The sequence below is a fragment of the Talpa occidentalis genome, unplaced genomic scaffold, assembly GCF_014898055.3.
Source record: "Talpa occidentalis isolate TD23 unplaced genomic scaffold, MPIMG_talOcc4v2.1 talOcc4.5, whole genome shotgun sequence".
NCBI lineage: Eukaryota > Metazoa > Chordata > Mammalia > Eulipotyphla > Talpidae > Talpa > Talpa occidentalis.
Window position 1 is genome coordinate 104,591,579 of NW_023604861.1, and position 288,358 is coordinate 104,879,936.

The 288,358-nt window shown below is 42.5% G+C and overlaps 4 protein-coding genes, 1 long non-coding RNA gene and 1 pseudogene across 22 annotated transcripts; 4 read left to right on the top strand and 2 right to left on the bottom strand.

Annotated features, from left to right (window-relative positions):
• The first annotated feature begins 4,079 nt into the window (after positions 1–4,079).
• GPR45 (G protein-coupled receptor 45) lies at positions 4,080–66,015 on the top strand. Of its 8 annotated transcripts, none has more exons than XM_054701981.1 (4): positions 4,087–4,162; positions 4,480–10,868; positions 26,761–26,878; positions 62,122–66,015. In XM_054701981.1, the coding sequence occupies exon 4, from the start codon at positions 62,374–62,376 to the stop codon at positions 63,490–63,492; it is 1,119 nt and encodes a 372-aa protein (XP_054557956.1). In that variant the 5' UTR covers positions 4,087–4,162; positions 4,480–10,868; positions 26,761–26,878; positions 62,122–62,373; the 3' UTR covers positions 63,493–66,015. The 8 variants fall into 8 exon arrangements, 7 of the variants coding, with proteins under 7 accessions (XP_054557956.1, XP_054557958.1, XP_054557959.1 ...); XM_054701983.1 differs by lacking the exon at positions 26,761–26,878 and having other exon boundaries at positions 4,480–8,813; positions 10,714–10,868; XM_054701984.1 differs by lacking the exon at positions 26,761–26,878 and having other exon boundaries at positions 4,480–4,663; positions 8,683–10,868.
• LOC119258630 (60S ribosomal protein L3-like) lies at positions 46,808–49,780 on the top strand (annotated as a pseudogene).
• A 7,144-nt stretch (positions 66,016–73,159) lies between the features above and the next one.
• Positions 73,160–133,577, bottom strand: TGFBRAP1 (transforming growth factor beta receptor associated protein 1). 6 transcript variants are annotated; one of them, XM_037528036.2, is made up of 14 exons: positions 133,085–133,577; positions 131,611–131,702; positions 129,203–129,235; positions 106,893–107,594; positions 97,930–98,124; positions 95,413–95,567; positions 91,684–91,766; positions 88,280–88,621; positions 86,605–86,662; positions 84,382–84,525; positions 83,275–83,418; positions 81,987–82,146; positions 78,331–78,764; positions 73,160–76,011 (listed from the first exon to the last, which is right to left on the bottom strand). In XM_037528036.2, the coding sequence occupies exons 4-14, from the start codon at positions 107,578–107,580 to the stop codon at positions 75,835–75,837; spliced, it is 2,580 nt and encodes an 859-aa protein (XP_037383933.1). In that variant the 5' UTR covers positions 107,581–107,594; positions 129,203–129,235; positions 131,611–131,702; positions 133,085–133,577; the 3' UTR covers positions 73,160–75,834. The 6 variants fall into 6 exon arrangements, with proteins under 6 accessions (XP_037383933.1, XP_054557962.1, XP_054557963.1 ...); XM_054701987.1 differs by lacking the exon at positions 129,203–129,235; XM_054701988.1 differs by lacking the exons at positions 129,203–129,235; positions 131,611–131,702.
• Positions 133,578–133,604: 27 nt separating this feature from the next.
• CUNH2orf49 (chromosome unknown C2orf49 homolog) lies at positions 133,605–151,797 on the top strand. Of its 6 annotated transcripts, XR_008554424.1 has the most exons (10): positions 133,605–133,765; positions 136,280–136,446; positions 138,155–138,530; positions 140,070–140,144; positions 143,249–143,467; positions 143,825–143,908; positions 145,470–145,598; positions 145,800–145,931; positions 146,830–147,097; positions 150,356–151,797. XR_008554424.1 is itself a non-coding variant. In XM_037528038.2 (4 exons), exons 1-4 carry the CDS (start codon positions 133,667–133,669, stop codon positions 140,124–140,126), a joined length of 699 nt encoding a protein of 232 aa, XP_037383935.1. In that variant the 5' UTR covers positions 133,605–133,666; the 3' UTR covers positions 140,127–140,283. The 6 variants fall into 6 exon arrangements, 1 of the variants encoding a protein (XP_037383935.1); XR_008554425.1 differs by lacking the exon at positions 145,470–145,598 and having other exon boundaries at positions 150,356–151,791; XR_005128419.2 differs by lacking the exon at positions 146,830–147,097 and having other exon boundaries at positions 150,356–151,781.
• FHL2 (four and a half LIM domains 2) lies at positions 149,743–182,243 on the bottom strand. Its single transcript, XM_037528039.2, has 6 exons — positions 182,183–182,243; positions 172,247–172,426; positions 161,921–162,095; positions 156,428–156,597; positions 154,319–154,505; positions 149,743–151,490 (listed from the first exon to the last, which is right to left on the bottom strand). The coding sequence occupies exons 2-6, from the start codon at positions 172,400–172,402 to the stop codon at positions 151,339–151,341; spliced, it is 840 nt and encodes a 279-aa protein (XP_037383936.1). The 5' UTR covers positions 172,403–172,426; positions 182,183–182,243; the 3' UTR covers positions 149,743–151,338.
• LOC119259290 (uncharacterized) lies at positions 174,051–185,850 on the top strand. The gene is made up of 5 exons (XR_005128420.2): positions 174,051–174,577; positions 175,360–175,524; positions 176,194–176,248; positions 177,489–177,711; positions 185,545–185,850. It is a non-coding gene; the product is annotated as an uncharacterized LOC119259290 (long non-coding RNA).
• Positions 185,851–288,358: the final 102,508 nt, after the last annotated feature.

Genomic DNA, 288,358 nt, shown 5'->3' on the forward strand with positions numbered 1-288,358 from the left:
TCTATATAAGTGACAGTGTTTCTCCCATTTAGAGGATACAAATAGTGTAAATGCTCCAAACACCTTTTCAGCCTTTCTGTGCCAGGCACTGTACCTGCATAAACACATCCTGGCAGCCCTCAGATTACATGAACGCCCTGGATAAGTTAGCAGAAGGAATGGCAGTTCAAGCCAGGCCTCTCCTCCGTTCTACATTGCTACCTCCCAGTAGTGCTCCCAAAACCTGCTGTTGGGGGCAGTTCAGATCAGGTAAATGTCCATATGCCCTTGGCACAGGTTTTGTCTCTTCCTCCTGGAATGATGATCTTCTGAGGCACACCTGAGAAGTCATTTCCAAAATGTACTTTTACAAAACAAATATAGAGCCTCCTCCCAGGGGAAGAAAGTCCCTCACTTTTAGTTGGGACCCCAGAACTTTTGGCAAACAAGAGGGAAATCCAGTTCTCCCCGTGGGGGCTGGGCCCCTGGAAATGTCAGATCCCATTCATGGGACTCCAAAGGGTAGAAAGGACCCTTTAACCCAGCTCTGAAGTTTGTAGTTAGTAAATTGTACTTTGGTTCAACCTATGAGAATTGGATTGAAATCCCTGCAATTTATTTCTTTTCCTTTTTTCTGATACCAGAATTGTCAGGCCTAGTCTCCCAGCCAGGAACAGATCCCAGGCTGCAGGGCAGCGCTGAGCCCCAGCCACTAGACCCCCAGGGTTGGGGTCTCACGAAGCCGCAGCAGGGACTTCGCAGATGCTCAGGCAAGCAAGCGAGAAGAGGCAGGTTTGTTTAGAGAAAGAAAAAGTTTATTGAGGAGAAAAAGAGCAGAAATAAAGTGGGACTCCCAGGCCAGGGAACCAGGCCTGGGAGGGGCAAGGAAGCCAAAGTGGAGTCGTGTCTCAGGGACTATATACCTTTTTTCCCTCATTATTCTAAAGCTCCACCAGTCTCTTTGTGATTGGTTAGTTTTTGTCTGTCTCACTTAATTTGCTACTGAGTGGGGGATCTTCACATTCCTTATCTAACAGCTTTCTCTTTCCCCATTTGTTGCATCTTTATCTTTATGGCCCAGTCCTCTGGATGGACATCCCTGCATTGAAGTTAAACAGCTGCCCTTCTAAGTTGTCCATAAATTAAACCACTCTCTATTTCTCCAATCTCTGCCTCCCTTTACCACCTGAAGGAAACCAGGACCAGCGTTAACAATGTTGTCCTTGATCCTGAGATGTTTGTTTTTCCCAGTGGAATTGGTTACATTCCCTTGGTTGTCCTTATCTCTGAAGCCTCCCTAAATTCTTCAGAGGTCCCCTCCTGCACTGTCCCTAAAACTGCCTAATTTCTAGCTTGCCCTGTGTCTCACTTCCTTTCTTTATATATTTTTACACTGTTGTTCATTTTTGTACAGTGTTTGATGTCTCCTCTCAGGTTGTCCCCATAAAATTCCCACCACTAAGACACCTGTGAACCATCGTCATAGACTCTTGTGCTCTTTTGTCCTGTTTTGATCCTTCCCCCGCCTTCCCTGATGAATGTCTGCAATTTATAGTTTGACTTCTATTTTTGTTTTTTTTTCCCCCACCCCTTGCAGTTTCTCTAATTTCCTCCTGTAAGTGAAAACATCCAATATTTTTCTTTTTCCTTCTGACTTATTTCACTGAGCATAATCCCTTCCAGCTCCATCTATGCAAATAGCATAAGTTTATCTTTTTTGATTGCTGAGTAGTATTCCATTATACATACACACATTCTCCCCCCCCACACACACACATATTCTTGATCCAGTCATCTGTTTTTTGGCATTTAGATTGTTTCCATATTTTAGATATTGTAAATAGTGCTGCAATGAACATAGGAGTGCAAGTGTCTTTTTGAATTAATGTTTTTGTGTCCTTTGGGTAGACTCCTAGTAGTGGAATTGCTGGGTCATAGGGTAAAAATCCCTGGAATTTAAATAGAATTTTTGTGTGCATTTTTTTGAAAACTTCAATCAATTTTTTTTATTAAAGATCCAATTTTTTTTTAATAATAAATTTTATTTTTACATTCCCCATACAATTGCTACCCCCCAATTCTGACCCCAATCCCTCCCCTCAATCAAAATTTTTAAGGGTATTGTGGGGAAAAACAGAGTGTAGTCTGAAGGCATGGTGAAGGAACTCACCAGAGACAGTGAAGAACAGAACAGGAGACTTGAGGCTCCCTTATATTCTTTCAGTGGGTGCCATTTTGCTTCAAAGGTGTTGACCTTTGACACAAAATGTGTTCTAACTCTATCCTGGAGCTCTGCCAGATTGGGTCAAGGTGATGGGTCTTAGAGCCTGATTCCCATAGCAACCTTATCCATTCCCTTTATCTAGTCAAGCCTTGAAAACATGCCTGCTGGGCAAGGATGGGGGCCTATTTTTTAACCCTGGTAATGATATTCCAAGAAAGGAGTCTGACCTTGCTGAATCAGTGCTTACTAATGCATGCATTTACTAAAGCAGCAGCACGGCAGTAACAATTCTGCACAACTCTTGTCAGCTGCCAGTTTTAGACAAAATTAAGGCTGGCACAAAAGCTAAGCAGCACAGGGAAAGCCTAAACACAGACCTGGCAAATAATTACTCATGAATACCCATCAGCTGTGAATAAATCACAGCCCAATGTTACCAACCATAGAGGCTAGGTAGGAAGGGAAGGGTACCATACCTAGTATAAAAATCTGCACATAGCAAAGGCTGTACGTACACACTATATGACTAATCATGTTTTCTTTAAACTAAAACTCTTGCTTTAAACTGAGATTCCTGCTCTTATGATGCTCAAAAGAGTGCCAGGCATTGATGCCATCAGATGTACCAGCATCAAGATAACCACAAGGATGATGACAAGTTCTGGGGGCTGAAGGCAAAGAATTCTGAACCGTCAACTGTGATGGGCTGTTCCGAGGGCTATTTGCTTATGGCCCTCTGTATCTAACCCATTATAAAAGGGCCAGTTCAAAATGAGATGGGGGAAGGGTTTCTTCAAGGTACGATGCCCACCATTCTCTGTCACCGATGGCCAGTGATCTGAAAAATACAAGCACTTGTAGATTCAACTCTTGTCTCTGCTTACTGGCTTTTGGTGGTGACAGGCAGCAGAACCCAGGTCTATTCCAGTAAAGTTAAAGAATTATTCTTAAATATGTAAAATGGGATAATGCTTTTTATAAGTCCTTCCTTAGTCTCTGCAATGGCGAAGAGGGGTCATTGACAATCCTTGAAGCTGAACTGAGCGCCGTGGGTTTATCTGCTAGTGTACTTTAGATTTTTAAAAATTCCATTAACAACAAAATTTTAAAAATTAAAATAAACCTACTCTTCCTAACAAGATGCAGGAGTGTTACTTCTCCCAGGAGGGGATGCCTACCAGACTCCCTTGAGGCCCACGGAGGAGAGCATGTGCTTGTCCCCACCCTCCAACCCTGACCCATCTGGCTAGGTGCAAGCTTGGGAGTTGGGTGCTGGGTGCAGGACAGAAACAGGTAAGGTGTGGATCCCCCCCTTAAAGGGCTCACCACCTGGCATTCTTCTCCCAGCCTGCCTGTCCCCAGCCCTGCATCTTCAGTCCCTTAACCTTACAGATCTCAGTTTTGCTCTCCATCAAATGGTCGGATCATTCAGGGGGTGGATGTGCGTGAACAGAGAAGGAGGTGGGAGCGCCTCTGGACTGGTACAGCTGAGGATGAGCCTGGCATTTGCATAAGCTTGCTCGGGAGCGCGGGGGTGGATGAAGAGGCTCACGATAAGAACACACACACACTCACACACACACACACACACACACTCACGCGCACGCACGCACACACACGTCTTCCTCTTTTCCTTCCTCTTCCTCTCACCCCGCCCCCCAAGGGGCGGTACCCTGGGCCCTGGGGGGAGGTTTTCGGGCCGAAGACCCCCGAGAGGACGGCGCCCGGGAGGGCGGCCTGCCGGGGGCGGAGGGCTGTGGTCTGGGCCGCTGCAGCGGGTGGTTGGTGCCGCGGCGGCCCCTCCCCGCTGTCCCCTCTCCCGGCTCCCGATCTCCCCCCTCCCCCCAAGCCCCATCCTCCTCCCGGTCCCCGGCCGGCGCGGGCTGGAGGAGCAGCCGGCGGCGCAGAGGCAGCGCAGCCTTTGTCTCGGGCCGCCGGGCGGCGGGGCCCAAAGCTGGCGTAAGTGACCGCGCTCGGGCCGCTGGGGGCTCGGCCGAGCGGGGGCCAGGGCTGGGGGCGCGCCCGGCCGGGGCTGCGGGGCTGCGGGGTCCCCTTGGAGGTGCGCGCCGGGCGTGCGGCGACGCTGGGGCGCGGGCGCCAAAGGGACCGCCGCGGAGAGGGGCGCGGGGCGCCGAGAGCGGTCCAGGTGGAAAGAAAGGGGTGCGGGGTGGAGGGGCGCGGGGCCCGCCGCGAGGCGAGGCTCGAGGAAGGGGTGCCGGTTCGCCGGGCGCCGCAGCCTGGGGTGCAAATCCTGTCGGCTGTGTTTCTCCGGGCAGAGGCCACGCGGGCGCCGAGGAGGCAGAGGACGGGCAGTGATGGAGGAACTGGAGAGGAGCCGGCCAGCGCCACCACCATCATCAGCATCACCACCATCACCATCACTGACCGTCGCCCTTGCCAGCCCCCACCCCCCAGCCTCCCCGCCCCTCTCATTTCCCTGTGTGATGACAACTTTATCAGGTTATTTCCTTTTCGTGAGTGACTGTGAAAAAGCGACGGAGTGCTCCAAATTAGAAATAAGTACATCCGCTGGGGCACACTCAGTCAGCTTTCCGTTGCCAATTAGCTACTTCAGTTTTTCCTTCTGGAAAGCGGCACAATGAGGCTTCAAACCTCGTAGGCTGAGGTGGCTGGGATGTTTTCATCCCACGGGAAAAGATTTATATACTTAAATTTTTTTTCTTTCTCTGGTAAGAATGATAGTGATGGTAAGGTTTACCTTAGTTAGGAATTAGAAATTAATCAGGAATTAAAAAAAAAATCTCTCCTTTGATTTTGGAGTGTCAAAAATACCAATAGCCATAACATAAGGCAACTGAAACTTTGACTGAAGCCAATACCAAGAATTGTAAAACAGTTGCATTTGTGGAAAATTCACCCCAGAGGACTGAAGGCATTGACTTTCATCTCAAGTGACTTTTCAGTGGTTATGGGCTGTGGTTCTCATAATTTTGGATGCATATAGTGTCTTCTGTGTGTTTGGAACCCTAGTGAAATCATGTTTTAATTGATGTTTTTCAAAGCTTGTATTTAACTGGTCCGAGGAAGGACCGGGAGCAGGAAGGACTTTTTACGAAGCTCCACATTTGTGAGCCCAGAGTTCTTCAAAATAACTTATAGAGAACAAGTTCCTAAACCCTCTACATCTTTGTCTAGTGGCTAGAAAATGAATCTTGAAGTTCTAGACATTCTAGTCTAAGACAGACAGTTCTGAATTTCTTGATTCTTGGAATTTTTTTTTTTTCCCCAGAAGCTGGCATAACAGAGGCCATTTTTAAAAAAAAAAAAAAGATTTATTTATTTATGCATACAAGAACTGGGGTACAGGCCAGAGGTGTCGAGGTGAGAGGATTCACCAGAGACACAGTGGGGAGCAAAACAGGCAAACTAACTGAAATACACTGCTGAGGGGAACAGTGGGTGAGAGAGGAAAGGTCTGCCATAGCTGCCTGGCCAGGGATCGAACTCATGCTGCAGTGCTGCAGATTGCTTCATAGGTTGCGTCTTAACCCCTTGTGCCACCAGGGAGGCCCAACAGAGATCATTTTTTAATGAGGCTGTGAAGGAGTCTCCCGGTCCCTCATGGCATGGTTACCATTCTAGAAGGAAAGTAATAATATTAATAATGTGTATCCCACAGAATAGCAGTTATCATTTCTGTGGCTTAAATACCTCAAACTTTGAAATATAGTTATATCTTTAACTCAGACCCCTCTGATTTGTGAATTTCTTTTTAAATAGTGTATGTGATTCTGTGGAGAATGAATTTGAAATAACTTCTTTCTCTGAAAATATATCAGGGTCTCAATTTTAAGTAAGGCGTGGTCCTTCTAAAACAACCACATTTTTAGAATAAAGACTTACAAGAATTACTTCACCATGAAGTGTGCAAGAGTGAATTGTTACCTATGTAAACTCCTTAGAACCTCCACCAGAATGAGATAATTTCTGTCACTTTGGAGTCTACCCTTGTGTACTTTATCAGACATAACCACTACTCTGACAGCTCTCATCACTGAACAATAATTTTTAAAAAACATTTTAAATAATTTAAAAAGAATTTCTTTTAAAAATTTCCCGACTGTCCTATTCCTTAAGCAAATATGATCTAGTCCAGGTCCTGGGCTCAGCTATGTAGACATAAATATTCCCCCGGAGAGGCAAGTGAAGCAAATAACTAAACAAGTGAGAAACATTTACTATGTGTGCAGATATAGAGGGTGATAGAGACCTTTTGGGGGTGTTCATTTTTTGAGGGGAAAAGGGAAGGCTTCTTGCAGGATGTAAATTTTTGAGTTGGAAACTGGAAAATGAGTGGAAGGTGATCAGCTAAACATACAACAGAAGGAAAAGGAGAGGATTCCAGGTGGAAGGCACATTATGGGCCATGGCTCAGAAATAAGAAAGCATGGGTGGGTTCAAAGAACAAAAAATAAGTCATGGATGTTTAGAGTATAGGGCTGGGGGAAATGAGTGTAAAGTTGCTGGAGAGGTAGGAACCTTATCGGAGGGCCCGAGGCCATGGTGAGGGGTGGGGCTTTGTTCTAGGGACAAGAAAAATTCCCCAGCAGATGTTAATGGTGTGCTTAGCAGGATAGGCTCTGACTGCCCAGTTGACTGCTTTGTGGTGTGGAAATGATAGGAAAGACTGCCCTGGACATCTCTACGAAGTGGCAGTGGCAATGGGGGAAACAGGCAGACTTGACCGAGATTTAGAAGGTAAAATCAATATAACTTGGTATTTGACCTGGGAGGGTTCCAGAATGACTTTAGATTTCTTAGGTCTTACAAAATGGTTGGGTGATGATACTATGGAAATATGGAGAAGGAATCTCATTTATATAATGTCCTTTGATATATTTCTTTATGAATACAATACATTTAATTTCAGTTGCTAGTTAACTTGTGGAACACTTAGACAGTAATGTGATCTTGGGAGATGTAGCAGTTATTTACTGAGTACATATAATGTTCCAGGCATGGGGAGCAACCATGAGCAGGAACATGACCTGTGCCCTTGTGAAATTTTGGGGTCCACAAGATATAAGTGGTGATGTCAGTCATTCTATGCTTTAGAGGAATGAAGTTGCTCAGCAAGATTCAGTGGAAGAGCAGAAGCCAAGGATGAAATCCCAAGGAACACTAATACTAAAAAGAAGAGGCAAGAATGCAGGGGTAGCAGGAGAGGTGTGATGCTGAGAGGTCTAGGGAAGTTTTTTTTTTTTTTAAAAGATTTATTTATTTATTTATTTATGCATACAAGAACTGGGGTGTAAGCCAGAGGTGCAGGGGGTGGGGAGGATTCACCAGAGACAGTGGGTAACAAAACAGGCAGATCTACTGAAATACACTGCTAAGGGGAGCAGTGGGCGAGACAGGAGAGGTCTGCAGTGCCATGTGGGTTAGTTCCCTGGCTGGCTGGGGATCGAACTCATGCTGTAGTGGCTGGCAGTAGCTTTACAGTGCTGTCTTTAACCCCTGTGCCACCAGGGAGATTCCTAGGGAAGATTTTTTTATCTACTCCAAAACATATCTTTTTATGGGGTCTCAATATGCTAGGCCACCTGTGTCATTAATAATTGGTTCACTGTCCTCAACTCTGAAAATGAGGAGTTAAAATACCAAAACAGTGCATCCATGAAGTGAATCTCAAATCTGAATGGTAATCTGAAAAATCACCTAGATGGTTAAATTGGCTTTCCATCAAGTTCCAAGACTATCATACATCTATTATTAATTATTTGAATTCGTTACTCACATTAAGTAATTGGAAATACGCCCTTTTCATCTAAAGTGATCCAACAACAGAACCATAATTATTGTACTTCTGATGTACTTATGAAAGAGAGGACTCTTATTAACTAGGTCTTTTCCTGATTCTTTTGTTGTCAGACTCCCAAGTATTTTATTTCCTTTGGCAGGAAGAATTAGAGCATATTACTATATTTTGCTATCATCAGAGAAAAATCTATTGAGAAAGAAACTGATGTGCTTATTACTCTTGCTGCCATCCCTGTACAAAATGAAAACTCCCTATAAGAATGAGCGCTATTAAGTAGTTTCAGTGCTTTGTGAAGTGATAAGCACAAAGTAGGTCCTCAAATGTTGAATGGATGGGAGGATGGGAGGGTTGGTGGGTAGGTGGATGGATGGATGGATGGATGGAGAGTGGCAGTTGAGTGGATGGATGGGTAGATGGAGAGATGGATGTGGATACATGTATGGAAGGGCAGATAAAATAATGGATGAGTGGATGGATGGACTAGTGGGGTTGTGGACAAATGGATGAGATGCATACATACACCAGTGGATAAGTAGGCAGAAGACTGGATAGATAATGAGATGACTGGAGAGTGTTCTGCCCAGCGAGGGAAAGCAGTTTTAAAAAATAATAATAGTTCCCCCTGAGGAGGGTGAGTGAAATGAAGACAGATGTTTTAGTGATGGCTACCTCTTTATTTCTTGTGATCTTGCACAAGTCCTCAACAGCTCTCAGCCCCTCTGTGAAAGGATCTTATCAGCCAACCTGCCTTCTGCCAGGTTTGTGGTCCAGACAAGATTGTGCTATGATCATGAATGTGCTGATGAAGCTGTAAAGCATGTTTGGAATGTAAGTAATTCTAATTATAGGTGACTGTTAATGGATTGAAGTGTGTGCTTGCACTTGCATATGTTGGTAGCGCACTTGTGTTCTGCTTTGGGGACATCCACGTCATTTTTGGCCAGCCAGCTCACGTGAAGTTTTGGCAGGCTCTTTCCTGGGGAAGACTGCTCCTTTAGCTAGAATAAGCAGTTCAGTGATGTCTGGCTAATGTTTCCCCACATAATGTGCGGTGTAGAAGCACATGTTATGAGGACATCAAACCTGTGATTTATTGACTAAAGCAAGGTGAAAACATATACAAATGCAGTTTACTTAAATTTGACGTCATTTACTAGATAAATTATAACCCAGGTTAGAGTTGGCTATCTACGGAAAAATTGTGAAAGTGGCTGGTGCTCAAGTGACTAATTTTTGGGCAACTGTAACTTAATGTACCTGAGAGAGGTGCATAAAAGTAATCTGAAGTTATTGACTTTTAAGAATATATCATGAGCTGTTTTTCTTTCCAAGTCCAGGACAATACAATAGTACACTGAGAGCTATTTCTCTTTCCGCTGTGGGTGGTAATGATCCTTTAAGATTGCCCAGCTTATCTCTTCATTGTTTACAAAGTGCTTTCACAAACATCTTCTGTGCACACAGATTCTGTTTAATAGGTGTTTCCATTGTCACTTCTATCAATAGGGAGGGAGAAATGGAGGAGAAGTGTCCCCTATTGAGACCACAGAGCTAAGATTCTAACTCCAGTTCTCATTTCACCTGCATGCCCTGTGATGGCGCTCCCAGCAGAGCATGTGCTATAGCTCAGATGTGTCTCTGTTCATGCTGTCTACATGTTGATTCTTAAGAAGAATCATCAAATGGGTAGGCATAGGAACAGAACTGGCCAGTCCCCAGCAAGTGGCCCATAATGAACCCAACATCCAGAGGAAGGAGGGCTCCCTACTTGTGCTGGCACCCTAAATATGGAGCCTCCTGCTCAAGCTCAAGCTGAGTGCTCAAGCAGGCATGAGCTCTGGCTGTGCTAGCACACCTCTAAGTCTCCAGCCACATGAGTGGGGTATATATACCCTTGCATCGGGAGCATCTAAAATATAAAGGCAGGTCCTCCCTCGTGGAGCAAGAGCTTAAGACGCAATCTCTGAAGCTTGCCTCAGCCGCTGCAGCACGAGTTTGATCCCTGGCCAGGGAGCTACCCACATGGCACAGCAGACCTCTCCTGATTCGCCCGCTGCTCCCCTCAGCAGTGTATTGCAGTTGATCTGTCTCTGGTGAATCCTCTCACCCCCCACAGCTCTGGCCTGTACCCCTGTTCTTGTATAAATAAATAAATCTTTAAAAAAATATATAAAGGCAGTGGACATTACTGAACACTTCTCAGGGAGAAAGTTATTAGTCCCTATAAAACTGGGTCCTTGAGCCAATTTGCAAGAAGAAAATAGATGTGTTCATTTAGAACTCAGTCATAAATATTACAGGCATTTATAGAATGTGTATTATGTGCAAGAAACCACAGAAATTAAGGAAGTATTTTTCCAGTAATTTTTAGTATATGTGCTGCCGAAGCGAGCACTCCAGTAATTTTTGTATGTCCCTTGAACCTTTTACCAAAAAAGAACTAATGGAAATTATATAATAAAGAAAAAGAATTTGTGGAATTGTAGAAATACTGATAGAACATCCTTTGGACTTTCATGTTAATTATTAGCCCCAGACACTTGGCTCTGCTTCTGAATTGCTTAGCAGCTCTGGAGACTGATGAGAATGTCTCTTTATGTCACAGAAATCTTTATGAAACATAGCACTTGGAATTTTGCGTGCATGATGACAGATTGTTGTGTATTTTCTGAGACAGAAGGCTTTGGGTTTGCTAATCAAAGCAGGTCACAGCACTTTCTCCAATCAGGGTGAAGCATCAAGGAAAGTGCACAGAACTTGGAAGCAAGCACCCTGCATTCTGGGAAAATCATGTTCTTGAGAGGAAAGCGAGTGAGCAGATTTTGGAGTCATGCAGATCTGCATTTGATGCCTGAAGCGGCCATTTAACATGCTGGTGACTGAGTGAGTCATTTTCCTTTCTGTGCCTCAGTCTCCTTGTCTGTAAAATGGAAATCATAATAGACACGTGTAAGTGAAGCAGCTATCACTTAAATAGAAGACTTCCCAGGCACCCACCATGCTAATCACTTCTATTGTGTTATTTCATTTAATCCTTACAACACCCTAGAGGGAGGCATCTTTAAGGCCCCATTTTGCAGATAAAGGAGCTAAATTGGTATCGCACTCTCAAGTGAGTGGCGTAGAGTAGACCTTCAGGAAATATATCATACATTAGCCTTTTCTGTTCTATCAAGTGTCTGTGTGCTTAGCCTCACTGGGTTTCAGTTTCCTTGTGCGTCAGTGAAGACAACAGCAACCATCCTGCCATTGGGCATAGACGTCTGGGGATGCTCAAAAAAAATCTCTGGCAGGAAAGCACTGTGATGGGGAGCACTCCAGAGACATGTATGGCTGCAGTGTGTCCAGGCGGTAGAATCGTTGATTGTACTCACCTCTGTGTGCACCTACAGCCCCTCTGCACCTAACAAGAAGGCAGAGGTCCCACAAAGAGGGGTCTTTGCATATTTATATCCCTGGTCTCAGCTGCTGGCTTGACATCCTCCTAATCTCATTTTGGAATCTGACTTTGAGTGACTCTGTTAAACAAGATATTTGAGACTTGGTTGCATTGCAAAGCTGAAGTGGGGGCGGGTGGATGGAGAGTGGGGAGACTTGAAATCAAAGCAAGAAAGAACATAAAGTACATTAACTTCGTGGAGAAATGTCTTCTCGGTGTAGTGGCATCTTATCTCTCTTTGGATGCAATGGCATGAATCTTCTACTTCCTTAGGAATGTGTCCAGCTGCATTGCTGCCAAGTGATACCCGTGACTGCCACTGACTGGCTTTACTCTTTCCAGAGTGGCTCATTTCCTGTCCTATGGGCAGAATAGGATTTTTCATGTACATCGTGTTCCGTGGGACTTAGTTCTAGCCATGGCAGGGTGCATGTTTTGTTGGGTGATTACTGGGCAGAGCAGAAAGGATGAAGGCCCCTTCCTCCTGTCCCTCTATGTGGCTTTCTGCTATTGAGGAGCAAATGGCAGACTCATCAGGAATTCCTGGAGAGATGAGCTTATACTCTTGCCTCTGTTAGCCTCGATCTCTCCTTTTCTTCAGGGAAAGAGGAGAAAAGTGGAGGAAGGCCATGTGATTGACCATGGCTGTGATTGTGTTTATGTTTAGCACGTGACAGGAATGGGGGTGATGAATGTTTGTGTTGATCTGCACCTGGGCTTCCTGTTGGGAGTTAGAGTCTGTTTCCTGGTTGTGCCATGAGGATGCTTAGCTTGTGTCCTGTGCCTTCATTCCAAAAAGCACCAACCCTGCCTGAGTTTCTTATATGTAGTGTAGGACTAAGAAATGTTGACATTCTTATGGGAAAGTTTATTATTTATGTGATATTTTCAATGTAATAACAAGTAAAAACAAACAGAAAATAAACAACTAAGCTCACCAATAATAAGTTAGATCTTGCTGTTTCTGCTCTGCTATGTCAAAGAAACAGTGAATACATACAAAGAATGATTCAAATGTTCATTGCTGAGTACGGTTGACATTTAATGACCATGACTTTTAGAGTCTAGGCAATAAAAGGACAGACAACAGCTTAAACCACAGAAACATTATTTTCTACCTTGACAGGTTTTGTTAATAAAGTCTGCTTGCCATGTGGAAAACTTTCTAGAACATTCTGCCTTATGATATCCCAGAGAAGAAAATCTGAACAGGAGAGAGGAATCTAGATTTTAGTTCTCACTGCACTTCCATCTGAGGGTCAACATTTGCAGGTCATGTAACCCCTCTGAGTTTCAGTTCCTCTTTGTAAAGAGGGGTGTAGGATATACAATTGCCAGATTTCCTCCCAACTCTGCTACATTGTGACCCTATGGTTCTTTTCCTTTTCTTCGTATGCTTTTTTTCAGTCTCTTACATTCTGAACTCAACATCCATTAACTATATGCTGTTACCATAATTACCCAATCACTGAACACCACATGATGGAGAATAAAGTCACGACTATTTATGTTAAACTCTTTCATTATTTTGGAAGGAGGGCGGAGAGAACTCTATGCATGAAGCTCTAATTACAGTAATATAGTACATTAGATTATAGCTCTCTTTTGCCCTATTTTATTGATGATCATAGCCCAGGAAATCCAAGCCAAGATTTTTTATTTCCATGTTCACGTTGCCCATATTCTACACATCCAATAAGAAACCAGTTCCCACAAATGGGAGGCTAGGGAATTTCTATGTCCACCTTGTTCACATGGGACTCAACTCCTAGCAGTGGCAGGATTAATGTTTTGTTGAGTGGTTACTGGACAGAGTAGGAAGAAGACCCTTACCCTAGTCCTATGGTAGGTCTGTAAACCTCAATCTAGGGAGACTCAGGGGAAGGGAAAACAGTCAGGGCCTGTACCCAGCATTCATCAGTGAGACACACTGTGGCGCTGGCCTGGGTACCAGTCCTCTGCGACTTTGACCCAAGGTCCACTGGGATTGTGCCTTTAAACTGTGGAATGTGCAACTAGGACTCTCCACCCTGTCCAAGAGTGAAGGCATCTTTCTAGAGTAGCCATTTTTCTTGAATATTTTGCAGAAGAACATTGGTCAGATATTAAGACAAACTGAACTTTATCATGGGGTAGAATGCAAACATTGCATAAATATTAAAGTAAAATATAATGCTTAAAAATTTCAAGCAAGTTGAAGCTAATTTGGGGTATTCTCTCAGATCCTCACTAATATTCTTCTGTTGAGGGCAGTAGAAAATTTTGAAAATGTCTGTTGCTAGCATTTATTGAGTGCCATGAACAGTTTTAAGCATTTTGTGGGATGATCAATAGGCACTATAATTATTCCCATTTTGCAGGTGGGAATCCAAGGTACAAGAAAGTTAACTAAGTTGTTTAACATTTACACAAGGAATAGGCAGGAGAACTAAGATTTGAAGCAAGTAAGTGCTACTATGGTGCTACTAGAGAAAGCACTCAAAACCACAAAGGGTGAACTCTGCCTATGACATACATCACAGGAAGAGCTATTAATAGGTGGAGGGGGCTGCTTTAGATCTCCAAATGGACTTCAGAACAAGCAAAATGGATGTATCTCATTTGTTTCCCTTCGTGCACCTTCAGAGAAGCCCAGAAACAGCAGAAACTCCTGAAACTGACACACCTTCTAGAAGTAAGCAGATGCTACACCTCCATGCCATGTTGAAGCTGTTGAAGCCAGCTTCAGTCTCCACACCCACTGATTGGCCTGCTCTCCTTCCTGGACCACTGAGTCAAGTAGACCTGATCTTCTACAAGAGGCGAGACCCTGCAAGCAGTGTAGATTCTGTCTTGTAACTGTGAATGGATTGAAAATATGTGAGATATGTGAGCAAAAGGCTATGGCTGTTGATGGGGACAAGGTATGGTTCTCATTTGGGTGATTAAGGAAGGTTTCCTCGAGAGATAAATTTGGCCATAATTTATAGGACAGAAGAGACTGGGAAAAAGGGAAGACTCAATTTAGAGACTAATCAGGAAGCAATTTAAATAATTCAAAGAAGAAATAAATAAGTCTCTGAACAGGGTAAAGGCATAGAGAATGGAGGAGGAGGGAAGATTAATGAAAATGAAGATAAAGAAATAGAAATTACCTGATCTGAAAAACAAAGAAAATTAGCTGAAAAAAAAGAAAGAAAGAAAGAAAGAAAAATACCCAATAGAGGTAAGGGGGATCTGTGGGACTATAGCATTCATGTCAATGGAGTCCTAGAAGAAAAAGAATAAACAGGAAAGGCTGAAAAGGGTACTCAATGAAATAATAGCTGAAAAAATTTCCACTTTTAAGAAGAGATATAAACTTATAGATTTACATATGATGAAATCCCAAATATGATAAAACCCAGAGAAATACATACCAAGACTTAAAATGGGTAAACTTCTGAAAACTAAGTGCAAAGAAAACAATCTTAAATGTAGCTAGAGAAGAATAATGCCATATATATGGCAGAAACAATCTGAGTGATACCAGATTTCTCTTCAGAAACCATGGAGCTCCAAAGAAAAGACATAGTTTTTAAATCTTGAAAGAAAAGAATTGTCAACTCAGAATTCTCTATGAAAATATCTCAATAATGAAGGTGAAATCAAAACATTCTCAGATGAAGGAATGCTCAGAATTTGTGTTTGTATCTTTAAAAATACAATATAGAACTCTAAAGAATGGCTAGAAGAAATATCTAATCAGAAAGAAACTGAAAAATAAGGATTCAGAAAACAAGAAGAAAGAACATAGTAAGCATAAAAGTAAAAAAGTACTGAACTTAATCAAAATGAAGATACAACAGTCAAAATTTGTGGGATACGGTTAAGTCAATGCTGAGAGGGACATTTATAGCATTAAGTGCTTACATTAGAGAAGAAAAGTCTCAAATCAGCAACCCTATCTCAACAATCCTATTTCAAGTAATTAAAAGCAAAATAAACCCAAAGTCAGCATAAGGAAGGAAATGATAAAGATATAGTCAGAACTTTGTGAATTTGAAAACAGAAAATAATAGGGGACATCAATAAAACAAAAAGGTGATTCTTCAAAAGGATTTACAAAATTGACCAGCCTGTCGCAAGACTGACAAAGAAACCAAGAAGACTCAGATTCTAAAACTAGGAGTGACCTAGGTATTTACCCAAAGGACACAGAAACATTAATTCCAAAGAGCACCTGCACCCCTATGTTTATAGCAGCACTATTTACAATAGCTAAGCTTTGGAAACAACCCAAATGACCCAAAATAGATGACTGGATCAAGAAGATGTGGTATATATACACCATGGAATATTACTCAGCATTCAAAAAAGATAAACACATGCAATTTGCAGCAACATGGATGGAGCTGGAAGGGATCATGCTCAGCGAAATAAGCCAGAAAGAAAAAGAAAAATACCTGATGGTCTCACTCATAGCAGGAATCTAGAAAACTTAAATAAGGGACCAGGAAAAAGAATAACTATAAGAAAGAAAATATCAAAATCAATAAACAACTATGAACCAGAGACACTCTATAGGGGGTAGGGGGTGGGGAAAGGTGGGCTTGGGGTCAAAATCAGGGGGTTGTAATTGTATGGGGAATATAAAAATAAAATTTAAATAAAAAAATAAAAAAAATAAAACCAGGAGTGAAATGGCTTAGCAACAAACCTGACTCAAAAGGATAAGAGGATATTATCAACAACTCATTACATGACAACTTAGATGAAATGGACCAATTCCTTAAAAAAAATGCAAATTCCAATAATGCCCAATATGAAATAAATCATTTGAATAACCCTATAACTCTTAAGAAAATTGAAATGCTAATTTAAAATCTCCAGACCCAAATGGCTTCACTGGAGAATCCTACTATATATTGTGGAAGAATTAACATTAATTCTGTTTAACGTCTTCCAGAAAATAGAATAGGAGAGAATACTTACCAATTCCTTTTATGAAGCTATTTTTACCCTGATATCAAACTAGAAAAAAAAAATAGTATAAGGGAAAATGAAATACTCGGAATATAGATGCAAAATGCATTTATAAAGTTTTATCAAATAGAATTAACAATAATATATGATACGATTTATATATTATGATTCAGTGGGGTTTATTCCAGGTGTTCAAGATTAGCTTAAATATGAAAAACAATTTAATTTGCCATATTAATGGGTTAAAGAAGAAAAGTCACAGTTTTATTGATTGATGCAGAAAAGTGTTTGACAATATCTACTACCTATTTGTAACTAAATGCTCAGAAAACAAGTACAGGGGAATTTCCTCAAGCTGACAAAGACAGTACAAAAAATCCTACAACTAATATCATACTTAATAGTGAAAGAAAGCATGTATTTGCCCTAAGATTGGAAAGTGAGGATGGGTGACAGTAAATATTCTCACCAGTAGATACTACTCAACACAGTACTGAGAGTTGTAGTCAATGAAATAAAGGAAATATAAGGCATATTGGAAATAAAGAAATCACCCTTGTTGGAAGAAGGCAACATTTTTTACATAGAAAATCCCAAAGACTCTCCAAAATCTTTTGTAGAACTGATACTGACATCAGAGAACAAAGATTAACAAATGAAACCCCCCAAAAAATCAATTGCGTTTTTTTTAAAGATTTTATTTATTTATTTATTTATTTATTTATTTATTTATACAAGCACTGGGTACAGTCAGAAGCGCGGGAGGGTGAGAATTCACCAGAGCCAGAGCGGGGAGCAGAGCAGGCAGAAGGACTGAAGTACACTGCTGAGGGGAGCAGCGGGCAGCAGGAGAGGTCTGCGAGCCATGCGGGACCCTCCTCCGGTGGCCCGGGAGCAGCCGGGGATCGAACCGGCGCTGCAGAGGCTGCGGGCAGCTTTGCAACCCAGCGCTCAACCGCTGCGCCACCGGGGAGGCCCTCAATTGCGTTTTTATATGCTACCAGCAAACACTTAAAATTTAAAAATACAATGTCATTTAAAATCATTGAAAAAAATACTTCAGTGTAAATCTTTAATTTTACAAGACTTATATACTGAAAATCACAAAACTGGACAAGTTTTGCAGTTTTTCAAAAAACTAAACACAAAGTAAATCTGAGAGAGAGGACGGTATGATCTCATTCATATGTGCAATCTAAAAAAAAAAAAACTTATTTTTTTAAAAAAGTGATCGGATTTGTGGTTACCAGAGGTAGAGGGTGGAGGGAAACTTTAGTTATATATAAACTTCATTTATATATAATTTCAAGATAAATCACTACTGGAATATAAAGCACAACAAGATGAGTACAGTAAAGACAAGTGTATAGTATATTTAGTAGTTGCTGAGAGAAAATCTAAAAGTTCTCATCAAAGTGAGCATCTCCATGAGGTGATGGATGTTAAGTAAACTTTTATTTTGTGTTTTCTATCAAGGATGCAGAGGAAGTGTTGTCATTATGGTGCTAAATAATATCTTGCCTGAAAGGGAATGAAAATTCTCTTTCAATAATCACTGAGGAAATGATAATAAGAACAAGAAAATGACTTTGAAAATCATATTTTTATTTTCATTTACAGCAAAAATTACTTGTAAAAAGTGAGCTGTCCTTTACATCTCTATTTCTTGTCAAGGTAAAACATGGACTTTTACAAAATTGTTGAAGCATGTATCAGAATTTCCTTTTTTTTTTTTTTAAAGATTTATTTATTTATGCAAGCACTGGGTACAGTCAAAAGTGCGGGAGGGTGAGAGAATTCACCAGAGCCAGAGCAGGGAGCAGAACAGGTAGAAGGACCGAAGTACACTGCTGAGGGGAGCAGCGGGCGGCAGGAGAGGTCTGTGCGCCAAGTGGGATCCTCACCGGTGGCTGGGGATCGAACCGGCGCTGCAGAGGCTACTGGCAGCTTTGTAGACCAGCGCTCAACTGCTGCGCAACCAGGGGAGGCCCAGAATTTCCTTCTTTTTTAATGCAGATAATCACTCCACTGTATGAATAGACCACATCTTATTTATCCATTCACCCTTGTGGTGCTTCCACCTTTGGACTATTCTGAATAATGCTGTTATGAACATGGTTGTATAAAATATCTGTTTGAGTTTCTGCTTTCAGCTTTTTGGGGTATATACCCACAAGCAGAATTGCGGGATCATATAGCAATTCTCTGTCCAATATTTTGAGAAACCATTGTATTTCCACAGCAACTGCACCATTTTACATCCCGCAGCAACGCACACGTTTTCTAATTTCTCTAAATCTCCCCCAAATTTAGTATTTTTTAAATAACTATAGGGTATGAGGCAGCATCTTCTTGTTCTGATTTGGATTTCACTTATGGTTTGTGAGGTTGAGTGTCTTTCATATGTATATTTGTCATTATCTTCCTTAAAAGTCTAGTTAAGTCCTATGCCCATTTTTGTTTTTGTTTTTTAAGATTTAGCTTTATTTATTTATGCATACAAGAGCTGGGTTGTTGGCCAGAGATGTGGGGGGTGAGAGGATTCACCAGAGACAGAGAAGGGAGCAGAACAGGCAGAAGGACTGAAATATACTGCTGAGGGGAGCAGCGGGCGAGACAGGAGAGGTCTTCTGTGCCATAGGGGTCACCTCCCTGGCTGGAGATTGAACTCATGGATACTCATGCTGAAGTGTCTGCTGACAGCTTGATAGTGCTGAGACTTTACCCCTTGCGCCTGCAAAGAGGACTCCCCTTTGCCCATTTTTTAATCATGTTGTTTATTTTTGTTATTGAGTTGTAGTGGTAATTAGTATATCCTGAATATTAATTCTTTATGAGATATATGCTTTGCACATATTTTCCATGAATGGCCTTCCATGCTGTTTATAGTGTCCTGCACAAAAATTTTTAATTTGGATGAAGTCCAATTTGTTTTTGGCTTTTGTTGCCTGTGTCAAATTTGGAGATTCTTTTGGGCATCATCACATTGTGGAGATACAATGTATTTCCTCCAAGAGTCTCACAGTCCTCTGTGGCCTCTACCTAGTATCCTTACCCACCTAGCAGAGCCCATGGGGCATAGCTGGTGTAAATTCTCTTGACCACTCGTGTTTCCCACCAAACCGCAAAATTCCTGTTCACCCAGGGGCCTTGCAAAGTTCCGCACAGCACAGAGTGGGAGCTGAAAAAAATGTTGGAAAGGAAAATAAAGGGATAACTGAATAAATGGCTCCCAGAAGGAAGAAATTGGCCTCTCAGCAGGGCTGCAGAGCCTCAGAACCTGACTGTTTTCAAAGCTCTTTTTTCTTTCTTTCCTTATTGTCCTGGGAGGTTGCTTCTCAGTGGGACCTGGCTTTTATATAATTGTTTACAGCATAAAAATACCGTTCTATAGTTCTATGGCAGTGGCCTAATTTCCCTCCTTCTTTAATGAAAGGACGTGTCTTCTGTGGGAAATAAGTGATTTACTGAGTGTCCAAGGACTGTTTCTGTTCCTAATAGAAACCAGTATAGACAAGCTACTTGCTGAAGGTGAAGAAGGAACCTGATCAGCTACTTCTAAATAGGAAATTAATTTCACCGCCCCTAGTGTGTTCTTGCTAATTTGGAGCTGGGTTCATCCTGATGTTTTTTCTCAGATGGACAGTCCTCCTCAGGACATCCAGTCCAAACACCTTTTTAATGAACTTGGTGTGTGTGACTCTTCCTTAAGCCCCCAAGGCTCTTAGAACACAAATTCAATATAAAATCAAAATTGTGTGCATTCATTCTACAATAAAAGAAAATCAACTGAATGGTGTGTGAATAGTTGTTAATTATCCTTTTCTAATTTTTCATTCCTTTTAGGCCTGCTGATGTCACTATCAGATAAGGGATAGCAAACATCAAAGCTTAGGGAAAAAATAAAAGGAGAAAAACATGAAATTTAGAAAATTCTCTCAATTAACTTTGTGCAAATTGGAAGAAGGCTGTAATTTAAAATCATTTTTTGATATTAGCAGTGGAACATCCCAGTCAAGCTTATAAGTCTTTGTTGTCCTGCTGGAGCAAGTTTGAAAAATCATAACCTTCTAGAAAGAGCAGGGCTTTGAACTCAGACAACCCTGGATTTCAATCTGTGTCATGCTTCTTCCCTTCTACTTGTGTGATTTTGTGCAAATTATATAAACAATTTTAGCCTCTATTTGCTCATTTATAATATAGGAATAGTGAAATATGCCTTACAGAGCTGCTGTAAGATGAAATGAAACAGCGTTTGTAAAGCATACAACATATATTCAATCAATAATCCCTTCCTCCCCCCAGACACACATCAAAGATATGTGGCATGTGTTGCAGATACAGCCATTTAGGGGTGGAATCACTTGAAAGTGATTGCTAATTTAAATAGTAGACCAACGGTGGGCCAGACCAAGGGCCTGTGGACAGATAAATGATTTTTTTTTTAAAAAAGGCTTTATTTCCTTTATACACTAATTCCTTCATCATGTATTTATGTATTGGGGCCGAGTGGAAACTTCCTGGTACCACTCTGGATTCTTCTAGGGCATGTTGAACAATCAAATTAAAAATCAGGTCTGTTAGGGGAAAGAATAAATTTAAAATTACACACATAAGGAAAATCTGCAAATGGGAAATCTGGGGCTTCATAGAGAGAGTAGGAGGACTTGCAGGACAAAGACCAGATACTCTGTAATTAGATGTTTTCTTGCCCTATAGAAACCATATAAAGGTTATTTCTGGCAAAAATTCTAAGACTCCCAATTTTCATTCTTCTCGGTCATTACAGGAGTGGTAAAGTTTCTCCTGAGCTTGTAGGGCCTCAATTGACCTCAGCTTGAACTAATCCAAAGTGATTCATCATAGCAAAGTCTGATCTGGACATCTTGGGGAGGCCTACCCTTCATGTATGTGCCTTGACAAAGGAACCGATAGCAGCGATGGATTAAAAGCTGGGCGTGTCCCTGGGTGCTTGACCTGATTTGTAGTTTGCTTTTACTTCCAGGACTATTTTTAAATTGTCCGCAGACATTTGGCTGGTTTGGGCAAGATGTGTGGTCAGTGTGTGAATTCCCCATAGTACTGTAAGCTCCATGGGTTTCATTCATAGCTGCATCTCAACTGTACCTGCCACCAAGAGAGCCCTTACTGGTCACAACTGACCTCTGATGGGCACCCAGTCTATAACATTATTTTGCCTCCTATAATTCAATGTAATTTCCTCTTTCTTGAGTGCTGCCTGAATCAGAGAAGTCACTGAGAAAGAAGATGGGATGTTTGGTAGCTTGGCTTTTTTTCCCCAGTTTAATTTCCTTGGGGCAGGAAATAAAAGCAGTGACTTCTTTTTAGATGCCATTTCCAACCCCTGTGGAAGACCAAAGGGAAGTGGCAATGCATTTGGAAAAAACAGCAGAGTTAAAGGATTTATAGGAAATTATAAACGGACAGCAACGTGGAGCCCAAAGGCAAGTAAGGATAATTGGAATCCTGTTCACAGAAGAGAGATGAGGGGCTTCCTTATTTTTCATTACAAATTTCTCCATTTTTATTCCCTATGGAGAAATCTGTCACCACAGATATTTATAGTTCAGACTCCCTGTGTGTGGGAGCCCCCTATCCTGATGCTCAGAAATTTTCTTCTGTTAACAGAACAGAAGGGAGGTCTGACTGTCCAGAAAGCAAAGGAGGGGTAGTTTTCAGGGTTCATTTCTGAAAGGAAAAAAAAATGCTCAGAGACATTTTTGTGATTTGTTCTCTTCACTTTTAAAGAAATGTGGCAGCAAAGGTTAGTATCTTTTAAAAAAAATTATTGCTGCTGAGTTGGAACCTCAAAAAAAAAGTAACTGAAAAAAAAAACATAAAGTAGAGGAGAAAGATATTTTCTTCTTCTACAACATGTGTGCAAAATGACAAACAAAAGGGAAATTTATTTTCCACGGAGATGTTGAGGTATGACCAGTTTAGAATAAGATGGCGATGAGACACTGGCCCCTTCTACCTTGTTCTGTCATTTACATCATCCAAGGTGGCCGACCACCAAGTCCAGCTGGCTCCAGTGGAAGCAAGGAGGTCATATCTCTTCCCTTTAAGGGCTTGACCCTCAAGTTTCCATATCCTTTTTGTTCACATTTCGTTGGCTAGAGGTCAGTTGCTTGGCCATACTTCGTTGCAGAGAAAATGGAAAATGTTGTCTTGTGCTCTGCTAACCCTCTGGGATTCTACTGCTAAAGGGAGGGTTGGAGAATGCACAGGGTGAGGGGAGTTTTTACAACAGGTGATGTGGTTTGGTCAGAGGCATATTGAGTTTTGGTAGCACATCAGTAAATTCCAGTGGAGAAATGTGCAACCCACAAGAAAGGTTTTGGGGGAATGTTGAACTTAGGATGTGGATTTTCCTTAGGAAACCAAAATGTATTTGATGAAGGGAGGAACTCAACTGACCAGGATTTCAGACGGTGAACGTTGGTTGTCATTTGTGGGATCAATTGGAGAGAGGCAAGGCTGACACTGGATCACTTAAGAGCTGTTATGATGAGCTAGGAGACTTTGCAAAGGAAATAGCCATGGAACTTAGCAACTGGTTATAGGATGGAGGAAGCAGAGGAAGGAGTTATAGATGACTCAAGTTTAAGTACCAGAGAGAATGAAAATGCCATTTTCAGAAAAGACAGTTTTCTAGAGGGTAGGTGGATAGGCAGCTGGGTAGGGAGGAAGAAGAAGTGCTTGGCTGTAGACATTTTAATATGAAGTGCCAAAGCCATCCAGTGGCACTAGGATGGGAGGGAGGTAAAAGGCCCCAGTTTAGTATCAGAGCTGAGGGTTCAAAACCTGGGTTCTGCCATTTCTGGAATATGTGACCTTAAGCAAGTATTTGACACCTCCGCAATTTGGTGTTCTCAAAAACAAAATAATAAGAGTATAATAATATACTATTTTGTATAATAAAAACAAAATAATAAGAGGAATAATAACAGTACGTGTGAGAAGCATCACATAAATAAATGTAAAACAAATTAAGTATTTGATATATGTTTAATTTTATTATAAGATCTGGAACTGGCAGTTAGAAACAAAATAGAGGCTCCAAAAAGGGCTTAGAGGTAAAGATTTGGAAATTGTGGCAATAAGGTGAGTGTGTGTATAGTCCCCAGAGAAGCTGCAAAGTAAGCACGCACTGGGGAAACATCCGTGTGAGGCCTCCCTCCCTCCCCCTCACCTTACACCCGGCATGGCTGTGGTTCCTCACTAGATATCGCTTTCACAGTACTTACCAGCCTTGTCATTTTCCATTAGTTTGCTAATTGTTCCTTTAAAGGTCTGTTTCCCATTAGACTCCACAAAGGCAAACCCCGTGCTGAATCCCAGCACCTAAAGCACAGCCTGGCACAGGGTAGGCACCCCAACATTATTTGTTGTTTAAAGAATCCTGTGGTGAAGGAAAATTTGCTGGAGAAGAAGTCTGAAAATATTTGTTTGCTACTGACAAGCATTTGATGGAGAAGAAAACACTACAAAGAGGTTGAAAGGAGGAGAGGTCAACCTTGACCTGACTTCCTAGGATTTACAACAGTCACGCTCTACCCTCAGCCTTATTAAATGGCAAAATGGTTTCACTGAGAGCGAAGCCTTGAAATGCAGTCAGCCAAGCAGATCTAATCACAGAAGCCAGTGAAAAATAAACAGCCAGTGTCTGGAATGGTTAATCAGCAGCTGAAAGAATAAAGTATGTGGCTTTCGTCGAGGTCTACCACTCACCTTCAGGGGCAGATCCTCGAAGCCTGTGGCTCTGAGCGCTAATTTATTTGCAAGAGACTGCCAAGTGTTTTATGAACACGGTAAATGATTCTCAGGGCACAGAACAATTCTACCTCTCTTTCAAGAAAAAGGCACAGTTGGGCATTCAATGTCCCCCTCCAAATAATCCATCATTGTTAAGGCAAATGCAGGAGCTCATGACTGTATAAAAATCTTTAAGTCTATCAGAGAGTGAGAACAGAAAAGGCTGTGGAGATACCCACATGCCCTCATCTCAATGAGGAGGAATATGAAGAAATTCATATTCCCTTTAACCTTCCAGGGAGCCAGCAGGTGGAAGAATGTGCTTTACGAAGCACCTACTATGCTAGTTGCTCCCCCACAGGGTCTTCATTTAAATCTCATACATATTTTCTGTGATTTGATAGAGGCATTAATATGTACTTCTTACTCTGTGAGGGCAACTAATTGTCCAATCCCTCCGTTAGTGGCAGAGATTTGACCCAACCCCCAGTCCATGCCTGCTGTCTCAGTCAGGAGTGCGAGATGACATAGAGTTATAAAGTGTTGCTACTGTTCATGCTCCACATTCACCAGGAGTGGACAGAGCACTTCTCTTCATTGCTTTCATGCAGGGATGAGTAAGGGACTCAGACTGCGAGAGGTCCTCCCAGCAGGTGCCAAGGGAGGGGGAGTGTAGTAACACACACTCACCTTAGCTGTCAGCCCAGAAATACCTCATTTACTAACCAATGCACATTTCTTGCCTATCCAAGCTTAGAGGACCAGAGAAAGCAACCTTCTGTGTGACTGGAGACCCACAGGAAATAGCATGTGGGCTGCATCAGTTATCACTGTCCATGCTTTCTGCATGGTCCCTCTGCCTCTCAGAGACCCTAACTGGTTGGCAGAACCCCTTTATGAAGACTCTCCCAACTCCCACCCCAAACACTGCATTTTCTGTTTCCCAGTGTGCCTTTCTGCTTAGCTAAAAAAGAGAAAAAGCTTTGTTCTTTCTTCTATGGCAACTGCATAAATATAAATATATTGGCATGCATTTATAGACTCTACACCTGAAAGATAATCTACAAAAGGAACTAAAATTAAAGATGCTAAGGTATATAAAACAGTATCTTGGTATCCCCAGATTCTTGACATTACTATTTATTTTCTGCATGATGATGATGCGAGAAGGGCATTATCTTATAATATGTTTTCTTTTTCTTGCCTTATGATTGCATGCAAAACTTTTATATTACTTTAATTTTAAATTGATTTAAAGATATAAAGGGGCTTCCCAAGTAGCACTTTACAAATCTATGTATGTGTATTTGTGGGTGTGTTATGAAAACATTTGACACACCTGTCATCAAGAGGTGGAGGCTATATCCTTCCCTTATGCCTGGGAGGGCCTTTTGGACTGCCAGCAAATCTTTACCTTGACCAAAGAATGTGATAGAAGCAACTCTGGGGGGCCCTGGGGCAAGGTTAGAGATGCAGGGTCTGCGTGGCACTCTTGGGAAATGTATCTTGGTAGCCCTGGGCCACCCTATGAGGAATCCTAAGAACTGTTGTAGGGGAGTGAAGAAATTCATATTCCCTTTAACCATATTAGGTTCATTGACTGATTCAATTAAACTGGCAGAAGACAGATTGACAAGAGAAAAACAAAAACAGAAGTTTATTAACATGCAGAAACATGTTACACATGGGAATAGTCAATGATGAGTAACTCAAAGGAGTGATTTTGTAGTGAAGTGTGAAGAGAAAACAAACGACTTTGAGCTTTTCGGGGCAGTAAATTGTGGTGAAGCAAATACGTGGGCAAACTAATGGCAGCTAAGGACTAGTTTTAGCAAATTTTGTAGACGTCTGGTTCCATCTTTGGACTGATATGGGGTCTTTGAGTTGTTTCTGGCTTTTCAAAGAGCCAGGAAGAGGGTGGGTGTGGCTGCAGACAGTGAAGAGGAGAAGGGTGGTTGGGAGTGAGTTTGGATGGCTTGACAACCAGTCAGCTAGGCTTCAGGAACCAAAGCAGCAGGTGTGTGTCCGATTGTCATAGAAAACTATGGGAAAGTGTTCTGTTTTGTTTGGATTGGACGATTGAAGCAGAGCTGCATGATCAGATTAAGATTTAGAATGACTCGGGTTGCTTAGGAGGAAAAATTGCTGAGTGGCATTTCAGGGTCCAGGTAGGCAATGGAGATGGCAGGAGGGTGTCCCTGAAGGTGGACATAAGATGCCTCTTGGCTTGTTATAGAGGCGTGTTATAGAGCAGACAAGATCAGTAATGGATTGGACGTGCTGGAGAGGAACTGATTGGAGGACAGAGCCAGTGATGGTGATGACAGAGACGAGCAAGCCTAGGAAGGCACACTTGTTGATTTGTTCTTGGACTGGGAAGGATTTGGAACCCAAAGACCAATTTTGAACAAGTTTAAGATGAATTTACATACTCAACTAGAGCTCGAAATAAGAAGTTGAAGGCAGGAGTCTGGAGCTTCAGGAAACAGTGGAGTTGGAGGTACAATCACACTAAGGTGGTCTTTAGGCTGCCTTCCCTGGGGAGTGGGACAGGTGGGAGCTCCCGGTCGTGCAGTAGAATAGATACCATTTCAGCTCTCTTCATTGCTTCAGGTCCACCTAAAAATGGAGAAGGAAAACTCATTTCCTCGCTGGCAGGTCTCTGCTGCTCCTCCCAGCCACGCTCCCATACAGCATCTCCCAGGACGGGGGGCCAGGGAAGAGCATTAAGGTACTTGTTTCAGATACAACATTTAAGATGGTGCCATAAAACACAATAATCAACACATTTAACATTATAAAGCAAATTTTTAGAATCAAAATAAGTGCAAAAAATCCAAAATGAGCAAAATATCAAAATGTTTAAATAAAGACTGGATCATTAACAATGCTGAGCCGTATGGGGGGCTGAACCAAAAGGAAACATCAGTCTTGTGTGTTTTTCCTTAGAAAGTAAGACTCCTCAATCCCTTTACCATCATCCTTGCCTCACTACCCCCTCCCTCTTCTGAGGCTTTTCAACCCTCCCTCCACTTTGGAAAGGACCATGGAGCTCGATAAAATAAATGCAGATGCCTGGGCATACCCCTCAGCAATTGTAAGCAGAATATCAGCAGTCAGGCCTGAGATCTGTATTTTTTTTTAAAGATTTTATTTATTTATTTATACAAGCACTGGGTGCAGTCAGAAGCGCGGGAGGGTGAGAGAATTCACCAGAGCCAGATTGGGGAGCAGAGCAGGCAGAAGGACCGAGGTACACTGCTGAGGGGAGCAGCGGGCGGCAGGAGAGGTCTGCGCGCCATGTGGGACCCTCCTCCGGTGGCCGGGGAGCAGCCAGGGATCGAACCCGCGCCACAGAAGCTGCAGGCAGCCTCGCAACCCAGCGCTCAACCGCTGCGCCACCGGGAAGGCCCCTGAGATCTGTATTTTTAAAACTCCCCAAGGGACTCTATTCCCAGGGCTGTAAATCACTGGGACTGCCAGAGCCTGGTGGGTTCTCTGGAAATCCTGCCATCCCCGGGGATGTTCTCTTAGCAGAGAAAGATAGAAGCCAATAATTATACATTTTTTTTCCTCCAAAGAAATTGGAGAAAAGCCAAAATTCTAGGCATATTTCTGCCAATCTGAGATTTACTGGTTCCTTGAGAGCCTCCTTTGAGGCACTGGGCTGCTGGCCAGCTGACTTCCAGCTCCCCAGCCACCAACCTGGATAGTCAGGGTCATTGAGCATGCTGGGTTTGGTGTTTCTTCTTGTCCCAGGAACAGTTCAGTTCCTAGCTTGTGAGAAATAAATTCAATGCAAATGCCACCTACAGTGTCTGGAACATGCTAAGGCCCCCATGGCTGCAGCTATTGTTACTATTATTATTTAACTTTGCAAAGGTGATATTGAGATGAATGAAGGTGTTCCTTTAGCTAATCTAACAAATTCTGCAGATGCATTTGTTAAATGCCTTTGGGTAGATGTACTGTGTTGTCCTCTGGGAAGATATGTTCATTCAGTCCGTAAATAAATAAATAAATATTATTCAAGTACTTCCAGCCAGGCGCTATTCTAGGCACTGGGGACTGAATGGTGGGTGATAAGAGAGCATGCATGGAGACACAGGATAAATCAAAGAACAAACAAATACATTATATAATGACAAGTAGGGGTGGATATTTTGAAGAAAAAATAATCAGAGTGAAGGGGTAGAGGGAGCTGGGAGTGATCTTTTAGCCTGGGGGTGAGAGGTGACATTTGAGTAGAGCTGTGGAGTGAACTGTGGCGTAATTTGGAGTATATTCCCATGCAGAGGCCTGGGGAGAGAAACAGTCTTGACTGTCAGAGGAACCATAGGGCACATGCCTGCAGAGAAGAGAGGTGGAGTGGGGTGAGAGTGGTGACAGTAACAGGACTCTAGATGTTAACCTGAGCACAATGGGAAGCCTTAGCCGATTTGAACGTGGTGAGGGTACCGAGCCAAAAGGGCCCGGTAAAGCCTAGTGCCTTGTAGGTGTGGGGCTGGGCTCACAGCCATGGAAACCAGGCTGTAGGAGCAGCTCTGGGCCTGCTGCTGGCCACCACGGGTGTCCAGGTTCTTGGGGCCTAGCTGAACCCACTGCCAATGCTCTTCTTTCTCCCAACAATTCTTTTCACAGCAATCATATTAAAAATCAATCTTCTCTCCATTAAAAAAAAGACAAGGAGGTCAGAGGAGTTAGAAGAAGAATTTCTAATCAGTGGGTTATTGAAATTACCCCAATCTATAAAGTGTTCACTCCAGGTGTAAGGGAGGCCCGTCTTTCCTGTCTGTTTTGACAGCAATTGAACACCCACTGTGGCAGGACCTCCTGTTCTCTGTTGATGATGGATTTTTCCTGACCTGAAATGGCAGCTCACTTTTCTAATATTTGCCAGTCTCTGTTCTCAGCAGTGCCTAGGATTAAGTCAGCCCAAGGCCCACTGCAGGGTTCTCAGGAAGCAGGCTGGGGCCATTTCTGTGTGTGGGTTCACAAAATTGGAGCACTCAACAGAGGGGCTCTTATAGATAATGCTTGTGCCGCCACCCCCTCCCAGATTCATAGGCTGAAATCCTAGCCCCCAATGTGAAAGTATAAGGAGGTGTGGAGCTCTCATGAATGGGATTAATATTCTTTTCACAAAGACCCCAGAAAGCTGTCTCCCTGTCTTTCTACCAAAGATTCGGAAGTCTGCACCCCAGAAGAGTGTTTCCCAGCCCCTGACAAGCTGATCTTGACTGCCAGCCTCCAGGTCTGTGAGAAGTAAATTTCTGCTGTAGGCATCCAGTCTGCAGTACCTTGTTATAAAGGCCTAGGAGAACTATGATGCAAGTTGAACTTCCACCAATTGCTAGAACATCTCAGGTGCTTGGGGTACACAGTAAACTAAACCAGCAGAACTCCCTCTTTGGGGTACTTCCAGGCCAGGGGTGACTGTTTCCCAAGCTGTGTTTCTGCCCCTTCCTTCCCAAGTAAGTTTTCTGCTGTTGGGGTTTGGGGTCAGGATACTTCCATTGCAGCCCTTCCCACATTTTTTACAAAGTCAGTTCAAAAGTGTCATGAAAAAAAGCCACTCTTCAGCATTCAATCCACAGATACAGGTCTTGTTTGTGTTTTGTGCTGGGCACTATGTGCAGAAAGTTTGTTGCCATTTATTTGATTAAAAAAATTTATCTTTGATCCATACAGATGCTCCCAGCTTGCAATTTTTTTTTTAAATAATAAATTTTATTTTTATATTCCCCATACAATTGCAGCCCCCCCATTCTGACCCCAATCCCTCCCCTCCCGCCCCCGCCCCCCAAAAAGTGTCTCTGGTTCATAGTTTTTTGTTGATTTTGATTTTCACTTTCTTATAGTTATTCATTTTCCTGGTCCATTATTTAAGTTTTCTAGATTCCTGCTATGAGTGAGACCATCCGGTATTTTTCTTTTTCTTTTTGGCTTATTTCGCTGAGCATGATCCCTTGCAATTTTTTGACTTTATGGTAGTATGAAAGTGAAACATATTCACTAGAAACCATCCGTATGGTATTCAATAAAAGTGAGATATTCACGACATTGTTATAAAATTAGCTTTGTGTTAGATGATCTTGTCCAGCTGAGGCTGTTTATTGTAAACTTTCTGAGTACTCTTAAGTTAGGCCAAGTTAGGCTAAAATCAATTATAAAGTTTTATTTTATTGGGATATCACCCCATTGTAAGTCAAGAGAGAACTATATTGAATTTATAATTTTGTTGGTTTTTCACCACACATAAGTAATTTACACCAATGTCTATATTTGTATACATTTAAATAACATTGTAACTAAAGTAACTTAGACATAGGTCTGTGCTTCATTGAGTCTAACAAGCTCAATTTGAAGGACAGGCTTGAGGACAGGCAGATTGAAATGGGAGTGGGGCAAGGCTTCCTCCTGGGCCTGCCACTGGAGCATGTGGTGATTCCCGTCTCAACCAAGGCATGGACAAACCCAAATCTTGAGTGACACAAAGATACCTTGGGGACTTCTACTCTACTTCGAACTTTCCTGTCACTGATAAGGGTTTTCCCTCTAGGAACTTAGGGTACCAGTGTAGGGACCATCCATTCCACCTTTGTCACATGCCCACCCCCAAAGAGCTCCTACATGGGGTTTTATGCATAGTTAGCACTTACTGAACACATGTCAACTGAATTTTACACATTAAAAAAAAAGATTTATTTATTTATGCATACAAGAACCGGGGTGTAGACCAGAGGTGTGGGGGGTTGGAGGGTGAGAGAATTTACCAGAGACAGAGTGGGGAGCAGAACAGGCAGACTGACTGAAACACACTGCTGAGGGGAGCAACGGGCGAGACAGGAGAGGTCTGCTGCGCCATCCTGGCTTGCGTGGGATATAATTCATGCTGCAGTGGCTGGTGATAGCTTGATAGTGCTGCCTTTAACCCCTGCACCCCCAGGGAGGCACTTACATTTTTATTTGTTTGTTCTTACAAATCCAGCCTTCCAGGGTACTTCTGGAAAATCAGCCATTTGTTCTTTGAAATTCAGTCATCTTCACTTTCTGTATCAGTAGTGTATTTATCCCCTTTTCTTCCAACCTTGTCTGTGTGGTCCAAAATTTTTGTTTTATTGGGGAAATCAGAGGTTTTTTTATAACCTCTCTCATTCTGGTTGATTTAGCTATTATTGGACATTTCGATTTTTTCCTAAAGTATTCAGATTTAATTGCATGTTTTTCTTCTGTCTTTGGCTGAAGTGTGCTAATTATGTGGTATTTAGTCTGTCTCAAGTTTATTATTAGAATTTTCATTGTCCCTGCATTTCCTAAATTGCAGAGAATTTGTCTTTTTAGGAGTCTTTCCATTCATGGTGTCATTACTTGAGGAAAGTAAATATATATGCTTAACTCCATATTTCTAACCCCAGGTGGAGAATTCTACTTACTGAATTGAAGCTGGTTAAGTCTGTTGAAGGCCAATTTATGAGCACTGCTATAGTAAATTCAGTACAAAGCTGTTCCTTACAGCGGTTGAAATGGTTGACAAATCAAGGGAATCGAGATACTAAAATGTCATTTCTTTCATGGCTTGGTATCTTTGGTGTGACTCCTGTTTTAGTCTTTGCTTTGACGATGAATATAAATTTATCAATATGAATAAGCGAGGTGAGTTGAGAAGTTGTGACTCCTCTACCTCTCTGTTAGTTTGTGGTAAAAGGAGACAGCTGGACAACAGGAACAGGTGCTGAGTGGTTAGCGTTTAATTCCACGTATTCCTAATTTTTAGTCTAGGGGTGTTTTCTGTTGCAAAATGAAGGGGATCCAGCTGTAGTTTTTTCGCTTAGGCATACGACCAGATGTTGAAGTGTGATTGTTACAGGTGCTAAGGAGAGAACTATCAATATGTACCAAGCCACTGATGTCCCTGATTTCATGGAGCTTTACTACAGTGACAGCAAAGTATTCTAGAAGAAAAAACATGACATGTCCATTGGTATAGTAAATGGGAACATCATTTCCAATTCCTGCCTCCTTCTTGTATGGGAATCACACACCACACTGCAAACAACAGTGCAGTTTCACCAGAAGGAAGACGATACCTCTTTGCTTCTTGACATTGGGCTATAGGCTATCAGTAGGCAGAGGCTTGAAATACATTTGTGGGGCTTGGCCTTCTTTTATATGTATGCCTTTGATGTGAGGACACCCCTGAATAGTTTCTGGTTCCAGAATTATGAGAAACTGGGCCTCCCCGGTGGCGCAGTGGTTGAGCGCTGGGTTGCGAAGCTGCCCGCAGCCTCTGCAGCGCCGGTTCGATTCCCGGCTGCTCCCCGGCCACCGGAGGAGGGTCCCACATGGCGCGCAGACCTCTCCTGCCGCCCGCTGCTCCCCTCAGCAGTGTGCTTCGGTCCTTCTGCCTGCTCTGCTCCCCGCTCTGGCTCTGGTGAATTCTCTCACCCTCCCGCGCTTCTGACTGTACCCAGTGCATGTATAAACAAAACAAACAAACAAACAAATAAATAAATAAATAAAACATTCCTCTATTTAAAAAAAAAAAAAAGAATTATGAGAAACTTCTGGAGCTGACTTGGACCCAACAACAGCTTGGAGACAAGTTTAATAGATATAAGAAGGGCCACTCGCCTGAGAGCAGCCTGGATCAGCCAACCCTGTAGGCCTGCAAATCCATGGGCATGAGAATAAAGACTTACTATTAGAAATCACTGAGTTAGACATGCAGTTTGCAGCAACATGGATGGAGCTAGAAGGGATCATGCTCAGCGAAATATGTCAGAAAGAAAAAGAAAAATACCGGATGGTCTCACTCATAGCAGGAATTTAGAAAACCTAAATAAGCGACCAGGAAAAAGACTAATTATTACAAAGTAAAAATCAAAATCAACAAGGAACTATAAACCAGAGACACACTATGGGGGTGGGGGAAGGGAAGGGGAGAGGAAGGACTAGAGTCAAAATAAGTGGGGGTGCAATTGTATGGGGAATATAACCAAAATGATAATGCATACATTGCACAAAAATGAAAAATGATGTAAGAATTATATAAAATAAAATATTAATTAAAAAAATCAGTGAGTTCAAGGGGAGTTTGGTTTCAAGGCATTGTCACTGGAAAAGCTGACTAATAGAGGTGGCAGTAAGGACTAGAAGAAAATGAAGCAGTGAGGGATAAAAAGCACCCATTACAAAGAAAGAAGAGTAGTACTTTCTTTTTGATAGCACTGTAGGTTCTCTGACATGGTAACATTTGAGCAGAAATTTATATCACTCACATTTGTTGAGTGATTATTTTTATATTCCAGAGTTTTCTTATTCATCTCCATACTGTTTATGTGGGAGGTACTTCTACTTTTTACCATTTTTTAAAGGTAAGGAAAATAAGGCATAGAGAGGTTTAGTGATTTGTCCAAAATTTTACGTATATTAAGGAGGGAGAGAGTGGGTTCTCTTCTGTTGCAACCCCAACTGAATATATTGCAATGCATTTCTGGTGTTAACCACATGGAGTTAGCGCCGACCCCAAAAGGTAATAAAGCATGGCCCCCAGTGACGCTGTCCTTATTTCATATGCCAGCTGTACTTTGGAGTTCCACAGGCTATTGTCACTTCTGATTGACTGTCTAGTATGTTCAGGGGTTTCTGTAACTCCCTCAAATTAAAAAATTTGCCAAAACAACTCACAGAACTCAGGAAATGTCTACCCTTATAATTACAGTTTATTATACAAGTGATAAAGATACAAGTGAGCGGAACTAGCCAAATAAAAAGATCCATAGACTTGAGTCATGAGGGATACAGAGCTTCCGAGTGTTCTCCCTAAAGTTCCAAGATGTATCTCCCTCCTGGCACAACAGTGTGCTCATCAACTAGGAAGCTTTGATGTCCACAGTTTTTATTGTACTCTCATTAGGTAGCTATGATTGCTTATTGGCCCTATGATTGCACTCATTTTCTAGCCTCCATTTCCTCCCTGGAGATTGGATGATTGAAAGTCCCAATGCTCTAGCCATGTGGTTGGTCTGTCTGATGACCAGCCCCTCCTGAAACTATCTAGGGGCTCATGGGAAGTTGCTGCATTGGCACAACAACGAAACTTCTATCACAAATTTCATTTTTTTAATGCTCTATGCCAAGAATATGTGCATAAAAAAATGTAATAATTGAAGTTCCCTGAACAGAGTAAATAGTAGAATAGACACAGCAAAACTTTGTAAGCTGGGGGGGAAAAAAAAAACAGAAGAAATCACCCAGAATGCACAACTAGAATGCTGAAATAGAAAGTAAAAGAAGTTAGGAGATCAGAGAATAAAGTTTGAACTTCCCTCAAATATCTAACTAAAGGAGAAGAAGGAAGAAAAAGAGTGAGAGAAGCAAAATTCAATGTCATAATGGTTGAAAATTTGTAGAAATAATGGGAAAACTTTAGCATCCTTAGTTACAAAAAACCTAACTAATGTCAAATAGGATATTTAAAAAGACATCTGCATCTGAGCAAAACATAGAGAAATTGTAGAAGACCAAAAATAAAAGATCTTAAAATCATTGAGAAAGAGAAAGAACATTCACGTGGAAGAATTACTTCTCTTGATAGCTGATTTTTTAAGTTACAATGAAGCAAGGAGAAGGGTTAGCTACCGTTAAAACTTTTTGGTTTGCAAAGCAGAAATAAATGAAATTGAAACTAAAAAAACAATCCAAAAGATCAATGAAACCAAGAGCTGGTTCTTTGAAAAAATCAATAAAATAGACAAACCCCTAGCCAGGCTCACAAAGGAAAAAAGGGAGAAAGCACAAATAAACAGGATCATCAATGAAAGAGGAGAAATCACAACGGACACAGCAGAAATCAAAAGAATAATCAGTAACTACTATGAACAGTTATATGGAAACAAGTTTAACAATCTAGAGGAGATGGACAAATTCCTACAACTCTACAATCACCCAAAGCTAGATAAAGAAGAAATAGAACACCTAAACAGACCAATTACAAGCAGCAAAATTGAAATGGTAATCAAAAACCTCCCCAAAAACAAAAGCCCAGGACCTGATGGATTTACAAATGAATTCTACCAAACATTCAGAGATGAATTAGTGCCTATCCTTCACAAACTCTTCCAAAAAATTGAGAAGGAAGGGACAATACCAAACACGTTCTATGAAGCCAACATTACACTAATACCAAAACCGAACAAGGACAACACAAAAAAGGAAAACTACAGGCCAAACTCCCTAATGAACACTGATGCAAAAATCCTCAAAATTTTAGCCATCAGAATCCAACAATGTATCCATAAGATAATTCACCACGACCAAGTAGGATTCATTCCAGGGGCACAAGGATGGTTTAACATCCGAAAATCAATCAACGTTATCCAACACATCAACAAAAAGAAATATAAAAACCATATGATAATATCAATAGATGCTGAGAAAGCTTTCGACAAAGTGCAACACCCATTCATGATAAAAGCCCTTGAAATTCTTGGGATACAAGGAACATACCTCAACATCATAAAGGCCATCTATGACAAGCCAACAGCCAGTATCATTCTCAATGGTGAAAAGCTGAAAGCAATTCCATTAAGATCTGGAACAAGACAAGGATATCCACTCTCACCACTGCTTTTCAATATAATACTGGAAGTCCTAGCCAGGGCAATAAGACAAGAGAAACACATCCAAGGAATCCAAATAGGAAAAGAAGAAGTCAAACTATCACTATTTGCAGACGATATGATATTATACATAGAGAACCCCAAAAACTCCACAGAAAAGCTAATTCAACTCATCAATCAGTTCAGTAAAGTGGCAGGATACAAAATCAACACGCAAAAGTCAGTAGCCTTCCTATACACAAACAATAAATCTGAAGAAGAAGAAATCAAAAAAACCATCCCTTTTGTTATTGAAACAAAAAAAATCAAATATTTGGGAATAAATCTAACAAAAGAGGTAAAGGACCTATACAAAGAAAACTATAAAACACTGTTAAAAGAAATAGAAGAAGACACAAAGAAATGGAGAGACATCCCCTGCTCGTGGATTGGAAGAATAAACATTATTAAAATGGCCATCCTTCCAAAAGCAATATACAGATTCAATGCTATTCCAATCAAAATTTCAATGTCATTCTTCAAAGAAATAGAACAATTATTGATGAAATTCATATGGAATCACAAAAAACCCCGAATAGCCAAAGCTCTCCTGAAAAAAAAAGAAGGGAATGGAGGCATCACACTCCCAGACTTCAAACTCTACTACAAAGCCATAATCATCAAAACTGCATGGTATTGGAACAAGAACAGACATACAGACCAATGGAATCGAATAGAAAATCCAGAAATAAACCCACAGATTTATGGTCAACTAATCTTTGACAAAGGAGCAAAGACTATGCATTGGAGCAAAGAAAGTTTGTTCAATAAATGGTGCTGGGAAAACTGGGTCGCTACATGCAAAAGAATGAAGCTTGACCACTACCTCACACCATACACAAAAATCAACTCAAAATGGATTAAAGAACTAGACATAAGACCTGAAACGATAAAATATATAGAAGGAAATATAGGCGAAACACTACGTGATTTGCACATCAAAGACATCTTTACAGACACATCACCCAAAGCAGTGATAGTGAAGGCAAAGATAAACAGCTGGGACTACATCAAATTAAAGAGCTTCTGCACAGCAAAAGAGACAATAACAAAAACAAAGAGAAACCCCACCAACTGGGAGAACATTTTTGCACCCAACACTAATGATAAAGGACTGATCACAAAAATCTGCAAAGAGCTGATGAGACTCAACAACAACAAAGAAAAGAATCCAGTCAAAAAATGGGCAGAAGAGCTAAAAAGAAACTTCTCTGAAGAGGAAATGCAAATGGCCAACAGGCATATGAAAAAATGTTCAACATCACTTGCCATCAGGGAAATGCAAATCAAAACTACCATGAGATACCATCTTACACCAGTGAGAATGGCACATATTAAAAAAACTAGCAACAACAAATGCTGGCGAGGGTGTGGAGAAAAAGGAACTCTTCTGCACTGTTGGTGGGAGTGCAAACTGGTCCAACCACTGTGGAAAGCTGTGTGGAGATTTCTGGACCTACTAAACATAGAGCTTCCATATGATCCAGCAATTCCACTCCTAGGTATTTACCCAAAGGACACAGAAACATCAATTCCAAAGAACACCTGCACCCCTATGTTTATAGCAGCACTGTTTACAATAGCTAAGCTTTGGAAACAACCCAAATGCCCCAAAATAGATGACTGGATCAAGAAGATGTGGTACATATACACCATGGAATATTACTCAGCATTCAAAAAAGATAAACACATGCAATTTGCAGCAACATGGATGGCGCTGGAAGGGATCATGCTCAGCGAAATAAGCCAAAAAGAAAAAGAAAAATACCGGATGGTCTCACTCATAGCAGGAATCTAGAAAACTTAAATAAGGGACCAGGAAAATGAATAACTATAAGAAAGTGAAAATCAAAATCAACAAAAAACTATGAACCAGAGACAATTTTAGGGGGGCAGGGGCGGGAGGGGAGGGATTGGGGTCAGAATGAGGGGGCTGCAATTGTATGGGGAATATAACAATAAAATTTATTATAAAAAAAAAAAACTTTTTGGTTTGGAGTTTTTAATGTCCCTGTGTTTTGTATACAACCCCAACAGGCATTTAGAAGTATGGGGTTAGTGTAGATACTGATTAATTTGTGATGGTTGGCTGAGTATTTGTTTAATCTTTGATTGAGACTTTTGCACTTCAGGCAGAAGGTTGGGGCGAGCAGGAAACAACAGTCTCAGGATTTGCCCCAGGCTCTGTACCTGTTGCAGAGAACTGGGATTCAGAAGGCATCGTTAGTCTCTACTGTGTTCACTTCATTTCCTTGGAAACCATTGAGTGGAGGGAGCATGCCGGTCACATGTCACAGCCTGAGATGTGTAAGGCAATTAGTTCCAGAATTTGTCAGATGACAGATCTATTTTGGGGTACTTTCTTATCAATTAGGAGAAAAATATCTGACATGCAGAGATTTCACATCAGTTTGAGCTGCAAGTTAGTTTAAAAGCAACAGGAAAGCAAGTTCAAGCTGCCTCGTACAAAAATCACTGTAATTTTTTCCTTTCGGTAGAGGGTCCTGATGGATCTCCCAGGACTAAGAGACAAATAAGGAGTGAAGAGGCTGATGTTCTCTTGTGCTCCCCAGAATGAAAACAGATTGTGGTGGACACTGGCTGTACCCTCAGTGGTGATGCATGCACAATTCTTCAGCAGTATGGACTATGAAGTAGTTCTTTTATGTTAATCATTTGGGTTTAAGAAAGCGGTGAGCAACAATAAGAAAACTAACCAGAGCAACTGCAATGTACCAGGCAGTGTGCTAAATAAGTGCATCCTGTGTTATCCCACTGGCGAGCCTGGGTGGATGGGCAGATGGTGGCCAATGAGTCTCTAGTAAGAACAGGATAGAAGGAAGCAATGGAAGTTATGTAGAACTCATATGCTAGAAGTTCCTTTTATGTATGCATTGTCTATATTTACTTTTTGTATCTTATGACGTGTTGCCATCTTTAAAATCCTTCCTACTGGGAGAGAGGCTGCCCTTCCAAGGGGCTTAACAACCCTAAGAGACTGGAAAGCACCAGCCAGGCAGGACATGTCCTTGATAGGCAAACTAACCAGTCCAGAGCCAGACCTCCCCTCTTGGCCCACACACCCCAGGAGACAATATTTCTCTGCCTTAATCACAGCAGGGCCAGGCGCCAGCCAACCAAAGACCACCCCTATGGCCAAAGCCCCCCCAAATTATACAAACTGGTCCATCCTGTGATGTGTGCCCTGCCCTGCCTCACTTCCCTCAGAAATTCCTCAAAAGGCTGTGGCCTAAGCTGTCCCCCTCTCTCCTGTATTCTTCCTCCTGACTACCCTGGTGCCTCCCGCTGAGGCACTGGCGGTGTGCTGGGCCTCCCTGTTTTCCACTGGGAAGTGTGGGTGCTGAGGAGATCCCTTCCTCTTTCATTCCTGTCTCTCATAAAGCTGCCGTGTAGGCAAAGTTAGAAAAAGTGTCTCCATGGGGCGCTTTCTGTGTTTCAAAGGTGACATATGTACCCAAAGAAAACACACACATGTTTAGGCAAGGATAAGGTTTTAGTTTATCTGCTGAGATAAGGAATTATTTTAAAGCACACGATTCTTTCTCTATATACATAGAAGAGTGTGCATTTGTTCATGTGCCTATTTGCAAAAGAGATAGATGATGTCATTATCGATGCCAACTAAACATGAAAAGGTCAAATGCGAGGCTTCGGCCATTTCCACAGCACCTGCGGCCCATCGGCCCACAAGACCCCCCCCTTCCCTCACTAAGTGTCACCCAATCAACCTACTTACACAGCTTTTTAGACAACCACCCGGTTCAGCAGACCCAGCCCCTCTACAAGCCTCCCAGCTCCTGTTTAATTTTTCTTCATAGCACTTTCCACCGTCCTACTGTCGTTTTCATATTTATTTGTTTTATTTATCATTTATCTGTGTATTATTGTCTAGATCTGCAAAGGCGGAGGGTCAGACAATTTTATTCCCCATGGAATTCCCAGCCTCTAGAACACTGTCTAGCACAATAAACACCAGTTGCAGAGCTAACTATGTATGTAAATAAGTAGAAACCTAAATGAACGTGCTGGTTAAATACAGTTGAATGAGTGTCATTTAGAGATTAGGACACCAAACTTCACACAGTGTAGGAAAGAGTCTGGTGATGGCAGGGACATGTCAGTGGCCTGGGGCTGGAGTGTGCCTTATTTCATGTATCCCTACAAAAAAAAAAAAAAAAAAAGTTTGGGCGGAGCAGAAAGGGAAAGAAAATGCAGTTGGAATCCTCCAAGGGAACAGCTCAAAACAGCTGTGTGAGGAAGAGCATGCGAGTCTTTAGGACGGCAGGCGCCTTCCAGCACTGCCCAGAATGACGCTCACACCTGCCCTCTGTGGTGTGAGAGCTTCCTGGGGCCACTGCGAAAAGGTGTTGATTAAAAGCAATAAAAAGTCCCCAACCGGTTGATGTATGTTTGCTCACATTCCCTGTAGAGGGTGGCTACGAACATGCCCCTAGCAGCGGGTTGAGTGAGTGAGTCCATTCCTTCTGGGAGAGCGGACGGGGCAAAGGGACTATGTATGCAGAGACAGGTGACTCTGGCAGTGGGCGACTCCTATGTCTCTCCTTGTGGGCATTTGGATAGAAGAAGTTTCTCTCAGCCCATTTTCCCTCCTCATCCAAGGAGCAAGTGTTTCTTCCTGACACGGAAATGTCCCCAGGTCTGAGCCCTGCACTGTGGTGCAGCAACAGGAGGCAGCCACACCCTGGGCCACACCCCAGGCAGGCATTCCAGACAGGACAGAGTGCAGTGCCACAGGCCTCCCAGAGAGAAGTCAGGACTATTCTGTGACACAAAGTCTTGGGAGATGTAGTATAGGGATCAAGTATTCCTGGGTCCAATGGGATTTGGAAAATCTGAGTGAAGCAAGTTACAAGGATTCCTCCATGCAGAATTCCACAGCCTTTAATATGCTCATTCAGACAGTAACCAACCCTGTGGCTGTGGTCTAGGGAGAAATGGAGAGTAGGAGAGAAAGGGGGACATTGAGGGCATGGGTGACGAATTAGAGGGAGCAAAATGAAAGGACACAGGGGAAGACGCACAAATCACCAACGTTACTAATCCTGGCCCCAGCCTCACCCTTCAGCTGCAGGAACAATGGTGGTGTGTGCATGCGTGTGCAGTGTCCTTGTTTCCATTAAACCATTGGCAATGGAAAACATTTTCTTTTTAGCTTAGAAGTCCTAGTACCCCAAAGCCAGCCCCAGGCATCGCGCTGGGGATTTCTGGAGTCTTCATAGGCAAGAGAGACCACAGTAGTTTGACTAGCTGGTCTCTGCAAGTGGAAATCCAGCTTGATTTTCCCTCCCTTGGGACCTCAGTTTTAGTCCCTTGCTCTTCCCCAACTCCTACAGGGAACTCGGCTTTTCTATATAGGCCAGAGCTGTTTTCACATCTTACACTAAACACAACAGAGTTCTGTGGATCTAAATCAAGAGAGGAGCCAGCCCTTGGGGCTGAATTAACTCAGTAGGCGGAGAGACTTCCAGAAACAGTGCCCTGTGAGGGTGTCTGTTTCAAACTGGAGCCCCCATAAGCCTACCTGGGAGGGCTTCACAGGGGCACAAACCCCCGCTTAAAAGGAAGGCCTGAGGAGGGACACAGCTTTTGTGAAGCTTAAATGACTTTTCTCCAGGAATGATTTCCAAGGGCCCAAGATCCCTTGATGGCCTCATGGGATGCTGCAGGATCCCTTTCCAGGGTTTAGCCACTTACTAACTGGCTGGCCTCCCACTGGAGACTCTAACCATCTTGACAGCAAAACTTGTATTTCTTTTACTGTCTGTGGCACAGTGTCAGCCACATAGAAGATCTTCAAGATAAGCAGTCCATCCAACTCTGTCCTTCACTTTATTTTAATACCTTCCCATTATGATTTATCTATTTGGCTTTTTTTTTTTTTGTTGCTTTTGGTCACTTCCTCTCCAAAATCTGGAAGCTCTAGAAAAGCAGGATCTGCTTTGCTCACTGCTAAGTCCACATTGCCTTTAGAGTACCATAAAGTCAAAATTTATTATGTAAATGAATGGGTAGGTAGATGTGTGGCCCTGAGTGTTTCAGGCCAGCTTGCCATCCTCTAGCTTGGAGTGGGCACAAGATTTTTTTTAGTCTCACTACTTAGATGTTGGCCCAACTCTACCCAACCCTATCAGCAAATACTCAGGAAGATCAGTAATTGTCTGTAATTATCAGGCCAGCCCCTTCCTTGGCCTTGGCTCCTTGTTTACATTAACCACTTTCTTCATACCTAAGTTTTGGGGAGCAGTGGGGGATGTTCACATGTTCAGGGTTCTCCAGAGAAACAGACCAATAGGGTGTGTGTGTGTGTGTGTGTGTGTGTTTGTGTGAACACACATGTGAAGAGAGACAGAAAGAGATTTTAAGGAACTGGTTATGTTATTGTAGGGGCAGATGAGTCTAAATTCTACAAGGCACAATGACAGGCTGACCCAGGTTGGATACCCAGGCAAGAATTGATGCTGCACTTTTAATTTGAGGGTGGTCTGAAGGCAGAATTCCTTATTTGGGGTATGGGAGAACCTCAGTTTTTTTCTTTTAAGTCCTTTGACTAACTGGAAGAGACCTACCCACATGGAAGATCATCTGTTTTACTCAAATTCTACTGACTTAATTGTTAATCTCATGCAGGGAACACCTTCAGAAAAACGTCTCGATAATGTTAGAGGAATATCTGGGTGCTGTGGCCCAATCAAGTTGACATATAATTCACCACTTTCACTCACCTTGGTGAACTGGAGGGACCCCTACCCACCTTTCAACTCCCACAATACAACCTACCCCCCCTGTCTTATAGAAACGCCATGGAAATCTGACCTCTAGACTTTCTCTGAGGAAAACAAACTACCTTTCTTTCGAAGCCTGTTGACTATTTGGTGCATGTTTTATATTAAATGTCTGCAGAGACGCAAAGGCTCCCTCACATGGTTCATATTAGTTTTCTCAAAGGTATCAGTTAAAATTATTTTGAACAAAGATGATGGGTATTCAATTTCCCTGGGTCCAGCTGGCTTGGCCTTCTCCCTCATTTCCTTCCTGTCTTCCAGCATGTCAGGAAATAGAGAACACTCTGTCTTGGGATGCTCCTGGGCACATTTCCATCAGATAAGCAGAATGATTTGAAGGCTGAAGGGAATAATAAGGCAGGAGTTACTCACTCCTTGAATTATTTTCTCAAACTGATGTTGTCACTGAAGAAACCATTTTTATTGGGGGTGGGAGGCGGTGTTGGTAGAATATTTTGCCAGCCCCAGAAGCTCAAAATATACATAAAGGAAAAAGAAAAGGAATCAAATGTAAACAGGAGTATACCATATGACTTAATGGTTTTGAAAAGTCCTTTTTATTTCCCTAATCTTGGACTGTCTAACTTTTCACAAACCTAGTCGGTTGCAACTGTGACAGTTGCTTCATGCTGCTTCCTCACCCCAGTTCAGGCCCCACCTAGGGAAGCTTTCTGGGGGAGGTAGAGGACTCCCTCTCTGTTTTGGAGAACCCACTTATGTCACTGCAGAAGTTTCCCTCACTGCCCTCACTGCTGTGCTCCCCAGGGTCGAGAACCTACAGAGTTAGCCTCCAAGTTGTTTGTCATCATCCTTCCATGCTCTGCTGACCCTCTGTGCAGCTCATGTGATTTAGGAAAATGAAGTACCTTGGCCAGGGCAAGCCAGACAGGCCAAAACAGGGTAAGACTGGTGCTGGGGCTGGGACTGCTGAGCCAAGCCGTAGGTCTGCACTGCAAAGAGGCATAAGTGGGGGGCCTGTCTTCTCAGACCCGCTTCTTCCTCTAATCATCTCAAATGCCTATTGCCAGGGGCTGGAACTCTCAAGTTCCTTCGCTTCCCACCCAGCATTATTTTATTTCAGAAAAGATTAAAAGGAATTCATTAAAAGAATAAATATGAATTAATGAGGCGTGAATAACTGCTATTTATGATGTAGCCTTTCCCAGGTGCATTAGGAACTTGATAAAACCCTCTGCCTGCCTTGGAGCTAAGGAATGGCACCTTATCTTTCCTGCAAATTATTAAATTTCTCAGTAAATCATGGGTTTCATATCTATTTCATATTTTCATATGAAATTTTATATAAGATAGAAATATAATTTTCGTATAAAAATTTCATGTGTAATATGAGATTTCTGTGCTGGAAGTCACACGCTGAAACCTGGCATGTGAACTGGAGGAGTTTTGTTTGATATTTACTAGGGGCACAAAGGAATCTTTCACGATCCTTTGCATCTCGCTGTAGGATGTGGAAACTGCCTGTAAGCCATTCTTTGGGGGAGAAGAAACCTTGCCGCAGAGATCAGGGATATTTTATCTCTGATTTCAAGGCAATAATTCTGCCTTGTTTGTTTTCGTATGTCCGCAGAATCTCGTACATCAGAGGCATTCAAGCAACTCTTGGTAAATATCCCTTGAATTAATGAACGGGCTTGTGTTTGTTCATACTCTACAGTATGTCGAGGTGAAAGGAGAGATGTAATTCCTCTCCTAATGGAGTTAACAGCAGGAAAACAAACATAAAACGGGATCGCACTGCAGTGTGATATGTGCTGCAATGGGAATGGACAGGATGTTGTGGGGTGGGCAGCCTAGCCCTGCTTCAGGGTCCAGGAGCGCTTCCAGAAGGGACAGATATTGCAGTTGAGACCTGAAGAGTAAGAACTCACCATGCCAGTCCGGGGTGGGACAGGGTGGGTGGGTGCAGGGCAAGCAGTGAACTTCAGGGAAAGAGAACAATGCAGGCAATAGACTGGAAGTAAGATAGTTAAGTATTTGAGATACCACATGCGACTTGAGAATGTTGGAAGGGGGAATAGAGGACCAGATCATGAAAAGCCTTGTCTATCAGTGTTTTTGAAACTCGTCTTTACTGCAACCCATGGTAAGAAAGGTATCTTATGTCACAGCTCAGGACACACGTGTGTAGGAAACAGCAGTGCACACATTCCCCCTTATGAGGAAGTGCTCCATTCCTGTTCTGTTTTTTTCAGTGCTGGTGATGATCCCCCAGTTGATTTCCTAACCTTCTAATGAATTTCACGCACCTGTGTAAATCATGGTATGGAATTTGAACTTTGTCCCAAGTAGCAGAAAGCCAATAATGGCTTGACAACCTTGTCTTGTTCCCTTTGTGGAATATTATGGCTGCAGCAGAAGTGGCCAGTGGCCAGAGTAAGGAGGGGCACCTTAGGGATGGTAGGTTGCGGCAACTTGGTTGAGAGGTGAGAGCACCCCAAGTGCAAGCAGTGACAGTGTGGACAGAAAGAAACAGGCTGTTGTTTGAGTTTTCTAAGATGGAGAATAGGTGGTTGGTTGGAGGCAGGGAGTGAGGGGGAGGGAGAAGCCAAGGACAGCTTGGTAACTGGAAGGACACTGGCTCTGGGGATGGAGATACCGAAAATGGGGTGAAGTTGCTGAGTTCCTGTTTGGGTGTGTTGGGTGTGAGATATCTAAGAGTTGACAGTCTATGGGCTTTTGAACTCAAGAAAGGAAACAATATCTTGGGCGTGTTTGGATTCTTGGAAGACAGGAGTTTTCTCGGGGAGAAGAGGTGAGAAAAGCAAAGGCAGACACTGTGCCATCTACACGCCTTCTTCCAGAACCATCTTTGTTTCCAAGTCATCATCTTCTATACATTCCAGATCTTTGTATAATGTTACCCAGAGGAGGTTAACTCAGAACAGGTTTATGTGTTTGGGTTGATTGTTAGACATTATCTCAAGAAACCTGAACTGATCCTCCATTATGACAAACGAATCTCTTCTCTTAGCCGAATCTGGGGGAAACCCACATGGAAATTGCTAACCTGGGGGCTGGTTCACTCCTGTAACTTGGTCATGTACTTCAAATGTTTTCCATCTTGGCTTTTTTGAACTAAATGTGTTCCTCATGCTGAAGAAGATGTGTGTTTGATGTTATTAGACATCTGAACAATAAAAATATGTTGGAAATTATTAGAAGTTGGAGCAGCTGGTATTGAAATATTTTGGCCCTAGGTTTAAATTAGAACATTGGCTTTCTTGATAAGGAATAGTATTAAGTTCCAGCCCCTTGATTGAGCAGTGGATTTGGCTGCTGTCTTGGATGCCTGAAATAGCAGGTTTGCTGGTCTCGATCTCCCTCCATTTCACTGTCTCTGTATTCCATTCCTGCCTGTCACCTCTATACATCTTAAGTTCAAAACAGAAATAGTAGAAAACTGAAACATACTATTCATGTTTAAACTTACCTTTTTTCCTATTAGAAAAAAAATGAGTATGTTAGCCGCAGAAAGCTTAAGCATATAAATTAGCGCTCTACCAGTGGCTTTTGACTGAGCTGTGTATGACTCACTGGAAGTTCTCTGCTCCTAGACATGGGTCCTTGGGCTTCTTGCCTCGAAAGCAGGGCGACCGGCACCGTGGGAAGGTGACAAGTTTTCCCCAAGGATAACTCCGCTAAGCCTGTCCACCTCACCACCTTCCTAGGCTGCAAGGCAGGCATGACCCACATTGCCCAGGAGGTAGCTAGGCCAGTTTCCAAGGTAAAAGAGAAGGAGGTTCGCTTCTCTTTCAGGAGGCTGGGATCATTGTGGAGACACTGCCCATGGTGGTGGGGGGCATAGTGGGTGTAGGGTAAGTGAAAAATTATCAGGCTTTTCTGCCCTCCTGCCATTAGCATTAATGATGGATCCCTGCGGTCCCACATGCATGTCTGATGGTGGACGCCTGGAGTCGGGTGTGGACATGCATAGGTCGGCACACCTGGGCTGAGACTGGGCTTATAAGGGCAGCATCATGGGGAACCAGCAGAATGAGAAAGAGCAACAGCAGAACAAGAGCAGAACCAGCAGAGAAGCAGAGACCACAAGAGAACACCAGAGAGCCCAGAAAGAGTGAAGGCTCCCCAGGGGCTGTGAGGCCTGCCAGTCTCCCAGATCCTTAGCACCCCTTCTTGCCGAGTACCTGGTAAAAGCTCAATAAAATCCTGAAAAAGCCACCGAGGGCTCCAGGACTCTCCTTCACCCATTGCTCGGATCATAGAAAAGCTGCTCTGTGCCCTTCCTGCCACTACAGTGGGCTACATGGAAGCCCTTGTGGCCTCTGTACCTTTAAGACCATCTTTGCAGAGAGCCTGTCAATGATGAATGCAAAAGACACTTCCATAGAACTGGCATCAATCTAAGAGGAAGGCTTTCACCAAATGCTGCCCGAAGGGGCAGGATGAAGGTGGCAAGAGGCCTCTGGAGAAGGACGTCAGCAGCAGGAAGAAGGTCATCTGCGTCCTCGCCCACAGCCAGATGCACCTGCTGCCTCTGTTGCAGAAGAAGGTCCTCCGGAAGGAGATCCAGGTGGAAGCAGACATGGTGGCCAAAATGCTGGGCTCGACCCACAAGTGACTGGAGTGGCAAGTCCCCGTGAACCAAGTGTTTGGGCAGGATGAGATGACTGCTGTCATTGGGGTGACCAAGTGCAAAGGCTACACAGGGGTCATCAGCCACTAGCACACCAGAAAGTGCCCCACAAGGCCCACCGAGGGCTGTGCAAGTTGCCTGTGTGGGGGCCTGGCATCCTGACAGCCTTTGTGTCCCAGGCTGGGCAGAAAGGCATCCCTGTGTCTGATAGGGTTGCTTTCTATTTACGGGTTTCTCCAGAATGAGAACTTGACTGAGCATTTGCAGGCACTTCTCCCTACTCTGCTCTTTGTTCTGAATGTGATAGAAATATTGGGTGCAGTATCCATCACAGATCCCACCTCTTGGGGACTGAGGCAGGCACTTCCATGTGGTCATTCTGTTCCTGGCCAGTGAGCCAGGGAGTAGAAGAGTTATGATATCCTCCGTGTCCCCCACTCCAAGGACTAAAAGACAGGCAGTTTTAAAGTTAGATGGGTCATCAGAGACCCACTCAATACATATTAGCCCTACCACACTGGCAGGCAGGTTGTTCAAGCTCTTTTAGTAGAATTAACCTCTGCCTTTAGGTTTGTGGCAAGGGTTAAATCATACCTCCTACAATGCTGATACATGGCCCCAACAAGACTGAGTAAAATAGTTAAAATCATCATCAACTTAATTCAGATTTATCATCCTAAGCCCCTCTCTTCTCTTCTCAAGTCTCTTTTCCTCCCTGCAGCCCCCTCCTACCAGAACGTAAATATGAGTGGAGAGGAAACAATGTGAGTTACATGGAGTAGTCAGATGTGTGGAGACAGCAAGCAGAATTGGTGGTTGCCAGAGTCAGGGCATGGGGGGAGAGGGAGAATAGAACCTGGTTTAAGGGGGGCAGAGTTTCCATTTGAGAGAGAGAAAGGAAGAAATGTTTTAGAAAATAAAAACTAAGATATTATATTGCTCTCTTAATAGTAATGTTTTCTAAATGGCAATATTCTAGAGCAAGGAGGCTTTTAGGTGCGTTCTACTGTATTATTATGAAATATCTGCTGCCAAAATTTGGAGTTTTTAAAATTCGTTTTCAGTTGGGCTCTTTTCAAGTCCTAGAACCCAAGGGCACTATTTTTTTTTTTTCCCAGAACATACCCAGAAACTGTTCTTAGAAAAGAGAAACAATACATAATAACTCCAGAGGATTGTTGTTCAAATTAGTTTGCACAGTTAGCAGTTTGGGGATTTTCAAAATGGTCTGGTGTCCTGGTTTGCAGTAAAGATGTCACCAGCAGTTCAGCTGGTCCCTCCACACCGCCCTGTGTAGGAGGGACCTTTGGAGGGTGAGTGTGGGAGATAATAGAACATCCTGATCTTCTTTGTGGTGAGAACATGCTGTGCTGAACTTAAACGACTCTGGGGGGCTGTACTGTGTCATCCCCCAAATTCATGTCCGTGCACAATTGTGATCATGTTGGTCTTTGCAGATGCAATCTAGCTCATCCTAGGATTAGGGCGCGTCTGAAATCCAACAACAGGTGTCCATGTAAGAAGAGGAAAGGACACAGAGAGAGAGGAAGGAGCAGCCATGAGATGATGAAGCAGACTGGAGCAATGCAGCCACAGCCCGGGGAGCCAAGCCCTGCGGCAGCTGCAAGAGCCATGGGCAACGCTTCCTTGAGTTTTCAGAGAGAACAAGGCCACCTGAAAGCTTGATTTCAGACGTCTGGTCTCCAGAACTGTGAGAGTCTAATTTTTTGTGGCTTTAGTTGCTCAAGTTGGAGGTAATTTGCTACAGCCGCCCTAGAAACAAATCAATTCCCAAAACTCATAGAACCAACATCAGCAGGGCCGCAGGTCAAGAGTAACCGATGCTGTGAATGAAGTAGCCCCTGTGGTGGCAGCATGAGAGGACCAAACCCTTAGGAGTCACTGAGCCTGGGACGTGGGGGAGTAGGAGGAGGGTGACAGAGAGGAGGAAGAAGATGAAAAACATCATAACAATACTGGTAATAACAACGATCGTCCCTGCTAAGCACTTTGCAGGCTGCATTTCATTCCTGGTGACCTGAAGGTCGTTGTTCATATTTCATGCAGCAGGAAAATGAGGTTGGGAAGCTCTGGGCTTCCTCCAGGCCTGTGGCTGGTGAGAACCCCCTGCAAAGCCCACGCCAGCACCGACCATTCTGGAGCACTGCCCGTGGCCCTTCAAAGCCGCCTTCCAGTGTTAACCTCTTCATTGCAGCACACAGTGCAATGGGGTCACTTCTGGGTCACTTTATTTATTTATATTTTCCCCCACCACGATCTCCTGTATCCTCTTGTCCCTTTGGCCTCCCTCTTAACTTCAGGGCCCTCATGAAGTTTATTGATGCCCGCTGTTTTTTTTTTAAGTGTTTTATATTTATTTCTGAGTTTTCACTTCTAGTCCATGGATCCCTGTGTCTATTTTTGAACCAATACCATGTTGTTCTTAGTACCGATAGTTTATAATAAAGTTTGAAGTCAGGTATATCATAACTCCATTTCTCTCCTTTTTTCTCAGGATTTCTTTGGCAATTCAAGGCCTTTTGTGATTCCAATGTAAATTTCAATATTTTTTGTTCAATTTATTTGAAAAACATTGCTGGTATTTTAATGGAGATTGTGTTAAATTTACATATCATTCTAGGCAGGACAGCCATGTTGCTCCTCCCCATCCTTTAGCCTGGGACATCTTCCATCTCCCTGCTGTAGTGAGCAGAATATTAAATTCCCCTAGTAATATCGTGTTTTGGTCACTGTCTCTATAGTTCTGTTATTTGTCTTATGCACCACAGTGCTTCATCATTTGGTGCACATACATTTATGAGTGTTATTTCTTCTTATTGTATTAGGCCCTTAATCATAATATAGTGTCCATCTCTGTTTCTTAATACCATACTTAATTGGAAGTCTTTTATCATTTGTAAAAATAGCTGTTCCTTGGACAAGGAAACTTGCAGCGAACCTTGTTTATAGTGATGAAGGAGCAGCACTGCTCACATGATGGGGTGGGTTCTACTGCTGTGCAGAGCCCCCTGCTGTTGCTGACTCAGGACATACCACCCCCAGGGGTTCCTGAGACTTGGCACTGCTCTGGATAAGGGGGCACTGGATAAGAGTTGCACAAAGTAAAGAGCCCTTTTGGAGAGCTTCAGGGATGGGTGCAGAGCAAGGATTAAAGCCTTAGCCTGAGGCTCTCAATATAGAACAGCTGGAGCCTGAATCAGCAGGCAGAAGCAGGTCAGAGCACTTGAGTTTGAAATCCTGAGAGAGAGAGTAAAATGAGCTGGTAAGGCAGATTGTTCTCAGGACCATTTAATTCAGTGTGAGCAAGTAAGGATTTATCACCAAAGCACAGGGTGAGGGACAGTGGTTGAAAAATCAGTTAAAAAAAAAAAATGAGGGTAAAATGGGGTTTGGCTAAACTAACCTATTAGGATTCTTGCTGAGGGCAGGCCACCAGGGTGCCCAGATAACACTTGGGGATATGAGAAGGGAGTGGAGGATGAGGAGATAAGGAAACTGGTTAGAGGTTGAGGATGATTAGATATCAAGGATGATGGCTCTTCTTAAATGAACTTAACAAGCGTTAAGGGCTGTTGCTAAAACTGGATTTTACAAGGAATACAGCAGAAGCTTCCAGAGTCTGACTAAACATGATCAAACAAGGAAACTTTGTCAGTACTAAGACCCATGTTTCTTTCTATTCTAGCATCTCTGAACCTGGGATGCATCCTAGACCACAGCTGTCAGCCTCGGCAGCTGTCATCTCCATGGCACTGCCTAGGTGGCGTTGCTGGTCACAGGGGTTTGCAATGTCATCACTTCAGTTTACAGTGAGGTGACAGGCACCACTGGCATTAGCCTGATTAAATTGTGTTCAGTTAACTCTGAGCCAAAGGAGAAAGTTTCTGGTATGCATGTTAAGACACAAACAAAAACAGCATTGTGGGGTATACATTTCATATTGATAAAGAAAATTATTATCATTTGGAAACAACTTTAATTCCATATTTTCTTACAACATGAAAACAAAATGTGTAGTGGGGCCTAGAAAAGGAAGAAATCCAAACATAGAGTTTGTATTCTTTTATAATAAGGTCGGTTAAGTGCAGCCACTAGAGGAGACAGAAATAGGATAGGAAAACAGTTTATTATACTCATTGGGCATAGGGACAAGAGGCCCAGAAGGGCCCCTTGGGGCAGGCACCAGGGTGGTCAGGAGGAAGAATACAGGAGATAGGGGGCAGCTTAGGCCACAGCCTTTTGGGGAATTTCTGAGGGAAAAGTGAGGCAGGGCAGGGTGCACATCACAGGATGGTCTAGTTTGTATAATTGGGGTGGACTTTGGCCATAGAGGTGGTCTTTGGTTGGCTGGCACCTGGCCCTGCTGTGATTAAGGCAGAGAAATATTGTCTCCTGGGGTGTGTGGGCCAAGAGGGGAGGTCTGGCTCTGGACTGGTTAGTTTGCCTATCAAGGGCATGTCCTGCCTGGCTGGTGCTTTCCTGTCTCTAAGGATTGTTTAGCCCCTCGGAGGAGCAGCCTCTCCCCCAGGAGGAAGGTTCTCACAGAGGTCAGCACTGCCTAGGTGGCCTATGTTTGTGTAACAACAGAAGTCAAATGCAGGCTGGCGCATTTGCAATTAGTCCATGTGAAATTTATGCAGTGCTTGATTCAGAACTCACAAGGTGACAAATAACTTTTAAAATGTTTTAATAATTCTTTAAAAAATAGAATTCAGGGCCTCCCTGGTGGTGCAGCGGGTTGAGTGCAGCGCTGTCAAGCTGTCCGCAGCCTCTGCAGTGCTGGTTCGATTCCCAGCCAACCAGGGAGATTCCCACATGGCGAGGCAGACCTCTCCTGTCTCGCCTGCTGCTCCCCTCAGCAGTGTACTTCAGTCCTTCTGCCTGTTCTGCTCTCTGCTCTGTCTCTGGTGAATTCTCTCACCCTCCCGCACCTCTGGCCTGTACCCCAGTGCTTGTGTAAATAAATCTATCTTTAAAAAACAATAGAACTCAGTGAATGTTTCTCTTCTCTAAAGATTTTAGACACTAATATCATTTTAATGTACAACTCAAAAAAAGTCAGTTTATGTGAATTTACTTCCCCCTTGGGTTTTATGTTTTTCACTTAATGAACCAAATCAACTCTTCTGTGATTTTGTTATTTTAGGTAGACCCTGTTAGCTCATTAACAGTGGGCAAAGCCATCATCAATTGATTCATTTCACTGATACTGCCTTAAGTATCAGTGGGCTGTGCCAGAGACCTGTGGGCTCAGACTCTGCATAAGGAAAGGTCTGATGTTGGGGCCTCCCTGGTGGCCTAGGGGCTAAGTCTCAGTGCTGTCACCACCACGGCCTGAGTTTGATCCCCGGCCAGGGAACTAACCCACATGGCGCAGCAGACTTCTCCTGCCTCTCCCGCTGCTCCCCTCAGCAGTGTACTTCAGTCAATAATGCCTGTTCTGTTCCCCACTCTGTCTCTGGTAAATCCTCCCACCCCCCGCACCTGCGGCCTGTACCCCAGTTCTTATATGCAAAAATAAACAAATAAATCTTTAAAGAGAAAAAGAAAGAAAAGGACTCAACCTTTAAAAAAAGAAATAAAGGTCTGATGCTCCGTACATTCTGGAGCCATCCTGTGCCAACTGGAGGGCCCTCACCCTCTGTCAGAGAACAATCACCAAGTCCAATTTGAAGGAACTTATAGGATGGCATGGGTGCCGAGTTCCAGCTTCTCTGTGTACCCACTCTGTGACCTCGCAAGAGGTCACAGGGTCATGAAGTGCTTTGCAAAGCATTAACCACCATGGATTTAAAATTGAGTTTGTTCAAAAGAAACATAGCAAATAAGCAAAAACAAAAACAAAAACAAACTCATACTTTGACAACAGAATGGTGGTTACCAGAGCGGGATGGAGTCAGGCATGAATAAAACAGATTCAGGGGGTCAACTCCTTGCTAGTAAATGGAAACTAAACTTTTGGTGGTGATCGTAGTATGTATAGGTTGTAGTGTGTACAGGTGTCCAAATGTAAAGCTGTACACCTGAAACTTCTGTCATGTTATAACCAATGCTATCTCAATAAAAGAATAAAATAAAATTGGGTTTGTTCAGAAGCAAAACTCTCAGAAAGATGTCATGACCCCACTTCCCGTGAACCACATAACCAAAGTTGGCTCAGACAATCCATACAGCCCAGTGTACCCCCTGATGGGGAGGGACTAGACTCATCATCTGCCCTGAAAAAGGTCCATCCCTCCCCTTGCTTTGTGCCTTGCAATTTGCAAGGTGATTTTCTAAATAATTAATCTTTGTGACAACTCTGTGAGTTGGGTACAAAAGAAGAAACTGAGACTGAACACTTGGGAATTTTCCCTGGGTTATGAGGCTAAGCAGCAGAGCCGTGGCCATGGTTTAGAGCTTCTGGGGTTACGTACTGGTCAGGCCCCCACGGCCTCCTCTATGTCATTGCTTCATCCTGCCTTTATGTTGGCTGGTGGAGGTATGGATATGTGAGTTAACTTGATCTGCTTCCTGTCGAACTAATACTTTTAAATTCAAGGTCAGAAATATCAATATGGGACAGGGACAAGTCTAAAATGATATAAATGATTTTTCATCTTTATCAGGAAGGGAGCCTCTCCAACACCACGTTCAGGGTCTCAGGAGGAACATAAATGCAAGCGTGACCAGCTCTTGTTAGAATTGTCAAGCTCATGGGCTTGACAATTGAGAACTCTTGAATTCTCAGTATTGAGAACAATTGAGTTCTCGGTATTGAGAACTCTTCAGTGGAAAATAAATTGAAATCCAGTCTTAAAAACTTTCAATCAGTTGACTGTAAATAGACACTGGGGATCTTTTGGGGGGATGATGGAAATGTTCTAGAAGTAGACTGTGGCAACAGTCACACATTATAAATGGACCAAGAACACTGAATTGTAGACCTACGATGGACAAATTTTTTTTTTATATTTTGTTTTATGTATTTTTACATCATTTTTCATTTTTGCACAATGTATGCATTTTCATCTTGGTTATATTCCCCATATAATTCCCACCCCCCTTATTTTGACCCTAATCCCTTCTTCCCTCCCCTCTCCCCCGTAGTGTGTCTCTGGTTTATAGTTGCTTGTTGATTTTGATTTTTACTTTATTATAGTCTTTTTCCTGGTTCCTTATTTAGGTTTTCTAGATTCCTGCTATGAGTGAGACCATCCGGTATTTTTCTTTTTATTTCTGGCTTATTTCGCTGAGAATGATCCCTTCCAGCTCCATCCATGTTGCTACAAATTGCATGAGTTTATCTTTTTTGATTGCTGAGTAATATTCCATTGTGTATATGTACCACATCTTCTTGATCCAGTCATCTATTTTGGGGCATTTGGGTTGTTTCCATAGCTTACCTATTGTAAATGGTGCTGCTATAAACATAGGGGTGCAGGTGCTCTTTTGAATTAACGATTCTGTGTCCTTTGGGTAAATAACTAGGAGTGGAATTGCTGGATCATATGGAAGCTCCATCTTTAGCAGGTTGAGGAATCTCCACACAGCTTTCCATAGTGGTTGGAACAGTTTACACTCCCACCAGCAGTGCAGGAGAGATCCTTTTTCTCCACATCTTTGCCAACATTTGTGGTAGCTATTTTTTTTTAATATGTGCCATTCTCACTGGTATAAGATGGTATCTCATTGTAGTTTTGATTTGCATTTCCCTGATTACAAGTGATGCTGAACATTTTTTCATATGCCTGTTGGCCTTTTGCATTTCGTCTTTGGAGAAGTTCCTTTTTAGTTCTTCTGCAATGGGCAAATTTTGTGATAGGTGAATTGCCTCAGTAAGGCTGTTTAAAGCATTGGAATATCTTCCAAAATAAGTTTTAATTGAATACAGAAGTTATATTGGTCTTCTTTATTGCAAATGATATTTTTATCAGATGTAGGTTTTTTTTTTTTTTTTTTTCAGAAAGCGGCATGAAAATGTTAGAAAAACTGCAGAGGTAGCCAGAGAAGTTTAAAATTAGTTTTTTAGAAAGCCAAGTTAAAAGGAGTGAGGGATGATTGCAGATGTAATTTTGGAAAAGGAAAAAGTTTTTGCCAAGCAACCCCTCTTCTGTCTTGAGATATGTGAGGTGCCAGCCTGGTTTCCTCCAGTTCCAATAAACTACAGCTGTCCTGAGCACTCCAGGTGCAGGCTACTGGGACCCCACAAGCTCTACCTGAAAATAGGCGACATTGGCAGGTCTTATTTTTCAGCATCTTGAGAAGGTGCTGTGTCTTAGATTTCATTAAAATACCAAGCCATAGTCACTTTTAAACAAGCACCATATGCTTTGCGCCTCTAGCAAAATCTTCATACATAGTTAAGGGGACTTTAAAAACCCCGCCTAAGGCACAACACCTCTAAACTACTTCAGAAAGGAAAAAAAAAAAGTTAGCCCATAACAGTTAAATGCACAGATAAAATTCAAAAGGATTCACTTGGAATAACATTCTTAAGTGAGTCATGTAATTTGGCCTCCCCTACAGAAAGGTGGTAACATAAAGATACAAAAAAAACAGGGCCTCCCCTGGACGCAGCGATTGATCGCTGGGTTGGAAAGCTGCCCGCAGCCTCTGCAGTGCCAGTTTGATCCCCCGCTGCCGGCAAGGGTCCCACATGGCGCGCAGACCTCTCCTGCCGCCCGCTGCTCCCCTCAGCAGTGTACTTCGGTCCTTCTGCCTGCTCTGCTCCCCGCTCTGGCTCTGGGGAATTCTCTCACTCTCCCGCGCTTCTGACTGTACGCAGTGCTTGTATAAATAAATAAATTTTTTAAAAAAATACATAAAAAACAGACTTTTTTAAAATAATAATTTATTTATTTTATATATTTTGCATCATTGTTCAAAATTTTTTTTCACACTGTTTGCTTTCTTTTCTCAGGTGTAGTCCCCATATAATTTCCACTACCCATTCACCTGTGCATCATCACCACAGTCCCTTATGCTCTTTCCACCCCTGTTTTGATTCTTCTCCCTCCCCTCTCCTATAGTATATCTCTGATTTATAGTTGTCTGTTTATTTTTGTTTTGTTGTTTTTTTTCATTTTTATTTTTTCCCCTGATCCCTTATTGGGTTCCCCTATATTCCTCCTATAAGTGAAACCATCTGGTATTTTTCTTTCTCCTTCTGACTTATTTCACTGAGCATAATCCCTTGTAGCTCCATCCATGTTGATGCGAATGGCATTAATTTATCTTTTTTGATTGCTGAATAGTACTCCATTGGGTGTATATACCACATCTTCTTGATCCAGTCATCTATTTTTGGACATTTGGGTTGGTTCCAACTTTTACCTATTATAAATAGTGCTGCAATAAACATAAGGGTGCAGGTATCCCTTTGAATTAATGTTTTTGTGTCCTTTGGGTAGATCCCTAGGAGTGAAATTGTTGGGTCATGTGTTAACTCCATTTTTATTAGACTGAAGAATATCCAGACAGCTTTCCATAGTGGCTGGACCAATTTGCATTCCTACCAGCCATGTAGGAGAGTTCCTTTATCACCATATCCTCGCCAACATTTGTTGTTGCTAGTTTTTTTAATATGTTCCCTTCTTACTGGTGAAAGGTGGTATCTCATTGTGGTTAAAAAAAAACCAGACATTTTATAATTATTGGGTAGGTTACTTTGGAGTTTTCAGACATACTTAAAATAGCAATCGTTCTTTCTCATAACTAGCGTAAATGTAGGCAGTGAGTCAGTCTGAATCATAATCTGAATCTGTAGAAAGGAATCTGCATTAGTGAGTTTGCATTAGCTAGGATCGCCACGTGGGCCTTACCCAGAACAGAGGATGAGCAGTTAGGTCCAGGACCAGAAGAGGAGACTGTATTCTCCCTGCTTCCACTTGCATCATCTTCAGTCACTTAATCATTATCTGTTGTTTCCTCATGGATAGATGGGAATAATATATTATCAGGGGCCTCCCCAGTGGCACAGTGGTTGAGCGCTGGGCTGCGAGGCTGCCCGCAGCCTCTGCAGTGCTGGTTCGATCCCCGGCCGCTGGGGCAAGCATCCCACATGGCATGCAGACCTCTCCTGCCACACCCACTGCTCCCCTCAGCAGTGTCCTCTGTCTGTCTGCCTGTTCTGTTCCATGCTCTGGCTCTGGTGAATTCTCTCACCCTCCCGTGCTTTTGACTGTACTCAGTGCTTGTATAAATAAAATAAATAAATCTTAAAATATATATATATATCATAAAGTAACCATGAGAATTAAGAGCACATTTCTGGAATAGTTTGTCTATTTTAAAGTTTTATCCCCAAACTATATGTTATTACTGTTTCTTTGGTCAGAGCAAAACTTAAGTCTGCATCAGACCCTGTGTCTGTAGGAACTTGCAAGTTGGCTATTTAGATTAGAGCTTCCCACCTGGAGTGCACAGCCTGGAAGAGTTCATGGGCAACTGTGTGTTCAGAACATTACCTCTAAGTCCTTGAAGCCCTGTTACAAATGCTTTCCAGATGTGGGTTGGGGACCACTGAGGATTGATCAAGGAGACTGGAGGGTGACAAAATTTCTACATCACCCTCCATGGAGCTAGCCTTGAATATTACATTTTCAATAGTCAGTAGACTTTACATTGGAGGGACGATTGGTGTTATCCACACTTGCTCCAGAGGCAGCTGTGAGAGTTCTCCCATTTGCAGCACAGAGCGTATTTCAGGGCTGAGGGCAGCCTTGTGTCCAGGGTCTGTCCACTCCTGCCGTGGTCCTCTGCATGCTGATCCTGCTCAGAGTCTCCACACCCACTCACCTGAATCTTTTCCTCTGAAAGACATCATTGCCATTGCTCTGAAATACAAACTCACTGCAGATGTGGAAGTCTGAAGTGAACCCCCATTTATACTATTATAGAAATGGCCTAACTCAGGGTGAGCTCAGACCTCCTGAGTTCTAAGGAGGGATATTCTATGACTCCCTAGGTAAAGAATTGCTCGTCAATTTACCTGTGAAACTGGGTCAATGGTAAGCCTCAGTGAGATAAGCTATGTCAAGTGGTCTCACAAAACAGAACATCTACACCCCTAGAATGCTTAGTAAAACAGAAAAAAAAAAACAGAAACCCCAAAGTTTCTGACTGAGCAACTCTAGCTTGGCCCTGATTATCTGCATATTTAACAAGGTCCTAGGTGAGCTGGTGCTGTGGGCCCGGAAAATCACTGACCCTTGTCAAGAGCTAAGCCTGGCACATAATAAGCACACAATAAATTCAGCATTAATAAGAAACATAGTCAATAAAGATTTGTATCAATGAAAGTTCTCTGAATTCCGTTCTATTTGAAAAATCCTCTCCCATCCCCTAGAGTCTTACCTGAGTTGAGAAATTAAAACTCTGTTCTCTTTCCACTCACTTTCCTTAGAAGTTAAGACATGTGGCATAACACCTGTTTCTAAGCACAGCTACTCAATGCATTACTTTTGGCAGCTCTTTGCATTTTTTCATTGCCAATAAAGTTATTAAATTGAAATATACCATCTGCTTGAGAGTTTGTATCAGAAAGACAGGTGATCTGGTTGCAGGTAATGACAGAATCAAGCTGTTTCCACAGCAAACTTTCCCATCTGCCAAAATTGACTTCTCTTTTTCACTTTGGCATTTGTGAACCAGTATGTTCTTCTAGAGTAGGACTTCAAAATTCAGTATCACAAACACTGATTGGTTGGCTCAGGCAATATTAATGAATGTGGAGGAGTTCACCAAATTTCTCTCATTTGACTGATTGAGAACCATCAGAAAGAGAAAATACTATCAGCTGTGTATGTGTGTGTGTGTGTTTCTAAATCTGTGGGTGAATTAACCAGTATGTCTACCTGAGTGTAGTGAGTACCTGAATATTTTTTTTTAATGTTTGTGTAAAATAGTTCCAAAAGAATTTCTTCTCTGACAGGGTATAAAGAGCATTCTGTTCTCTGGTCCCACCCAAAGGAACTCATCCTGGGCAAACCCCACCTAAGAAACACACACTGAGTGGACCCCACCCACAGGACTCATGTCCAGACTCCAGGGTACTGAGTGTTACAGGGCACCCTGTGACACTCACTCGCAGCCCAGGGGATGTTCCACAAGGTACGGGGAAGGGCCAGTGACTGTGTTGCTTGTGACCCTATGTGAGTGCACTCTCTAGCTCCATACAAAAATAATGGCTCAGACACTTAGATGTAAGACCTGAACAATAAAATATAGAGAGAAAAAAATGGGTGCAATGTTTCATGAAAATAATGATAAATATGTCCTTGAAGACACCATCCCTAAGGCAAGGGAAATAAAACCAAAAATAAACAATTAGGATTTCCTCAAATTAGAAAGTTTTTATATAAGGAAAGAAAATATAAGTAGATTAAAAAGATATCCTACTGAATGAGAGAAAATATTCACACATGATACAGCCAATATACATATACAAGACATACAAAAAACTTATTCAATTTAACAACAAAAAATCAAACAATCCAATTAATAAATGGACAGCAGATCTGAACAACAATTCACCAAAGAGAAGATGTGGCAAGCCAGTACGTATATATGTAAATATTCAGCATCGCTTTTATTTTTATTTATTTATTAAAATTTTTTTTTATTTTATGAATTTTATTTTTATATTCCCCATACAATTGCAACCCCCTGATTTTGACCCCAATCCCTCCCCTCCCCGCTCCCACCCTTCATAGAGTATCTCTGGTTCATAGTTTTTGTTGATTTTGATTTTCACTTTCTTACAGTTATTCATTTTCCTGGTCCCTTATTTAAGTTTTCTAGATTCCTGCTATGAGTGAGACCATCCGGTATTTTTCTTTTTCTTTCTGGCTTATTTCGCTGAGCATGAGCCCTTCCAGCGCCATCCATGTTGCTGCAAATTGCATATGTTTATCTTTTTTGAATTCAGCATCACTTTTTTTTTTAAAGATTTATTTTTATTTATTTATACAAGCACTGGGTACAGTCAGAAGCGCGAGAGGGTGAGAGAATTCACCAGAGCCAGAGCGGGGAGCAGAGCAGGCAGAAGGACCGAAGTACACTGCTGAGGGGAGCAGCGGGCGGCAGGAGAGGTCTGCGCGCCATGTGGGACCCTCGCCAGGTGGCCGGGGATGGAACCGGTGTTGCAGAGGCTGCGGACAGCTTCGCAACTGAGCGCTCAACCACTGCACACTGGGGAGGCCCAGCATCACTTTTAATAAGAGTTATGCGAGTCAAAAGCAATAGGGCCTCCCCGGTGGCACTGGTTCGATTCCGGCTGCTCCCCGGCCTCCAGAGGAGGGTCCCACATGGCGCCCGCTGCTCCCCTCAGCAGTGTACTTTGGTCCTTCTGCCTGCTCTGCTCCCCGCTCTGGCTCTGGTGAATTCTCTCACCCTCCCGCGCTTCTGACTGTACCCAGTGCTTGTATAAATAAATAAATAAATCTTTAAAAAAAAAAAAAAAAAAAGCAAATGATAGACCATCTCATACTTGTGAGAATGGCACATATTACAAAGACCCCAACAATAAGTTTTGGAGAGAATTTGGAGAAGGAGGAACTATAATACATCATTGCTGGGACTGTAAACTGTACAAACATTTTGGAAAGCTATCTGGATTTACCTTACTAAACAAAATTTGAAATAGCATGTGATCTAGCCATCCCATTGTTGAGCATTTATCTGAAGAACAAGAAGCCATGAACTCAAAAAATGACATGCTACAGTGTCTTTTGCAGCATTACTTACAATAACCAGGACATGGAAACAACCTAGATGCCCACTGATAGAAACTGGATCACGAGGATGTGGTATGTCCACATTATGGGATAGAAGGTAGCCAAAAGGAAAGAAATTTTAACCATTGACTGCACAGTAGAAGGCAGGGAACTAACTGTAGTAAAATAAGTTAGAATGACAAAAACAAATATTGGACACTTACATATGGTTAATTTTACAAAGCAGAGTACTTAAAAAACTAGTGGACACTGATAAAGAAGTAAGGTTTCTGAAATTCAGAGGGAGGTAGGAAGGAGAAAGTGTCAGAGGGGTACAAAGGATGTAGAAGAAAAAAAGATTAGGGGAGCATGCTATGGAAGAATTTACTGCACAAACATCCCTCCAAAATTTTCATTAAGGAACACTAATGTCTTGGAAAGTTCAGAAGGTGTTACTTTGGAGTTAGTTGGCTGGTTACTTTTATTTATTTATTTTTTAAACATTTATTTATTTATACATACAAGAACTGGGGTACAGGCCGGAGGTATGGCAGGTGAGAGGATTCATCGGAGACAGAGTGGGGAACAAAACAAGCAGATTGACTGAAAGACACTGCTGAGGGGAGCAGCAGGTGAGTCAGGAGAGTCTGTTGCGCCATGTGGGTAGCTACCTGGCTGGGGATCGAAGTCATGCTGCGGTGGCTGCAGTGAGCTTCATAGGTTGCGTCTTAATCCCTTGTGCCACCAGGAAGGTCCCGGCTGTTTACTTTTAGAAGACATTACTTTTATTTATTCCATTATTGTAAGATTTTTATTTTATTTATTTTTGCATACAAGAACTGGGGTGTAGGCCAGAGGTTCAGGGGTAAGAGGATTCACCAGAGTCAGAGAGGGGAGCAAAGCAGACAGATCTACTGAAATACAAGCTGAGGAGAGCAACGGGCAAGAAAGGTCTGCTGTGCCAAGTGAGTAGCTCTCTCACTGAGGATCGAACTCGTACTGCAGAGGTACAGATAGCTTCACAGTGCTGTGCTCACAGAGGCCCACCACTCTAGTGTTTAGAATACCTCTAATATTTAAACACTGCCCTATTTGACGTGTATGTGGGAAGTCTAACTCCCTATCTTTTGTGCTCTTCCTTACTCTCTTCCTAGGCTACAGAGAGTGTCTAAGTCCAAAGGCGTGGACACCATCAATTGTTGCAGAGATGATGAGGATGTGATTGATAAAAGGTGAGTCCCCAGCTAGTGTTCCCAAAGAAAGACATCTCTCCTGACCAGCCCAGTGCCCAAGAGACCCAGGGCATCCAGGAAGAAGATGTAGCTGGCAGCCAGCAGCCAGCTGCCACCAAAGCACTGAGAGGAGCCTGTCCAGCTGTTTCTGCCCTGGCCTCGTCTGCCTCCACTATGGCCTGCAACAGCACATCCATGCTGACTTTTGAATACCTGCTGCTGAATGGGACCAATGTGTCGGACTCCGGGTTGGCTCCCCCGGCCGCCCCCCTCAGGATATCCTTGGCAGTAGTCATGATGCTGATGATCGTGGTGGGATTCCTGGGCAACGCCGTTGTCTGCATCATTGTGTATCAGAGGCCAGCCATGCGCTCTGCCATCAACCTACTGCTGGCCACGCTGGCCTTCTCAGACATCATGCTGTCCTTATGCTGCATGCCGTTCACTGCCGTCACCCTGATCACGGTCCACTGGCACTTTGGGGATTACTTTTGCCGACTTTCGGCCACACTTTACTGGTTTTTTGTCCTGGAGGGCGTGGCCATCCTGCTCATCATCAGCGTGGACCGCTTTCTCATCATCGTGCAGCGTCAGGACAAGCTGAATCCACGGAGGGCCAAGGTGATAATCGCCACCTCCTGGGCGCTGTCTTTCTGCGTCTCTGCTCCCTCTCTTGCAGGTTGGACCTTTGTGGAGGTGCCTGCTCGGGCCCCTCAGTGCGTGCTGGGCTACTCGGAGTTCTTGGCCAACCGTGCCTACGTTGTGACGCTGGTGGTGGCTGTGTTCTTTGCACCCTTTGGTGTCATGCTGTGCTCCTATCTGTGCATCCTCCACACGGTCCGGAAGAACGCCATCCGCGTCCACAACCAGTCTGACAGCCTGGACCTGAGACATCTGACGAGGGCGGGCTTGAGGCGGCTCCAGCGGCAACAGCAGGTCAGTATGGACTTGAGCTTCAAAACCAAGGCCTTCACCACCATCCTGATCCTCTTTGTGGGCTTCTCGCTCTGCTGGCTGCCTCACACAGTCTACAGCCTTCTGTCTGTGTTCAGCCGGAGGTTCTACTGCAGCTCCTCCTTCTACACCACCAGCTCCTGTGTTCTTTGGCTCAGCTACCTCAAGTCTGTCTTCAATCCCATTGTCTACTGCTGGAGAATCAAAAAATTCCGTGAGGCTTGCATAGAGTTGCTGCCCCAGACCTTCCAAATCCCCCCTAAAGTGCCTGAGCGGATCCGCAGAAGAATCCAGCCAAGCACTGTCTATGTGTGCAACGAAAACCAGTCTGCTGTTTAGGGGGGGCAGGCTGCTGTTTCAAGGAGGCTGGGCTCGTGGACTGGCTCCAGGATGGGGCTCGTCTGACCTGCTCGGCTTCCTGGCACTTTCGTCCCAATCAGCTTTTCGTGGTGGCCATTTAAGCACAAAGGTATCATTTGTTGCCAGATGAGTTGTTGACTCCCAAATTTTCAGAACAAATTATTTTTGTTTCTCACTGGAGAGCATTTTGTGGGTCTGATGGATTCAAGAAGGTAGTTGAGGCAAAGTAGGAAGGGGCAAGGGTTTAGAAGTTGGACAGAAAGTCAGGGCAGAGGAGAGAGGAGCCCCTCGGAGTGAGACTGGTTGGGTCTGGGGCCGGAGGAAGTCTCTGGCTAACGTCTCCTCTCCACGTGCTTAAGAAAAACTCTACGGTGCCAAATTCTCCTGTGAGAAATCCGAGTCGGTCTCCTTTTATGGGTCATTGTGCATTTTATTTGACACCAACATTCTTCTAAGTGTTTGTGTTTGTGGCCTATGGGGAAACACACAGGTTTCTCAATGTCAGTCGGAAGCACATTTCTGGTCTGGCAGACTCATCCTTCCTGTAAACCAAAACGCTGCTGGCAGAGGAAGCCCCGGTGCTCCTCAGTTCCCTGGTGTGATGCACGGGAGGGTCAGTGGTTGGAAGCCAAGAATTTTCGGGGGCATCCTGGGAGTGGAGAGGAAGCCCACCTGAACCCCTGAGCACTCGTACATGATGCCACACCCCTTCTGCCAGGCTGGGCCCACAGCACCCCTGTGCCCTGAAGCCCTCCTGACGCCTTCCTTGTCAGTGTCTCAGCCCCGGGCCCCTCCCTCCACACTCCCTGTTCCGCTTTGTTCCCCTTTCCTTCCCTGCTCTGTGGAAAAACACTCGACTTCTCTGCAACTCATTGTTTCTGCGCATTTGCAGTCACTTGTTTTCCATTTCAGAAGTGGTTCGTGGGCTTTGTTTACATGTTTCCTCTGACACCCTGGGGCTGCAGCCTCTGTGAGCTGCCCAGTGGACCTCAGCGCAGGCTGGCAGCTGAGGGCATGAGGAACTCCTGAGCCACTGGCAGTTCCTTGCAGATCTTGGATCTCTTGTGCTCCTCCTACCTCATTCCAGTCCGAAGGAATCTGACTGCTGCCTCTGGGCCACCTCTGGGAGAGCTTGGTTCTCAAACCCAGGCTGCCCAGTGGGGACCTTTCCTTTTTTTCTTTTTCATTTTTTAGATTCAATATTTTATTTTATTAATTATATTATTTTTTTATTGAGGTCATGTTGGTTTACAACACTGTGTCTGATTCAGAGGTATAGGATCACCTCTCTTCAAATGTGTGTGACCACATCCATCACCAAAGCACCCGAAACCCTGCACCATATTCTGTGGGACCCCCACCCCTTGGCTGGCCATAGGTCTACAGTCAGATTTCCAGGGAGGGGAACCTTTCTATCTGTGCTGTATACTCAGCCACTACCTGCACGGAGTCTCCAGTGTTGGGAGATGAACCTCCTAAGTTTAGGGCACACCGCTGAAGCTGTGGGGCTCTCTCCATCGCTTCCAATCCTAAGAGAGTAGGAAATGTAAGGAGAAATTCAGAAAACCTGATTCCAAGTCTAACTCTATTGGGAGCTAGTCACCTACCCTGTTCATTTCACCTCACTTTTCTGGGCTTCAGTCTCCTCATCTGCCAAGTCAGGAATCTGGTCTAGAGGATCTCCAGCATCCCGCTGATTTCTCCAACACTCTGACTCTGACAGGTGTGAAATTCCACCCGTGCTCACCAGACCTCCTGCATCCACTTGGTTCTCCATGCAATGAGCATTTATTAAGTGTTTACTAGATGCAAGGCACTGTGTGCTAGAGAGTGATGAATAAGGCACAGGCTGTCGCCAAAGGCAGTTCTCCAGTTTATCTCAGGATAATTGTAACTAGACTTTGGCACAAGAGCACAGACCTCCCTTTTGTTTCTCCTCTTTTTCTTTTCTAGTGTGTATGAAGAGGCCACCTCCTTCTCTCACACTCTTCTTCCCATGTTAAAGGAGATGGAGTCAGGAATAGAAGCGGGATGAAGAGAATAATAGTTTACATTAAAATAAACCTAGCGGAGGATTAGTCAAGAAAATAACTGACATTTTTTTTCTCACCAACTCCATCCTTCCTTTGTACCCAGACTGGGGGGGAAGGGGAAAGAATAAGGAAGAGGAGAAAGAGGAGAAAGGGCAATTGACTTGTGATTGGTTGGGGAGGACCCCATTAATTCTGCATCACAAGTGCCCCCAGAAAGGCTGGGGTTTGCCTTCAGGTCCCAGCGGGTAGAGTCACACAGCAGACCCCAAAAAGGACTGGGCCAGCAGGGCCTCCTCTTAGGGGGGCACTTAGAGAATGTTCTTTAGGAGCCTTGAGCAAATCAGAAATCACAAAGCTGAAGGTACCAAAATGTACACCAATCAGTGTTATATGCTATATGTTGAACAGTAATATTTATGTTTCAAAGTAATAATTTTGTATATATTTTAAATAAAGTATTATTGCTCTTTCGGTGTATAAGACTATGTTCTTGCCAAAATTAGCACCAAGGCCATGAAGAGTAAACCAAGAATCTGGTATATAAAACCTCTAAGGAACAACGTCAGGACATCTAGAACTAAGCTGGAATGACTCTCGAAGGAAAATGACAATAAGAAGACACCCAGAGAATGTCTGAGCAATGGGACTCAGAACTAGGTGGGTGGCACATTTTCTAAAATCACAATACAGCCAAGAAATTTCAACCAGGAAAAAAAAAAGAAAGAAAGAAATTCCAGCCAGTTAGTCTTCATTTGTGACTTCAATTTGTCACCTTCCTAATTCTCTGGCCTCACTACAGTTCTTCTACACATAAGTAAATAAATCTTAAATAAAAAAAGATCCCCTGGTCTTCCTTGTTCAAGAGCAGAGTCACATGATCACACCCTCCTGCAAAGGACACCGGGAAACAGAGGCCCTGGTCAGGGACCATGCGCCCAGCTACAGCTTTCTTAGCAAGGAAGAAGAGAAGGATTTGGTGGATTCCCCAAGGTTTCTGCCAAAATATTGCATGATTTGGAAAAACAAGATATCCGAGCACATACATAAATTCTGAAGTCCTAAGTACAAATTTCACAAATGACATTTTTGCTCATTATAAAATAGATACATTTCTGGGCCTCTCTGGTGGCGCAGCGGTTGAGCGCTGGGCTGTGAAGCTGCCCGCAGCCTTGCAGCGCCAGTTCGATCCCCGGCTGCTCCCTGGCCACCAGAGGAAGGTCCCACATGGCGCGCAGACCTCTCCTGCCGCCCGCTGCTCCCCTCAGCAGTGTGCTTCGGTCCTTCTGCCTGCTCTGCCCACTGCTCTGGCTCTGGTGAATTCTCTCACCCTCCGGCGCTTCTGACTGTACCCAGTGCTTGTATAAATAAATAAATAAATCTTTAAAAAAAAAAAGATACATTTCTAACAAATTAACCCATGATGGTTGCCATTTTACCTACTGCTGTCAGCATATAGTGATCTATATCCAAATACAGAAACTGCACATATTTATGCTTGTATTAGGGAGATAACGTTACCACATTTAACCTTTTAGACATAAAGAACGGAGATATGAAAGCTAAACTATTTGAAATTTTGATTCCACAAACGGATGTATTTTCCAAAATAAGAAAAAAAATGACTATATAAAATGACCATCAAGAATGAATGAGACCAACTGTACTGAGGAATTTGATTATGATAAAGGAAAGAGTGTAATTTCAAAGCTTTGCCTGTGGAAAGGTGGGATCTGGTTGCCAATGGCAAGGTGGGGCACCACAGAGTGTGGGAAGGGACCCAGCCAGGTCATGGCAATTTTACTCCTCCAGGAAAGGGGTACCCTAGCTGGGAGGTTAGCATCTGGATTCTCTAAGAATAAAAGGATATATGAATGTATAAGCATAGTGTGTGTATGTGTGTGTGTGTTTGTATTCATGTGTGTATTATTTGGGGCAGGGGTCCAGGGTTACTTTAGCAGACAGTTCCAGTTTACCTTCTAGTCTCTCATCTTTGATCCTAGAAGAGCCGGGGACAGGTGTTCAGGCACAGGAATGGAGCCAGGGCTTGCCAGGCTCAGAGGGGACAAGGACAGGCTGTTGCAGAGATAGCTTTTTCCTACTTCGTCTGATAAGAACAGAGCTTCTCTGAGAAACTTAGATGCAACCAGAACTTTCCCTTCAGTAACTGCAAATCTAAGGTCACTGATAGGCAAGTTTAGTCTGCTGAAATGTTCAGGTGAACAGCTGAGGCTCCCCAAGACCTGAGTGGCATGAACAAATTCTTCACTGAATCTGCGTGTTCCAGCTTCTCTGACTGCGCTTTCTTCTGCTGCCTCTGGCATCGGCTGTCCCTTTGCCAACCATTCCAAGCAGGAAAAATGTATCAGCGATCATTTTTGAAAGACAGGTTTGCTGCTTCTTATTAATTGTCTTTTGAGACTATTTCTTGTTTCCCTCCTCATTGAAATGCTGCCACCATATTCTTTCATTAGATTATTTAGCTGTGGTGTCTCGAAGAATTGCACTAAACCATGAATGTCACCGTACAAGACAAACAAGTCAGAATAAATTTAAAAATGCATTTGGAAAATGGAAGGCTTAATTTACTTTCAAAGCATGAAGAGAGTTAAAGAAAACAGGAGACCCTTTCTCCCCAAGGTTCCCATTCTTTCCAGAATTTGTGGGGCCTCTAGAGAAGCTACACAGAAGACTCAGTCCCCTTACAGGGAGTCCTGAGGCTGCTGAAATGTATCCACTAAAAACCTGCCCTGGGGGCTGTGGGCTTTGCAGCCTGACCCAGATTTATGTTCCTGGTGGCTTCTGGGGTTCTCCACAGTGAGGATGAGCCATGAAATTTTTATCCCATTGAGTCTAAATCTTTGTCACATCTTTGAGTCAACCTACAAATCCTCTTTTGAGTACACATCCTTCTCATGTCTGGCCCATTTCTCTGGTCTTCTCAGATCTTTCCTTCTCAATGCAACAAGCAGATATGGCTAAAATGAAAAGATGTGAGGTGGTACCATATATAAAGTTTAGATTTAGAGACTGCAAATGGTAACATACTTTTCATCTTTATGAATAAATGCCCCCTAGTCACAAGTTTTAAGAGTCATTCATACTGTGTTTTTTCCCCTACTTATAGAGGTAATTTGCTCCCTGTAGAAATAAAAGCAAAACTACAAATATACATATTAGATTTCCTTTTTACTCCAAAGCAAAAGAAGTTTTAAAGATTCCGTAGGTTTTCTATTACATAGAAAAATGCATTTTGTTTTTGCAAAATTCAGATCATATATATCACAATTTTGTGACCTAGTTTTGTTTTGGTTCTTTTTCATGCTATGAAGTGGTTTCTGGTGACTGCAAGTCTTCCATTCTGTGAATGTACCACAAGCTAAGTCACTTAAGTGCACCCCATGTTTCAGAGATTTTTCTATTTCTCATCATTATTTTAAAATGCTGGAATGAGCATGCCTGACATAACTCTTTCTGCCTACCTACTGATTGTTTTCCTAAAATAAACTTCTAAGGGCAGAATTGGTGGCTTTTGATGCCATAATAAAACTGCTTTTCCAAGAGTTCATGGTAATTCTTTAAGCACCTATACTTGAGAATTACTGAAAATTTGGGAAATTCTAAAGGTAGGTTATAAAACACTTCCCATTAACCACCGTGGGCTCACCACCAACAGGCTGGGCAGGGGACCCTTTGGGCCACGAGTTGGATCAAAACAGCTCCAAATTTCCCAATGAGTGTAAAACACACAGCAGGCCTGACTATTTAAAAGCTTTGCAGTTTTGCAGAGACTGAGACCAATGAACACATATTTATTGCTAATAGAACAGTGCAAGAGAAACAATTACTGAAAGTGTTTTGCATCTCCCCAGAAATGCAATTTGGCTCAAATAACTATCTGTGGCAACTACAAGCCAACTAGAGTCACCGGGTCTCCAGAGCTCAGAACACTGCAGAAGGCTGGTTTGCTCAAGCCATTTGCTCCTCCTTACCCTATGTTACTCTGAAACACTAGAATCCACGAACATTGTTCCTTCCATCCTTACAGGTTTTGGTAACCTTTTAATTTACTTTTTTCTCCACAGTCTCTACAACACTTGTTGTTTCTGATCTTTTTAATATGGACCATTCTCACGGGTGTGAGGAGGTATCAAATTGTGTTTGTTTTTTTTTTTTTAAAGATCATGTACTTTTTTTTTAAAAGATTTATTTTTATTTATTTATACAAGCACTGGGTACAGTCAGAAGCGCGGGAGGGTGAGAGAATTCACCAGAGCCAGAGCGGGGAGCAGAGCAGGCAGAAGGACCGAAGTACACTGCTGAGGGGAGCAGCGGGCGGCAGGAGAGGTCTGTGCGCCATGTGGGACCCTCCTCTGGTGGCCGGGGAGCAGCCGGGGATCGAAACGGCGCTGCAGAGGCCGTGGGCAGCTTTGCAACCCAGCGCTCAACCGCTGCGCCACCGGGGAGGCCCCAAATTGTGGTTTTGACTTGCGTTTCCCTGATAATAAGTGATGATGAACATTTTTTCGTGTGCTTTTGGCCATGTATATCTTCTTTGGAGGAATGTCTATTTAGCTCTTCTGCCCTTGTTTTGGATTGAGTTATTTGCTTTCTTTTCATTTAGTTATATGAATTCTTATTTATTTTTTTTTTTTTTTAAGATTTATTTGTGCCTATAAGAACTGGGGTACAGGCCAGAGGTGTGGAGGGTGAGAGAATTCACCAGAGACTGAGTGGGGAACAGAACAGGCAGATTGACTGAAATACACTACTAAAGGGAGCAGCAGGTGAGTCAGGAGAGGTCTGCTGCGCCATGTGTGTAGCTCCCTGGCCAGGGATCGAACTTGTGCTGCGGTGGCTGTAGATAGCTTCATAGGTTGCATCTTAACTCCTTGCACCACCAGGGAGGCCCCTAGTTGTATGAATTCTTTACAGCTCTTGGATTTTAGCTTCCAGTCATATGTATGATGTGCAAAATTATTTTCTCCCATTCAGCTGGGGGTCTTTTGTTTGAATGATAGCTTCTTTTGCTGTGCAGGTTTTTTGCACCTCTAGCCTCTATGGCTATCACCTGCAGCCTTCATTGTGCTAATAATGCTGGAGGCGCTTGGGAGCATGGGCATGGGGTACGTGTGCCTGATGGCGGACACCTGGAATATGGTGTGGGCATGCGTAAGTGGGCACACCTGAGCCTGGAGGCGGGCATATAAGGGTGGCGTCACTCAGAAGATGGCTGTGAGAGGGAGATGGCTATGAGAGGATGAGCTGCGTGACTACAGAAGAGGCAAGACCCCCAGAGGATGCCAGAGAGAGCCCAGAAAAAAGAGTAAAGATTCATGGGGGGCTGGAAGATGCAGTTGCCTTCCTGCCACCCGGCCCCCTGCCTCATCCCCTGCCTCTCCAGCCTGCAGGCTTGCCACAACCATGGGCCACAGAGGAAATTAGAAAAGTGGAAACTAGAAAATGTTTTCAAGAAAAATGACAATGAAGGCGAAGGGCTCTGGAAGCCAGATGGTGAGAAAAGGCAAAGACTGGAGACAGTGTCTCCACTGGAGACACTGGAGAACTGGTCATTGGAAAGGGCACCTCAGAACCAGCTATCGATGGCAGTGCTGGAACCGGAGGGGTAGAGGTTTGGTAAGCCCCAGAGAGGCACTTCTCTACTAATTCCAACAAGACGATGAGAGTCTGGAAGCTGAGATTCCGGGAGTGCTCAGACGCATCCATGGCGGGTTTAGAGCATTCCTGTGCTGGGCGCTACAATCTGAGGCCCAACAAAGGACAGCTACAGTGCCGAAGGCTGGACCGCCCCACTGCCAGAGTCCTGACCTACTTCTTTGGAGCAGAGGGTTAGTGCCGCAGACACCAGCAGCTGCTTTGACAGTCTCGGGTGACTCCACAGGTGCAGAGGACATGACTTGCCAGGACCACAGGTGAGTGTGTCAGGGCCTGGTCAGACCCTGGTCTCCCCACATCTAGTGGCAACATCTTACTTCTCAAGTCACACTAGGCCTGCTGAGTTGTGTGTTGTTTTCTGATCCTTTTTTGTTACTTGTCTCATTTAAGTAATTTACGACTCCGGACTCCAGACTGAATTATAGCTATTTGTTTCCCTTCCCTGGTTGCAAGTGAAAGCAACACAGGCTTCATTAATTCCAGTGCTTATCTCTGAACAAGGTATTAACAAGCTTTTAGATGGTGCTCCAGCCATTTAGTTTTTTTGAGAAGGTGAAAGGGTCTGTCGTCCATATGGTCTAGATTCTTGTACTGTTTCATCTCAAACACTAAGGTTGACAGATCTGCTAAGACCAAATGGGGTGTTAGTTAATATCTAATTACTCCTACATGAGTCACAGCCCATTTAACTGAGGCAGGCACCAGTCTCTGCCTCTACCAACAGGCACATTTAGGCCAGTGTATGGGCAGGAGTGGGTACAGTGCAGGATCTCTAAGATCCCATGCAGATGGGGAGAAGGAGTCAGAGTCCTCGGTGGCTTTAGCAGGTTTTTTAATTTAGATTACCAGGTACACGGCAGGCAGGGGCGCTGGGGGGCTGGGAGGCCTGCCAGCAAGTCTTCACTCTGGGCTCTCGGACCTTCTCTCACATTCTCTCTGCTCTTCTCATGGCTCTGCTTCTTCTTTCTCAGCTTCTGAGGGCGTCCCCATGACACCGCCCTTTAAAAGCTCAGTCTTAGCCCAGGTGAATCCCATCTACCTATGCCCACACTCTACTCCAGGTGCCCGCCATCAGGCATGCATTCAGGACAAGGATCCATCATCTATCCTGATGGCGGGAGGGCAGAAAAGCCTGACATTTTCCCTTACCCTACAGCCAGTCACTCACACTCTTTTTCCATCTTGGCCACTTGGCCTTGTGATTTTCTCATAGGAAGTGTGAAGCCACAGTCTCTGCCTCTGAGGTCAGGTTTTAAGCCTAAGTTCCCCACTTTTTACACTGCGTACATGAATGAAGTCTAGGTTATCAATAATATAAAAATGAGAAGAGATAAAGTTGCCACTCCCTGTTTGAAAGCAGCAGCTGACTGAGCAGTTAACTCTGGCCTGGTTTCTTCTTTCACTTGTGGTTGGTGAGGGACAAGGCAGGGAAGCCTCGCACGGGACTGTAGCTGTGGCTTAGTGGGATCCATCACCCCAATAACCCTACTCCTCTGTTTCTTCAGCTTGAATTATAGATGACTCATCCCTCTTCTGCCACCACCCACATGCGCTGGAATTGGCTAGCCAGCCTGGCAAGCAGAACAAGAGCTAGAATAGTCAGGGGCTACAGCTGTGTGAACACAGCCTCTTCTAACGGCTGGCACTAATGGGCCAGTCCTATGAAATTCACTCACCAGGATTTCTCAAAGAACTGCCATGAACAAGCTTCTAAGAGATAAAGTAAAATGTGAAGACTAAAAAAAAAAAAAAAGAAATTATTTCTTAAAGATATTCAGGAGCAGCAGCAGGAGCATTTGGCTAAAGGTGAAGTATATAAGAAGTAACCAGAATCACCTTTGTTAAATTCCTCAGGAAATGATTAATCTGAAGGCAACAAATGTCAAGGAGCACATTAAGAATATGCAGGGGATAAACTCAGAAGTACATAGTTTAAAATTCAGAAGGTTATAACAAAGAATATGAGGGGTGGCTGATGCCAGTCCTTTGTAGGTGCTGGAGGTGCTATGAGGTGTGAACAACTGAGTTCTGGAACTCTATGGACTGGATTCTGTGTGAGTGGCAACCCTCGCTTCACCAAGACAATTTTTATTTTTTAAAAATTACAGAAAAAACAATGTAAGAGAATTTTAATAAAATCAACAAGTTTACATTTGTACATCGTGGGTATCTGGGACACAACCAGAGGCAAAGGATAAAGTTGCAAGAACAAGGTTTCCATAGAGGAGCAGGCAAAAAGCAAGGACTACCCTAACTGTGTGACAGGCATCAACTTGAAAGGGTGACCCCCCAACCCCCAGTCACCCCAGCTTCCCTGCACATTTACCAAGTTCATTGGCATGAGCTTTCTGTCCTGAGCTCAGGTCCAATGTTCCACAGCCTACATGACATTCTTATATTAATAATTGACAGGCAACAGCAGATAAACAGTATTGCCCAGTGAATATTAATGTCAACTGGGTTCATTTCATGCTGTTTTAACTAGAATGTTTATACTGAACCTAATGAGGGAAAAATGGGCCAACTGACAATTCAATTGCTCTTTTCCACATCAGAGTTGCAAACAGGAGGTCTTTACAAAGAGACATATTTCTTTAAAAATATGATTTGAGAAAGGATCTTGTAGGAGCTAGAGAAAGATATGGTTTTGAACGTAGACAATTCCACCCAATGTCAAAGAATTCTGCCTTGTTAGAGGATTTGGCAGAGATGGAAAACTGTTCAACTTTAATTCCCATTTTAAAGGATAACTAACATTTCAAAATATTGGTCTATATTCAGAGGGGAAAAAGAGAAGTGTCCCAAGTTAGGAGCGAGCAATCACAAGTCTTTTTCAAGATTTTGCGCATTTTGCATACAAAGAAACAGTGCTTTTAAAAATGCAGTAGTACAAGTACTGGTACCTTGTCCTTTGAGGAGCAAATCCCAAACTCAGAAGCTGTAATGGCTCTGTAAATAATCATCCCCTTATAGTCACCCACAGGGTACAACTCATGACCAGGCTTTGAATTCAGACCAATTTACAGAGCAGACAGTGGATTACAAGGAGAATTTCTTCACCATTTATTCTTTAGATTGAGACATAGTTAGGAAAGAACGTGTGGATATCTTTGCTTTTCTGGCCCACTTAGAATCACAAAAGGAAAAAGCATACTGACCATTATTAGTACAGGAAAACAGTTTAAAGAACAGAAAATGAGCTTCCACGCCCTCTCCCCATCAGTACGACGGAGACTGATGGACAGAGGGTGTGTGTCCAGCGTTCCCTCTTGTCACATGCGTAAGCGGATGCTTATTTGGCAAGTGTTATGGCAGAGGGTACAGTGTTTCTTGTTAGTTCCTAACAGAATCAATAATCACTATGAAGAAATTCAAAGAGGGCAGTGAAGTAACAATAGCTTCATCTTCTCAGCGATGTTAGAAATACAGATGAATGTCCCAGATGGGGATGCACAGAGGCATTTGTCCTGTATTTTCAGGAAACCTCAGAGCGGGCGTGTAAAGTGCTGGGAGGTAAGGCAGCCTGACTGAACTTCCCAGAAGGGCGTGCGGAAGCACTGTCAGGAAGGAAGCGTCTCTGTCCTGTGCAAAGGCAGCTGTCCCCACTGCCTGCCCTGCTCAGAGGATGAGGCAAAACCTGCCTCTTCTGCAAATATGCATGGTTTGTGCTCATAATGTTTCCCTTTTCATTTCCCGTGTATTCGATAGGAGATACATTTTACCAAGAAAAATGTCCCCAATGAATATGACAGATGAATTTCCAATCAAGAGAAAAATTACAAAGATGATATAGTTCAAATAAAAATTTTTAGTCAAACATGTTAATTGTAGTTTTAAATCAGCAGATGAGGCGACAGGAAAGGACACACAGCCGGGCCCTGGCCTGCCGTGGAGCTCCTGTCCGTTGATGGGGCAGTTGCGTCTCTCCTGCAGCTTTAGCAGTTTCTGTTAGGTCTTCACTAGTTGGGTGCCAGTAGCAGACGAATTTACCCAAAGGGAGTGCTTGGGTAAACAAGACAGATTCTTTCAGGGATCGCGAGCCAAATGGGAAGTAGGAAGAAATAAAAATATTTCCCTAAGGTCAGCATTTCCAAGGGCAAAGGCAGAGCCCACATGGTAATCCCAGGAAACGGAAGGGCCCCCAGGGCCAAGCCTCATGGAGGGAGAACACACCCACGGGAAGGAAAGGTGCACCAGGTGAAACCTGCCCACCACACAGCTCTGTGTGCTGGCCACTCCGTGCCACCTGAAGCATATGTTTCCAGTGCAAACATGTATTTAAAGATCAGGGCGCAGGGATAGGGGAGGGGGAATCCAGTTTGTTTGGATTGCACGGGAAAGGCTCATTTTTTTTTCCAAGTAGACGTCTGTTTTGGATTACTAGGTACCTGCATGGGCAAACTCTCACATGTCTCTATTTTGGACATTTTGCAAGTACATTCAATATAGCGTGACCCACAGTAAGTAGAGTCCCTGTTTCACATTGACTGAAGTCTCCCCAGCACCCAGATGCCATTTCTTTGTCTTGATTGATACAAGCGTAGTGATTTTTTGCTCTTTGCACCCAGCAGGCTTGGTGAACTCAGGGTCCACTGGCGCCCTCAGGCGGGCCTCTTCAAGTCCTAGTGCCGGGGCTGGGTGAGCTGGGGTTTGTGTGTCTGCTGGCAGCACAGTGGGTGTGGACGAGACCCCCATTTGGATATCTAACAAACACGGGCTCACAAAAGGGATTTTGGCACATCTGGCAAATCTTTTTGTCTGAGAGCCGAACCGAACTTTCTTTCAGCTTCATCTGCAAAAAGAAAGACAGGTTGAGAATTCTGGTACATATAGTGTTAAAAACAACAGCTCAAAAAGTGCTTGTGCAAAGTGCCCCAAGACATAATATCTAACCCAACTGCAGTTTCAACCTCCCAGGAATGTAGTCTCAAAGGGTTGGTATGGAATTTTCTGGTCAGAGCCAATGAGGTCATCTTTTCCATTTCCCAGAGGAAAATGAGATAATCTGTCACAAAACCTTTATTCATTCCCCACAGATAGACCACCTGAACCAAAAGTATTTCCTTCTTGCCTTTTTCTACCTATACAAATCTTTCACGCTGAATAGTACTTTTCTGCCAGCTACACTGCTGACCAATGCATGAATCTCTTAATAGTCAATTAGACCTTTAAAATTAACTCAGTGGATTTCTGCTAGTTAACAACAGTTACAGCAGTTTTCAGAGTTGGCACATGTTACCCCATGCATTACTATTACTGATGAGGATTGCTTTAAATATCAATTTCTTAAAATTGTACAGGTAAGGTACTATCACCTTAGTAATCCTTAGCAGCTGGAGAAACAAAAAAGGTTACAAAACTGCTTATTTTACAAAATTGCTGCTTGCCTGGTCAAAGCATTTCTATCCATATTCATTCCCAAAAGTTCACTCAACTCTATACATTTAAGGAAGGCCTATTATAGAGTCCAGTAATGTCAGAGCTGAACAGACCATAGAATTTATCTAATTCCCTGGTCCTCTCATTTGCAAACAAGAAGAACAAGGCACAAATCAGTGACTTAGTCAAAGCCATATATTTGATGAATGGCACATTCCTGGCTGGTACTGGGAAACGTTTCATTTCTTTAAAGGTAACGAATGAGTTGAGCTGTAACTCCATTTTCCCTGTCTTGTGAGATTTAAGTTTTGCAAGTTAAAAAGTTATTCTGCGCTACTCACTCACGTCTATCAGTCAAGCCAGTCTGTTGGCAGGATTGAATAGGAACTTAGTGAATGTGCTCCCTGGCTTCATCTGTCATTCAAGAAATATTTATTATCTGCCTTATAGATGATACCAGTCTGGGCTCTAGGGATACTGAAAAAAATGAAGTTTCCTGCCCTCAAAGAACCCAAAGTCTACTAATAAAGGGAAGAGATTACAAATGCAAGCACACAGCAGATGAGTGGGCAAAAGAGGTGACACATCTGCTTAAAGGGATACAAAGGTTTCACAAAAGAAATGCTTAGTGTAAGTTTTCGGTAGGTGTTTATCAGGCATTAAAGAGAAAGGTAAAACTAGCTCAGGCAGAGGGAATAACAAATACAAAGGCAAGGAGGCCTGAAACAGCCTGTCATGTCCTGGAGGACACATGTGTCTTGGTGATGGTGACAAGGATGGGTCTGAGGTGAGGCTGACTACTCCAGTGGGGAATAGTGAAGGCTTCTACATGGAACTCTGCTGTGCAAGTCACGCTACCAATTGCAGGAATATGACCGTCACAAGAGAGCTGTCTCAGAGGGGGGTAAGCTGGGGGACTGTCTTGAACTGAATGCTTGCGCCATTCCCCAGATTCCTATGTTGAAGCCCTAACTCCCAGAATGATGATATTTGGAGGTGGGGCCTTTGGAAAATAATTAAGTTGAGCTGAGTCATGAGGGTGGTGCTCCTTTGGTGGCATTACAGTTACTGAAGAAGAGGAAGAGAGACCAGAGCTCATTCTCCCTGCAGAGAAAAGGGAGCTGGCTGCATGCCAGGCACTGGCATACTAACACACATGTCTGCCGGCATACTAACCTTGAACTTCCAACTTCATAACTGTAGAAATCAATGTCTGTGGTTTAAATGACTCAGACTATGGCATGTGTTATAGTAGCCAGTGCTGACTGATACAGGGACCGAGACCTGGAGATCTGAAATAGCCTGGGAATTCACAGCCAGGCTGCTGCATTTACTAACTTTGTGGCTTCTCAGTGCATGTTTTCTCTTCTGTGACATGCAGACAATAATAGATACTGCACAACATTGTTGTGATGAAATGACCTGCTGTTAAGTGTAGAACAATGTCGCAAACACTAGGAAGTTTCTGGAAGTGGAACACAGTATTGGCTTTCCCCTACCATCTCTTGAGCATTAGTGTCTCTTTAAAAGGGAAGGAAAACTACACCCAGTTACACCTACCAGCCCAGCTTCTGCTTCTGTCGTGAGTCTCTCTCAGCTTCTATGTGAACAGACTCTCATACTTTTGATGTTCTAAGTCATAAAGAAAACTGACAGTTTTTCCATAGGCAAAATCTACCTTAACCAAAATGTTGACTGGTCAAGAAGTTAGCTTGCCTGGAAGGGCACTCACCTTATCATATTTGTAAATTAAGTTTTCAGACTTGGCCAGGCCAAGAGCCACCTGAGTGGTCCTCCTGGTGTGGACACTGTCCCTCATGGCCCCTGTCAGGAACGGGCAGAGCAGTTGCACTGACCAGGTGCCCGGCAGCTGCTGCAGGACTTGGGCTGTGTCAAATTCAGTGGCATGGTGGTTCAGGAGGTCCACGGCGGCCACGGTCAGCTCCTGCGCAGTGGGGCCAGCACTGAGGTACATGGCCAGCAGTGTGTGGAAGAGCCGCTGCCGGTAGGACAGGTCTCTGCCCTCAGAGCGCCACAGGCAGTAGTCCTTGGCAGCCGAGAAGTCCCCCAGTTCATGTACCAGAATGCGCAGGGCTTCCTCATGCTCCTCCAACTTCCCGTGCAGGATGGCACTCTCCATGGGCAGGTTGGCACCCTGGATCCTATCTGTAGGCAGAGTCCACCAGTTAGAAACAGCTGGCTCAGAGGTGCTCAGGGTGGCACCACAGCGACCACCTCACCAGTGCTTTTAGCTTAAAGCCTGGCTACTGAGACATTGCCACATGCTGCGATTTGATGATAAAGAGATGGCTTTCTTGTACTTTTATGTTTCAAATGTATTTGGGAAACAGAAGACAGACTATGCTTGTAAATACAGCCAGATCTCAGAATAGAATTTTAACAATGTTGAGAGAATGAAAAAACCAAATGACCTATGATCTCAGAGGTCACCACGAAGCTGTGAGTAACCAGTTCCAGACTTCTAATTAATTCATCATTAGTCCTGTTTCCCTGGTATGGTATCTTCCTACAAAAGCTGAAGCATTATGTTATCTTAAATAGAGACAATACTTCTTTCTCCCAAAAGTGTGCTGAACCCCTGTAACCTGATTTCAAAATATTTTTCATTGAAAGGAATATAAATTCATATTGTTAAAACTCCTATTTACATTACTCTAAGATTTTTGTTTCTCCTGCAATTTAAGTCCCTAGATTATAAATAACCTGGGAAGGAAGCATGAGTTCAAACCAAGGCCATGTCCTCATTGGGCTGGGACACTGGTCAAGTCCCTTTGCCTCCTACTTCCTCTGTAAAATAGGAAGATAACATAAGGTTTCTTTTTTTCTTTTTTTAAAGATTTATTTATTTATTTATACAAGCACTGGGTACAGTCAGAAGCATGGGAGGGTGAGAGAATTCACCAGAGCCAGAGGGGATAGCAGAGCAGGCAGACTGACAAAGCACACTGCTGAGGGGAGCAGCGGGCGGCAGGAGAGGTCTGTGCACCCTGTGGGACCCTCGCCCCGCTGCCAGGGATCGAACCGGCGCTGCAGAGACTGGGGGCAGCTTCGCAACCCAGCGCTCAACCACTGCGCCATCGGGGAGGCCCAAGGTTTCTTTCTCCTGTGAAGGATTTATTCTGAGAACAATCCTATTTCAGGGGCCAAGATTAATAGCACAGATTATAGACATTTTGCATGTGAAGTTTGGCCACACTTAGGCCTAATAAACATGGCAGACACCACTAATCCTCTAGCAAAGGCCTTCCAATGTATGTCACCAGTACTATGAGGTTCAGAAGCTGCAAAATGCATCCCTGCCATACTCAAGAAAGGTAAGCAAAGCATTTCTAAGTGGCTACCTATTCAAGGCACAAGGAATGCTGCAAAGATAGTTAAGAAAAGGTCACTGCAGTGATTCCACATTTCACATCTGTCATCTCATTTATATCTGATTCTCATAGTCACCCCCAATGGTGAGGCTTTGTAGGAACTCTATTGCAATGTGCCAAAATGACACACCCCAGGTCACCTACGGGGTACAGTGTGGGGTTCAGAATTTCCAGTGCTTTTCCACAGTTCCTTGAGGGGCACCCACTTCCTGGAAGTTCTCCAGCCTTATATGCAACCTAGACTTATCCTTTATGATGGTTTCCACAGTCCCTCCTTTGGAAGGCTGTCCATCCACCCCCCACTCCAAGGCAGGGCTCATTGCTCCCCATGCTCCAAAAGAAAAACATTGCTTGACAAACTCATGACCAGCACTGGGCTTTCATAAAGGGGTCTATGAAGCATCAAGTATGACCTAAGTCAGGGCTGGTAGTGAAAATGTCTCTCAAATGATATGGCATAGGCACCAACCAATCCCCAGTGGCTGTGAGCTGCAGTGTAGCTGCGGCTGTGTAGCTGCAGTCACAGTGACTGTCCTCATCCTGGGGCAAGCGCAAAGCTACAACCAGTACTTGCTGGCAGGTGAATGGTCAACCCCAGTTCTTGCTCTGTCTCTACTGTTCATGAGCATTATGGCTTGGGGCAACGTGGGCAGCCTCTAAGCTTCTATCTACCTGCCTATAAAAATGAGAATAATAACAGGACTGACTTCATAGTGTTGTGGTAGAAATGATTCATGATGCACACAAAGCCTTTTAACCTATGTCTGGCATTTTCGGTTGATGCTCATTATTCAGATTCTGTATTTGCAAATTTGTCTACTTGCCAAAATTTATTTGTGATCCCAAACAGTATCTTGTGCTGTGTAGGAGGTCATTTGTGGGTATGCAGAGTGGCAAAAAAATTGGAGTTGCCTGCTACACATGTCCCCAGCTGGGGTCAAACAAGGTAAGGTATACCTGCCTATGGCAGCTCTCAGTTTGTAAAGAAAGGTCCTTTTCAAGAAATACTGCCATGCTTTTTGCATTTTTTGGCTTTTTATTGAATTCACCATTAAAATGTGCCTAAGTGCTGTCTAGTGTTCCTAAGCATAAGAAGCTGTGATATGCCTTATACAGAAAATTCACGCTCTACATGAACTTCGTTCTGGCCTGACTTGTGGTGCTGTTGGTTGTGAATTCAACGTGATACATCAATAATACACTTAAACAAGTTTCCTTCAAACAGAAACACTCATAAAATGGGATACATTGATTGCTTGATGAAAATATGATCAGAGGTTTGCAGGAACCTAACCCTGTATTTCTCAATACGTGCAATGATTGAGTACTCAATGTTCACAGATACTTGGGAGATCATAACTACTGTGCATAATGAGAATCGACTGTAGTCGATTGGACTAACGACAAAAAAAAAAAAAAAAAAAAAAAAACCCAGAGTAAAATGCTGCTAAAGAGAAATATGTTATTAATCCCATGAATAGCAGATCTACTGTCAGTTCTGTTGGGTGCAAGCATGTGTTGCTGTATGGTATTTTACACAATGCAGAAACACTGGTCTTTGTACCCTGAGGAAATGAAAGCCAGACTTCCCTGGTTTTCTGGGGCTCAGGCTCTGAGCTATCCTGGAGATGCTGCAGGGGCAGTGCCAGGGGGCGTAGTCATGATCAACAGAAGGAAGAATTCTGATTTGAGTTCCCTGAAGCCAAGTAAGCATGTTTAAGTAAAGGGATGCCCCTAGCATGCTGTAGATACAGACTTCCACTCCCACTAGGGCAGCCTGTGAGCCATCAGTGAAAGAGCCAATGTCCGTCTCTAGAGGGTAGAGGCACGAGAAGCTGCATCCTACCCTCCAGGAAGGCTGACTTCACACCAACAGGTTCAAGGACTGAGTGCATGGACATAAAAGAGGGAGTTATGCCTAATGCCATCTCTGCGCCCCCCCCAACCCCCATCATGGGGACATTACCCATGGAGAGATAACCCGGAGCCTCCTCACCTAGCAGAAAGCGGACTCGGTACAAATCAGATTTCTGGAGTAGGCGGCGCAGTTTCACCTGCGTCTCCGTGGTTTCTGTGTCCTTGCTGTTGCCGGCGGGCCGCTGCTGCAGCACCTGGTCCAGATACAGCACAGCGAGCTGCGTATGGTACTCTTCCTTCTGCGGGGGACAGAGCCAAGTACACAGACCACGTTTGCAAACAGGAAACCTGGAGGTCCTCCCGGTAGCAAGAAGTCCCAGGCTAGAACTGCACAGAGGTGAGCAGGGATTCTCAAGGATAACTAACAGGGCACATCAAACCTTTCAGAAACCACAAATGTAAAGAAGGGAAATTTAAAAGTGATGGGAGGGCCTCCTTGGTGGCGCAGCGGTTGAGCGATGGGTTGCGAAGCTGCCCGCAGCCTCTGCAGCACCGGTTCGATCCCCGGCTACCACGTGAGGGTCCCACATGGCACGCAGACCTCTCCTGCCACCCGCTGCTACCCTCAGCAGTGTACTTCATCAGTCTCCTTGTTCTGTTCCCCGCTCTGGCTCTAGTGAATTCTCTCGCCCTCCCGCACTTCTGACAGTACCCAGTGCTTGTATAAATAAATAAATAAATCTTTAAAAAAAAAAAAAGAATTTTTAAAAAAAATTTTAAAAAATAAAAGTGATGGGAAAAGTATAAAAGGGTTGCTCCACATTTTTTTTTTTAAGATTTATTTATTTATGCATACAAGAACAGGCCACAGATGCGGGGGGGTGAGAGGATTCACCAGAGACAGAGTGGGGAACAGAACAGGCACACTGACTGAAATACACTGCTGAGGGGAGCAGCGGGCGAGCAGGAGAGGTCTGCTGCACCATGTGGGTCACCTCCCTGGCTGGCTGGGGAAATCAAACTCATGGATGCGCACAGCTTCATAAGTTGCGTCTTAACCCCTTGCACCACCCGGGAGATCCCAGGTTGCTTCACATTTTAAGAAGGAAAAGCTACAAAATTTAGTTATCTCTAAAAAGGTATAGCTTATCTCATTTCCTTTAAGGATAATAACAAAGAAGGAAAAGAGAAATATAAGCTGAGCAAACATGAGGTGGTAGAGTGAGGGGGCATAAAACAATGAGCTTAATCCTCCACTTTCTTCCAGAAACATCCATTCCCCATCAGATCATCAAGTCCAGACTGAGCACCCGGGGAGCATAAAGACTTACATTAGCACTGGCTGCCTGCCAATTTTATAGTTCAGTTCCACATATACAGTTACTACTGTGACACGGCAGCCCACACACTTTAGTCTAAGTGCTCACCTGCAGTCTCCGGTCAACAACTAGATATTCCAGATATTTAACAAGTGCTTTGGGGTATTTCTTAAGGCAAGTGATAATATCGTTGGGATTAAAACTATTCTTCTGTTCATCCAAAGGTCTCTTGGTGAAAACTTTCACTCCAACCTGAAAGAAGAGTGGCAATTTCATTATTATGCTTTTCAAAGCCACCATCTTACCTTTTTCTTAGCACTGCACATTCATACTTTGGGCAAAAATCATTGTCAAAAACACAGTGATACAGAAAAACAACACGGCATGAAGAGGTCACAGAGACCAGAGAGCATGAAGCAAAGACGGCTAAAGGCAAAACCCACCTCCCACATCCAAGTGACTTTTCTTTCAAAAGGATCAGAGATTAAATGAGTTTGGGGTGGTGGGAGCACAGACAAGGGTGCAATGAGTTGACTGGTGCAGCCCGTTTGCAGGCAGCAAGTCCTGCAGAGCTATCTGAGCCTGGGGCAGCTCACAGAACATAAAATTGCCCAAGGTGGTTAAGGGTGGGAATTTGCCAAACAGGTTTTTAAGATGATGTTAAGAATGTGCCCTGACTAGTGCCTTTTGTTTTTTCCACAAAAGTGGTTTGCCCCAGACAAAGAATGCTAGACAGTTTGTCTCGGGAGCACTGAAATATAGAACTTCGCTAAGAGCTGGGACTGGGGTAGCTCTCAGGGAAGGTGTTAAAAGGGGAACAGAGAAAGTGGTTGAAGCCCAGCTTGTTCTTCCCACCTAAAATCAAGTACTCTGCTTTTACCCTCCCCTCCTAGACCCTCCCAGAAAGAATGCATTTAGAAAGTACAAACCAGGCCTCCCTGGTGGCTCAAGGGGTTAAGCACCATACTATGAGCAATCCGCAGCCTCTGCAGCATGAGTTTGATTCCCAGCCGGCCAGAGAGAAACCCACATGGCGCAGCAGACCTTCCCTGTCTCGCCAGCTGCTACCCTTAGCAGTGTGTTTCAGTCAGTCTCCTGTTTCTGTTCCCCACTCTGTCTCTGGTGAATCCTCTCACCCCCGCATCTCTGGCCTGTACCCCAGCTCTTGTATGCATAAATAAACAAATCTTTAAAAAAAAAAAAAAAAGTACAAACCTCCTCACTTTTCTGCAGGACCCAATCAGCATACTTCCACACTAGTTCTTGGTCTAAGCTGTAGGTAAGGAAATCGACAACATATTCGTACAGGTCTGAGCGAGTGGGATCGTGAACATCCCCATTCACAATGTTCACCCACAACTGAAAAGGAGCAAGAATAAAAAACGGAAGGTTATATACTTTTTAGAATTAGCTTAGAGAAAGCATTTATTTACTAATCCTTTTCATAAATCAAACCACCCCCCTCCACCCCCCATAACCTCAGGTTCTCCATCTGAGGATTCGACCAGCCACGGATGGGAAATGTGAACTTGTAGTCAGGCCTATGATGCATGTGATGCTTTCGTCTGCACAGCATGTACAGACCTTTATTCTCTTGCCATAGTCCCTAGACAATACAGCCTCACAACTTTTTATGTAGCCTTTAAACTGCCCTAGGTATTATAAGTAATCTAGAGATGATTTAAAGTACACGGGAGGATTGCGTGTGGGTGATATGCAACTACTACTCCATTGTATAGAAAGGACTTGAGCATTAAAGATTTTGGTATCTGTGAAGGTTCTGAAACCAATCACCTATGAATAATGAGGGATGGCTGTACTTAAAAGTAGTAGGAAAACTATTAAATGATTGCATCAATTCTAATTCTTTCAGAGAAAATAAAGAAATGTAGACAACATGGTCCAGGAAATCAAAAAAATAAAGCACCAAGTTCTTTTTCTTTCCTTTTTAATGATATCACAGTAATACAAATAGTAATATAATATATGGGAAGAGATAGGCGTACTAAAAATGTTTTTTCAAGAACTAAGCAAAATGATCACAGAAGAAATTCACCAGCATCCATCAGCTAGGCTGTTTCCATCTTCTCCATCACAAGGATTCTTGATTCTGAAATCAGATACTACGCTTTCAAAATCTTTGGTGATTCTGTCCCCTACTGTTGTGTGTTATGCACAGGGGCTCATGACAGACTCTAATAATAAAAGTCCTTTGCTATTTCATCCAGAAACCTCCCTGCTGTGTAAAGGGAAGCCACCCGGTTTGGGGTAGAAGAGATAGAGACTGCCTGAAGCCTGCTGGGCATCACCTGTGGGTGACCCTCACCCACCTATCCAGTGCTCTGCCCTCCTGAAGCACGCTGCCAGCAGGAGGTCCAAGTAACACGGCAGGCAGCATAAACTCCACTCCCATATCAGCATACGAATGCTTTTTATGGAACTAGTTATCTCAACACTGACTTCTCCAAGAAGTCAGAACCTGATCACACACTGAAATGTGTCATTTAATTAGTGCAACTTGCCATATAGAGATTTATTCCATATTTCAATTTTGGTAATCTTTCTCTCTCTACAGCTCCCCTAGTGTTGTAATACACCCACATCAAGGTATAATTCTTTGAACACCGTGCTTTAAAAAATAAAATATTATCTCCTCCTAGTTATTGGGTACATGTTGATGGGAACTCAGTTTTGTTTTTAACTCTCTCTTGCAACCCTGTTACCATAACAGTTTCTTGAAACAACAAAATGCCATGTGTGGCTTTGCCAAAGTCACAGAGTTGACTGTGAGGACTGCTGATGTCCCTGGCCTCACAAAACACAAAAAAAGCACAGAAAACTATGACACAAGCAAAACCAGTGGATAACAGGAGCAGAAGGGGACAAAATTTCCTGGGAGTGTGAGATGAGCTCAGTCATAAGATGAAGACGCAAGACCAGAGAGCAGCTAAAACTCTGTGCCACTGTCAATGCAGGCCCTGCACCCCTGCCAGGCCCTACGTCGAAGCCCACCCCGACCAAGAGCATGACCCCAGACAAGCAAGTGGCCCTGATTAGCTTTGTTTATATCACAGTTGACATAGGGATAATAATTTACCTAGCTCATTGGCAAGACTTACAAATTGTTATATTCACAGCCTTGATTTTTGGATAATGCAGTGATGGCATATGCCCTGTGGCTCAGCAAGAAATGTTTTTATTTCTTAAACTTTCAAAAACTCAATTTTGATAATGTTCTTTAGAAAGAGGTAAAGGTAAAGAAAACTGTTGGTTAACAATACTGAAGGAATTCTCTCTCTAAACCAGTATTAAATGTGTTCTGTAACCAAGGTGTAGATTAGGCCAAAGTGGTCTCTATTGATTTGTGATTTATTTTCAAGTAATACTAAGCTACATGGTGCTGATTTTTAAATAATTCTAAAACGCTTTAGAACTAACCTGAACTGCCGCAGCGTCTTGGTTATTATAATGATAGAGCAGCCCAAGTGCAAAATACCTGAAAGAAAACAGCGTGGTAAGTGTACCCTCTCCCACCATCTACTGTGGGTGGCACCCCCATAGTGACCTCCCCTGGACCTACCCTCCCCATTATATTTATGGTGTTAAAATGTATGTCCTGTCAGTTTCAAAAAATGGATCATATTGAAGTCAAAGATAAGCTGAAAATACAACTATAATTATACTAGGGAAAATCACTTTTGGAATTGCTTTACAATTTGCTACAAATATTAATTTCTTATCTCTTCAGTTAGTCATCATTATTAAGCCATGATGAGCTATTAATGGAATAGTCAGAAGGAATGCTGTCTGAGCAACTACTGAAAGAAGAACAGCACTGAACACAAACAGCACTGAAGGCCAACAGTATCCAGGCATCACAGAGGACAGCAGTCAGTGAGAGTCCTGGGTAGGACACCCAGAGTTCAAGGTCCTGAGTTTCACTATGTATGGACTGTAGAACTGTGAACAAGTAGATCAGCTTCTTTGGCCCTCCATTTCCTCACTCATAGGAAGAAAGGATTAGCAAAAATCATGGGCATTGCCTGGGCAGTGAGTCATTCCCACTCAGCAGGCAAGTTCTGCAGGTGAGTGAGGCAGGTCCTCCTCCCAAGGCAGTGACTGCAACAAGCTGACCAGTGGAGGGTTCAAATTTCTTCCCTCAAAGAACAAACGCTAAGATTTATTGGAATCCCTCTCTCTCCCTTAACCTTTCAAAAAGGTACACTGTGACTCTCCAGATCTACCATCCCAATGAGGCCTCTGCATTTTCTGGCTTCTAAACAAAATTACTCGTTCATAGTGTATTCTAGAAATGACAGGAAACTTTGTAAAGAGTCAACACCCATTTGGTGATCAATCCCAAGACTGCATGGTCTCAGCACCTGACAGGGAACTAGCATCATCACCCCCACGGTCTCTGTGGGATTTCCTCAGTACATTAGCCATTTCAAATATATAACAAAAACTACAGACAAAGAATCTTACTGCCTAATGGAGTTTAGGGATCAGCCAACTCCTGTCACTTAAAAAACAAAAAACCAAAATTCTCAAGGACCATATGGTTTAGAAAACCTGACCACCTGTTCAGGATGAAGATGCTGCTGCTCTTATTTGTATCAGGTTGGCCTTTATGGATTACCCCTGAGCACAGGGCACTCCCCACCAGCTCACACATATAATGAATCCATCTCAAGCCATAATCTTTTCTCAACAAGACCAAAAGCCTCCCTTCTGAACTCTCTATCCATTTCCATGATAATTTTACCAACATACCAGTGGTATCTTACAAGGAACATTCTAGATGGAATTCAGAGGATATATAAGAAACACTTCATTCACTATCAAGGCCTGTGATAGCTTCAAACTGTCATCTCTGTCATTAAAGAATTGGTATGAGAGTCAATACTCCCCAAGACCCCTGCCATGGTCTTCAGACTATGACAAGTGCTCTAACCTGAGGGGCCGGCACTATGATTTCAAGGTAGTCACTTGAGTCTCTTGGGAATTCAAAACACCACAGTGGTCACATCAGCTTCACAACTGTCTCCTCACTGGGTGTTGGGGAAGGGCCGGGCCTGAAGCCCCTGGTTGCATCCCAGAAGAGAACACTCACTTTTTGTGCTTCTCCAGCCAGGCAGCACTGTCTGTTAGAAGACAGAAGTTCTCTGTGACCAGCAGGTCCAGTAGGCTGTCGTGGTCAGCCTCCGCGTACAGCTTGAGCAAGGCTGTGTCAATGTCTTCTTTGTAGCCATTTGCCACCTCCGTGCTGCGGACTTCATTCAAGTAGCTCATGAGGAAACGCTTACACTTGGCCATCTTCTCCTGGTCCCCTTGGGTCAGCTGGTTCAGGTCTGCATACTCGTGGAGAGGAGGATGAGACCGTGTGAATGAAGAGGAGGTGGGCAACAGGAAGGGGTAGAGAGAGATCAGCTCCCGGACGTCAAGCTGGCCGCTTCTGCAATTACAGTGTCAAACTAAATGAAGCAAAAAGAGAGAAAGAGTACACATAGGCACACAAAACAACACTGGAGGGCTGAGCACATGTGCACACACTAACTGGGAGCTGGTCCTCTGGGTGAGCATGTCAGAGTGACCATCCTAATTTGCAAGCCTGGTAAAGCACTAAGACACCACCAGCCAATTCCAAGAAAGAACAGTTGGGACCACAGTGAAGCTCGCACACAGCGTCAAGGAGAAATATGAAAACACCTAAGATGATCTGCACCACAAGGCAGCACTGAACTCCCTGGAAACCGAGGCAAAGAAAGGAAGACAAAGGAAACACAGGACTCACCAAAGGCAGATGATGTCCTTCTGAAACCAGCACTTTTCTGGCCCTACATTGTCAACAGATTGAATGGTCCCTACAAGAATGTAGCTTACCATTTCCCCATTAATGATCTTGCAACTGAAGACATGAAGGCATCAAGCAGCCATTTCTGTGATGACTTGATAGCGATTCAGAGCACAACATTAAGGTGTAACTCAACTCAGCTAGTGTAGTGTCCCAGCCTCATGAGGCTCAGGAAGCCAGATTTAGGGATGTCCTCTCTCTAATGTGCTGGTCCCTGTCCTGCCTCTTCCCCGTGCAGCCTGCTCATCGTGTCTACAATGGGAACAGTTCACATTATTAAATTGTGGATCTCAACCCTGGCCCAGGGTTCCCACCTCTGGGAAACCTCTTGAGGAAACAGAAGCTCCCTTTAGACACACAGATCAGAATCTCTCCTCAGGATCAGTATCTACACTTCCTTCAGGGTTTACTGCATCCACCTCTCTCACGCAGATGCCGCTCCTCTGCTCCCCTGGCTTCCTGCCTCTAATCTCCATGCACTTCACTCTTCGCACCCTCACCTTGTCCTGATCTTCAATGATCCTGCACTACCCTCAGCATAAATTTCAGACCTCTTACTTGGCATTCAAGACCCTTCCTAAACTGATCCCAAATTGCCTTATAACTTCAATTTCAACCATCTTTTCTATACTTTCTACCTCCTTATGTTGTCCATTTATATAATTTTGTGCCTCTTAGCCTTTGTTGCCACTGTTCCTTTGCCTATAGGAGTGGTTCTTAATAGGAACATTTGGCAACGTCTGAAGATATTTTTGTCATGACTGGAGGGTGCTAATGGCATCCTGTGGGTGAAGGCCAGGGCTGATGCCATACATTCTACAGTGCACAAGACTGCCCCTACAACAGGAACTATCCAGCCAAGAATGTCAATGCTACACTGAGCATCTCTGGTCTAAAGCATGATTCTCAGTTTGGGAAACTTCTGTCATTTAAGATCCAAGACAAACCCCGATCTAGTTCCTGCTCTGGTGTACTCCCACCATATCACTTATACTGCACACCCTTTTGCAAATTAGTACAGACACACCACAAAAACAGGAACACACTCTTATTCTTCCATCCTCACCCTAATACTCAGGTCAAGATTGCCAAAGGAAAGGGGTGCCCAGCCTGGCTGGAAACAGACAGGCTGCATGACATCGACGGGAAGAGATAGGGCATATGACTCTGGGATATGAATCGTACAGCGGGCCTCTCTTAGGTGTCAATGATGATTAATTGGCAGTTGTGGTTTTCACACTGAACTGAGAAGGAATCTGAGGACAAATCCCAGATCAATGAGGAAAAGAAAAATGAGTTATTAGCAGCATTTGCTATTGCACATGAAGGAAAGTACAACCATTCTTGTCTTTGGAGCATCTTCAAATTTCAAATTTCCCAAAGCTGAGCAGCAGTCAATTTAAGGTTAAGCTATTAAGAGGCTGACTCACAAAGTAGAGGGACACTTTATAAAAGATTGACAGGATCTCTGTTTATTCTCTTACACAAACAGTGAACTTTACTAGGAATGCATCCTTAGTCACTGACCTAGTGTTTCAAATCAACCCATAAGAAAAAGAAGATGTAATGGGAAATAGCCATGACCTGAGTGGGGAGGTCTTGACACTGCAGGAATGACACCAGACAGGATGAAAAACACCTACGTTCAAAGGGGCAAAGAACCATTTCAGCTCCAAAGCTATGGATTGTTCCAGGAACAGATGAGCACAGCACAGAAATTCCTAAGTAGAAGTTATATTGGGCATCATTACTCAATAAATGACTCCTTTATACACAAATCTATATGTCACCACCAATTTTATGGCAGAGCAAGAGATCAGAGCTGTGGTGGCTTTAATAAAACACCCGGATAACAGCACTGGAGAGCCTGCTGCAGAGAGGCAGTCTCCTCTGTTACAAGAATGGAAAGGATCTATTTGGAGTCTTTGTATACATCTTATCTTTCACGGCTCTAAACTGTGCAGAATCTATTTGAGTTAGGCATTTTGAAAACTCATTCTGCTGGCAGTGCTTTAGCAGGATCCTGAAAGACTATCAGAGCAGGTTCAACTCACTTCTGCAGGGAGTGCTGAGCAAGCGTGTGAACAATTTCATTTTGCCAAGCACAACAGTCTGGGAGAAAAGCAGTGTGACAGCAACAGTATGCACGAGGCAGGTGGGGCCAGGGAGGGAGAACCAGGACATAGGGCACAGGATTCCTCTTAATACCAGAGGGACCTCTGAAAAACTCTCTCAGAGAACTACCTGGAAATGTGCGATTTAAGAAAAGTCTTTAGAAGAAAGAAAAAGTCTTTAGAAGAACAATAGTTTTCTTAACTCTTCCCAGAAGCATCTGCTTTTTCTGTGAACTCAGAGCTTTCTGCAAAATCTCTGATAGTATTTTCCTAGGACTCCTTCACACGTTATCAGTCCACTGTTGAGTATTCCCTTCTCTGGTCTCAATGGTCTTGATGCCTTAACCTCTCTTCACAGGACTGTTACACAGGCACAGTGAAAGGAAAGAATGAGCATTGATGGTGTTTGCTGTTAGAAACAAGCCTTGTCTCTCTTCCTAGAGCCCTGTCTACCCAGTGCCATACTGCCCATCACAGTATCACAGTTGAGAGGGAGGTTTTCACCACAGAGGGGCACTTGGAAGTCTTGCTACCAACACCTCAAATTACCTGAAGAGCTCTTTAGCTTCCAGGAACTGAAGTTGTGCAAACTGTATAAACCCAGCCTGCTGTAGGATCCTTCTGTACATTACCTGCAAGGAAAGACAAATCTCTTAGGTCTTCAAAACCATCATAGGAGAGTGAAACAGAATTATGACCCAAACTACACAAAGAAATGTGGAATTACAAGGTAAAGAACAAACAAGACATACATGAGATCACACACACACACAATCAGCCACCCCCATTCTTGAAATAAAGTTGTTCACTATTTAATTCTTCCCTCATCTTCATGGGATTCCCCCCCCAATAAAACCCCAATCTTTCCCAAATGCATTCTTTTATCTTCTATTCTCCTCATTAACTTGAAGGGCTTCAATGATTGCTTCCACTTCTGATTGCTCAGATAGAAATGAACAACTCCAGAGCTCCTGGCGGTCTAGAAGCCGCTAATCCTTCTGTCACTGTTCTGGAATTGACACCTCATAGCAGCATTTCTGAGAATCTCTCAGAGCACAAAGCCAACATTTAATAAATAGACAGACAGGGTTTCCCAGCCAGAGTTGAGGAAACACTCTGCATTCTCTTTCCCCCTGGTGCTGCACAAACCCACCCTGATAATAAGAACTCCCTGAATAAAGGTGCAAGTTTATCTTTCTTTAAGGCATTACGACCCAAATTCCCTTGACCACAGAACCCCTTGGTTCTGACAGCACCCGGCAATAGCAAAACACACTTTTGGAAATTGTCTGGCAGTTTCTGTAATTCCACCCCTTCCCTGTCTCACTGTCTAGCTTGGTCAATATTCACGTCTCACCCATCCTTGGTCTGAAATAGTATTTGGATGTAACGCTTCACTCTGTTCTTACTGATCCCATCAACATGGCCCAGGCCCTCATCAACACACAATTAAGACTCCACAGCTTCTTAATTCCTCCTCCTTCCAATCCATCATACTGTTTATAAAACCCTAAGTTCCCTGAAGGCATGGCACACACATTATTCATCTTAGTCTCTCCATACCCTTTTATTGCAAGCATGTTATTTGCCTCTTAATAGATGCTTACTAATCTGAAGAACTATCTGGCCAGAGTTATCAGATAATCAGATGACTGAGCTAAACCAGGTATTTCTGATTCTGGAATCCAATTCTTTCCATTCAGGTGGTTCATCCAGGGACAGAGTAGGCAAGCCAGTGCTGCTGGACACTGAATAAATGGCGAATTCTAGGGGGAGATAGTTGGCACCTAAAAGTCATCAATTAGTCTCTCAAATTAGCTATCAAAGGGGCTTTTATGATAGAGTTTCAAAAGCATAATAACAGTCCCCTCCGTCCCCATAGAAGTTCCTCAGTCATGTCAGAAAAGGCAGGTGTCCATAAGGTCTCATAGCTGCCTTTCTGTTTCTACTCTGGTGCCAGCCATTTCCAACTCAAAATTTTATTTTACTACCTGACAATAAACAAAAGGAAGTGGATCAAAGTTCTGTTGTGTGCCAGTTACGTTTCCAAATGTAGAAAAAATTAAGATTGTCTCTTTTGTAAAGACAATAAAAAGGAGGGCCTCCCTGGTGGTGCAGAGGATGAGCGCTGGGTTGCGAAGTTGCACACAGCCTCTGCAGCGCCAGTTCGATCCCTGGCTGCTGGGCAAGCGTCCCAAAGAGACCGCAGACCTCTCCTGCTGTCCGCTGCTCCCCTCAGCAGTGTACTTCGTCAATCTGCCTGTTCTCCTCTCCACTCTGGCTCTGGTGAATTCTCACCCTCCCACGCTTCTGACTGTACCCAGTGATTGTATTAAAAAAAAAAAAAGACAATAAAAAGGATCCATCCACTGTGAAGAAGAATCACACTCAGACTTGTTGCTGAGAAATCAGCCAAATGGCAATTTGTTCTTCGTGGCTGCAGGATTCAAATATCATCTATTCCTGCCCTTGCTAAAGGGAAATGAAACAACTTTTCCTTATGCTTCTCATCTCCAAAAGTAGAGGGGTTAGTTTCTGTATTGTAGTCTGCAGATGATACATGGAGACCTGGAAGCAGCTTGCAAAGGATTCCTTCACCCCAAATATGAGGCGGATGTTGACCACAGAAGATCTAGAGGACAACACTGAATCCGAACTAGAAATAGCTGATCAGAGACTTTACCAAGCATAGTCCATACTTGGCCCCTTAGAAGGGTCACCTTTCCAGATTGTCCTCTATTATTGCCGTCTCCTCTTGCTTCCTGCTCATATCTCTATGGAGCTGGAGCTAATTCAAGAACAATCTTCTGCTGTCTTTTGAATTTACTAGTCTGTCCTTCAGAAAGCAGTTATATCAAATTTTCAGGTAAAGAGAGTAAATTAGCAAATAGACTTCTAAATAAGGCCACTCAGTATCTCCCTGTACAAAGGCTGAGGGCCCAACACAAGCCAGGCAGAAGAGGTCCCCCATGTTCTGGGAACAAGATGAAACTTAAGTCAAAACCTATGTTATTAGTATTATATTTCTGAATTGAGATTTCTAACTTGTCATTTGGGGAACTGGAAATTTTGTGAAACAGAAGATTCTAATCTAAAGATTTCTAAACCTGCTTTCAAGGCTGCATCGTCAAAGTTAAATATCACCTTAGACTGCACTCATTCTGATTCTCCAGCCCTCTACCTCACGTAAGTAGAAAGAAAACACTGCAGAAGTAAGTGTTCTCCGCACAGCCAAGGGCCCTGAACTACCAGAAGCAGTCTTCTTTTTGCTTTTGCTGCCCCCTGCTGAATGCTAAAAACCAATTTTATTTAAAAAGAAACAAGAACAGAGAGAGAGGAAAAGTTAATAAACTCATGTTGGAATGTAGAAAAGATGCCCTCTTTTAAATCTCATAACCATCAATTACACATCCTTTCTTCCAGAATCCACTCTCTGCTACACAAAGCAAGCAAGGCCAAAAATCATTATTTTATTTCACAATCACACAGTCAAGGTGAAAATCTGAGCAACTGGTAACAATCAAGGGTATCATTATTAATTCATGAGTACTTTCAACAACTGATTTAGATATTCATATGAAGTCAAACACCCCCCACATAATGATTTATTACTTTCAAATACGTAAAGTTACCTGAACTAAACCAGTAAGTGATTATATAAGTAGCAATTTTTAGAGATGCTAATTTCATCAGATATAATAATTTGAGATTATCCTATCAATATAATTTATTATACATTAAAGTTTGTGCTTCATAGATGGATCAAAAAATTTTCTCCTGAGGAAATTTAGATGGATTCATGTAATATTAGGTAGTTATTGGTATGGTTAGCAAAGCTTTTCCTGTAAATAGTATGAGTCTAAACTTTCTAAATTCAGCGCCATCCCAGCAAACACAAATTGTGAATTAGAAGACAGATTAATCTGATGCCACACTTTTGGTTTATAAGAACTATACACCCTGATTCTTCTCTGAAGGTCCACCAAAGAAGAAAGTTGATTAGAAATATAACTTGATAATATGAAGTATGAGAAATAAGTTAGAGGCTCAAATCTGACTTTGTTAGCAGTTGTAACCTCAGTCCAACTGCTGTTTGACTGCTCTGCTACCTGTTTCCCCATCTGTACAATGAGGATGTGTTGGGAAAACTAAATAAGAGATATTAAAGTGATCTGCAAGGCCTACTGCACAGGGAAGGCCAATGTATGTTAGTTAAATCCAAATGTTTTCTAGCTGGGGCTTAGGGGCCTGTTTTCTTGTGACTAGCTAATTACAAACCTGAAATTTTTCTTTTGGAATGTTCCTCCGGGCTCCTTTTGCTAAAACCAAAGCCTCTTCCACTCTACGGCTTGCTAGAAGATCCTGTATTTGTTTTTCCAGAGGTAATGGAACCAAGATGTAAACTCCTTTACTTGTGGCGACAATCACTCTTCCTGGGAAGAAATTCAATATTGTTGGAAAAGGGAAAAAACATAATGCCTGCAAGAAAGCATATTGCTTCCCCCAAACAGGATCATTATCTGATCTGTTGATCAATCTCATCATAGTTTTCCCAACACAGAATTCCTAGAGAAATTATAAATGATTATGCTTCCCTTTTCTTCTTCCTATATTGCCAACCATCAGAAAAGGTCAGTTAATATTAGTATTATATAGCTTAATATATTTCCAAAGTATAAAATTTGCTTTTTTACCTTTTTTAACTTGAAAGTGCTAATAATTTAAAATCCACTTCATAAATACATAATATATGGTCCAATGAGGTTGTAGAGGTCACTTATATAATATTATCAATAAGAATTGATATACCTTATATAAGACATTTTTTTTCTCTCCATGTTAATTAGTTTACAGAAAATTAAGATTATAATGTAATATTTGGAACCACAAGATAGTATTTCATATTCACCTACCTCCAAGTACACTGTCTTGGTGTGGCCTTAACTAATCTCCCCACAATCCTGTGAGTTAATGTAGCTATCATCCTACCTGCCTCATTTTACTTGGGAGATCTTGTACAGGGAGCCCACCAAAGAGTCAGAACTTCAATGCAAGAGGCGCTCCTACTGTGAAGCTTTGGAATTGAGCTCCTTTTTGAAGACACTTTTTTTTTTTTTTTAAAGATTTATTTATTTATGCATACAAGAGCTGGGGTACGCCAGAGATGCAGGGGTGGGTGGGTGAGGGGATCCACCAGAGGCAGAGAGGGGAGCAGAACAGGCATACTGACTGAAATACACTGCTGGGGGGAGCAGCGGGAGAGGCAGGAGAGGTCTGCTGCGCCATGTGGATTTCTCCCTGGCTGGCTGGGGACTGAACTCGTGCTACAGAGATTGCGGATTGCTTCACAATGTGGTGCTTAACCCCTTGCGCCACCAGTGAAGCCCTGGAGACACTTTCTAAGCTACTACAGGAAGTGACGGAAAGATCTTTTCTTTCTGCTTGAGGGAAAATGAAAGGCAGCCAAACCTTTCCACTCTAGCCCAGTGGAGCTCCCACCCCAGCCGCACTGCCTAGTTTAACTGTAGCCCTGGGCTTTCCGGGTCTGGATTGCCACCACATCTTCCATCTGCTCTTCCTGCTACATGCTCTCATCTGGATGATCTGTTGCTTAGATCACAACCAAAGGAATTTTTCTCATACTCAGGTGAAGTTCTGTCCCTTCTCTATGTGGGGAATCCTCTCCTTGTTCCCAGCAAGGATGAGTGGGTCATGTCATCAGCCTCTATGTGCTCATGACCCCGGGCCTGCCCCCAGCACTCAATGGCCACAGCACTGTAATACTGTTATGAATAAATGTGCTCTTCTGGTGCGAGGGCCCCCAACCAGAGAGTCATGTTAAATGTAGGGACTGTGAGAATTACTGAGTTTATAACCCTAACATCAAAAAAAGGAGGTGACGTTTGCTGAGCTATAATCCTTAAAAGGCAAATGCAAAGAATAAATCTAGATTAGTTCCAGGTATGAAGAAAAAAATCAACATAAGGCACTGTTGGGATAACCAAGGAAATCTGAACACACACAGGATACTAGAGCCTATTGTGCAAAGTGTGAAAAGTACATATAATTATGTAGAAAAATGTCCTCATTTTTAAAATATGTGTATTTCAGATAAAATGTGAATCGTCTACTTACTTTTGAACAATTCAGCAAAATATTAGCAAATGTTGAATTTAGGTGAATGGTATATTGTGGTTCACTCTATTTTTCTTTCAACTTTTCAGTATGTTGGAAAATGTTCATAATAAAAATTAGTAGAAGTAAAGTAAATTCCTCCATTGGTTCACCACTGCAGACAAGAGGAAGTTCTCCCCTAAGTGTCCTGGTCTGCTGGAGCCTCATCTCACATGGCCTTCCTCAGACACTTTGCAATAGGTCACACTGAACTGTTGTGTAGCCCCAAGTCCAGACATTCATGCACTTTTCTCTCTATCTGAAGGTTTCTTTTAGAATGCAACTGGTTGGCTGACTCCTACTCATCCTTAAAGTTCGGCTCATCTACTTCAAGAAGCCCTCCCTGATAGTTCCCGAAACCCACCCTCTTCTACTCTGCCAATGGCTTTATCTCCTTTCCATCAAACTCTTAAACTGCCATAGCTATTTCTTAAAAATCGATCTTCCTATTAATCTTGAAGTTCCTGAAGTCTGGGGACTATATTACCATCATCGGTGTATCTCCCATGATAAACACAAGGCCTGCCTCCTAATGGACCCTTAATGACATTTACTGAAGAAATATTGTCAATAAAAAGTTGGCACCTAAATTTGACTTAGATTTCTTATGTAAACTAGTACCTTCAAAATCCTGTAGAATGTGGCCTTCCTTAAAGGGCAGGGTCTGCTTCTGCTGCTGATCTAGCATGCTGTGAACTGTGATGAACTCCTCATCGAGTGCTATGACATAGGGAAAGCAAATGGCTGCCCCGATCACATTCTCCGACCAGTGCACAGGGGCTCGTTGAGATATCCCAGCGACTGTGGCAAACATGCCTATAAAATAAACATAGTAGAGTTAGAGGGCCCTTCAGATAACTGCAGATACCCTCTTCCTTTGAGAACAAGTATAAAGGGTTAAGTTGCTAAGACCACAAAATAAAAAACTCATCTCAACTTTTTCTGAGACTCGCTTTCACACACTCAGCAAATCTGAAAGTTTATCAACAACCTTGAGCTGAGCTCCAAGACCAACTGGGAACTGAAAACCCAGAAGGGGGGGGGCCTCACAAAAAGATCTTCAAAACTCCAGTTATCTGAAGTATCTTCTTATTTCCATTATGAAGTGCCCTATGACGGGTCAATGAACTTCAGCCAAGTCCACATTTCTTTGCCCCTAACGTGCTCTTCAACCATTAAAATTGAATTCCTTTGTTCTCAATCCTGGTCCAAAAATCTATAAAACCTTATTTATTTTATCAGGGAGATGGTATCTTTGGACAGGCTACTGTCTGAAGGGTACCAGCCTTGAATAAACCTTTGCTTTCCTAAATCCCTATATCTCTTACATTTGACTTACCAGTGACGAGTAGGCAGACCTAAATACAGAGTCACCATCATTATATTTCAAAAATAGAATGATAATATGCTAGATGTGTGAACAACCGTACATTTTATTGTTGTGAAGAGAACATATGTATTTACCTCCAATTAAAATAAGGTGAAAAAATGTTTACATATGTTGACAGGAAAGCACACGTCCTCACAGGTGGGGAAAGGTTACTTTCAAAGAATTTAAGCTTTGTAAGCACTTTCCATATCCACTGCTTCAAATCTTCCCTTACAAATTCATTCAACAAGTATTGCTCAATGGATACTGAATATAATTCATTTAAATATTTATCAAACATCTATGATGTACCAGGCATTCTATAAGGTGTCTTATCAGGAACTGTCCCTGCTCAGAGTTATAGTCTAATTTTGGAAACACATACTCTATAAAACAGGGATAGAATCAATTTTGCAATTCAAGACAGACTATTACTAAATGTTTGTCAATAATAACCTCCATATTAAATGACAGTTTATCCATCTTGTACATCATAGTCATTTTCACATGAGCTGTATGTAGTCCAGAAACTGTGGTTACCCACATTAACACCTTCACCAAGTAAAGTCGATCCACTTTAACTTAGTTTTCAAAGTAGTTGATGTAAATAAAACACCTTTAAAAACAACATGATGTCAACAGCAAATAGATGCTACTGCAGTAGACAACTGGTTTCTACTACACACAACAGAGAAAGGGTAAGTAGGAGAAAAACAGAAAATGATAGCGCAAATCTGTTAAAACAAAGTACCTAAAAATATCACATGAGCAAAATTGCTAAACTTGTGAAATCATTGATCCTTCTCAATTTTCTGTGGTTGCAAAGACTGAAATGCTGAGAACTTATCAAGCACAAATGTAGTTCTCTTCTTATAAATCAAGATGTTCGGGAAAATGGGCATCTTGAATGGAGTCACACCTGTACCTGCTTTGCTCTTGCCTGACACTCAGAGGCCCTCCCTGCAGAATGACACTAACAGTACTTTTTTGTCCCTGCTTAGCATTTTAAATACTGCATCTTGGCATTGAAATGGCACCAAACTGAAACTGTGCCACAATGACAAAACAATGAGTGTCAGTGTGTAAGAGTGTGTGTGACTCCCCTAAAGGAGTCACAGTTGCCTATTTTGAACCAGACTTTCATAGTAAGTGAAAATTATTTAAAATCTCTCAAATTCATTATAAAAAAAACCTAACAACTCAATAGAAAAATAGACAAAGGATACAAAACAGTAATTCATAGAAGACAAAATGCTAACAACTGACAAATTTGTTAAGAGATTTCTATCTTCACTAGTAACCAAGAAACACAAATTTAAAGGACAAAAAATAACCAAGTTTTACCTGTCACATTAGCCAGTTTGTAAACTTATAGTCCTGAGTATTAGAACAGTGTAAGGAAAACTTTTGGCAGAATAGTTTGTTATTATCTATCCAAACTGTACATTTACACTTTATTTAGTGAGTCTACTTTCAAACTGTCCAAATGCTAAATACAAGGATGACACAATTTTAATAGCAGTGTGTTAAATATAATGCCCTAAAAGAGTATATCAACAATAGGGGAAAAAAACCAAACCTAATGTATTAACCAAGTATGTACAAAAAGAAAAACTATAAATTTGCATTAGCCTCAACTTAAATTCAACAAACATTTACTAGGTATTTATTATATGGCAAACACTGAGTTTGGTACTGAGAGACTTAGAGACACATGAAGGGGTGTAGGGAAATACATAAAGAGTCACAATACAAGAGATATAAAGCAGGGATTTAGAAAGGTCTACAGGGCTCTGGAAACCCTATGGGTAGGTAAAGTCCTGACAGAGCTGAGTGATCAGGGACAGTGGCCTGCAAGGAGCAGGTGACACCAGGACTGATGGGCCTCTGGCAATAAAAAGAGGAGGGTCCCTTGGGAGGCAGAGAAGTGGGGGTTGTCTTTGGAACCCAGAATGCATGCAAATACCATATACTGCATAAAGGAGGTTGGAAAGTTAAGTCAGAAGCACTGGACCTGGACATGCAGGCTGAAGAGAGCAGCCTGTCACAGGATCACAGATGTTTTAGAAGGGTCAGTGTGGAGGCTGTGGTGAAGGAGGGACTCAGACACTGTGTGTGGTGGTGGGGGACAGCCAGCTACTCACGATCAGGAAAGACAGGGCTGGAGAGCCAAAAGAGGAGTAACAGAAGTGCCTCAAGGAAACTGACACGTGACTCAGTGGAGCAAGAGAAAGGGTGAGTCAAAGGCTACCACCATGGGGCTGTTAGCCTCAGGATTAGGAGGACAGGGCTGACTCTGAAACAAAACAGGGCTCAGGATACCAGTTGCTGAGGAGGCAGCGTGCACTCGGCAACACTTGGGAGTCACAGGATTTGGGACAGGGGAGACTGCAGTTCAAGTGCTTTCTCAGAGGATAAAAGGTTCCTTCCTGAGGGGAACGGGTTGTTCCATGGAGTGCCCTGAAAGCCAGAGGCAAATACAAGATGACATAAGAGGAAATGTTTCTGCAGAACACAGCCATGGTCTGGAGAAGATCTTTTGTTCTAATTCCTTTCCAGAGGAGATAAGAAGCCAAAGAGCTCAATGGAAATGTGGAAAACTACCCCAGATGCCTCAGCACTAAGAGATAAGACTGAACAATACTGAGGTGGGACAATGTGCACAACTGAAGGGAGGCTGGGCAGAGAGGACGCAATTGAAGTCTGAATTAACCCAACAATTGTTAACACCTATGTTTCCACCTGCATTAAAGATGCTAAAGGAGACAAACAAATACAGAGCTATGGGAAGCATTAAGAATCTGAAATTAAGACTGAGCTTTGCAGGAGGAAATTAAGCTAGCACTACCTTTAATTTTTCATGCGTTTGGAACCAGCAAGCTAAAAAGAGTCTAAAAAGAAAAGAAAAACAAATCAGGGGCATCATGCACTGTGTGGCCCTCCTTACCCAGGTGTTTGGCAAAATATACACTCATAAAGGGACAGGCATGGAACAATCCTGAGGATTCCTCTGAATTTCTGGTCAAATAGCCACATATGGCACAACTCTCATGGGAAAGTAGCCTTATCCTGGAATTAAATAAACCAGGGTCACCACATTTGTGCACAGTTAGACCCAAGAACTGTGAATGTAGGGGTGCCGACGTGAATGTTCTTGAAATAAAAAGTATGGAGCCCAGAGATCAAGAATAGACATGCTACAGAGAAAGAAAAGCAGATTTCACTAGGACAAAAGAGCAGAGTACTATCTGGCAATTGGGGGGCCCAGGTGAAGTTGTATAAAGTGCTGTAGGATACACTTGGAACACAGAGAACTGTTATCCACACCCTATTATCCACCACTCTATTGTTTCTATTATAGTATATCCTCACTTAAGAAATCCATAGGTTCTTGGAAACTATAAGTGAAACAGTGCACAACAAAACCAACTTGATATAAGCAAAAGTTAAGTTCCTACAGTACAAAAACATCACCAAACTTCTAACAGACTCAAAACACTTGTAAAGTTAAAAAATCATTTGTATTCATTTGTTCTTTCATTCTGCAACTGGCTTATTTTAGTTCAGGAGCTCTGGTGGTCAGAGGACAACTCAGAAGCTCAGGGCACAAGGCAGGACCCTATGGTGGGTGGGATGCTCTTCCATCACAGGGCACACTCACCCACACTCATATCTACTCTGACTGGGATGACTGTGAGGCCTGTTACTGATCATGCACATCTTTGGGATATGGGAGGAAAATAAGAGCACCCGGAGAAAACCCAGGCAGACCTGGGGAGGCCATGCAAACTCCACATTGACAGTGGCCCTGCCAGAAGCAATCTTTTTTTCTGATCAACATTTTAACAAAACAGCAATGAATGAAACATCACTCAAGAACCTGCTATACCGCTGAAGGAGTGTAAGTGCTGTTAATATGCAAATGCAACAAATATGTAAATGGTACACCTTCAGCCACCACTAAATTCATTGTACATCCTCTAAAATACCATCAACCCTCTTATTTGAGTTGGGAGAAGGTGCTGTGTGAAGTGAGGAGTAGCTGAATTATTTGCATTCTTCAAGACGCATTATCAAGGGGTAGAAATAAAGTTATAATGCTCAATTGTACTATGAAGTTTTCAATCAAGAATTCTTTAAAATAGTAAAATTTGAACTAGGTAGAAAGGTAAGCATCATTTCTCATGACATAGAAATGGACACAGGTAATCCTCAAGGAGACAGTAAGATGAAAATACATAGCTTTCAAGTTTCATGGGAAATTTGTTTTCATTCTAGCAATCTGAACTTAATTTCTGAGATCATACAATGATGGTGGTGTAATATTACTATGTTGTTCAGAGAATCTGTGTATAGATGATGTATAAGAGGCTGATAGATGATCTTCCAATTTGCTTAAAATTGTACTTCTTACAAGGAGAACAATTAAGAAGGTTGGTTCATTTTGCATGCTGTCCATGGAGTTGAAACCTAGTAAGCCTGGAGAAAATGCATCCTAAATATGACTGCCTGTCACTTTCCTTCAATCATAATATTAAAACTAACAAAATTATACTCCTTTACATAAATGGTTACACATGAATAGGCAAACAGACTAATGGAACAAAACAGCACATCCAGCAATAGACCCAATGGCATGAGGAAATTTAGTGTACATTGAAAGCAGACACTAACCCGTGAGGAAAAAATGGACTCTTTCTAATCAGTTTGTTGGGATAACGGTCAGCCAGCCATATAGAAAAAGATCAAATTAAATCCATTTCTTTACTATAATGAACTCTGACAACATACTGTATCTAGCCTGTTGGCAATGTGAAGGGAAATATTTACTGGGGAGAATATAAAATAGTACAACCTCTGTCAAGGAGAATAGGCAATATCTAGCAAAATTCATAGACATCCCACTTCTAGAAAGTTGCCCATAGAGTGAAAGATAAGTCCCTATAAATATCATAAGACTGGAAAAATCCAAATGCCCACCAATGGGGGGTCTAATTGAATAAATTATAGTACCCCCACAAGACCAAGTAGCCCACAGATATAAAAACAAATGATAACTATCCCTATCTTATGCTGTGAGGTGATCTCCACAGTATCTTGTGCTAAGTAAAAAGCTAAGAAAAAGGGAGATACAAATATTTACGTATTTGTTTATATTTTTAATTTAAAAATAAAAGGATAAGTCATAGAAATGAAGGTTATCCATGGGGGATAGAGAGAACTCTCTAGGGGATAGGCTGTAAGTTCTTTGAGTCTGCCTTGCATTACTGGCCTGACATGGAAACTTGCAAATATTTATATAATGAAAAAATAAAGCAATTTCTAAAATTCTAAAGTAAATTTAAGCAAATCCACCTAACTGTACATACAGTTGCTGGTATAACCACACAGAGTGATTTATTTAAAATAGTAATGTGACTGTAAGTTCCTAATAGGTTACATATAGTCTAAGGTCAAAGAAGTATAATCAACGTTCTCTCAGTAACTATATTGTGGGAATAGCAGTGCTGACTTTATTATTCTGTTCTGTGTAATGTGAGACAAATCAATAGAATTATCATGCTGGGGTAGTCATTTACTAAGATTTTTGGTGTGATCAAAGGGAGATCTGGGTTTATAAACAGATGAGATCAATGGCCTGCAGCCCGGATTTTGAATTGGTTCTATCAATGTGATCTCATAATGAATTTCATCTTTAAAAAATGCACACTTCCTCTCCTGCACTGCTGGTGGGAGTGCGAACTGGTACCACCACTATGGAGAGCTGTGTGGAGATTTCTGGACCTACTAAACATAGAGCTTCCATATGATTCAGCAATTCCACTCCTAGGTATTTACCCAAATGACACAGAAACAGTAATTCCAAAGGGCACCTGCATGCCTATGTTTATAGCAGCACTATTTACAATAGATAAGCTATGGAAACAACTCAAATGCCCAAAAATAGATGACTGGATCAAAAAGATGTGGTATATACACACAATGGAATATTACTCAGCAATCAAAAAAGATAAACTCATACAATTTGCAGCAACATGGATGGAACTGGAAGGGATCATGCTCAGAGAAATAAGTCAGAAAGAAAAAGAAAAATACCGGATGGTCTCACTCATAGCTGGAATTTAGAAAACCTAAATAAGAGACCAGGAAAAAGACTAATCAATACAAAGTAATAAATTAGGGCCTCCCTGGTGGCGCAGTGGTTGAGTGCTGGCCTGCGAAGCTGCCTGTGGCCTCTGCAGCGCCAGTTCGATCCCCAGTCACAGGCGAGGGTCCCACATCACATGCAGACCTCTCCTGCCGCCCACTGCTCCCCTCAGCAGTGTACTTCATCAATCTGCCTGTTCTGTTCCCCGCTCTGGCTCTGGTGAATTCTCTCACCCTCCCGCGCTTCTGACTGTACCCAGTGCTTGTATAAATAAATAAATCTTAAAAAAAAAAGTAATAAATCGAAATCAACAAGCAACTATAAACCAGAGACACACTATGGGGCGGGGGTGGGGGGTGGGTGGAGGGAGGGGCGGGGAGAGGAAGAACTAGAGTCAAAATAAGGAGGGGGGTGCAATTGTATGGGGAATATAACCAAAATGAAAATGCTTGCATTGTGCAAAGATGAAAAATGATGTAAGAATTAAATATACAAAAAAAAAAAAAAAAGCACGCTTCCTAGCTTTGTTTACTGAAGAGGCCTTCAGATGATGAACCATAAGAATCTTGAGCACCCAGATTGTGGCTTCTTAACATTGGGGGTCTTGGAGAAACAGTTAGAATCAGATCAAAGACAGGAAACTCAAGAGGTGAACCTGGAACACCTTGTTATATCAGAAGGCAAGATGGCTATCAAAGTTCAAGGGTCACATAAAAGGGGCTCAGCAGTAAGCCTGAATAGACTCTCACCCAGAACAGATGGACCAAAACATGTCATATCTCTTTAAACCCACTTGGAGTAAAGAATTTTTTTTTTCAAAAATTAAAAATCTGAGCTATCAAGACATGACAAGACATGAAGAAGGCTTATGTGCACCTTGCACAGTGGACAGACCAGTGAGAAGAGGTTTCATACTGCATGATTCCAACCACATCACACCAGAAGACCAGTGTCCACCAGATGTTGAGAGCATGACTAGGTGGAGCACAGAGGATTTTTAGGGTATTGAAAATATTCCATATTCTATTGTAATGGTTAGTACATATTATTATTCATTTTCCCAATCCCATAGAATTAAAGTGACCCCCTAATGTAAATTATGGACTTTGGGTGACTCTGAATGTCCATGTAGGCTCATGGATTATAACAAATGGCCCACTCTGGGCAGGATGTTGACATTGTGGGAGACTGTGAATATGTGGGGGCCAGATGGTAATATAAGAACTCCAATTTCCAGTCAATATTGCTATGAGCCTGATCTAAAAAAAAAAGTCTCTTTAAAAAAATTAAGTAAAAACTAAGAAGTAAATAACTTCTGATTACAAGAACATGTGCTTGTACACATAACTTTGAAATGAGATGGCCACACCCAAACTGTCTAAGGCTAAAGCACTCCTAGCTCTCACAAGACTCCTGTACTAATTCTAACCTCAGTCATACACAACTCACAGAAAACAGCCCAGATATTACTGAGGTTAACAACGTCGATTCTTAATTTTGATAGGGCAGCGCCGATTATTTCATAAGTCCATACAGAGAGGTCAAACCCCCTTCAAGGCTCTAGCTACCAAAACTTTTTGGTGGGATGAAATTGCAGTCAATAAAAGAAAAAATCAAGGACACAGCACTGAAGTCTCTAGACTTGCAAATACCCAGTAAGTGAGCTACTTCAACTCCTTTCTAGAATGCATAGTAATAGTAAGCAACGAACAAACCCACCCATTGGGGAAATTGAAAAGAGAGAATTATATTTTTAGTTATTTACTTAAAGGAATTTTCTCCTTAGAGCCATCTTCAGGTTCTACTTTCACACAACATAAAACTAGTTTTGAGACTGGCCTATTTTTATTCCATTAACCCCACATTCACAAGACAGTATCAGGAAATTTTAGTAAACAGTGGCTATGCAGTTACATGTTCCCACATTATTGTTAGTGCTGACAAATACTTTTCACGACTCTCCATTTTCACAACTAAATTTCTCTCTCAGATTTCAGCATAAATTCAAGGAGATGATGCAAAGAGAAAAGGCAGTGGGAAGCAGAGACACTAATGCATCCTGCTCACCCAGCCCTCCGGGGCCCGCCAGCAGGAACTCCTGTCTCCCTATCCTCTTGACAATCGGGTGCTTCTCCTCGCTGCAGTAAGGAAACAGGTCCTGGGCAACACCCGTGTTGTAGTTCAGTATGATGTACTGGGTGGTCAGGGCCAGGCACAAGAAGTGGCCGTCCACAGCCACGGCCAGGGGCTGCTCCGGCGTCGACACCTCCCTGACGATCTGAACTCGGTCCTCATACACCAAGAACACCTGGATGGTTCTGCGTTTGACAGAGATGATGCAGACTTCCACACAAAACGGGTCGCCGCTCACAGGGTTCTCGTTCAAGGCGAAAGCCACGGCCCCCTTGATGCGGGCCCCCGAGGGCACGGGCTCCAGGCTCATCATGTTGACCAGTGTTATGCAGTTGTCACACAGCACCAGCAGCCTGTTGAGGGCTGACGCCGCCCGCAGCTCATTCACTGGCTTCTTGAAACCCAGGTGTCTGTGCAGCTGCTTAGTGGCAGTGAAGGAGGCTGTCCCAGAGGGCAGAGTTTTCTCCTCCAGCAGGAAGTGGTAGATGAAACAGTCATTGGTGCCCACGTACAGGTGCTTGCCGCAGCACTCCACGCATTCTATGTTAACACGCTCCTTGTCGCCCATCAGCAGCTCCCGCTCCACAGCAGAGACCAGTGTAAAAGCCTTGGTGCTCATCATGTCTGCCGGCTGATCTGAGGGAGGGAAAAGAAAAAAAATCCAGGGTCATCAGAGATCCGCAGAACCATTCCAGTCACAAGAAATCAATTCCTCAGCTATCTGGTAACAGAAAATCATTCAACACTGTTTTAAACATTTTATTTTATTTTTATTTTTATTTCAAAATTTTCTTTATCTTTTTTTTAAAGATTTATTTATTTATTTATGTATTTATTTATGTATTTATTTATTTATTTATTTATGCAAGCACTGGGTACAGTTAGAAGCGCGGGAGGGTGAGAGAATTCACCAGAGCCAGAGCGGGGAGCAGAGCAGGCAGAAGGACCGAAGTACACTGCTGAGGGGAGCAGCGGGCAGCAGAGAGGTCTGCCGCCATGTGGGACCCTCCTCCGGTGGCCGGGGAGCAGCCGGGGATCGAACCAGCGCCTCAGAGGCCGTGGGCAACTTCGCAACCCAGTGCTCAACAGCTGCGCCACCGGGGAGGCCCTGTTTTAAACATTTTAAAGGAAAGAAAAGATTTCCCACTTGGTCTCCTCCTGCCAGACAAGGGGGAGACCCAGAGGAAAGCTTCTCACTTAGGGCTGTCCGCTTGTTCTCCACAGAGCTGAGATTTACGTGGCGTTTCCTTACATTGTCCTAGAGGAGACAAGCATAGGTATTCACTCATACGACATCATGATAAAAAGATTTTGGAGGCTGGAATCAGACTTTTGGTGGTGAAATTAATGTAGTATATACAGATAGTGATTTGTGTAAATGTACATCTATGTTATAAAACAACATCGTGTCAGTAAAAAATTAAGAAAAAATATTTCAGAAAAAGGAAAAAATGATCTTCATGGTCTTCGCCTAAATTTCTCTAGTCACTGGATTTTGCATTTACGTGAACGTGGGGGTACAACTACGTCATGTTGTTCAATCCTGCCCTTGGCAGCTTGCCAAAAATACTGAAGTAGGAACCACACCTTGAATTCCTTGGTGTACTTCCCAATGAAGCAGGTATTTGGCTCCTAGAGTAAATACTGTATTTGGCTCCTAGAGTAAATAATGTTGATGTGGAATAGTGATGATGTATCTCGAATCTCCAAGGCTTTCAGGGGGAGAGCTGGGAAATTCAGTGGGATTGGGAGAAGGTTAGCAACATGTCACATAATAGATGACACTCCCTGGGAGAGAGACTGCCCCATACTCTAACCCTTAACTTTCTGCTTCTTTTCAAAAGAACTCTAGTTTCACATGCCACAAAGTCAAAGGTAGTAGAAATGGACAGCATGGCCATCCTTGATCTCACAGCTGGAAGGCAGGCTCACCTGGTAATCTCTGGGGAGAGGAGACTGTATAGCTCTAATGAGACTGATGAAAGTTGGAGGGAGTCTGGCTGGCTGGATAGTCTATCATGTCAAGTTATCCAAAAATAGGTTTCCTCATGTGAGAATAAATTCCTTACTCCTTTGAGACATTCCAGCAAAGGCTGGAAGACCTCTTGGGAATATTCAAGAGTCACATATCAGCAAAGGGAAGGAATCAAGTAATGTCTCAGGTGCCTTTCAACTCAAAGATTTTTAGAACTCTACAATTTCTAGTATCCTTTGACAACTGGGGCAGTGACTGTTACACACAAATTTCCCCCCTCAATAAAATCCCAGGAAGGAAGGTATCCAGGTCTGGGGATGATACCATCAGAGTTCCTTCTACTCCTTTCTGTCATTTACTAGCTATGCGACCTTGGGAAACTCAGTTTCTCCATGCCTCAATTTCCTTATCTGTAAAATGAGTCTAATTAAGGGCACTTAGTTCAGACATTTCTTTGAGGATTAAGTAAATTATGTAAAAAGCTTACTATCTTGCACAGCCCTCAGTAAAATCTGATTTTCAAGATTATGATTAATGTGTCCCTCTAAGACCCTGGCCGACTTTACATTTTATTTCCCAAGGTGGACACCAACAGATGAAACAACATTCTCTTCTGCCTTTAGCTATGGTTAACCTGTCTCCCTCCTCTGAAAGACAGACTGAAATGTAAGTCAACACACTCACACACAATCCCTCCCCCATGCAGCTCCATACTCACTCACAAATGCTCATCTCCACAGAGACAAGGAAAAGAGGTGGGAAAGTGAAGTTGTGAGGAGAGAAGGCATCAAAGATGAGCAATCGTGCCCAACTATCTGGGGGTTTAAAAGGCCCACAACTCCAACTCCAGGGACCAGGGGAAGATTATGGTTGGGTAAGAACTTGTGCATACTTTTAATCTCTGACACAAACAAGTTTTAGACACCACCATCTATTTGTCATGGCCAAACAGTATCACCAAGTCCAACCTAGATGCTATTGTTTTCCATTTAAATGCTAATGAATAAGACCTAGATATTGAAGTGTAGACTTGGAAACATCCAAGTCTGTGAAAGCAAAGTAATAATGAAATGCTTCTTTCATTGAGTGATCAGTCAGGGCTGTCTTTTAAAATGGTAGGGTAGGGCCTCTCCGGTGGCGCAGCGGTTGAGCGCTGGGTTGTGAAGCTGCCCGCAGCCTCCCCGGCCACTGGAGGAGGGTCCCACATGGCGCGCAGACCTCTCCTGCCGCCCGCTGCTCCCCTCAGCAGTGTACTTCGGTCCTTCTGCCTGCTCTGCTCCCGGCTCTGGCTCAACAGAGAAATGAGCTTCAGGCACTCATAATCAAACTCTTCTTCTTTAACTTTTTAAAATGTATGTGGTCCATAATTCCAGCCTCTGTCTTCATTCAGTATAATGAAAAAACTAAGCACATTTGTAGTAAAGAATATATGGAAAGAACTAAACACTTCACGTGTAGTCTCAGTAGTGGGATGGGCAGAGAAGGAGGGTGGTATGAAAGAAAAGCATTTGGTTTCTTAAAAAGTTCTAATTCTATAATATTTTGAAAGTACAGTATTATTTCATTACCTGGTACTTACAGTTACTTAAGTCTTGCTAAAGAAAAGTTTCCTACTAGGACTTTAAATAAAGGGCCTGCTCTAATAATTAAATAGTAACTTATAAAAAGCAGGAGAGTGATGTCAGCATTATGATGATACACAATGTTCCTCTTTCTCATCCCTCTTTTTAAGCAGTAAATTAGACATTATCCAAGAACAAAATCACCTTGTGGGATCTACCACTATATGCCAAGAGGCTGGGAAGAATCATGCCGCCCTATACATATGGTAATAATACAGTAATAGTCAAACAGAACTTAGCAAGGGCTGTAAAACCAGTGGAGCCAGCAAATCTTCCCAAACCAGTCTCACCACAGTGGAAAAAAAAACAACAAAAAACCTGGAGAATTCTGATCTGGGCAGATATGCATACAAGAGAGAGAATTTGTAGGAGTCCAGTCTTCCTGGGGGCAGATTCCAGCATGCCATTGAAGCAAAAAAAAGAAAAAAGAAATATATGAGTTTGATCACAGCAGAATAGGGGTTAAGAAAAAATTTTCCACTGCCAAATGACTCCAAGCAAACATTGCAAGGGGCTGGCTGACTTATCCTGAGGTGGTAACCTCCCTCATGGGGGAAAATGACAGCAGTGAATGAGTAGCTGGACACCCAAGTTATGGGAGACTTGGCTGAAGAAACCTATTTCTCTTCAGGAAACAGGACCTGAGATATTGAGGGGAAATCTCCATGATTTGGGTAACAAAGGACATTGGGAAAGAGGCAATTAATAATCTCAAAAGGTATAAAAGGTATTGTGTACAGTAGTAAGCCTACCCACAGTCCCGTGAGAGTTCCATACCCAGTAGCTCCCTACTCAATCAACAATCACCCTCAGTGTCCACGTGCTAAACCCATATCTCCCCACACTCTGCAGCTCACTTCTTGGGTGCATTTCTCTGGATGGCTGGAGAGTGAGCTCCAGTAGACTGGGAGCACCCTTAGAAAACTGTGGGCCTAGGAAACCATAAACTTGAATTACAGCATCACCTTTGGAAAACAAAAGAGAAGTTTCCACTAGCCAGCCTGGTGAGTTGGAAATAAGCAGAAAAGACATAATCGCAAAAGATTTTGTCACAAGACGGGCCAAGAGAATGGAGCAGATTACCCTAGCTGAAGGCAACTAATGAAGATTTACAGTGTCTGTTACTTCAAATGAGACAGCAACACAAAACTACCAGAAACACAAAAGATCAAGAAAACATGACATCATAAAGAAAAAATAATAATTCTCCAATAACTGAGCTCAAAGGCATGAAATTAGTGATCTAATTGGTAAGGAATTTTTTGAAGAAACTCAACAAGCTATAAGAAAACTAAACAAAATCTTGAAAAATATATATGGTCAACAGGAGATTTTTACCTTTTATCTAAAAGATAGAAATCATGAAAAAGACTCAAACTCTAATGAATGCAAAATAAAATAGGGAGCATAATGAATGGAAGATAGAATAAGTGAGTCAGAGGCTAGGAATTTTGAAACAGCCAATAAAAGGAGAACAAAGAAAAAAGAATGAAAAAGAACAAAGACATCTGGCATGAGCTAAAGGGATTCTACAACAACAACAACAACAAAAATATTATAATAATTGGGATGATAGAAGGAGAAGAAGGAAGGGTTGAGAAAATTTATTTAAAAGAAGTAACAGTTGAAAATTTACCAAAACTGGAGAAATTAGAGATTCAAGTTCATGAAGCTAATAGATTACTCTATTATCTCAATGCAAAATGACCTTTTTAAAGATACACTATAACAAAATGAAAAGATTAAGGATAAAGAAAAAATTCTAAAAGCAATTAAGGCCTAGAAATTATATACAAAGGAACCTCCCATTAGGCTATCAGCAATTAGTTAGTAGGAACCCTACAGACCAGAAGATTGTGGAATGACACATTCAAAGTGTTGGGGAAAAAAGTTACCAGTCAAGAATATTGAACATTCTATCTGGCAACTTTGTCCTTCAGATAATAAAGAGAACTACTTTCCTAGACAAACAAACGCTGATGGAGTTTATCACCCCTAGACTTGCCTTGCAAGAAATGCTGAAAGTTCTTTAAGTTAAATGATCAGCAACAATGAAAACATATAGAAGTATACAATACATACTGGAAAAGGTAAATATATAGTCAAACTTAGAAAACTTCATATGAAATGTAATGGTGTCTCAGTTGCTTACTTATACTTCAAAGACCGAATCAAGACTACTGAAAATAGTGGCCCAACTATAATGTGTTAATGAATAATAGAAAAGGAGATAGATAAATGATCAAAAATATGAAAGAGGGAGAGTAAAAGAGTAAGATTTTTAAGACTATGAGGTTCAAATGGATTATTTTATCTCTAGATGTCTTATGTAAGCCTCATTGTAACCACAAAGTAAGACCTAGAGCAGATGCACATAAGATAAAGAAAGGGGAAACAGGACACTTCCACAGAAAACCACCAATTTACATAGTAAGCAGAAATAAAGGGGAAAAGAAACAATGAAATACAAAAAGAAGAAAAAAAGCAATTAATAAGGGCCTCCCGGTGGCGCAGCGGTTGGGCGCTGGGTTGCGAAGCTGCCCGCAGCCTCTGCAGCGCCGGTTCAATCCCCCACTGCCTGCGAGGGTCCCACATGGCGCGCAGACCTCTCCTGCCGCCCGCTGCTCCCCTCAGCAGTGTACTTCGTTCCTTCTGCCTGCTCTGCTCCCCGCTCTGGCTCTGGTGAATTCTCTCATCCCGTACTTCTGACTGTACCAGTGCTTGTATGAATAAATAAAACGTTTGAAAAAAAAAAAAAAAAAGCAATTAATAAGATGGCATTAGTAAGTCCTCACATATTAATAACAACTCTAAATGTAAAAAGACTAAATTCTTCATTCAAAAAGCACACAGTGGCTAGTTAGATTTTTAAATGATTCAAGAATATGCTGCCTGCAAAAGAGTCACTTAGCTTTAAAGACTCATACAGGCTCAAAGAGAAGGAATGGGAAAAAATAGTCTAAGCAGATAGAGCACAAAAAAAGTGGGACAGATATAATAGTCTATAAAAAAAATAGACTTTAAGCCAATAAGAGTAACAAGAGACAAGAAGATCATTTTATAATGATTAAGGGATTTAATTCATCAAAATATGGCAATCATAAATATATAAAGCCCAACATTGGAGCACCTAAATGTATTAAGTAAATACAAACATATATAGTGAGAAATAGACAACAATAAAATAATAGTAGGAGACCTCAACATACTACTTTGAGCAATGGACATACCCAGAAAATCAATAGGAATGATGAAACTGAATAATGCATTAGATCAAAAGGACATAATGGACATTTGTGAAACTTTCCACCCATCAGAAATAAAATACATGTTTTCTGAAGTGCACCAGAACATTGTCCAGGATAGATCAAAGGAAAGAATAAAAAAAAACAAGTCTTAGGGAACTTAAGAAGACTGAGCCATGGTAAGTGTCTTTTCTAACCACAATGGTGTGAATCTAGAAATCAACAAGAGGAAAGTTGGAAGATCTTCAAATGTGTAGAAATTAAACAAAACACTCCTGAACAGTCAATAGGTAAAAGAAGAAATAAAATGACATAAATTTTTTTCTCAAAACAAGAGAAAATGCAAACACAACATGCTAAAACTGGGCCTCCCTGGTGGCCTAAGGATTAAGATTCAGCACTATCACTGTGATGACATGAGTTCGATCCCTGGAAGCTGACTCACATATGGCACAGCAGACCTCTCCTGTCTTGCCCATTGCTCCCCTTAACAGCGTATTTCAGTAAATCTACCTGCTCTGTTCCCTACTCTGTCTCTGGTGAAACCTCTCACCACCCTCACCTCTGGCCTACACCCCACTGCTTCTACACAAAAATAAATAAATAAAATCTTTTAAAAAATATGCTAAAACTATGGGATGCCCAAAAAGGAGATTAGAGAGAAAAGTTTAAATCCATAAATACATATACTAAGAAAATGAAAGATCTAAAATGAACAACTTAACGTTATAAGCCCAAAGTGAGCAAAAGGAAAGAAATAGCAAAGTAGAGAGCAGAAATAAATGAGACCAGAAAAATAACAGCAAAAAACAAAACAAAAATCAACAACTTCACAATCTAGTTTTTCAAAAGATAAACAAAATGACAAACCTTTAGCAAGAAAAAAATGACACAAATAAATAAAATCAGAAATAAAAGAGGAGACATTACAACTCATACTACGGAAATACATAAAATTATAAGAGACTACTATCATGAACAATTACATGCCAACAACTTGGATAGGCCATAAGAAAAGAACAAATTCTTAGAAACACAACCTACAAAGACTGAATCAGGAAGAAATAGAAAATATGAATAAACCACTAGTGATTAAGGAGTTTGAATCAGTAATCAAAAACCCAAAACAGGAAAGCCCAAAAATAGTGGCTTCACTGGTAAAATCTACCAAACATTTAAAGAACTAACACCAATTCTTATCAAAATTTTCCAAAAAACTACAGAGGAGAGAATATTCCAAACTCATTTTAGAAAGGCCAACATTACCCTGATAACTAAACCCAGATAAAGACACCACAAAGAAAGAAAACTACTGACAGGTATTGCTGACGAATAGAGATGTAAAAATTCTCAATTGAATTCAATAATATATTGAAGGATTGCACATCATGACCAAGTGGGACTTATTCCTGAGATAAAAGTATGGTTTAACATATGCAAAGCACTAAAGGTAACACAACATACTAATAGAATGAAAGATAAAAGCCACATGGTGACCTCACTAAATGCAGAATAAACATTTGACAAAATACAACATTGTTTCATGATTAAAAACCTCAACAAGCTGGGTACAGAAGGAACACACCTCAATATCATGAAAGTAATCTACAATAAACTGACAGCTAACATACTCAATGGTGAAAAAATGAAAGATTTTCTTCTAAAATGAGGAACAAAACAAGGGTACTCAGTTTCACCACTCTTACTCAACAGAGTAAGAAAGTCCTAGCCATAATCAGGCAAGACAAAGAAATAGAAGGCAGAAAAAAAATCAGAAAGGAAAAAGTAAATTGTTGTTAATTGCAGATGGTATCTTAGATATAAAAAATTACAAAGATCCAACCAAGAAAGTATTAGCAGTAATCAAAGTGTTCAGTAAAGTTGCAGGACATAAAGATCAACATACAGAAACTAGTTATTACTATACAAAAAATCAGAAGCAATAGACAATACCATTCACAATAACATCAAAAACAATAAAATAAAACATCTGAGACCCGAGAAATCCTAGAAGAAAACATAGGGAAGAATACTCCTTGACACTGGATAAGACAATGATTTTTTTTCTTGGATATGATACCAGAAACATAACAAAAGCAAAAATCAGTAAGTTCAAATACTAGCAGATTCTGCACAGGAAAAGACACATTCAACCAAATGAAACCTATGGAATGGTAGAAAATATTTGCAAACCACATATTAGACAAAGGGTTAATGTTTAATATATAAGGAAAACTCATATCTAAAAAAAAATTCCATTAAAAATGGGCAAAGAACTTGATTAGACATTTACCCAAAGAAAAATACAGATGGTCAACAGCTACATAAAATGATGTTCATCGCTAATTATCAGGGACATACAAATCAAGACCACAATAATCAGCAAGAAGAAAAAGTCAACAAATATTGGCAAAGATGTGGCGATATGGAAATTCTTGCACACTTAGTGGGAATGTAAATTTGTGCAGACAATATGGAAAACAGTTTGGAGGTTCCTCACAAAGTTAGAAATAGAATTATGATTCATCGGTTACACATTTGGGTATACTCCTAAAGGAAAGTAAAACAAGATTTCAAGGAGAAACACACACTCTCATGTTTATTGCAATTTTATTCATAATGGTCAAAGATGTGGAAACAACTTAAGTGTCTGTCAACAGATAAATGAATACAGAAGTTGTGAAGCATACACACACATGCATGTGTACAAACACACGGTAAAATATTATTTTGCCATAAGAAAGAAGGATATCTTATGATTTGTGACATGGCTAGACCTTGGCGGCATTATGTTAAGATAAATCAGACAGAGAAAGATAAATACTGTATGACATCACTTACATGTGGCATCTAAAAAAGCCAGCTCATAAAAACAGAATAGAATTGTGGTTACAGAGGCTGGGAGTTGAGGGAATTGGACAAACGTTGCTTAGGGGTTCAGATTTGTAGCTATTAGGTAAATCGGTACTAGAGCAAGCTAATGTACAGCATAGTGATCACCAACAATAACATATTATAAACTTGGAAGTTGCTAAAATAGAATGGCATGGAGGTAAATAAAAGCTGAAAAGATAACATTCTGTTACTTAAAAAGGGTTTATTCTTGGGCCTCCCCTGGTGGCCCAGCAGTTGTGCGCTGGGCTGCGAGGCTGCCCACAGCCTCTGCAGCGCCGGTTCGTTCCCCAGCCGCCAGCGAGGGTCCCACAAAAAAAAAAAAAAAGGGTTTATTCTTTTAAGCAGAGGGAAAATTCTTTACATCATTTAGTTCATGTAATATAATTACTTAGGTAAAATAGGAATCATAAAAACAAACTTTAGACCATACTTCGCGATATTATCATTAAGTCCAACTTACTGTGTTTTGAATTCAGAGAAGTTTTAACATCATGAAATTAAAAATTTCCCTAAGGTGAATAATTCATACTTCATTGTATGATTGCAAACTGATTCAATCTAAAATGTAACAAAATGACTTTTGTTAAAACTTCACCTTAAAAACATGGCTATAATTTAAAGATCAATGTTTTAAATTTGTTCTCAAAGTTACAAAATACATTATGTAGTTAGAAAAATAGACTGAAAAATAATAGTACATTAATGGATAATAGTACAAATAGAGACAAATGCAGTCAACATCTCTAAGAGTACAAAAAAAAAAAATTTTTACAAGACACTGTTCATTTCCCAAGAGTCTCCCAATCTCATTAAGGGAATAAGACTAGAAAAATAAACAAGCAACAGTATAAAATACTACGCATGAAGCCTAACATAAGAATATTAGTAATTATTTTCTACCAAATTAAGAATATACACTTATTTTAAAGATTCTGTGATGATCTCTATGATATCTAATTATCTGAGTGTCTTTGAAAATGCTAACATAAAAATTGTAACTTTTTCTACAAATGTATACAGAAACATTATCTTTTAGTTAACACCTATAGCCACTGTTAAAAGAACCTGTTGCTTTTGACATCTTCCCTTAGATTCTGTAGGTTTCCTAATCCTCAGCTCAAAAACCACCAGTTCCATTCTTTCTGGTGCTCAGTAACAGAGATTTTTATATAATCCATAAATTTCAACATTGTTTTCCTGTGTTCTTTACTTGAAGACCTGTTACAACAGCTTTGCACACTTCCAGAACTTCTACTTCTTATCAGAGAAGATAACTAAGCCCAGGATAACTGATTTGGAAATGTACCAGCTATATTATGATTTCAAGGACATGGTCCTATAACCGTGTCCCAGGTACAAATGGTCCCCCTAGCAAATTCTACTGGGCATTTAAAAATCACATAATTCCAGTTTTACATAATAAATTTTCTTGAGAATAAAAAAGGGAGGGGGAAACATCCAACTTTATTTTACGAAGCCAGTATAAAGTATAACTTTGATATCCAGATCAGATAAAAACAAAGGGAAAAGGGAGATCATACGATTAGCAAAAGTATTAAATGTTAGTGCACTTACCTATATACATGCTTTCTTTTTTTAAAAAGACATTTTTAATGGTATAAAAATTAGTCATGAAGGAATTCTTTAACAAAGATGTACAAAATCTTTATGGAGAAATATAAAATTTTATTAGCAGACATTAAGGAAGATTTAAATAATCTGCAGACTCTGCTGCAAAAATTAACAAGTTGGTTTTAAATTTTTAATGACTTTTAAAAGAAACCATCAACAAAATTAAAGGCAAACCATGTTTGGTTTGCCTGTTCTGTTTCCCACTCTGTCTCTGGTGAATCCTCTCACTATCCACACTTCTGGCCTGTACCCCAGTTCTTGTATGCATAAATAAATAAATCTTCAAAAAAAAAAAGCCAGGGCCTCCCTGGTGGGGCAAGGGGTTAAGACACAACCTATGAAGCTATTCGCAGCCACTGCAGCACAAGTTCGATCCCCGGCCAGGGAGATACCCACATGGTGCAGCAGACCTCTCGACTTGCCCACTGCTTCCCTTAGCAGTATATTTCAGTAGATCCTCCTGTTCTGCTCCCCACTCTCTCTTTGGTGAATCCTCTCACCATCCACACTTCTGGCCTGTACCCCAGTTCTTGTATGCATAAATAAATAAATCTTCAAAAAAAAAAAAAAAGTCAGGGCCTCCCTGGTGGCACAAGGGGTTAAGACACAACCTATGAAGCTATTTGCAGCCACTGCAGCACAAGTTCGATCCCCGGCCAGGGAGATACCCACATGGTGCAGCAGACCTCTCGACTTGCCCACTGCTTCCCTCAGCAGTATATTTCAGTAGATCCCCCTGTTCTGCTCCCCACTCTCTCTTTGGTGAATACTCTCACCCCCCACACCTCTGGTCTGTGCCTCAGTTCTTGTATGCATAAATAAATTAATTAAAAAAAAAAAAAAAAGCCAAACAGGTTTCCAAAGTGATGATGCCCTTTTATATTCCTTCCAACAAAGTATGAGATTTCCAATTGTTCTTCATCTTCATTAACATTTCATGTTGTCACCCCATGTTCACAGCAGTATCATTTACAATAGCCAAAATAGGGAAGCAACTTAAGTGTTCATTAACAAATGAATGGATAAAGAAAATGTGGTTATATATGTATATGTATGTAAGTACACATAATGTATATATATGTAAGTACACATACATATATATATATATATACATACTATGGAATATTATTCAACCATAAAAAAGGAAATTGTAACATTTGTGACAACATGGGTGGACCTTGAGGATACTATGCTAAATGAAATAATTCAAACAGAGAAAGACAAATACTGCATGACATCCTTACATGTGAAATTAAAAAAAAAAAGACTCATAAATGCAGAAATCAGATTTGTGTGTTGCCAGAGATGAGAGTGGGTGTGGATGGAAAGGGAGAAGGGATCAAAACATACAAACCTTTAGCTACAAAATAAATAAGTCCTTGGGCAGTAATGTACAGTGTGGTCATAATAATTAATGATACCGTATTACATATTTCAAAGTTGCTAAAAGAGTAGATCTTAGCAATAGCACATGGAAAAAAGGTAACTGTGCAGTGATGGCTGTTAACTAAATTTATTGTGGTGATCACTTCCCAAAATATACAGATGTTGAAAACCTGAGACTAATAAAAGTTATATGCCAATTATACCTTAATTTAAAAAATTAAATGGAAATGAAAGGATCTAGAATGGTGAAAATGATCTTGATAATGAAGAACAAACTTGAAATAACCTATACTAACTGATTTCAGAAATTACTATAAAAACTACAGTGATTAAGATATCAAGTTGATCAATGGAACAGAAGAAGAAGTCCAAATTTAGATCCACACATATATACTGAATTGTTCTTGACAAAGGCTCCAATGCTATTATTGGATAGGGAAAGGAAAATCACTTCAATAAATGGTGCTGCAACAATTGGGTAACCTTTGGGGGGGGAATACTTAACCTTAATTATCTATACCTCACACCATATATAAAAATCTGAGATCCATCAAATAAAAGCTAAAATATAAAACTTTCTAAAAGAAAACATAAGAGAGTATCTTTGGAACCTGGAGGCACACAAAGATTACTTAGGATACAAAAAGCATTAACTTTATAGTTGATAAGTTGGACTTCATAAAAATTAAAAACTTGAAATGAAAGCCCCAGTCTGGGAGACAAATTTGCAGCACATATATCTGGCAAAGGGCTATATCTAGACTATATAAAAAAATCTACAAACTAATAACAAAAAGATAAATTTATTTTTAAAATAAGCAAAAGATTTGAATAGATATGTCACAAAAGAAGGCATACAAATGACCAATAAGAACATGAAAAAAATGCTCACCATCATTAGTCATCAGAGAAACTTATTTAAGTCACAGTGCAATACCATTTCACACTTATTAGAATGGCTATCATTAAAAAGACTGACAACATGAAATGTTAATGAGGATGAAGAACAACTGGAAATCTCATACTTTGTTGGAAGGAATATAAAAGGGCATCATCACTTTGGAAACCTGTTTGACTTTTTTTTTTAAAGATTTATTTATGCATACAAGAACTGGGGTACAGGCCAGAAATGTGGATGGTGAGAGGATTCACCAGACAGAGTGGGGAACAGAAGAGGCAGATTAACTGAAATACACTGCTGAGGGGAGAAGCGGGCGAGTCAGGAGAGGTCTGCTGCACCATGTGGGTTGCTTGCTGGCTGGCCGGGGGATCGAACTCATGCTGCAGTGACTGCAGATTGCTTCATAGGTTTTGTCTTAACCCCTTGAGCCACCAGGGAGGCCCGCTGTTTGTCTCTTTTTAAATTAAGGATGCATTTATCCTGTTATCCCACAATTCCACACCTAATATCACCATTTCTCTTCAGAATATACCTATATACTAAAAAACTTTTGTAGTAGCCTAATTCATAATAGTCCTAAACAGGAAACATCTTAGTTTTACCCACTTGTACCTGTTTAATTGTGGTGTATATTCATACAGTAAAATGGTATTTGGAAGAAACTACTGATAAAAGCAACAATGTGGATGAATCTCAAGCAGACTGAGTGAAAGAAACCATATACATAATGCCTATGTGGCATTGAATTTACATAAAATTCAATATCTGGTATACAGCAAGTATTCAATACATATTGAGTGAGTAAATGTATGAATGTATCTCTGCAATGTTCTTAGGGATTATCCAGAATCTGAAATGATCACCATAAAAATCATAATTCATAATGAAAAAAAAATTTGCTGATTCTGCACTTACATTGTATTATATATTTTATTGTATGTCAATTATGCTGTAATAAATAAAAAAAACAACTTCCTGTAACTGATGCAGAAAAAACACACAATTCCTCTAAAAATTCTAGGAGTTCTCTGTGTGTGTGTGTGTATACATGTGTTTGTGTGTACAACAGTACAACTCAACAAGCAGATTCTAAATTTCATATGGCAGAAAAGAGCCAAAACAAAGCAAGATACTTCTGAAAAAGATAAGGTATGGGACTTTTGACTTGACAGATAAGATGTAGTATTAAGCTATGGTTATTAAGATAACATAGCTGGTATGAGGCGAGAGAACAAGAGAACGTATCTGGGTGTCTAGAAACATACAGAACCTTGAAGTATGACAAGTGTGGCACTTACATCATGGGGTATAGATAGGGTATGTGCATGTTCAATACACAGTGCTGGGACAACGGGCTAACCATATAGAAGAAAAAAAAAAAAACAAATTAAACTCCTACCTTATACTCTGCATCAAAGTTATTCCAGATGAACTGAGATCCTTAAGTATGGAAGGCATAACTTTAAAACTTTGAGAAGAGAACAGAAAAATATGCTTATGACCTCAATGTCAGGAAGAATTTCTAAAATTATACACAAAAGTATAAATCCTAGGGAAAAAGATAAATTTATCTACGCTAAAATGTGAAACCTTTGTTCTTCAAAAGACACAATAAGATGAAAACTTAAGAGGGAAAAAGAAGGGGGGCTGATGGCTGATAGGAAGAGGAAATACTGATATTACACATGACAAACACACCTGGATAATACAGGGACCACCTACAGACAGAAGAGAACACATAATCTAATGGAAGAATAAATAAAATACATAAATTGACTGTCATAGAGGAGGAAATATGAATAACCAAAAAACATGGAAGAATATTCAACATGATTAACTATCTGAAATTGCAAATAACTATAATGAAACTTCATTTTATACCCATTAAATTGACAAAATATTTAAAGTCTGATAATATCAGGTGTTTGCAAGAAAATGGAGCAATGAAAACTCATACATTGTTGGTAGAAGCTTCTAAACTGGCAAGAACATTCTTGACTTTATGTAAGAAGCCCTTGACATTACTGAGTAAACTGACAATTCTACATGTACGCATATAGTCTACAGAATTTATATTCTTGCCTATGTTCAAGGCATAAGCAAGGAAGGTTGCAGCAATCTTGTTTCAGGTAGGGGAAAATGAAACAACTCAAGTCTGGATGGGAAGTATTAGACAGTAGCAAGAGAATGAACTACAGCTATCTGCAAGGATAAATTTTAATGTGAGGGGGGAAAGCTGTAGAATATTATATCCTGAATGACATAGAGTTTTTGTATAAGATTCACAAAGAAGAAAATCTAACCAATATAACACTTGGGGTTTCAGTCATAGACCAGAAGATTGTGAAGAAAAATAAGGAAATGATAAACACAAATGCAGGGAGGGTAGAGCTGAGAATGGGTGTATGCTGGATTTCAAAGGTATTACGTTCTTAAGCTGAGGCTGTTTTTATTGTTATTCTCTATAGCATATATAGACTAGAAATATCCTTTATATGTATTAAATATTACATGCTAATTAAAATTATATATAATCCTACTCATTTCCCCAAACCAGAACTTCAATTTAGGAAATGCAGTAGGATTCACAAAATACATGTTTCTTATTTAAGATTTTATTTAATAGAAACATACATCATTTACACAAGTGATTTACCTGTAATTTCTTAATTCATCTAAATCCCTTGCTTGGCTAATACTGTATCCATATTTACAATGTCCAACATAGGCTATCCCATCAATTATTTCTCCAAAATCTCCCTAGATCATTAAAAGATAATGGGCCTCCCTGGTGGCCTAAGGGTTAAGTCTCATGGTCTGAGTCAGGGAGCTAATCCACATGGCATAGCACACCTCTCCTGTTTCTCGCCTGTTGTTCTCCTTAGCAGTGTATTTCAGTAGATCTGCCTGTTCAGTTCCCCACTCTGCCTGGTGAATCCTCTCACCCCCTGCACCTCTGATCTTACCCCAGATCTTCTTCACAAAAATAAATAAATAAAATCTTTTAAAAATAAATGAATAAAAATAAAAGATAAAGGAAAACACTGACATATGGTAGAATGCCCAGGAGAGTAACTGTCCCGCCCCAGGGCAGAATCTGCACCTTCTGGAGTTACAGTTCCCAAGAGGTCAGCTCCTTACCCCTGGATCTCTACTTAGCTGCAGCTTATTCAGCTTCCATGAAGTATCTTCTTATTTTTCTACCAGTTCAAGACTGGTGTTAGTAAATGCCTTTCTCATGTCTTCTGTACTAAATCTCACCAAGGCCAGGCCTCAAAACACACACACACGAAGCTAAGAAAATAGACACAGAACAAGAGCAATGTTTCAGGTAGATAGTACCCAGATGTAGAAAGAGGTTTGTAGATCCAACACTACAAGATTAAAGAAAAAAGTATATGCAAGAGACCTGTGACCTTAGACAGAAATATATTCTGCTGAAAGAATATATGATGAAGTATCATTCATTGATTAAGATGGAATCTTTACCAGTAATTATTTTTGGTGTTATTTCCTATCACAGAAAGTGCATACAATACAAGAGAAGTCTTAAGATGGGTGTGGTATTCTATGTATTAGCAAAAATCTGCATTTCATTACCTTGCTACTTTGAAATGAAACAAACTCTTTAGAACCCTATGCAGTTATCTATGCTCCAGAGATTGATCATTCCAGAGGTTGGAGTTTCTGTTTCTTACTTCAAGGCCATATTCTTCCCACCCTACTGAAGGAAGGTGGCAAGGGTGATCACAGATCCTCTTAGAATTCAGTGCTAACTGAATTCCAAACATGAGGCCACTGTGGTAGGAGGCCTACAGATGGCTCTCCTGCCACAGCTCCTCCTGAAGAACAGGTGTCAACAGCAGGGCCACTGCTTCCCCATCCTGAGTCTAAAAGAGAAATCCTATTATCCTTAGGTTTCTCTATTGCCAAAAGGCTTACTCCTGCCCTATGCCCCCTAAAAATTTGTGCCCAAGTAAATGCTTCTTGCCAAACAGGGTCCAGGCCAGCACCTGAATCTCTGATATAGAATGCATTTACACATTCCTCTGCTAACTGAGTGATCTTATCAAAACAGGATACAGGTTTCCTTGTCATAAATTGTTATTACGGAAATGCACCCAAACCATGCCTTCTCTAAGTTCCCACAGTCATCTGCTTAATGAGAGGGCCTCCCTGGTGGCGCAAGGGGTTAAGACACAATCTATGAAGCTATTCGCAGCCACTGCAGCACGAGTTTGATCCCTGGCCTGCCAGGGAGCTACCCACATGGTGCAGCAGACCTCTCCTGTCTCCCCTGCTGGTCCCCTCAGCAGTGTACTTCAGTCAACCCGCCTGTTCTGTTTCCCACTCTGTCTCTGGTGAATCCTCTCAACCCACCCCCCACACCTCTGGCCTGTACCCCAGTTCTTGTATGCATAAATAAATAAATCTTTAAAAAAAACCTGCCAGAATAACAAACTTATTGATTTGCTCCAAAGACAGCTTTTCCCCTTTATGAAAATTAAGATACTACTTGTCAATCGTTTAATGTTACCTTATACACTCATGTGGCAGAGGTAGCATAAGACAAGTTATACCACAATAAACCTATTTCAATGACCTGAAAGAGTATCGGAAAAAAGATGAAAAAGAAGACAATTAAAGTCTAACTTGTAGGCTAGATATTACCCTGGTATATATATGTAACTATTCATGGTTGACATCCTTTTTCCTGTGCAATACTAATAGAAATTATTCTAATACATATACATGTGAACACATACATATGTATATATAACATACATACCACCTAGAATAGAGATGGTATGTGCATGTGTGTATATGTAGATGGTGTGTATGTGTACAGTGCATGTGCATATATGTCTATGCATCCTATAATAGTAACAACTACAGTTACAACTGAAGAAGGAGGGAAGGGGCTGGAAAAGGAGCAGCATGCAAGTGTGGGTCTCTAGCCTTTCTTTCATAACACCACTTCAATACCCACCTTCAAACACCCATGAGGAATCATCAAGTACCTTGACTGACAGGTAATTGTCCCCTTTTACATACATTGTTTTCCTTGAATCTTGAATTTATTACCAACTTGACTATCAAGAAAAGAATTTCATATCAAATCATCTACAAAATTTCACCACATATTCAATGATTAAGCGTATTGTACTTGAAGTATTTGAGCTCACTTGGCGAAGCCTCAAATTAAGTCATTACTTCTACATTAATTTAGTAGTTATGTGTTTTTTAATAAAAAAAATGGGTCAGATGTGCCATAGAGGAGATGAGTTATAAAGTATGGTTTAATTTATTCAGCAGTATCCAAACACCTGATTGTCACGAATGATTCCTTTAATGCATTCCTAATGAAGACTGGATTCAGACCAAGATGAAGATGCTTAACTTGGTAAGTAAAATGTCCTCAGGTTCTCTTAAAGGATCAGAAAATTTTATATTAAACATGGAAGAATAGGCCATAATCTCTATTTTTTCCCCCTTCACAGAAATGCTAGCTACAAATAAGGCCTAAAAAATTTAGTATTGTTAAAACTGTGTACTTTTAAAAACTTGTGAACTGGTGGGGCCTCACTAAAGAAGAGGTCCGTAATAAATCCCTTTAGCTGTCAAATTAGACTTAGACTGAGGCAGGAGCATCTGGGAGTCCTGCAATAGTGGGCAAACTCCCTCCACACAAGGACATTCTTGTCTCATTGTTTAGGGTTGTAAGTGGAGCAGAAAAGGCCAAGTACATGAAGGTGAAGGGCATTATAATACCGCTCACCCGATTTCTTTGTAAAATATATACCATGATGTGTGTAGCAAACTGGAATTCAGAACCTACAAGTCTAATTCCAAGGAAGAGCATTCATTGGGTTCAAAGTTACTCATAACACCATTGATGTTAGAGCTGAGATATAATGCTACAAATGCATTTATATTGATTAATAGTAATTCAACAAGTATCTATACTAAGTGCCAAGTCCTGAGCCAAATGCACAATTTTTATTTATTTTATTTTTTTACATCATTGTTCATTTTTGTGCAATATTTGATTTCTCCCCTGAGGTGTAGTCCCCATAGTTTTCCCACCACCACCACCTGCAAACGCACATATTAAAATGCATGTTTTTTTCTAACATCACCCCTGTTTTGATTGAGGAAAAGATTTGATTGAGACTAGAAAGTGTAATAAATTGTGCAAAGCTCACAGGAGTGACAGAGGCAGGATGTGAATCTACTGCTCAGTGCTTGTCATCACTATGGAGCAGCTCAGTCTCCACTGCACACAGGATCTTGGGCCTGGAAAGGCCCAGCTCTAGATGTTACAGGGGATTCCAGCCAGTGCTTTCTAGTGCCATAAGCAGGCTTCCCTACACATCAGAGGCCACTTTTATGATTGTTGGGGCTGCTTAGCTGGCAGAAGTGGAAGGAAAAAGAAAAGGAGCTGACCAGATTGTTACTTCCTATCTGACCAGAGCCCCAGTGGCTCACCAGCTTCTGACTAACCAGGAAGCTCATGCACAAAGAGAGAGAAATGGTCTCTGGCAGGTCCCTCTGTGGTATGTTCTGATCTGAGAAAAACAAGCTTATTTGCAGTAGGACCCTCCTTCAACAGTTCTCTCAGTGCTTTAAATTGTCACCACATTAGCACCTCAGAAGCTGAAGCTGCCTTCCATCCAGGCAAACAGGCATCTGCCCCAGCATTTCATCCCGGATTAAACCCTGCTGGCACAGATTCTGACCCCAGCATGCTATACAGTCCCTGTGCATTAGGAAGCACTGTGTGAACCCCCATTTCCGATAGCCAAGAAAGGCGGGGGGGGGGGGGCAGTTTCATAAGGTCTGCCCAACAGTGAGAAGCAATGACAGGTGCAACTGGAGATTACAGCTTGTCTTTAAAGTCATCTCCAAATACAGGCACACAGCAAAGGGAGAGAAGAAAACTCAACTTCCACGTGCACCTTTAATGGAAAGGAAAAATCCTATGGGGGTGACAGCCTCCCTACCCATTACCTGTGTTGGCAACAGGGGGTGCCAGGCCTCCTCTCTCCTCCCCATCATATCCTTGCCTAGTCTCTCAGCTCATGGCAACATCAGGCCCAAATGTCATCCGGAATTTTAGCTCTCAAATCCCACGAGGACCAGGAAACATCAACTGCAGCGACAAAACCACTCCATACAAGGAACGGAGGGATCCAGAGACAGGGGCTCTGGGGGTGCAGTTCTGGGCCCCTACCCCACCCCCTCCCGCCCCCCAACCAAATGCCTACAGCAAATCAAGGGCTAGATCTCTCAGCTCTTCTACAATAAACACACACACTCCACACCCTCCTTGCACGCTACGGCATCCACACCCGCAGACCTCACACTCGCTCGGGGACACCTGCCCCAGCACACTCGCTCACCCCGCTAAGCACCGGGTCCCCCACACTTGCACACCTGCCCCCGATTTTACCGGCACTTGCTCCCCGCCCCCTGCACTCCGGTCGGCGCGCGCGCACCCTCCCCAGCCCGCGCACCGCCGTCCCCACCCGCAGGGAACTCGCTCGCTCGCCCCCTCCCCCCGCGGCACGGCCCCCGCCCTCCGGCCCACCCTGTGCGCTGGACCCCGGCCTGCGCCCGGCTCCGGGCAGGCCGCCGCCCTCCGCACTCACCAGGGCTCGGCGCCCGCCGGCCTTCGCCGTCCCGGTGCCGGCCCTGCGGCCTGGGGCCCGCGCCGCCCGCTCCCGGCCCGCGGCTCCTGGGCTGGCCCGACCCCGCCGCCGCCGCTTCCCGTCACGTGGGGCGGCCGCCCGGCACCCGCGGAGGGCGGGAGCGCGGCTCTGTCCGCGCCGCCCGGCCCCGGCCTGCGGGTCCCCAGCACCCCGGCTTTCCTGCGTTCGGTCAGGAAGCCCACGGGTGCCCAGGGCCCGGGTGGGGCACGCCCCCGGAGCGGCCTGTAGGGTAAAAGGAGTTAATTCCTTCAAAGCCCTTGGAACACTGCATGGTAAGGGGTCGGTGCTCAGCAAATGTTAATGATGACTGTTGGTGGTGGTGGTGATGTATTTTCTCTTCACCCACTGAAAACAAGGGCCTTGCCCGATTTGCTCACCACTATTTCTAATGCCAAAATAGGGTTGAGCATAGTGCAGGCACTCAGGAACTTACCTGGTGAATGCGTGAAAGAATGAATGAATCAGTTGTCTGTTAATCCTGGGAAAGCTAGCACCAGGATGCCACCTGAGTGGGCCTTGAGGAGTTGCTTTGCTAGTGGCATTCCCTAACCAGAGCTGAAATGGATTGTAGGCCAGGAATGGCCCACCTACCAGGCCCTCAACTAATCCGGAGCCCCTGGGCCTAAAAGGAATTCCCTAGGGGATAAGGTATGTATATTTAGCCTGCACTTAAGAAGGGTGTTTTTTCTGAGTGTTTTACCCACTACTTTTAGGAAAGCCCATTATTAGTTACTCCTTTGTGTGAAGCCACTCTGAGAAATCCTAGGTTACCAAAATCCAATCTCATGATAAACTGTCGCTCCAGAGTTGTTCACACTCATTTATTAGCATATAAAAAAAATTTCTCAGTGATTTTTCCCTCTCTTTAAAACTCACCAGTGACTTGTGGTCTCAGCTTTCTTCCAGCCCCTGCAGATTATAAAACATAGATGTGATCCCCAGCTAGGAGGCAGATACCAGATTCTATTCTGGTCTGTTTTAAAGGGATAACAACAATGCTATTAAGAATTAATCTTCTGTAATCTTGCTTTTACCCCCTCCCCATACATATACCTCCCCTAAAGACAGTACTTCAGCTCTGACCCAGTAGGGGTGGGACCTAGTAAACTGTTTTTTACAAACTCTCTATGTCACTTTAGTGCTCACTCAATTCTGAGAACCACTGATCTATCTAGTAGACTGTGTAGAAGAAATATCCACCTGACCAGGATCTAAGGCAAAAAATAAACTCTAGTGTAAAGCTCAGTTAAGAAGTATCTGAGATTAAGGAACAGTTTATTCACATTCATTCCATACACACTTATTGTTCTTACACTATTTGCCAGGCCCTGTGGTAGGTGCAGAGAATACAAAGATGAAACAGTTTCAAGCTGCTCATGAAAGAGGTGACCTATGAAAGCCTTTTACCAGAAAGTCAGTAGTTTAAATATGCAAATGCATCTTTATTATGATCTGGTTGATTGTGAAGGAGAAAGACAATAATAAAATCATAGTTATCATTTGAGGGTAGCTCTATGAAATGCAAAGCAGAAATGTGGCTCAAAACAACAAAAACACAGGTCCAAAAAGTATTTTTTAAACTGTTACCTTCACTTTGAAACTCCTGAATTTTAACTATACTCAGATATATTTTTGACAACTAATGATAAAATATATGAAACATAAATATCATAAGCATTACACTACCAACAAGAGAAATCGAAAACCCAAACTTCTCAATATATTCATTCATAAAACATGTATAACGAACCTCCTAAGTGCATGCACTATGCATTGCATGCTAGTGACCAGGTGGAAAATGCAAACACAATATATGGCTCCTGTCCAAGAGGAACTTAGAATCTAGTGAGGAGACGATGCCAGGCTGGGCAGTATTTGTTGCTTTCCCTCAGTTTTGTTCTTGTCATTGATAGGTACCAAATAAAGATGTTAATGAATAAAACCCTGTAAACTTTGAATGAAGGGAAAAGTCTATAATAGTAAATCTAAAAATAGGATTTACTCATTATAGTAAACCTAAAAATTTATGGTGACTATATAATACTCACAGATAGTACTGAAATGAGAATAAACTTCCTGTCTACAAGCTCAAATATATGGCAAGTAGGATTTTTTTTGTGACTGAGCTTTATTTTTATTTTCAGCCCCCCTTCAGCTGCAGTGATAATAATCTTATCAATGAAACCCTCCCCATTCCCAGGTTAAGGAAATGCTTTAGTGCTAAGGGAGGAGAGCAAGACATCAACTTTCCCATAAGGCTTCTGAGATGTTCTTTTTCCACTCTGGGTTATCATTTTCAATATTTTGGTTTCAGTGCTCACAGGCCTGCCCCTCCAATTATGATGGGTGCCAGGTTTGTGAGTTTGGGATAGTACATGGTTTCCTTTCCTGGTGATATGGCAGATATCTCCATGAGGTGGCCCTTCCTCCTAGATATATTTGAAACATCACCTCAGGACTTGTTAGAAGTAAGAACTTCCTACATCAGAAACTTTAATTATTAAAGACAGTAAGTCCACTGAAACTTCTCCAAGGCACCACCGCTCCAAGGCTCTGCCCTGCATGGAGTGGGGACAGGCATTACCAAATGGTCTCTTCTTTTAAGGCAGAAGGAAGGTGTTAGAATCTTATTCCTGCTCTCTAAAACTTGATTTTTTTCCCCCTGTCTCAAGAGACACCATCAATTCTGCACTTTTGCTTCAAAATTGTCTAGAATTGTCTTAATGACAAGGCAAAGTGGTTAAACTGGTCTTAGATCTGAAAGAAAGAACTTTTTTCTGACACTTGCTTTAAGAAGCAAAGGTTGAAAATTTATTGACAACTGACAACCTTGAGCTGAGCTCCAAGGCTAGCTGGGAACTGAGAAGGCAGAAGGGGCCCCCCAGAGAGGGAGGGACACATTGACAGAAATTCAAGATGCCAGATAGCTGAGGAAAAGTCTTTTTTTCTTCATGTATAAAGAGTCTCATGACTTGCCAGTAAATTTTATAATCAAGTCCACATTTCTTTGCCCAAACCCACTTTCTAGTCAATAAAATTTAACAACTTTGTTCTCAACACTGGTCCCGAAAACCTCATTCATTTTCTTAATATGAGGGGTAGATATGAGTTTATCTCTTACCTCCTGGCCAATTAACTTGAAAATAAAGCCGATTTCTTTTCTCAAATCCCTGATGTCATTATCTGATCTATGCATGTCAGCTAGGGGACCCCATTGGTCATAATACTAATGGAGTTAATTTTAGTTACATTTGAATTGGGAGGAAAAAAAATACAGATCTTACCTGCCACAAAACATTTTTTCTGATGAAGAGCATAAGGCTTCAGATTAGATTATTAGCCAGAAAATCACCAGGAGAAAGAATACAGCAAGGACCTGTAATAATATTTTATCTTAAAAAATTCATTTTTTTCTCACCTACATCAACATCTCCTTTGATGACAGTTAACAGACTGTAACATCTCTCTAAGTAGAGGCAATAGGGGAGAAGTTTTACAAAATTTGGCTCCCATCTCACTGACAACACTATGAAGTGTCTTTGTAATTTCCATTTCACAGGTGAGGACCAAAAGTGAAAACTTCATGAAGTATTTGTCGTAGGTAAGTCCTAAAGCCAAGGTTATAATTCCAGACTGGGTCACTTCAAAATCTGCCCTTTCTTCAATTTTCTGGACTGCTTCTGTAAACAAAATCTTTCTAAAAACTACCACCAGTTAGTAAGCAAGTTCTCTGTGGCAGTTGTGTTATTTAATCTCTACTCCTTTGATGGTTCTTCACAGAAGGTGTTAGTTCATAAGTATTCTGATGGTAAGACTGAGGTTGATTTGAGTAACTCAGCCAAGGTGTTCTGTGCAGCACAGTAAAATATGAATTGACATCTAGCTTTCAAATCTAGACTCCACCCAACGCACTAAAACAATGTGTTTTCCAGTAAAGAAAATGGGGATAATAATACAAGTCACACTTCACTATTGCTATGAAAATCAAATCAGATTTTGGATATGGAATATCATGATGTTAGTACCAGGAAGCTCATACACTTAATTCCAAATTAGGACATCCAATTTGGATGTTCATGGGTTTTGGAATGGTCCAGTTTTGGATTATAATTCAGGGTTCAGCCTTCGCTTAGGACAAGTCACTTAATGTCCTTTTGAATCAATTTCCTCAGCACTAAAATGAAAGAAGTGAATTGAGTAACTTAAGTTTCTACCCAGCTCTGAAATTCAATTTCTAAATTATCATATACATCAATGATTAAGAAAAATCGCAAAACACCTCTCAGCTTTGTCTTTTTGATTTAGCATCTCATTTATTTCCCAATACAGCTCTCATCTGTACAATCTTAGTTGTATTTTTTGTAGACAATGCAATAATTTCCAGCAAAATGATACATCAGATTGGATGCAAACTATAAGTCTTTGGAACTTGTCAACAAATTTCAGATGTGTAAAATATTTGGGGATCTGTCTCTTCCATAAAAGATGACAGTAGAAAAGGCTTCTTAGTAAATGAAGGGATTAGATCGCAATTGACACCTGCAACAATTTATTTAAACTAACCTGCTACTTAAGTGTATTTGTAAGTGCAGAGGAAAAGTACTTGAATGTCATTCTTGCTACTTTCTCCTTCTGACCTTGATCAAATTACCCTAAGCCTGTTTCCTTACCTGAAAAGTAACTATTCTAATACTATACATATATATGCCGAAAAAGAGCTGTTCAGAGAAATGAGATAGTCCAAGTAAAATGCAGTACCTGGCACATAGTTAAATGTCTAACAAACGTTTGGCTGATGTCACCGTCGTTTCTCTGTTGGTTATTATTTTCATAAGTGAGCAGGTCAGGAGTATTATTTCAGGGAACAAATACTTGAGTGCCTACTACGTGAGAAATGCCGGGGTTAAGAGATTTAAAGTCCCCGGCCTGACATAATAGAGGATCAAAAGACAAACCAAGATAATTTCAGACGTGACAAGTGCCGTGTTTAGACATCTCTGCCTCTCTCCCGCGAGGCTGCCCTGGGAATCCCTTTGGCCTCTGCCATTGGACGTCACAGTAAGCGCGACCATCGCGGGCGGCTCCGTGAACTCCGCCTTCCCCTCTCTTCTGTAAGACTTAAAAAGCCAGTCTTTTGTTCAGCCGACATCCCCTTCATTCTTTTGGCTCCGGGGAGCTTTCTCCCCGGACCGCCAGCCCCGGACTCATCGCGAGAGACACACTAGGACGCGCGGCGCGTCCAGAGCGACGACACGAGCCCCGCCCCGCTCACGTCGCTTCCGGGACACTTCCTTCGCGGAGCCTTGTGGGTAGCCGACCTGGGGTCTCCTGGCGACGACGATGGCGGGGGATGTGGGCGGTCGCAGCTGCACGGACTCGGAGCTCCTGCTGCACCCGGAGCTGCTGTCCCAGGAGTTCCTTCTCCTCACCCTGGAGCAGGTCGGACGCACCGGGGCGGGTGGGCCTGCTTAGGAGAAGTGCTCGGACCTGAGCTGGCCCAAGTATTCCTCAGGGGCGACGGACACTCCCCCGTCGTCGTCGCCCCTCCTTGCGGTTTGCGCCACCCTCCACCCAACACATACCCACTGGGTCTCCCTGCGTCCCCACGCCTCGGCCTCTATCCGGGAAAGAGACGTCCTCAGAGTGTCAGAAATTCCTAGCAATTAGAACTCATTTTTTGGGGGGTCTCTGATGGCATGGACAGAGGCGTCCTAGGTGATCCCCGTGGTTGTAGGTAAGCAAGGACCGGAGGAAGTGAGGGCCTGGCGAAGAAGCTTAGAGAATGGAAACGAAGGGTAATAATCAGGGGCTGTCGTGACTGAAAGCATCGGAGAAATAGCCATTCTCCACACTCACCTCATTTAAAGATGAAGAAACCGAGCCCCAGAGAGTCGACGTGACTTATTTTAGGTCACACAATCGATGAATGGTGCAGCCAGGAGAAAAACTCAGGGCTTCTGACTCAGTAAGGGGTGCTTGCTTTCAGCTGATGTTACCTCTGAGAAGGTTAAAAAAAAAAAAAAAAAAAAAAAAAGATGACCAAAGGGGATAAAAAAGTGATTTGTTTACTGAAAGAATTCTTGGGGGCTTATTTATATAGCATGTTTTGTTGTGTTTTCTTCTGTATTCTTAAATTTTGTTCAAGTCCCCCCTGCTAAGCACATTATTTTGGTGACTTCAATTATCTATTACTACCTGTGGTTCTCAAACTTTTTAGGTACGTCAGAGTCACCCTAAGGCTTGTTAAAACACAGATAACTGCATTTCATACTCAGAGTTTCAGATTCAGTAGGTATGGAATGTGACCAGAAATTTTAATTTTTTTTAAACATATATTTTTAAAAGATTTATTTATTTATGCATACAAGAGCTGGGGTACAGGCCAGAGGTGTGTGTGTGGGGGGCGGGGGCGGTGAGAGGATTCACCAGAAACAGAGTGGGGAACAGAACAGGCAGATTGACTGAAATCCATTGCTGAGGGGAGCAGCGGGTGAGTCAGGTGAGGTCTGCTGGGCCATGTGGGTTGCTCCCTGGAAGGCTGGGGAATCGAACTTGCGCTGCAGAGGCTGCAGACAGCTTCATAGGTTGAGTCTTAACTCCTTGTGCCACCAGGGAGGCCCCAGAAATTTTAATTTTTGATAAGTTCTTGCTGCTGATCCAGGGATCACACTTTGAGAGCCACTGCCCAGGAGCAGTGCTTCCAAAAATAACAGGCCCATGAATTCTTTGGGAACGTTTTGGAAAAGAATCCCAGTGTTTTCCCATACCTGTGAGTAAGTACAGGTTGAAAATTGATAAGATGGAACAGTATATGACAGAAAAGTTATAAAATTTGAACTTTTAAATTTCAAAAATAAAATTAATTTGACTAAGTTTGTCAGAGAACAGATTGACCTTTTGTCAGTTTATTAAATACAGGTATCTCCAAACCTTTCTGAATTTCTATTGAAGAGCTTGTGGTCTCATTTTCATTCTGATTTTTCTCCCTGAATGCAAACTCTGTATCCATAATTATTCCTATGTTTTATGCTAGTTGCTTCTTTTGATGTTGAGAACAAATTGGAAAATGAGGGAGAATGAAGCGATTTAGATAGGACTGGTGATTGCACATTGACTGGAATATACTTGAAGGGACTGGTGGAAAATGAGGGACAGGTTCTAATGATAAACTGCAATGGACATCAGTAGGGACTGCAGTTTGTATCTGTAGGGTCCTTTGAAATCTTGGTAGTTCACCTCAGTTTAAGAAGGACTGTTAGAGAAGTAAAAATCAAAATCAACAGGCAACTATAAACCAGAGACATTGTATAGGGGAGGAGGAGGGAGTTGTATCAAAACAGGGGTGGGAAGAGCACAAGTGACTATGATGATGGTACACAGGTGAATTGGTGGTGGGAATCTCACGACTGTACCGGAGATCATAAAGCATACATTGTATAAAAATGAAGAATGCTATAAAAAATTTTTAGAAAAAGCACTATTAGAGAAATATGGAAAGTACTATACAGGGTGAGACCTCCAGCCCAATCTGATCATGGTAGTAACATTCTAGATGAGGTGTTGTGTGGACACTAGTAAGTGTTACAATTGTTAGCTTTCTTTTGTTGCCTTGCATTAAGTCTCCCTGTATCGGTTTCCTTCATAGGTTAAAATGATGTTTGCTGCTGGAAATGGTCTTCAGGCTGGTATATTGGCTGAGCAGTTGTGGACAGCAGTCCTTGGCACAATGAGGACATATGATCATTTCCTTTAAGATGAGGCTGAACTTAATAGTTGCAGAAATTTACCTGTTTTAATGCCTCTTCTTGCTGTATCTTATAGCATTTGTAAACGTGTATCTAGTTGTTTTATGATTCCTTATTTAAGAAGTAATATTTTGCCTCCTTAGGTGGGTACTTAGTTATTAAAATGAAAGATGTTGTTTTGAAGTTGATTTTGTTTCCTTTCCCACAGAAGAACATAGCTGTTGAAAATGACAAAAGAATAAACAAAGACAATCTTACTGACCTTTATGTCCAGCATGCAATACCATTGCCTCAGAGAGATCTGCCAAAGAATAGATGGGGGAAAATGATGGAAAAGAAAAGAGAACAACATGAGATAAAAAATGAAACTAAAAGGTACTTTTTAGTGGTTCTGTTTTCATTTGACATAACAATTTAGCTTTTGCTTTATTACCTCAGGTAAACTTAGGTTAAAAAAATGACTTAAGCAGTTATCTATTGAGCACCAAGCTCTGTGCTTATAGCAGTGTATAAAATTGACAGAATTTCTTGTCCTGATTTTAATTGTGTGAAACATAATTACAAAGTTAAGTAGAAACTGTGGTATTTACATATTGAGAAAGGCTAAAGATAAAAGTAAAATAGGGAGAGGAATTACAATTTAGGTATAATGGCCAGGAAAAACATCACTGGAAAATAACATTTCAGTAGAGAGAATTTTATGAAGTAGAGAGCAAGCTAGCATTCCAGGCAGGATGCAAGAGCCTGGGTCAGGAATATACCCATCACATTACCAAGAACAGCAAAGAGAATCAAGAGAGCAGGGGGAAGAAGTTTGTTGGGGGCGGGGGGGGGGGCGGTGATTGGGAGGAGACTTTTAGATCATGTAAAGCTTTGTAGGCTTTTGTAAGACCTGACTTTGCTCTGAGATTAAAATCGTTGGAGGATATTGAGTAGAGTGATGACAACCTTTGATGTGCATGTTAACAGGAGCACTCTGCTTGCTGTACTGAAAAATGATTTATGATGGGGGCTGGGAGAAGGTGGAAACTGCCTGTGCTATAATCCAGCACCCTGGTGGTGGCTTTAACTGAGGTAGTGGACTTGGTAAGAAGTGATTGGGGTCTAGATATATTTTTGTAGATATTTTTGTTTGCTCTTGTAGATCAAACAAGATTTGCTGAAATAATTTGTGAGAGAAAAGTAGACTCAAGTAAGATTTTAAGGTCCTTGAATGATACAGAAATGAAGAGACTGTCATATAGCTTCAGGCACACTATTTAAACAGTGTGAAATTTCATAAAAATTTTCATCAAACCATGAATAAATGAATTTTAGTTTTTAAAGAAAGTTGCATCTGGGTGGTCAGTGTAGTTGGCTAGTTAATGAAGACTGTGTGTCCTAAGAGCTCTACATAGGCTAGTTATTTCTTCTCCTGTGTCTATTTTATTGCCAATTGATTAATTGCTCATTTTTTTTTTTAGAAATTTTTGTGTGTAAGATTCTTGCAGATAATGTACTGTGTACAGTGGGAAAAGATGGAGTGAGATTTCAGGGTAAGGGGAAAACATGTAGGTCTGAGTTCATTAGTATTTTTAATTTCTAGTTATGAAGAGAACTTGATTAATGGGGAGATTATGAGAATATGAGAATAGTTGAAGAATACAACATGTACAGTCTTTCTTATATCAGGAACACCTTCAGTTTAGTTTGAGCATCATTTTAGCTGGATTGTTGCATACCGGTAAAGGCTGTATATGAAGGTTAACTCATAAATCTTTGGATTCTGCCATAGATATCTTTAGTTTATTTTAGTTTTTGCTTATCAAGGCACTGCTTGGTTCTGCACGTTCAGACACATCTTAAAACTTTCAAAACAGCTATACCTTCCTTTAAAAAAAACTTTATCCTTTTTAAATAATAATTGATACATGGTTAAAATAACCCTATCAATAAGTTGGTGATTTCCAGTAGTTCTGCTGAGAGTAGATTAGCCTTATCAAGAAATCATTTTTGGTCATTGTTTATTTTAACTTGGAGTTCCACTTGAACTGTTTGACCATTCCTGATGGTATTTTTCATAACTACATTTCTTTGATTTTAGGAGTAACACTGTAGATGGGTTAAGGAAAAGACCCCTCATTGTGTTTGATGGAAGTTCAACAAGTACAAGTATAAAAGTGAAAAGGACAGAGAATGGCGATAATGATCGACTCAAGCCTCCCCCTCAGGCAAGCTTTACCAGTAATGCATTTAGAAAATTATCAAATTCCTCTTCAAGTGTATCACCCCTACTTCTGTCTTCCAATTTGCCTACGAACAATAAAATGGAACACAGTAATAATGATACTAAACAGAACCATGACTTAATGCATAGGAAAAGTCCTTCAGGCCCTGTGAAGTCACCACCTTTGTCCCCTGTTGGAACTACTCCAGTGAAGTTAAAGCGAGCCGCTCCTAAAGAAGAAGTGGAGGCTGTGGTGAGTCTGGGTGTTTCCCCACTCGGGAGAGATGTGAGTGACATCTGAGTGATTGGCTTTACCTGAAATGGGTCATTTGTGTTACTAGCTGTTCTGGAAATGTGTAAAGGTCTGTCTTATTTTTACATTTAATATCATGAAATCTTAAACTCTGAAATTTTAAAATCCGTGATGATAAGTTAATGTGTTTTAAAGCACATTCAATTTATTTGTGCTTAAAATATGTAGAGTCTCTCAGGTGCTTTTCCTGGATTTTTCTCATTTAGATCTTTTACTCAAGAAGCAGACATTTTTTTCTTAAGAGTTTTGGAGGCTGAGAAGTTCAAAATCAAGACACTGGCAAGTTCAGTGTCAGAGAGAATCCACTTTTAGTTCATAATTGACTCCTCTTACATTTGACAGAAGGGGCAGGGCTCCCTTTGAGGTCTCTTATAAGGACACTAATTCCATCCGTGAGGTCTTTACCCTCATGACTTAATCACCTCTCAAAGGCCCCATTTCCAAATATTACATTGGGGATTAAATTTCAATATATGAATATTGAGGGGACACAAACATTCAGAATAAAGCATTAATGTAGTATACTTTATTGTCATTTTCAAATTGTGTATTAAAGGGAACAAAAGAGAACAGACAGTCCAACTAGTAGACCCTGGAAATAGAAAACTACTGTCTGACCGGCTCAAGGTTCTTGTATTAGCTCATTGAATCCTTTCAACAGCCCTGTAAAGTAGGTACAGTAGTTATTTCCATTTTACAGGTGAGGAAATAAAAACTTAGAGATTTAAATTATACTTTGTTCAGGGTTCCAGAGTTAATAGATGTCCAGGATTTCGTTTGAATTCAAATCTATTAGATCCCTGAATACACACTTCCTATAATCCCTCACTGCCTTCATACTTGTCAGTCACCTCTATGGGAGAGTGGGTATTGGCTAAGCATGGGAAGAATAATCCACATCTCAAATACTGCAATAAAGAGGTAAGCCTTAGTGTTGGTTTTGGTTTTTTTTCCTTCCATTATTTTAAACAGCATTTCTCTTATCCAAGGGCATCTTATTCTTTCACAGATGTGATTTTTTTTTTTAATCTTTTCTCAGTAAGATCTTGGATTGTAAGGTTCAGGAAGTATAGTGGACAAGGAGGGAGGAAGCAGGTCTGGAGCAGTTTTCAACTCTGAAGTTACCTTAGAATCATCTGGAAGAACTTCCAAAAAACCCAGACAGAAAACAGAGTTCCAGCCGTGTCATCGTCCCATCAGTTATGACGTCATTGGTTCAGGGATAAGATCCTGGCATGGACATGTATATAAGTTGTCTGAGTGATTTTACAGTGTAACATTTGAGAACCACAGCCAGAAAAATGGGAGCCGAGGGAAGTTTGCTTGTTCCCCTAATCTCCTAAAATCTTTTTTCCACCAGGTGGCAGGAGTAATCTGCTATTCACATATTAGTAGTCAACCTGGGTGGTTTAAATTATTGATTTCTGTTATTGCTGATGTTTCTGCAAGTATAAACTATTTCTGTTTATGTCTTTCCAGAATAACCTGAAGCCCCCAGAAGTGAAGAGGAAGATACAACATGTTACATGGCCGTGAAGGAGAGTTTCCCAAAATGTAAATATAACCATAACTGTAGTTTTTCAAACAAATTCACATATATTGACAGTATTTACAGATCCTAATTATTACGGAATTTTCTCAAGAGGTTTAAAATTAGGTTTAAAAAATAAAGGTTTTTTCCTTTCCTTTCCTTCCCCTTTCTTTCCTTCTCTTTCTAGAAGAAAACTTGCCTTGTTCATCCTGACTAGGAAAGAATTTCTTTTTAAACAAATGACTGGGTATAAGTCATTTATATTGGCTCTAGTCAAATCATCAGCTGCAAGTCTGCTATAAAGCATTTGGTGCATTTTAGAAATTATTCTCATTAGTCTGTTTTAGTCTTTGGGGAAATTTGAGATTTTCTTTTTAACTTGGATATTTTAGTAGTTCGTAATTTTTATTTATTTTCCAAAGCGAAAGAATATAACAGTTCATCACAATATTTTAGTATTAGCCAAACTCATCTTCAAGGTTCACCAAGAAAAGCATATTTGTAGTGCTGGCAAAAAAAAAAAAAAAAATACTCAGAATATACAGCTAAAATAGCTGTTCTCTAAAGTGCTTACATAGCTTCTTCCCATAAAAACCAAAAGGGAATCAGTGCTTGCTATCACGTCTCCCCTTGAGTCATAACATGACATGATGTATTATGAGTGGAGCAGTCAATCATGTACCTAGTCCATCCTGTAGAATGTTCTTGTCATGCCAGCAGTCCTACCTGCTGTTTCCAGAGCAGTCTGGTCTCTGTGAGTTCGTGTATCACTTCTTCCTGGGAGCTTAATATTTTCAGAATGAAGATGACTTTAAACTCTTCAGGTAAGATAATCATGTCAGAGATGCTACTCGATGGCAGAAGGTTTGGAGGAATGGAAGAGGGCAGATAGAATTCTAGAACTTTACAAAGACCGGGAAGTATAGCACTGAATGGGGAAACTCAGTGTCACCTGGAGTAGGCGGCAGAGGAGATACTGATGTCAGAAATGACTACAGAGCGTATAGCACAGAGAAAGTAGACCAGCTGGAAGGGGCTCCTTGCTGGTGTGACATGGACCATCTCCCACAGGGCTGTCACACAAACAAGTATCTAATGAGGTTTTGTGTTTATTCTTATTAAAGTGTTATCATTTCAATTGTGTAGTGGAAGTTAGTGGGAAAATAGAATATACCTTATATTCATGAATCCTAGTGTGCTCTTTTCTGTTAGCTATTTCTAACCAAGTACAAAGAATACTTTATACTTTTTTCCCTTGTGTGATTTTCAAATTGGGGTTTGCCTTTTCAGTAGCTTTTAGAGGAGTCTAATTCCTCTTTTGATTGTTAAAGCAAGCATTTTAGTTCAGCTATTGACTAGCCTTATAAAAAATTAATTCAGCCCTGCAGGTAAGTACTGTACTAAAACTTTAACCCTACAGTTTTTAGTCATTCTACCTTTTTCCAAATTATAAATCTGTACATATAAGACAAAACTGATGCATACTAAATGTTGCATAAATTGTTAATGTTATAGTAAATTGGCAATTATATAGTTACCTGCCGGGCTGATACATGTAATATTGTTGAAGGATAACTGTGATCCTATACATAACTATTTGTTAAGGGATATTTTTAAAGTGCAGATTTTAGGGTAGAATGACAAATTATATTTTATATTCAGTTGTCCCCTCTGCTTCCATCTGTATTTCTCTCTTAGTTAAGAGAGAGCTAGCCATTTGACAATTTTAAGTCAGTGGAAACTTATTTTTAGTTATTCAATAAAATTAATTTTTAATTTGTATATTTAACTTACAGAGTAGGTTGCTAACAGCTGAACTGTGTAACATTGTTGCTTCAAATTGAAGTTTAAATTATGAACATTCAAAATCAGTGCTCATATAGCAGCATCTTACTGAGCTATTTTGAGTTAGAAATGTGGAGAAGCACTAAAGCATGTACTATGTATTACATAATACTAACATCTTAAGAGGGCTGTGCCTTCTCAAGGTATATAGATACAGCTCTTCTTGAAAAGACTTTCTTTACATAAGTCTGCTGAATGATGGAAGTCTGAGGCACAGGGATCTTATGTTTTGAAGTGTTGCTTTGATGTGCTTTAACAGTTAGAAGGTCTTGATTTGAACAACAGAAAACTTTGGGATACTCTTTACTCATTAACATGAGTGAATTTTGTGGCTCTTGATTCTGTATTCCAGTAAAGCAGCTTTTCTTATTGGGGTAAGCAAATGAGTGGCATTTGAGTCAGTGAGTGGCTTCTGAGGTATGGTTAGCGGGTGCTTTACCACTTCCTGCCATTGGCAGTGTACCTTGTTCTTTTCTTCCTCTCTGTTTTCTGTTTTCTTACCCTCCTTTTTCATATTTTTACTTTATTTGCTTTTCCATTCTCCTTCCTCCTTTCTGTCGATCCTAAGTTTCATGCTTAGGTTTGCGAGTTACATTGCTTGCCCCCATTCATCATCCACTGAGGGGTGAAGATGGGCTAACCCCCAAGCCTCACATTTGAGGATCATAGATTACCATGTGAATTCTGGAAAGTTGTAAGACCCCACAGTACCATGGTACTACATTGCTTCCCAGTGGTTGTAAAGGCAGTACAGTTTACCAAAGTAGCTGTATTTATGTAGACAACTTCCAGGCACTTTGGAAAGTTGGTTCAACTATGATGAGGCCGTAATATTTTTGCTACTATTAAAATTCTTCAGAATTGTAATTATTATTTGAAATAATATTTTGGTTGACTTAAGTTTTAAGAGACGATTCTAAAATGATCTATAGACTCATTCAGTAGCAATGACCTTTTAAAAACTTACATTAAGTAAAACTGCCAGTAGATTAAATCACATGTATATAATTGTTTCCTCTATTTACTACTGTGGAACTTCAGTAATTTTTAGAGGCTACAAAATAGATTGTTTCTAAGTGTGCTCTTTTATTAAATGCTTGTGCAGGTTTTGTAATACAGTACAGAAAAGTTTAACCTTGTAATGTACATTTTTGTATGTAAAAGTCTTTTAAGTAGCCTTATCCTTATTTAATTAAACTGAATAAAAGTATTGAGTTGGTCTGTCATTTATAAAAAAATAAAATGGAAAAATAACTAATGGCTTGTTCTCTTTTTATTTGAGTAAACTATGTCAAAAGTATTATTGTTCATGGTGCAATTTTTTGAACCTGGATTGATTGGTATCAGACATGAACTCAACAGACCAGCCACATTTGGGGGCCCCAGCTGTGAAAGAGGAGGGGGCCAGTGGCTTGGTGTATGGGATGTCCTGATCCCACAGAGACTAACATGTTGACTTACTACACTGGAGGATGGCAACAGAACCGCAAATCTATCCCATGTAAGTTTTCTTAACAATCTCAGACAATCCGAAAGTTTGGTTGAAAGGATTATTTGCATCTGGGTAACCTTAAAAATTGTTCATTTCTAAACTGCTATCTTAGTGTTGGAGACTAACTGTAGCACTAAATTAACAAATGAGAAAAACACATGAGTAACTTTCTACTTTGAACTTAAGAAGTAGATCCTTCAGTTTTTATCTGCAGAGGAGAGACAATAACACTCTTATTTCCATTTGGATTATTTCACTAAGTGCTTCTTACTAACTGAAGTGCTCTTCTCTGTCAGTTACTGTTAAATTTGGTACCCTATTGTGGTAGAAAAAGTAAAGATGTGAATCAAATTCCTGTTTCTATAGAAAAGACAAACAAATGGACAATGAAATAATGGGAATCATGACAGAAAATCAAGCCGTGACGTGAGATAGTGAAGGATGGAAAAGGTAATGGTCAGTGCTATTTTAAACATATTAGGAAAACCCTCTTTGAGGAGATTATATTTTAAGGAGAATTATGGAAAGCTTTTGGGAAAAGCGTCCTACTTGTAGTTGTTAAATGGTGACATATCTTTATTGTTCCCATCAGTGGTGAAGTCTTTCCCAACTCTCAAATATAGATTGGTCTTGTACCTTGTTTCTATGTTCTACTCTCACTCATGGACCCCTGCAGAAGCCAAATAAAAAGCTTATAGAAAAATAAGTCTCACCTGAAAGCCAGCACGACCCATCAGAAGTCACCCATCCCCAGACTAGCTGTCCAGTAGCTGTATGCATGTCCCAGGTGAGACCAGTCACACAGCTGACTCAGAATCATGAGTGATTTTCATTGTTTTAGCTTTGACCATTGAAAACTGTTGGCTCCTGTGTCCCTTTGATCTACCTCACAGTTGTGATTTCTTTTGAACACTTAAGTACTACAAGATGCCCTGGGGCCATTTGTCTATTTCCTGGCCTTGTTCTAGACTCAATCTTATCCCAAGGAATCTTAGTTACTTTTATTGAATGATATTAGAAGTATCATTGATATTAGATATTAATATAGATGATATTAATGATATCAATGATATCAATATCAATGATATTAATATCAATGATATCAAATGATATTAGAAAGATCTAGGCACTAGGTATGCTCATACTACTTGGGTATCATTGCTTCCAGTCCTTTGCAACCAACAGAACAAGGACATATACATATGTGTACTAACCCCTGAATATACGCATAACTAAATATTTCTAAAAATATTTGTATTTATAGTAAGATGAACATGGGTTCATTACCTCTTAATCAATTACCATGTAGAACATTCTAGACTTCCCTTTCTTGTTTATAACTCCCACCTCAACAGTGAGAAACCTGGCTCCCACCAGGTTTCCTTAATTGTTCAATTCTGGTATACATCCACAGCAGTTGCAGAATTATTTATTTTTTTTTAAAGATTTATTTATACAAGCACTGGGGTACAAGCCAGAGGTGCGGGAGGGTGAGAACATTCACCAGAGACAGAGCAGGGAGCAAAACAGGCAGGACCGAAATACACTGCTGAGGGGAGCAGCGGGTGAGACAGGAGAGGTCTGTCTCTCCATGTGGGATTCTCCCTGGCCAGCTGGGAATAGAACCCGTGCCGCGGAGGCTGCGGAAGCTTCACAGCGCTGCGCTCAACCCGCTGTGCCACTGGGGAGGCCCTGATTCTCATTTCTTAATAAAAAACAAAGCACCCTGAACAATTCATTCTTTCAACAGGTTAGTTTACTATGTTTTCATGCTCTAGGGAGTTGCAATAGTTACTTGGGTGGTCAGTTTTATTCTCATTTCCTTTTAGTTTTTTCATTTATGTACATTTTTGCATGTGCACTGCCTGGATGGTTTCTTCTCTGTGTTGCAATAAAACTGTGTTTAGAGATGTCATTTGCCCCATCATTATCTCTATGTGTAAGAAAATTTATTTCATATACAATGCCCTCGAATGCATTATTAGATGGTTGAAATTATGGATTTTTCTAGCTTTTTTCTGGTGGAGGTCATTCAGACTGAAACACAATCTAACCCAGCACTCTTATTTTATGAAGAGGAAATGTACCCAGAGAGAGGAGGCATCTTCTCTGGAAGCATTCAGTTAGTTGGGGCAGAGTGGTGAGTAAAACCTAGGTCTCTTGCTCTTTTCCATTAAACCAGAGACGGTGTCCTTTCTGGAACCCTCGCCCCCAACCTCTCAGGTAGTAAAGCATATTATGTTTCCAACTTGTCCTTTAGAAGGGCAGTCAACTTTGCTAATGAAGAGAAAAGAGAGGTAAGTATTATTAAAATGTACAGCAGCTGGTTTTACATTGTCAGAAAATTTCCCTCAAGAACGCTAATGGGCTGGAATTCACTGGGATCGGGAGTCTGATTTCCAATGTGTTGGCCTCTGTAGTCGTGAGTAAGCTTCCAGCTTTCTGGGCTTCCATTTCCTCCTCTGGCCAGCAGGTGAGTTTCATTCGGATCCTTTGGTTGCAGATTTTCTTTGTATTTTTACCTTAGGCTTATCTTGCCTGAGTCCCCTCATCTCTTATTTAATGACCAGGCAAATGAGGAGTGTCCTCAAGTCTGAATGAGCACCACTAGAGGTGATTGAGAATTGAATTTACATATTGTAAATTTCAAAAGTACAATAATATGATTGTTAGGTGACAGTACCACTTTTATTCTGCTTTATTGTGGCTAATTTTTTATCTCAAGGAAATTTGGCTTTATTTGCTGATTTTTGACTTAATGGCAGCCCCCTGCTTATAAATTGGACTGGCCATTTGTGGGGAGTCGGTGAGGTGTGCGCCATGTGCCCTAGGCTTCATATTTGTTGATGACAAGTATTTGCTCTGCTAGCCTCTGAACTTTTGCTTCCCAATAGCACTGAGTTCTTTTTGCATTAAAATACAAAATTAAAAAAAAATTTTTCCAGAGATTAAGTAAGCTTTCATGAGGACAACATGGAGACAGTAGTTATCAGTCCAGTTCTTGGACTCACATCACACAGACACATTTACTGAGCTACTTGCTATGTTTGCGATCCTTGCAGGGTGATTCTGCATAAGGGAAATGGCTTTCAGTTACTTTAGTGACTGGATTTTCATGGTTTGGGTTGAAAATAGGCTAATTTATTTAGAATTTTATAATATTTCAAGCATTAAATATTGCTGCAGTTTACATAATTTATTCCAATAAATTAAGTATATAGTTTTTTTTCTACAAGGGAGTTTTGTACTAAAAGCAAAATTTAGGACAACAAAATAGATAAAATGAATCCAAGTCTTTATATTGCAGGCTGTCACAGGAGGAAGTAACATTATTTATAGTTAGGTTTTCTCTTTCTCATGTTGAACATTAGGGAAAAAGCTTGCTCTGATTTCTTACATATAAAGAAGAGTTCTTCTGGAGAAAATAGCTTCTAAAGAACCATAAAATCATTGAAGAACTAAATATGAAGGCAAAAATCAGAAAGCATGGAACCCAGAGAAGCAGGCCAGTTTGCCTGATGCTTTATTGAAACTGAGCTGTGGTTCAGGTGGCTGATGTAATAGAGTGTTGGGTTGCAACCTGGGGAACTTCTCAGCTAGCCCCCAGCATGGAGGACAGGAAGAGATCACTCTAGATTGGTAGGTGACAGTTTTTGTTTTTTTTTTAAAAATTTTATTATTTTTTAAAGATTTATTTTAATTTATTTATGCATACAAGAACTGGAGTGTAGGCCAGGGGTGTGGGGGATGAGAGGATTCACCAGAGACAGAGTGGGGAGCAGAACAGGCAGATCTACTGAAATACACTGATGAGGGGAGCAGCAGGCAGGACAGGAGAGGTCTGCTGTGCTCTGTGGCTGGGGATCGAACTCAGGCCACTCAGGCTGCAGTGGCTGGTGATAGCTTGATAGTGCTGAGACTTAACCCCTGCGCCACCAGGGAAGTCTGGTAGGCAACAGTTTTAATAAACAAAAGAACTTATGAGGCTTGTCTTGGGTGGCAGCAAGATAAGTAGTTTTCCATACCCACCCACCAAATCTTAAACGTTATAGTAAGTCTAAATAAGAGGCTTTAGCTAGATTCACTCATGTACACCATCCAGATAGTCTCAACACCACATTACTATCTCAGGGCTATATCCTTGGGGCAGTTTCTGGGAGCAAGGAAGGTAAACTACACACATTCCAGGGCAGTTTGGTGAGGACCCTCCAATTGCCTGGGTCCAACCTGTGGTGGTCACGCCTTCTTGATGACCTCCCTCAACAAAGAGGTCAAAGCCCTGTGCCTCTGAAGATAGAAAACCCACATGGTAAAGATGAATTGGAAGGTAACCTGTGCTGTTGAGGGAGGGAGGAAAGAAAAAAAAAAACAGGAAAATAGGAAGGAAGTATAGGGAAGGTAAAGGAAAAGGGATGCCGTGGGGCGGAGGCTGGAAGCAAGCAGGCAGGCTGCCAGATTTGTAGCCAAAATTTACATTCCTAGCATGGTGAAAGAGATACAAGAAGTGACTTGGGAGGAACTGTGGTCTGGGGTACACCAGTCACCTGGCAGAGACTACAAAATCATCTCTGCAGGAAGACATGCTTATTCAAGCCTCGGGAAACTCCCTCAGATATGTCTTTTCATTCATTTATCTTTTGGGTGAGAAAATATTTTTCATTCCTCTGGGTGCAGCCTGAGTCGTACCTTATGGTCTCAACTTTTAGAGGCAAGCTATTCATTCAGCAAGCCACACACCCACTTTCTTCCTTCCTCTACCCCTTTATCCTTTACCAAAATAGGACAAAGATGTCCTTAGCCCTCTTTCATAATCCCCCAAATCAGGGCATGATAGTCAACAAGAGTTGAGAGAGTCCTAGCAAAAATTGAGAAAGAGACTCACCAGAGCAAGTCTGATTGTTCCAAACTCTGAAAGCCCAAGGGGCTCACGCAAATGGTGCCTTCATCCTCTTTGGTGACACGTCCTCATCATTTCTCCTTGAGACTTTGAAGTTCCAACAGCATCTTGATCTTCACTTTTCAATTTTAAACTTTTACAATCCCCAAAGACTATGTGCCTATGCATAGGATGCTGACTAGAAAAATAAATTTTGGATGTGGTCATAATATCAGGTTGATTCTAAGTACAGCCAGGACTAAGCAGAACAGAAAAAGTTCAGAGATGAAAAGGGGGCTTAAATTAATATACGGTACAAAATCTCAATTCCTGAAGACCAGTGAGTTGACTGTAGATGCAGTGGTGAATTATTTCTAGCTCTCTGTGGGGAATTATTCTAAGGTCCCCCAGATAAAATACAGTAAACAGTGAGTTGAGGGCCCTCAGAAGTCTCAGGACCAAAGATTTCAAACATCTGGCCTTCTGTGCCTGCATGCTGCTCGCCCCATTCCCCCAAAAGAGCCAGAATCAGTTTCCTACCGACATGAGACCCCCTAAGATGTGTCATGTTGGTCTCTGGGGAAGCTGCCTCTTATGAATTAGTCTGTAAAAATGCTGGGGTTGGGATAGAATCACGCCTTGGCTCAAATACCACAGACTTTCACTGTCTGTTAATATTTGGTCACAGATTTTCCTGAACAAATATCTCAGTTTGCTGAATGCCTTTAGGGGAATTTTCAGACTTTTTGTTATTCAATCTATCTCTATTTCTCTTCTCTAATTTCCCTCAGTTAAGTGGTGGTTTCACTGGGAAGGTGGACAACTGAGTTCTGCACACCACCGTTCCAGCCAGTTCTCTGAACCTTGACTGGGCTGCAGGAATCTTTTATATGCAGTTGTAGTTCAGTTGTCAACCCGAGACTTACAGGGGTTTCATACAAAGAACTTGGGATTCTTTTTTCCAGGTTTTTCTTCTTACTTTAAAGGCTGTTTGTTCAAATCCCTGGCCTTTGGTTCTTCAAATCAGTAAGACTGTAGGTTTTCTAACAGGTTTAGCTGCCCTACTGGGATTTGCTTTTGGATAAAATCCATAAAAATGGGATATCCCCCCAATGCTATTCTTTTCCTGTAAGCATCTCTTCTTCCATAGCCTTCCTGCCTTTGGTCATCCTCCAGTGCTTTTAAAATTAAAAATATATATATTTTGTCAAAAACGGTTGCTAATGTGAGGATTAGTCCAATAGGAGCTACTTTCTAGGGGGAAATCCCCCAATCCTTAAGGTTGAATTCTAGTGTGGAATACGACTAACCTATCTGTAGTTTAAAGAAGAATGAGTTAGATGTTCCATGATGAAGTTAGGAATTCTTTTCCTTTCATATTGTAAAGCAGAAGATGGCAAAACAACTAAAAGGGGTAGAATTAATCTTTTTATTTATTTTTTGCTTTTCATATTTTTTTCTCTAAATATAGTTTCTTACATCATTGTTCATTTTTGTACAGTAACTGGTTTCTCCCCTCAGGTGTAGTCCCTGTAGTTCTCCACCACCGTATCACCTGTGACCATCATCATATTCCCCGTGCTCTTCCCTTCCACTTTGGCTCCTTCCCCACTCCCTTGCTGCGTGCCTTGGAATTAGACTTTTTAAACACAGCCGCAAGCCAACTATAAATCCAGAAGGCCTGTGTCAGATTTTATCATATTGACTATGATTCAGATTAAGAATCTGACTGCATCTACTCAGCATAGATAGGACTTGATTCCCACCAGATTTTTCTGTTGCACAGCCTGTGATTTGATCATGTTGCATGGTTTTAGAAAACTAAGGGCCAAAAGTCACTATTGTTGTCCTAAAATGAGAAATGTGCAACGTCAGATCTTATAAACTGGTGCTGTGCTTTCCAATTGCATACTGTGCCAAAATGATTTTGCTGACAACTGCCAAGCTAGGAGCTCTGAGTGTTATTTTATAGCAGTGATTCTCTCCATCTCTTTTTCTTGACTGTTTTCTTATCTTTTCAGAAACACTGAAGGTTTCCTACATGCCCTACATTGCTCGGATATTGAGACATGAACGTATGTTGTCTGTCCTTCAGGTGCTCTTCTCTTTTTGCAATCTTTCACATAATGTTAAAGAAGGCAGGTCATCGTAAGACATGGGTCTGTGACAGTGGGGAATGCCAGAGCTCAGCCATGAATAGTGACTCTACACCATCTTCATGTTCAATTAGCTCCTGTTCTCCTACTCACTTCCTGGAGCTTATGTTATGGCATCAAGAGCAGAACACTATATTCCAAGAGAAAGAGAACTTGGGAGGGGGAGCAAAGAGAAGATACAAAGGGAGACGTGGTGGTGTTGACTGAAAGATTTCTTTTAAATGAAAGGTGTGAAGCAATTTCATTGAAACTGACCTGACCTATCAGAACTTGCTCTTCACACAGGTATGAGGCAGACATGCAATAAAGTGTTGTTTGTACTTAGGACGTCAAAGTTTAACCATTATTTATTTTACACACTGTGCCTGGCAAAGGATTTTTTTTCTGGATAACTTTATTGTAAATCACATAATCTTGCTTTAGACCTTACATGATAGAAAGTTATACAGCTATAACTTGCTCATTACCTTAAGTAGTTAGGAATACTTTCAAGTTTGTGACATTCATTGCACTTAAAAATTAAATACACAGTGAAAGAAAGATACATTTATAAAGACATCATTCAAAAGGATTTTACACTTGGATTTGCCTTGCTTGATTACAAAAATTCAAAACAATTTTCCCACCTAGGTTTTATCTAAGTGTCTTCTTCTTCCTTGGGGTAGAACTATTTATTACAAAGAAATGGTTTGTACAAAGAAATGAAAGGATTTAAACAAATGTGACTATCACTGAGAAGCACATGGGGAAAGTCTCAAAATGGCTGGTGGAACCAGGATATACTACTGCCTGGTGGAAAAAGAAAATATATGAATGAGTGAGCATCGCGAGGCCAGACGGTGCTGAATTCAGATGTCCTTTCCACAGTCGGGGCAAAGGATGTCATCACTCTCTGTGAGGAAGCCGCGCCCCACCAGGGACAGCGAGCACTTCTTGCAGTTAAAGCAATCGTTATGCCACTGCCGTTCCTCAAAGGAAATGTACTTTGTGCCACCAAGTCCTGTTAACGGAGAAAAAGAATATTGGATGAAGAAAGAAAGGGAATATTGCTCAGTTAGAACTGGGCTACTGGGACTGAGTCCTGGCTTGATCCGTTTCAAAGCTTGGATTGCGTAATGTGGACAGTGCGTATTTTGTAAGTGGGTGTTGGTATACACTATTTACACAGGCATAAGTCATACACCAAACAATCTTGAACTCATAACTATCAAGAAACATATAAGCCGGCTCTTGAGCTATATGATAAATACTATAATTATGACTACCTTCTTGTTTGTATTTGTTTTCTTAAGTGTTTTTCCTACCGGCATGAAACTCCATGAGAGAGGGAGTTGGTTTCTTTTACTCCTTCACTGGGTTCCTCATGTCTACTGCTCAAATATTTCCTGATTTGATGAATGAAAGGCTAAAGGGAGTGCAGAAGAAGGAAATGTTACTTTTCTCTGGGACACCCACTGCAGACTTCACAAGAGGTGATAATGTGGGTGAGTGGGAGGATGGATACTCTTGCAAATGGAGCATCGTGAAACAAGCTATGGAAGCAGGAGCTTAGGGGACAGAGTTGGACAAGTTAGAAGTTTAGTGAGGGTGGTGGATGATGCTGCCACTGAAATAGCTGGGAGAAAATGATGAAGATGCCAGTGGAGAAAGCCTTTTTATATTTTAAACAGGAAAAATAGTAATTCATTTTAATTGAATTGCTTGACTCTTGTTTGATGCTAATTCTTATCAAATGTTCAAGGTGCATTGGTCACCTATTACAATATATTTGGTTTATACTGCCACTGAGCTCCTGAAATAGAACAGAATCAAATATATAGGCTTATCTTAGAGTTGGAATGGATTTTGGTCAAATTTGGACCATGAATCCAACTTACAAAGGGTTCTTTCCTTAAATAGTGGTTCAAACTACTATATTGAAAAGTAAATAATCATTTACAATAATATGAGGTCTCAGACTTGCATGAGTAGTCTGGAATTCACTAATAAGTCAATTTTTTATGTAAACTAAGTGACTAGACTGACACTGGGCATTAAATACTTTCATTTAGGGAGAGACCTTAACACTAGTTCCCTGCAGCTAGTTAGTACCAAGAAACATGACCCAGAAGGCAGAAATTTTTAAAGCCCCCTAGGTATTTCCAATATGCAGCCACGTTTGAAAACCTGTGGTTTAGGCAATAGTTAGCTGTAAACTTGATTTAGGGGCAGAGACTGCAGAGTGATCGGAAGACAGCTGTTTTTCTTCTCAAAACTCGGAGTTAGTAGAAAAGCAAGAAGGTGCTAGGATGGATGCCCCAGCATTTCTACCATGCTATGTTTCTCCTTCCTCTCACTTTTAGTAAGTCCTATGACCTTGCAGATCTGTGGTGAGGAGGAACATTGGTGGAGAGAGGCTGAGCAGTTAGTGATAGAAGTTCTGCTGGGCAGCTGTTCCAGGCTGAAATCCTGTTTGAGAAGCTCGGTGTTCCTTTGAGCAGCAAGTAGGGCAAGTGGTAGAAATGAGAGCCAAAGGCGGCCCACAGGGGATGAATCCTCCTAAGTGGAAGATGTATATATATAGTCGCTTCTCATTATCTGAGGGAGTTATGTTTTAAAAGATTCTGAATACAGTAAATTCTGAATCATTGCTCCTGAAAGAAACACAGGGGTTAGGTTCCTATGAGCTTCTGGTCACTACATTTTCATCAACAAATATACATAACTATTGTGTGTTTCTGCTTAAAGATACCTTATTTAACGCAGTAAGTATTGCTGACTCATTAACTGAACTTATGGCCAATCATCCCATAACTCATGCCTGGAGGAAGCTTATGTGTATTTCCTCCGTGAAGCACATCATTGCTTCCTGCACTTAGGAATGTAGATAGCACTTCACACTGTGCTTGGGGGTCATTCTGAACAGCAAAATTGCTGACAAAAGCATGAAAATGCAAAAAACAAGGCCTAAAAAATTTGTGAAAAGAACCATCGTTTACAATGTAAGAGTTGAGAAAAGGAGGCAGAACGTCTCCTTGTTCCATCTGGGCTGGGAATGTATGAGACAGATGACTAGTCTGTCACCTCTCTGCGGGTCAGCCAATGACCACAAAAGTACCATGAGTATTAATTTTGGAATTACAAATAAATGTTACTGAGTAGGCAAATGACAGTATGGACTCAATAATGGGGATGGATTGTATGTGTGAATTAAGAACCACCATACACAAAAAATTAGAAAATATCAAATTAAATTTATTTTAAAAATCATTTAAAGTTTGTTAAAGAGAAAAAATACTAAGTAGGGAGCTATTCCAATTTAATCTACACCAGCAACCATGCACAACTGGGAATCCAGGTAGTAATTCCAAAATTCCCCTGCAGGTTCCTGAACATTTGTCTCTGCATTCAGAGAATTAACTCTCCTATTTGGAGGGAAGTTTCCGTTTAGTTTTTCTAGTGTTGTATTTTTTTTTTTCCAGTGATGGAATGGTAGTAACTACCATTGACATGCATATCTCATACTTTATGTTTAAAAGTGCTTTTATGTAGATTGTCACTTTATAAAGTTTAATTTTATAAACATCGACTTTCCATGATAATTACTGTGCAACAGCATTAAAAATTAATATGCTGGGGCAAAAGATTGTATTTCCCTTCTCTAAATGATGCCAAGGGAAATGTATATAAATGACTGGAATGGCACATCTTGGCACAGGAAAGTTTAATTGCTGTGCTCCTTTAGCGTCTAGGTAGATCAACCTGCCCTTGCTCAAAGGCGGAACCTTCCCTCGCTGTGTGAAGGCACGGTGGGGGCGCACCGGAAGGGAGGGTCCCTGGGACACTCACCGCTGATGGGGTGGGTGCACCCAGCACACTTCTTGGCATACAAGTCGCAGAAGCAGCTCAGGCAGTAGGCAAACTCATCCCGGGACGTGAAGCGCTGCCCAGACAGCGGTTTCTTGCAGGCCGTGCACACGAAGCACTCCTTGTGCCAGGGCTGGTCCCGGTAAGTGACTCCCCCTGTGGTGATGGGCTGGGGGACGCAAGAGGAAGAGGGTCAGCTTCCTGAGGACATTCTCCATATACTTCCCAGTCTCAGCTAGTACCTCAGGACAATGCAAGAGCCTCATCCAGAAAAGACCCAGTTTGTGTTAAAAGTCACCGAGAGCCTGGCCTCATGCTGGCCTCTTGGTCCTCCCCGCAACATACTGCAGGCCCTGGCTTTCCTGCTTGAGGCAAGGATCCTGGGGAACGTAAAGCACAGGTGTTGGTGGTCAGGCTGCATCGCTTCCGCCTGCAGCCTGGAGGCAGTGCCAGGAGGTTAAAAGGGGAAACTAGCAGGGAGACCCGCATTTGAATCCTAACCCTGCTCGTTGCCAGTCTGTGCCTGTTGGCAGGTCTTCTGTAAGGACCTCTGTGCCTCATCTGGTGAGACTACACGAGAGAATCTTTGGGAAGTCCTCATGAGGAAATCTGGTAGGTGGTAGCCTCTCAAATATCACTTACAACTCAGTCTAATCATTTGCTGATGGTGGGAGAAAGAGCAAGTTTGGCAGTTGCTGATTCCCTAGTGAGGGGACGGGCATCCTGGGAGGTTTGGGGAAAATACGCCCAATGCCTGCCTCTCATTCTGTCTTGTGGTCATAGACGTTTGTGAGAAGAAGCTTCAAAGGCAGATGCAATAGAACTGGCCTTCAACCTCTCAATTTTATCTAGTTTCTTTTTTTTTTCCCAGAGTGTTGCCTTTTATATTCATTTTAGAAATGGATGAACAATGGAATTGACTAAGATATCAGAGGAGCCAGCATAACAGAAAAATGGTGACAGGGAAGAAGCAGTAACATCCCACCTTCACACATTTTATTCTGTAAACACTGCTGTGTCACCCAGGATCCCCCTTATCTTCACAGAGGCTGAAAAAGTCCTTACAGTAGGGCAGATACTGTTTCCATCTACAGATGTGTGAACAGACCTCCGCAGGTTAAGTGAATTCACAGCTCATGGCAAAGCAGGGGCTCTAGCACTCAGGACTTTATTCTTTTCATTGAGCCACAAACCAACAAAAAACTTCCTCTAAGCAGGAAGGAGCAGAATTTACGCAAAATATGTTGAGTTGCAAGGTATCTGTGTGCTACAGGAGGTGAGTGAATGTGGGATGTCTGCCTTTGAAAAGTTACAGAAAAGTTACAGACAGGCCAGTCATTAAGACTAAAGTTAACCAGGCTCAGGGAACAGCAGCCAGGCCTTCCCCTGCAGATGGAGACCAGCCAGGGCGCCAAAGAGCAGGCGGTGGAGTCGGGACAAAGTTCTACAGCTGCACTGCTCAGGGCAGCCCGATGGGTGAGCACAGGTGCTCAGGATGCCAAGGCTGCATCTGTCAGGGCAAACCCACATGCAGCAAAGGAGCTCTGCTCCGAAAGGGCACAGGTGTGGGGGCAACAGGGTGAGCAGCTGTGAGGCCGCTTCCTATAGGCCTTTTCTTTATTTCACTAACAGAAACAGCACATAATCAACTGGGTGAGTTTCCCCTTTACTTCTCACACCCCTTCCACCCCCCCAATCTTTCTCTCTCCCTCCTCTTCTTCCTTCTGTCCAGTTTAGCAGTGGATTTTGTTATTCAAGGAGACCAGTGTGACAAAGAGCTCTGGGACAGTAAGTTCCCCTTTCCTTTAACATCAAATTACAAACATGAGCAAACATTTGGAAAGTTCTAGGAAAAAGAAGGAATAAGGCGATTTCACCTAGATCACAGCTCATGTCTTTGAAAGCAAGACCTGGAACACAGGCCCAATGGATACAATCTACAGAAGAAAGAACTATGGGATGCGAGGTGAGGCAGGCATAGGTTTCATTCCACTCCATCTTATACGAGCAACCTCTTTTGGAAAGGCGAACTGACAGGGGCCACAACAGCAAACTGACTGGGAAGCGCAAAGCCTGGGAAGAACAAGATACCTTGTTGCACTGAACACATTGCAGAGCGTATTGTTTCTCGTAGCAGGGCACACAGAAATTCTGATTGTCTTTAGGGATGAAGCTCTTGGTTCCAATGGGCTGCTGGCACCGATGGCACATGAAGCAGGTCTCGTGCCAGCTGCTGCCCTTATACTCCATTTTGCGGGTACCTGTCATGCGAGTCAAGAAATAAAGCACAGGGCTGTTAACAAGGGCTGCCTTGGAGTCCCAGCAATCTGCACGGAGAAGATAAGGAACAGCCACACGTGGAGTACTATGTAGCCATAAGAAAGGACAAGATGTGGTCATTTTCAACACGATGGAGGGAGTTTGAGAGAATTACGTGTATGTAGTAACACAAGTCCAAAGGATACAAACAAATCCCAGACATTCATATAAAAGATAATCCAATAATGCAAAATACTTAGAAAAATCAGTGAATGTCAATAAACACCTTAAGGGTTCTGGGTTAAGAAGGAGAGAGAGGGCCTCCCCAGTGGTGCAGCAGGTTGAGCGCAGTGCTGTGAAGCTGTCCACAGCCTCTGCAAAGCGGGTTCAATTCCCGGCCGGATACCCACATGGAGCAGCAGACCTCTCCTGTCTCGTCCACTGCTCCCCTCAGCAGTGTTTTCGTTCTGTCTGCAAGTTCTGTTCCCCTCCCTGTCTCTGGTGAATCCTCTCACCCTCCCCAACTTCTGGCCTGTATCCCAGCTCTTGTATAAATAAGTAAATCTTAGAAAAAAGGAGAGAGAGGGAAAAGGGAATTTATAAGAGACGGTGGTAGGGAAAAATAACCAAAAGAAGGAAAGAAAAAGCAAAGGAATAAAAGTTTATTATTTACTTTCTTAGAGTTAATTGGATTCTGTTTTTAACTCAACATTAGGGAAAATGAAACAGCAATAAGGACTGCTTAGAGACTATGAATGCAGGATAAGATGACCTTTAAATTCCTATTCAATTTTTTGGTCTCTGATTCTAGATTTTATTTCCCCAAAAATGCTTTGAAAAAAAAATTATCTTCATTGGCTTTTCCTTTGATCGATGATTTAAAAAAAAAAAGTCCTAATGAATGGAAATAGTTTTGGTTCACTACTACTGGCCACCCCAAACCTTCCTCACACCCACTACCCTCAAACTTGATTCACAGCAAATACTCACTATTTGTTGATTTATGTTTTTCTCATACTTCACCAAAAAAGGGCATAGATTTATAGGATGAGAGGGTTTAAGAAAGATATATGAGCACCCTTTGGATGAAACAAGAAAAATTTGGGGGAAAGGTGCATAAAGGATGAAGAAATAGTAAAATGCCCCAGACACTGGGGCTGCTTGGGGCCAGCATGCTGCGTGTGGCTGGGACCACACTCCTGTGTCCTGCAGAAGTGACATGCGCATAGTCACACTGTCCACACACTCAAAGGATGTGTGTGGGTTGGGAGGCTGGTACGAGAGGGAATTCGGGGAGCTGGAGCGGCACAGTTATCCTCAAAACTATAGAATTTATTCGTAGGGTGAAGAATCCTGAAAAAGGAAAACTACCTCAAGCAACTGAATTTCAGGTGAAAACGGTGGAATGTTTTTCATGTCAATTTTTTCCCCCATGTACTCTTGATTCGTTACTTGCTTTTTTAATCTCTGAACTTCCCTTTGATAAAGAACCAATGGATTTTATCAGTGAAAAGAGGGAAATTATGATTCTCATTTAAGACTCTATGCAAGGACACAAAAGTGCATCTTGGTGTGTTCTAAAATAACAGAACTGTCCTGCCGCCCGCCAAGAATCCACCAGGCCATTTCCTGCCCTGCATCAGACACTTGTGTAAGTATTGTGCACTGCCAGCAGGTGGCAGCAAAACTCCTTGTAACAGATCTGCATTTTCCAACAATTCTCCAGCAGATGGAAGCACAGTTTAAAGGTGTGCCTTCTCTCTCTCTTTTTTCTTTTTTTCTTTTTTAAAAAAAGATTTATTTCCTTATGCATACAAGAATGGGGTACAGGCCAGAGATTCGGGCAGAGACAGAGCAGGGAACAGAACAGGCAGATTGACCAAAGCACATTGTTGAGGGGAGCAGCGGGTGAGTCAGGAGAGGTCTGCTGCGCCATGTAGGTAGCTCCCTGGTCGGGGATCAAGCTCATGCTGCAGCGGCTGCGGACAACTTCATAGGCTGTGTCTTAACCCCCATGCCACCAGGGAGGCCCCCCTTTTACTGATTCCATAAGCAAGCAAGGAACCAGAAACTTGGTGAAGGATTAATGGACAGTGTGAGTCGGCTCAAAGTCCGCAGTGCATCTGTGAGAAACTTCTGCCTGTTTGCAGAAGTTCCTTTGGTAAAGAACAGGTGAGCCTTAGGGCTATCTATGGTTTGTGCTGGTTCTAGTTTCTTGACTTCATCAAGAAATGGGCTTTCATCGAAGGTGGAGCCAGAGGACATGATTTTCATTTAGGACTTGTCTCTTGCCTAATACATATTGAATTTCAGTACAAAGCTGTGCTGATACTGTATTGCTATTCACCTTGATCTGGTTGTAGCACGTTCAGAAATCAAACCAAAGTAAGGAAGAACTACATGACTTAGGGCTGGCTTCCTTCTTCCTTTTTTGCAAACACCAGGCTTTTTCTTGATACCCTGCCTTTGGTGGCCATCCATTCCCTCTATTTCTTATTTCATCCAACAAAACACAGCTCATTCTCGAAGACTGCTCAAAGGTGACAATATTGAGGGTCCCCCTGCCCGCCTCCCCCGCCCAGGGCATGTGTCTGCCTAACAGCAGGTATCAGCCAGGTTTCTACAGCATTCCCACCTAAAAATTCTAAAGAGATGACAGTGGAATATTGTTCACTGATGCGCGTGTGTATGTGTGTGTGTGTGTGTGTGTGAAGCGGGGGTGGATAATGTTAGAAAATGCTCTGCCCTGGACCAACCAACTCTCTGTGTCCTCCATCCCTGCACCTGGCTCTGCCTTCTCCTGGGCTAGCCCGTGTGGCTCCCGTTGCTGTCCTCACTGGGTGACAGTGTCCAGGAGTTGGGTTCTGACCCCACCGATGTCAGGAAAGAGGCACAAAGCAAACATCTGCCTGGCTGTAGAGCTGAAACAAATATTTGACCACATTGTGTTCTGAACCCACAGATGACATCAAGGGAGAATTCCTTGGCACTGTTATAAACCAGGCACTATAATAAACCCGCCTTGTTCCCTCCTGTACCCCCATCTCGCTGCCATTCACCTCCCTGGGGAGACTTCAGAAGAGGAAGCAGACTGCAGAGTCTGCCTGGGGCCCTGCAGGAGCTCACTCTCTCGCGAAGGAAGCATGCTTCTGCTGGTGGCCCCGAGAGAAAGAAACTACAATGTCACATTGGCCAAACTGCTGTTGAACTTAAAGTAATAGCCTGGGGTTCGGGAAGGGGTCACCAGGGCCCCAACAGTTGTTGGTGGCTGGGATCACAGGACCTCTGAGAAGCAGAGCGAGGACCTGGGTTTTCTGGCTCCTAGTCCAACGCACTGAAACTGCTGAGTGATTTCATCAGAGATGGTCCCGGCACTGCTACTTTGCATTCCTACTAGTGAGGCTGTGTGTGCCCGACACCACGAACGTTCATCTTGTGTGTCCTCTACTCCTCCTCCTCCAGAAATAACCACCTTCACCAAGTGGGAGCTGGTGACCCTCCAAGCCCAAAAGGCCCACCTCTCCTTCCCTAGGGAGAAGGTGGTGAGGCTGAGACCACAAGGCTTCAGGGAAAGCGTTGGATGAACCCGATCCTGCTAGACCAGGAACCAGGGCTGCCTTTACATTTCTTTGCTGGTGAGATCAGACAGGTGAACTTGAAGGTCATTTAAGCTTAAACTCATCAATGCCGTTCCTTTTCCTGTGATTTAACTGCATCCTCACTGCAAGTGCCTGAGCTGGGGCATCTTCCTCAACACAAGGACAGCAAAGTGAACAAGAAACTCCCTTCCCAAAGGTTCTGCCCCAGGGTGTGCAGCCAGCTAGGCAGATGCTGAGTCCAGTGTGTACTCGCACCACCCTCAGGATCGAGACCCTACCACCCGAAGCCACCTCCTTGGGGCCCTGTCTCACTGTCCTGATGGCCACCCATGGAGTAAGGAAGGAGGGACAACTGGACAAGGAGGCCTGCAGGATGGGTGCACAGAAGGGCAGAACACTGCTGAGGAGCTAACAAACCAACAGAGCAGAAGGTGGACACGGACGAGGACGTGCCAGGCCCAGAGAGGCCTGGCAGCAGGGGAATTGTGGAGAGTGCGTGCGGGAGGAGACACTCTGGCAGATACACCAAGTGGGAGGTGTGAAAGGAGCTGGGAAGGAGGGCTGAGGGAGCTCTGCTATGAGTCATGATGGAACCTTCTTTGGGCGCTTGTCATGACAACCTAGTTAAGATTTAATTTGTTGCTCAACCACTTTTGTGTCCCTCTTGCTCTGGGCCTGTCGTGCATGCCTGTGTGACTCCTTGTGGTCAGCCCGGCTCTGTGTGGGTTTCCAGTCATTCCTGCTGTCAGCACCTTCAGGCCCCTCATCTCTCACACCCGCAGCTCTTGAAGAGCCCACAGTCTTCTTGAGAGCAAGGAGGTCCCCTGGCCTGGCCCTGCCGCTCCTGCCAACCTGAGCCTTATTCTTATTTGATCATCACTGTCACTGCTGGGCTGATGAGAGCCCCAGAACTCAGGTGCTTCTGTTTGAACTCCCCAATCCTCTATTAAATCACGGCAGTGTGCATCCTAAGTGCTACTCCTCCGGACTGGCTCCCAGGTCGTCTACGGCTTCATCCTATCCTGCTTTCTGCGAAGGCACACCTTCTAAGATGTTCAGTGGATAGAGTTTCTCTCCTGTTTTTATGTGGCTCTCGTCGGGATGCCAAATGAAAGAGTCTCAAATGGGACAGATGCTAAGAAAGTTGATTTAACTGGGAGTCATATTTTGCTAAACCTGGCAAGGCCACCGCTCGGCCTGGTCACACGAGGGATGTTGCTGACGGGATCTGTCCTAAGCACTAGCAGGGCCCAGGTCTGTGCTGTGTCTTGGGGTCCACACTCTACATGCTTCTGCAAGGGCCTCTCCTCGCCCTATTTCTATATGCATGCAACAAAATTTATTTTGTAAGTTTTGGATTTACAAATTCCACATATATTTTTGTTGACTCCTTTTAAAATAAGATTCTTCTCTCACGAAGAACAAAACAAACATCCCCCCAATTAGCAAGGGACACACAATCCTGTCCTTCCCTGTCAACAGGTACATCACCTTCTTACCTGGGCCACTTCAAGGGCAACTGTGGTTCTGTCTGGAACATCATGCCTGCCTGGTCAGAGTGTAAACTCCACGAGGGCAAAGGACAGACCTCCCCTTGGCTCACTGCTCTAAATGGCACTGCCTAACACTCGGGAGGGGACAGTGCCTATTTGCTGAAATCACAAAGGAGTAAAATTCAGCAACAGAAGGAACGCGAGAGACTTTGCGTGGCCTCTGGAGGGCTGACCTGGCATGATGGTCTTCTTGCATTCCTGGCACTTCGACGAGTACTCGTGGGAGTAGCAGTCTGTGCAGAGCAGCTGGTCCTCCTTGGCCGCGAAGGGCTTGTCCACCAGTGAACTCTTGCACCGCGAGCAGTGGAAACAGGCCTCATGCCAGTGCCGGTCCTTGTAGGACAAGTCCTGCAGACCCAGACCACACGGGACAGTGAGAGGAGGCCATGGGGGCTCCAGGCTGCCCTGCCTGACCCCCAGGATGTGGTGCAGGTGGCAAAGGGAATTGGGAGGGGGGTAGAGGCCTGTGATTGCACCTGGATCATGATAGCAGCTGCCCAGATGAGGAAGGTTAGACTGTTTTCTTGTTGCATTTGGAACCATTTAGACAGGTGTGTATATGTGTGTGTGTGGCCGGTGGGGAGGTTGAGGGGTGGAGAAAGAAGGAGCAAGGCAGAGAGAGAGGAGCTTTTGAAAAACAAGTGCATTTCCCTTAGGTATTGTGCCTAAGAAAAAGAACAAAAAACATGACTTCTCACTGATGCTTCTGAGCAAAGGGAGCTCAGCAGACTCAATCCTGACAGCAGGATCGTGGTGGTCACTGATGGGAAGGGAAGCCCTGAGTGGGGACATTCAGAGGGTCCCTGAGGACAGGGCTCTGGTTTAACCTGGTACAAAGCAAGCCGGGTGTGGCCCCATGGAGGTGCTACCTGCTGCTGTCAAAACCCAGGGATGGCAGAGAGCAGAGTAGAGGGGACAGAGAGGAAAGTGAGCCGAGAGAGCATGAGCAGGGGTGAGGTGGGAGAGAGGGGTGCTTTGTGGAGCTGTGCGTGAGGCTAGAGGGGCCCACCAGGCTCAGGCTGGAGCGGGAGGCACCTTCATGTCTGCAAGGAGTAGAACTGAAATTTATCTTCAGGGTAGTGGACAAAGGCGGACCTAGTGGAGAGTGCAGTGCTGAGGTTGCGTGTGACAGGTGGACCAGGACATCAGGTTGGGAAGAGGACAGTGCAGAACCACCACAGAGAAGCAGGGGCCTCTTTGGACATACAGGCGGGAAACAGAGGCAGGCGTGGCAAAGACAGTCCACACACTTTAGTGAAGGGTGAAAAAGAGATGTGAGCACAGGGTAGGAAACCGTGTCGACTCTACACTACCTGTGATCCTGCCTAAGGGAGAAGAAGAAATGTAAAAATCGCCTTTTTAAAGTGGCATATGGCTTTTTGAAAGTGCCAATACAAAGTTAACACAACCAATTCCTATCTAGCTTTATCATAAATGGGATTTTTTTTCTGTTGCCCTTCGTATACCCAACTGTAATCTGAAACCATCATTCGTTTATTAATGAGGCAGACACAGAATTGGGGGCCACTGTTTGGTTTCCTGGGCGGGCTTCCAGACCTGTGGCATTCTGAACCCCAGCTGCTCCCACAGACGCCCTCGGAAACATCCTTCCCAAGATATCTGTTCCCAACACCACAGTCGCAGCTGGAGCGAGGCCGAGTGTAGGACGGGAAAGCACTCATCTTGGATTTGATTAGAAAGTCCTGAAATACAAGTCAACTCGGAGTCCAAATGAGAACAAGCAGTTCCCTTTTGATGAAGTACCGGGGTGTGTTTTCCCAGAACCTTGAAGCAAACTGAAGTTGTTTGATTTGGTGATCTTTTTGTATACTGTTTTAGTTGAGGGAATTTTTAAAAATATAAATGTTGAATGCTTTGAAAGCAGTTGGGTTGCAGGGAAGGGTGTGCCTGACCTTGCTCCCTCGAACATGGCTCCTGTTAGCAGTTTGTGTCCTCAAACACCTGGGAGCAGAATTACAGCCAACGAGAGATAAGGAACGAAGTGCAGAATCTTCTTGGCCAGGGGAGCAGGGATTTCTTTCTGTGAGACTGATTTCGTTTACTGAAATGTTCCCCTTTCCATTTGGTGAGGCCAAACTTTGGGGCCTGTGAGCCGGGCAGACCACTGTCTGCCTCTTACATTTCTAGCCTAAAGACTTTGGAGAAATTTGGAGAGGAAAATCACCTTTGCTTTATTGGTTATTTGGCTTTACTGGTTATTTTGGCAATGAAATAAAATATAAGCTGTTTTGAGCTAATGACTATAAATGCAAATCATTATACAGTGACAACTATACTCTGCGTACATCCCTTCTTCAAAAATAAATCATTATTTTTCTCATCCTGGATGTTGATAATTATTACCCCACTGTGAGTTAAAGGCACTGTGCAGCCCTGTAAGGTAAATATTATTACTGAGGTTCTAAAGGTCAATAAGTTGCTCCTACTCACACAGCTGGCCAGTAGCTAAACTAGGGTTTGAGTTCAAGTCCTTCTGATTTGAAAGCTGTCAACCATACCAGGTAAAATCCTGGTAAAATCTGTGTGTTATGCTTTGCTTCCAAAAGTTAACCCTTTATGAGCTCTGCATACACCCACTGAAAAAATTCAGAAACAATGCCATATGAATGCAATTCAGCAATACCTTGGTTTAGACTTCCAATATAGTCAAAGGAAGCATTTAAAACCCTATCCAACAAGAACAGCAATTGGAGTAACATAAAAGAGTTGAGGTCCTTGGTCTTGCTATCACTGTCATAATGCTGACTGCAGAATAAATGTATTAAGAACTGTATGGAAAACAGTACTATAGCTCATCCAAAAATTGAACACACAACTACCACGTGACCCAGCAAGAGCACTTTTGAGTATATGCCCCAAATTGTTTGTATTTGTAGACAGACCCATGTTCATAGCAGCATTTATTCACAATAGCAACCCAAGTGTCCACAAAGAGATGAGGGATAAAGAAATGCAGCTGCACACACAATGGAGTATATTTCATCTCATAAAGGAAGCAAATTCTGATACTTGCTACAACATCAACAAACCTGGAGGCCAGCAAGCCAAGTGAAACAAGCCAGTGGCAAGAAGACACATCCTGTGTGATACAATGCAGACGGGACTCTGCAGCAGTCAAACCCATAAAGACAGAAAGTAGAAGGGTGGTTGTCAGGGACTGAGAGGAAAATGGGGAGCTGCTGTTTACTGGGTACAGAGTTTCAGTTTTGCAAGATGGAAAGCGTTCTAGAGAGCGGTTTCACAACAATGCAAATGTACTTGGCAGTGCTGAGCCATACAATTAAAAAGGGCTATGATGGTGAATTTTGTGTTATGTGTATTTTGCCACAGTTAAAAAAATGAGCTGTGACTGTCATGTAGTTGGTCAAAACATTTTTTTGAGAAGTTAGTCGGGCTCCCTCTGTACAGACTGGTCACCTCAGAAAAGACTGCTATTGTGGAAAAGTTGCACAATGTTTTCCACATTCTGTGAATCACTGCCTGGGTAAAAGGAGAACCCAGAGGCTGGGGAGTGGGGAGAAGGGGTATGGCAGCTTTCCTGGAGACACTCTAGGGGTCACTGTTGCTGCCCTGCCCAGGGAGCTGACACCACACATGGGGGCTACAGGCTGACAGTGAAAAGAGAAGGCAAGAAAATAAGAATTCAAGGAAATTTGCCTTTTGGGGCTGACCTTCCAGAACACTGAGGGAGGAACCTCCATGGATGACGAAAGAATGTCACCACTTTCTCCACCCTGCCTAGCATGTCCCTGGGAGGAGGGAAGTGTGAGCAAGGTGGTTAATATGACTGAGCAGTCATGGAAAAGCTAATGTTAAAACGTTCATGTGGATCTAAAGCACTGCAGGGATCAATTTTAACTCCAGTTAACATTTCTGGCATGAAAACACCGTGTCTATCGTTAAGGCTTTAAATCAGTTGAAGGCTGATTTGTTGACAGACATTTGATACGAGAAAGGGCCCCTCTAAATTTAGGGACTGTTGACATGTCCTTACTAGACCATAAGCATCAATTTGAGACTTGTGGTCTTTCCCAAGGCCACCCTTTTGACGCTGCTCCTCCGGTCCTCGCTCCGGTTCACTAATCCCTGCTCCTTTCAAGGAATGCACATTCCTCTGAGTGGGTGATCTAGAACATCCCCCGATGTTCACTCCTCACCTCAGCTTTCGCCTTCAGAGTAGATGCTGGGAAATGCTTCCCGTCCCATCCTCCACCCTGGAGAACTTGGTCGGGGCACCTTCCACAAGATGACCTGGGCTGAGCTAGCCCTGCTTCCCTTTCCTGGGGCTGTTGTGAGTCACCCACACGTCTCCCTCAAAGTCCTCTTCCCTCTCTGGCAAATGCATGCACACACATGTATTTTTGCCTTTATACACAATTCCTGATTTGGTTTATTCAAAGATATTTGTTATTTCTCGAAAGCTCCTGACAAGAAATGGAAATGGTTTCCCTATAGATCAATATGTTCATTCTCTTAAATTTCATGGTGTGCAATAAGTAAAAATAGTCTGTAAACTAACTTTACATCATTACTGTTGGTGGTGGGTCCTCAGTGGGCATATAATTGACCCACCCCTCCTAGCTGGAGACAGCGCTGACCTTCTTGGGGAAGCAGCTGTGCATGCAGGCAGTAGGGGGCCTTGGGTGGCTCACCCTCACCCCCTGTGTTATGAGCAGCAATGTTCCTGGCACCCTAGGAACATTGTAATCAATTCCATTGATTAAACTAAAGGGCTCTCAATTCAAATCCTGGCCATGTACCACTTACTTCATAGGACAAGTCCTTTCCTGCCTCAGCTTCTCATTTGTCAAATAGGAATAATAGCAGTGACCATTTTGCTATGAAGATTGAGTGGTACGGCTATTGCATGTAAAACATTTTAACATATAAGAAAATATTTTTACTAAGCATATGTAACTTGGTATATTGTGATTGCTCAATTAATGTTAATATTAACTAACACTCAGATCATAGCTAATAGTGAAAACAGTTGTCTCAAAGTGTCCCTGGCTGAAACAATTACTCATGAAGATAGTAATGTGTTAGAACTTCCCTTGCCTTCAAACTCCCATGTTAACAACGCTATCACTCTATTTATGAATAGTGTTTTTCACTTCCTTAGCCCTTTTCAGTCTAAAATTTTTTCTTAATCCTTTCTTACTTATTTTGAGTCATCCAATAGCCCTATGAGATAAGGTTTGATTTTTTTATAGATGAACACATTTACAACCATGTGAAAAAGCTGTGAGCTACATTTTCTGGAACATTCTCATTGCCTTTCAGCCTTCAGAGATCCAACAAAACTCAGATATGCATGTTTTGCTCATTTTTTTTTTTTACCTGGCAGAGCAGTTTCTTTACAAATTGCTCCCAACATGCTTACCCAGCCTCACGTTCTGCCCTGGTGCCTTCCGTGCCCCTGCCTATGCTGCCCCTCGCCTTGGAAGGCCCCTTCTCTGAAGTAGGCAACTCCACTCAGCAGGAATATCCCCAGCTCTGCGAAGCTTCTCCAGCCATAAGTGATGTTGGCTGCAGGACAGGCATGTGCCCCCACACCCTAGTTAACACAGTAAAGAGCCTATGTTACACTTCTCTTTAAAATCATATGTGGGGGCCTCCCTGGTGGTGCAAGGGGTTAAACACAGCACAGTGAAGCTATCCGTAGCTTCTGGAGCATGAGATCGATCCCCGATCAGCTAGGGAGCTACCCACATAGTCCAGCAGATCTCTCCTACCTCGCCTGATGCTCCCCTCAGCAGTGCATTTCACTCAGTCTACCTGTTCTGTTCCCCACTTTGTCTCTGGTGAATCCGCTCACCCCTTGTACCTCTGGCCTGCACCCCAGTTCTCCCAGTTCTTATATGCATAAATAAATAAATCTTTAAAAAAAGGAAAAATAAAATCGCACATGGAAGTCCTATCTAACCAAATATGCTCTCAGGTTTCCTGAAGTTGTCTCCCTCAGGCTCTCCAATTGGGTTCTCTTTGGAAGTCTGGGTTAAGTTAATTAATTCATGTCACAGCTTCCTTCTGGGCTCACATCTTAAGAAATTTACAATACCTAGGAAGTGAGAAAAGTCTTTATGGCAAGAGGAAGGTAACTAAATACTGCCGGCTTTGCTTTTTTAGGGCACACTGAGGCTGTGGGCCAACAGGCCATTCTCTGAGTCTCAGTGTGAGGCAGGATTTTAGGCCGATACTCTGGAGATTAGTGAGAGATTGGAAAATGGCACAAAATAAGCCAAGAAGTTGGGTTATAATTGATTAGATCCGTGCACTTGAAGCCGAGTGTCAAATCATGCTCTGAATATTTACTTGTAAAGACTTGGTGCTGAATTGCCTTTTTCATCTCTTGCGTTCACAGCTAGAAATAGATCTGTAGTTTTGGTTCTTAATACTGAGCTGGTCTCATCTAGTTTAACTTTGTTCTATACAGAGTACATCATCTGGACCTCCGAAGATGTCATCTAGATGTTGGAGGTACGTGGCTAAAAGTATAGACTCACAGATCAATTTTCCAGAGCTTTAAATTGTCCTAAAAAGACCCTGGCTTCCAAGTCCTCTAGGGAAAGAGTGCAGAGGAAAAAAAGAAAGGAAAAAATCTTTTACATGTCCCAGAAAAAATACCAAGGCTAATCTTGTGCTCACAGAAATGTCATAAATTTCAGCAAAAATGTTGATAAACAATGTAAGATAAGGCCCAAACACTTCCTTTCTGATTTTATATTTTTCCATTTCAGAAACATTCCTAATATGAGAAGTGCCTGAAGGCTCCTTTGTCAAGACTTCAGCTCAGCCATGGGCTAGAGGAAGTGGCCTGAGGGCCCCTCAACCCCTCAGCCAGCTACAAGTGCCTGCGGGCAGCAACTGTGTATTCTTCAACTGCATAAAAACAATGGTCAGGAAGAAGAGATGGCAGAGGTGAGAGCACTTAATGTACTGCTCTCAGGTGTCCCCTCTCCTGAACTTCTGACTCCTCACAGTCCTGTGAGATAGGGATCCCTATTGTGGACAGGATATAACTCTGTGCAACACTTTCGCCCTCTGTAAGCCTCTGTGATTCTTCCAAAAAACATAACACAAAAAGTTCCTCTCCAAAGGGAATTATGGGGAATTGAGATCAGGCAATGAAGACATTTTGCAGCGCCTGGACAAAGGAACCACTCCATGTGTGGAGCTTTTAAGCCTGGTTGGAAGCTCAATGCCACTTTCAGGTCTGCAGATGGTTTTTTGTTCATGACCATGTCTTCTGCTTTCCCTGGCACACAGGTGGGCTTGTGAGCCTATTTGACTGCCTGGTACTTACTGGCAGAGACATGGAAAATTCAAGCCCGAGTTAGATGTAGGGCCCCATTTGTTAAAGTCACTGATTTGTTAAATGTATGGTCCCTCCAGCCATCTCTGGAGTTATTGGCCAATCTATCTTTTCTTTGTTTCTTGTAATTCTGAAGCCCAGGACTTAGGTAGACCTATCCAAGAACCATCTGTAATCTGGCTAAAAAAGTATTTTACTGATATCAACAAGTATCCAAGAAAAATTTCAGAAAAAACATGCCAGCAAATCATGAAATTTTATTTGTATTATTTGTTCTCAACGATTCTACTAGCCAGAAAAATGACTGATTTTCCTCTTGGAGATCACAGCATTTTCTCTAAGGAACGAATAGAAATAAAGGATATAATTAAGTCACTGCCTAGAAATGACTTTCAAACATGAAAGCTAACTATGAAAACAGCCTGAAGTATCATCGATCTCATTTAATAGTCAGTAAATACCCACAAAATTAGTGAAATTTCTATGGTCTTATGAATATTTAAAAATTATACACACATGTCCTTCGGCAGGAGAGGGAAGTGAGGCTTCTGGTGCCTGAGCTATTTTAAGAAAGGAGAATGGCACCAGATCTGACAAGCCAGTCGCTCAGGCCTGAGCCCGCCTGCCAGGACTTTGGCTATCCCTCCTGAAATAACAGGAACATTTTTTCTATCATTGTTTCCTTCCCAAAGTCAACTCCACAATTATTTCTGAAAGTCAAGAAAACCATTCCAACTATTGAAAAGCCCCAAATGGCAAGGTCTCACTTCAAATCAACATCTCTTTTTCTTCCAAAATGTAGAAAATCACAAGGCATAACTCCACATATAGTAAACCATTCATCTTGGTTGAAAAGTTCAGCACAATTAACTCCTGACTTTACAGCAGTTGATTTTGTTGATTTTGGCCCCATTTAGGGGATTCTTGCTTATTTGCTCACAAAGTATGTGCTGAAGAATAACTAGTTTTGAGAGTCTGAGGATCTTTCCATTAAATCACATTGAAGAAATGATAAGTGATTTTTACTTTGTTTTGACTTCAGCCACTGGTTAAGAATGATTAACCCCAAATATCCAATGTGCTTCCTTTAAATCAGACTTGTTCTGTGTCAGAATAATATATGAACCTCTCACCTCCTTACATCTTTTTCAGGTAAAACTTTTACAGACATGTCTTTCTCTGTCTCAGGTTTTTCTTCAAACTAGACATTGTTATGGTTCTTTTTTTATTTATTTTTTATTTATTTTTATTTATTTATACAAGCACTGGGGTATAGTCCAGAGGCACCAGAGGGGTAAGAGAATTCACCAGAGACAGAGCAGGGAACAGAACAGGCAGAAGGACCAACATACACTGCTAAAGGGAGCAGCAGACAAAGTAGGAGAGGTCTGCCCCACCATGTGGGAATCTCCCTGGCCGGCCGGGAATCGAACCGGTGCTGCAGAGGCTGCGGACAGCTTCACAGCTTCACAGTGCTCAATCCACTGCGCCACCAGGGAGGCACTGGTTCTATAATGAGACTGATAAAGAGGTGAAGCTTCTGAAAGGTGTGTGGAGGGAATGTGTTGTAGAAAGAATAGGAAGCAGTCAGAAGAAAAGTAGAAGGTTGGAGTTTATGCCACTGACTGGCCTTTGGCATGTGGAGGGTTTTGTGTCTCTATAACACAGTAACTGATGAAGTGGGCACACTTGTTTGTTCTCCACTTTGTAGATGTGAAGGTGTGCACAGAGGAGTCAAGGGCTAGCCCAAGTGCGTATGGCCAGGGGGATACAGAGCCAGGACTGGAGCCAGGCAGCTTGTTGTGGAAAAATGGAGGGGATAAGAAAGTCCATTAAACACGGCGGGATTTTGCATCAGGCAAAGCTAGAGACAGGAAAGTTAGACTAGCAAGTTCAGCTACTTTTTGCTCATGGTGGCCAATTCTGCTTTTTACACAGGACAGCTGGTGAGTTTTACTTCTTTTAGGAGTGGTGTGCCATTCCTCTGAAGCTGGAAAATACGTGGCTGCAGCCTGGTGTCAAATGGCCCAGGTTGCACCTCCTTTGCTCTACCGAAGGCAAAGGCTTCTTTCCACACAAGGCGGAAATTATTCCTCAGTTGTCACCGAACACCTAGCAACAGAAGCTGGCGGGGCCGTTTATTGCTTACTGCCTTTCTTAGGAAAGATGATCAAAGAGAGTCAGCAAGATGCCTTGGGTGTGTGAGAACTGTCCACGTGCAAACAACGCAGCCTAACTCAGTCAATCAGAGATAGATATTGGTATTTATAACCATTGAGGAGAGTGGCAGAAATCCCCAAAGAGTACAAAGCAATGAAAGCAGGAAAGAGATCATAAAATGCCATGAGTCACCCCAGAGTCTATTAAGTTGGGAGTTCCTTTAGAGATTCCACAGTGACTCCATCTCCTACCAGTTCTGTGGCTCTCAGGATTATCAAGCATGTTTTGTAGGTGAAGTTACTGGAGATCTTAGAGACATAGGTAGATCCTGGGGCATCCTTTCGAGGTCCAGGTTGGACTAATTAAATGCTGAGTATAGGCCAGGATTCCCAACACTCAGCCACAGCTAGTGGCACAAATTACTGGGTGTGTCTGCTGAAACTGCTGTGTCATCCGCAGCAGGAAAAGTGGTCATTCCTTGTGCCCTACCCCTCATGAAAGGAGCAATGCAAATCCTGATCTTCTCCATAAAAAGAAAAGACCCCTTAATGCTCCAGTGAACCGAATGCTTGTATGCATCCATATATCTGGAGCTCAGGTTCAGTCATGGGCACATTCATCAAACATTGATGGATCAGTATCTGCCACCTGTGAGTCGGCATGAGCACAGTAACATCAACAGTATTGGGAGGTGGGGTTGGTGGTTTGATAAGAACACTAATAGCTAGAATATTAGAGGAGAACTTGGGAAGCTAAGCACAAACCTCCTGGAAAAGCACTAACCAAGCACCCTAAAGTCAGGAGTGGGCAGAGACCAAATCAGCCAGAGTGAAATGGATCAGAAAGGTTATTTGAAGGATCCAAGTCCATCAGATGGAATTCCAAGAGGTGATGAGAATTAGGACTTTAGCACAAAGCCTGCAGAGGCTTGTGGAGGGTGCCTGGGGAGCACCAAAGGGTCTAGGAGTTATGGGGTACTGCTGAGGAGGGGGCCCCAGGGTACCTTGCAGTCACAGCCAATGGGCTTGCCACATTCTTCACATGTACTGGCGTAGAGAGCCTCAAAGCATGCCACGCAGTAGGGGCTCTCCTCCCTCAGGATGTACTTCTTGCCAAAGAGAGACTCTTCGCAGTGGTGGCAGTCAAAGCGCTCAGTCATTTTGACATCCAGCTTTTCAACAACCTGTCCGAAAAAAAGAGAGAATACAGGTTGCAGAGAGCATGCCCCCACCCCCAATGCTGTGTGCACGGAGGCAGTGACCATCCCCCTGATATGCCAGCTGTAGCCCATGGGTAGCTAGCAACTCTGGGTGAATCACAGAAACTCATCCTTTACATGTTCATAATTTTCCATCACACATTTTTTTTTTAGTTAATTGTGGGCGGTGTTGTGTTTGAATGCATTCCACCTCTTGAAAAGTACAATTATTGTTGACTTTGTAAAAAAAAAAAAATGTCAATTTTAGATGCAAGTAAGAGCCCTCATCCCTCCTTTTAAATTTTCATATCTCTTTCTCCCACCGCCCCCCTCCCCATTTTCTATAAGGAGATTTTCTTGAGCTTACCTTTGTGATTTGTAAATTTTAATAGTAAGAAACCAGTGGCAAAAGGGATGGGGATCTGTGTTGGTAACCTGACAGATGCCAAGAATATTGACTCTTGACCTTGACATGGCCCTGGAAAGCACAGCCTGCCCTGGCACAAGCAGGGCTGCCACACGTCCCTCAGGGCATGTCATATCTCCAAGATGAAAAGATGATCTTTCCACTGCCAAGGTATCCAGAGAGGAGAAAGAAAAAGACTGGCTTCCAAGAACAAGAATTAACACACGGTGGGAAATGCAGCGTCCGCCATCCATGGCCTCCCAGGCAGCACCTTGCACCTTTCAAAGAGGAACAAGAATGCTGCTCTGTGCCAGAGACCCTGCATTTTCCAGAGTGAGCTCATAAGAGTGTGTGAGCAGTAAGAGAGGGGGTGGGGATGGAGGGAGGCAAGAGCCTTTTGTTTCTCTGCCTTCTCACCTGCCATTCTTATACAAACATGTTAGAATGATCCAGAAAGAATGAATCTACTGTGAGGGCACTTGATGTGCAGAAACACCTCCAGGGTGTTAAAAACATAGAGTCGATCTTGAGGAATATTTCCTGTGGCCAATATTTAATTTGCTAAACGTGAAAAATTTTATAAGTTGTTAAATATGTAGACTGGCTAGGTAACTCTATGCAATGTTTCATGAACTCCAATTAAACTTGGCTCAGTTTCAGTCATTTCCAACCATTAAAGAGCGAAATTCCAGAAGAACATCCTATGATACAAATTAAATATTGCTGCTTGGCTTACAAAAACAGCAAATTTGATAGTGTTTATTAATTTCCTACTCTTACGTATACACAATTCTAACAACTGTAAACAAAGAAATGAACATCTTTCCACCATCCATACTTGCTTATTTTTATGTTTATAGAACAATTTTTCCTAAGAGTATTAAACAGGCAGCTGGACACACGTGGCAAGTTCCATCCTTCTGAATCGCTCTTCCTGGGGTTAAAGAAAACACTGTCTGGATATTCTTGTGATAACATCACAAAATGAGGCTCTTGAGCATTGGAATTATTATTCTGAAGCCCAACATATAAATATCCTTTGCACTAAGGCCATCTCAGGTTGCAGCCGCTACGTTGGCCAACGCGTCAATGCTTTCCTGTAACTCTCAAGTTATTGGCCTTGAAAGGGGTCATCATTCATTTCATCACAATGGAGAGCTGTCTTCAGCATATGTATTTTTCCAGTTAAGGCTGCCATATACCTGCGGAGTCTTGTAGCCTAATCTCTCCACACAAATGTAAGAACAATGATTGTAGAATTGCAGAACCATAAATCAGAACTTTAAAAACTGAAAAGGTTTCCTGAGATTATCTATGACAATGAGCTCATTTTATGGATGGAAAAATTGGAACCCAGAAATACTAATGAAAACAAAACCTTCACACACGCTTTCCCAAATAACCCTCTAACTCAGAAAAGACAACCTCCCAGCTCAAATCAAAAGGTGGTTCCATGTGAGTTTGAACAGGCTCTGCTGGAGAAAGGACAGACACCATTTCTGTGTTCTCAAGCTCCTGAAAAGAGCTTTTTGTATCCAAGGGAAGCTCATTACACTCATCTTCCTGGTATGTATTTTCTCTCCTTTCCAAGTGCACAGCACCAGGACAGAAATCACCTACGGGGTTAAGCCCTGTGAACAAGCAGATCCATATCTGCTCAAACAGCGACATCCCCACCATTGAAATGACTCCTGGCGGGAACAGTGCAGCGGCTGTGACCGGCTCCACAGGTCTGACTGGGAGGCGGCACTTGGGTTTGGGTTCTTGTTTTTGTAGAACCATTTCCGATAATGGGGGATCTAGTTCCCACCTTGTTCCTTATCTTCTCTCAGAAGTCACTACAGTTTTAGTGCTTAGAGAGTACTTCTCAAATCAACCAGTTAGGGTATAAAATGAGTACCATACTATTAGGGACAGAGCAGGATACACTTTATCTGAGAAATTCCTCTTATGATTTCCAGAGAATCACATAACACACAAGACCTGAGAGGCAGAATAAGTAGCCCATAAGCTAATGAGAAAATGAACAGCTCCTTTTAATTAGCCAAGTGTTTAAAGCCAATCTTCCTCTAATTAAACACTACCAATAGAAGATTCTTTAAAAAAAAAAAATGTATATTTACAGTTATACTCTCAATCTTTTTTTAAAATATTTTATTTTTTTATTTTTGCATACAAGAGCTGGGGTATAGGTCAGAGATGCAGGGGGTGAGATGATTCACCAGAGACAGAGTAGGGAACAGAACAGGCAGTCTGAATGAAATACACTGCTGAGGGGAGCAGCGGGCGAGTCAGGAGAGGTCTGCTGCGCCATGTGGGTATGCTTCCTGGTGGCTGGGGATCGAACTTGTGCTGTAGAGGCTGTTGATTGCTTCATAGTGCGGTGCTTTATCCCTTGCGCCACCAGGTAGGCCCTATACTATCAATCTTAAGCTTCTGTTTAATGGGGAAATATTATCCACAGTCCACGAATGGAAGCCCCCAATAACCTGCTTGTGTCACCCCTCTACAGACTTGGTTCATTCACTCGAGAAGCATCACTGAGCTAGAACTGTGTGAGATACAAAGGTGTATAAGACGCAGACCCCCTCCCTGAAGAAATGTGCAGTGAATGAGGAAAACATATCACCCAGCCTGGAAAGCTCCACACTCGGTGGAATAATGGGGAGACACACAGGTATAGGAGAGCCAGGGGAGGGCAGGGCAGAGTCCTGGAGGAGAAGCAACCTGTGCTGGGAAAGGATTAGCTAGGTGAGGGCAAGGCCAAGGGCAGAAGTTAGTCATGGAGATAAGAAACAGGCAGGCTGAGCAGACACCCCAGGAAATGGGAGTGACCTTGATTAGTCCAGGAACAGCAAAGATGAAGCTGAAAAGACAGTCAAAAGGTCAAGAAAAGGGCAGCCTGTGCCCCAGACAGCGGCTGTGTATTTGCCCTGGCAGACTGGCTCGGTACCTCCCAGCAGGCTGTGCTCAGGGGAGACGCGAGCCCTGCTGGAAGTTTACTGTATAAGCCCCGATTCTGCTGTGGAGGGTTGTGGGGACACAGCCAAGGGAGCGCTCTTTTCCAGGACTTGGAGACAACTTCTGAATTGCTTCTTCAGATAAAAACAGGTTATCTTGGTCCCCCTCCCCTCCGATCCCCTGGCCCCAACAGGCTATGTATGCTCTGTGCCCGTGACTGTACCCAGAAATGCTGAAAGGGTAGAGAGAGAGCAGACCAAAAGACACCTGAGCCCAAGGTGTTACTGCTAACTCCTTATTTCAGTGAATCAGCTCCAGATTACAGCACCTGGGTTCTCCGTCTCCAGCAGGGAGAGGTATTGCTCTGATGTCATTTCCCTTTCAGATCTGAATAACCAGAGTGTCTGAAAAAGCGGGCGCTCAGTCCCAGCAAGGCCAAGGTAAGACCTAGCTCCAGGAAAGCATGTCCCTGGTAGCTGGGGGGCTGGGGTGGCCAGGATGGCACCTGGATCTCCCTGCGGCTGACAGACACAGAGTCAGATGTGAGAGGAAGACCAAGAGGGTCCTAGAGCAAGAAGGCACAGGGCTCACTACTGAAAACTATGGTTCTTTTAGAAGCACAGATCTATAAATATCCGTTATTTTACCTTCTCAGATTGAAAAACTGTAAAATAAAGTTTGATGGGGGCAGTATCAGAGCTAGGAAGAGAGGAGAAAAATATGAGAAAGAGAGAAGGGAAAAGCAAAATGAGAAAAGGGAAGTAGAGACGGTGGAGCTAATCGAGAGAGAGAGGAAGGACAGTAGATGAGGTTGAAGAGAGGCCGAGACAGTTCTTGACAACGGGGTGTGTTTGGGGGCGGGCTGTGAATTGGCCTAGTGGGCAGCCTCTGCTGGGCAGGTGGACCCAGTTTCCCAAATGGGAGGTCTGGGGGGCCACGCACACCTAACAAGTCCAAATTTGCAAGAAAAGTTTCCATTAAGCATCCCTTTCAATGTTACCTTCCTTCAACGACCTACTTTGAATTGAACCAAAGGTGCCCATTTTCCTCTTCTAAAAACCCAAGTGTTTTTCATCAGCCCTGCATGCCTTGTGAGACCACTAACATTCACCTCCTAAAGAGAAATCTGCAAGTGCTCCCAGACTTTGGAAGAAACAGCATGAGCAGCTGCAGTGTGTCTCTGACAAAGCCATGCTCATTCTGAAATGCCACCAGGGACGAAGGTGGGAAAAATGTGGCTTATTAATAATCAGCCGGAGGTTTGTAGACAGAGTTAAGAAAATCAGTCTGTGGCATGTGGGCTCTATTTAAGATTCTAGTTAAAAACACAGTGTGTTCGGGACAATGTGTCACCCACCAAGCCATACCTGCTGTGAAGGTGAACACTGTGCATTGCTGCGACCTCGCTGGCAGGTGACAAATGCAGGTCAGGTTCTTCACAAGCATTGGTAGAATGAGTATACAAATGGATGGGTGGGCAGATGAATACAAACATTCCAGAGCACAAACATATGAGCAAAAATCAAGTATGGAAATAAGGAATGTTTTATTTCAGTGATCCATTTTGATAGCAAACCCAAAATGTAATGTGGTTTGGCATCTTATGCAATTAAAATTTCTAACATAACAGATGCTGAACTTCATTCCTTTCCTTCTGTCTCTGACCTCTTTATTTTCCAGATAAACTGCTGCTTCCACAGCAGGCAGAATTTTTCTTACTATATTTGAATTCGAAACCCATGTGAACACACACAGCTGTGAGGTCCAGGATGAGACCTGGAGATCAAGAGACAGAAAGCCAGCCAGTAGACTCTTCCGAGCATCTCTGTAAAGAATATGCTAGAATCCAACTCAAGAGTATCAGTAAAAGACCCAGAATGTTCTACACAGATACAACATGCCTGTAAGTAAAAGATCATCTATTCAAAAGTATATACTCCAACTAGGAACTGGAACAACTTGCTCCAATGGAAATGCAGACACAGAAACACGACTCACCCAAATCTCTTTTCATAGGTCCAATCCAACTATTTCTTTTAAATAATAATTCTGGTGACAGGGAGAGGGACACTGGTTGTGACGGATATTGTTATTTAAAAATATGTAATGATGTGTTTAGAGTCCATCTGAGACTGATTTTATGATTGCTGGTAAGAGGTGAGACTGCTATATCTACTGCTATATAACATATTCATGGATCCATTGAATGAGCCTTATAGAATACACCTATGGGCAGCGGCAGGGATATATTATAATTTGGTCTGCAAACTGGTAACTCTCAGATTTTAAAAAGTCTTGATTTGTCTAATAGTTTGAAGAAATGTTTTGTATGAGAGGCAATGCTTGAATAAGGCAATCCGCTGTCTTCTGAATTAGCTTTTTAGATCTTGAACAATGAAAAGGAATGGGAAAATCAGAAATGTAAAATATGTGATCTTAAATCCATATATATAAGAATAGTGATAGTTGTTCTAATGTCATGTAGACATTCAAATTCAGGCGACAGAAAGTGGAAAGTAACCACTATTTCCCAAGTGCTGTCTTAGCACCGGGACTAAGATAAAACAGAATTTCTGAAAAAGGTCCAGTCAGGTTCCAGCTCCAAAGAATTTAAATCACCTTTGAGATACTATCTTGTAATTTAATCTGAGAATGTGTCAGTTCAGGTGAAGCAAGATAAGCAGGTTAGAATGGTGGGCGTCTCATAAATCGCACCGGTGTGAGTGGAGGAGGCTCAGAGGAAGATCCCACTGCCAGCTCTATCATTGCTTTTCTGGGAACATGCCAGCAAGTTATTTATTCTTGGGTTCTTTCTTTCTTTTTTTTTTAAGTTTTATTTTTATTTATTTATGCGTACAAGAACTGGGGTCTAGGCCAGAAGTGCTAGGGGTGAGAGGATTCACTAGAGACAGAGTGAGGAGCACAACAGCCAGATCCACTGAAACACACTGCTGAGGGGAGCAGTGGGCAAAGAGAGGTCTGCTGCGCCATGTGGGTCAGCTCCCTAGTCCTGGTCAGAGATCGAACTCATGCAGTGATTGCGGGCAATAGCTTGATAGCCCTGAAACTTTAACCCCTGCGCCACCAGGGAGGCCCCTATTCTCAATTTCTATAAGAACAATGACAACTGCTCACTCATTCTCTGTCACCAGTCTCCTCCAGTCTCCAAAAGGCAACCTGTTACTAGCCCATGTATGGAATTCATTTGCTTTGACCCTGACTGGCCTTTTCCTCTGACCACCTCCAACTTGCACAAAAGACTTGCCTCTTCTTTCTCCCTCCAGTTCTGCCCCTTCATGGGGCTTGGTTTCAGCATCAACATATTGTCATGACAGATTCGAACATTCCCTGCTGCTTCCTTCCTGGACCGGTTAATTCTTGTTCCAAAAGGTCTATCATCATAGATCTGAAAACCTAGAAATTTATAGGGTATGTTTACAACCTACAAATTTACAAGATTATATTCTGGGATACCCTTTGACATTAATTTTATTTACCTATAAAAACAAGGCACAAATGCTTCTCTTATTTAACCTCATATGCTAAATTGGAGCAATAAAGGTATGATTATGTAGGCAAAAGAGTGTGATGGCACATGATCTCCAGGCTCAGATTAAGCATGAGATTATCCCATGAGAACTGGACTGACAGTGGAGAGACCAGATGCTGCCCCAGACCTCTGTTATATTTCCTGGTGGTCAACCACAGTTTACAGCAAGAGGAAAATCTGGACCACCTGATGTGGCAAAGTAGTGGTGGCATCTTTAAAAAGTGAGACTGGAGATGATGGGGAAAATTTTTAAGCAAAGTATTGGTTAGGTTTCTTCAGAGGATCTCCAGAACCAGTGGGACATTATATACACGTATCTATACCTATCTGCAAAATTTGTTATAAGGAACTGGTTCATAATATTGGAGGCTGAGAAACCTCAAGACCTGAAGCTAGCAAGTTGGAACCTTAGAATGCTAGACCCAGTCTGAATCTGAAGGTCTGAGAACCAGGGGGGCACATGGTGTAAGTTCATAAGCTGCCGTCTCAAAACCCAAGGAGAACGGATGATTCTATCTGAGTCTTAAGGCTGGAAAGGACCAATATTCCAGCTCAAAAGTTCTACCTGCTCCACCTTGTACTATTCAGGTCTGCAAAAGATTGGGTGAGGCCCATCCACAGTGGGGAAGGCAATGAGTTTTACTCAGTTTCCTGATTCAAATGCTAATTTCATCCTGAAACACTGTCACTGGCACACCCAGAAAGTGATTTGGTCAAATGCCTGGGTGTCCAGTGGCCCAGTCAAATTGAAATGTAAAGAACTGTGACAGGAGCTAAAGTTGAAATCCACAATTCTGGATGACAAAAGCAACTGCCTTGACTAACCCAAAGGCACAAGGATTGGCCTCCTGGAAGACCAGGCTCTCAATCCGTGCATTTTGTGCAATGTGGGCTCCTTGAGAAAGTGGCCTCTCTGTAGCTTTGATAACATTTTCATTCTAAAATGACCAAGGAAGTATCGAACATCTTATGTTTCTGTTCACTCAGGCTTATGGAGCTTTTTTTCCCATAGTATCTGAGTCAGAGAGAAGCTTACATACTTCACCCCCTTGAAGACAGTTGAGGTAGCTCATGTCATGGGGCTGAGCAACTGACCTCGGGGCATGACAGGGATAGAATCCAAGCCACCTTATGCCCAGTCTAATTTTTTTCAGTATCCTGCTGGGCAGGAAGTGATTTAACAAGCAATCTTGGGTCAAAGTAGGCAGCCTAAGGCTTCACTGAAATATTTAGGTGTGCCCCTAATAGTTTAGTGGTTACAACTCAACTCTCCAGTTAAGTTGTCTGAGGTCAGAACTTGGAGCCACCATTTGCTGGCTGGGAAACCTTGAGAAAAAGTTACTCTCATCTCCCTGTGCTTCAGTTTATTTGTAAAAACTAGGATAATATCAAGTATGTATTTACTGCTTATGAAGTGCTGGTTTATAACAATCCTGAAGCTACCACCATACTCCTGTTTTCCAGTTGAAACAGACACCAAGCTATTAGGTGTCTGTTAGGACAAGGTTGCACAACTCCAGGCTGAGAGATGGGGACATCAGGCAGGCAGCTTAGCTCCAGTCCATGCCTGCACCCTGGCCTATTCCCCCTCACCTCGTGGCATACTTGTGAGGACCAAATGAAACTCTAAGTGCCTAGAGCTGTGCCTGCTGGTCAGGAAATTCCATTTTGGCTTTATCTACATGCAGTTGTTTAAAAGCATTTTGAAGCACCACAAACAATTCTATACATTAAATGATAAGCCTTAAAAAGTCAGGGTGAGCTATATCTGAAAAACACCTTGAGAACATTTCACATGAGTGCACAATGAAACATTCCTCATTAAGTTTAGTTTTATGAAAGTTTAATGGTCAGACTAGGAATTCATGTCCTACTAAGATTTGCTTCAAATATTTTCTGGTCTAAATCACCTTCAGGAGACCAAAGCTGCCTCCTGCTGTTATAAAGCACAGGCAAAGGTGCCAGACTTATTTGGCATTGTGTTTGGAACTCAGTACTCCTGATTATTAGCTCTAGCTTTAATTTATTACTTCCCAGATAAGTGAAAGGGAGTGCATGTGTATATTTCACTTAACCTGGCTTAGACTCCTAATGGAAATCACAAGGGGAATTTGAATATAAATATGATCCCCCTCCTCATTTAAAATCAGAAATGATTAACACTCTCTTCCGAAATATCATGCTAGGTTATCACAGGAGAGCAATTTGCGATAAGAATTTTTTTTTTCATTTAAAATAAGCCCATTTTTAAAAAGACCTGGTGGTGTTTTTGAATTTCCGCAGGAAACAGTGAGTGAGGCCACAAGGCAAGTTCTCTTCTTACTGCAGGATGCTACCAGGGACACCCCTGACAGAGAGGGGCCACCACGGAGCCACACCACTCACTAGGGAGCGGAGGCCCCAGGAGCGAGAGGCGGTCACCTCCTGGTGCTCCACACAAGACCAGCCTTAGCTCAGGGCTCAGCTGCGGGTGGCACAGCCCCGCCCGGCCACCTGAGGGTGCTTCCTCCCGAGACCAGGCGGTGGGTTCTCCAGCCCACATCGTCCATCAGGGTTGAGATTTCTCATCTCTGGCTTTCTCCCACAGCTCTGCTCCCATTTCTCGGGGTGCCCCCACGACTCGGCTCCCCTCTCTCTGGGTGTCTCCCACGACTGGATTCCCCTCTCTGCGGGTGCCCCCACGGCTCGGTTTTCCTTTCCCGGGGTCTCCCCACGGCTCGGCTCCCCTCTCCCCGGGTGTCCCCACGGCTCTGCTCCCTTCTTTTCAAGCCTCCCGGTGGAGACTCCAGTCTCCCTCCCGCGGCAGCGGGCGGAGGGCACTCACCGCTCGCAGGAGCCGGTGTCCCAGACGGGGCGGGCGGGCAGGCGTCCCGGGCGGCGGCAGCTGCCGGGCGCTGCAGGCTGCGGCGGCTCGGCCGGGCGAGTGGAGCGCGGCGAGCTCCCGCCCCGGAGAACCCCCGCCGTGTCATTTGACCATATAAGGAGACGCACGCCTCCTCTGCGCCGCGCGGGCTCGGCGCGCTGGCACCGGCTAGGGGCCCCGGGGGCGCGGGGCGCTGAGGGGGAGGGTACCCCTTGGAGGGGGGAGGGTACCCTGTTGAGGGGGCGAGGGTGCCCCTTGGCTCCTGGTGGCCGCGCCACCTCCCGGGGCTGCCGCGCTCTGGACCCGATTCTTTGTTTGCCCCCTTGGTTCCACCTTGGTCTTCAGCGCCGCGTGGTTGCCAAGACCTTCGCCCCCAGAGTCCACTCACAGGGGCGAGTTTCGGCGAGGACCGCGGGCCCGCCCAGGACCTGCCGCGGCCGAGTGAAAGGAACCCGACGGGCGTCCCTACTCACCTGGGAACCCAGGCTGGCAAAGCCGGGAAGGTGGTAGGAGAGGCAGGAGGTTTGGAATAGGGCTGCTTACCAAGTCCAGGGAAGGCAGAAGCTAGCTCCTAGGATGCATTTGCTTTTTTTCTGTCTTAAATTACAGAAAAGGGGCCTCCCTAGTGGCGCAAGGGGTTAAGCACCACACTAGGAAGCAAGCCACAGCCTCTGCAGCACGAGTTCGATCCCCAGGCCCTCCAGGGAGGTGACCCACATGGCACAGCAAACCTCTCCCCTCAGCAGTGTATTTCAGTCAGTCTGCCTGTTCTGTTCCTCACTCTGTCTCTGGTGGATCCTCTCACCCCCCTCATCTCTGGCCTATACCCCAACTCTTGTGTGCATAAATAAATAAATCTTTTTTTAAAATTACAGAAAAGGAACCCCACAGATGACCAAAAAAAATGAAGAATGCCAGGTTCTTTGCTCCCCTAGGGAGGGAACTAACAAAGGCCCAATCTCCAACACCAGACACTTCAGGGCAAGAGGACTGTTTAGATGCCTGGTGGGGGACAGGGAGAGACAAAAGTGATGTGGAAAAACATCGCCCACACACAAAACAGATGGTATTGTTCAAGAGAGAACACACAGACTGGGCCCCACAGCTAGGAAAGGGGGCAGAGGGATAGAAGTGTCTGATTTGAGTAGGTGACCAACTCCTGCAAGCAGGCGTGGTTACCACAGAGGATGAGCTGATGGCCCACAGAGGCTTAGGAGAAATGGTGGGCAGGCACATTATTTTGAAAGATTTATTTATTTATGTATACAAGAGCAGGGGTACAGGCTGAGATGAGGGGGGTGAGAGGATCCACCAGAGACAGAGCAGGGAACAGAACAGGCAGACTGACTGAAATACACTGCTGAGAGGAGCAGCGGGCGAGACAGGAGAGGTCTGCCTTGCTATGTGGGTTTCTCCCTGGCTGGTAATACAGAGGCTGTAGACTGCCCCATAGTGCAGTGCTCAACCCGTTGTGCCACCAGGGAGGCCCAGCATGTTGTTTTGAAACTTCAGTAGGCTTCTGGGAAGGAAGAACTATTTCATTGCTTTCTCTAGTTTGACATTCAGCCTACACCATACTTTGGAGGCTCTCCATGGGTCTCCATCCTGAAAGCATAGAACCTGACAATTGCCAAATTGGCTTCCACTCACTTGGCATTAACTCCACATGAGCCTCATCCCTCTTAGGTAAAGATTTTCACCCCAGCTTTATGGTGAGGAAATTTCAGCTCAGAGATAGTTGCCTAATGTCTCCTGAATAATAACTATGCGAGCTGAGATTCGAACATATGAAAAAGCCCTGCCAGTATCTTACAGGATAGGAAATGCCCCCAAAACCTGCATCTCTCCAGCCAGGTCCAGAGGGCTGACACTGGCCATTGACCTAATCCTAGCTAGATTGGATATGAGGGATATAGCTTTCCCTTCCTGACCCTCCAACTTCCCCCCAGAAGGGAAGTTTGGGCCAGGTCTGAATTCCCACCCACAGTCTAGGCAGTCAGTGTCTTGACATTCAGAGCAAGATGCATATAAAAAAGTCTTTTCCCTCTGATAGTTATCTAAATTTGTTGTCATTATAGCTGCAAATTACAAATGATCTCCTAGTTTTCAAAGAATAAATCTAAAGCTTCAATTGAAAAAACAAATTGAAAAAAATAAACACGAATTATTTCTGTGTTTATCTTCTTTCAGCTTATTTGCTTTTAGTTAATTTTTTAAGCTTCCTGAATTGTATGTATAATTTTTATTTTTATTTTATTTTTATTTACAGTACTCCTTAAGCTCTGTGTTTTATTCTAATAACTGCTTTAGCTGCATCGCACAGATTCTGAAATGTTTTAAAAATTATCATTATTATTTTTTAAAGATTTATTTATTTATGCATACAAGAGCTGGGGTACAGGCCAGAGGTGCAGGGGTTGGGAAGATTCACAAGAGACAGAGTGGGGAGCAGAACAGGCAGATTGACTGAAATACACTGCTGAGGGGAGCAATGGGAGAAACAGGAGAGGTCTGCTGCACCATGTGGGCCAGCTCGCTGGCCAGGGATCCAACTTGTGCTTCAGTGGCTGGCCGGAGCTTCATCGTGCTGAGGCTCAACCCCTTGCGCTACCAGGGAGGCCCCCTTAACTTATTTTTAAGAAATTCTATAATTTAACTTTACATTTCTCCTTTGAACTAAATAGAAGAACATAGTAAATGACTCTAAGGGGATGTAATAAGCAAAATCTAGATTTTGGAGGCAAATTTACCCCATATCCACAATAATGCTTAGGAAAAAAGGAAAGAAAAAAAGGAGAGAGATAGAAGTGGAAACAGATTTGAAAAAAAATTTAACAAACTGCAATGAATGAATGGATGTACCTAACTTAGATTTTTAATCAAAGAATAAACTATTAAAACACAAATTTTCATGAGATAATCTGGGGAAATGTGGCATTACCAAGATATTTGCCATTAATAAACCATAATTTGTTTTAGGTATGATGATAAAATTACACACATATGCACATTATCAACACCCTTAGTTTTCAGAAACAGTGCCAAAATATTCACCAATGAATTAGCATGTCTGGTGCGGGGTAGGGGAGGGAGTGTTTCAAAATAGCATGAGGTGAGGGGAGTAGATAGGGCCCATATCAGATGATGTAGTATCAGTTGTGGCTCAACACTACCCATTGAAGTTGGGCAGACCAACTTCAATGTGGGGGGCCATTATACTTGTGATATCCATCTGTAATTTTTTGAAAAATGCCATTGTAACAAAGTTTTTGAGTTAAAACTGTTCATACCATTTGCCCTTAACCCAGCATTTTTCCTTGCAGGAAAATTCTCTTCCAGATAGACTTGCTCATATCTAAATTGATATACACACGAAAGGAGACTTTGTAGAATTATTTGTAATAGCAGAATATTGGACCATGTTATATGTTCATCAACAGAGCCTAATTAAATACCATGGTACGTATTTTAGATTTATATCCATACACGGTGGTTCAAAAGAACAAAGAACAAAGTAGGTAATGATATGACATGATTTGCAAGATCAACTGGAGAATAGAAACTAGCACTTTGTAGATGGTGTTAATATGCAAAGACAGGAAGGAAAGAAGACTCTGTGCATAGTGGGTCTCCATGAAGATATGGTAACCACGTGTCAGGAGTGAAAAGGAAATTAATTTTTCTTAGATGCCCTTTTTTCTTTTGAACTTCGCACTTTATAAATGTATTAGTCGATCTACATAACAATATTTTAAAAGCTGGAGTAACACATGCTCCTTTAAGAAAAATCAAGAAATAAATTTGTTAAACTGAGATTTCTAGAAAGTCAAAGATTTGCTAGAAATGAGGGAGGAGTGAAATTCTGGACTTAATCTCATGTACTTTCTGAACAATTTTAATCAAAGGACAAACTAAAAAAAATTTTTCTTGAAACATTCTGGGAAAATATATTTTGAAGTGTTCTATCTTACACACCATTGTGTTCCCAGGACCCAACGATAGTGGGTGGCACATACTATGTGCTTAATAAATAAGAATGTCGAATGATTGGATGTATCACAGTAGAATTGTTTAATAATGTGTACAATGCTTTAATTTTGTAATTGATTATTTTACATTATAACAGATAAAATTTATGAAAAATATGCCAATATCTATGGCAGAAAAGTTTGATCTCTGGAATCAGACCTGGGTTTGAATCCCTGTCCTACCAATGATTAGCTCTATGTCTTTAGCTACCACAACACCTCCCTAACTCTCAGTTTCCGCATATGTAAAATGGGCTAATAACATATTTCTCAAATTGGTTGGGAAAATCCTTTGAGAAGATGCATATAAACCGCTTAGCTCTATTAATATTGTCCTTGCCACATAAGTAGGCCCCCAGTAAATACTGAACTTTTATTCCATGGTATTTTATTTGACAATAAAGGGGAGATGAATCTCACCCAACTCCCCCCAACTTAATTCTCATCAGAAGGAAATATTAAGGTTTAGGTCCTGTTTTAAAGATTAAAAATTGTCTTTTTGAGAGAAAAATTCTTTGCTGTGTATATAAGACTCATACATGAAGGGAATAAAAATTAAGAAATTGTATTTCCTGGGAAAGAGATCAAGTAGCAATTCTTAGGAGATATTCAAGTGTTCTTGTTTATTTCAATTCTCCTATAATCCTTTCGCCTCCAGCACTGCCTCTAACTTCCCCTTTTCCTTTTCTTGGGCTGGGAAGAGGGGGCATTCAGGGATAGGCACAGTGAGGCACTGGAGGAAAGTGAATACTTTGTGGTGTAGGCTTTGGTTCTCAAAGTGTGGTCCCCGACCGGAATCACCAGGAAACTTGTTAGAAGTAAACATTCTCAGGCTAGCTATGTTTTAACAAGCCTTCCAGGTATTTCTGATGACAGATAATGCTTTGAGGTAAATACCTCTTAGGGATTCCAATTCTGGACTAAGTCCTTTACGAGAAAATTAGGAGATGTCAGTTTCCATGGAGAAGGGAGTGTGAACAGAGATAGACTAAACATAGACCAGACTAAGGAACTTAAAATCCAATCTCAAGTATTAATTACTCTGTTGGTTACTTCATGGGATGGAGGCACAGGGCAAGTCGTACAAGTAGAAAGTCCCTTACTGTGTTTCAGTGATGTAAGGGCTGTAAGTGATGTAAGTCCTCCAAGAAGCCTTAAGAGGAAGGGCAGCAATTTTAGGAATGGGTACAGGACTGCAGGCACCTCTGCCCCCAGGGTCGGATATTGTCTGGTATGCCTGGAAGGCTGGCAGATCAGGGTCTCCTTCTCTTGACCTGGGCTATCCTCCAGGCACTTGGAGATCTGCCCCCTGCCAGGAAGAAAGGGAATCTACAAAAACATGAGTGATGGATCGTATCTTCCCACCTTGGTTACCCTAGCTGTTTCAGTGAAGAATTTTAGTGCACATTTATCTAATTTAACAAATAGAGTTTCTTAGGGGCAGTTCTGCCCACTCAAATCCTGGGCAGGAAACTGGTGGATGATTTGCCCTTGATTCAGAGGTAATCATTCTTAATTGTCTGAGATGGTTGGAGGGTGAGTAAGTGTCTAAGATCATAAAAACTGGTGGTAAGAGGGCATGTTCTCTGCAGGTTCTTGAAAGGGGAGAGGGGTCCCTGCAAATCTCCCGCATGACACAGCACCAGACTCCAGTGTGGTGCCCAGGAAAGTATACACATTTTCAAATTGCAGAGGACGCATTTGCCATTTGACTGGATCTGAGGAGGAAACCTAACCTAGGTGGATGATGACCCGCAGGCAGGAGGCTGACCTTTCTGTGCACGGGAGTTTGGCGCAAATGTCCCCGCCAGCAAATGGAAGGAACTTGGCCTAGTTACAGCTTTGTTCTTATATGACCCAAACATTGTTCCTTTGCCTTGTTAAACTTTCAGGAAAAGTTCAGTCTTCCACAAAAGTCAGTCTCTTTTCTTCCCCTCCTCCTTTGTCATGTTCTGGTTATGAGACAAAGTGCTTGGCTCTCTCTCGAGATGCAAAGTTTCCTATCCCGTTTTTTTGAGCTCTCTTCTTCAGAAACGGATTTAATACATGCAAATAGTCCATGTTCAAAGCCTCAAAGCATGTGTGACTTGGAGCCAAATCCACAAAAACGTCATGATTCCAAATTTGCATCATTGGTTAATGCTTATTTGGAGCGTTTGGTACAAGTTTCCATTGTGGCTTTGATAACTCAAGAAAGGTTCTATTTGGCAGCTTTATCACTAATAAAAACCACAGTTCATTCCATCAGGCTCAGAGGGCAGTTGAATCAGGAAACATTGCTGGAATGTTTCAGATGAAAATTGTTGCTAACATAGAGCCTGCCAAAATTTGCTTCTTATTTGAGATCTCATGTCTGATTACTGTCTTTTTCTGCAATAATCCATTCACTTCTCTGCTTGCAAGCTTTTTGCACCCCCCACCCGCCCTCACCAGCTCTTCCAAACCATTTGAAAGAAGTATGAATATCAAGGTCTGTGAGGCTTGGCAATATCCTATTTTGAATGAACAGTATTTGCTTCCCTAAAATATCTGAGGCACTTTCACGTGTGACCTCTGACAATTCATCCAGGTTTCCCTGAAATGGGAGTGTCTCATGCCTCACTTACTTCTCAGAATGTTGATTTTAAACCACACTGAGATTGCAGTGATTCCTTATGAATTAACTCTGTGAGTCAAAACTGTACTTTAAAATCTCAATTTCTCACCCTGCCACCAGAGTCCTTTTGTACTATTTCCGCTTTGGTCAGGATCACTAACAGAAAGACCTGTAGCTGAGCTAGGAAGACTCTGGGTCAGATAGGTCTTTGGAGGGAGGGCTTTTGCTTGTGGCCCCAGGACATCTATGGGGTAGCATGTGTGACCAGAGGTAGCAAACACCCTTAACTGTGTGTGTTTTTGCTACCTTATATGTGAAGTAAAAAATGTATTCCCTCTCATCTTACCTTAAAGCATTATTTCAAATTACCTAGTATTCCTTCAAGTCATTTTTATGGCCAATCAAGAATTGAAAAATTTCCAGAATGTCTCTTCTGGAGATTTCTGTACTATGGTAGGGATTTGTGTGTGATGAAAAGCTTATTTTATGTTGCTTTGCGTTCTGCCCAAAAAACCAAGGAGCATCTTCCACCTGTTTCAGACAGTGCTATAACACTGAAGCTAAAAGCCATGACAGAGCTTTCTGGAACAGTCAAGTTCTTTATCATTGCAATGTTGCTTGACTATTAAAATAACGGGAATATTTTCCCTAAAATGTCTGACTTTCCATGTATCCCAGCAATAGTATTTGCCAAAAAAATCTTTTAAAATTTTGGGCTAGCCTAACAGCACAAATATCTTTGAAAATTTCTGCACAGTTGGAGATCCCTAGCAATTCCACTGTAACAGTGCTCGATTAGTCACACACCACTTGCAGGGCCGAGGGGGCTCCAGTGGCAAATCACTGCCAGGCACCTCGTATGAGAAGTGTACCGTCACTAGCCAGCTGGATCAACAGTGAGAATTAATTCCTTTTGCACAGGTCTCTCTTGCTCATTTGTAACGGGTACACACAAACCGAGAGAGGACAGTGTCTCCTTGCTGAGCAGAACTCATCGTTCTGCTGGTCAATGAATATTAACTTGACATTCCTGATTCGACAATGTGGAGTTTAGAGGGGCAATCATTTGTTATCACTATTACAACAAATGTTTTTGTTCTCTCTCTTTCTTAGTTGCTGACATGATGTCATTTTTTTTTATATAAGGTGAGATGGGTGTGAATTTAGAACCTAGAATCTTGGAAGATTCATTTTCCCCTTCCTACATGGAACTGTAAAAAGGAGAGGCAGGTTTAGAGGTACTCACATCCAACATGGTACAGGGGTAACAGAGCAAAAGTGGAGGGGAGATTGGGAGAGTCTGCAACAGCCCCCAGGACTGGGAGCACCCCTTGTGGGCCAAGGAAACAATTGGAGGTGGTGGTAGGAAAAATTGAGAAAGGAGTATGGCCCAAAGGAGGAGGAGTTTACTTGAGATAAAGTTTTGCGGCACGGAGGCCTGTTAGAAAAACCATCCCAATGAGAAAAAAGGGAAACTGTCTTTGGGGGGAAAAAAGGAGTCTGTAGGAAAAACAAAAAGAGAGGACAAGAAGGAGGAGATTATGGGGAGAGCAGATAAAAAGAAGTGCCTGTTGAGGAAACATAGAGGCTGGTTAGTTTATGTGGGCAAAGCAGGTGCTGATTGCATGTTAGTCACTTGTTTTAATTCCCAGAACTGGGGAATAATTCCAAAGGAAGAAGCTGAAATTACCCATCAACTCTCCCCATGACTTAGCTTCACATTTGTCTTGGGTCTTTCCAAATGTGGCCATGACCCTGATAAGCCAGGCAAGAGAGCAAACTAGAGAAGGGCAGAGGGGATTTACCCTTAGCTCAGCCTCCAAGTTAATAATATATTTGACATTTTTGTTCAATACAGTTTATTAATGTGTGCCTAGGAACAATAATGGCTACCATTTCCTTGACTGTTACAGAGTCCTGTACGATGCATAGTTAATAAAGTGATCATATTTTTTTTTTAAAACCTATCAAGGCTCTTAGTCCCAGAAACAGGAGGTAGGGAGGGGATAGAAAATCTGCCCTGGAACCATCTCAAGTCCATTTTTGACTCCCCTGGAGTTCTAGAACTGCTGTGTGAGTTGAACTGGAAAAGCACCACTGCACTTTCCCAAGGGAGAAGGGAACAAAGCTCCAGCTCAGTGGGAGGCTTGCCTCTAGTCTCTGCCAAGAAGGGGAGCAAGCCAACACCTGCCTGCTTGTTACCAGAGGCTCCCAGCCAAGTTAACCAGAATGAGGGAACATACCAGATGGAGAGGAACACCAAGGAGCCCAGCCTGGCTACCAGGTTGGGTGGGGAACCTGGATTATCATTTGGAGAGCTAGAAGCAGAGTCTGTGACTTGCGAGACAGGATCAGAGTTGAGTGCTCGAAAAAAGGACACAGGAAAGCAGGAGGGGAGCATGAGCTCTGAGTTCCTGGGAGAGAAGAGAGTTAACCAAATAGAGTGCAGGTCAGGGCCCCAGCTGGCCGTCATGAGCCTACTGCTATCCCTCAGCAGACACAGCTCTGAGTGTTGGTTAGTGACTGCCAGCAAATTTATTAGGGCATTGCCTTTTGAAATCTATCTTCACTGCTAATCTCTGGGAAATGTGTCATATATTATGTTCTAGCTGGTGGTGTCCAGAACCAACACCTTGGATTGTCTTACTCAGACTAGAAGGCTTTCTTGGCATGGGTGACCAAAGGGGAGTGTGTGGTAGGTGTGTCTTCTTGTATCAGCTTGTGTTTCCAGTATGCTGGCAATCACAGGGGTTCCCATAGGTGGAAGAAATGCTTCAAGATTTAAGTGAGGAGCTGTGAAGCAAGTAATCCTTTCAGCTAGAAGCTAACAGGGCTGCAAAGCTGAATGTAGGAGGTGGCAGTGATGGCTGTGAGCATTTAGAAAGTTAAGTGATAAAAATATGCTTAGTTATCTCAGGAAGTGACTTGCTACATCTCAAAGAGCCTCAGGTAAGATGTCAGGGACCAATACCTAGATGGTTTTCACGTAAGGTTTGCAAGTTCCATTTCATCCTTCAAAAAACGTCTGCCATTTTGACCCGGAGTATAGGTGTTTAAAGCCTGGTGAAATTTAAAGGGCGGAGCAGTAACGTGAACTAACATACAAGGATTACAAATAAGCCTCTGTGCTCACTCTACATATTTAGATGCCTTCATTCGCATTTCAGTCAACAAAACTGATTGTAAAATTAAGGCAGACTGATATCCATGATATGACAAAGTTAGAAGACATTAGCATGATATTCTAGCACAATTGACCCTTGAGCAATGTGGGGATTAGGGGCACTTAGCCCTTAGGGACACGTTCCCTCTAACAGTGGAAAATCCATGTATTGCTTTTGGTTCCCCTAAAGCTTAACTAATAACACTTAACTAATAGCCACTATTGACTGGAAGTCTTATCAGTAATATAAACTGTTGATTAACACATAGATTGTAACTTATATGCATTGTATACCATATTTTTATAATACAGAAAGCCAGGGAAAAGAAAATCTAAGGAAGAGGAGTGTCTGTGCAGTACTGTACTTTATTTGTCAATAACCTAAATTCATGTCATTTGTTTCTAAGAAAATCTGAGTATAAGTGAATCTGCTCAGGTCAAACCCATGTTGTTCAAGAGCCAATCGCATTATTGAGTTAAGAAATTTTTACGAGGGGGGCGGAGCAACATGGCGGCGAGGAGACGCTGCGAGTAAGATCTCCCATTAAAAAAAGTGAATAGGGAGGAAAAGCGGCAGGTCCCAGTGAGAACTGGGACACGGAAGATAAACGGGTGACGCCAGCGAACTGCCCGAAGAAGAAAGTGGCCATAAAAGAGGACTAGAAGGGAGGGAAGCGCAGAACCCTGCTCCCCTCCCCCGCCCACAGAGGCGGCACTCTCCGACCGGCAGAGAGGAGGAAACAACAAACCAAAACAACCAACAAGAACAAACGACGCAGCAAGCGGGACTGTGAGCGGAAAGGAACTATTGCAGCCACCACACCCCGTGAACGGGAGCTGAGGCGAACCCTGCAGGATCCGCCGCTGCGGTGAGCGAACGGCTCCGGGCGCCATTAGAGAAGAACAAAGACCCCGGGAGACGTGCACACAGCCCGGGCTGCCGGTAAGCCTGCGCGGGAAACGCGGCGCGCCTGGCGCACTTGAAAAGCAAGTGCAGACCGGGATCGCGGCTGCCCAGGTCCCCGCGCCTGCGACCTAGGCTTGCGGGGAGACGACCTAGGCTTGCGGGGAGACGCACGGAGGTCCTCACTGAGGTGAAGGTCCCTCCCTGAGTAAGCAGGAACCAGGCGCCCAGGCACGGGAGCCGGGTGCAAAAGGCGCCATTCCCGCGCCACTGAACTGGGCTACAGCCCGCGTCCTGGACCTGAGGGCTTTGAACTGAGACCCGCGGCACGAAAATTCGGGGCGTGGGTTCTCCACGACGGTGGGGCACAAGGCAGACACAGCACCCCAAAGCTGTTGAGGTGTACCCTACCATTCCCGCTCTGTTCTCTGTCCCACGGGGTGGGGGGAGGCGAAAAACAGCCCCCCAAGGACAATAGGAGAGATCTCTGGCGCCACCTAGCGACCAGGAAAAAAAAAGTCACTAACACCCTATAAAACAGGACATCTCTTAAGTCTGCTTGAAAAGGGCAGAAGGTTTCTGGAGGACCCAGTGGCCAGCCGGGAAGTTATTCCACACCAGGCCCCTTCCGACCAGCAGTCTGAGCCCACAGAGGGAGCAGGCACCCACGTCCGGGGCAGACCGGGTGCGCAGAAGAGTGTGCCTGAAACCGGAGGCGCAGGGACTGCATCCCGCTTCGCCATTTGAGAACAGGGACATTTCTTCAGTAAAAACTGCCTAAAACCAGCAGAAAGCTCCCCCAGAAGACAGAGATGGCTCCTGGAAGAGCCAGAGGGGAGCGGAGAAGTTCACCCAAGATGTCAGTCAGTCCGAGCAACACAGTGTCCCAACGCATACGACAAATTAGAAAACAGACAGTAGGGAGTAGAAGAACCACACGCAACCTAAAAACTCCTCAGGAAAGAAGCACACCACAAAAAGAAAACCACTCCCCAGATTGCAACGACAGCAACTTGGAAGAACTTCTGAGCCTTCCAGAAAGAGAATTTAAAATTGCCATGATTAAAAAAGTGATAGATCAGAAGAAGGAAATTGAGTCCCTAAAGAGGGAAGTAAGAGAAATGCGGGAGATCAAAGAATTAATGGAGGAACTAAAGAACTCTGGGAAAAGCAATGAAAGCAGAATAGATGAAATGGAAGAACGAATAAGTAATCTTGAAGACACAGAAATAAAAAGAACCAAAACAGAAAAGGAAAGAGAAGTACGAAGGAAAAAGAATGAAGAAAGACTTCGGGAACTATCTGACTCCATGAGGAAAGGAAATATAAGAGTTATAGGAATTCCAGAAGGAGAGGAGAGAGATGTAGGAACAGAGAAAATATTCATGGATATAATTGAAGAGAACTTCCCAAATGAGAAGAAGGAGCTGAAAATTGATATACAAGAAGCAAGAAGAACACCAAACTTCCACGACGAAAGGAAAAACACAGCAAGACACATAATAGTAAAGCTCCCAAGAATCCAGGACAAGGAAAAAATAATGAAGCTGACAAGAGGGAAGAAACAGATAACATTCAAAGGAAAACCAATCAGGCTGACATCAGACTTCTCTGAAGAAACACTACGGGCAAGGAGAGAGTGGAGGGACATAGTCAACAGACTCCAAGAAAACAGATGCCAACCAAGAATACTCTATCCCGCAAAGCTCTCTTTCCTCCATGAAGAAAGAATATGGACCTTCCCAGACAAAGAGAAACTCCGGAATTTCATTGCGACTAAACCCCCACTCCAAAAAATACTACAAGGAATCCTAAAGCCAGAACCTCAGAGGGACGAATAACAACAAAAGAAGACCAAAAAAAAAAAAAGTTATTAAAAGAATAAATAAATAAAATCAAAGGAAAGACAAACATAATGGCAAATACAGATGCTAACATATCAATATTAACTCTAAATGTAAATGGACTAAACTCTTCAATAAAAAGACACAGAGTTGCAGCCTGGATTAAGGAACAAAACCCAACCTTTTGCTGTCTCCAGGAAACACATTTAGCTACAAAAGATAAAAATAGGCTCAAAGTCAAAGGATGGAAAACAATCCTACAAGCAAATGGGCCAAAAAAGAAAGCAGGAACAGCTATACTTATATCAGATAAAACAGACTTCAAACTCAAAAAAATAAAAAGAGACCCCAATGGTCACTACATTATGATTAAGGGGACAATACTTCAAGAAGAAATAACACTCATTAACATATACTCACCAAACGAAAGAGCACCAAAATATATCAGACAACTGTTGTCCTCTCTGAAAACAGACATCAGAGAAAACACATATGTAGTGGGAGACTTCAACACACCACTATCAACAATGGATAGATCAACAAGACAAAAAATAAGTAAAGAAACTAAAGCTCTAAATAAGGACCTAGAGCATTTGGGCTTAACAGACATCTATAGAACACTAAACCCAAAAAAAATGGAGTATACATTTTTCTCAAGCGCACACGGATCATTCTCCAGGATCGATCACATACTGGGGCACAAGACAAACATCAACAGATACACCAAGATTGAAATCATACCAACCATCTTTTCTGACCACGAAGGCATCAAACTAGAAATAAATCATAAAAAGAAGGCAAGGAACTATCCTACCTCATGGAGATTAAAAGCCACACTACTGGAAGACCACTGGACTAACGAGGAGATCAAAGAAGAAATTAAAAAATTCTTTGAATTGAATGACAAGGAGGACACCAATATCCTAAATGTATGGGATGCAGCAAAAGCAGTAATAAGAGGAAAATATATAGCAATAGAAGCTCACATCAAAAAACAAGAAAGAACTCAAAGAAACAACCTAATCTCGAAGCTCAAAGATCTAGAAAAAGAACAACAAAAAAAACCCAGAACCAGTAGAAGAAAAGAAATAATAAAAACCAAAGCAGAAATAAATGAAATTGAAACTAAAAAAACAATCCAAAAGATCAATGAAACCAAGAGCTGGTTCTTTGAAAAAATAAATAAAATAGACAAACCCCTAGCCAGGCTCACAAAGGAAAAAAGGGAGAAAGCACAAATACACAGAATCATAAATGAAAGAGGAGAAATCACAACGGACACAGCAGAAATCAAAAGAATAATCAGTAACTACTATGAACAGTTATATGGAAACAAGTTCAACAATCTAGAGGAGATGGACAAATTCCTACAACTCTACAATCACCCAAAGCTAGATAAAGAAGAAATAGAACACCTAAACAGACCAATTACAAGCAGCGAAATTGAAATGGTAATTAAAAACCTCCCCAAAAACAAAAGCCCAGGACCTGATGGATTTACAAATGAATTCTACCAAACATTCAGAGACGAATTAGTGCCTATCCTTCACAAACTCTTCCAAAAAATTGAGAAGGAAGGGACAATACCAAACACGTTCTATGAAGCCAATATTACACTAATACCAAAACCGAATAAGGACAACACAAAAAAGGAAAACTATAGGCCAATCTCCCTAATGAACACTGATGCAAAAATCCTCAATAAAATTTTAGCTATCAGAATCCAACAATGTATCCATAAGATAATTCACCACGACCAAGTTGGATTCATTCCAGGGGCACAAGGATGGTTTAACATCCGAAAATCAATCAACGTTATCCAACACATCAACAAAAAGAAATATAAAAACCATATGATAATATCAATAGATGCTGAGAAAGCTTTCGACAAAGTGCAACACCCATTCATGATAAAAGCCCTTGAAATTCTTGGGATACAAGGAACATACCTCAACATCATAAAGGCCATCTATGACAAGCCAACAGCCAGTATCATTCTCAATGGTGAAAAGCTGAAAGCAATTCCATTAAGATCTGGAACAAGACAAGGATGTCCACTCTCACCACTGCTTTTCAATATAATACTGGAAGTCCTAGCCAGAGCAATAAGACAAGAGAAAGACATCCAAGGAATCCAAATAGGAAAAGAAGAAGTCAAACTATCACTATTTGCAGATGATATGATAATATACATAGAGAACCCCAAAATCTCCACAGAAAAACTAATTCAACTCATCAATCAATTCAGTAAAGTGGCAGGATACAAAATCAACACGCAAAAGTCAGTAGCCTTCCTATACACAAACAATAAATCTGAAGAAGAAGAAATCAAAAAAACCACCCCTTTTATTATCGAAACAAAAAAAATCAAATATTTGGGAATAAATCTAACAAAAGAGGTAAAGGACCTATACAAAGAAAACTATAAAACACTGTTAAAAGAAATAGAAGAAGACACAAAGAAATGGAAAGACATCCCCTGCTCATGGATTGGAAGAATAAACATTATTAAAATGGCCATCCTACCAAAAGCAATATACAGATTCAATGCTATTCCAATCAAAATCTCAATGGCATTCTTCAAAGAAATAGAACAATTATTGATGAAATTCATATGGAATCACCAAAAACCCCGAATAGCCAAAGCTCTACTGAAAAAAAAAGAAGGAAATGGAGGCATCACACTCCCAGACTTCAAACTATACTACAAAGCCATAATCATCAAAACTGCATGGTATTGGAACAAGAACAGACATACAGACCAATGGAATCGAATAGAAAATCCAGAAATAAACCCACAGATTTATGGTCAACTAATCTTTGACAAAGGAGCAAAGACTATGCATTGGAGCAAAGAAAGTTTGTTCAATAAATGGTGCTGGGAAAACTGGGTCGCTACATGCAAAAGAATGAAGCTTGACCACTACCTCACACCATACACAAAAATCAACTCAAAATGGATTAAAGAACTAGACATAAGAACTGAAACCATAAAATACATAGAAGGAAATATAGGCGAAACACTACGGGATTTGCACATCAAAGACATCTTTACAGACACATCACCCAAAGCAGTGATAGTGAAGAGAAAGATAAACAGCTGGGACTACATCAAATTAAAGAGCTTCTGCACAGCAAAAGAGACAATAACAAAAACAAAGAGAAACCCCACCAACTGGGAGAACATTTTTGCACCCAACACTAATGATAAAGGACTGATCACAAAAATCTGCAAAGAGCTGATGAGACTCAGCAACAACAAAGAAAATAATCCAGTCAAAAAATGGGCAGAAGAGCTAAAAAGAAACTTCTCTGAAGAGGAAATGAAAATGGCCAACAGACATATGAAAAAATGTTCAACATCACTTGTAATCAGGGAAATGCAAATCAAAACTACCATGAGATACCATCTCACACCAGTGAGAATGGCACATATTAAAAAAACTAGCAACAACAAATGTTGGCGAGGATGTGGAGAAAAAGGAACTCTTGTGCACTGTTGGTGGGAGTGCAAACTGGTCCAACCACTATGGAGAGCTGTGTGGAGATTTCTGGACCTACTAAACATAGAGCTTCCATATGATCCAGCAATTCCACTCCTAGGTATTTACCCAAAGGACACAGAAACATCAATTCCAAAGAGCACCTGCACTCCTATGTTTATAGCAGCACTGTTTACAATAGCTAAGCTTTGGAAACAACCCAAATGCCCAAAAATAGATGACTGGATCAAGAAGATGTGGTACATATATACCATGGAATATTACTCAGCATTCAAAAAAGATAAACACATGCAATTTGCAGCAACATGGATGGCACTGGAAGGGATCATGCTCAGTGAAATAAGCCAAAAAGAAAAAGAAAAATACCGGATGGTCTCACTCATAGCAGGAATCTAGAAAACTTAAATAAGGGACCAGGAAAATGAATATAAGAAAGTGAAAATCAAAATCAACAAAAAAACTATGAACCAGAGACACTTTTTGGGGGGTGGGGGGCGGGAGGGGAAGGATTGGGGTCAGAATGGGGCGTTTGCAATTGTATGGGGGAATATAAAAATAAAATTTAATATTTAAAAAAAAAAAAAAAAAAGAAATTTTTACAATGGATGAATGGATAAGCAACATGTGGTCTATGCAAACAGTGGAATATTATTCAGCCTTAAAAAGCAAGGAGATTCTGATACATCCTATAGCATAGATGAATCTTGAGTACATCATAGTGAGTGAAATAACTCAGTACTAAAAATATTGTTTTAGTCTATTTATATGAGCTACCTAGAGTAATCAAAACCATAAAAACAAAAAGTGGAGTGGTGGTTGCCATGATCTGGGGGATGAGAAATGTGGAGTTATTGGGGACAGATTCAGTTTTTAGATGAAAAGTATTCTGTGTATAAATGGTTGCAATCTGGAAGAATATATATTGAATTTTGATTGTTCTAATACAGAAATCAAGAGTGGTTAAAAATAAGCTGTATCCACAAATAATTGTATATGGGAATTTTAAAATTCCTAAATAAAATTGGAAACCTGAGACTTTGAAACAAAAAAAAAGAAATTTTAATTGTAGTTTTTAAAAATAAAAATGAATTATAACTTTAGAAACAGTATTGTCAAAGCTCTGTACTGTCACATTTACAGTAAACATGAAGTGAGTATGACGTACAACAGTTCTTTCTCACTAATTCTTTGCAAATACAATTAAATAACCCATGTCTCTAATTCCTGGTCTGTCTTAGAATTCTTTTTCCTTATTCAACCCGAATGAAATGAAGAATTTGTGAAGGGTCCAGAAGTTAGGGCCATTTTGGCAGTAAAATCTCATGTGATGTTCTTCTCATAGCAAATGAAGGAGGTGGAAACTATTGGGCAGGAATTTGCTATTTGCTAAGTGATTCATCCTCACAATTCCACCACAATGAAAAAAGTTGAGCCTATCCCTTACAAAACTTAAAGTCCAGTGTCACAGGAAGGGAGGGAACCAGCTTGATGAAGATGAAATCCCATTAAGATCTAGTCAGAGTTAAGATATGGAAAATTTATCCCACTTCTGGGTATCTAGCCAAAAGAATTGAAAACAGAATCTTGAAGAAATATTTTCATGCCCATTACAGCACTATTCACAATAGTCAAGACGTGGAAGCCGCCAATGAATGAATGGATTACAAAATAGGATATAGCCACATAATGGAATATCATTCAGGCTTCAAAAGGAAGGAAATTCTGTTACATGCAATGTAGAGGAATCCTGAGGACATTATGCTAGTGAAATAGTGAATAACAAAAGGCAAACAATGCAGAAGTTCACTTACAAGAGGTTCCTAGAGTAGTCACATTCATAGGGAAAGCAGACAGCCTTGCGGGGCTGGGCTTGGGGAGATAAGGAGTTGTTTAATGGATACACAGTTCCAGTTTTGAAAAAAGAAAATATACTGGAGATCTACTGCACAACAATGAGAATATAGTTAACATTACTGAACTGTACACTTAAAAATAGTTAAGATGATTTAAAAAAAATATGGAAAATGCTTGTGTAGAAAGTGATAAAGACACAAGAAAAACACTTAACCCAACTTGGGGGGGGGGGTCTATGATGATTTATTTTATATGTCAGTTCATATGTATAATGGTCGCAATCTGGAAGAATATAGATTGAATTTTGAGTAGGGAAAAAGAATTCAAAGACAGGCCAGGAATTAGAGACATGGGTTATGTGTTAGCTCTGCATTATTTGGTCAAACATTATTCTGGGTATTTATGTGAGGGAGCGTTTGGATATAATTAGTATGGTCAACTGAAAAAGCATATTGCCCTCTCAATTGAAAGCTTGCATAGAATAAAAAAGCTGACTCATTTTTAGTAAGAGAGAATTTACTGCTGCCTACCTTCAAGCTGAGAAATATGATATTTTTTTTTCTGTTTTGACCTCAGACCCTTACTGAAACACCAACTTTTGCTGGTCTAGTTTGCCAACTTGCCCTGCAGATATTGGAATTTCTCCATAATCATGTGCACCACTTTCTTATAATTAACCTTTCTATCTAATCCAATGCCTATTGGTTCTGTTTCTCTAGAAAATCCTGACTGATAAATGCAGTACTAGGAGTTACCTGGAAGGCTCATTGGACTGAGGGTTGACAGATAGATAAGAGATGGCCAGTTGGACAGCATGAATGGGACACAGAAGCCCCTGTGACATACCAGGCCTGTGTCGAGGCTTGACACATGGTTCAGCACTATTGGAGCTAGGGATGAGGAAAAGATGGTGTAGGGGCAGCTGTGGAGGACCTTGGCCGCGAGGAGTCACTTTATCTTCAATGCCAGCATCTCCCACTCAGGTCTGTAGACAGACCTATGCTTCACATCAAACACAAGCAATCCCACAGGTGAAGGTCAGAGAAAGCAAATATTCCCCAGTTTAAACAAGGTAACAGATGTCTTTTCAGAGTCTTTAACAAACCAGTGTGCAGCTTGAACCATCAGGAAATGATCTCAGATTTTAACAAAGACCTCTTCCTACATGCACTGCCCCTTACTAAGATAGGGAATAAAGCAGTTTTAGATACTGGAAGTCATTGAAAGGGCTTAAGTGGGAGACTAATCTGGCTGGTATAGAAATCTACCAAGGGCTGGTTTAGGAGGTGAAGGAGATGCTGTTTTGAACATTTTGAATTTTGTACCAAGCGCATCGATGAACAGTAAATAAAATAAAATTAAATAAATAAAAATTTAACATCCCTTATCACAAGAAAGACAGTTTAAATGATGCCTTTATTTAATAAAATTCAATAATGCTTTATAATAAGTTTGAAAGTGACTTCATTATTATCAGTGGAATAGTTCATGAGACAGTTTATAAGACGAAAAAGGTCTGTGAAAACCCAATTAGCATGTGTTGGGAAAATGAGCCCAATGGAAAGTTGATCCTAATATAGAACAATAACAACAAAACCGTAACCAAAGCAAATTTCTTAAAGCACAAGTGATTCATGTAGCTCTAAATGATTTCTCTGTTGTCCTACCCCCAAGTTAAGCAGCAGGGGTCCTTGGAATAGAATGCTGCCCCACGGTGGGAGTACAGAACACACAGTGCTATCACCTCGATTATTTAAGCCAAAAGTTACAATTGTGACTCAGAATTTTAAACCGGGTGGAGCAGGGGAGGAACTAAGGAGAAGAGCAACTGCAGAATTGTAGTCAATCAATTTCAAGTTTAATTACACCAGCTATTCTCAACCTTATTGTTCTCAGAACACCTTCACTTACTTAAATATTATTCAGGACCCAAAAGGGTTTTTGTTTATGTAAGTTATCGCTATCAATTTTTACTGTTACTACACACTATAATTTAGAACTCCCCCCAAATAATTTATTTAAAAATAGCAATAATAAATCCACTACATGTTAGGTAAAAAATTTTTTCATGAAAACGACTATATTTTCCAAAACAAAATAAACAGAAGAGTAGCATACTTGACATTTTTGCAAGTCTCTTTAATATTTGGCTTAATAGAAGGCAGCTGGAGAGCTGGACTCATTTGGACTCTTTGAGTGACTATGGAAAACCACCAGGGCTGACCAGGGAGATGATGCTGGGTTGACCTTCTTGGGCTCTTGCCCTTCTTGCTGAAAGGTGTGGTAGTCAGGACATTGAGCACTAGAGCAAACTGCCTGCACCACAGGGTACACTCCCCCAAAAGAAACCACTGCCTGCACCACAGGGTACACTCCCCCAAAAGAAACCACTGCCTTGCCACAGAGACTGTTGGGGTTAAATATGAACAAGAACTGAAAGAGCAATATGATTTCATGAGTGAGTAGGTCAGAGTTTCAGCTATCAAGATACTGGGTCTGTAAAACCAGGTACCATTCTCCATCAAAGTTAAGATGACGCAGTGAGCAGCTTTCATTGACTATGGACAAGGTTTGTGCAGACAGATAGAATTCTGTGTCCTCTTTAATGATTGTCTATTTGGTATATTTATATATTCAGTTTCTTGGTATAGATGTAGATGGCTAGCCTAGTTCTAGTACTTCATGTATGTCTGTCTGTAAAGCAGCATTTCCTGTACTCATACATCAGAAAGACTGACACATGGATCTGTGGAAGGTTGCATAGTCCTGCTCACTTGACAAACACACTGTCCAAGGGAGAGTGTTCAGTGGGGGGTGGTAGGGGCAGTACTGGCCAAGGTTGCAAGAGAAATCCCCATCTTCCAAAAGAAGATGCCCTTCATATTAGTTTGCCAGAATTGCCATAAGAAGATAGAGGTTACCCTTGAACAACACAGATTTGACCTGGGTGAGTCACTTCGGATTTTATCAACAAATATAGTTGGCCTTACTTATAGATTCCTTATAAGTAATGTGATATGAGGAAGTATCTTCTGGACATGGGCAGAAAGAGGGATGGCTGAGGAGAAAATCTAGAGGAGCAAGGACAGGAGAAAAGGTAAAGCCATGTCTCTCTGTGCTGCCAAGCCACCCAATTGCAAGTGCTCCACCCATACTCAAAAATGGGGCCCTGGTGTACAAAGACAGAGGTGGCCCATGGCCTGCTGGTCCTATCTTATGCATAAGTTGTTTCATAGAAAGATGTAGGTTCTAATCAGACTCTATGTGGTATGGTCCCCCAACGATAAACCAGGCTTTCAAGTGGGAATAAAATGAAAGTAGCCTGATATCTGGGACTTGGTGATAGTGTTCTGCTCTGCTTGCTTCCAGCCCAGGATTTGGAGAAGACCAGAGACATGAATGCCTAAATGCTAGGTTGAAGTACTGACAACTACTCTATAGAAAGCCCAGTGCTTGAGGTGAAGAAAATAAACTCATTCTTCTGAGCAGCCAGACAAATTTATTCCCTCTTTGTAACATTGATGTTGTTCTGTCAATTCAAGGCATCTCTACCACAGGCATGACTCTTTGTGGCCTCTAAATCACAGTCTCTGCAGTTGGGGACTCACCATTCTGAGATTCCATTTTTCTGAGTTTGTTTCTTTGAGTTAATGGTAAAGACATTTGTATTCTCCCAGCATGCTATTTTATATTTGGACCATGATTCAATATTAAGTCTTTTTTGTTCTCATCAGCAATGTGCTTCTCTTGGGGTGCTGGGGTTGATGGGTCCAGGTCTGTCTAGAGGCAGGCCCCACAAAGAATGACAGTGGACGGCTGCCATTCCCAGGCCACACAGTGAACATGAAGCTCAATGATCCAGACTGTGATGTGCATCAGGAAGGAAAAGCAATGGTGAGAAACAGCTGCTTTGGCTTAAAGATACTTCGGTTTGCTCATGTTTGTAACTTGCTTGCTTTATTGCTCTGGATTTTGAAGATGCTGATGTCATTGGTGAGAATTACAAGAAATCCTGTGAACTGTAGCTAATTCTTGGCTTTTCAAGTTGGTGGTGAGATGGGTGTGAGGAATGCCATATATGGACACATATGCAGGGTTGCCTGGGTCCAGTGTAGACACAGGGTTGGGGCTTCTTAGATAAGATAAAGCTACTGAGGAAGCAAAATTGTGATGGGAACATTGGGTCAGATACAAGGACAAACATTTTTTAAATTTATAGTTTCCTTGTGGTGTTATTTACTTTTTCATCACAGGATTATAGCTCTAGATTAGATACTATCTACAAATTGAAGAGCAAGCCTTAAAAACATCAGAACTATTAAAATAAGATTTCTGGCTTTTTTTTTTTTTGACCTGGCAGATGTGACTATTTTTGACAACAAAATGCCCCAGATAACAGAAATTGTAATGAAATACTGTCTGCGCTGAAGATTCTGCCACATCTTTAGGCTCATTTTTAATTTGATTGATTGATTGTGGGTTGGCTGAGAAAACAATGGCTGGATCAGCTAACCAATTGTTTGCACTGGCCAGGTACACAAATCACTGCTTTTCAGTCTGACTTTCTTCATACAGTAGATACCATGTCTCTCAGATAACTAGAATACAGGAGCAAGGACTTTAGTTAACAACATCTGAGCACTTTTCCTGCAGCCTGGATGAAGTGGGAGAACCAGAGAGCCTTGTAGACTGACCAAGGCTGGGCACTGGGCCTGACTCGGGCAGTGTTTCCCGCCAGGTTCCTCAGCAGCTCTTCCCTTGCCCTCTCTGATCTCTGTCCCAGAGGAATGAGGGTTCTTTCGTATTTTACTCCAGAGCAGAGGTGGTGTGTGACATCCAGTGCTAGGCAAGGCCAGCAAAGAACATGGCTCCAACAAAGGCAAGGTGTAGCTTTTTGAATGATTGCAAATTGTAGCTCAATTTTCAAGTTGGAAGCCACCAGAGATTTCAAAAACATGCTTCATACACTCTAACAGTAACCCCTTACAAATGAAATCATCTGGTTTGACAGGATAGATTGGGGTACAAAGAGAGGAAGTATTTGCTTGAGACCTCGGAGGAATTGAACCCATTTCTCTAGCAGTATGTCCTCTTCCTCTGGGTAAAATGTATCTGCTCCTTCTCTGGCTGTATGAAGTCCACACTACTTCAAAACCAAGAGCTGACTTTCCACAGCGGATGTGATGTTTTGCATTCTCATTTGGAAGGAAGAGGGAAGAGACACATTTTCTAGCCTTCTGGAAGGCAATGTGTTTTCTGTCCTCACTGCTCATCATTATCCCCAGTCCCACTCAAAATAAGGTGATATTCATTGTTGATGCATAAAAATTATTGCCTCTAAGTTACCTTGACCAAGAGACAGAGCGCCATAATTCAATTCAAAAGTAACCAAACATAGAATGAAAAACACATGGTGAAAAATGGAAACAGCATGTCTATTAAAATATCTTTGCTGTTTCCTTTATCTCTTCTTCCGGACATCCTGCCTAGGGTTTCTGATCAGCACCAGGGTTCCTCTTCCCCCTTCTCTACCAAGCAGTCTTGAAAGGTAACCTTTGATGTGGGGTTAACCAGTTAAGGGCCCCCACAGCCCTTTTGCTAAATCAAAGGAAGTGGTTAGAAGCCCAGAACCGGAAACAGTGCAAAAGGGGCCAGGTTCTCAGGCGGTGATTTTTTAACATATCTTATGGCACAGAAGGGAGTGAATCAGAATACACACACATAAATGATTTGCTCTTCCACACTTGGGCACAAGGGGTGCTGGGGTGGTGGATGCTGCAGAACAGGGATGGAGTTCTGAAAAACAGCCACATTGCTTTTAGTGTCCTTGGTGATCCCCACTCACATGACCTTTTCTCTTTGGGGAACAGCACAAGTATTTATTTTTTCCACAGATTCACGTTTACATAACTGATCAGATAGGAAGCAATGTCATGGACTGTAGCCTGAAAGACCAAAGTAGGCCATGCATAGAGAGAGAAGGATGTTACAGAGGACACGGAGGGATAGGTGAGCTGCATGGGGGCCATAAGGATCCAGGTGAAAGAAAAAGGGAAGACTGCAGGTAAGTTTTTGGTAGTGAGTCTAGAAATCTCAGACCAACCTACACTAGGAAGTACATTTCCACCTAACAACCACTTCATACAGTCTCACTTATGCTGCTGGAGAAATATTGTCAAGAAGTACTTCTTCTCTTTACTATTTGATATGAAGCGTGTCCTAATATTCCAGGTTTTTTCTTATTCTAGTCAATTTTACTTTATTGTTGGAAATGTGTGGGCCTCAACCCACTATGTGGATTTTCTGGCATGAGGAGAACTATGAGGTGATCCCTCATATGAAAAACTTTAATTTGAGGGAGGATCAGACTCAAGAGGCTTTCCTGTGGCCTCGTGGTGGCCTCATGAGCTTGTGCAGCAATGGCGGAGAAGAGCATCATGATTTAGGAAAATGTCACAGAAGCTAACAGAGATACAAGGAGGGGCCTGCACCTCTCATTTCTCTAGAGTCGCTCTGAGAGAAAAGCTCTTCAGACTAACATGGAGGCAGAAGGTCACACAGATGTACCTAAGAGCCTACGAAAGGTAAAAAGATGTCTGAGGTTGTAGGACATTCATGGGGTTTATTATGGAACAGGCAAAGCAGTTCCACCAGGGCCTTGGTGCTTATGAAGGAGGCTTCTGGCCCGGAGACCAGACAGGGGTGCTCTGGGCAGGGGTCCCCACACCAGCCTGTTTATACCTGTTGACCTGACATACTTATTAAAAGTACCCTCTGTCTCATAGTCCCCCCGTGTGGACCAGAGTTTACGTCATCACCCTAAGTGTGAGTAATTGAGTGAAGGGCAGCTCTTTTTCAACTGAAGATAGGGCAGTGACCCACTTAACTCTTGTGTGTTGGAAATACCTTAAGTCAAAAATGCATTTATGCACTTAACCTACTGAAATCATAACTTAGCCTGGGCCTCCCTGGTGGCACAGCGGGTTGAGCACAGCGCTGTGAAGCTATCCACAGCCTCTGCAGCGCTGATTCGATTCCCCGCCGGCCAGGGAGCGGCAGGCGTCTCCTGACTCACCCGCTGCTCCTCTCAGCAGTGTCTTTGGTCCGTCTGCCTATTCTGCTTCCCGCTCTGTCTCTGGTGAATCCTCTCACCCTCCCGTGCCTCTGGCCTGTACCCCAGTGCTTGTATAAATAAATAAATCTTAAAAAAAAAAAACTTAGCCTAGCCTACCTTAAATGTGCTGAGGACGCTGACATTAGCATGGTGTTGGACAAAATCACCTAATGCAAGGCTTATTTTATGATACAGTGTTGAGCATCTTACATAATTGACTGAACACTGTACATCTCATGCATCAGTCATTCCCGCTTGTGATCTCGGGGCTGAAGGGGAGCTGCCTGGCACCACAAGGGAGGATCGCATGGCATATGTGAGCTTAGGAAATGATCAAAACCCTAAATTCAAGGGAGAGTTTCTACTGAACACATATTGCTCTTGCACCACTGTAAAGCCAAACCATTTGTAAGTCAGGGCCCTGGCCAATAGCATACAACCTTTTATTGTTATTGATTTGCTGAAAAAAAAAGTTTGTGTGTATTCATGTGTAATTTCTCATGCTGTGATGTACACATTAAGGATCAGAATAATGCAGCTGGGTACCTGCCCCTAAAACACAAAGTCTGGACATTTTCTTGTGGTTTAAGGCCTGCACAAGCTGTTTCCCCCATCCTGCCCACCCGGAGCAACTAGTCCTTTGGGTGCCTGGTGGGCAGGCACTTGTATGCTGGAGGTTCCTGAGCCACCCCCACCTGGGGAGGAGGGTACACGTGAATATTTAGGGGCAGCCCTGTGCCACTCAAAGTGAGATCTGGACATAGGTCACTAGGACAGCTTTGGGAACCAAGGACTTGTCCAGCTGTGGACCCCCCCATCTCCCCCAAACTGCGGTCCATTCCCAACTCCGGTCTCTCCCTATCCTGCTTCTTCATACCCACATATGACCTCTTCTTGTTTGCTTGCTTCCCTGGGGGATTGGTGCTCTGTCCTGAACTATCTCTTCTGCTGGATCAGGGACTGTTTTCCAGTCCCCGAGAGGCTGGAATCATCAGAGGCCACAGCCTGGTTAAAAGGTCCACTGACCACCACCTCCTGTGTCTGACACATTGCCTCGCCTGCTCTGTCCCTTTGCTCCCTGTGCTTCAAACTGCTACCACTGGCTGACAGTTTAGGGTCTGTTGCGTGGCCTGTGCCACCTCTGTCCCTGTCTCTGGTCATCTGTATGGGGACTATGAGAGAAAATAACTGGAGCTCCATGGTGTACAGTACTCAATGAATTACTTGTGCCCTGCCCCAGCGGCTGCCAGGGGTTAAGGGCTCTTCCTTGCCTGCTTTTATTATGGGCGTCCTGGATCCAGGTGTGCTTCACGCTGCTGCCTGCTCGGCATTCTTCTCCCAAGCCCCTGACCTGTGGCAGGCAGACAGCGAGGCCTGTCTCCAGGCAGGGCTTTCATTTCTGCTTTGCAACCTGTTTTTATGAATGTCTGTGGTTTCTTCAAAGTCAATAATATGCTTGAGGCTGAACATATGTTTGAGGATGAACATATTATTGGTTATTTTTAAACTTACCTTGGTACGTTAGATCAACTTGTAAAGTTAACTGTGAATTGTTGGCACCTTATACTGCAACTGAATAGTGCAGAAGGGGATGAACTATCTTGTTTCAAGTTATATATATTCTGGAATCCAAACGTTCCATCCTCCCTTCACTACAACAAAGGGGGAAAGGGTCTATTAAACATCAGAAGCTTTACTATGTACAACATAGTGTGGTTAGTGGCCAAGAAATCAGATGAGGTTCAAATCCCAGCTCTGCCTCGTAGTACCTGGTGGGCAGGTTGAAAGCCATTCACACAGCTTCACATAGGTTCACAAAGCTGTTCACACCCTTATCCGCTGAATTTATGAAAGGACTTCACATAGGTGATGAAATTAAAGTTCTTGAGAGGGGACATTTTCCTGGACATAGTCCTTTTATGGGGAAGAGGAGGCAGGAAGGTCGGAATCAGACTGATGTTACACTGCTGGCTTTGAAGGTGAAGGACCGGGTCATGAGCCAAAGAATGCAGGGAGCCTCTGGAGGCTGGAAAATTTGGACAAAGAGTCCACAAGGAACAAACCCCTGCCAACACCTAGTGCAGGGTAAATGAAGATGTTCAGGCTTTCACGCCGCTGGCCTCTGTGGCTATCACCTGTGGCCTTGCATGCAGAAGGTGCTAGGGAACATGGGCCCGGGGTAAGAGTGCCTGATGGTGGACACCTGGAGAATGGTGTAGGCATGCGTAAGTTGGCACACCTGAGCCTGCAGGTCAGGAATATAAGGGAGGTGTCACTTAGAGGCCGCTAGGCGGAGAGCAGGCGAACAGCTACAAGGTGCGAGCAGGGCTGTAAGAGGAAGCCCAGAGGTAAGAGAGTCTAGAGATTCGCAGGGCGCCCTAGTTGCTGCCTCCCTGCTGGCTTGTTTCCCCTGTGTACTGTTAAAAAACCTGTGAGGATGATGCCAAGGGCTCCAAGTTTCTCTTTTAAGTTACCTGAACCGACAGTGAACCTATCTGGCCTGAGATGGTTCTACAACACCTCGATATTAACCCAGTAGGATCCATTTCAGACTTCTGACCTTAGCGTCCAGTAAGATGGCTGTGGGTAAAGACACCAGGCTCCCCCTGCACAAGCGCACTGCTAATCACAGCACAGCAAAGCCAGTAACCCTTGAGAAATGAACAGGCGATTGTGGTGCACACAGGGAGCAACAACCAGGCAGAAAGGGTGGGAAAACGTAACTGAATTGTGGTCACAGCAATACCGGGCAGTTTGGGCCTCTCTGGTGGTGCAGCGGGTTGAGTGCAGCACCGTGAAGCTGTCTGCAGCCTCTGCAGCCCGGGTTCGATGGCCGGCCAGGGAGAAACCCACATGGCATGACAGACTTCTGTCGCGACTGCTGCTCCCCTCAGCAGTGTTTTCGGTCATCTGCCTGTTCTGCTCCCCACTCTGTCTCTGGTGAATCCTCTCACCCTCCCGCGCCTCTGTCCTGTACCCTAGTTCTTTTATAAATAAATAAATCTTAAAAAAACAGTTTAAGCCACCAGAGAAAGGAAGGCGCAGTATGGAGTCCCCCGAAGTGGTTGACCCAGAGGCATGTACCCACATTGGGGAACTGAGCCCAGGCACTGTGCTGGAGAAGGGGATGACCAGATTGACATTGAGGACAAAGGGTGCACTGCTGGAGAACCACAGGAACAAGAGAACAGGGCGATGACTATGGGCTTGAACCTGGAGCTACCAATATAGAGCAGCTGGAGCTCAAACTGGCAGGGAGAACAAGGTGATTCCCCTGCATCTCCAGTCTGAGCCTGGATATTCAAAACACCTGCCACCCCTCCCCTAAGGCTAAAACTGAGACAATTGAACATTCAGGAACTAGAGTTTAAGCACCTGTCAAGAATAAAAGTAAACACCCAGGAAAAGGTTTTGTACTGAAAAAGAGATGAAAACAACTCCCAGCTGGTGACTGGGAGTCTCAGCTACAAACCATGCCCAGCATTGCATCCAGTGCTCAAACATAGCCTGGAGGTAGAAACTGACCATGGATGTACCAAACATGACTGAGGAGCTGGCCTAAAGGAGGGGATCCCTGTGGTTATCCACCACACAGCCTGGGCACCCACAGCACAGCAGAAAGCTTGAATCCCTGATGCTCATGGAGGTAACCCGTTAGTGGCCTATTGCCTGGTTCCTTTCTCCCTAGTACCCCTTGTCTCTGGTCACTTCAATGGGTGCAAAGGTAGTAGTCCGAAAGTCTATCCCTATTACATTCAAAAAAACTGGAAATGAAGAGACAGAAGAATAGAAAATTTGCATTTTCTCCACAAATACTGGAAAAAATGCAAATGTAATGCTAAAGTCTCACTCCAACAGAACTGTGGAATATGCCTGCAGAGGAGTTCAAGGTAATAGTTACAGCATTGCTTGGAGAACTGAAAAGAAAAAAAAAATGATATAAAACAAACAAAATAGAGATCAAGAAAATATGAGGCAAGGGCCTTCCTGGTGGCACAAAGGATTAAGTCTCAGCACTAGGAAGATCTCACAAGTTCGAGCCCCTGCAAGGGAATTGACCCACATGGTGCAGCAGACCTCTCCTGTCTCACCTGCTGCTCCCCTCAGCAGTGTATTTCAGTCTGTCCTGCTCCCCACTCTGTCTCTGGTGAATTCTCACCCCTACACCCCAGCTTTTATATGCATAAATAAATCTTTAAAGAAAAAAAAAAGAAAATATGAGACAACTACAATAAAAACTGATGGATCTGAAAACTGCTATAGTCAGATTTAAAAACCACGCTAGAGGGTGTTAGTAGCAGGTAACCACAAACAATGGAGAGAATGAGTGAATTCGAAAGTGTAATGTCAAGAACACACAAATAGAACAATTAAAAAAAAAAACGAAAAAAATGAAAATAGTGTAAAGGCCCTTTGGGATAACCTAAAGAGAAATAACATGTGGATCCTGGGTTTCCCAGAAGGAGAAGAGAAAAAGAAAAACAGAAAATTTATTGAAAGAACTAATTGCTGAGAACCATCTCAATCCGGGAAATGAACCAGTTGTCCTGACCCAAGAGGCCCACAGAGCTCCAAACAAAATAATACCAGACTTCCAACCTCTAGAACAAGGCTAATAATTTGTGTTTCCTTCACACAAAAAGTTTGGGATAATTTGTTATAGCAGTCAAAGGAAATGGATAGAGCAACAGTCTCCTTAGTGAAGATGCTTTTCTGGATTTCACTTCTCATCAACTGTAATAATAGTACCTACACCATATGGTTACGATGCAGATGGGACTACATGAAGCCAGCCAAAAGCACATATGTTTCCCAACACATGGTATGTGCTCAGTCAGTGGTGCCCGTTGGTGTGGTTGCCTTGGTGCAGCTTTACGTGCCTGAAGAGATTATTGCTGTTATCCCCATTGCCCCATTGCAAAGATGAGGTTCTGGGAGGGTGATATCTCGTGTGGGCACATTGTGAGTGGCAGTGCTAGGGTCTGTGGACTCCCTGGCTCCTGCTTTTCTGCCTTACCAAAATGCAAGCACAATGAAAGTTTTGAAACAAGACTTAAGCAGTAGACAGCCAAGCATTACTGTTGGACCCTAAAAAGAACATTTTCTGATGGGTGGCAATATACTAATTGCAGTGGAAAAGTTTGTAAGTATTCGAATTAGGTATATGGAAATGGCTGATCCAAGACTCCACCATCAAGTAGATACTGATTTATCACCTGCACTGTACCATTTCCTGTTGTAGGTACTGGGGATCTCTCCCTGGACTAAACAGTCTCTGCTTTCATTAGAGCTTGCATTTATTGTAGGAGAGACAAACAAGGATACATATGTATATTTGTGGGTTTTTATGTTTGTGTGAGATGATAAGTGATTTGAAGAAAGGGGAGGTGCAGTAAGTCAGGGAGTTAGAGCACGACAGAGCATATAAATGCTAAATGGAATGCTCTGGGGTGGCTCTCAGATATGGTGAATGAAGAGGGGAAGAAGTGATAGTGGCACAGGCACGAGCAAAGGTCCTGGGGCAACGTGGACCTTGGCACAGTGGGGAAGGGCAGCGTGACTGAGTATCCTAGATGGAGGAAAAAGAGAGGAGAGGAGGGCAGTAGAGCTCTATAAATTATGCAGAGGGAAGATTTTATTTTGATGTGGGAAGCCAATGGAGAATATTGAGCTAGACAAACACCATCTGATTTAAGTCATGAATGTTATAGCACATTTTAAACAAGAGTTGTGGTTAAATTGAGCTTATGTTGGTTCCTGGACTGGAGACTTGCTGACACTGTCCAGGAGGCAGAGAGCTGCAGTGCACAAAAGTAGAAACATCTCAGGGCAAGGTGCCAGGATCCTGCCAGAACAGATCCCAGCCAGATAGAAGGACATGCTGCCGTGACTGCTTAGTAACAGTGACTGAAGACTCGATCAGTGTTTCTATTCAAATTTCATTATTCAAATGAACTTGCCACTGTGAATTTCTAGTTTTGAAAACTCTGAATTAGAAGATCTTCACTCCACCCTTCTTGTTGTCCTCAGTTTTTCCATCTGTGCATATTTGAGACATGGAACTGTGGTGGTGAATGTTTCCTCCCTCTCTCGGATGGTTGCCCCTGCTGGTTGAGTTGAATGCAGACCGATACCTGCTCATAAAACTTTTGAGTTTTCAACTTGTATGTATAGAGAGATGCCTAAAGGGCATCTATGCTTCCTTTGTGTTGCACACATGTTATTTTTTTTTTTTTTCACAGAACCTAACTGATTTTAATGTCTTGTTGACCTCTGTCTTGCAAGTTAGGGGTTGGAAAGGCATAACGTATGGTCTATAATTCACTGTAATTAAAGGTAGGGTTTTGAGAGGAGACTATTCTCTGTTAACTTCTTGTTTCCTGAATTATATCTAAAGAGAGCAAAATGTTGTCTGATAATTTATTGAGATTCTGACAAAATAGGAGAGCTTTTCAATAAGGAAGCTTACAGAGCTTAAAACTTGTTTAGTATTTATATTTTCTTTCCCATCCTTCAAGCACATTTACACCCATATTTATATTACACACCCCCTACACACACACACACACATTCATACTGCAAGAGAGGAAAATTTTTCTTACTATCCTTCTAACTTCTTTCACTGGTCTAATAATTGAAATGACTTAAGACAGATTAGCAGGAGAAAATAATTTTATACATCTGGGAATCCCACAAAGACCTGGGGTGCAATGGATAACATGATTCTGAGCTTCAGCTTTATCTGAAAATGGTAGTAATAATAATATCTACGTGTGAAACAGTAATGAATGCTAAATGAGCTAATGCAGAGTTCCTGATATAGCAATCACTCAATACATTTTAGCTATTATTTTTAAGAGATTGGCCATCCTGGTTGCTTATTTACAGATTTTATAATTGGTGATAATAATTAGATTGCTTTATTTTTGAATGGAATTTTGCAATAAAAATCTTTCATGATTACCTTCAGCATAGAAAATTTGATAGACTTTTTGTAATGTAGAGGAAAATATAAAATTACTATTGAACTTATTCCTCAGAAATGATTATTTTGTATATTTTGGTGTATTTTCAGATCAGAATATAAAAAGACTGAAAAAAATATTTATATATTGCACAGTTAAGTTTATTTAATATGAATAAAGCTTTTCTAATTTTTTAAAGTATAAATTCTATGCAAATTTTATTTTTGATGGCTGTGTATATGCTATACTATGGCCATATCACAATTTATTTAGCTGTACTTTACTTCTAAATAACTGTACTGCTTATCATGTTAATTGTTACATATAGCATCATCATATAACTTTTTTGTGCCTTTGTATTATCTGTTTTATCTTCCTACAAAGTATATGAATTAGAGAGAAGTAGAATAATCAACATCATGTATTTTCTCTTTAGTTTTCATGCTAAGCCAAGGTCTGACATTTTGAGATTATTCTAGATTCACCCACATAGACCTAAACAGCAGAAAACACTACCATGACCTTCACCTCTCAAGAAAATAGTGGGTTCCCCTGTCTGCTTCAGAGACTCCCTGCTCTTTTCATACTGGCTATGTTAGATAGTTTCCAGGGAGAGAAAATGACTCAATTCTTAAAAACCAAAATGAAATTCTTACTCTTTCTCCTTGATATATACTTATACAACTTAATAAAACCTATTGAGCATATTCTATGTTATTGAGTTGATGCAGTTTTATTTATTTTTTCAGCATTACGTTTTAACTCTAATGAAAGTCTTCAGCATAATGAATTTTTATCCTTCTGCTATCAAAACTTTTTTCTTTATAAATTTAAAAAGCCCCAAATTATAAATTCTCTCAATGTTAAAATAGATTTTACTTTCACAAGCTTGCATTTTAAAGAATTAATGATATTGATGAAACACATCTGTTAAATATCAAGTTGCTTAGAACTTATGTTAGTTCCTTTCTATTTTTCATCCTTATTTTGGTATTTTGGAGATTTAGTGATGAAATACTGGCAAATCAATGACAATGAAGAAAGCAATCAGTTAAAGAAGTTTTTTGAAGACATAGAAGAAAAGACATAAGCTGGGTGAGGACTTACCCAGACATAAGCTGGGTGAGGACTACCTTATTCAATAGGTAACATCAATAGTGTAGAAATTAGCAAATCACACTTTGAAATGTATATTCTGAAAAAATTTACCTATCTAACTCTCAGTTTATACTTTTTACTTCCTATTTGTCTATTATGGATATTTTAATATTCTACTTAAATGAAAAAACTCAATGTCATATAGAAATAATTAACTTTCAAATTATACTTTGGTTACACAGTAAAAGTACATTGACCACAAATTGGATAGAAAGTAGATTGTCAAGTAAACTGTTGATATATTATTTTTCCCTAGTTATAATTTATACATTCCTCAATAATTTAATATTTGGGATTCATCTTGAAATCCATTGATCTAGACAACATGCTGGAAATACTCTCTACTCGTAAAGCTAACATTAAATTAATGGTTGAGCTTACAATCAAGAAGCTTTTAGAATTTACAAGGAGTTAAAATAAACAATAAAATGCTAGAAGTAGTTATCTTTGTGTAGTAGGACTACAAATTATTTTCCATTTTCTTCTCTGCTGGTTTGTATTTACTGTGGTAAACATACATCACAGTAAGAAAAAGCAATAGAAAATATGAAGGCTATGACTATGATTTCACCTTATTTGGTGGCATTAAAAACAGGAAAACAAGTCTAAAATGGAGTCACTTATGCTAACCCTGATGTCACTGTGAACTGAGACTCTCCCAGGAATGGAATCTTAAACCAGTCGATGAGGAATTGCCCAATGAACATTAACTAGTTAGGTAATCTGTCTGATGGACTCCTAAAATCCCCTCAAAGAAAGAAAACTTTAAAAAAACAACCTGTTTTCTGCCTACTCTACATCCCTCTTCCTGCCCCCTTCTGCTTTAAAAGTCTTTGATTTCAGTTTCTCAGACCTCCTTTCCATCTGCTAAGTTAGGAGTCTGCCAACTTCATATGTTATTGATTAAGAGCTTTAGAATTTACTCAGTTGAATTTTGTTTTTTGAACATGGGGGCAAGACAATTTCAAGTCATCATCTCTTGGTCATCAGTTTTAAATATGAGATGTTGGAGAGACCAGTAGAAAGTGTGTAAGTCCCCGTGTTAGAAGCTGGGTTTGCAAAGGTTGTGTGCAGAAGTGTAATGTGATCTGGCCTTGGGGATCTGACATCAATGGAGAGCTTGAAATACTAAACAGGACTGAAGTCTGAAAGTGTGAAATGTGCTCAAAGACAGACAGGCTAGTGGGTGAGTCAGGGCATCCACTATTGGAAAATATGCAGTTTTCATGGAAGTCACACATTATTTTAGTTTCTTAATTTTAGGAAAAGCTTTCAAAATATAATCATTTGAGTTGATTAGTTGACTACTACATAAAAAATAAAAACTCTTTTGGGGTCTCTGGTGGCCTAGGGGTTAAGTCACACTGTTACCACTAAGATGACCCTCCCCATTGTGGTGGCTTGAGTTCCATTCCCCGCCAGGGGGCTGACCCACATCACGCAGCAGACCTCTTCTGTCTCACCTGCAGCTCCCCTCAGCAGTATATTTCAGTAGATCTGCCTGTGCTGCTCCCAAGTCTGTCTCTGGGGAATCCCCTTACTACCACGCCTGTACCTCTGGCCTACACCCCAGTTCTTCTACACAAAAATAAATAAAATTTTCAAAAAAAATTCTTAAGATGGATCTCAAGATATTGACTTTATTATAGCACATCTTATTATTATAAACCTAGCAAATAAACAAAAATCAAAAAACATTCCTTAAGAAGTAAAACAGCAAGCATATCTATGTCCATGGGAAAATAACATGAGCCTATAACACCGTGTTAATATCACACTTGGAATTTCAGAATTATTAAAAATAAAAGCTGATCTGACATTTTTTCTTTTTTCAGTAGACTCGATAAAGCAGTCTGGCTACAGAATATATTACCCATTATCATATTACATTATCATATACACATTATCATATTACATTATTCCATCAGTTTTGACATCATTATGCCCCACACATTACTCAGAATTGTACATTTTGCATATGTCCTGCTCTAGAAATTAGTAAAATATAAAATGCATTTTTTTTATAAAGCACATTACAGCTATTTGAACTTTTAGAAATATCAGCTGTAACAAGTCAGTTTATGTAAACACTTTCCCAACACTATCAAATTCACCAGTAATTGGTCCTTTCACCCCAGGCCTTCTGGAAATTCTGTTAGGGAGAAAATACTCAAGTACACTTTGAATTTTCTCCCTTCCAATGTTTATTTTATATGCTTTTTTGCTTTCCTCTTTTATAAAAAGTTTTCTGGCATTCAAAACAGTAAATTCCTGATTCCACTAAGGATGAGGTGAACCATCAGGCACTGCTGCAGCTTTGTGGGGGCAGGTTTTGTTCTGTCCCCTCAGCCTGCGGGACAGGAATGGTGCAACTGGTGGGGACCGAGTGCCAGTGCCACTGTGTCTCTGCTCCAGGTCTACAAAGTCCTCCATGCCAGAGAACTTCCCCAGGGCTGGCACAGCTGCTGCACACAGCAAGAAGCCTGTATAGCTGATGTCCATGCAAGATGCAAAGGAGAGGACACTGGGGCCCTTACCTGTCCTGTCTTCTGCCCTCCAACCTGATGAGAGGGGATAGTGGCAGCATGGACCAATCACCCTGGTGGATTATCCCAATTGAATATGCAGCTGCCAGCCAGCTGCACAGCTCTTGTCAGCAGGGCTATAAATAAGGCCCATCCAGAGCACTGGAGATAAGAACGCATCCATCACTCTTGAAGGCCTTTTAAGGTATCCAAATGAAGGGAGACTCAGCTCCAGATGGGCAGAGACTGCCAGCTCACTATTTGCCTTGCACACTTCAAGGACATCCCAGGCCTCTCATATATTCCAATGATCCAAAGAGCAGCGAAGGGCCTGCCACAGTGCCTGGAGGATCTCACTTTGTCAGACCAGAAGCAGAGCCTCCTCAGGCTGCCTGTGGCTCAGGGCCGTGAACCCCCGGGGGTTAGATGGCTGGTATAGAGGCACAGACAGGAGACTGTCCTTAGGCCACACAGCGCCTCTGGCTGCCTCTTGGAACAGAGTTAACTCTCTCTCCCTGACTTCAGGGGCATCTGTTGGGGTGAAAAAGATTCCCAGGGAAAACCCAGGGAAATCCCAGGGAAAACCAAGGGATCAGCTTAATAAAACCAGGGCATGTGGGAAGCAAGTAGAAGACACATTTACAGAAGCTCCTCACTCCTCTCCCTCGCTCACATGTGATGATTTTCTCTACAGAAATAAAATAGAATAAGCTTCCTAGAGCCTTTTAAAACCATAAGCTGGAAGAGGAGAGAGGGATTTGGGGGAGTAACAGGGTTAACAATTCCTAATTCACCTTTACGTTTCATTTTTATTTTATCTCTTATATCTGAAAGACATTTCACCCATGGTTGGTGATGAGGTGGAGGAGGAGAACCAAGACCTTCCTCAAGGACTTTTGGGCAATAGCTGTCTGGATCCCTCTGGTCTGGTTCTTGTTGTCTGCAATTCTGGGACATGTCTTACAGTTCTTTTATAAGTGGGAAAAGTTGGACACAACTTTAGTGGCTAACACCATCAGGCTGGCTAAGTGAAGATGCACTCTGCAGCCTTCAGGACTGTCATAGGAGCACACTTAGTGACACTGAAGCAAATTTATATATTGGCAATAAAAAAGCAGGTCACTTGAAGCGAAGAAAATGGTTTGTGTATAATTCATTCCACACATAGTCTCTGAAAGGATATACAGCAAATATAAAATGTGGTTATGACTAAATTGTGGAATTAGAACTGATTTTATCTGCTTCATTAGTTTATATGTAATCTCTAAAATGTTTATCTGATCTTGCATTACTTTTATGAGGACATTCATTTTATTTAAAATGTAGGTTTCTGAGAAACAGAAGAAAACTTTCTGTGTTTCTACATTAATGAACCCAGATTTATTTTGGGATCACCAAATTCTTTGGGGTCTCCCTAATCTTTGGAGAGACCCATGGTGGGTTTTTTTTTTGTTGTTGTTGTTTTTAATGTAGCAATCAGAATAGTCTGAGAGAAGAGAGTCTGAGAAAGTTGTTCGAAAATAAAAATTTTTGTAAGAAAGGCATAGAAAATATCCATAGATCATCTTTATCAGACTTAACACATCCCACTTTATGCTCTGATTAGGATATAACAAGGGAATGTGCACCTATTATTTAAAGGATAAGTATGTCCTGCTAGTGACTTAAATAATGTTTTCGACCTACAAATCTGGCAGTGTAAAAGTGAGTACATTTCATTGATATAGATAATTGGAAGAGGGACTTCCCTGGTACAGCAGGGTCCTAAATCTCAGTTTCCTCTCCTGATGAAGGACCTAGAACAGTTGATCGGACCTGATCTAAGGCCTAGAAAACTTGTTACAGGAGAGGGCTCTAGAACAGACCCCACCTGGGGCAGTGTCTAGAGGCTGAGGGTGTGCAGTCCTTTGACTGATTGTTGGAATCTTTGGAGCCAAAAGCTTTCTTGGATTGTTGCCCGGGAGCACCCCTGGGTTAGTTCTAACTGCCAGCTTTGCCTCAGGTTTCAGCCAGCCCACTCATGGATATGTCAGGTGTTAAGGGGTGACTCCAGCCTCAGGTCAGATGGTCTCCTTGGGTAAGGCTGGAGTTTCCCTAAACAAGGGAGAGATCAGTGCAGGGAAGGGTTGAGAGGGGACTCTTCTTGTGAAACTGGGCCTGAGGCAAGGAAATTCTGTAAGGGCTGGCGTAAAGGCTCAGGGGCCTATGGGCTCTTCCCTCTGTTCCAAGAAGAACTCTCAAAGCCATCCTGGAGCGACAGGCTCCTTCCTGCATGCTGACTCACACTGTCATGGGTGGGTGGGATGCAACAGACTGTGCCTATTGACATTCACCCCCGGAGCACACATGTATGGGAAGGAACAGCATCTGTTCCTGGGGGCTGTGACCTAGGATCCTGGGAGGTGGTCAGCATGGGAGTGCCGGGGAATAGAATGGGAGGTGAAAGTGGCACTTGCCTCTCTTCTGTATTACAACAGAGGAAAGCTTGGCAGATCTTTCTTGGTCCAGTTATCTTTGTTCCTTTAAGCTCAGTGTATCTTTTAGCGAGAATACATCAGATATATCCAGTACCTGCTAATGACCTGCAGCACTGAACCTCTGATCTCAGAGTCACTGATTTTAGAGTCTTATGAGCATCTCAGCTCACCAGGCAAATGCTTGCAGGCATTTATCCATGAGGTCATAAAATCTCCTGCTTATTTATTGGTATGTTTCATTCCTTTTTTTCAGTATTCTGTGTTTCAAACACAGTGGCTAGATCCTGGCACCTCTGCCCTGAACAGAATAGAAGATCCTTGTCCCAGGAAGCTTACTCTTTTGTGTGTGGTAGACACAGTATGAGTCTCTCACCTTGAACCTGAAGCAACTTTCTCTTCTGGTCACAAACTGAACAGATGTCATTTACAGCTGCTGTTACCTCAGCCATCTCTGTGGCATCACGCACACAATGCTCCTTGCTCTGGGTTGGGTAGCCTCGATCTTTTGTGAACCTGGTATGGAAATTTCCAGAGCTGAATTTTGTCAGCGGGAAAGCAGCCTGAAAGCAGCCACCTGAAAGCAGCCCAGGCCCTGCTGCTGAGCCTGATGTAAGGCACATGTGCTTTCCTCATCTGTCATGGGGGCAAGTAAGGCCCATTTGATGGCAGCTAGAACTGCTTTCTCCTCCTCACCCTCCCCTAGATGGAAAGATGGAGGTGCCATGCATCTGCCCCTAGCTGGAGGGAGCTAGGTCTCTTCTGCCCCAGGCAGATTTCCCCTTGTCGCATTAGCCAATTCCATGACAGAGAAGATGAGCGGACCAGTGAGACAGAGAAGGACAAGCAGAGAGCAGGAGGAGAAGCACTTAGAGCTGAGACCAGAAGCCCACAGGAAGTAAAGTTTCACAGAAGAACATTAACTTGTAGACTCAAAAGAATGAGGATGGAGGAGAGCCTGTCTTGGGGAGTCCTCAGAGGCAGAACCAGCGTGTGTTAGGAGTGCCCATGGGGAGGGGTTTATGGCATGTTTCCCTACGGAGTCTCTCTCCACAGAAGCTGGGAGCACAAGACCGGCATTCGCAGCCATGCCTGTGTTTTGAAATGAAAACTTTTCATTATCTCACTACTCCACTGGCTGTTACTGAAATCCCCACATAAACATTCCTTCCGTACTTCCCAGAACAATAAACAGGCAAGAAGGACAGCATAAGCCTCCGCTAGGATAAATATGCCTGTGAATAGTCCTGGAAAGCTTCAACCTGAGAAATAGCATCACTATTTGTTGGTGTGAGAGAATCCAGGCATCTCTTCTTTTTGAACTTGGCTTCTGCTGAACTAGTGTGGGTGTTGATGTGAACTGAATTACCGAGGCAGAGTTAACCCAATAATGGCTGGAGACCCGTGTCCTGTTAGCTGTCCCACTTGTCACGGGTAAGCACACGGTGCTGAGGAGGGGCCTATACTTGCCTCAGTCAGGATTTGCTGGATCCAACATGTCGCTTTGCTTCAAGTGGCATAACAGAAACACGCAAAAATGCAACAGAACAGTCTGTCACCACTCCCGAGCTCCAGATGCTGTGTTCTCTGATGTTCTCTTCCTTAATTTCCTATCAAATCTGCTCTCAGAATCTGAAGCCACGTCAACTCACATCGTGACGATTGTCTGCCTACAAGGAGATTGTCTGCCTACAGTTATTTGTAGCTCAGCAGAGAGCACAATTTTTAATCAAAGGGATAATACTAATTGATGCCATATCAAACCTCAAATAGAAGCTGAGGGAGAATTTGAAGGAATGAATGCCTCCCAGTCCTTGAGTTTAGAATGAAGCCACTCCCCCACGTCCCCTGCCTGTTGCTGTGTTATGGGCTCCAGTCAGGTCAATAAGACTGTAATTCTAAAGCTACTTACAGTTACAAAGGACTGTTGGAAAATTCTACTCCCCTGTCCTGCCCAACGAGGGATGTTAGGATCCCAGAGTGGAAGGACACAGGACCGGCTTCTGTTAGCTCCCCATCACCCCTTCTGGCTCCAGGCCTACATAGCTGGTGTGAATAAGGTCAAAGGGCTGCTTTGTTCTCTGGTTTTGGTTTAGACAGTGGAAAGATGCAGCTGGAGATCAGAAGATAGGAGAGTGAGGCCTGCTAATCCCCCTGCAAGGTTCCTGCTGGTTGGCTGCACTCCTCTAGGGAAGGCCATAGTGCTTGTCTGCACTTTCTTGGCTCTGGAGACAGTTCCTCTTCCTTAGCCTAGGGCTGTAATCACTTCCCACAATTGCCAGCTCCAAGCTGCTCTGTTCCTTATCAATTTCCCTAAATGCTGCCTACACTTTTCTAAATAGTCCCTTTGTGGTCACTCCTATTACCTGGCCTGGATGTGGCTTCTCTTTCCTGCCTGGACCCTGACTGGTACAAAGGGAAAGACTGAGTGTTTTCAGAGCAAGCAGAGAGAGAATTAGTACCTGGCCCCACCCCTAGATCTTAGCCTAAGGGACTGTGGATGAAAGGTCTGGTGGGAACCCCTGCATGGCTGCCACCACAGGGAGATTGCCATAGATGTCGGGGTCATCTGGCCTGTACTGTGTGAACCACATGAGTCTCCAGACCCTGTACAGTGATGGTCAGGGGAGTTTCCTACTATGTGGGTGGAGTGGGCACTCACAGTCCTCACTAAGCTGTTTTAAGGGAAACAAATTGATATTTCTGTGCACCTGCATTTTTAGACTAAGCTACACACCTGCTTTAATAATGATACCTGCCATTTATTGAGCTCTTACGATGTGTGAGGCACTGTCTTATGTCTTGGACCCAACTTCCATGTGAGTGTGTATGGAGGTTTCCTTACACCACAAGCAATTCTTGGACCCCAACTGGAGATCTACCAGGAGACAGTATCAGACCCCACAGATCTACCAGGAGACAGTATCTATCATGAGACAGTATCTAACTTTGGTCAGGGTCTCCTATGACCACCGCAGAGGCCAGTTGCAGCCTGTGTGTATGACTGACTAGGTCCAGATCAAAGGTTCTCACAACCCCCTCCTCAGGTTCTATTAATTTTCTAGAATTACTCACAGAACTCAGGAAACCCATTTACTTACTAGATCATCAGTTTATTAAAATAATATAACTCGGGAAACCAGGCAGGGCATACCTTGCCTTTCCTAAGATACAGTATGGAAAGAGAGCACAGAACATCCATGCCCTCTCCAGGCACCCCTTCTCCCCCAAAATCTCCACATATTCATCCCGGAAGTTCTCCAAATCTCCTCCAAACCCCAGCTTGAGTTTTATGGAGGCTTCATTACATTGGCATGATGGAGAATTCACTGGCCATTGGTGACTGGATGCAACCTCCAGCCCCTCTCCCCTCCCTGGAGGTCTAGGGATGGGCCTGGAAATTCCAAACCTCTATCATATGGTTGGTTCCCTGACACCCAGCCCCCACCCTTCGCTGAAATTTTCTGTTTTTGAGTGCTCATTGTCAAGCTCAAGGGGGTGATATCTTAGTGCCAGACTCAAGGCAAGATGCAAAAGATGGTGCCTGGGAAAGAGCAGACCCGTAGCAACCTGCTTTTCAGCAAACAACACCCTCTCTCCTCCGCTGAGCTAGTCTACCCTCCATTTAGGTCTGCTCACTCTCAGTCATAAAAATGAAAACAAAAGTGCATATAGAACTAGGAAAATGTTGCATCACTTTTATCTCTGCGTTATCAGATGAGATATATTCTTCTCCCAGATGACTCAAGTTGGTATTGGTTCTGCCCTAAGAGTTAAAGGAAGTTTCCCTCTGAACTTGAACCCACATATCCATCCTGTCTAGATTAACCTGCCTGCATTACAGTCCAGTAATTTCAAAAGACCAAAGTACCCAACTGATAGTAAGGCAAGATTGTTTTCTGAGTCACTCAACGCACACCCCTTATGATTCACACTGCACTTGCAAAAGTTATTTTTAAATGTCCTAAATGCCCAGACTTATCAATTACAAATTCAAGAAGAAAATCACAAGGTAAATACATTTAAAAATTTTTTATTGTAGTAAAATATATATAATATACATTGACCATTTTAATCACTTTAAGGTAGACATTTCAGTGGCATTGTTGTGCTACCGCTACCACTGTCTATCTCCAGAAATTTCCATCTTCCCTAACTGAAACTCTCCATGCATTAAATATTAACTCCCATTTCTCTTTCACTCAGCCCCAGCAAACACCATTGCACTGTCTCTCTGAGCTTGTCCAATCAGGGTATGTCATGTGGTGGTATCTTGCAGTATTTGTCCATTTGGCACTGGCTAAAGGGAATGGCACTGCTTTTCCTTTGTACTTTCATGACACTTCATTTCTGCCTCAGATGTGTGATTTTTTTTCTCACACCAGTCAACTCTCCAATTCTCTGTGGACATCAACCGAATGTCCTGCCTTCAATTCAGTTCTGATGATATTTACCTGTGGTTAGCATCAGGTCCCACAGGACTGCCCCACTTCAGATGCCAGGCTCAAATCCAGCCTCCCTTTTGCCTTCTGGTCAACCAGCTCTATATCAGTGGGGCCCACAACCTCCTCTTTGGGTTCTAGAATCTGCTCAAAGAACTCACAGAAACACTTTACTTACACTTACCTGTTTATTAAGAAAGATACAACTCAGTATCAGGTAGATGGGAGAAAGACTTAGGGCAGTGACCACACTGGTTCATGAGAAAAGGTCTCCCAGTCCCAGGTCCACTTCTCCACGCTCCCCTTGCCTGCTCCACTAGGCATCCCCAGAACCGTGTCCCCCTGGAAACCCTTTGTGGTTGGTGCTTCCAGCTACTGCGAAGGTGCTGAGCAGGCCCTGAGGAGGAGCTGACTGGAAGAGGGAGAAGCAGCGGTTTCTCCCCTGGGATTATGGTAGTGATTGGGCAGCAGCTGCAGCTCTTGGCATGGCTCCAGGATCTGCTAGGTGACCCTAACTCCTGGGCCCTGTAACACAGGCTCCTGCTAACCCTACAGTGGCTTCTTACTCACTTCTTCCCAGCTTGGATTCTTAGCACCAAACCACAATGTCACTAGTTCTCACTGTTACATTCCCTCTGAAGAAATTACTTGAAATAGATTGTCTTTTTCTAGTTAAATCTTTTAAACAGTTTCTAGAGGAACACAGATTTTTATGTTAATTAAAATTTCATTCTGTACAAATGTCCAGACAAATTAATTAAATATGTATCCCAGTCCTCTGAATGGACCTAATTTATCTTTTCATATTTAAATGAGTTCTTTGTTCTCCAAAACTAGGAGAGAGACTGAGTGAGGTGAGTTCCTTATTTAACCTTTATCAGTGAATAAGACTTTTGTAGACAGAATGAGCTGCCAGGGTGTGCCAGGAAGGGCTGCCTTTCCAGACTGCCATCTCTGGTAGCAACGGGTGTTCAGCACATGTGCACAACTCAAGACATGTGGACCCAAGTGAGAAAGAAGGCTTGGGAGTGCAGCCACAGCAGCTGTTGCTGTGATAACTAATGTTTATTTTTCTGTGATCATGTCAAAGTCACTCCTGGCGTCTCGCTGGTAACCCTAGTTCTGGCACCATCCTGGCCAAGTGCTGATGAAGAGCTTCTAGAGCTGTGAGAGGGAGAGGTTGATTTTGATCGCTTTAGCACTATGAAGAGAATTTAGGAATGGGAGAGGAAACTGCTCCAGCAGGCTAAGAGTAGGGTGATTGTTAAGTTACCGAGTCAAACACACAGAATCTCTGAATTTGGAATACAAATTGTCAAATGCTGAAACACACCCAGTGCATTATTTTCATAATCTTGAGATCAGGGAAGACATGAAAAATTGAAACAACCATGGAAAACATTGAACTGGGCTATGTAAAATGGCAGAAAATATCATATGCAAAGATGAAAAAGGAAACAAAAATGGAAGAGATGTTTACAACATATATGACAAAGTAATATTCCTAATATAGAGTTTGTATAAATTAATATGATAACGTAGATAATCCAATAGGAGGCCAAATACATAAAGCTTGTAATTTACCAAGCAACAGCAAAAAAGAGGTCAATGACCTTATTGAAATGTGGCTGACCCTACTAGTAATATAAGTGTGCAAAATAAAAGAAAAATTGAAACATCTTTTTTCTATCAGATTGGTAAAGATTAAAAATTGACATCAGGGCCTCCTGGGTGGCTCAGGGGGTTAAGATGCAACCCATGAAGCTATCTGCAGCCACTGCAGCATGACTTTGATCCCTGGCCAGGGAGCTACCCACACGGCACAGCAGACCTCCCCTGACTCGCCCGCTGCTCCACTCAGCAGTGTATTTCAGTCAATGCACCTGTTCTGTTCCCCACTCTGTCTCTGGTGAATCCTTTCATACCCTACAACTCTGACCTGTATCCCAATTCTTATATGTACAAACAAATCTTTAAAAAAATTAAAAAAATAAAAATTGATATTACTCAGAGATGAAGAGGTTGGAATCAAATAGCAACTCCAATGCACTGTTGGTGGGAGTATGAATTAAGTCAAATTTCTGGATGGCAAGTTAACAATGTTAATAAAAATGAGTGTGCCATTTAATATAGAAATTTGTTCAAAGATGTTTGAAAATTGTCAAAAGTATGTTTACAAGGATGTTTACCACAGATATATAGTGGGAAAAATGAGAACCACCTGAATGCTTAGCTACAAAGTTTTACTTAAATAAATGCTGGGCATGAAACAATGTGAAGATTTGAGCATACTTTATTCTTTAAGATGAAATAGAATTTTATGTACATTGACTGAGTAAAATATCTACAACATATCTTAAGTAAAAAAGGCATATTATAAAATTGAAGAGAAAGTAGAATTGCAAGTGGGATAGATTTCTTAATTACATTTTCAGATAGTTTGCTGTTGGTTTACAAAAATCAACTTATTTATGTTGATTTTGTATTCTGCAAATTTACTAGGTTTTAAAAGCCATTCTAACAATTTTTTATGGAGTTTTTAGAAGTTTCTCTACATAAAATCATGCCATCTGCAACAGACTATTTTACTTCTTACTTTCCAATTTGGATACCTTTCTTAAAAAAATATTTATTTTTATTTACACATACAAGAACTGGTGTATAGGCAGAGGTGCAGGGAGTGAGAGGATTCACCAGAGACCGAGTGGGGAGCAGAACAGGCTGAAATAACTACTGAGGGGAGCAGCAGGCAAGACAGGAGAGGTCTACTGTGCCATGTGGGTTGGCTACCTGGCCTGGGCTGGAACTTAGGCCATTGCTGTGATAGTATGAAACTTAATCCCTGTGCCACCAGGGAGGCCCCCCTCTCTCTCTTTGTAAAATTTAATTGCTCTGGCAAGAACTTCCAGTACTATGTTGAATAAAAATGGTGAGAGTGGGCGTCCCTGTCTTGTTCCTGATCTTAAAGGAAGAACTTTCAATTTTTCACCATTGAATATGATGTTATTGTGAACTTTTTTGTTGAGATAATTTTTATTTTGTTGAGATAATTTCCTTGTAATTTGTTTCTTTCCTAGTTTGTTGAATTTTTATGAAAGGTTGACTTTTGTCAGATGATTTTTTACATTAAATTTATCATGTGATTTTTTAAATCTTTATTAATGTAGTATATAATATGAACTGCTTTTCATATGTTGAAACATCCTTACCTTTCAGTTGGTGATAATGTCTGATCTTTTTAATATGTGTTGGATTTGATTTGCTAATTTTTTTTTTTTTTTTTGTGAGACCCTCGCCGGGGGCTGGGGAATGAACTGGCGCTGCAGAGGCCGTGGGCAGCCTCGCAGCCCAGCGCTCAACCGCTGCGTCACCAGGGGAGGCCCTGATTTGCTAATATTTTTAAAAGTTATTTCCATGCATGCTTCTGTAGTTTACTTTTCTTGTAGTATCTTTGTCTGACTTTGGTATCAGAATAATGTTGGCTTCAAAAAATAAGTTTAGAAGTGCTTCCTCCTCTTCAATTTTTGGAAGATTTTAGGAAGGATTTGTGATCTAAAGATCATAGTAACTATTACAAGCAATTGCACACTAATAAATAGAAATGGATAAATTCTTAGGAATGTATAGCCTACCACGCCTAAGCCATGAAGAAATGGAAAATCTAAATAGATCTATAATTAGTAGGATGATTGAATCAATCAAAAATATCACCCAGAAGAAAAGTCCAGAACCAGATGGCTTCATTGGCTAATTCTGTCAAGTCTTTATTCTAGAAGCTCTAAGTCTCTATTCTCCAACCATGTAGGCACATCATGGGTAGGTAGGTGAAGGTATCATATAACTGATTTTTACTACTTTAGTCTTTCGTGTTGACATATTTAGACAGAACCAAAAATAAGAACTTTAACCCTGAGTGTTATAATTTTTCCTTTGTAGTGTGTTCTGGAAAGATCATTGATTGCAAACTCCTGTGGCTTAAGAAATTCTGGTAAAAAAGAGAAATTCTGGTCAAGATTCCAGAACAAATGTGCAGAGCTAAAAAGAATGTGTGCATTGGATGGCTGTGTCTCTGAGAAAGTCAAGCAAACAAACAAAAACAAATTAGGAATGTCTGCAGCGCCCCAGTTATCATGGTCTCTCATTTATAAATGGTAGCAAGCTTTTCTAAGTAATCTGTTTTCTGTAACATTCCAGAAGCAGGAAACTCAAGGTCTGTTTTGCTTAAATTGAAAAGAAAAATGTCGGAGGGAGAGGGAAAGGGAAAAAAGTGGAGTAAACAATTGAGCAAAGAGACTGATAATTGTAACCTGATTTGACAGAGCTTGTATTCCTGTTAAGGTTTTGTCTGGAAACTTCGGCTAACATTGCTGGGACCAAAGTCTCCAATCCTGGCATGATTTCCTAGTGGCTTTAAGATCTGAATTGATCAGACTGGGGTTTTGGATTCTCATCCAGGACTGCCCATCTGCAACCTGAAGGCAGTGTCCCGCTGCACATGCTTTCTGTGGTTCTATCCATTCAGCTCACTCACTGTCTCCCTCACTGGCCTCTGTTGCTTTAAGTGCCTGTTTTTATACATTTGTGTACCTGCCTGGCTGCTGTAGGCACTTTTGCATCTCTTGAACTCTCTCTTAAAGGTTGTAGGTTCAGAAGTGAATTCATTCTGAGACACTTCCGCCAAAGGGACATCAAACAGGGACAGAGGGGCCTCCCTGGTGGCTCATGGGTTAAAGACAGCACTATCAAGCTATTGCCAGCCACCGCAGCATGAGTTCAATCCCCAGCTGGCCAGGGAGCTACCCATATGGCACAGCAGACCTCTCCGGCTTGCCTGCTGCTCCCCTCAGCAGTTTATTTCAGTAGATATGTCTGTTCTGCTCCCTACCCTCTCTGGTGAATCCTCTCATCCCCCACACCTCTGACTTACACCCCAGTTCTTGTATGCATAAATGAATAAATCTTAAAAAAAAAAAAAAAAACACAACAGGGGCAGAAAGTTACCTGCCTCTTTAAATGTCTTGTCTCCAAACACAGTTATATTGAGGATTAGGATTTCAACATATGAATTTGGGGACACAGGTCAGTTGAATACAGGTGGTGTCCAATGTGATTCTCATGTTGGAAGAGATGTTGGGAACCCAATCCAAATAAGAAGAAATTATGGTTATTAAAGAAAAAAAATATTATTTTTTTAAATGTGTGTATATTATTATTATTTTTATGTGGCTACAATGCTGTTAGGGCATAAATACTTCTCAAGTTGTTTGAATTTAACTACTTAGTAAACAGAACTATTAGGTATCTCTTTAGCCTAGAAACACCATGAAACAATTTCTGAGCCCCTTAGGGCACTACAAGTACAGAACGCTGGGTCCAGTCTGAGGACAATCTTTTCCAGCATTTGCAGTTGGCATGGGGCAAGGGAATCAAGTCCTGAACTTTCTCTCTCATGTCCTAAGGGCCTGAGCTTTACACAGGCTGTCAAACATGAGTCATGCCCTGGGAGGAAAGGTGACTGGTAGAAACTGAGAGGAAAGAAAGACAAGTTAAAAAAATGAAAACTAAGCCAAAGCAAAATAAAAACACCTCCATCCAGTTTTAGGAAATGAGAATTCTGTGCCTAGCACAAAGACACTTAGCGTGTCTCCTACTCATACTCTCCTTCCCCAGATAAAGTTAAGGAAGTAGAAGGGAGCCCACAGAAGGTGGCTGGATACTGGTGTGAAGTCCTTGCCCAGAATGTACCAGGAAATCTGGGGTCTGTTTGCTTGGTTCTGAGTGACAGCCCAGGAGTGCAAATAAGACTCTAAATCCAGCTCACAGCAGCAGCCAGGCCTGTGGATGAAAGCAGGACTGGAGGAGATGGTGGTGGTGTGGAAATTAGAACTCAATGTGTTTCAGCCTGAAATGATTGAGGAAATGACTGAAATATCTGAAGTGGCTAGTTTGATCTTTCCTTACTCACCATTTATAAATGAGAGAACATGATAACTGGGGCGCTGCAGACATTCCTAATTTGTTTTTGTTTGTTTGCTTGACTTTCTCAGAGACACAGCCATCCAATGCACACATTCTTTTTAGCTCTGCACATTTGTTCTGGAATCTTGACCAGAACTTCTCTTTTTTACCAGAATTTCTTAAGCCACAGGAGTTTGTAGGCAGAACTGGGAACCCAAGATAAAACTTAAAAATCACATTTAAGAAAGCAAAAGAAGATACATTTGTGCACATTTGAGTTTATAGATAGAGAATGTCATACATGATTGGTTCCATCAATTTATGAAATTTTTTTATAGGAAGATCTTGAAAAACTTAAAACTCCTTGAGACCTTATAGATGAATCACTAGTAGCTTGGGTATTTAGTAAATGTAAATACCAAGGAAGATCTCAATTTACTGTAGTGAGCTGAATATTGCCCCCCACAACCCCAAATCCATGTCTACTAGGAAGCTCAAAATGTTTTTCTATTTCTTTATGGAAATCCACAACCCTGTCAGGTAGGCCCCTACAAAACCATCATCCCTCTCTCTGAGTTCTGGGGTTCACATATTCCTGGTCCTTTCAAGCTCTGGAGCACTAACCGACTGCCCTTATGCTGGTGTGAGGAGCATCACCATTTTTCACTGATCCTTTTAAACATAGTTCTTTTGTTGATGAATGAAGCATATGCATGTATGGAGGCAAGAAATGTGCCCCCAAAGTATGATAAAGAAAAAGTTCCTTCATTAAACTCACTGCAAACTACCCTCTTTCCCAGTATTGTCTGCTGGGCCTAGCCCCTGCCTGACACAGTTCATCTAGTAGCCCAGTCCCTACTCATCCATCAACATACACTCAGGGGAGTGGCGAGGGAAAGCGATTCTACCTCATGCAAACCAGATGTTGGAGAAAGACTAACGCTACACACAAGGGAAAGCATAGGATTAAAGAGTCACCTTCTCTGGATAAAGACAATCTTATTCAGCCTGATTTCATAGACATGCTGAGCAAGCAAAACACAAGAAACAGGGAAGAAGATCATATAATTTGAGCATCATTTCTTTGGCAGCAAATTGGAGAAATGAAAATAGACCAGCCTCCAGTCTCTTGTTCCTCCCGTGTTCATGCTCCAGGAGGGTGACCCTAGGTAAAGCCAAGAACACATTTTTCTCAGGCCCTCACCTCCTCATCTGGGATTTTCACCCTAAAGGTGACCTTATTTGTCCTGATATCAAAGCAGCTTTGCCAAGTCTAAATGAGGGATGTGAGGTGAGATCAGGAGAAACAGGCCTGCAGACTGGGGGGCATATATGCTTACTCTGAAGGTCTTTCCCAAATTCTAGCTGCTCTTCGAAATGTGGCTCAAAAACTACAGTTAATCTAATCTCGGACACACCAAGAAACATCATTTTAATGTGTGTTCCTCTTTCCTTAGTTTGTGAAGTCCAAGATCACCTATCTTACAGGGATGCATCTCTCAGCATCTCCCAGGATGTTGGGGGTACAAGAGTCACTCTGTGAACCCCAGCTTACTAGCAGACAGGCAGCTGTCCATGGTCCAGGGCAGCAGGAACATCAGAGTCATAACCCACACACCCCATACACCAGTCGCTCAGCTGTGTTTACCTGCACTGCTTCCTCCCATCCAGACACTTCGCTCACAGGCCAGGTAGTATCTCCCTCCCCATTTTATAGACCATGAAACCAGAGTGAGGAAACTCCTGTAACTTCTTCATTGTCATGCAGTCATAAATGACAGAGGCTGAAACCAAGTTTCTAAATCTCTAGCCATTCTGCCTTCTCTCTTTGGTGGCCCTCTGTACCCCACAATAGTAACAATGGCAGTTGTAGTAAACTCTTCTGTCACATGGGGTGTTTTAGGAAGACCACAGGGTAGAAAGTAAGGAGAATGAAGTCAAGAGAATCTGCATTCACAGATGTTTATGTCCTTGAAGGGGATTCCAGCTCTTGCACCATGCCAGGCTGTCTTCTAGTGAGAATGCCCCTACTCTGCCTGGTTCCCTTCCCCCTGCAGCAGTCAGTGTGAAAGAGGCACATCTACAGGGGTCCTACCTCAGCTCTGGCATAGGGACAGCCATTTTTTTCAAGACTGACTCTCTGCTTTCGCTAACATTAGAAGCTCTTTCAACTCCCAGTTTTAGAACCAAACAGAAAAGAGATGACTAAAACATTCCCTTAACTGTGCATTTTGGCCACATTGCCTCAGGGCATTTCCATGGTTTCTAAGCAGCTCATATTCTGTGCCTGCAGAGGTTCTGCCTTTCCAAGTTCACATGTGGATCAATAAAATAGCTCTTTTTGAGATGAAAATAGCTGGTAGAGTGTGTGGGTAAGATTTGGACTACAAAACCACATCAAATATTTGGTCATCAAATACTTTTTCCAAAGCCCTGGCATGGAAAATCTGACTTCAAGTTCATGGAATTGGGGCCCAGATATTAATTTTTATGCAAAAAAATATGTCTAGGTCAAGCCATTCCTGATATTCTCTGTCACAGAACAGTGGAAGTGTAGAAGACATGACCCAAGGGAGGCGGAGAGAGGAACTGATGATTTCCAAATAGATAGTAAATTCAGTTACCTTTGAGTCTCAGCGGAAATTTGAGGAAAAGGGCTCTGGGCTGTGGTGTTTGGTTTACAAAGTTACCTTTTCTAAGAACTGCAGTTTAAATTCTGGCCATCATCAATCACATGCCTCAACTCAGCCCACATGGAAGTGCATGCAAAGTGTTCGCTTTTCTCATAACAGGAAGGGATTCTTTTAGTTGGAAAGTAAACAGAGCCATCAAGAACATAGGCCTAGAATGACTTCTCTATTTTTAAGCAACTAAGGAAAAATATATTTCTCTGTTTCTTTTATTTGGATGATGTAAAGAGAATCAGGAACACACTCTCCCTAAGGTATCGGTGATATCTGGCCTCACCTAAGAGACCCACACACATCTGGGCCAAGAATCTTCTCAAACAGCCTCCTTCCACTGGTTTCCCATTTGTGCATTTTAAAAATTATAGTAAACAACACATAAAATTTACCATTAAGTATTTTCTGAGTGTATAATTCAGTGGTTTTAAATACATATACACATTGTTTTTGCAACCATCAAACCATCCTCTCCAGAACTTGTTCATCTTTCCAAACAGAAATTATGTCCCCATTAATCAGTAATTCACTTTTCTCCCCTCCCCCCAATACCTGGAAATAACGAGTCTACGTTCTTTCTCTATGATTTTGACTGCTCTAGTACCTAATAAGTGGAATTATACAGTATTTGTCATTTTATGACAGACTGACTTCATGTAGCATAATGACACCAAGGTTCATCCATGTTGTAGCAAGTGTCAGTATTTCCTTCCTTTTCAAGACTGAATAATGCTCCATCATAGGTGTATCCCACATTCGTTTATCCATTCATTCCTCAGTGCACACTGAGCTTCCATCTTTTACCTCTTGGGAATGTGTTGCTATGAATACGGTGTGCAAATATGTGTTTGAATTCCTGCCTTTGATTCCTTTGGGTTTGAAAAGTTTAAAGTATGAGCAATTGGATTCCCAGAAGAGAGAGAAAATGGGACAGAAACAGTGTTTTTAAAAGTGTTTTTTTTAAAATACTATTTATAAAATTAATAATATTCTTAAAACCATAGATTTAAGAAACTTGGGAAATATCAGTAGATAAAGATAACCATGTCTGGTAACTTCATAATCAAATAATTGACACTGAAAAGATTTCTCCAGTCACCTTTTCTTTGTGTAGTTTTAGGCTATGTTATTCAGTGGATAGATTCTTAGCATTGTTGGGGCCTCTCTGGTGGCTCAGGGGTTAATGTCTCAGTGCTATTAAGCTATTAGCCACTCTGGCATGAGTTGGATGGCTGGCCAGGGAGCTAACACGCTTGGTGCAGCAGACCTTTCCTGTCTTACCCACTGCTCCCCTCAGCAGTGTATTTCAGTAGATATGCCTATTTTGTTCCCCACTCTGTCTCTGGTGAATCCTCTCACCCCTGAACCTCTGGCCTAGACCCCAGTTATTTTATGCATAAATAAATAAAAATAAATCTTTTTTAAAAAGATATTTAGCATTGTTATTGCTTCTTGTAAATTGATGTTTTTATCATTGTAAATATTTCTCTTTTTCTTTAATAATATACTTTTTTCCTTAATGTCTTGAGGCCAATATAACCCATTACCAATATAAGACATGGACATTACAAAAGGAAAATTATAGACAAGATCTCTATAAACACAAAATACTGACCAAAATATCAAATTGAATACAGTAATATTTAAAAAGATGATACAGCAGACAAAGTAGGGTTAATTCCAGGAATAAAATATAAAAAAGAATTATTCAAAATAAATCAATATAATTCACCATATTAGTTGAATAAAGGATACAAACCATATGATCATTTCAAATGTTCTAAAAACTAATCATGATTTAAAAAGAAAAAGATAAATGATAGGAAAAAGGGAAATTATAATTTTAGCATATTTTAAATAAATCTTAATACCCAATTTAAATAAATTTTACTACTCTTAGAGAAAAATTAAAAATTAAAATGATATGATCCAGCAATTCCACTCCCAGAGATTTACCCAAAGGACACAGAAACATCAATTCCAAAGAACACCTGCACCCCTATGTTTATAGCAGCACTATTTACAATAGCTAAGCTTTGGAAACAGCCCAAATGCCCAAAAATAGATGACTGGATCAAGAAGATGTGGTACATATATACCATGGAATATTACTCAGCATTCAAAAAAGATAAACACATGCAATTTGCAGCAACATGGATGGCGCTGGAAGGGATCATGCTCAGCGAAATAAGCCAAAAAGAAAAAGAAAAATACCGGATGGTCTCACTCATAGCAGGAATCTAGAAAACTTAAATAAGGGACCAGGAAAATGAATATAAGAAAGTGAAAATCAAAATCAACAAAAAACTATGAACCAGAGACACTCTTTGGGGGGTGGGGGGCGGCAGGGGAGGGATTGGGGTCAGAATGGGGGGTTTGCAATTGTATGGGGGAATATAAAAATAAAATTTATTATTTAAAAAAAATTAAAAAATTAAAAAGAAAAAATAAAAAGGAAAAAAAATAAATTATTTTCTAGGGATAACCAAAGTTAAGATAAAAATCTTATCTTCAGTTTTCTGAATTTTGATTATGTATCCAAGTATATGTATACGTACATAATATATTAGAAGAAATTCTAATGTTGGACATTTGTGTTCTTCCTAATTATTATTATAGACAAACATAATGGTAGTCAGTTCTTGGTGTGCACATTTTGATGCTTTAGTTATATCCACTTTACTATATTACCCTTCATAAATATAAATTTTATATCATTATTATTATAAAAAATAAAAATTCATAACTAAAAGAAGGAATATTTCCTACTATGAAGCAGAAAATCTATCAAATACCTACAGCAAATATTATAAGCAATGGTGAAATGCTGAACACTTTCCTCCTCCTGAGTTTGAGTGAAGCATGCTCACTAACATCACTTGACATTGTGCTAGAGGGCTTAGAGTGATAAACATGACAGAGAATAAAAGTTATAAATATTGAAGATGAAATAAAAATATTACTACTTTCAGATTATTTGAGTGTTTATATAAAAAATCTAGAACTATAGATAAAATATTAAAATTTATGTGATTATAAAATCAGCCTACAAATTGTATTATATTCCTTAATTAACAATAAACAATTAGAAAATTCAATTAAACAAAATGTCATTTATAAGCATCAAAGCAGGTTTTATAAAGCCATTCATTACTGTAGTTCAGAGTGTATAATTCTTCATATAGGACCCTTTGGTCACCATCTTGAATTTCTTAATTTTTTTTTAAAGATTTATTTATGTGTACAAGAGCTGGGGTACAGGCCAGAGATGCTGGGGGGCGGTGTGAGAGGACTCACCAGAGACAGAGTGGGAAAGAGAACAGGTAGACTAATTGAAATACACTGCTGAGGGGAGCAGTGGGTGAGACAGGAGAGGTCTGCCTCGCCATGTGGGTCGCTCCCTGGCTGGCCGGGGATCAAACTCATGCTGCAAAGGCTGTGGATTGCTTCATAGTATGGTGTGTAACCCCTTGTGCCACCAGGGAAGCCCTTTCTTAATTTTTAAACAAGAACCTCCATGTCTGTTTTGCATTGGGCCCTTCAAATTACTCAACTGATCTTACTGTCAGGCATTTCATCTTCAAATGCTTTACAGATTAGTTCAGAGGTTTCAACTGTGGTTGCACATTAGAAAGGCTTAAGTCCTAGAGATTCAGAGCTAGCTGGACAGGGAGGAAGCCTAATTATGGTGAAGATAAGCTTCCAGATGATTCTAATTCTCAGTCCAGCTCAGGAATCACAGCTCAAGTTGGAGAAGTAGTGCCAAATGAGTGGTCTGCAGAACATCTGGAGGGCTTAGAAGATAAAGAGATTTCTTTCAGCTGGTTGGTCAAAGTATGTTTGTAGGGATGAACGTTGTCTTGAGTTTATGGGTAGGAATCAAATGTACGGTGTGACAGCATACAGGAAGGGGCACCATGTGGACTTAGGAGCTGAATCCCTCTGACTGGAAAAGTAGCCACAGTTTCCTGCTCCCCCAGCCATCTTTTGTATTCTCTTATAAAGCAGCATAATACCTCTCATTTGCTCTTGTAATGAAGATGTAAAGATTGTGGAAGATAAAATTATGGGCTCATGGGTGGGGGCGCTACACAGGGACGGGGGCGGGGAGTCGGGAAATGATGGGCTTAGCCCTGAGCTGAGTTTTGAGAAGAGAAGGGCAAAAGGTGTGGGTGACAGGCTAGGACGTTACCAGGTAGGAAAGCACACTGGACTGGGAGCCAAATGACAGACTTTTTCGTTCTCCATCTGCCCGCAGCTAGTTCACAGGCTTGCTCAGTTCTCTGATCTTCAGTTTCTCATCCAAAAATTGGACTGATTTGATCACTAAGTAATCTTTAATTCCCAAATCATTAATATCATTTATACATCATTTCCTAGAGATCGATCTATCTATCTATCTATCTATCTATCTATCTATCTATCTATCTATCTATCTATCTATATTTTGTCTCACAAAGTTTTAGATTACTTTCACAGGTCAGAAATTGTATGGAAGAAGTCCATTGGAAGAATCTAGCCAGGAGACATTTTTTCCAGTTTGAATAAAATAATTTAAAAAATTGTGTTTTCAGCATAATATATAATATGGTACATGAGATTGCACATAATATTGTAGATTTGGTACCTCTTGAAAGAGCAGGAGGTCTGGCAACACTGGGCCTGCTTTGAGCATCCCACAGACATCTGTGCCAGGGTGGACTGCTCTTAGATCGGATGTGCCCTTGCCAGCTCACATGAATCCCCACCACCCTCTGTTCTCCCCTCGCTGACTTTGCTGATTTGCATAAACAGTCAGGCCTCTTGTGGGGTCGCCTGCATTCCATGATGGGGCTGGATATTTTGTAAGGTTCCTATGAGGACTCCTGCATTAGAGTATTTCTTGCCTGCCTCTGGCTGACTTAGCATTTGCTAGAAATGATAGTCTAATGAGTATTAGATATTCTTCCATTCCCTCATCTGATCTTAGAGTATTTCTCTGTTCTCCAGCCTAAAGAAGATGATCTCTCTTCAGACACTACAGATTTCAAGAAAACAAGCAGAAACTTGGTAACGGGGTGTTCTAAAGGAATGTGTGTTCACATCCAACTTCCCGGAATCCATTGCATTCTTTGGGCCCTCTGAGTCTTCTAAACACTAAGGCCAAATGATCCCAAAGCCATTTTTCTAACCACAATTATCCAAATTCTGTTTTGTTGCCCTTTTTCTTTCCAAGTATTCAATTTGAGTCACTTGGGTTTGTATGGGGCAGCAAAGCCATTGAGGGTCAGGAATATTTTCCTTGGTTGGGATCTGAAGACCAGCTGGTGGGCTAAAAGGTTAGCAAATGACTTTAATGTTCAACAGCTACAAGGGTCCCCCACCTTATTTCAAAGATCTGCCTGGCATGGTGTGTGAAGGACTGGGGAGAAGAACCAGATCACTCCAATTCCTTGCAGGTAACTCAATGATATTTGCCTAATGGTGCTTCTCCACTGTTGGTCACAAGTCACTCCCAGGCTCCCAATATTTCGTGTGCATTAGGAAGGATCTTAAAAATCAGAACCTGCCTTAAGGATGGTGAAATGGCACTATTGAACTTCATTTGGCTTCTATTAAAAGGGTATCTTCTTCTCAAATCTATTTTTTTTAAAGATTTATTTATTAATGCACACAAGACCTGGGGTACAGGCCAGTGATGCGGGAGGTGAAAGGATTCAACAGAGACAGAGTAGGGAACAGAACAAGCAGACTGACTGAAATACACTGCTGAGGGGAGCAGGGGGCTAGTCAGGTCTGCTATGCCATGTGGGTTGCTCCCTGGCCAGCCGGGGATGGAACTCCTGTTGCAGATGCTGCGGATTGCTTAACCCTTTGAGCCACCAGGGAGGCCCCCTTCCCAAATCTAAAGGGAATCTCACCAACAAAGTTTTGTGATTAAAAGTGCACAGGATATGCGAAGCTATTAATGGATAAAGGAGCAATTGGTGTGTGAGCTATTCTAGGAATATAATCTGCTGTCCCCTGGATTATGATGAGAATATCACCTGTAAGCCATCAGAACTCTTCAACTATCACCCCTCCTGCCATCTTTCTCAGACAGGGTTAGGAGGGTAGGCAAAGTTCTTTCTTCTACCTTTATTCTTTCTTATAAATATAAAACACTTGCCCCCAAAGGACACAGACCACTTATGAAGAAAGACTTAAAAGTAACAGGAAAATAAAAACCATAGATTCTTAGTCCATGTTGGGGAAGGGTGGAAATGTATAAAATATATCACAAGGGGACCTCCTTGGTGGTGCAAGGGATTAAGACAGTATTATGAAGCTATCTGCAGCCACTGCAACATGAGTTTGATCTCTGGGCAGGGAGCTACCCACATGGCTCAGCAGACCTCTCCTGTCTCACCCACTGCTCCCCTCAGCAGTGTATTTCAGTCATTCTACCTGCTCTGTTCCCCACTCTGTCTATGGTGAATCCTCTCACACATACCCCAATACCTCTGGCCTGTACCCCAGTTCTTGTATGCATAAATGAATAAATCAATTAAAAAATATATATCTCAGGACCTAATGAACCTTTTCCCTGGGAGAACTTTCTCTTTGAGATTATTTTACTAGTGCCCCTTATTGAAGTCTACACACTTGTGAGACAATATTTCTGCTTTTCTGATTATGAAAGTAGCTACAGACATCCTTTCTGTTAAGTCATTTGGCAGAATTTGCATGTTGTTATATCAGCCATTGAAACAAAGTTTCTTAAAATAGGCTTTGGGGACACTGGACACTGATACCCTCAAAGTGCAGTGACATAAGCAGCTAAGAGTTTGCATAAAAATAGACAGGTATGAGTGGTCTGCACTTGGTCCTGACACATGCTCACCACCTCCTGGCAACTGTCAGCTCCTCTGGCCTCTGATGTCCCACCTACTCCCTATTATCCACTTCCCACTTAACTCCACTTGTTCTCATGCTGCATCCCTAAATAAATCCTGTGTAAGGAACAAAAAAACCCCACTGCCATCAGTTTTTCCAATGTCTAGTGTTTGAAAGACTAAGGGACATCAATTTAGAAATTTATTCTTTGGAAAAATGATATGGCAAGGTCTACACATACAATCGACTCCAAGATTAGGAGAATGCAATATAACTTAGAACATCTTAGCAGTAGTGATATCTTAAATTTGATGAGGTTTTGAGGTAACTCTTGTTTTTCTGCGAATTTTGATACAAATTTCTCCCTCCTCATTTTTTTGAGCAAGTATAAAAGAAATCCTCATGCAGCCAGCATTCTGGCCTCATTAGGTCACCATGACCTGCTGTTCAGAGTGGGCACTGCTCAAGAGCAGAAGGCACCTTTCTCATGACTATGAGGTTAATGGTGTCTCCTTGTTTCATGCAATGCAGCAACTCTAAAACCTATCGTTTCCTTTATTTCTTCTCCTCAATTCTCTATATCCTGATATCAGCATAGAGTTCCTGTATTATATCTTTGATAATATTCTCACATTTTCTCTCTTCACACTTTCTGGAACATCTGTAAAGTTGAGAGGATTCACTAATATTCTTATTTTTTCTTTCCTAGATTTCCTTCTTTTGTCTTTTTATTTCTTTATAAGATTTTTTTAAGTTTCAATTTCCAGCCCTTCTAAATGAATTTTTATTGTTGTGGTCATAATTTTATTCATGTCCATGCCTTGTTATTTCCTTTTCATTGTGTGTTGTTCTTGTTTCATGAATATAATATCTTCCCTCTCAGTATATTTAGTAATTTTTTAAAATGTTCTTTTTCCCTTCCATTTCTCTGACTCTTATGAACATGATTTTCTGCTTTTGGGTATTATTGCCTTTCATGTTAGAGATTTTTCTTAAATCTTTGGCTGTTGGTTGTACATTCATAAACTTTAAGGTTTTGGAAGACTTAACGGGAATTTTCTTTGTTTGTCATCGTGCCAGCATGAATGCCAGAACCGTGCCAGCACAGTTATTCATTCTACCTAGGCCAAAATTTCCTTTGGAAAAGAAAATCAGATTCCACATTTGATCCACTTTAATTCTGTTTTAATTGAGTATTAAATACCTGGTACTACTTGAAAGTATTTTTAGAATTTTTAAAAGTCTGAAGGACATATTTATAGTACTAGACTCTCAAATGTTTTCAAGAAGACAAAGACAAATCAATAATTGATCTTTATATAAAATTTAGTGTTTGTTTAGTGTCAGAGACATCTTGCAGAAAATATGCAGCTTATTATTGTGCAAAGAAATATAGAACGGGAAATAGGAGAGAAGATAATGAAGCTGGGATAGGGTGAAGGCTTAGAAATTATTTCTGGAAATGAGTGTGTAGTAGTTTGACTGAATTAGAAGTTTTATTCCCATGTAGAATTGGCGATAATAGGTACCATCAGGAAAAACTTATGTACCCAGAACTGTGTGCAATACACTCTTTATATACATTATCTTATTTCATCTTTACAATTTTATGATGTTTTCTTTGTTTAAGAAATATGGAAACCGCAGCTCAGACATATGATGTAAAATGTTTAATTTTACATAAGAAATAGTGACAGAACTACTAAACTTGACATTCAAACTTAGTTTTCACGGAGTCCAAACTCAAATTCTGGAACACAGGCTAATCTCCAGACTGAATTATAAAATAGATTTCTATAGTGGTGACTTCAGAAAAAAGAACTAAAAATAGAACTGTGGTTTTAAGTCTGATTCCTTATTCAGAAAAGTATGTTTTCATAATTTTTTACTTTCATAATTTTTTACTTTCAGACTTCTGGTCTGAGTCAGGTTGTACTAGCTTTCAATCTAGTCAACTGAAGCATTGTATTCTTTAAATAAAAGAAGCAGTTTTAATTATGATTATGCTTGAATCTTCTTTTAGACAATCAGCATCTTTTTATTGCCAGTGATCTGGGGTGTTGCATGCACAAGTCCACACTCCTTGGACTCTCCACAGGCAGCTGGAGTCTGGGGTTGGTTGCTTTATGGCAGCTCTTTACATATGGAGAGCTGTGCATGAAGACCCCATCAGACCATGGTAGCAGGAAGCATTCCCCATTATGCATGTATGCTGGGATTACAATCTTCATGTATGTTTCTCTCTACTCAAAGATGTAAAATATGAAAGCAAAAACCCATTTTAAGCACAGTGGTTGCACTTATGAGAATACCACGATAAGGAAAACCTGCATAGTTTTAGATGACTTTGCATTTTTGAATTACCAGTTTATAGTATTTTCACTCATGTTATTTCACAACTCAGGTTTATAGTCAATTGCACATTGAACTGAGATCAAATTCTTGAAGCATATATAGCAGCTGACAAAGGAGAATCAATTTCTTCTTTCTTCCCTTTGTGTTGTTTATTAGATGGAAGGGTCCCTTTTTTTTTTTTTTTGTCCTAGAAAATTAAGACATGCCGATGAAGCCTTATTTTGAAGTTTTTAAATTACAATACAGATCATCTATATTTTCCTCGGTGTTCTGCTGGACCCCATAGTAGAAACCAGTCCAGTCCCCTTCCATTGCTTCTTGGGTAGAGAGCTCTTGACACCAACAGAGGTTTCCCTTGGAGGGTAAAATTACTGTCTCTCATGGATTCATTAGACTGTTCTTCCTGGAAATTTGACTTTGGCTTAAGATAATCTGAACAACCAGGCCCACATTCCGAGTTTGCAGTTAGACTCTATGACCCCCTACACTGCAGCTTTTCCAATAAAAAGCTCTCACCCCAACTGGGGGCAATGAATGCATCCTGACCTTGCTGCCAGGGCAGGCCCAGGAGGGGAGGTGATGGCCTCTGCGTTATTATTATAAATAGTCAACCTCTGCTTTCCAAACAGAAGCCTGCGTGGCTATCTCAAGTTGCATGTTAACAGAGTTCTAGAGAAAGCAGTTTCCAGTCGCCTCTCTGATAAACACATTCTTGGAAAGGGCAGCCTGCTACCTAATGAAGGACCCTGGAGAGGATATTTTGAGCAAATCTGAAGCCATCTGCCTGCACTCTTTGTTCCCATAATTTGAAGTACCCTCTAATTTAATCCTCAGGAGTGAAGAGTGAGACTTTAACTTGATCAATATTTATTCAACGACGACTAAATCAGGGGAGAAGCTGGGTCCCAGAGCATGAAACTTCCCACCCATCACCTTCTCTCAGAAATGACATTCCCTGCTATACCTGCGGTGATAAGGATAGGGTAGAGAAAGGGACAAGAGAGCTCTTTTGAAGTGCATAGCCCTGATTTCTGCTCTGTCATCTTTCAATTGCTCATTGGTTTGAGCTATCCAGTCCACTGATGCCCAGTGCACATATAAGCAAGTCTTTCACTGGAGAGAAGGAATCTTGAAACAAGGTTTATTTAATTAGTAAACTACACTTCCCCAGTTACATGCTATCCAGGGCAATTGGGGTACGTGTGTGTGTGCACGCACGCATGTGTGTGCTTGTGTGCATGTGCGTGTGTGTGTGCACGTGTGTGTGTGTGTGTCAGTATGTGGTCTCCAAGGCATTGATTATTGTCACTGTATTTGACAATCTTGGGTATGGCATCTTCCTTCATCAAATGTCCACTCTTGAATTATAGTTATTTCTCTAAGATCCAAAAGTCATTAAATACAAAGGGACATGTTTTCACTGGGCCTAAAATCCACTCTCTGATTTTAGGAGCAAGTGACTCTTCTGAAACTTTTGAATTATCTTCATTCCCTTGGTATTTCCTGAATAAATCCTCAAAAAGTTTTCTGAACTGACTTTTTCATAAATGTGAGGACATAATACCCTCTGGATCAAACTGCTGTCAGTGGGAATGAGCATCAATAGGGACAACTTTGTCACCCCTGTCTTCCCTTACTCTACCACCCTCTCCCAGTCTTTATCCTTTTCCACTAATTACACTTTCAATGCAATTGAATCATTTACAATTGCCATTTCTGAAAGTCAAAATGGTAAAATATTCAGAATTTCATGAAGTACAACATAATTTTTTTTTTTTTTTTACTGCTTGGTTGCACTATCTCTAAAGTTCCCTCCCAATTTCTCATTTAAGATCCTGTTCCTCTTCCTCTCCTTTTCCTTCTCCCTCTGCAACTTCCCCCAACCCCAACACACACACACACACACAGAGCTAGCTTCCTGGAGGAAAATACTCCTAAGAATTTATCTCAAATAAACTTTGGAAAATTTTTACATGTAGATCTTCATTTTGGTTACTTCCTCTGCCCACCCCTTCCCCAGCCAAGTGATCAACACCTCCAAATCCAAATAGGGCACTTTGATGTCTTGTGATCTCAGAGTTCACAATGGAGATGAATGATTCTATTTCCTCATTTAGAGGTTGAAATACATAAGAGAGGAAAAAAGCAGACATGTTGGTAGTAACTTAGGCAAAATCGACAATGAAATAGTCAGGCAAATTAAATAATTCAACATATCAGGAACACACTTTTAGTAGGAAAATTTTTGCATAGAAAAAAGATGGAAAAATACCATTTGAAAATCACATATAAAAAGAAACTGACTTAAAGGGGTCATCAAAGACCCAGAAGAGAATATCTCAAAGTTGGGGCTCTCTTCTATTGTCCAGGTGCAGGAAAACAGGCCTGTAGGAACATACTTGCCAATGTCAGCCAGTGCAAGTGCCCGGCTCTGAGAATAGCTCCTGGCTCCTGTCCGGGAGGCACTTTCCTTGTCAGTTCTGAACTGTTAAAGGGTTTTGAAATGGAAACAGCAGGGGAGGACATGGTATCAGGGAACACAGTCAGTCCTTCTGCTTTATCCAAGGGAGATTGTTTGGAGGACAGAAAGAGGCCTGGACCTGGGATATGTGCCGCATTGCCACTCACTATTGAGATGAACTAGAATATGTCCATTTATCTTTCAGTTTCTTCATCTGAAATTTGGGCTGACAATACAGTTTTCAAAGGATATTGTGATGTTTAGCTGAGATAATATGGAAAGCACTTGGTCCAGTGCCTACCTCAATGGTCCTTGTTGAATCATAAATCAACCAGAATTAGTCTCTGGTCCTTGACAGAGCTGAAATGCTGGAAATTTCTGAGTCCACTTAGCTTGTAAATAAGACATTTCATAGCATAAGGGAGCCTGTGATCTAATATGTGAAACATTTTGCAAGATTTCATCTCCAAGCTCTTAATTTTAAAAGGGACTGGGAAACACTGTGAAGATTCTGAGAATTCAGATTTTTTTTTTAAAGAAAGACAAGAATGGGAACAACCTATGAAAAAAAGTAATGGATGTAAAATCACAAAATAATCACCAAAAATATGTGAGACAGAATTCATGTCACCATTTAGGTGTTCATGCTAACTGGATAACAGATATCTGATCTGGAATGTACAAAAATGTAATGTTTTAAATTCACTTACATGAAATAAAGTTTTCTTCTGAAATCCCACCTAAGTTAGTGAGACCCAATTATTTCAACATCAAATTTGGTTAAAAGCTTAGTCTAAGCCAATATTTCAATCATTTCATGTAAGATGCATCCAGTCTCAGTAAAAGTCACATTCTCTCAGACAGCTTCCTCTTTCCTCATCTGCTTCTCTATAGTAGGAGCTCATTTACGAATCAACCTCCTGGCCCTGGGGGACGTCAGAGTGTTGATCTTGCTCTTTTTCTAAACTCTAGTTGCTAGGGAGTGTATCTTGCCCACCTGTTGCTACATGTCTTGTGGATGTTCATAGTTGTTTTGTCTGCAGTGATATGACTTGTGATTTGTTTCTCATGTAGAACGTGGTGATGTCTCTGGACTACTTAGTCTCCCTTGGCTCCTACTGTAGACCTCAGAACCTGAAGAGCAACTCAGCAATGAGTTACTGAGGGTTTTTTTGCTTCATATACCCCAAAACAGACACTAAAGAAGTTGACAGTATTAATACAAGATAGTATAGATTTCAGAGCAGAGAAAATTATGAGACAAAGAAAGATAAAAGAAGATAAAAGTTGTATCAATACATAGTAATCTCAGGTGTGCATGCACCAAATAATAGTACCACAAAATATGTGAAGAAAAATAGATAATCTTAAAAGGGAGAAAGGTATGTCAATGTAGGAAATCCCAAGGATTTATATTAAAAAAACAATTTATAAGTAATAAGTGAGTTTGGCAAAGTTTCAGCTTGCAGTATCAATATACAAAAATCAATTGCATTTCTTTTATACTAGTTTTGAACCTGTGGAAATCAAAATATAAAAAAATGGCAATATTAATTGCCTGTGATGGTATGGGGAATCTGAATCTCTCATGGATTTTTGGTGTAATGTACTAGAGTATAGTCACTCTGGAAAATTTCAGGCGAAGTACTGCGTATTATATTTAACTTAGACTATACATATGACAAATTCACAAAATATGACCATTTTGTGCCTTTAAAAAATAAGTCAAAGATTAGTCCTTAAATGGCTAGATATGGAAAGAAAATTTATTAGATAAATACATTCTTTTGGTGGGAACTTAATACAAATCATTCAGTAGCTTTTCAAGTATTTATTGGACTTCTATATGCCAGACACTGTTTTAGATGTTGAAATTAAATGGTGAACAAATATGTCTTATGTCTTTCACAAAGGAGAGGGTTCATGCTTCCAAATAACAAATAAATATTTGGACCAGCTGAGTCTATCCTTGGACTAAACATTAATCTGTAATTCTGGACTCCCCTGTTGTAGCACTATCATCACACTGCCCAGGTTTTCCTAAGTTTCTCCATTGCTATAGTGTTGGCCATAGAAGAATATCTACTGGAGACCTGGTTGTTAGCAGTCACCTGATATTCATTTTTTAAATATATATATATATATATATTTTAAAGATTTATTTATTTATGCATACAAGAGCTGGGGTACAGGCCAGAGATGCAGGGCGGAGGGGTGAGAGGATCCACCAGAGACAGAGTGGGGAACAGAACAGGCAGACTGACTGAAATACACTGCTGAGGGGAGCAGTGGGTGAGACAGGAGAGGTCCGCTGCACCATGTGATTTGCTCCCTGGCCAGGGATCGAACTCATGCTGCAGAGGCTGTGGATTGCTTCAGAGTGCTGTACTTAACCCCTTGTGCCACCAGGGAGGCCCAGCACCTGATATTCTTACTGTTCTTTATTATTCTTTTACTCCCCTTTAGAGATCTAGGCTCGTCCCCCCAGCATCCTTGTTCTCATTAGCCAGTTGACATTTTAAAAGCAAAAAGGCATAACTCTCCATGATACTGTGAATTTTTTCAAATGTAGCTAAAAGGAATTATCGTTGATTGAATTGCTCTTCTACCCCCATTCGATTTTTTGCTTATCTCTTAAAATACTTATTTCATGATCCTGGCTATATAACTATTGGAGGACAAGGTAAGAAAACTCCTAAAATTTTGACTTTGCTTTATCAAAGTAATGTTAAATTTTATTTATATAAACTCTTCATATCTATTTAACAGAGTAATAATTCTACAGCATTCTATGCATGTCTGATTAATGCTTTTGTAATTTCATTTGACTAGATGAGTAAAGTGCATATATCAATAGAATAGCCATACGTTCTAGATTTTTCAACAATAATTCAGTTCTAAAATGTAATGCTTGTCTCAATAAATAATTATACCTTCCCATTTAAGAAACTGTAAAACTGGAGAAATTCTTGGGATAGCCCACAAAATCCAGCCCTAACCCTGTTGTCTTTGAATCATAGGCCTGTTGCTTCTTTGATCATGGTGTCAAGAGGGTGGAGACCTGAGTGAAGAAAAAACAGTTTTTGTTTCTCTTTCTATAGGCAAGACTGACCCTAAATGACTTTGGAAACAGGGATAGTTTGGAGTGTTTTGGCATCTGCACAACTGCCCCTGAGCTGCTGTGATCACTGACACTGAAAGCTCACAGCCCTTTTCAGATAATCACCCTCAGTCAGTGGGAGCTGCCAAGCCCTCCCTCTGGGGCAGCCTTCAGCCAACGACTGATGGGTACCGGGTACAATGAGTGGGCTCCTGGACAAAAAAGGTGACAACTCTGTGATGTATTCCTACTCTAGAGTTCTCCATGGAATTGGGCTGACAGCTGATGGATGTCTACTGAGCCTGCATCTTACTTAGGACCTTCCCTGCCCTCTCCTGCTTCTCACACGTAAAACAGCTTTCACTGGAAAATTCTCAACACATTACTCTTACATTAGAATCTCCATCTCAGGCACTGTTTCCAGAGAACCTGACCCCACACATTATCTTCCATGATCCATACCCTTCACCTATTGTCCAGTTCCCTCTTCTACCCATCATGTACATGCTACTGGAAAATAGAAGAAATGTAAATTTAGCCAGCTAATTCATTTTGCTGTGAATGGTAATGATTAGCCTTTTTTAAAGTACTTAAAATTTTTCAGAGGATTATTAACTCAATTAGTTGAATTAGAACTTCCTGCAATTTGAGGATGGATGGATGGATGAGTCTGCTTACACACACATGCATACACACACACACATACACACACTTTCTTCTCTCTTAATCCAAATTTGTGCATGAAGGAGGGGGTTGAATGGCATAGAGAAGGAGGATGACAGGTGTTCTACCAGAGAATGATTTTCCTTGAAAATATGTCCCAAAGGCCAGCTGAAGGCATTGCACATCATGTGCCTGACTTCTACTAATGAACCCACAAACACTGGAGTCCTAATATTTCATTTTATTATTTTTTCATTTTATGTATTTTTTAAAGCATTTTTCATTTTTGAATAATGTATGCATAGTCCCCGTACAACTCCCACCACCCTTGTTTTGATCCTACTCCCTTCTCCATCCCCCTGTAGTATGTCTCTGGTTTATAGCTGCTTGTTGATTTTGATTTTTACTTTATTATAATTAGTCTTTTTCCTGGTCCCTTATTTAGGTTTTCTAAATTCCTGCTATGAGTGAGACCATCCGGTATTCTTTTTCTTTCTGGCTTATTTCACTGAGCATGATCCTTTCCAGCTCCATCCATGTTGCTGCAAATGGCATGAGTTTATCTTTTTTGATTGCTGAGTAATATTCAACCTCATTCCTGAAAAATCAAATCTTATCAGGATGACCATTGATGTTATTGCTAAATCCAATCACATTTGCAGTATTTGACCTTAGTGAATACTTCCTCCTTCTTGAAATTTCCCCCTCATTTTCTATGCCACCACTTTTAGTTTTCCTCCCTCTTTTTATAAAATTTCTTTTTTTTTTTATTGAGGTGTCTGGACAGAGAGTACATCAATATTTGATTTGATAAATCAAGCATGGATACTATAATCTTTATAGTAATATCAAATTAAAAGCAAAGTAGTATCCAAATAAATAGAAGAATAATTAATCCAAAAAAGGCAAGAAAAGAGAAAGGGAAACATACAAATGCTATAGCAGGAGAAAGCTCATCAGAAGATGTAAACAGAATATTCTACTATCTGCAGTTCTTGACAACTCTGTCCATGTTTTCCCTCCAGACAGAGCTGTGCTGTTACCACAGTACATCCCCTAAATGACCTCTTTCGAAATGGATCTTCTAGCTCAGTTCTCAAGGATAGCTGGATCAGGAATTTACTTTTCTAAATCCCTCATAATATATTTTTAAAATAAATTACAAGTAAATATACAGACTTTCTAAACCTTGGTCTATGAAATTAAGCATATACAAATGAGTAGATCAGGAAGATGTGGTATACATATACAATGGAATACTACTCAGCTATCAAAAAAGAAAAAATTCTTGCCATTTGCAGCAAGATGGATAGAGTTGGAATAGATTATGCTTAACAAAATAAGCCAGAAGGAGAAAGACAAATACCAGGTGGTTTCACTTATATGTGGAATATAGGCAAACAATAAAAGCTCAGGTACAGTTAAACTAAGAACAATGCTGGAAAGCTGACTATAGAACTAAATGGGGGCTGTGGGGGTAGGAGAAGCTACTGCTGCTGATGATAACAGCAACAACAATATAATAATATATCCACCAGCATCTGAGGTTGCCTGGAATATAATAAGATGGGAAATAAGATAGTCTCTTATCTCAATTAACACCTGCAGATTATTTCAAAGCATTTCTGGTCTGTCTCCATGTTTCTTCATCAGATCTTTTCTGCACTATTTTTATTGTTTTAGATAATTTGTTAAATTTCATCCACCATACCATGATTTAAAAATTGTCTTTGTTCTTGATGATCTTTAATCTCAATACTTTGAAATGGTGAAAACAGAAATAGGATGTCACTTTCATTTCCCTATCTATGGCTTTCCTTCTGTTTGAAGAACTACTTGCCCTCTCAATTGTCCAGGGTTAAATATGATTCTCCTTGGCCAGAAGAATCACCATTGTCCACCCCAGCCAGCCTAGCCTTTTTAGAGTAGAACCCCCTGAACTTTGTGATATTACCTATAGCTAGAGCCACTGGATGAACCACCACAAAATTGAGACCATAAAGATGATTATGTAGGATCACTTTATTATGCAATTAAAGGAATATGTCTGGAAAGGTTAAGCATAAAATGTTGCCCTTCTAATATTTGTACTAGATGCTTCCTTACATTGTAGGACTTGATATTCATTTCAGACTTCCATGAAGGAAAGGCTATAATCTCCCTACAATTTCACTCTCTTATCTTCATTCTGTGCCACACTCATCTCCCTCCTTACCACACAGTCCTGGTCATGGAGCACTTTGCAAGGAGCATCCTTTCTAGATAAATGTGTATATATGTGTGTGCATGCACATGTGGTACTTAGCCAAGTGCTTTCTACTATAGGGATAACAAGGCTGTGGCTACATTAACGTATTCCAGAATCCCGGGCTGTGACTCTTCTCCAGGGGAATGGCTATTTTGACTCCATCATCTCTGCTGAATTGCTGTGTTTTCTGTCAGCCACATATGAGTGCAACATGCAAAATTTGATCTAAATGCTACAGAATGTGGCTCTGCAGTGCTTGTGTGTGCCTGAACTAAGTAAAAATCTTTCCAACTTTTCCCCATTTCTTTACTTTTTACACACATCTCATTTTACCAAATATTACATAAATTAACTTTGTGTGTATGCCAAGTAGTCTTTGTGGAAATCAATCGGCTGAAGATAAGTATCTATTCCCTTGGGCCTTGTAACAAGCCAATTTAGCGTGGTAATTTTCCACAGTACAGACTCTGCTAAATATAGAGTTTTAATGCTTTGGATGCTTCTCACTTTGCTGATAATGGAAGGGAAAATTGATTGTTGGCCTTCTTTTGAGTGTATTTAAGCCATCGAAATAAAGAGGCTAGAAATACACTTTCCTAACGCCTTTTTTTTTTTTTTCAGCAACCCAGATCTCATGTAGTTAACTGACCAAGAGCACACAGAACTTCTTCAGGCCTATGCTCCCCAAGATGATGGCTTGGCCCTCCCCAGGCAGGTTTCTAAAGCCAGCCCACTGCCCTGGCGCCCCTGTCAGAGGGGCGGATCTCACGCGCAGTGCATGAAGCCGGGCAATAAGATCCAGCTGACTTTTACTGGTTTCCATTTACAAACTTGGCTTTCAGCCTATTTCTGGCTTCAGAATGAAGCCTCCTTTGGTCTGCCTCACACTAGTAGGTCCAGAATCAAATCTCCCAGCTGCGTCCCTGGGCTCCCAGACTCTGTTGTCAGGTACAAAACAGCCAAACAAATTTCACTTCAGGGTGTCTTATTTCCAAAGATTATTTTTGGTTAAAATAAGCATCTTCTCCAATGCTCTGTTTCCAAGGCACTCGTTCATCTCCCTTCCTACCTCTCTTCCTGTCTCTTTCTGGGTTCATTGCCAACATGCTTTAAGATGTCGTCGCACTCATTTTTCAAGTACATGGAGGATTAAATACAAAGTTTCATCTGGTTCCAGAGGAACCAAAGGTGAGTTCATAGCAATGCCTCCTATCTGTCGAAATGAGTGAAGCAGGAGCCATACTTGTCAGTTTTATCGGAGTCATTTCTCAGGCACCAGGTCTTTCTTGGGGACTTTTATTAGGTGCCATTTGCCTCATGTGCTCCATTAAGGAGAATGGCATTGCCAGGCCTCTCCTGATCTCCAAGGGCATTTTTCTCTCATCCACTCACATACCTGGTGGCACCAGGGTCCACCCTGGCAGATACGCAGCTGTTCTCTTGGCTTTGGCTACCTTGGTGATACGTAACTTGTGTTCCTATAACGACTGCATTTGGCATATATGACTATATTGAAGCCTGACATATTCTGTGACGCATGGGAATTAATAGAAGCATGTTATGGATATGGAAAATGAATGTACAACTAAGCTCAGTGGTACTGAGGTCAAATCTAAGGATTTCAGGTTCTTTCCTCAATTCCTTTCAAACTAATCATTTATTTTTGGAGCAAGAGTCCTGTGATTTAAGACTTTTGCCCTTTTGTAGTGAAACACTTTCAGGGCATTCAATTACACTTTGCAAGCCTGGCTGCTCAGAGCTGAGTGTGCGTGTCGGCACATGCATGCCAGGGTGATGCTGGCAATGGGCCGTGGCCTGTCCCCACTCTCTCCTGCTCTGTCCCTGGCAGCAGGAGGCAGTTTCCATTCATCCCCTGTGTTCTCTGGGCAAAAACAGCTGCTGGGGTGAAGGGAAAGGCAGGCCAACCAGTCCATGCCCCTGAATTTCACTCTGCCGACTACAGAATAAAAGCCATGCTCCTTAGGAGGAAGTCAAGCCATTCACTAATAGCTCAAACTTCTTTCTCTAAACCCATCACCTGCCACCCCCCCCCCATTTTCCTGTTCCCAACACAGCTCTAAACTGCAGCCATGCTCCTGTAAGCCTGCCCATCGTAGCCCATTGTATCACAGCTCACACTCCGTCCTTTCCTCCCTCACCCTGGTCAGTGTGGGTGCAATGGACTGTCGTTGCTGACCCTGGTCACTGACTTGCTTAGGCAAGGGAATGGGGACAGAAAGACAAGGTGCATGTTCTGGGTCAAGTTCTTAAAAGGTACCATGGGCTTCTGTCCTTTTGCTTCTCTCATCCATCAAGAGGAGAACATGCCCTCATCTGCTGCTCCCCAAACTGGGAGATATGGGAAACACCACTACATTTTGTCCATAGCCTAGAAAGAGATCCGCCAAGTCCAGCAAAGTCCTGCTAACTGGGGAATGAGACAGGAATGCTTACTATGTAAGCCATTGACTTTGGGGGTCATTTATTAATAGCCTTATTGCATATTAAATCCTAATTTTTTAATTACATACTGCCCTAACCCCGGGGGGTGTGCATGCACAGGCATACACATCCCCCCTTAGAAAATTGTTTTCCAACCTGAAAAAACTTCCACTCATTTTTCAAGACTCTATTCAGAGGAAGAGTCACCCCAAATGGAGCTGGTGCCCCTGCCCTCCAGCACTCTGAACAGGCTGCCATCAGAGCAGCTCCTGCCTCCCCTAAACTATCATTGTCCTGCTTGGAGCAGACGTGGGCTGAAGACAGAATTTGGACCAGAGTCTCACAGGAGTGGGGGTAGTGGTGTGTAGTCAGCAGCCAATCTTGTTTAGATGAAAGAGCAGAGTCAGGTTCACCAAGGACAGAGAGCAGCTCGCCAGGGGTCTCAGGTCAGGCCTTGCCCACCCTCCTGGGCGGCATCAAGATGCTCATGCTAGTAACCGTGATTCTCTCAAAGACATTGCACTGTCCCTGCATCACAGCTGGCCGTCCCTCTGTTTAATGCATTCAGTGCTCTGTTAAAATTTGCTAGAAGAAAGTATGTTTTATGTGAAGAAAATGAAAACACTAAATTGAAAATATGTCAGCATCCCCCTGTTTTGTGCTGCATTATTTATAATCACCAAGACATGGGCACAATCTAAGTGTCCACTGATGGATGAACTGATAAAGAAAGGGTGGCATAACACACAATGGAATATTATTCAGGCATAAAGAGAAGGCAAACTTGCCGTTTCAATAACATGGATGAACCTTGAGGGCATTATACTATGTGAAATGAGTCAGACAAGGGAAGACAAATACATGTGGTCTCACTTATATGTGAAATCTAAAACCAAACAAAACCACACACCAAGCTCATATATACAGAGAACAGATTGGTGGTTACCAGGGCCAGGGGTTGGGGGAGGTGGGCGTAGGTTAGACAAAATGGGTGAAGAGGGTCAAAATGTACAAATAAGTCCTGGGGATGTAATATAGTCTAGTGACTGTAGTTAGCAATATTGTATTGCATATATGAAAGTTGCTCAGAGAGTAGATGTTAATACCTCATCACAAGGGACCTGCCTGGTGATACAAGGGATTAAGATGCAACCTATGGGGCCTCCCCGGTGGCGCAGCGGTTGAGCGCTGGGTTGTGAAGCTGCCCGCAGCCTCGGCGGCGCCGGTTCGATCCCCGGCTGCTCCCCAGCCACCAGAGGAGGGTCCCACATGGTGCGCAGACCTCTCCTGCCGCCCGCTGCTCCCCTCAGCAGTGTACTTCGGTCCTTCTGCCTGCTCTGCTCCCCGCTCTGGCTCTGGTGGATTCTCTCACCCTCCCACGCTTCTGACTGTACCCAGTGCATGTATAAACAAACAAACAAACAAAACAAACAAATAATAAAAAAAAAAAAAAAGATGCAACCTATGAAGATTTCTGCAGCTACTAAAGCATGAGTTCGATCCCCAGCCTAGAGCTACCCACATGGCACAGCAGACCTCTCCTGACTCGCCTGCTGCTTCCTTCAGCAGTGTATTTCAGTCAATCTGCCTGTTCTGTTCCCAACTCTGTCTCTGGTGAATCCTCTCACCCCCCACACCTCTGGCCTGTACCCCAGTTCTTATATGCATAAATAAATCTTAAAAAAAGAAAATTATTAAAAAAAATAAAACCTCATCACAAGAAAAACAGTTTCTGTATGGATGGGGATGAATGTTAACTAGACTTTTTATGGTTGCCATTTTGTGGAATATACAAATATTGAACCATTATGTTGTATACCCAAAAGTAACATACTGTCATGTTAATTATAGCCCCATTACAAAGTAAGTAATTTTGGCAGGAGAGAGAACAACAAATAGATGGTCTTTGAGAGATTTATTAAGCCACAACTAGTAAGTTGCCACCTTAGTATGAGTCTATTTATCAAGTGAATAACAGAATACTGGGCTCTGGGGGGATGGGAACGTGAATGTTTTCAGATAAGAAAGGGTCAGACCTGAGGGAGGCTTTATGCAGTGGCCACAAGAGGGCAAATGAAGGCCTGGACAACTGCACCCACCACATGTGGGGTTCCCAAATAGAAATTAGGAAGAAAGGATTCTGTAAAGAAATTTGGCCATGTGTGATGAAGGGGCGTACGCTCACAGCATGGCTTGATGGTCCCCACTGATGTGATTTGACACAAGTTTTCTGATTCCCTGAAAAGCAAGCTCAAGCTCCCCTCAAGAGCCCAGACAGCAGAGCCGCAGAGCAGTTTCAAACTTCCTGTCTTCCAGGTCTCCGAAAGCTCTGACAAGGCATAATGTGCTTTTTCTTCTGAGCTCTTCAGTTCTCCTCTGACTGCGCTCCGGGCACCTCCACTTCATGGGTCTGGCAGGCACCCACAGACTTGGCTGGCCCAGGGCTGGGAGCATGTGGGGTGTGTACCTGGGGCTTGCAGCCAGGTTTTGGTGCCCTTCCCATGCTGCCTTCTAGAACTGCCCTCTGCCCTCTGCGGAATGCTGTGTAGGCTTAAGCTGTCCCAGGGGACTTGCACTAGCTGCCTCCAGCCAGCCAGGCAGGCCGAGCGGTGCAGCTCCCATGGCCAGTGTGCCCGGCACCTTGATGATGGCCCCGAGGAGCTGCAGTGCCTGCTCCAGGCAGGTGCATTTTCTCTCTGATGCCCTCTGATGCCTGTCTTCCCCAGACAAGCAGCTGGGAAAAGAATTTGGAAACACTTCCACAACTGAGTCAAAAAACAAGCAATACATGCACGGAGAGTGCAAGTGTGAAGATGTAATTAATAGATAGAGCTGGATTGGATCCCTGACCCCGTGAATCAGACCTGTGAGAAGTGGGTAGGCAACTGACACCCAGTCAGAATCCTTGTGAGTAAATGTAACAAGAATAGCACCTGTTTTGCAGGGTGTTGGTTGACTGAGAGCAGGCCAGCACAAGGCAGCATGCTTACGTCTCATCAGCGCCTGCTGTGCTGTTGTTAGTGCCCTGAGTGATGGGCCTGGACTTGCAGGTGGAGGTAAGCTGGGGAGAGGGCCAGGGGGCAGTGGTTTCTGACAGATGAGCCCCTGCTTTGTACATGGCCCTGCATGAGCACGGTTCACATTCATTCCTCTCCACGAATTTAGGAATTTGGTTTCCCAGCTCACTCCAGAGGAAGGTAAACCTCAGCAAGGTCGCCCAGCCAATGAGCAGATTCAAGCCCACAACTGTCTTCTCAATCTGTCTCAAAGACCCTCTTTCCACCCACATACCTCATTTCCCATATGACTGCCCTTTGTCATCTACATCCACATTCAGAATTACTTGCCCCCTGAAAACCACCATTTGCTGTAGAAGATGAATTCCTAGCCTTTAGTGCAGTGCCAGACAAGGACTCTTTACACCCCATATAGCTGTAGCCCCACTCGGTCGCCTCCCCGCCCCAGGTTGTTGGGACCAGCTGGTTGGTCTGCCTGTGCCCCTCTGTACTCTGCTCTTCTCCCCACTGTACCCCGCCCCAAAGCCCCAGTTAAGTGTCATCTCAGAAGCTTCTCCTTCTCTGCCAGCACTCACTTCCTGGTGTTACAATGGAGCAGTTTTCCTGTGGGAGCTATGTGCTATTAGAGAAAATTCATCACAACCAATACTCACTGGCTCTCCCTTGCACAATAGTTTTTGTAAAAATTAAGTGAGTTAATATGGGTAAAGTACTTAGTATAATTCTTAGCTCACAGTGAGAGCTAATAAGGCTTGACTGTTATTAACATTTTACTCGCAGCAGAGGTTAAATTAATATATGGAAGTAAAATGAAAAGGCTCCCAGTTTAGCCTTTTGCCTCTCATATACTTTTGGTTTCCTTTCTTTCATTTCTTCAGATAATAAACTTTCTGTCCAAAGTGGCTATTGATTGAATGTAAGGGATGAATTAATTTAAATACCACAGGAAAAAAGTAGCATGCTAAATCACACAACATTGCTTACTGGAAGATGTCAGGCTTCCAAACCATATGCCATCATTAAAGTTTAGTTTGTCTTTAAATAAAAATCTTATTTCTTAACTGACAGTAAAGAACTTGCATTGGAAAAATTAACAGATTTGCACTGGTGCTGTCAGAGAAAGCTGTCCCTTGAGTATATTTTGGGCTTGTTTTGCTCAAATTAGTTTTAGTTTTGATGAGATCAGAGTTTTCAATTGTTTTTCAGTGATGGGGGGACAAATTACTTTTTTTTAATATGACCTCTGCATTTTAGTCCACTGAGGACTCCAGTCATACTGGGGAAGAGACCAGGGCCCCTTGCTTATGTGACCTCATGTAGCATGTGGGATAAATAAGGGCGAAAGTGTTAAATATGTGAGATGGAATTTAAATGTGTCGGGAGCCTATGACACTGCAGGTCAGTGCCCCATCCATTCTGATCTGCCCCTGCCATAACAAGCGGGTGTCGTGTGCATCAGGATAGAGTGATTGTCTCCACACACCACACTTTATATTGAGGGAACTGCTAAGATGAGTTCACAAATACTATGAGTGGCAGCATTTGACATATACACCAAGACATTCAGAGTCCCAAAGTTGGTTGTAATTACCCTTTTGAAATCTAGCGCTAAATTCTGAAATTTAGTATAACCTCCAGGTATATTCATATGTGCCAAATAGTCACTTGTTGCCATAACTAGAGAGAAGGTCTATCTTATCACAGCAGGCATATTGAGTTCTTATTAGACTAGGTCTTAAAAAATAATTTCTGTCTTATATTTCAGTTTTTGTTCTTCAAATTAAATAGGGAAAAATAAAATGAAGACAAGATAAATAACATAAAAAAGAAACAGTAAAAGTACAAGTTACTTCCTCAATGTTAAGAGTAGTAGACACTTTTTTAGAAATCCAATTGGGGAACTATATAACTGAAGATCTACAAACTATTAGAATGATATGTCACTAGGTTGTTTACCTGCACAAAATAATTTAGAATTACACAGGAAATTCTATGAATTTGAAAGTAACCACAGGTATCATTTAAACACTTATTCTTTTGACAAAATAGGTGTAAACTAGCAAATTACATCTTTTGGATGTAGCCTAAAATCCTACTTCTCCAGGAAAGGACTTCGGGGAAAGTAATTCCACTATGCCCTATGTTACTGCATGAAAAGGTGTTGCCCAAATTATACCACCAAGCTGTGAGCCAACTCATCATAAGCTGTGTATATAAAATGGGCAGCTGGTTATTTCGCAGTCAATTTAAAGAAAAAAAATCTAAAGGAAAATCAACTGTGCCATCTGGTGTAAAAATAGGTCATTGCAGTTTTTTCTTTTTTTCTTTTTTTTTTTTTGACATTGAAGTAACGTTGTACTATATATAATATTACACAAATTTCGAAAATCAGCATGTGGATATACTATATTAAGTTCACCACTGAAGGTCCAGTTTTACCCTCTGCCTTATCATTGTCCTCTTTGCCCCACACACCCACATTTCTCCCCTCCCTTTCCTAATCATTAATTGGTCTTATAGTTGACAAAATAGAGGTGCAGGCAGGGGGAGGTGAGAGGCATCCCCAGAGACAGGAGAGGTCTGTTGCACTATGAGGGTCAGCTCCCTGGCTGGGTATTGAACTCATGCAGCAGTGGCTGGCAATAGCTTGATAGCGCTGCACCACCAGGGAGGCCCCTATATTCAACTTTTAAAAGCTTTTTGTGTCCTTTCAGGGTAGATGTTGCTGGTATGCGGTATGTTTTCTTGTTCTGCATGGAGAACATAGTTTTTTATATAGTTATAGGTAATAGAAGTGTTTAATTTTAGAGTAACCTAATAAAACAAGAAACTGTAGACTTTCTACTGCTGAATCAGTAAACTAAACATATATAGAACTATCCATTTGTTCCCTAAGTTAGAGTTAAAAGATTTCCTTGTTTATCCCTTCCATGCTGCTTCTCTTGCTCTTTGAACTCAAGAACATCCAGCTTACCTTTTGAAGGCACCCCGCTGTTGAGCCCTTGCTTGACTCCTCTGCCTGCAAGATGGGTCAGAACTTCTTAGCTTGAATTAGGAGGCACTCATAGGCCTTCCCCTGGTGTCCGGCTGCCCAACCCAGTTTGAGCTCACGGCTAACCCCAGGTGCCCTTCAGTCCTCCAAAACTCCAGCATATCCTCTCCCTCTCCCTTCTGTCTGGAATCTCTTTCCCTAATTATCTCCAAAACCCAAATTACAAGTCCCGTCTAGACCTTTTGATGACACCCTATACTGTCTCTATTGTAATTGCATCACATTTTGTAATAACAGAATATTTGCTTGCATTTTTCAGAAAACTCTGTGGGCACAGGGTCCAGGCTGTCTGCTCCCAGCTGTGTTCAGTGCCCAGCAAGGTGCTTGACATACAGTGCTGGACTCTGGACATGGCATTTGCTGTCAAATGAGTTCAGCCTAGATAAAAAGCCATTGAGTAAATAAATTAAAAATGGAAGAGGGTGATGTTATGGGTTGAATTGTGACCCACCAAAGTCATCTGTTGAAATTCTAACCCCCCAGCTCCTCAGGCTGTAACCTTATTTGGAAATAGAGTGATTGCAGATGTAATTAGCTCAGGTAAGATGAGGTCATGCTGGGGAAGGGTGAGTACCTAAAGCCCTAAGACTGGTTTCCTTATAAGAAGGAGAAATTTGGACACAAACAAGCACAGGAGAACAGTATGTGAGCAGGAAGGCAGAGATGGGGGTGATACAGCTACAAGCCAAGGCATGCCAACATTTTCCAGCAAACCTCCAGATGCTGGGAGAGAGGCTGGTACGTTCTCCCTCAGAGCCCTCAGAAGGAACCAACTGTGTAAACCACAGTTTGATATTAGACTTCAGCTTCCAGAATGGCAAGACAATACACTTCTGTTATCTAAGCCACCAGTCTGGTGCTTTGTCACAGCAGCCCTAGCAAATACCACAGATGGGAAGGAGAGAGAGAGACAAAAATGATTAGGCCTCTGCCCTTTCTCCTGCACCGTGGCTGTACGCTGGCATTTTCAACACTCGAGCGCGGCAGGGGCGCCAAGGCAGCCATGAGCTGAGAGATGTGCTGTGACCTGGGGCTGGCTTCTTGCTTCCTCCCCTGTTATTCTGTCCACATACAGGTTTCTGGGAGGACAACGTTAGACTTCCAGAAATAGCTGACTGTCATCTGCTGTAACTGAGGAGGCCTAGACTTGCCCACTGAAAACTCAGGTTAAAGAAAAGGACACAGGAAGCCACACTGAGGGGAAGCTGCAGCCACTTGCCAGCAGCATGTGCAAACTCTGGGTCACGCCCAGTGCTTTAAACATCACCCCCCCATCCTTCCCCTGCGCACCCACCCTGCCCCCCCGCCACATACAAGTTATTAAAAGCATCCTTCAGCTCCAAACCCATCCTTCAGGACCTGCTCTGAAGCAACGGGCAGAATTCCTCAAAGCATTTCTCTCCAGGGTGAGCACAAGGTCCAGCTTTCATGTTAGGGGGCTCTGGAGGGACAGTACCAAGGAGGGGCTTCTCTCTCCTTGGGCTGGTGCCTGCATTCAGGGCCAGTGATGACATTGTGTTGCTCTGTCCCAGCCACACACCTGGAATGTGACTTGGCAACCCTAATTGCCTGTTGACCATCTCACTGCAGCTCCCTGGACGCGATGCCAGGACACCCCAGTGTGCTACCCATCGCAGCTGCCCCACATGCTCTGCAACCCTTGAACATGTCTACTGGCTGCGGCTGCCCCACCGTCACTTCCTGCCTGCCCAAGAACTGTGGACCAGCTCCTCCCTGCCCACCTTGCTAACCTCTCTGCCATCCATGGGTTGCAATCATACCATTTCCATGGATGTATGCACTGTGTCTTGGGGTGGGGGCTCCCCACCAGGTTTGTCCTTTCTTGGGCATGCCCCTACAATCCCGGGGAGCCACAGAGAGATCTCTTTACCTTTTATATTTGCTTTCTAATGTCAGCTTAATAATTCTTTCACTTAAATATCCTCTGTTTAAATCACTGTGTGCTCCTGTCTCCTGACTGGACCCAGGCTGATAAACCTAGGAAAGCAGGTGCGACTGTATATGCATTTGCAGATGAGAAGAGTGACACTCAGGGAAATCAGCAGATTGGATAACAGCCTCTTGATTCTGATCATCTCTGCAACCCACGCTTTCCTCAACAGGAGTTGCATGGCGTGGGGTACACTGTGGGGCACCCTGTGGCTCCCCACTGCCATCTAAATGTGTGCATCTTATGCTATAGAAAGCAAGTGGGCATTTGCGTCACTAAATTGCTTAGTCTATTCCTGTCCCTCAAGAGCGTGACAGGGACAACTAGGAGGCAAACAGTTGCTCTTCAAGCAGAGTTTAAAGGACAATGAGCTGGACAGCCCTCCCATTGTTCATGTGCTTGTGTCAGATACATTTAATAAGCTTCCTCCCTTCTCCTCATCATCAGTAGCAGAAGAGAAAATTTTAAGGACAGAAATAAGGCTCTTCTCACTTGTCATGCAAACACCACTGCCATTCTCCTTAATTTGCTCAGCATTTTGGGTTTTGTCTTAGCTCAAGCTGGTCTGATGAGAATACCATGGACCTGGGGTCTTAAACAGTGACCACTTATTTCTCACAGTTCTAAAAGCTGGAGTGTCAAAGGTCAGATTACTGGCAGATCCAATGTCTGGGGAGGGCCCACTGCTGGGTATGCAGACAGCTGTCTTCTTGTTGTATCTTCACACAGCTGGAGAGGAACCTTATTTCTCTAATGTCTGTTCTTATAAGGGCACTAATTAGGGTCCCTCATGACCTAATTACCTCCCAAAGGGCCCAGCTCCAAATACCATCACACCAGGGGTCTTCTGTGCCAGGTTCTGGCCTCTTTGCCAAGGAGACTAAGGCCACAATTATGGAGTGACTCTCCAACTAGTTGATAGACGGATCCCCTGTAGTGGAAAGAATGCATTTGATATAGGATATGGAGGAGCCTTAAATATCCTTAATGCCAGCCTGGATAAATACTTCAATTGGCGAGAACAAGATCACTGTGTTTGTAGATGGTATTTACTGAAGCCATAACACTTCAGCTCCTAGAGTCTCAGTGCCTCTCTCTCCAAAACCTCAGGTCGGGACACCTCTTTTCTCCTGGCTGGTATAAACTCTGTGCACAGAAGCTAAACACAACGCAAAATGAAGGAAAGAATTGAATCAATTTTCTAACAAAGCTTTTGTTTAAAATAACAACTTTATAAAACACGTAGATAATCAAGGGAAATATATCTTCAATTATTTTGTTTACCTCTTTTATTGACGCACTTCTTACTTATTGGCATATATTCTGATTTAATGCAATGATGATAATAATAGTGTCATCGTAGGAAATGAGCTTAACAGGAAATGCGTGAAGGTAGAGCTCGGGCTAATGTCCCAGTGGCCAGGTGTTGGGCCTCAGCGTCTCTACAGACTCAAACCCAGCTGATCAGCATTCTTCAGGATGTTGTGTCTTCTGGCACAATAATGCTTAATTATGTAGACTGAATGAGTAAAATAAATCTGAAGCTTTTCCTGTTTCCATCTTAGGCATTAACAATTCAATTTCACTTTTATGTAATGGTGAAGTCTAGCTTTGATGTCATCTTCTCTTTATAAATAGCCCTTAGCGAGCAAGTTAATTCAGGACCTGCCACATTCTACCTGAGTGGCCTCAGTTAATATTTGATTAATGAATGAATGAATGAGTAAGTGGATCACTAAGTCACTCCAGATGTCAGAGCCCTGACATCACCTGGAGAAGAGCAGAAGGAACAGCTTTTGAAATTGGCTGCTTCTCAGCTAGTTGGCAAGGATCCAGGTGATTGTCCTGACTCAGCCTCACAGAGTCTGTTCTGAGACATTTCTCACGGTATGGTGAGAACTGAGGTGGGGGAAAGGTCTTTCTTCATTCCAACTTTGGAAGCCCAGGGATGGGAATAGGAACAACCAGCAGAACAAGCAGCACACGATTTCCCTTCTGGAGCTTGGCCTCACCCTGAGCCTATCACTGTGGCTCTTTTCCCATTTTCCTTCTCTGGCAGCTACATCTCTGTCTTTGGGATCAGAGAAGATATTTGTTAGCGTGTGTGGGGTGTTCCCAAATATCCTCTTCATCCTAAGTGCAGCCCAGCCTAGAAAGTGTTCCAGTCAAGGAAACATCTCACCTCACTGGAAAAAGCAGGTAAAAAAAATCCGTTGGAAATGAGAATGACCTTGAGAAATGTTTACAAGGACCAGAGGATGTTGTTAAAAATTAAGAGTTTCTGAGGTTGAAATGTTTAGGGAAGAAGAGCTATCTGGTGAGATACCGCTCTTGATTGTGGGAGACTTGCTACCTTATCATCGACACTGAGTAGGTTGGTGCGCAGGCTGGAAACCACCCTCCCTTCCCTAACCCATCCCACTATATCCAATACCAGTTCCTGCCTTTCTAACTCCAAAATGCCTGTTGTTCCTGCTCTCCATCGACCCTAGGAGATTGAAGCTCAGATGTCCAGTGACTAAGTTGTTGTAAGTACTAAGCCAACAACATAATTTTCAACACTCTGAAACAGGAAAATAATGGCTTCTGCAAAACCTATTTCATTTGTGTAGGGTAAGGGAAAATGTCAGGCTTTTCTGCCCTCCTGCCATCAGGATAGATGATGGATCCTTGCGGTCCTGAATGCATGCCTGATGGCGGGCACCTGGAGTAGGGTGTGGGCATAGGTAGATGGGATTCACCTGGGCTGAGACTGGGCTTTTAAGGACGGCGTCACGGGGACGCCAGCAGAAGCCAAAAGAGAAGCCGAGAAAGAAGCAGCAGAAACCGAGAGAGAAGCAGAGACTGCCGGAGGCCCAGATAGGGTGACGACCTGCTGGGGGCCGGGAGGCCTGCCAGCACCCTTGCCTGCTGTGTGCCGGGTAAATCCCAATAAAAGACCTGCAAAAAACCACTGAGGACTCTTGGCTCCTCCTTTACCCGGTCTGCTGGTCAGAAAACCTGCACTGTGTCCATTCCTGCCCTTGCAATTGGCGTTAAGTCGGCAAGATGATCCATGCAGATGGGTATGGAGCCCTCCGAAGACTTGGAGGGACTAAGGAGTAACAGACTGTTTCCCTGTGACGATGCTGGAGGTGTCATGGCGGCACAGGAGATGGACGAGGTCCAGGAGCTGCAGGATGAGACCTCGTGTGGAGGAGTTGCCCAAGAGGACCAAACAACGAACCCTGAGGCAGCAAGAATCATCGGCGAAGAGAGGACCATGATTCGGAGCCCGCCAGTGCTGATTCAGAGAGAGGCCAATGAACTTGGCCTAATGGACTTGGACGGATGGACTCGGACTATGATCTTGGACTGACAATCCCGCCAGAAGGTGGAGGACCTTGGCAGGTTATGTTTTTTTGAGAATCTGGGGGTGGCCAGTGGGCCTTGATGGCCAAAAGCAGCCTGTGCATGCCCAGCAGCCAGGCGGAGGAGAAAAGCCAACTGAGAAGGCAAAAGCTGGTACTGATGCTAAGTTGGGAAGCCCTGAGTGACTGGTAAGCACGAAGAAAGCTGAGGAAGACCTGTGAGTCTCGTAAAATCACCTGTGGGTGATGCCCTGCTCGTTGTCAAGTGAGGGTGAGGAGCTAAGGAACCCGTCCTTGGGGGACGGGTGGGGAACATGGCTTGGGGTGGAGCCCAAGCTGAATGTAGAGTTTGGATCCCCGACCCATGTGCTTGTGCAGTGGGTTGGCCTGAGTGCAGGGGTCTGCGAGTCGCATTGGTGCCTATGAAGGCCGAATGTTGGAGCGACTGCAGACAGAAACCCTGAAGGTTGGCGATTACCCCCAACAGTATAGAATTGCCAATCCCAGAGTGAGTGCGTCCTGGAGGTGGATGCTGTGTGTGGCTTGTAGACGAGACTACAGCCAGAGAAGGCCAGGAAGCCTGACGGCTCCTGGTGTTACAGTAGATGCCGTGAGTGATTCCCCTCCCTCATCTGAGCAGTGCCTTCAGCAGCAGATTTGGTGGCTCATCTGCTGGTACTAATAATTGTCTTTTGCCACTAGGTTGGGGCCCTGCCTGGACTTATTTGTGTTCTGTTGTATTTTGTTGTTATATTGTGATGTATTTGCTTTTGTGGGCCATGACTGCATTGTTTGTTTGCTAAGAAACAAAATTGTATATATGGACTGTATGGCAGAAAACCCTGAGGGGGTGGACTGTAGGGTAAAGAAAATGTCAGGCTTTTCTGCCCTCCTGCCATCAGGATAGATGATGGATCCTTGCGGTCCTGAGTGCATGCCTGATGGCAGGCACATGGAGTAGGGTGTGGGCATAGGTAGATGGGATTCACCTGGGCTGAGACTGGGCTTTTAAGGACGGTGTCATGGAGATGCCAGCAGAAGCCAAAAGAGAAGCTGAGAAAGAAGTAGCAGAAGCTGAGAGAGAAGCCGAGAACACTGGAGAGCCCAGATAGAGTGACGACTTGCTGGGGGCCTGGAGGCCTGCTAGCACCCTTGCCTGCTGTGTACCGGGTAAATCCAAATAAAAGACCTGCAAAAAACCACTGAGGACTCTTGACTCCTCCATTACCCGGTCTGCTGGTCAGAAAACCTGCACTGTGTCCATTTCTGCCCTTACAATTGGTACATTATGAGGCAAGATGTGTTGAAAAGCATGATGGAAAACAAAGTTACATGTCATGAATGCTCCATGGGGGTAGAAATGGTTCTTTACAGTTAAAGGGCTCATTTCCAGGTCATTCTACATAACTAATAGTTTCACGGGCTGTACAGCTGTTCCAGTGTACTGTACCATTGTACAGTTGGAAGTGCAGACCAATAAGTCTTCCCCCAAAGCTTAGCTCACTCAATCACTGCAGCCACTATTGAGGCAGATACTAATTACTGTTGACAAATGAGAAGATAGGTCCCTGATTAACTTGCTGATTAACTTGCACGTGGCTGGGAAGTCCAGCAGCTGTGATCCAACCTGGTATGACCCAGAGTCTTTCTCCTCATCTTACCTGTGTGGTCAGCATGGAAGGCGGTCCTGAGAACAAGGTACCCAAGTGCCTAGGTCTCAGCTGGGCACTGAGTGGAAACTCAGTAATTGTTCAACATTATCCTTCTGACTAGTTATAACTTCTAAACAATATTAATTGACTTGGGTACAACTGACCAGTAGCAAAATATACTTCAACTCAGATTTATTTATAAACCTCCTGTGATTCAAGACATGCAACCAATTGAAGCAACTTCAATGTAGTGAGAGGATTGTAATAGGACTGCAGAACCTTCCTTGCATAAAAGGTAGAACACTTTTCTTCTTGGTCACTAGGATAGTCACTGAAAATCAGCAAAACACTATTTTTTTGGTATAGTAGAAGCTTATACTTACCACCTAAATAGTGTTTCTTTTAACCATACACATCATTTCTCTCTCATATGGGAGTTCCTATTGCTAAAGCAGGCAGTAATACCTCATGAGTTGGTTCATTTAATTTGAATATATCTGATGTTAAATAGTACTAAAGATATTAGACATCGATTTCCTATTATATCTTTGAAAATTCTCCTTTATTGAGTACCTGAGTATATTGTGGACAAGCCCTTTTAACTCCTCCTTCTTAAAGAAATGTCTCTCAGTGAATGGTTCAGGCATCAGACAGACTGCCTCTCAGCCATGAGCACTTAGGTGGCAGTTCTAATCTAAGTACATTTAGTGTCTACCTCAAAGCCTGATGGTGGGGGTTACAGAAAATTGATCTGAGGCACCTAGTCCAGCCCCTCCACACAGAATGCACTTTGAGTGATAACATCATTTCCTTCCATTAGCTTCTGCCTCTTCTTATTTTGCTTTTCTTGTTGTCGTTGCGGTCTCCCCAAATAAAACGTTGAAATCCTGAGATTAATGTCTTAAACTCTCCCACCCCATGAAATTATTTTTCATCCTCCCTTTGTCACAATTTAGTGGAGTTTCGGCCCCAGACTCACAGCAGCCATCGTCCAGCAAGCAGGTTTGCAATATTAACAAGGCCGCCATCTACTGGCCATTTAGGGAATATACACCTGTAGTTTCTTAGGGCTTTCTAACTGCGAATTCAGTTAGAAATTCAGGTATGATTATTACCACATGCTTTTTTGGAGACATAAGCAGAGTATCAACTCAAATAGAATCTCAAATTCTTTGTATTTTGAAATCTTTGCTTAAACTTAATGCCATACCGTGGATGAGAGAGGACATTTATATCATTTATTTGCTTGTTTTATAAAGTGCTTTCATCTAAAGGATTAAGTTTTAAACAGTGGTTAAAATATGATAGAACCTAGCAAATGATTAGATTAATAGTCTGACTCATGTTAAGGCTTTGGAAGAGGTGAGTGCATATTGTCATATCCTTATAAGAAACCCTCTTGCTTCTGGACCCCTGAGCAGTGGCAGTGCCCAGGAGTGGAGGCAGCCCGACACAGGGATTCGCAGAGAGAAAGCTGAGTTCCCACAGCTCTCAACCTGTTGTCCAGAAGTGCTCTGCATTTCATTCTTAACAGAAAAACAGAAACACTGGGCAAAGCTAATTTAACTGCTTTTATTTCACTTAATGTATGGACACCCTACCATACTCTCTAGCTTAATAATGAGTCAACAAAGATGGAAGGAAAAAGCACTACGGATTGCCCTTTCCTTGGATATCATTTTCATCATTACTGGGATCAATAGTGGGTGGTGACAAGAGTAAGAAAGGATAATAGTGTTCATTGGTTGATTATTTTCTTAGAATGGTATTGTCTTCATTCTGCATTGGGGGCAAATTCTAGTTCAAATAGAAAGCATGACTTTGGGGGACAGTAAGCACCCCCACTTACTCAGTCATAGACATAATTATTTTGTACTCACTTTGAGTTTGATGAATCCCCGTGAATGTGTCCACCAAAATTCTGGGACGTTCTGAGCACAAGACCCTGCATGACCACAGAGGCCACATACCTATAGACGGTCAATATGATTTATGCAGTAAAAGAAGAATAGAAATGTGGAAATTTACTACTTTCAGCAGATCGGATCAAATTTGTGATGGTCCTCAACTGCAAAATGCTTGCTTAGAACAAAATCAATGTTAATTAGATGGCAAGGTGATAATAACTTGTCAAATCAACTGTTTACCAATTTGTTTAATGATATACAATTTGCTGAGAGCATTTTCTAAAAGAAGACAAACTGTAAATATATCCCATTTAATTATTTTAGTCTTGCATAATTTTACTGTATGATCAGTGCCTTAAATAGTAAGATGACACAACTTACCGTAAAAATAAAAGTGGGCTTTTATTATTGCTTTTTCTCTGGCCTGAATTTTCAGAGTTCTTTGCTCATAGATTTCTATTGAATTGTTGAAAATAATGTAGTCTTCATCTTCAAAAAAAAAATGAACACCCTTGATCAGTACAATACAAGTCACTACAGTAAGTTGCAGATTTTTAGGGAGTTATCTTGGTTTTAGGAAAAATAAGAACTGTTTTATAGGGCAAAATCATTTCTGTTAACAAAGGAGAAAATCCTTATCTAATGACATTTAGAGGGAAATGAGAAATTTCCCATTTCCCCTGCCAAATGTTATTGACAGAATATTAACAAAAGGAGAAAAGCATGTCTGTGAAGATTATGTGAGAATTTTCACCAGCTATTATCTGAGAATTGCTCTGACCAACTGCAGAAACTGCTTCAAAAGAGCGATATTTTTCAGAGATGAAACTTACTACACTAGAATTTGGAATGCCCTACTGTGCACTTCAGTGTACTGAGAGTTATTTTCTTTTTTAACCAGGACAAGCAATTTACTTCAGGGACTACTCAGAGATTTTTACAATACAGTGTTGAGTTTCCCACATCTAAAAGGTAATTTTAAAAAAGTTTCTTGAGAAAAGTTTTCCTGTCCTAATGCACAGCTACTCATAGGAGCCCACCATCCTACAGCTGATCTTTTCCTTCTTTGCACCATGCTTCTTTCATGTACCTTTCTGTACCTATAAGTCACAGCCTCAATATTCCAGGAAGGTGGTTTTTTTAATGCTCTAGACCCTAGGGAACCTTACTAAAGATCCAGACAAAATAGTGAGTTTTGGGGAGAGGAGGAATTTCCTCAGTGCCCTTCTGGGTTCATCTCAGATTGGTCAAGCAATTAAATTAACACCAGATTGATTAGTAGGCCAAAAAAAAAAAAAAGCAATTTTAATTACACAGGTATGGAGGATCTACCTAGAATATGGCAAATTCTTGAGGAAATAGGACAAACAGGGTTTTTATACCAGCTAAGGAATGGAATAAAGGCCTGGGCGTCAAGGAGAGAGGAGAGAGGACTCACATGATCAAAAACCCAGAAGCTCTGTAACTAGATGTTTGCTTTGTCATACAGATAAGTTTCTCCAATAGAAAGTTTATTTCTGTGCAGAGGACCCTAAATCTGGGTCATCCCTTCCTTCATTCTTCTAGTGGCTCAGGGAGGAAGTCATTAGCAGTTTCTTTTGAAGCCAGCAGGACCTCGATTGACCTTATTTCAAAATAATCACATGCTGAGATGACACATCCTGGAAAGCCTGTTCTAAACATCTTGAAGTGGCCTCTCCTTCAAGATCCTTCAAGAGGAAGAATCTTTCTCTACCCCCTAGGTCCTCATGGTTGGGAAATAATCGAATTAACAAAAGACAGATTAACGAAAGAAAAAGACCAGTTTGATCTCATAGGCATGGAGCTGCCGTATAATAGGGGGCCTGTGATAATAAACAGAGAAAAAAATTACATACTTATATTTTAGGCAAAGAAATTCTTGAAATTTTTTGGTTTGAGCAACTAGTGTTGTGAGTCAAACAGGACTTATTTACATAGGAAAAAACAGGTCCTTAAAACTTTGTTTGTATCAATAAGATGTCTCCTTCCCTGTTGGAACTGGGAGTGCATATTTCACATGAGAGATTTATTTCTAGCTTTTAGGAGAAAGAGGGGGCCAGAGAAATTCCTGCTTTGACTGTTTTCTCAAGCAACTTTAATTTAGAGGATTCGCAATGCCGCTTTGGCGCTTTGGGGGTCACCTACCCCAAGATCCCACGTGGTCATCAATGAAGCTCTGCATTGTCTTCTGATAAATTTGTCCAGGTGAGATGCCACTGTCCACCTGAAGGTGCCCTAACTTCAAGCAGGTTTGACTCCTGCTGCTGGTAATGAGGGGGAAGGGGCTGTTCTCAGCATGGGGTGGAGCCCAGAGAGGGGGGCCATCTGTGCTTGTCTCTGGTGAGTATCTGTAGTCAAAAAGAACACAGTTTTGTCCTATAAAATTACATTTTATTTTGCAAGGCATTAAGGATTTCAAAAGATATAGCTGGTATATCTTTTTTAACTTTTAAAATAATCATATCTATGTTTTAGAGGGATTGTGACAGAAACACAAATATTTTTATGTTCTTACCTCACTAACATTTACTGAGTTTTCTTAATGATAAGGCATTGTGGGAAATAGAAATGGAAGCAGGCAAGTATCCCATACTTTAGAATCTTACAGTAACATGTAGGAAATAGTATCTGTTAGGTAAATAAAATTGATTAAAGTGGTAAGAGTTATAAGACAGGCAATACGAAGCATCATTCATGTTTTTGAAAAGAGAGCTTATTTCTGGCTAGGGAAATCCAGAAGGACTTGCTGGAGGAGCAAACATTTTAACTGAATCTAAAAGATGGAAGCTGTAAGGCTTTTTCAAACACCAAACACATGATGTCTTTCCAATCACTAACCAATTCTCCAATTCTCTGATACCAACTGGATGCCCTACAATTTGATTCATTTGTGACACTAACTGTCCAAAGTTTGTGCAGACCCCACAGATAAAGGGCTTAGTCCCACAAGATTGTCCTCAGTTTCCTGCAGCACTTCGCAGTGCCTTCTGCAATTCAATGTGCATTCTAAGTTTCTAAGGGCAGTATAGTATGCTGTCTTTCCCAAACTTGGTGATTGAAATCCACTTTTCATACATTATTGCTTGGTCCATTGTTTTCTTTAAGTGTCCTTAGAAAGCACCTCTCCACAGTGACCTAGTAGCCCCTGAGCTAGAACACCCAAAGGAAGTACTTAACTATGGAACTACACACCCAGAGACTACAAATAAGCCACCTCCTGAGTTCAGGACTGAGGAGTTGAGACAAGTCATCCTTTGTACCAATGCTGTGCTTGTGCCTCTGGGGCAACATGTGTGTGTGTGTGTGTGTGTGTGTGTGTGTGTGTTTGAGTAAACACATGGGATCACAGAATGAGTCATACTCTCAGAGTCCAGGGGCCTGGGTTAGTAGTCTTGAACTGCCTCTTAGGAATATTCTGATCTCAAACAAGTTGCCTAATCTCTCCTGAAAACTAGAGATAGAGTCCACTTCATCATAGGAGTTATTGATCATTTTATATTTGTCAGGCACTATTCTGGATGATATAGGAACACAGCAGTAGTTCAATCCAGGGATTTTAAGCACACCATTACCAACAGCAAAATTTCCACTTTGGACCCATGAACCTAGTTATTGTAGTAAGGAATAGCCAATGAGTCCTTCACAATTTTCTCTAAAAATAAGGGTGACTACTGAATGTGGGAAACCAAAGATTTAAGGTTGAATTAAAGCTTGCAATGAGTGCCCAGTCCAGCTACAGTATCTAAAGAATTTCCAAAGGCAAAACTTGGCCATTGCATCTCATCCTGTCTCTCCAGAGAATGGAAAACTGATGAATCAAGACTCTTTTCCAGATGTGCTATAGAAATGACATCTCCCCCAGCAATTTTTTTTTTTTAAATATCAGAGTGTCTCCACATGGAGGTTGAAACTCAGTGGAAGGACTGAAGTGTTGAGTCAAAAATGTCTTTTTCAAAGAGCAGCACCAAGATGTTGATGGAAACAGCACCAAGGTGTGCAGGAGCACATCTCCTGCACAGGTCGGGGAAGGGCTCTCTGGGCTCTGACGTTGTCCCGTGGGCTCATCCTGTGGGCTCCACTGCTCTCCACTGCACTCCACTGCCTGGTCCTTCGCTACACACATCCTCTGTGATGCTTGCCTTATATGCTCAGTCTTTCAGCTCACGTGTGCCCACTTACACACGCCCTCACCATACTCCAGGTGTCCACCATCAGGCATGTGTACCGAGAGACCATGCTTCCAAGCCCCTCCTGCATTCAAGGCCACAGGCAATAGCCACAGAGGCCAATGGCGCAAAGCCTGAGCAATCTTCATTTACCCTACACACATTAAAAAGTTTGATGTATTAAATAATATTTTTTGCTGACTACAGCACCTATACCAGGAAGTAGGGAACAGATGGCATGATCAAATTAGGCTAATCCAAGGAGATTTCTTTATACAGAGACTTCTGATGAAGGTGTGCATGAGCAGGATACCTGGCTGGAAGCAACCAAGTTGTCAACCCCCTAGGAGATGAGAGGAGGGGCCCTCTAAGCCCAGAGGAGAGAGTTGCACAGAGCAAATGCTTTCAGAGGCGACCATCCCAACTCTGCCCTGAGGGAGGGAGCTATTGCTACAATTTCTGCTCTCTTCCTCCTGGCTCCCTCCATCACTCCCCCCAGGTCTGCTGGAGGATCCCAGACAGAAACAGGGAGCATGGGAACTCTTGATGTGGTTCACCTCAGTCAGCATTGGGGGCAGAGAGCATGGTACAGAAGGGTGTCGGGCAGATCTGAAGGGTGAGATGTAAAAATTTGTTCAGAAATAGAATGTAAAAGTCAGCCTGCCCATGCATTAGTTTGGGGTAATAGAAACAGCTGAAGTCAGCCAGGAAGTTGCTAGTGTTCCTCCCGAGGACACGCTGAAGCTCTGATATGTGAGAGTGAACACTGCCCAGAAAACCCTGTTCTGTCCACCCCCAGGCTGGGAGAAACTCTGCTGTCTGAAGTTCCAGCAGGAGGAGGTGCATTCTGCTCGTGGATCTAAGTCACAGACACAGAGGCTGCTTTGATTCCCACTCCAAGGACAAGCTTTCAGATGAGGGGGTACTAGACACAAATTCCACATCCATCTTAACTCTGATTTTCCAGCAAACAAATCCTGGGTGCCTCTGAGTCCAGACCTGAGATTGATCCATGGACATCTGACCGTGCGTTGCTTTGAGCTCATGAAAATACAGCTGCAGATATATCTCACCCAATTCTGACTTCCCTCCAAACCCTGGTCAATTCTGTTTTCTCCCTTCTCGGCAGATGCACTGCCATTCTACACATGCTCCCTCTTTGCAAGGATTCGGTAGAGCTGATGTGATCAGATTCAATGCGTGCTTGGTCCTCAAGTTTGGAAAAGGTCAGTGGAGAGCCCTCCCCCCCCCCCAGTGCCTTGTGGTAGTCAGTTTTATTCAATTCTTGCTTGATGAGCCTTTCTCAAGATTTCAGAAAAGAGCATGGGCTTGAATCATAGCAGGTAACCTGCTTTTTCACTGTGGATAATATTCAGTAGCTTTCTCTTTTCCTTCAGAATGTTCTCTTTGCTAAGCTCACTCTAATTTGTCACTTTTCTCTATCCTGTTGGCTATTTTGTGAGACTTTTTAAGTTGTAGTTGGCCATCTCCTGTCTCTTCATCCTCCAGCCGGACGACTTAGTCCTTGCAAAGGAACTACTGGGTGTGAAAAGAGGGGCCAGGGGGCACCACGCATACCCAGCACATGGAGGGCTGGTTTGCTGAGAGACTGCTTGGAAGTTCTTGGTGGCTTTTCTGATTCAGAAATCAAGCTGCCGCCTCCACACTTTCTCAGCAAAAACCCTCTGACCCAGAGAGTAAAAGTCTGCTCAGCTGTTATTATCTGAGATAGCAGGGACAGATGAAGCCTACCAAGAAGATAACGGTGTTCCCAAGGACAGACGTTGCTCCTCCAGATTGAGATCAACCTGCACAAAGTGTCTTGGCCTCACAACTGAGTTGGCTGGGGTCTCCCTGCTCCTGAGGTCTAGGGGTCACTTGACCACACCTCAGGAAGTGGCTCGTTCCTTTCCCCTTCCTCACTGTCAGGGAGAAAGGGATGTAGCACTTGAACCCCACTTGAGGTAAAGCCGATCTGTCTACCTCCCCCCCCCCCATAGATAACACCGTGTCCCCATGCTCCTTACCCCCTCCCCACCCCCAGCAGCCCCCTACTGAGGCGGGCTCTGTCACCAGCATTGCTCCACCCAGTCTTCACGATTCCTTCTCAATTTGTGGGATCCTAACTCTGAAACTCCCTAAGAGGGGGTCTCTTTCTACCTGCTTCTATCAAAGGGCCACTGGGACCCTCACTTTCAGACCTACTCCAGTCTGTAGTGAGCAGCGCCAGTCCAGGCATTGAGGTGTTCAGCTGTCCTGCAGGTTGAAACCCAGCTGCTGGCACAGTCAGGGAGGGACAAAGCCTGGAGCTCAGCTCTCAGCTTGGGTACAATGGAGTGAGATTGGCCCGCATTCCCCTCTCCTCATCCCCAAGATGGACTTTGGGTAGCCCAGACCCTAGGAACGAGGAGCCGGTGCCTGCTCAGAGTGGGTATGTGTGCGGCCGGGAAGCCCACAACACAGCTCCTGATCCTCCCTGTTCAGAGGGAGGGTTTATGATGTGCTCATTCAAGTCTGTTCGATCTCCCAGGCAGTGCGCCTCTGAGGGCATATATACAGAGAACCATTTGACTTTAATTAGTTACTTTTATTTATTTGTTCTCTAAAATTTGTGGGGGAAATACACACAGCCTGATTTTCAAGGGTACAGTCCAGGAGTGTTAAGTACATTCACACTGTGCAAACTTCACCACCACCCACCTTCAGTACATTAACATTAATATCTTCCCAACCAAGACTGCCCCGTTACACACCAACCCTCCCAGACCCTGGCAACCGACAGTCTGAGAGGAACATTACTTGCATGAAGGTACAAAGCTGGCACCACATGAGGAACCCAGGGGCCAGGATTCTTAGACTATAGGCTCTCAACTTCAGTGCTATTGACAGCTTGGGCAAAAGAGTTCTTTGTTTGGGGGCATCCTGTGCATTGCAGGATGTTTACTTAGCAGCACCTCTGAATTCTATCCATATGATGCCTGTAGCTCCCACCTTAATCAAAATGTCTCCAGGCCTCAAAGTGTCTACAGGGGAACAACACTGACACTGACTGAGAATTTTGTATGTGCCAGTAAGTTATATATATATATTTATATATATATGTATATATATATATATATATGCCTATATATTTATGCCGATATATATGCCTACATATATATATATATAGAGAGAGAGAGAGCTAAGTATTAGCGATATATATATATATATGTATATATATGGGCCTATATAACCCTCATCTTTTGCTGTGTTATGAATTCCTCATTTACAAATGGGTAAACTAAAGCTACATGAGGTGAAGTAACTTGCACCAGGACATAGTTAGGCAGAACTGAAGGGGGTGGGGGAAATCAAGTCAAGCTCCAGAATCTTGCCCCTAACAACTAGGTTCTGCCACCTCACTTATTATAACGATCTTACTCAATCTCCTCCACATCCCACTTTATCCATAAATGCCAACGAATACACCCAAATCCCACAGCTAGTGAGAATCTGAGCCTGACCCAAGCCTGCGTGTTGGTTGCTGAAGTCCACATCTTCAAAACAGCCCTTCAAAGAAGGGGAAGGGTAAGAGGCGCAAACAAAGGAACCATTGCCTCTCTCTTCTCAGATGGGATGTGGCTGAGGGGTGATTCTGTGCAGAGTAGCCGGTTCTGCCCTTGCAGGGTCGGGGAGCTGTGGTGAGGTCCTGCTCTCCCTTGAAGGCTCCAGGTGACCCTAGGGACTTGTTCCCTACTGCAGAGGTGGACTCGCTAAGCCCTGCTGCCCCTTCCATTCTCAGGACACCCAGAGGTATGCTTCTGAGGTGTCTCCGTTTACCCTGCCAGTCCCTTTCTTCTGGTGAGAGCAGTTGAACAGGAACAGAGCATTCGGACTTGGAACGTCAGGGTGCGTGACGTTTGGCAAGTGACTTAGTCTCTGTGAGCGCCAATGTCTAGTTCACAAACAGGGTGCACTGTATCCACCTTGCTGGGCCTGCGGGGCGCCCAGTGCATCACAGACCCTGGCTGTAGCCGCACACCATGCCTGATGCTGGTGCGGTCCCTCCCACATCCTGCCTCTCCTTTCCTGTACACAGAACTGCAACAATGTGTGCAGGCATCTCAGACTGCAACAGACTGTGTGACAGCAGGATTGCAGATTCTTTTTTTGAGGGGGGTGGGCGGGTAGGAACATGGCAATAAGCTCTAAGTCTTTCAGCTGAAACTAAGTATTAGCAATGGTGTCTAGTTATGATAAATAGTTGTGACCTAGGTTGTCTTCATTGCCTATCCTCCTATAGCAGTTCTTGGTAGCGTGGAGATGAGAATCGGCAATGTAGGATTCATCTTATTTTCCCTGTGAGATATTCTCTGCCCTTATTTTGAGCAATTTAAGATGAAATGAAGCCAATTGTGAGAAGATGATCCAGCGAGAGAGACGGGCAGACGGCTGATCACTGGGGTGTATGTGGCTCCCGGGTGCCACGTGGCAGTTCAGAAGCTGCTGCAGTAAGAGCTCGGCAGCTAATCTCAGTTCTAAATGGCTCCCAATTTAGCAGAGATGGGGCCTGCTTTCTGGGACCATTACTTCTGAAGCATGTAGAATAACAGAAATTGCAGGGAGATCGGGGAAATCCTGTCTCTTGCGCCGCTAGTTCTGTGGCTTTAGACTTGACATTGACTTTTCTGAATGTGGACTTGCCTGTCTGTAAAGAGGGGTGTTAATTCCTGCTCTGTGGCAGGAATGAGGGCGCGAAGGCACAGAGGTCCCTAAGCCTGGCACACACTGCCGCTCAGGGCCTCTGTACACCTTTCTCGTGTACAGATGCGGTTTTCCCATCAGTGTGTCCATTCCATTATTCTGGCTGCCTGACAGTTAACACTCCCTCTGGTGACAGACACAGCATCTGAGAGTGCTCTGGGATGATATAAATGGAACTGGAATTCATTCAAGCAATTTCTAGTGCATCTGGGCTGAGAATTGACTTGGATTGTCTTTTTGATCCAATCCCCACCACCCTTTGCCCCCTCCCAGCCCCAGCTAACAGCTATTAGCGACCAACGCTGAGGCCAGGCCCTATCTAGAAGCTCTTTTCTCCCCCTCCCAGCCTCCAGTGGGCACCTTTTCTTGATCATTAGCTAGCTGATTCAGGGAGACCACCTTTGTCTAAGATGAGCAAAAGTTCCCTTCAAGTGGTACCTTCTGAGTGTCTAACTGTCTTGCTGGGTGGGCTGTAGATTCACGGGAGCACTCGGCTATGAGATTCAGACAGCAGGACTGCTGCTCACCAATGCTGGATTCCTTCCCAATGCCCTCTCCCCAGACTGCAGGAAGGGGCACCAACCTGATGCATTTGAGAAACGGATTTAATACTGACCCCAAGCCTGTTCCTGAGGCTAGAACACAACATGGTCTATGAAGTGGCCAGGTGCCCGGGAGAGCAGGTGTGCCTGCCAAGTTAGGGTCTCCCTTCAAGCACGTGGTCTGTTGGCTCCTCCAGGAGAGCCCTCAACATATTTGGAGTAGAGCCCATGTGGGAGGGCCATGTCCATCATGAAATAGAGATACAAGAACAATATTTACTAGGAGGGACCCCAACGCTAGTTAAGTGCCCCTGTCAAATGTTCCCAGAGGTGCTGGGTTCCCCCAGCAGAGCGGTTAGCTCCCACGGGACACTGTCCCTTTCCAACACTGCGAAGTCCCAGGATGCCACACACATCCCTCCTGGTCACCATGAAGGAGTGATTATGAGAACAATCAATTTCAGTGAAAATACATAAGCATGTGTAATTACACCAAAAATTCAAAACAGTATAAAACTGAATTTTTTAAATTATTTTTTTATGGAGATGCCACTGGCTTGTAATACTTGTATGTTTCACACTTTGAAAAATGTCTACACCACACCATGTCCACCATCAAAGGCCTCATTTCCACCCACCACTATCCAATTGACCTCTCTACTCATTCCTTCCACCCACCTGCCCCTCCCTCTGGAAACTACCATTTTATTATCAGAGCCTAAAGACTTGGTTTTGTTTATTTGTCTTGTTTCTTTCTATTCCACCTATGAATGAAACAATCTAGTATTTATCTATCTCTGACTTATTTCTATTAGCATAATCACCTTCAGTTCCAATCATTCTGTCACAAGTGGAAAGATTCATCTGAGTAGTATTCCATCGTGTGTCTATACTACATCTTCCTAATCTACTCCTCTGTCCTGGGTGCTGAGTTTATTTCCAAATCTTGGCAATTATAAATAGTGCTGCAACATCTTTTATTTATCTACGTATCCAGATATATCTATGTATGTCTATTTGCCTATATCTATATCTTTTCAAATTACTATTTTCATATTGTCCATATATGTACATTTCATACTATTTTCAGATGGATACCTAGCAGTGGGATTGCTGGATCATATGGTAGTTCTAATTTTATTTGATATTTTTTGAGAAACCACTATGCTATTTTCCTTCATGGCTGCACTAACTTACATTCGCACCAACAGTGTACTAGAGTTCCTTTTCCCCTTATAAACGTGTTCAGGGCCTCCCTGGTGGCGCAGGTGGTTGAGCGCAGCACTGCAGAGGCTGTCCGCAGCCTCTGCAGTGCCGGTTTGATCCACACTGGCCTTGGAGATACCTACATGGCGCGGCAGACCATGCCTGTCTCGCCTGCTGCTCCCCTCAGCAGTGTATTTCAGTCAGTCTGCCTATTCTGTTCCCCACTCTGTCTTTGGTGAGTCCTTTCATCCTCCCACGCATCTGGGCTGTGCCCCGGTTTTTGTATAAATAAATAAATCTTTGAAAAATAATAAATAAATGTGTTCAAAAATGTATGGATTTGTATTGCAAATATTAAACTTCTTCCCTACGTTGGCTTCCTTTGAGTGTGCTTTCTTCCCCTCTGCGCCCAGTGTCTTTCTTTTCTCTGTATATAGGGAGAGCCAGAGAGTTCAATACCTCTTACCCTACCAGCTGTGATCCCAGGGACTCAATCATCAGTATCACAGAGTACCTGGAATATATTTAGAACACTGTGCCCTCCCAGGGGATGCTAAATCCTCACGCTGGGCTGGCTCTGGGTATAGAAGAACATGGCTTTATGCTCTCTTGATGAGGAACTGTCATGAATATTAACTTCATCACCTAGAATAAATGCCGCCCCTCCTCCCTGGGGAATATGTCCTCAAACCACTGAGAGAAGAGTCATGGTAAGGCCCATGAATGTGAAGCTGAAGTCAGGCAGAGGGGGTCGTGGGCAGAGTCAAGTAAACACTCGGGACCGAGAGGTGTTTTTTACAGTCTGGAGATGAGAAAGGTGGCAAGGGAATCTACAACATTAACAGCCCAGGCAAAGCAATGGTTTGCAGAGATGTCTTTGAGTCTTAAATGCCTTGCTGCCACCTCACACTCTTACGGAATTGATTTCCAGCCCTTGGAGAAACCGTTTGCTGTGACTGACCTACTTTTTCACATGAAAGATGTACTCACTGAAGTATTCTTCTCTCTTTACTGAATGTCTTGTTTTTAAATCCTTCTTTTTCTAACTCTGACAAATCTACAGTGTGGAAGAAGCCACCCAATGAACCTCTGGACCACAGCTGGCCTGCAGCACACCTGGGTGACAACTCGTACCCCCTGCCCCAGAACAGCAGCCGTGAGACACCGATGTCTGCTGAACACTAGAAACATGGCTGCTAGAGTGATGGAGGTGCTGAAATTTAATGTTTATTTAGTTTTAATTAATGTCAGCTTAGCCACGTGCGGCTAGGGGCCACAGATTAGAATAATACACGCCGTGTCAAAAGAGTCTCCTGTCATATTGTCAAAGTGGGAAAAAAAAAAGCAAATTGCAGTTTTATATATTTAGAATTTTCCCCCATTTGAAAATACATTCACGGCAATGATATGATACATTTGTAGCTGTGTGTATAAATACTTTTAAATGCATAGAAAATGGCTGCTATTATACCCAACAGACCAATAGTGTAATTACCGTGGGGTAGGGGTGGGGGAGAGGAAAGGCAGAGGACATCAAGGAAGCCTGTTGCTTTATCAGCTTTGTTTGAATTTTTTAAAAGGAAATGTGTTCATGTATTATTTATATAATATAAAAGAGGAGGAAAAAAATTAAATGTTTCCTAGCCTGATCTATCTAGAGTTTTCTCTTTGGTCTAGTTTCACTCAAATCCGCCAGAGTCTGGTGTCTAAGACCAAAGACAACTGAAAACAGGTAGACAAGCTGTATGAAGCTGTTTCTAAAGGCCCTAGAGTTTCTTGGCAGCAGTTTGGGGGACACATGCATCTGTGTGAGCCACGTATAGGCCCAGGGCATAGGAATGTAGAACCCTCTGTTTTCAAACATAACTATGTGTCAGAATAGCCTTTTAACATATCCAGATGTTGGGGCTCCATCTCAAGGATTAGACTCCAGTTAGTCTGGAATGGGCCCACTAGGGTGATGGTGTTTTTTAAAAGCTGCTTAGGTGATTCTATTGTGTGTCAGAGCTGAGAACATCTGAGCTGGAGGCAACCCATAGAGGTACAGAGAGCAGGGCCAAGACCCCCCTCAAGACGTTTTTGACCCTTCAACCCCCATGACTGAAGGGAAGGACAGGCGCTCACTGGTCAGCTGGCCCACAAGGAAAAGAACATGGCATCTGAACTCTGATGAGCCCGAGGTTTTGAGATCTAGTAGCAAGATAGAAATCTTTCTCTCTCTATGGCTTTAAATCATTAATGGCATCACCATGCAGTGACTGGGAATATTCATCCTCCACCCCTGACCCCAGACTCGGGTTTCCAACTCCTGACACATTACCCCGTCTTGGATATTTCATCTGCCTCATTCATCGCATGTCTCCTCTTGGACCGCCCCTCTCCCCAGGATCCTGATTTTAGAAAATAGCAGCAGCAATCACCAGCTGCTTAGGCCAAAGCTCGCTGGAGCATGCCTGCTCTTCTCCTCCTCATGCTGACTCCAACTTGAAATGGTGTCTCAATCTAACCATGTCTTGCTGTCCCTAGGGCCACTGTAGTCCAAGCCTCCACAGGCCTCTGAACGCTGCACCAGCCACCCGTGGGTCTCTATTTTCACTCTTTCTCTCCCAGCAGTGGCTCCAAACAACAGCTGGAAGAAGCTTGTTAAGGCAAAATTCTGTTTCCAGAGCTCCATGCTCACAACCATCAGCCGGTTCCCATGCCCTCTGAAAGGCAGCCAGGAATGTATGGTGTGCACGGGCTCGGTTATGCCTGGCCCACACTTGTTTCCAGACCCAACTCCTACTCATCAGCTCCATCAGGGGGCCTTCCTATAATTCTTGAATATTCCTACCTTTGCACCAGGTCACACTCCTCACCTAGGTCTCACGGAGCTTTGTCCTCCTCCAAACCTTTCATCTCAATCAAGAAACCAACTCCCTCTCCACAAAGTGGGGCCTGTGGGCAGGGATGGTGGAAATTGCTCAGCAGCTAGGCTGCCCAGGGAGATATGAGAGTGAGAGGAAAGCTGTGAGAAGCTGAGTGCCATGCACAGGCTGCGCCAGCATGCAGCTAGTGGCCAGTCAGACAGGCTGAAGTCTGATTCAGGTGCAGGTTACCTGATGCTGAGTGCAGGGGGTGCCAGCTGTGGGATGACAGGTCTAGAGACACCCACATGGATCCATGGAGAAGAGTGCAGGAATACTGGCCCTTCCCACATAGGCCTGAGGGCACTTCCCAGGAGCGTCCTGTCTCAGCACAGAGGCCTGCTCCTGCAGTCAGGGAGCTTCATCAGAGCTCAGGCACTTGTGAAGGGTGAAGTGATTGGTCTGCATTTAGGGACAAATTGTGCACAGAATAGACATCTCTCCACCCTTTCTCCTGGGGAGAGAAACTTTCCTGTGAGCAACATGGAGACCCAGGCTCTCTGAGGAAACAGAGAGTGTTCATTCTCCTCACTCCGGGTGTTCTTTCTTAGACTGGAATGAATCCCTGTTACTTAGTTCTCTTAATGTATTTAAATTAATCTTTCTCTTTCTCCTTCTCAGTGAATATAATTGAAATTTCACAAATTAAATGCATGATGACGCGACCGTACTGGCACTTAGAAGGCATCACAAAAGCAAAACTAGTATGTCCACCATGTCTCCAGTGTCCCCTGGGCTGTGTCTTTGACTCCTCCTGTAAGGTCACTAAGGAAGATGCTGTTATGCTGCCATGTTCACACTTGGGAAAACTGGCAAAAGTGGCTTTACCTTTTCCCCTGTATTGTAAGTTTAGTCTTTCCCTCCACTTTTGCCAAATGATATGCTGAAGACTAACCCCTCAGTTCCTCTGAAGGGTGAGCGTGCAGCGGGGTGACAGCAGGGAGCACACTACGGGTGGGCATCGTGGTCAAAGGCATGGAGGAGAGAGACTCTGCAGAGCGCGGAGAGTGGCAAACAGTGGAGTGTCTCTGGGAGAGAGGTCGTTTGAGGATCTCAGTGGGTTGAGCTGTGGGGGAGACGGAGGATGACCTCCGCCCAGAACTGCGCAGAGGAGGCAGCACTTCATCCCGAAGGCCACGGGGGGTGGGGGGGTGATTCTAATCTGGGTGTGTGAATGATATGATCTGTGCTTTAAAAAGAAAACGGAGAAGACATGCTCTAATGGGCCTCAGCGATGATAACTTACTGTCACATACAACTGCAAGTCCCTGTTCGGTTGGTCTGGGTTAGGCAAGACCAGGAGACTCAAATCTATCCAGAAGGGCCTGATTTCCTTGATTTCTCTGCATTGCCATCCTCTGTGCCAGCTCCAAAGTCAGCTTTCCCTGGGGCAGAAGATGACCCCCTGTAGCAAGTAGGGCCACTTGATGTCCCGTGTGTGCCCAATACTGGGGGGTTGGGGCAAGAGAAAAAAAGAGGGGGAGATAACTTCTCTTCCAAGTGCAGACGCTAATTTCTTCCTGAAGGGATGGATCGGTGACTATTGCATGGGAGGACAACAGTGTCCAAACAGCCAGCCCCAACTCCTTAAATAACAGCCACAGAGTACCACAACTTTTGAACTACAGAGAAAGAATTTTTAATTCACTTTTTTTTAATTTTAGAAAGTTAATAGAGTGCCAATAACTCATAATACATTCTACTGCCTGAGGGCTCCAAGGAAGTACCCCATATGCAGACACATTAATAATTTTGCCATAAATTCCTGAATTCTCATAGCCATGGTATAGAGACCCTGAACACACCCCTACAGTGGAGGGCAGGTTTCACAGCCAGTTAAGTCTTGGTGTCTGCACCCCTGAGGTGCTGCTCTGTTGCCCTATGACTAGAGGAGGGGGAGGAGCTGCGAGGGGTAAGAGAGGCAGGTTTGAGGATGCTGTCTTGGAGGGAAGGCCAGAGCAAGGACGGAGGTTGTGGGCATAGAGAGCTGGGTGGATGCAGAAATAGGAGAAATGATGAGGCAAACTCAATACCAGACGACCTGTGAAAATGACTGAGTCCTTCTTCTGCCACTAGAGGTCATTAAGAATTAAGACTAAATTTGTAAATTGTGGAGATGTTTACAATTCATTTATGTGGACTAATCACCATGACAAATGCTAAAACTTCTATATCTTGCCATGTCTCAGATGCAGAATATGGGCTATTTGCTTTCCTAACATACATAAAGATACATATTGTGTTTCATAAATTCATATACAGAAAGTCTTAAAAGCTTACATTCCCCTAGTCTAGACATACATTAGCATCTTTGCCCTCAGGTGTGCCCTGTCTCGGAGCACACCTCACTGGAGGGGAGAAAGCACCCACTCTGGCTCCATCTGCTTGTTCCTATTATCAACCTGACAAGCAAGTTTAGAGTGAAGGGGTGAAGGACAGTGTAGGGTAAATCAGGATGGTCAGGCTTTTATGCCATGACCATCTATGGCTATCACCTGCAGCCTTGATCTTGTTAATATAGAGGGCGTGAGGGTGTGGGGTACACATGCCTGACTATGGACACCTGAGCATGCTTGTGTGCGCATGTGCAAGTGTGCACACCTGAGCCTGGAGTCAGGGATGTAAGAGTGGCTCGCTGAGAGACAGCAAGATGGGTGCAGTGGAATGGCTATGGGAGGGTGAGCAACAGCTATGAGAGGAAGAGGCCACTAGAGACGGCCAGAGAAAGCCCAGAGAAAGAGTGTGTAGAGATTCACAGGGGGCTCAAGTTGCTGTCTCCCTGCTGGCGTACCCCCCCTGCTTACCACTAAGACCTGTGAAAATGATGCCAAGGGCTCCAAAATTCTCTTTAAAATTGCCAGAACCCACAGTGAACCTATCCCGCTTGGAATGGTTGCAAACAGACAGGAAGGATGATTCTAGATGGGAGTGTGAGAGGGTAACTGAGGTGAGTATATTCCCTGCTGCCCTTTCTTTGGCCCTCCATAAATAATTTGTCTCTTCCAGTCCAGCAAAGAAAGGTCAGGGCCTGTGGCCTAGGGCTGAAGGGATGTGGAGGACAAGGGTACCCATAGAAGGAGTGAGGGAGTGAAGCAGTCATGATGAGAAGTTTTAATTGTTGCTGTGAACCATGCATGTCTAATGCAGAGTGCTTCAGAAATATTTGAGCTGAGAGATTTCATCTGTTGGACATGCCTCTGGGAGACCAGTGGTAGAGACTTTAGCGTCCTGAGGACTGAGATCACTATTGTGAGGTAGGGCTGAGGAAGCACCAACAGAGAGAATATTAGAGGGAGCCTTAGGACCTCGGCGAGTCCTGAACTTTCCAGACTTTCCAGGTAGGGAAGCAGAGGTGATAGGGCCTTCCCAAGGCCTCAGTCATAGGGGCACAGCTGGTATGAGGGTTGGCTTCCTTGGTGGGAGGCCCAGGTTCTGGTCTCTATTTGACCACAGGGTGGAGGCTGTAAGCAAGATGAGCTGAAAGACAAGCCAGAAACACTTGTTATTTGTGGTCTCCACCCCTATCTGAACCAGCCTTGACCCCTTCCGGGGCTCACCCTCCTGTCCTTTCCAGGGGTTCAGCACATGATGACTTACACCTTCTGTGTCTGGCTTTGCCCCTACTGTAAGCATAGATAAAGGGCAGGGTCTCCATCTTCCCTGACTCCCCTGCCTGGGTTTTTCCTCTCCCACCCTGGCTTATAGTAGCCTCCTGAGCCACTGCTCTGAATTTCATAGTGTGTTGCTAACAGGGGCACTTGCTCCTTTCTGCCCCAGCTAGGGTGACAGTCTACCACTCTAGATGACTGGGCTGCACCCTGTCACATGCATATCCTCTATCATGTCTCCCTAAAACCAAACATGTTTTTTTTTTCGCTTTTTAAAAATTTTTTTGAAATAACACTGGATTAGAACATTATATAGGTTTCAGGTGTTCCTCATAATAACATCATTTAGGCAATTTACCCACATGATCTGGGTTTCTTTATATTGGCACCAAGGTCTAGATTTTTGCTTTTGCAGTAAGAATCATCTCAGCACACAAAATTAGACAGTTTTGAGGGTGGACACATGGGTAGAGATGCCTAAAATCTAGTCGAGAATTAAACTGGATGAAAGCTTGTTCATGCACAAGGATTGTTAGGTCCATTGGTAATAAACTAATAAAATGTGCTATAAATGCTCTATGAGATGTACCCACTGGGCATCATCAGGTGGTCTGTGGTTGCTCATGGGAAGCTAGAGGACTAATGGATTTAATGTGTGGCTCCATAAAAACCAGGACATATTCCCAGAGGAGGGAGGAGCCTCCAGGAAGACTGAACAGCACTGGTCTCTGGGCACCGGCAGGCTCATTCAAAGCAAGCGCAGTCATTGTAAACCCTCTATTATAATTCAACAAAGGGTGTGGATAAATTAGTTTTGGTAACGAAGTTTTTTGTGTTGCTGTATCCAGCACTTTATTTACTAGCAGATTTGAAAGCCTTTCATGTGTAATGAATAGAATATTTGTGACGTTGTGATTTATCTGGCAGTAGGGAAGGTTAAAAAAAAAAGGTTAGAAATAAAATCTTAAGATTCCTGTCAGGGTTGTTTCCCCCTCCCCCCCAGCTTTTTTTTTTTTTTTTCCTTCAGTAAGAATAATGTTCATCTTTCACTCGGAATGATCAACTAAAGAGAATTTTCAAGGTAATTTTTTTCTAAGGAAAAAAAAGAGAAAAACACTGTATCCATCACTTGGGGTTCTGACTTGTCATTTTCCCCTTGCATTGCTGAGGCTGTCTTGTCTTTCTGGGTCCTCTTAAAGCCCTTCAGTGTCTCCTGCAGACTGACTTGCAAGCGGGAATTTTGTACAAAGAACATCTTGCTCCCTTTGGTAAGAATGACTGCTCTTTCCTTTTGTTCTTGCCGCACCAGAAGGAATCGCTTTTCCTTCTCAGCCAAGCACACACAGAGGTGCCCTCGACCTGTGATGGCTCATCCAGGTGCATTTGCCTGCCTCTTCCTTTGGGTGGATTTTCTGCTTTGGGCCAAGGACACGGGGGTCCTTTTTTCTCAGTGTTCTCCATCATCTGACATTCCCTTTCTGGGAAGCAGACAAGTCCAGCAGGGTTTCTGGAGATGGTTACTAAAGTTGACTGACATTCACAGCATGATTTCAGCATGATCTGTAAGTAAAAGACCTACTCTTTTCAGGGGGTGGATAGAGAGGGTTCTGTGGAAGATGCAGAAAGCCCCATTTTCTCCCACTGAAGCATAGATGGGGACAGGATCATAGAAAGCAGATAGGCCATGCCTCTCTCCTGACCTCACTCCCACCTTGGACTTCAGGGTCTCCCCATGTACATGCTCATGTGTGCATGCACAGGACCTGCGGCTGGGGTGCTGATCACAGGCAGCTTAGTGTTTCTAAAACTTTGCATCAGCATCACCCAAGGGCTGTTGGCTGGGCCCCACCCCAAGTTTTTGATTCAGTTAGTCTGGGCTGAGGCCCAAGAATCTGGTCTGCTAATAGGGTTCCAAGTGATACTGACGCTGCAAGTCCAGAGACCTCCCTTGGAGAATCACTAGATGATGCCAGAGCAGGTGAGCTGAGTCCTGGTTTCTTGGACATATGCGTTGAATTGTCACAATTCTCACAGCAGCTTCTTCAACATTTCACTTTACTGTCCAAGTTTCCCTTTTTCAAAAACTGAAAGACCTGATACTGATCCTACTTGTAAGCCAAGTTGTTAGCCTGCCAGATTCACAGATGCTGGCAGAAGACATGAGATGCCTGGATCAGAGACAAAGGACAGTTCACATAGAAATTGCTGGTTCCCCAAGATCTAATTCCCACAGGGTGATGCCAAGGACCAGGGCACCCCACATTAGGGAATCTGAAGCTTTTGTAATGGATAGTAAGCCTGCCTGACTTTTGCCCCAGAGGGACACATTTCTCTATTAAACTGACAATAAAAATACCTTTGCTCAAGGAACAGAACCTAGCTCCATATCTCAAGGCTACTTGCTATATAACAGTCTTGAAGATAGTCTGGAACAAAGGCACCATATACCTCTGCTCTCAAGATGTGTAGAACCTGACAGATCTTTGGAGGACTATCTCCAAACACCCTTGTACTCCTACCAATCCTTCTCAGTGAAAATTGCCAAATACAAAAGTCCTTGACGGCCATTGTGGTATGCAAAATAATACCCTGCCATCCCCACAAGATGTTCACATCTTCCTCCCTGCTACCTCTGACTATGCCAACTTCTGTGGTATATTAGTCTCCTGAGGCTGCTGTA

Bases quoted from the DNA above. Each gene is read 5' to 3' on its own strand.
- GPR45 (XM_054701981.1), top strand. From the start codon at position 62,374: ATGGCCTGCAACAGCACATCCATGCTGACTTTTGAATACCTGCTGCTG.
- FHL2 (XM_037528039.2), bottom strand. From the start codon at position 172,402: ATGACTGAGCGCTTTGACTGCCACCACTGCGAAGAGTCTCTCTTTGGC. The intron at 162,096-172,246 runs GTACCCTGGGGC...CTGGGTCTGCAG, and splicing joins CCATTGGCTGTGACTGCAAG to GACTTGTCCTACAAGGACCG. The intron at 156,598-161,920 runs GTCAGCCCTCCA...CTCGCATGACAG, and splicing joins CAAGAAGACCATCATGCCAG to GTACCCGCAAAATGGAGTAT.
- TGFBRAP1 (XM_054701988.1), bottom strand. From the start codon at position 107,580: ATGATGAGCACCAAGGCTTTTACACTGGTCTCTGCTGTGGAGCGGGAG. The intron at 95,568-97,929 runs GTACTAGTTTAC...ATTTCTTCCCAG, and splicing joins CATTCTACAGGATTTTGAAG to GAAGAGTGATTGTCGCCACA. The intron at 76,012-78,330 runs GTGAGTGCCCTT...TTCTTTTTGCAG, and splicing joins TAATTTACAAATATGATAAG to ATGAAGCTGAAAGAAAGTTC.
- CUNH2orf49 (XM_037528038.2), top strand. From the start codon at position 133,667: ATGGCGGGGGATGTGGGCGGTCGCAGCTGCACGGACTCGGAGCTCCTG. The intron at 136,447-138,154 runs GTACTTTTTAGT...CTTTGATTTTAG, and splicing joins ATAAAAAATGAAACTAAAAG to GAGTAACACTGTAGATGGGT. The intron at 138,531-140,069 runs GTGAGTCTGGGT...ATGTCTTTCCAG, and splicing joins AAGAAGAAGTGGAGGCTGTG to AATAACCTGAAGCCCCCAGA.